The 223473-nt window shown below is 43.8% G+C and overlaps 2 protein-coding genes and 4 pseudogenes across 4 annotated transcripts; 3 read left to right on the top strand and 3 right to left on the bottom strand.

Moving 5' to 3' along the window:
- Positions 1–10984: 10984 nt before the first annotated feature.
- Positions 10985–131902, bottom strand: entpd3 (ectonucleoside triphosphate diphosphohydrolase 3). Of its 3 annotated transcripts, XM_088307007.1 has the most exons (10): positions 131758–131902; positions 125361–125498; positions 85233–85350; positions 84837–84996; positions 42783–42942; positions 41919–42146; positions 41039–41302; positions 22760–22888; positions 13353–13490; positions 10985–11605 (listed from the first exon to the last, which is right to left on the bottom strand). In XM_088307007.1, exons 2-10 carry the CDS (start codon positions 125493–125495, stop codon positions 11417–11419), a joined length of 1521 nt encoding a protein of 506 aa, XP_088163133.1. In that variant the 5' UTR covers positions 125496–125498; positions 131758–131902; the 3' UTR covers positions 10985–11416. The 3 variants fall into 3 exon arrangements, with proteins under 3 accessions (XP_088163133.1, XP_088163135.1, XP_088163134.1); XM_088307009.1 differs by lacking the exon at positions 41039–41302; XM_088307008.1 differs by lacking the exon at positions 125361–125498 and having other exon boundaries at positions 131758–131838.
- On the top strand, positions 113931–120960 carry LOC148329669 (uncharacterized; annotated as a pseudogene).
- Positions 131903–148364: 16462 nt separating the features above from the next.
- Positions 148365–150691, top strand: LOC148329667 (uncharacterized). Its single transcript, XM_088305845.1, has one exon. It carries the CDS (start codon positions 148722–148724, stop codon positions 150669–150671), a length of 1950 nt encoding a protein of 649 aa, XP_088161971.1. The 5' UTR covers positions 148365–148721; the 3' UTR covers positions 150672–150691.
- Positions 150692–151659: 968 nt separating this feature from the next.
- Positions 151660–152341, bottom strand: LOC148329666 (uncharacterized; annotated as a pseudogene).
- A 10-nt stretch (positions 152342–152351) lies between these two features.
- LOC148329665 (uncharacterized) lies at positions 152352–169528 on the top strand (annotated as a pseudogene).
- Positions 169529–174193: 4665 nt separating this feature from the next.
- LOC148329664 (uncharacterized) lies at positions 174194–180010 on the bottom strand (annotated as a pseudogene).
- Positions 180011–223473: the final 43463 nt, after the last annotated feature.

Raw genomic sequence — 223473 nt, 5'->3', positions numbered from 1 at the left:
TATTCTCACTACTGAGAATTTCAATAAAGTTCACACATTTAAACTAAGTACGATAAATTTAGCATATGAGAATAATATAATAAATCAGTAAACATCAGGCCTACAATCCCAGTCATTCTTGTGACCTGTGCTTCTAGTTTAATTTGATAAATGCTTCTTGTTTTATCAATGTTTAAAATATTCAGTAAATATGAACCTGCTAACTTTAATTATCGACATTCTGTCCCGCATGTGTTTAAAATAATGCCAGTAATCGTAATAGAATCCTTCACCTCCAAGTCAATTTTGAAACTGACCACTCCAGATCAACATGTATCCAGCTCGTGACCTGACTCATTTAATTGTTGACCAACAAAAATATTACGTGCAATGCCCAACGGCGGTCCATTGAGCTTATATTGTATTTGTTACCAGTTATCCACTTAACAAGCAAAGTTTGAGAGTGGCAAGAACTCTGCCGTCTCCTTCCCAGCATTCAAAATGTAATCCTGCAAAACAATCCACATTTTTAATAAATCTTACCTGCGATCTGATTACTTATTTTTTCTGTAACTGTAACTCAATTCGGTTTATTTTTTTGTATTCTGAATACGTAACACCAGACATTGTATTCCATTATTCCCCAAGCCTGTTCACCTATGCACACTCAATGATGTCGCCCCCACGGACAAGATGGTGCCCCCCAGGCTCTACTTTTAGGGAGTGGCGGCCGTGTTATATTTTTATTGTTAAATGATACAATGGAAGCTGATACAAGTTATGTAAGATGAGAAACAAGTTGAAGAGTTGTGGGAGAGAGGTTACTAACGTTGTGAAGGATTGTATTACGATTACTGGCATTATTTTAAACAGAATGTCGATAATTAAAGTTAACAGGTTCATATTTACTGAATATTTTAAACATGAAACTAGAAGCACTGGTCACAAGAATGACTGGGATTGTAGTCATGATGTTTACTGATTTATTATATTATTTTCTTCTGCTTAATTTATAGTACTTAGTTTAAATGTGTGAACTTTATTGAAATTCTCAGTAGTGAGAACAAATTTGCACACATAGCATTTCCATGAGCTGCCCTCACATTCACAGCACTTCATGGACAAAGACGACGAAGCACATTCTCCACATTGGCTGTAGAGATGCAAACATACCAAATTGGGCACTGGAGGACTCACACAGACGGTATCGCAAAAAACACATTCTGAAAGACATAACAATTGGAGATCGGAGCACCCGCACATACACACTTGCACATACACAGACACATACATACACCTGCACACCCCCGCACACATACACAGGCACATATAAATACACCTGCACATACACATGCACATACACACGCACATACACGTATACCTGCATATACATGCACACCGACAAGATTACCGAGGAATGCCAGCGGAGAGAGAGACGGAGAGACTGCCCGCCAGAGAAGGCCAGCCTTGGGGACCAGACGGGAATCAACTATCCAGACGATGACTAACCTGGGGAGGACCTTCCCTTGGACGTGGACCCGTGCCGTGGGAGGGAGCGAGGACGACCGATTCAACCTACACTCCCCTTGACAGAAAAAACTCCTATAAAAACTGAAGCTGAGCTGAAAGATGGCGCGCATTTTTCGACTGTGCTTGCCCGAGTGCAGTTTCTCGTGAGATTAAGAAAAAGCCGCCAAGATATCTGTCTTTGTACTATTTCCTGAACTCCAGAAATTGAAGAAACTAAATATCGGAACTCTAATCAGTTGTTGAGTCTTTATTTGACCCTTTTCTTCTTGAGTAAAAAACGAACACGCATTGGAATAAGTTTGGCTTTCAAAGATAAAGATGTCCTTTATTAGTCCCACAATGGGGAAATTTGAGGTGTTACAGCAGCAAAGATATAGATCACACAGAGTCGGCGGCGTAATGTAGCCGTTAATGTATAACATTAGGAGCAGACATTCATAAAAAGCATGCAAATATACACAGTATAAACGTATCTAGTGTAAGGAAACACTCCTAATGCCTGTCCATTATACGGAGGGGGAAACGCTGTAATGATAAAAACTACTGAATGATTGAAAATACTGCAATGATAAAAATATTGCAATGATAAAAGTACTGGAATGGTAAGAGTACTGAAATGATAGAAAAGTACTGCAATGATAGAAAATACTGCAATGATAAAAGTACTGTAATGGTAAAAAGTACTGCAATGATAAAATATACTGCAATGGTAAAAGTACTGTAATAGTAAAAGTACTGCAACGATAGAAAAATACTGCAATGATAAAAGTACTATAATAGTAAAAGTACTGCAATGATAGGAAATACTGCAATGATAAAATTACTGCAATGATAAAAGTACTGTAATAGTAAACGTCCTGCAATGGTAGAAATACTGCAGTGATAGAAGTACTGCAGTGATAGAAGTACTGTAATCAGAATACTGTAATAGTAAACAAAATACATCATTGGTCAATATTTAAGAACACCATTGGCTGAAAGTACAGTAGTAGTGTATATTGCATCCTAGGACTGCACAATTGCACTAATGCCCTCCCGTTTGTAGGCCTGACCCAATGTTCTTGTTAAAAAGTCTGACAGCAGTCGGCAGGAAGGAGCGGCGAAATCTCTCTTTGGTACAGCGAGGGTGTAACAGTCTATCACTGGAGGAGCTGTGGAGTGTTCTCAGAGTGTCATTGAGTGGGTGGGCTGGGTTGTCCAGCATTGATGACAGTTTTTCCGTCATCCTCCTGCCCCCCACTGAGTCCACACAGTCCAGGGAACAGCCCAGAACAGAGCTGGCCCTCCTCACTAGTTTGTCCAGTATCTTTTTGTCCCGGCCCGAGATGCCTCCTGCCCAGGAGACCACTCCATCGAAGTTCCTGAGGAGTGTTCCCCGAACGCCAAAGGACCTCAGCCTCCTGAGTAGGAAGAGTCTGCTCTGACCCTTCCTATAGAGAGCATCTGTGTTGTCGCTCCAGTCCAGTTTATTGTTCAGATGAACACCCAGGTACTTGTAAGTTGAGACCCTCTCAACGTCTGTTCCCTGGATATTCACTGGTGCAGGTGGAGAGTCCCGACGCTTGCGGAAATCCACCACCAGCTCTTTGGATTTCCCAGTGTTGATTTGGAGGCGGTTCTGCTGACACCAGTCCACAAACCCCTGCGTAACCGCTCTGTACTCCCGATCGTCACCGTCAGTGATGAGGCCGACAATCGCAGAGTCATCAGAGAACTTCTGCAGGTGACAGGTTGTGGAATTGTATTTGTAGTCCGAGGTGTAGAGGGTGAACAGGAAGGGAGCCAGAACAGTTCCCTGTGGCACTCCCGTGCTGCAGAGGAGCACGTCAGACACACAGTCCTGTGTCCTAACGTACTGTGGCCGGTTTGTGAGGTAGTCGTGGATCCATGTGATGAGGTGGTGGGCCACTCCCGCCTGCTCCAGCTTGTCTCCCAATAAGGCGGGCTGGATGGTGTTGAAAGCACTTGAGAAATCAAAGAACATGATCCTCACCGTGCCCCCCGCCTTCTCCAGGTGGGAGAGTGAAGTGTGGAGCAGGTAGATGATGGCATCATCCACACTGATGCCAGGCTGGTATGCGAACTGGAGTGGGTCCATTGAGGAGCTGACCAGGGGGCGCAGATGGACGAGGACCAGTCTCTCCAGGGTCTTCATCAGATGAGACGTCAGCGCCACTGGTCTGAAGTTGTTGTGGTCCTTCGGATGGGGTGTCTTTGGAACCGGAACCAGGCAGGATGTTTTCCACAGCTGGGGGACTCTGCCCAGCTTCAGGCTCAGGTTGAACATGTGCTGGACGATTCCACACAGCTGGTCTGCGCAGGATTTGAGGAGCTGGGAGCTAATCCCATCTGGGCCTGCTGCCTTCCTCGCCTTCATCTTCCTCAGCTGGTTCTTCACCTGAGATGTTGTGAGGAACAAGGCTGAGCAGGAGGAAGTGGTGGTTGTCTCATGAGGCTGGGAACTGGAGCCTGTGGAGAGAGAGAGGGGGAGAGAGGGTCTCGTTCGCAGTGGCAGGAGGGGTTGGTGGGGGCTGCAGCAGGGGAGCCTGAGCGGGGTCAGGCATTTGATCAAAAATATTGAAAAATAGGTTCAACTCATTTGCCCACTGAAGCCCCCCCCCCTTCTGGGTCTTACCTGGTTGTCCGTGGCCTGAGATGGTCTTCAGGCCCCTCCAGACATCCCTGGCATTGTTCCGCTGAAGTTGTTCCTTCATCCACATCCTGTAGGACTTTTTCCCTCTCGGATCCTCCTTCTCAGCTGACACTGCACTCTCTTCAGCTCGTCCTTGTCGCCTGACACAAAAGCCCTCTTTTTCTCCTTCAGGAGAGCTTTAATGTCCGGTGTGATCCAGGGTTTGTTGTTGGAGAAACATCTTACAGTCCTGGTGGGAATGGTGTTCTCCATGCAGAAGTTAATATAGTCTGTAATTGTGTCTGTTAGACCATTAATGTCCTCACCGTGAGCTTCGCTGAATACCTCCCACACAGTTGTGTTGAAACATTTCTGAAGGCCTCCTCGGCTTCTCCGGACCATCGCTGAACTGTGCGTGTCACAGCTGGCTGCCTGCGACCCAGAGATTTGTACACAGGCAGGAGAGCAACCAAGTTGTGGTCAGCTTTGCCCAGCGGGGTGAGGGGCCGTGATGTGTACGCCTCCTTGGTGTTGGCATAGAAAAGGTCCAATATTTTATTGTCTCTGGTGTGGCAGGTTACATATTGTGTGAATGAAGGCAGAGAGGAGGAAGGAGAAGCATGATTGAAGTCACCAGAGATAAGGAGCAGGGCATTTGGGTGCTGTGTTTGTAGCCTGCTCACAGGTGCAGTCAGTACGTCAAAGGTTGATTTACTAACTACTTCTCATTTCCACGGTGACTCAACTCCAACAGTTGGCAATTTCACAACCACAGAGTACACAATTGTTGGTACATTTATTATACAGCTATTCCAATATAAAATTACGACAAACGTTTGTCAATAATGCATAATTTTGTCAGATGCAGCGATAAGTATAATTGAAAGTTTTTTATTATTATTAATTATAATTATTATTTTTGTATGAACCTCAGACATGATTTTAAACACAACAAAAATTTCTTTCTTTTCACAATACAATATTGTACTCAAAATATGAACATGCAAAGGATCAATGTACAATCATTACATCCCACTGTTGAATGCAGGAAAGTGACACGCTCAACCAATGATTTACGGAGCAATCTCCCCGTCCTGGAGAGGGCACTCCACCCTTTTCCGACTGAGAACCATAGTCTCAGATTTGGAGATGCTGATCTTCATCCCAACCGCTTCACACACGGCTGCGAACTGCTCCAGTGAGAGTTGGAGGTCACGGCTTGAAGAAGCCAACAGTACCACATCATCTAAAAAAAGTAGAGATTCAATACTGAGGCCTCCAAACCGGATCCCCTCATTGCCTTGGCTGCGCCTAAAAATTCTGTCCATAAAAGTTATGAACAGAATCTGTGACAAAGGGCAGGCCTGGCGGAGTCCAACCGTCACTAGAAACGAATCCGACTTACTGCCGGCAATACGGACCGAACTCTGACATCGGTGGTACATAGAGCAAACTGCCCATATAAGGGGGCTTGGTACCCCGTACTCCCGAAGCACGCTCCACAGAACTCCCCCAAGGGACACGGTCGAACACCTTCTCCAAGTCCCCAAAACACATGTGGACTGGTTGGGCGAACTCCCATGCACCCTCAAGGACCCTGTAGAGCAGGGGTAGGCAATTATTTTTCCCTGGGGGCCAAATGGGAAGCAGGAAATATCGTGGAGGGCCGGACTAAAAGTTTGAAATCTACTTTGGTGAAATAATGAAATTACATTGTTTACAGAAGCTAGTAAGAGTATGTGTTGTTACCAGTTAATGAGGGAGGGGGGTTGTTTTACAAAAAACTATTTATTCAGTTAAATTTTGAAAAACAATGGTAAAAGTGCAAATTTGTAACTCTTTTTGGTAACATAAACAATTCAATGCTCTCTGTTCTTAACTTTCTATGATCATAACACAATGTCTTTGTATGATAGTAATAATATAACGCAACATTTTTGTCCCAACTGCCAAAAAAATGCAGAGAAAAATCTAAGTATGTTTCGGTGGGTTTTTTTCATGTTCAGTGAGACGAATCGAGCTTCGCTTGAGCTTCAACAAGTGCATCAAAGTCAGGTTGAATGTTTGAGGTGGAGATGTGAAGCAAACACGACAGATGATCATCAGTAAGAGAGGATCTGTAACGGGATTTGGTAAACTTCATTACTGAGAATGTTTGCTCACATCTATAGGTAGATCCAAAAAGAACCAGCAGCTTCTGAGCATGTTTCCTCATGTTTGGAAATTTCTCCTCCTTAAGCGATGAATACAACTCCAGCAGTGATGCTGACTTAAAGTGTTCTGACAGTACTGTATCTGACTGCAGGTGTATGAGCTCCATCTGAACATCAATGGGTGCATTCTTCACATTGCATGCAAAGGGAGAGGAAATCAGGTGCATTTAATCCTCAATGTTTATCATATCTTTAAATCGTTTTAAAAACTCACTGTACAGGTCTCCTAACACAGATGAGTACCTGCAGAGGTGACGAGCAGATGGTTTGACTTTTTTCAGGGTTTGCATGTGATTGAGAATGTTGTTCTCTAGCTGATTTGAAAGAAACTGCAACTTTCTCATGAAGGCTTTGACCAAGTTATGCATTTCATGAACAAAAAGGCCCTTACCTCGTAGTTTAGTTTTCAGTTCATTCATCAGATCTGTCACATCAACAGCAAATGCTAAATCTGCAATCCAGTCTACATCTGAGCGCTCGGGGATGTTTTTGCCTTTAATCTGACAAAATTCTCGAATCTCTGCTTTTAGGTCCCAAAATCGTTTAAACATGTTGCCCAGACTGAGCCATCTGACAGCTGTATGTTGCATGTTCGTTATCATGCTCTTCTAAAAGAGCAACGAACTGCCTGTGATTCAATGCTCGTGCCCTGATGAAGTTTACTGTTTCAGTTACAACATCAACAATATTGTTAAGTTTTAACACTGACTTGCACAATGCATGTTGATGAATAATACAATGAATAATTGTCAATTTCTGCTCTGCATTAAGTTCAGTCACTTTATCTTGCATCCGTTTCAGAAGTCCAACATTTTTCCCCGTCAGATTTGGACAACCATCAGTGGTGACTCCTAGAAGTCTGTCCCATTTCAGTTCAAGCTTGTCCATGCACGCGTTCACCTCGTTGAACAAATCACTTCCTGTGGTTGTTCCTTCCATTCATTGCACTGCTACCAGCTCCTCCGTAATCGTGAAATCCTGCGTTATTCTTCTGAGAAACACGAGTAATTGTGCCGTGACACGGGCATCACAACTCTCATCCAAAGCCAAGGAGAGACAGTCAAAGCTTCTCACTTTACTTTTTTGCTGAAATTGGAGATTCTCCGCGATGTCCTCCACCCTTCTGGTTACTGTTCGCCTGGACAGCAGGACTTTCACAAATGCTTCTTTTTTCTCCGGACATATTAGCGCTGCGGCGTCCACCAAGGATTCTTTTACAAATTCCCCCTCCAAAAATGGCTTACAGTTCTTAGCTATTTTGTGGGATATCACAAAGCCCGTCCTGGTTGCGTGTAGGTTGGTAAAATAGCCTTGTTGTTTTTCTAGCTTCACTAGCAAATCTTCAGATATCTGCGCTCGCCCAGCCTCAGTCAAATCTCTGTATTTTTCTGCATGCTTGGTCTCGTAATGACGACTCACGTTATATTTTTTAAACCCCGCTCACCACAAACTAAACACACCGGATTACCCCTGACTTCAGTAAATAAATATTTAGAAGTCCATATTCTTTGAAAACCACGGCTTTCGGCATCCACTTTTCGTTTTTTGGCATGGGCAGACATTTTGAAGGCTTACCATTTCAATGACATTGATTGCTAATCACATGGACTCGGCGATAGTACCTGTACGTAAAAGACGCACGCGCATTATGAACTAGTTTCAAAGTAAAAGTGCTGCTGTTTTAGTTCACGCACTTTGCGAAAATTTGGAAGTAGGTTTTATTTCCTTAATTCCTAGCACCTTTTCAGGGGCCGGTAGTAGTTGGTCCGCGGCCCAAAACGCTTTAACAAAATTTTAAAAGTACTGTAGCTTTTATTTTCTTAATTCCCAGCGACTCTTCGCGGGCCAATAAGAGCCGCGGGCCGTAAAATGCCCGGGTCTGCTGTAGAGAGTGTAGAGCTAGTCCACTGTTCCACGGCTAGGGCGAAAACCACACTGCTCCTCCTGGATCTGAGATTCAACTTCCCGACAGACCCTCCTCTCCAGGACCCCTGAGTAGACCTTACCAGGGAGGCTGAGGAGTGTTACTCTTCTATAATTGGAACACACCCTCCGGTCCCCCTTCTTAAAAAGTGGGACCACCACCCCGGTCTGCCAATCCAGAGGCACTGTCCCCGATGTCCACGCAATGTTGTAAAGACATGTCAACCATGCCAGCCCCACAACATCCAGAGGCTTTAGGAACTCCGGGCGGATTGGTTTCCATTTTGTAAAGAGTAATTTTTAAATTATTTCACACAGACTACAAGATAATACAAATTAAGCAATATCAGAAGTGCTATTTTGCACTTTTGGTTGGGCCTGACTGATTTATGATTATTTAATCGCGCATGTGTGTGTGTGTGTGTGTGTGCGTGCGCGCGTGGGGGTGTGTCTTTGTGCGTGTGTGGGGGTGTGCGTGTGTGTGTGTAGTCACAATTATATTTTGGGACCTTAAGCCTTACAGGCAGTTAACAATGCTTTTATTTAAAAGCACAACGATATTAGTTTAAAAGACAACCACTTTGTTGCCATTAGTTATGGTTAAAGTTAAGTTATGTCACTGCAGAAAAACAACGCCAAAGTAGACAGAACACATATAACATTATATATATATATATATATATATATATATATATATATATATATATTGCATTTTTATAGTAGGTAGATCATTTTATCATTTTGCCTTGGTCATTTTATAAGTAGCTCGCATGCTGAAAAAGTGTTAGCACCCCTGGTATACAGGGTAACTGTCAAACAATGCATTTTCAATAAAGACACTTAATGACCCTGTAAATGGGATTACGAGATAGGTTTCTAAATATATTACACAAGTTTGAACATCCTTACACTACAGAGATGAAGGGTTCAGTTTTCAGTTTTTGGGTTTTCCCAGATCCTCCCACATTCCAAAGACATGCATGGTAGGTTGATAAAACACTCTAAATTGTCCCTAGGCATGTGTGAGCGCCGATGGTTGTCTTTGAGTGCCCTCTGTTGGAATTTATCTTTATATCAATGTTAGAATTTAACTTTAACCCAATGTAAACTCAAATAAGTAATCTGACTCCAATTTGCGACCTTACCCAACTCTCACACATCCAACAATATGCGCGCTCGTTCTGCAATAGAAAGGTATCAGGAAGCCGGCATTTTCACGCACGAATGGATTTATTCCCAATACACAGATTTCTACATGGCACCTGGATCCCGAATCCCTCTCAATACAAGTCTACACCTCTCTTGCCACCAGCGAATGTGTTCTACCCCCGAGTTGCCCAGTCCTGATTCATACTATACAACATGCAAAATGGCACAGACAAAGGCATCCTGGCATGATTCTATTGGCTATGTGTATTGCAGTTAACTTTAGCTCGCTCTCATTGGTCTTTCTCCTCCCGCCGAATCCCGTGGCTCCTCCTGCGTGCGATTCCCCGATGGCCGCTCCTTCCCGGAGTCATCTCGTCTCGCTCAGCACCTTGTTTCTAAAACATTCCATTCTTGCACAACCCCCGCAACCAGTTTCGCGCCACCAGTCACACTCTCAGCATTTTACAATATCACATTTTCATACATTGGATGCACCAACATCTAATGAACTATGTTAAGCTCAAACTCTTATATTCCTTTAATAGTCAAAAGTATGAAATCCTTTAAGTGTAACTGAAGTTTAGACCATGCTAATGACCAGACACTCAGAGGAATGCAGGAAGATTAGATCACAGCTGCACCACAGGAGGTGTGAACGAGACCCCTCTGAAACAATGGACTTCCATGCCAGGATCACAAAAGTGGCTCCGAGCAGTATAACCTTTGTTCAGTTTTAAATTGACTGCCATTTACATTATCCTTTACCTCCGATTGGCTGGCAACCAATTCAGGGTGTACCCTACCTACAGCCCGAAGACAGCTGGGATAGGCTCCAGCACCCCCCAGTGACCCTTGTGAGGAGAAGCGGCTTAGATAAATGCTGGAATAAGAGCTGTATCCGTCCAGTGGAGGTCTGAATCCTGATTAGAATTTAGAAAGTCAGGATGGATGGATAGATGGATGTTTGAATAAAATTGCTGAAAATACTTGCAAACAAGAGACCTATGTCGTTGTAAATTGTGGTGACATATTGTCTAAATGTTTTGCACCATTTCAGTTAACAAGATTTTCTTGCCGGCTTGGCTAAAACAATGTCCAGTCTTGAGTTTCTGGCCTCTGTCTCTCACAAAAAATAAGAAATTGAGCACCTTTGTGTAAGTAGCTAGCTGGCGCAACTGCAAGTTACTGACTTACTTACTTTATATACTTGGCCCATTTCTACCACTACAACATTCTATTATCTAGTTCCCCTTGTGTACTTCCTGAAAAGGCATCTTCCCTAAATGAAGCAATTTACACTAGGGCTCAGAGTTATTTTAATTTCCAAATGTTATGGAATGAATGGATGGATTAGTGTATATTCTGTTATTTAGACTACCATAGTATACTGGAACGCAAAACATTGTGTGTATATGCTGTAAGTAGTGTAATGTTTTGGGTTATAATAACGACAGACTCTGCTTTTCAACACCGGCGTTCGTGTGCCAACTTTTATTGCTTCTCATATAACTTCCGCATTGCCTTCGTGTGCATGCTTACATCACTAGGTAGTGGGAGTGCAACATGCCAAAATACTACAAGTAGCAGGAAGTATGTGCTTAAAACATTTTTTCCTCTGTGTGACAATTTCTTAATCTCACTTTACAAGGACTTTAAAGAAAATCTTCCCAATATTGCAACCACAAGCGGAAACCAAGAGCTTTAACATAAATGTTGTGCTATGAGCTACATTTTGGCATTTATTTTTAATGTTGCTAACCTGAAACATGAAAGAAGCTACAGTACTAATTTTTCTAGTAATTTAATCTTTTGTGCCTACAGTGTTTCTTTTTTATTCTCACATAAAATGGTTTTATTATATTTCCACGATAATCCCTTAATTACAACTAATCTGAGTTACTATTTAGTCTGGCCTTGAATATTTCTTGGTAAACATTAATCTCTTTTTTAAACGTAACATTGCAACAATTTAAGACATGCATGGATCTACTTAATAGCATGTGCGAATAAGAATGATGAAAATCAAGACGACTGTCATAATGGTCAGAGCTGAAAATAAAAAGATAAGACCAGCAAAGACAGGATCAGTCAATGGGAGGACTTCATTCACCTCAGAGGGGATCATATTGGAGCTACTAAGCATGTAGCCCAAACTCCAACCTACTCTGGTGTTCTTCACCTGAATAGAAAATAAAAATAAATAAAGAGCAAATATTATGTCCCGTTAAATGCTGTAGCTGTTAATCATTCAATAGAACTTTCCTGGGTTGTACCGTATTTTCGCGACCATAAGGCGCACTTTAAAGTCCCAAATCTTCCCCAAAACAAACGGGGCGACTTGTAATGCGACACGCCTATTATATAGACTGAGCATATTATATAGACTGAGCAACTCGCTCGACCATTGGGCATATTCCCCTTGGGGTATTTCAGAGTGCATGTTAGCACACCCTGCTGGCCAAAGTCTGATACATCTATGCTTCAAATTGACTGTGACAAATACTTTATGTGAATACGGTTTTTCTGATGGTGCAGGAGAAAGCTGGACAAAAGGGCAGCTGCCACGATGTCGTAGTCTGTCTTATCATTCATGTTATTGCAAGCAAGAAACATCACAGGTTTAGACAACAGACTACAAAAAAAATAAATAAAAACACACTGCCCAAAGCACACCACTCACATCTCTCTAAACAGCCATGTGATTGGCTGAGGCGGAATGGCATTGCTGTAATCTTTTTGTTATTTTTATTTCTTTTGGGGATATGAATGGCATGAGAGATACATGTTTTGTGTTAATTTTATTTCTCTGTTTCATTGTTTGCCTGAATGCTGAGATATTTTCGGTTTTGATTTGAAACCGTCACTCTAAGGTGACCAGTGAAATCCCTCCCCAGACGTTGCAGATTAGATGGGTTGCCATGACATCGCTCGTTGGTTTGAGGTGCTTCTACTGGCAGCAATCCCTTATTTGCATGTGCGAGCTAGTATGCGCGCGCTAGTATGCGCGCGCTAGCATGCGCGCGCTAGCATGCGCGCGCTAGCATGCGCGCGCTAGCATGCGCGCGCTAGCATGCGCGCGCTAGCATGCGCGCGCTAGCATGCGCGCGCTAGCATGCGCAAGCTAGCATGCGCAAGCTAGCATGCGCAAGCTAGCATGCGCAAGCTAGCATGCGCAAGCTAGCATGCGCAAGCTAGCATGCGCAAGCTAGCATGCGGGCACTATCATGTGCCTCATAGTGTGGCGCGCCCAGTCTAAGTATTAAATACAGCAATAGCACCCTCAACTGGCGCTGCACCCTTTGATACAGCGCGTGTTTTGGCCGCAAAAATACGGTAAATAAAAAAGTTGTAATGTTCCGGCTCAAAGCAGAAAATCTAAATCTCCATTACGATTCCCGTAATGAATTCAAGTGTGTCTGTTTGTAACAGTTACCAGAAAGCCTGCCAGACACTCAAAGGCAATGAAGCACTCAAAGAGTCTCTTATTAGTTGGCTTGTTATTTGGGAAGTCTGCCAGCTGTTAAGGAGCATTGCTTGTGTGTGCGCTGCTATGCATGTAAAAAGGGCCAACTACTATGTTTAGTGTTGTATCACACATAAGGAAATCCCTTCATTGGAGGGAGCCTCTTTGCAGAAAAAAAATATATAATAGTGCCATATCCTTGAGGCAATCTGAAGCGAAACGCTTCCTGCCTTTCAAATTTTCAATGCAGATGATTAGCATGTAATCTTTCATCTGGGTGGCACCACTAATAATGTATCTAGAACAGCTAACGGCAAGTGGTGACGGCAAAAGCACATAATTTCTCATCCAGTCAGTTAAAATCTCATCTCACATACTTTGTTGTATGTCTTTGCACACATACAATGAATACTACATACATAAAATATACCGATTGGGATGTTTTTATATTCATTGAACTCACCTCATTTTGAAAGTGAATGTCTTTCCACGTGTTTGTGTCAAATTTATAACCGCTGGTCAGCAAAGTGAAGATGTAATGAGTTGCAAAGCAATAGGTGCGAAGATATTTGTCTAAAACCCATGTCTTTTGCTTCTTCAGCTAAAAAGGAAAGAAGGAATTTGAAAGTGTTATTTTGTGATTAGGATGAAAAATGTTGCATATCATAGTTAAATGTCTTTGTTACAAATGGATTCTGTAATGTTTGGCATTTGCACATACTGTACCTGTCACAGAGACTGACCCTGAAGTTGCACAATTTGTGTTTCAACCAAGAAATTATGTATCTCAAACCGATGAAACTTGAGTAAAAACCTCTGTGTACCTCATGAGTGCAACAAGCAAGAGTGGACTAATGTTGCATGGTATACTTTTTGTTTAGATTTCTGTGCTTGTTTTTCAACAAGCCTCAAAGTAAATAATTTAAAGCAAACACACATTTAAACAGAATCTCATGTCACCATAAACTATGTTACATTTTATAAGGTACCAAAGTAAAAGTTCAAATTCCACATAGGAGAGACAGAGCCAAAATTCAAACACAGAACCTTTCAACTGTTAGAAAGACGTGATAACCATTTCACCAACTTGCAGCCTCAGCTGTTTTCAATACAATACAATACAACTTGATTTAGGCAGTTTCATTTATATACTGTAGCACATTTCATACTCAAAGCAAGTCAATGTGAGTCACAAACAAATACACACCTACAAGCATTTACCAATACATCAGTTTGTGGCATTCCGAAGTAAAGCAGAGAAAACTAAAGTACCTTGCAAATAAAATTACCAGAATGTGCAGTGACATCATTTAAACTCATTAATTGTAAACTTTAAAATCATTTTAATGTAAAGAAAATAAATAACAGTGGGTTTCTAAAAAAAAAAAAACTGAAAAATTATTTTAAATTGTTTAAAAGACCTTAATCAAAGGTGAGGGGGAAAAAGCAGTTTTAAACCTGGAAAAGCTTTTACACTTGGGGCTGACTTAACTTCTTTTGGCATTTTATTCCATTTCAGTACAGGATAACAGCTAAATTCAGCTTCATCTCGTTTTCTCTGAATTATAGGTTCCACTACTTGACCCAAGTTGTAATTCTTTTGTTGTGGTCAGAACCTGAGCTGAAGCATTCCGAATGAGCTGCAGCTCTATGATGCTCTTATGGGGGGTCCATTAAGAAGACTGTTACAATAATAAAGACGACTGGGGATAAAAAAAAATGCATATGTTTGTCCTGGTCTGCGTGGAGCATACAACCTTTCAATCTGGTTGTTTTTCAGCTGTTAAAAGGCTGTTCTAGTGATTGATTTCACATGACTGCTGAAAGTTAAGTTAAATCAGCACCTGAAGATTTCTAAATTAGTCTTTGGGTTCTAAAGACAGTAACTCTGGGTTATTTTATTTTCATTGCCAAAAACAATTTCCTCCATTTTGTTTTGGTTTAACTGAAGGACATTTTGTATCATCCATTTGTTAATTTGCTCAAGAATTGGCTACATGGTTTGAGCGGGTCTTTACAAGTCTTTACGACCTTAGCATTTGTTAGCATTGTATGCTAGTGGACTTTAGTTTGCTAATTAGGCAAATTGTGTTAGCTCACCTCTGTTGTATTATCTATCCTTAGTCAAAATGCATGTTTTATAAGATAATTAATGCTCTAAGCTTAAATAAATACTTTATGTTGCAATGATTTTTATTTTATTTCTTTACATTTTAACATCGACGTATGCTAGATGCAAGATGCAAGATATTTGAGGAGTGTTTTAAAATAATAAATAATATTCCCTTTATTAGTCCCACAATGGGGAAATTCGAGATTCGAACCCAGGTCTCCTGGGCAGACTGGGTCGTGAACGCGGCGCCTTAGACCACTCGGTCATCCTGAATTGTTCTGTGTAACTTTGTCTGCGTTTGTGCTTATGCAACAAGTGAAAATGTGAAATAAGGAGGTCAAATAAAGTGCTCATTCATTTTCATTTAAAAACAATATTACTTCGAACTACACTCAAACCTAGCGAATCATTTCCTGAATCAGTAACGTGGTACACCCGCTTCGTGGTGCTTCAAACGTCACCACGTACGTCACCAACATGCGCATCGACTCGCCGTTCATGAACCACTCTTCTCCATTACTACATCCAGTTGATCAGGGCCATAATCTCCATAGCAGCACCTCACCTTGGCCGTTGTCCAAGATGGCAGCGCGCATGGACGCAGCGGCGAACAGCTCTCCCTCCCAGTGCTCCTTATTGCTTTTTATTAGTGTTTGCTTGCTCTTATTGGCACCAACTAAGGCACAGCATCGATATACCCGCCAGGACATCGTGGACATTGGATATCGATGCGAAATAACCATCACAGAGGAATTTTGCTATGATCGCAAAATTCCGGACGAACTGGCGAGGCCGCCCGGCTCACCGTGGCTTGTCATCGGGACCGGGAGGCGGCGCAGGCGACGCAGAGAGAGGAAGCAGAAGCGGGGCTGCAGGTCCGGTGTCTTGCTACGGCTGCGACGGCGGCCCCACAGGCAACCACTGCCGAGTCTCTACCTCACCAACGCCAGATCCGTGGTCCACAAAATCGACGAGCTGGGATTACTAATCCTGGGAAACCGCTATGTGCGAGACAGCAGTGTGATCGTCGTAACGGAATCCTGGCTGCACGCCGACGTCCCCGACGCTAGCATCCAGCTGACTGGGCGCTCGCTACATCGCGCGGATCGGACGAGGGCCACCGGTAAGAGAAGGGGTGGGGGGCTCTGTGTTTACGTGCATGAGAACTGGTGCGGCGATAGCACGATCGTCGAGAAGCACTCTTCCCCCGACATCGAGTTCATGTCCGTTAAATGCCGGCCTTATTTTCTCCCGAGGGAGCTAACGGTAGTGATCGTCACAGCTGTTTACATCCCTCCCGACGCTAGCACTAGCACGGCGCTCTCGCTGCTCGCGTGCGTCATGAATAAACATCAGCGGGCCCACCCTGATGGCGTTCATATAGTAGTGGGAGACTTTAATAAGGCCAATTTAAAGACTGTACTCCCAGAGTTTCACCAGCATGTCAAGTGCCCAACGAGGGGAGACAACACTCTCGACCATGTGTACTCGAACATCAAGCACGCATACAGGGCCCTCCCACTCGCCCCCCTCGGCCAGTCAGACCACCTGTCCTTGCAGCTCGCACCTGCGTACACCCCTCTCAGGCACAGATCCAGGCCCACCACAAAGACTGTGAAAACCTGGCGTGATGACGCCATGAATGAATTTCAGGACTGCTTTCAAGACACCAACTGGGACCTCTTTGATCATCAGGACCTTGATGTCTACACGCACTGTGTACTGGACTACATCAAGTTCTGCATGGAAACTGTGTCCCTACACAGGACCATACGGACCTTCCCAAATGCGAAGCCCTGGATGTCCAGCAGGGTCCGCTCTCTCCTTAAGGCCCGTGACGCTGCCTTCAGGTCGGGCGACAAAGCCCAGTACAGGGTGGCTCGTGCTGACCTGAGCAGAGGCATCAAGCTAGCCAAGGCAATCTACAAGGGGAGGCTGGAGGCCCACCTTGCCAGCAACAGACCACGGGAGGTGTGGCAGGGTCTACGGAGCATCACCAACTTCCGTGGCAGCAGCACGACCTCTGTAGACCCGAGTGCATCGCTGGCAGAGGAGCTTAACTGCTTCTTCGCTCGCTTTGACTCGCCCCAACCGTCACACCCCTGCACCTCATGCTGCAACTCCCCCCCACTCACCGTAGAGGAACACGATGTGAGGCGCGCGCTCCTGGCTGTTAACCCCAGGAAAGCTACTGGACCCGACAGAATACCGGGCAAGGTCCTCAGAGCATGTGCCCACCAACTGTCACATGTTTTCTGCAGGATCTTCAACCGCTCCCTGGCTCAAGCAGTCATCCCCTCCTGCTTGAAAACTTCCACCATTATTCCTGTCCCCAAAAAGTCACCCGCCGTCCACCCGAATGACTACCGTCCTGTTGCTCTCACACCAGTCATCATGAAGTGCTTCGAGAGGCTGGTTCTCCAGCACATCAGAGACTGCCTTCCTCCCACTCTGGACCCCTACCAGTTTGCATACCAGGCTAACAGATCCACTGAGGACGCCATCAACACTGTTCTGCATGTTGTGCTGGGCCACCTGGAACAACAGCAGAGCTATGCAAGGGTGCTCTTTGTGGACTACAGCTCGGCATTCAACACGATCATCCCAGACATCCTCGTCGCCAAACTGGACATTTTCGGCCTCCCTGCCCTCACACGCATCTGGATTAAGGACTTTCTGACCAACAGACCCCAGACTGTGTTGCTCTGCCCCTACACGTCCTCCACCCGCACGCTGAGCACCGGTTCCCCTCAAGGATGCGTGCTGAGCCCTCTCCTATACGCCCTCTACACCTACGACTGCAGCCCGGCCCACGGCAACAACACCATCGTCAAGTTTGCTGACGACACGACAGTGGTCGGTCTGATCTCGGAAGGTGACGAGACAGCCTACAGAGAGGAGGTAAAGAGGCTGACGGCTTGGTGCGAAGACAACAGACTGCAACTCAACACTGCAAAAACAAAGGAGATCGTCGTCGACTTCAGGAGGAACAAGACGGTACCGCCCCCCCTCTGCATCGAAGGCGTGTGTGTGGAGAGGGTCCACACGTTCAAGTTCCTGGGAGTACAGATCTCCGATGACCTTTCTTGGACTCACAACACCACAGCAGTGGTAAAGAAGGTCCACCAGCGTCTGCACTTCCTGAGAGTCCTCAGGAAATTCAACCTGGGCAGGAAGCTGCTGCTGGCCTTCTACCACTCGTCCATCGAGAGCCTGTTGACGTACTGTGTCTCCACCTGGTACAGCGGCTGCACTGAGGCGGACAGAGTGAGGCTCCAGAGGACAGTCAAAACAGCGCAAAGGATTATTGGCTGCCCTCTCCCCTCACTGTCGGACAAAGTGCCCACCAGATGTCGCATGTTTTTTGCAGGATTTTCAACCTATCCCAGGCTCAAGCAGTCATCCCCTCCTGCTTTTAAACTTCCACCATCATTCCTGTCCCCAAAAGGTTACCCACACCCCCCCCAGAATTCCTACCGTCCTGTTGCTCTCACACCAGTCATCAAGAAGTGCCTTCCTCCCACACTGGACCCCTACCAGTTTGCATACTGGACTAACAGATCCACTGAGGAAGCCATCGACACTGCTCTGCATGTTGTGCTGGGCCACCTGGAACAACAGCAGACTCTATCTCACACAGAGGATCAGCGACGGGTTCCAACAAGCCCGCCCGCAACGGGGAGTCATGGCCCTGTTGAACTACAGCAAGGCCTACGACAGGGTATGGCGCGAGGACCTTCTACTGTCCGCTCTGGAACTCGGAGTACCGGGGCGGATGGTCCGTTGGGTCAGGAGCCTCCTCACGAACCGGCGAGCTAGGGTGCAGATCAACGGGGAACGCGGGAAATCCTTGCTCTTCCGGCAGGGTTTACCCCAGGGCTCCGTCCTCGCCCCCCTCCTCTTCCTGTTCTACATCAACAGCCTCCGGTCTGTCATCCCGGAAGGCGTCGACCTCGCACTATACGCAGACGACGTGTCGTTGCTATCGCAGAAGAACACTAAGGAGGAGGCGGAAGCCGCTCTCCAGACGGCGGTGAACGCGGTGGGGGAATGGAGTCGGACAAAGAAGATGGCGTTCAACGCCACCAAGAGCGAGGTGGCCTTCTTCTCAACGAACTCCCACGAGGCCTCCTGGTCTCCCACGATCTCCCTCAACGGCTCACCCCTCAGCCACAACCCCACCCCGAAGTTCCTCGGTGTAACCCTGGACCGAACGCTCAGCTTTGGCCCCCATGTGAAAGCGGTGACATCCAAAGTCCTCTCCCGCAACCGCATACTGGCCTGTCTGAGTGGGTCGATATTTGGCTGGCGCAGACAGCCTGCGCTCCGTCTTCACCGCCCTCCAACGCAGTGTGATGGACTACGCGGCTCCTGCGTGGCAACCCTTCCTCTCCGACACTCGTCGAGCCGACCTGGAACGAGCGCAGAACTCAGTGCTGCGCCTAGTGACAGGACAACTCCGCTCATCACCGATTGAAGCCCTTCAGCTCGAAGCTGGTGGAAGCAGCTATAAGACGCACTCGCACCAACTCACGGCCATCGCCTACGAGAAAGCCGCACGACTGCCGTCCACACACCCGAGGTCCCAGATCCTGACTGCGAACGTGAGGCATCGGCTACAACGCTCCAGTTGCCGACTTGAGGCCAATAAACTTTCCACGACGCTCCCAGCTGGGCTGTCGGCAAGAGCCTCCCTCCAAGTCCCAGTGGAATGCCCATGGTTGAACGACTTCGGGCTCTGGACGGTGTCAACCTCCATCGGGATGACCACAAAACAAGACGCTCCATCTGTCCTGCGCAACTTGGCCACTGCGGCCATTCGTGCCACCGAGCCGGAGCTGACCATTTACACGGATGGCTCTGCTACGGAAGGCGTCTCGAATGGAGGAGCAGCAATGATTGTCGCCTCTGGGAACCCAGCTGACGTCCAACCAACGACGGTGCTTATGCGAAGGGGCGCCGAGTTCACGTCGTCCTACGAAGAAGAGAGGGAAGCTATGACGATGGCCCTCGAGTGGCTCGTTCACTCAAACGCCCACACGAAGGTGACAATCTGCTCCGACAGTCAATCCCTTCTGCAGGCCATCTCGAGCCGCGCCGCAGACACCGCCCACATCCGGCAACTGCTGAATGCGCGCCCTGGCAAGACCTCTCTTCTTTGGATCCCGGGCCACTGCGGTCTGCCCGGCAACGAACTCGCCGACACCCGAGCCAAAGAGGCCGCCTCCAACCACTCCGAAGCCTTCCGCCCTGTATCGTTTCGCGCAGCCGCGACAACTATCAAACGCCGCATCCGTGACGACCCCCCTAAGCACGAGCGGACCGCAGCCGCCTATGAAGGGTTCTGTTGGCGCGCAGACAGCTCCGCTGCTCAATCAAGGCAGGACGCCGTCCTCATTGCTCGGCTCCGTGCGGGCCACCACCCCAAGCTCCGGGGTTACGAGCACCTCCTTTGCCCTACAGCCGACCCCACATGTCCACTATGTGGAGGGGAGCCGCAGACAGTCCAGCACTGGCTCCTGCGGTGCCCCCGACTCATCCCCCTTCGGCAGAAGATTTTCGGCGATGCACCTCCTCCTTACAACGTCCTCTCCACTGAGACGCAGAAGGTGATTGCGCTAGCTGGGCAATCCTTGCTCTGAGGTCCCGCCCAGGCGCTAGCCCAACAACAACAACAACAACAACAACAACAGCAGAGCTATGCCAGGACGCTCTTTGTGGACTCCATTTAATACAATCATCCCAGACATCCTCATCACCAAACTGGACATTCTCTCCCTCCCTACCCTCACATGCACCCGGATTAAGGACTTTCTGACGTACAGACTCCAGACAGTGAAGCTCGGCCCTTACGCATCCTCCACCCAAACGCTGAGCACCGGTTCCCCTCAAGGATGCGTGCTGAGCCCTCGCCTGTACGCTCTCTACACCTATGACTGAAGCCCGGCCCAAGGAAACACACCATCGGTAAATTTGCTGACGATACGACAGTGGTCGGTTAGATCTCAAAAGGAGATGAGACAGCTTACAGGGAGGAGGTCCAGAGAGTATCGGCTTGGTGTGAGGACAACAATCTACAGCTGAACACTGCAAAAACAAAGGAGGTCGTCATCGACTTCAGGAGGAACAAGACTGTGCCACCCTACCTCTACATCAAAGGCGAGTGTGTGGAGAGGGTCCACACATTCAGGTTCCTGGGAGTACTGATCTCCGATGACCTCCCCACCACAGCAGTGATAAAGAAGGTCCATCAGCGTCTGCACTTCCCGAGGGTCCTCAGGAAATTCAACCTGGACAGCAAGCTGCTGCTGGCCTTCCACCACTCATCCATCGAGAGCCTGCTGACTTACTGAGTCTCCACCCGGTACGACAGTTGCACTAAGGCAGACAGAGTGAGGCTCCAGAGGACAGTCAAAACAGCGCAGAGAATTATTGGGCACCTATCGGACAGCTACACCACCCAGTGCCTCAGCAGGGCTCACAAGATCATCTAAAACAATACTCACGCGAGCTCACACCACTTTGACTTGTTGTCCTCTGGCAGGCGAAACAGGTGCATCAAGACGAAGACAGACTGAAAAAGAGTTTCTTCCCAAGAGCCATGTCTATTCTGAACTCTCGCACTGAACTACCCTTAACTTGTAGAACTGCAACATAATGTTTTATTTATTTCATTTCATATTTATTTTCCATTTGATTATTTAATTTTTAATTAATGTAAGTGATATATTTAATTAAATTATTGTTACATTGCACTGGAGAGGGGAGCTCTCCAATCTCATTCTACACTAAATACAATGATGGCAGGGCAATTTGATTCTGATGTCATGAAGGAGTTTGTGGTATTCACCAATGGAGATGGGAGACATATTGCTTCTAGTCTTGTTGCTCATAGCAGTCTTGTACTAATTAGCAGGCCGTGCTCACGTTATTGTGAGGAGGAAATTGATGAAAACATTTTGACAAAATGGCCCTTGCAATAAAAAAGAAAATGATATGAAAAAAACTTTGACATAAAAAGTATCCAGAAGTCAAGAGAGAGAAAAACAAAACCATTATCAGTTGAAATAATGCAAGAAAAGAATCAAACTAAGCTAAATGTTAGCTAAATGGTGGTTGAATACATTTTAAAACATTTGTTCTCACCTCAACTTTCCTTAAGAAAGCACTTGCTTATACTTATAGACAGAAAGGTGACCGCTGTGATGTCCCTATATCAATTTAAGAAATTATTCTTTTCCACTCTTAATATTGCTACTTATTATGGCTTGAGCGGTGTCCACTATGAGCTACCTATTGTTATCTAGAAATTATGATAATTAGAGCCTGAACAGCGACTTGCTTATCAATTTCAATTTTGTGTTATTTACTGACTTTATTCACTTTTATTTCTTACTATCTAATGGTTCCATTCATTGGTCAAAAATGTTTGTAGTTTTAATAACTTAATAACTTAGAGCCATACCCTAAGGCCAAAAGGAAGTCTGCCATTTTTAACCCTTAGATCTAAGCTTTGTTACAGCTCCAGCTGTTGTGAAATGCGCGATATAAATTAAGTTGTATTGTATTGCAATGGGGCGGCATGGTGGCCTCACAGTGCAGAGGTTGCGGGATTGATTCTGAGTCGGCCTTCCGATGTGGAGTTTGCATGTTCTCCCTGAGAATGATATGAGCACGGATGGTTGTTCGTCGATGTGTGCCCTGTGATTGGCTGGCAACCAGTTCAGGGTGTACCCCGCCCACTGCCCGGAACTTACCTTACTCCAAGGCGCATTACATAACTGAATGATTGAGGTGTTGAATTCATCATACTCTGATGGCCTGATGGTATTGGTTGCTTCGTTCATCAACAAAGCTCGTGCGACATAGAAATAGCCTGCGTATGCCTTCAAGACACAAAAGAAATAACACCAACATAGATGAAAAAAAGTGGAAATGTCTCAGTTGACGTAAAAATGTTATGTCAAAATTGAAGGCTTTATGACATCAAAGTCGGGATATCATAAACAAGGGGGGGTCTCTCAGTCGGGAAGGCGTGGTGGGGCAGTTCACTGGTCTATTGTCTAAGATTTCAAAGGTCACACAGTAGTCTGCCTTGAGCTCACAAACCACTGTATGACGCTAAGAAGAGAAAAGATCAAGGTTTGTTTTAGACAAAACAAAACAAGTGTTTCACCCTTGTACAATACAATACCATACAACTTTATTCATATAGCACATTTCACAACTGATGGAGATGTATCAAAGCGCTTTCCATATGGTGTAATATAAATGAGCAGGATATTCGAACACACGCCCTGCGATTGGTTGGCAACCAGTTCAGGGTGTCCTCCGCCTGCTGCCCGAAGACAGCTGGGCTAGGCTCCAGCACCCCCGGCGACCCTGGTGAGGAGAATCGGTATAGATAAAGGATAGATTAGATCACATTGCAGAGGTCGTAGGGATCGATTCCGACTCCGGCCTTTCCTGTGTGGAGTTTGCATGTTCTCCCTGTGCCTGCGTGGGTTTTCTCCAGGTACTCCAGTTTCCTCCCACATTCCAAAGACATGCATGGTAGGTTGATTGAACACTCTAAATTGTCCCTAGGTGTGAGCGCAGATGGTTGTTTGTCTCGGTGTGCCTTGCGATTGGCTGGCAACCAATTCAGGGTGTCCCCCTACTGCCCGAAGACAGCTGGGATAGGCTCTAGCACCCTTGTGACCCTCGTAAGAAGAAGCGGATATGGATGGATTGGATATATGGATAGAACACAAATTAAAACATATAAATACCGGAGATACCAGAAAAACAGCAGAACAACGACAGTCTAATGTTGTGCCGAAAACTACAGAACAAATATGTGTCTTCAAACAAGTTTTAAAAATCCTAACTGGATTAAGGCTTGAGACTTGCTGGTCATGTTTTTCGGGGGAGGGATTCTGAGGCTGGAGGAGGTGTGAGGTTTTCCCATGAAAGGTGGGGGGTCTTGTATTGTCCTCTCCCTGCAATTGGCTGGAAACCTGTTCAGGGTGTACCCTGCCTTCTGCCCGAAGATAGCTGGGTTGGCTCCAGCACCCCCCACGACCCTTGTGAGGACAAGCGGTACAGATAATGGATGGATGGATACACCAAATAAAAAATTGTCATGATTTGTGTTATGTATCATTACTTTACTTGTGGCACAAAAACATTTAATTTGGCATTTTTCACACTCTGTCTTTAAATCTGCCACTCCAGAGAGCAGCCGCCAGATTTTCCACACTCTTCCTGCCGGTCTTTTCTGTGATGTCTTTGATGAGCTTTGTATTCCCTTTTCAAACATGGAGGAGCTCAGCTCTTGGTTCCTCTCATCGCATACTATTCTGGATTTATTGGCTTCCTTAAAAACTGTGCTGTCAAAAGCTAGACTCTAGCCTCTTTTAATGACAGAACTCACGCAGCTAAACAGGAGTGCAGAAAAGGCAAATGCGCGTGGAAAATAGCTGCAAATCTCTTATCAAATCTGAAAAGACTGCTGGCGTAATGACCAGATTACAGTTAAAGAGGCCAAAAGAGAACAACACTCTAACCTTCACAACCCACATGTACAATTTAAAACTATTGATTCTGTTCTCAAACTACCTTAGCTTATTTGCTCAGACTCTCCCCCTGAAATGTGTAATAGATTCCTGAAATCTTTCATTGATTCCTTCTGCTCGGACTGCAAAGACCACAGTTGATCCCTCTGTCCATGTCCAGTGTTCAGCAGAGAATTTGGTTTGCCAGACTAAGCCATCTGGCTCCCCTTATGACCATGTTCCTCCTCATTTCTTTAAACTAGAACAACCTAAAGACTGTTATTTGACAATTCTAACTACTGATATTGAAGTTCTGTCCATTGACACCACAGCTTTTATCGAATACTCTACATCAAGTTGTGAAAAGGAGCTTTTGTTGTGGAAATGAGGCAATTACTTGCACACAAATTGGTTGGGAGTGGGGGTTACACCAACCCAACACATTTACTTTGAATGACTTACTACTTGGATTGCTAGTCAACAACTCGGATGAAATCAACACGTTTTTTCTGTTCTGGTTGAACTAAAAAAGTGTGCAACTGCCTGGCAGAAGGAATGGAATTTCAAGTCATTCCTATCACATTTTGTTTCTTTTTAGGAATACACCATGAACAAAATTACAAATACAAGAAACCTATCAACTCTATAAAATGGCTGCTTAGCACTTGTTTGTTTGTCAAGTGATTCCGCTTGCCTAATTGGATCCTATCCCTGACATTGGGGAACTTTTTGAGCATATCATTATTAACTTTGTGGGACCCTTTCCAAAAACATGGGCAGGAAATCAGTATAAACTCACTGTGCTGCTACACGTTGTACGGAGGCAGTCCTGTTACGTTCCTTGAGAGCTCGCCTCATTGTCAAAGAGCTAGTTAAATTCTTTCCAATTTTTTGGTTCCGGAAAGGTGTCCGGAGTGACCGGGGTTTCAGATTTCATGTCCAAGATCTTTGCCAGGGTTATGTCCGAGTTTAATGTGGCGCGTCACACATCCAGTGCCGACCATCCAGAGTGCCAAGGTGCCTTGGAAAGTTTTCATCAAACTTTGAAAACTTTGCTTTGTAAATTCTACAATGAGTCAGATTGGGAGTGGGATGAGGGCTTGCTATTATTCATGTTCGCAGTGAAGGAAAGGATACAGGAGTCTATTGGGTTTTCCCCAGCCGATTTTGCTTTTGGCCATACGGTGTGGGGACCATTGAACTTGCTTCACGAGAAATGGGTCAGAGACAAGTCTCTAACCTGCTGGACTAAGTTTGTTGCAAGAGTGACTTCATCATGTGTGTCGCTTGCATTGCTTTCCATCGCCCAAAACAGGATGAAAACACTGGTTTTATTGCCTTTTGTTGGGTCAGCCCTACAGGCATAATTTTCAGGGCTGTTTCTGGTTGATCGTCAGCTTAGGGAAACTAATTATATAAGTCAAACTCCAAAGAGGAAGAAAAAAAAGAGAATGTGCCACATTAGCATGCATAAAAGGATATATTTGTCGTGAAAGGAGTGGTGATTGTTCTCTCCTGTTGCGCTGTGGCTGTTGTCAACCCGCCCACCCCCACATACATATTGTGCCTGTGACAACGGGCTTGATGCGAAATTCCGTACATTTGGAGCATCTTCCAACATTGGCCAGGGATGACTGACATTTGCAGCCTCAATAAAGACTATTTACCTCATTCTGGTGACATTACCACCCAAACCAATGTACTTAAGCAGGACATTGATATGGAAAATCACAAGCCTCTGAAACAACGCATCTATAGTGTCCGCCCAGCAAAACGAGCTGTAATGAGGAAGAAATGCGATATCTTCTTGATAATGGTTTTGTGATTCCAAGTTGTAGCCTTTGAAGTTCTGCCTCACTCCTCGCACTGAAGTCTGATCAAACACCGCAGGGGGCAGTGCAGTTGTAGGAGGATCAACATGGAGTTAATCCCCCGGTATGTTATTTCTCCCGAAAAAAATCATAAACACCAGTTGCACTAAAGTTGGATTGTATTGTATTGTATAGTATCATCAAGAAAGAAGCTTTGGTTCTTCTTTTGGCATTGCAACATTTTGAGGTGTACCTCAGCTCTTGCTTGTCTGACCACAACCCACTTCTGTTTTTGAATCATGCAGAACAAGAAACAATGTTTGATGCGTTGGTCACTCTTGGTCCAAGATTTTAACATCGAAATCCGGTAATGCAAAAGGGGCTAGAAAATGTCATCTCATTCTCCCTGAATTAAACATTTTTGGGGGAAGGAGTTATGACTGTAGTCATTTGTTTAGTATTTTTTTTTGTTGTGAATATTATGATAGGTTTTTCAGTGTGTGTGTTTGTGGACATCCAAGTTTGCGTGTATCTCCAGATTGCCAGATTGAACTGCTGTTTGACTGGTGCAGAAGAGTGCCACTGTGGGATTGGTCAGCGCCATGGATTTTTTAAAAATCATACAGCGCTGGCAGTCTCTCTCTCTCTCCCTCCCTCTTTCTCTCTCTCTCATTCTCTCACTCGCCGAGCCTTCCGTCTTCTAACTCGGCCAAATAACCTTTTGAGGGCCTACAACCGTGTTGGGACTATCCGTGAATGACTGGTAGGAGGGAGAAGCCTTTTTTATTGTTCCCATTTTCAGCCTTTTTTATTGTTCCCATTTTTTCATATTTATTAGTTGGGAGGTAGGAGTTTGTCTTTGATGTGTTTTATTTTGGTAGACAAAATATAAGACTCATAGATTATTTTGGTTTGTTGAATTGGTATATTTCTCCCTCCGAAGTCAGACTAAACATTGTCAAAAATAGTTTTCGTGCATGTTACGGCATTTGGCTTGGGCCCACCTACATCTCTACTCCCCTTTCTTTCTGTTTTTGACTCTTGTACCTTTTGTTTACATAAGTAAATGCTTGTTCCATGTTGGCGGACCGATTTCCCATTGATTCCTCATTGGTGGATCTCCAATGTGGGATAAGGACAAAGGGAGTGACGAGCTAAGGATTGACACCAAAGAATGGTGACTTGATAACATCTCCATTCTTACCCAGACTGGCATAGAACCATCTTCATCATGCAACCAATACAAAACATTCTGTATATTGACCGCCCAATAATACTGTCTGAAATTGGGCAAGGAAAGGCCACCATTGCTCTTTGCTCTTCCAACAAGGATAAGAAGTTTAGTTTTATCATTTCAGGTATAGAGGGAGAGAAAAAACCCCCAAGATATTGAAATCGAGTTTCTACCCACTTAAAAGGTACAAATGATTGAGAAAGTTCCTTGGCCGAAGAATTGAGAGGGAGCAGCTCACTTTTTTGATAGTTAAGTTTGTAGCCAAAAAGTGTGCCATATTGGTCCAATATCTCAGAAAGCATAGGAAGTGAAGTATGAGGATTTGAGCTATAAAAAAAAAATCAACATATAGAGAAATCTTATGCATCATACCCAATCCTGTGATACCTTAAATTCTTTCATCTGAACACATATGGCCAGAGGCTCTATTTTAATGGCAAACAAAAGAGGCAAGAGGGGGCAACCTTGCCTGGTTCCTCTTCCAAGTGGAACGGTGAAGACAAGGTATTATTTGTATGAATTGAAGCCCTTCGCCCAAGCCAAATCTATTCATCACTTCATAGAGGAAGCACCATTTGACGCAGATGAATGCCTTCTCTGCATCTAGAGACACAACGACTTCTGGTATTGAGCTGCCTGACTTATGAAAAAGTTTTAATAGCTTCACATACTTCAGCCACAGTAACACGATCTCCCAGAGCCCTCGACAATAACTACTCCACCTGCGGGAATCATAAACTTTGAAGCATCTCATGCGCAGCAGGTAGTGACCTCAAAGCATATAGATAGAATAAAAATGGACAAAAAAGTCATTTATTCCATCCGAGCCTCCACTGGCAGATCTCACACTCGAAATTAGTCTTGAGGTTGACAGCTTTATCACCAGACTCAAAGAATCTCTGCTCCGTCTTAATTAACTAGAGCATAGCTGATGTGGTAGCAGTATGATCGAGAATAGCTTGAAGTCTCAAACACTCTGATGTAATGCACATCTGTTGGCCAGGTCTTTGATTTTGTTAAGCAACCCCGTTGTGTCTTTCCTCAATTTAGAAACAATGCTTATAAGATGACACCTCTTATATGTCTTTGAGGTCTCCTACAATATACACACATAGATGTACCAGGGCAGTCATTCACTGTCAAAAAAGTTAAATCTGCGATTTCAAGAAGTTCACATTTTCACCATTTGTAAACTGGCTAGAATTCGATTTCCAACATTTCAAAGGGCGAGAACTGGCGCCCAGTTTCAAATCAAGAGAAACTGGCGAATGGTCTGATATGGCATTTGTGTGGTAGGCACATAACAGAGAGCATCTGTTATCACCAAGAAAAAAAACCTCGACGCATAAATGTATGATATGGATGAGAAAAGAAAGAATATTTTGGGCACAGGGTTAGCATGATGCCATGAGTCCATCAAGCCCAATTGAGCCTTAAAAAATTATAATGATTAAGCTGATTTGCTTAAAGAGGCGGCCTGAGACGAAGAATCGAAGAAAAAAACCCTACCAACAAAACATTCTGAATCAAATTAAAATCACCCCTAATAATAATATGGTAACATTTGGTAAAGAAGAAAATAGTTTGGCAACAAGTATTCATCATCCCAATTTGACCCGTAGGCACAAGGCAGGATAACAAGGGAGCACTGCAAATTACCAGAAAAGTTATGGCAAGAAGATAAAGATAAAGATAGCCTTTATTAGTCCCACAATGGGGAAATTTGCAGTGTTACAGCAGCAAAGATATAGGTCACACAGAGACAGCGGCGTAATGTAGCCATTAATGTATAACATTAGCAGCAAACATTCGGAAAAGTAAACCTATGCAAATATACCACAGTATATACACACATCCTTCAGAATAGAAAATAGAAATAGAATAGAAATCCCTTTATTGTCATTGTACTCAAGTGTGCAACGAGATTAGAGGGCTCCCCTCTCCAGTGCAATACAACAATAATACAGACAAATATATAAATTAGATAAATAAAGAAGACAGTGCAATGGAATTCAGTACTGAATAGGGCATATAGAAACACATCACTTCAGCATATACAAGTGTAAGGAAACACTCCTATGAACTGTCCATAGTACAGAGGGGGAATAAATAAAAATGCTGTGATGATAAGAAAATACGGCAATGATAAAAATACTGCAATGATAGAAAAATACGGCACTGGTCAAGATAAATACACTTTTGAATTAAAGTACAGAAGTAGAGTGAGTTCAGTTTAGGATCCTAGGACTGCACAATTGCACTTATACCCGCCCATTTGTTGAGACTACACAATATTCTTTTTAAACAATCTGAGCTGGCAGGAAGGATCGGCGAAATCTCTCCTTTGCACAGTGTGAGTGTAACAGTCTATCACTGAAGAAACTGCGGAGTGCTGTTAGAGTGCCCTGAAAAGGGTGAGCTTGGTTGTCCAGCATTGATGAGAGCTTAACCATCATCCTCCTGCCCCCACTGAGTCCACTGAGTCCAGGGAGCAGCCCAAGACAGAGCTTGCCCTCCTCGCAAGTTTGGGGAGTCTCTTTTTGTCCCTGGAGAGTCCCGACGCCTGAAGAAATCCACCACCAGCTCTTTGGATTTCCCATCATTGATTTGGAGGCGGTTCTGTTGACGCCAGTCCACAAAACACTTAGTAAGTTCTCTGTACTCGTGATCATCTCCATCTGTGATGAGGCCGACAATCGCAGAGTCATCAGAGAACTTCAGCAGGTAATTACAAAACCACGTAGGGCCTCGACTTCACCGAAAGGAACCCATCGCATTGCCGACACATCCTACCACTAATGCGCACGCACAACGTGCGCTCCATTTATGGCAAACGCCACGTCTCACTTTGCAATGAATTGCGTGTTAACAAGGGCACCAAGAAAAATGTCAAACAGACTGTTTGGGTGCGGAAAAAAAGGGAAAAAAAAGAAAATGTGAAGAACATAATATTGAGGTAAGTATGGAGGATGTTGGGGGGACCTCCTTGCGTTTGAATTGAGAATTGCAAATGACGTTGTCATGTGACGACGCAAGGGGGCATTCGGTCAGAACGCTAATGCCTCCACTACTCATGCATTATCACACGACTGAACTTTATTTATTTTAACCGATATTTCAAAGGAAAAAAAATAATTAAATTATGTGCTGTGCCTATTAATTTCATTTTCAGGAACGTTAGAGTTCGCTAGCATTCACTAAAGATGTCTTGTACTCAATGTTAGCTCTTGCTTCTTGATCTTTTTTTTTTAATTGATTTGGCACCAGTGTACTTACAATATTATGTATTTAATAATTTGGCGGCAGCAATAATAATAATACAACCTTAATGATATTTGGTCACCACAGCCTGCCTGCTCCATCGGGTGCACGGAGCTTGGGGATTTACCCCAACAAGCAGGCTGTAAATTCACGCACCGAGCAACACAAAGAACCCACAGAAGATTCCAGCATTACGCCTGGGTTGCTGGAATGTCGGAACCATGACACCCGGGCTCAGCAACAAACTACAAGAGGCCAGTGATGTCCGTAAAACTGCAGTTATAAACAACGACTTCATGGATCTGGCTCTCTCAAGGAAAGGGATTATACCTTTTTCTGGCGGGGGAAACCCCCTGAGGAAACCAGGGAATATGGAGTAGAGTTTGCTGTCAGGAACACACTCCTGGGAGCAGTGGTACCATGAGCCATTGGCTATAATCTGTCATATTTATGGGAAACTGTTTGATTAATATGCACAGTCTCTGTATACTTTAAAAAATAAATAAATACAAATACAACCACAGGCTCAGAGAGAATCCTGGCTCTCTGCCTCAATACATCCATGGGACCTGTCCACCTAGTGAGTGTGTATGATCCAACACTCAGCTCCCCCCAAGAAATAAAAGACCAGTTTTACGATGAACTCAAAGCATCTGTGAAAAACATCCCCAGCCGAGAACGCCTTTACCTCCTTGGGGACTTCAACGCAAGAGTCGGAGCCGACCATGACTCCTGGCCATCCTGCCTGGGACACCATGGCATCGGTAAACTGAACGAAAACGGGCAGCGCCTTCTGGAGTTCTGCACATACCATCACCTCTCCATCATCAACACTTCCCGTTCAAACCCATCTACAAAGTCTCATGGAGACACCCACGCTGAGGTCAGTGGCACCAGTTAGACTTGATCATAACACGCACGCCTGATCTCAGAAACACCCTTCAAACACGCAGCCTTCACAGTGCAGTCTGCGACACAGATCACTCGCTTGTGTTTTGTAGAGTCAAGCTACAAGCAAAAAACCTGTACAGATCCAAACCCAAAGGAGCCCCCCGCATCGACAACAGCAGAACATACGACCCAACCAAAGCTAGAGCCTTCCTCCGTGCCCTTGAGGATTCTCTCCCCAACCCACCCGTCTTGCTCTGCCCAGCAATACTGGGATGGCTTGAGGGACGCCATTTACAACACAGCCCTGACAGCGTTTGGCAAAAAGCAGGGTAAGCCAAATGACTAGTTCGATGCCAACCAATCAACATTGGCACCAATTCTTGAGGAAAAACGCATCGCCCTCACAAATTACAAGTTCACTCCAAACACGCAAACTCTACTGGCGCTTCGATCCTCTAGGACAGGGGTGGCCAACCCGCGGCTCTCGAGCCGCATGCGGCTCTTTGGCTGATTTCATGCGGCTCTTTAAGCGATATTCTGGCGTAAGGCGTAAGTGTAAACCATGGTCAAACACACCGTAACAACCCCCCCTCAAGAGATTGAAAACTTGCACGAAAGCTTTGTGACCCGGTTCCGTGATCTACAACTGAAAAGACCACAGATTACGTTCCTTGTCGACCCATTTAATGCGGAGATGGACTGTTTGAAAATCCCGCTCGTCACAGATGAGGCTGCGGCGGAGTTGGAGATGATCGATCTTTGTGAGGAGGATCAACTGAAAGCTGTTTTCAGGGAAGGGACCATTGAGTTCTAGAAACGTGTGCCAATGGAAAAATACCCCAACATCAAACGGGCTGTGCTAAAGATCCTGTCGATGTTTGGGTCAACGTACGTCTGCGAGTCTGTGTTTTCCACCCTGAAACATGTGAAATCAAAGCATCGATCTGTTTTGACTGACACTCATGTGAAAGAGTTGCTTCGAGTGGCAACAACGGAATACAAGCCAGATTTGAGGAGGATTGTTCAGGACAAGGAATGCCAGAAGTCCCACTAAGCAGCATAGTAAGAGAAAAATGTCATTGAAAATTGTTATATTTTTGTTTGTGGACTTGCTTGAACTGAGAGTTTATGTGTGTGTGAGACAGTGCACACAATGTTAACTGTTGAAAAAAATAACTGTCATTATTTTGCTGTGGGTCATTTTCAATAAATCTGGCTGAGCAGAGGCCTGTGTGTGTCTCTCTCTGTGTGTGCGCGCACACACACATGATGCATGGAATGATGTTCATGTGTGCCCATGTATGATGTGGCTCTTTGCAGTAACACAGTAAAAAAAGTGGCTCTTAGTCTCTGACTGGTTGGCCACCCCTGCTCTAGGAGGAAGCTTAGACAAGCTTCTTAACGCTGTGCCAACGACGACTGGCTTCAGCTCTGCAGAGACAGACAATCAGCTGCTGACACAGGCAATATCAGACTCATGTTCGACGGCATTAAAAAGGCACTCGGACCATCACCCCGCACAATCGCCCCACTGAAATCAGTCTCAGGAGAAACCATCGCTGACCGCTCTAAACAGCTGGACCAATGGGTGGAACACTACTCAGAGCTGTACGCCATTGACAATAGTGTCTCTGATGCTGCCCTCAGGCATGTAAGGCGCCTACCAGTGATGGAAGAGCTCGACACGGAACCAACGTCCGAGGAGCTAAGCAAAGCCATCAACAGCCTGACCAGTGGGAAAGCTCCAGGAGTCGATGGTATAGCCGCCAAAGTACTTAAGTGCAGGAAGCCTGCCCTTCTGCATAGACTGCACAGGCTTTTATGCCTGTGCTGGAGAGAAGGCTCTGTCCCACAGGACATGAGGAATGCAAACATTGCCACCTTGTATAAGAGCAAGGGAGACGGGAGTGACTGTAACAACTACCGCGGCAATTCCCTACTTTGCATCACCCGCAAGCTCTTTGCTCGAGTTGCACTGAATAGACTCCACGTCCTCGCAAAGAAGCTCTACCCAGAGTCACAGGCAGGGTTCAGAGCAGGAAGATCAACTCTTGAAATGATTTTCACCCTGAGACAGCTGCAGGAAAAGTGCAGAGAGCAACGTAAACCTCTGTACATGGCCTACGTCGACCTTACCAAGGCCTTCGACCTGGTGAGCAGGAGCGGACTCTTCCAACAGGTGGAACGGATCGGCTGCCCACCAAGATTCCTCAGCATCCTCCAGTCCTTCCACACAGATATGAAAGGTACTGTCCAGTTCGATGGGTGCAACTCTGAACCCTTCAACATCTGCTGTGGTGTCAAACAGGCTTGTGTGCTGGCACCCACTCTGTCTTTCTCTCTTCTTCCTGCGCCAAGCCTTTGAAACATCAACTGAGGGAGTCTACCTACACACCAGGACAGACGTCAAAGTTTTAAATCTCTCCCGACTGAAAGCAAAAACAAAGATCAGACCATTCACCATCCGGGATATGTTGTTTGCCGATGATGCAGCATTGGCAACACACACCGAGAAACACTTGGAGATTCTCCTCGACCGGTTCAAGCATGTCAACATTTCAACCTCACCATCAGTCGAAACAAAACCAAGACAATGGGCCAGGGCACTAGAGCCCCACCCTCCATCACCATCAACAACTACACACTGGGAGCTGTGAGTAGCTTTACCTGTCTCGGGTCCACCATCACCCGCAATCTGTCACTCGATGCTGAGGTCAGCAGTCGGTTGGGAAAGCAGTTTCCACTTTTGTGAAGTTAACATCTAGAGTATGGGAGAACAGCAGGCTCACCATCCATACCAAGGTACATGTGTATAAAGATAAAGATAAAGATGTCCTTTATTAGTCCCACAATGGGGAAATTTGAAATAGATAGAGCCTGCGTTGTCAGTACTCTCTTGTTTGGCAGCGAAACCTGGACTCCCTATGCACACCATGACAGGAGGCTAAACTCGTACCATCTGCGTTGTCTGACGTATACTGGGAGTCACCTGGCAGGACAGGGTCACACACAGCACTATCCTGGAGAGAACACAGTTTCCCACTATGTACTCCCTGATGAAATAATGGCGTCTCCGCTGGCTGGGCCACGTCCGTCGCATGCAAAAAGACACTCTGTATGCAGAGCTACAGGTAGGCCGCCCACTGCTCCGATACAAGGATGTCTGCAAGCATGACCTCAAATCCTTCAACAACAATCCAGCCACATGGGAAGACATCGCCCTGGTCCGTCAGAAATGGAAACGAGCTTTAAGAAACGGACTGCAGACCCACGAAACCGCCCTGGCTCTACACCAAGAAACAAAAAGGGAGTTGAGGAAGCAGAAAGCCAACATGCCTACACCAGCACCGGTTCCAGCCCACACTTGCGACGTCTGCGGCCGTGTCGATTGTCCTCAGAGACTGTGATGCCGATCATGAATACTTGGTGCATTTGACCTTATACCATGAAGAAAGGAAGAAAAGAAAATATGTACATAATTAAGTATAAGTACCGCATTTTCACAACCATAAAGCGCACTTTAAAGCCTCAAAAATTCCCCAAAACAGACGGGGTGCCCTTATGTATAGACTGAGACCCATAGATCTGTACACGTGCTATCTACTCGAGCAACGGCAGATGCCCCTTTGGGCATTACAGAGTGCATGTTAGCACTCCCTGCTGGATCAAGTCTGTGACTACTGCACTTTGAATTGACTGTGACAAATAAATTATTTGAATACAGATTTTGTTGATGGTTTATGAGAGTCAGTTAGAACAGACCAGTATGTGTTTGTGGGAGAAAGCTAGCCAAAAGGTCAGCTGTCCACGATGTCGTAGTTTGTCTTATCATTCATGTTATTGCAAGCAAGAAACATCACAAGTTTCGACGACTTTGCAAAAAAAAAAAAAAAAACACTGCCCAAAGCACACCACTCACATATCTCTAACCAGCCATCTGATTGGCTGAGGCTGATAGGCTGCCCGCATGCATTGCAATACTCTTTTTGTGATACAGTAATACCCCGCTACTTCGCGGTTCACCTTTCGCGGGTTCAGTGCTTCGCGGGTCTAAAAAATATTCGGGGGCATTGTATTTTCGCCGAGCGGCACGAGGGGGCGCTGGAGCGGTTAGACGGCCGGCGTGCGCCGAAGAGGAGAGTGGACGAAGAAGAGAGTGGACGAAGAAGAGCACGTTCCCCCGGACACGATTTGGGGCGACGTTTCGCGCGGTTCGGACCGTACCAGAGCTCCGGAGGAGGCTGGCGTGCATGGCCGTTAAGCCGAAGAGGAACAACTTCCGCCCGGGCACGGGCGGAGCGCGAGGCTGTCAGTTATGAATGAATAAATGAATAAATAAATGAAGAATGCCACCTTTCATTTCACAGGGCACACAAGAATGGCTGTGGGATAAAAAAATAATAAGTTTTAATAATAATTTGTTTTTTTTGTTATAACATGAATTTCACTCTCTCTCGCTCTCTCTCTCTACCCGTATTCTATATGTTGTACTGTATACAGGGGGGTATATAATTGCATCATTTTACAAAATTTTAAAACGCAAAGAAATGCACATACAGTATGCTAAGCACCACGGGCATAAACGCAAGCTGATTGGTCCATTGGCCTATTCACTACAGTAGCCCAAGCTTCTCCCGATGCCCATCAGTCCGCGCTTATCTCGTATATGTACAGTACGCTTCTCGCCATAGATCGCTGTTAGTTAATGTTTGTCTCGCAGTGATTTTTTAAGTGTAAAAGTTTTGTGGAGCCCTTCGTGATGCCTCCCAAACGCTCTTTATCCCTTGGTGCATCTAGTGAACCGAAGAAAAAGCGAAAGATGTTAACAATCAACGAAAAAGTGAGTTTATTGGACAAGTTGAGAGCAGGAAATGGCTACGCGAGCGTAGCCCGACAATATGGTCTTAATGAATCCACGGTACAGTACATAAAGAAGGAAGAGAAGAACATCCGCAAAACTGCTGCAATATCTTTCGCGAAAGATGCCAAAAGGGTTGTAAACACCCAGAATACGACCATCGTGCAAATGGAAAATGCACTCATTATTTGGATCCATGATTGTAGGGCGAAGAATATCAGCCTGGATGCAAACATAATCCGAAGTAAGGCTAAATCTTTGTTTGATGCTATGGTGCCTGAGGGTGGTGACGCGACAACGTTCAAGATGAGGAAGAGGACGACGGCGACGAAGATGATCCTCTGCCTGGTACCTCAAGCCAGACTAGCCCACGACGACCAGGTACGACTTTCGTTGCCAGTAGGGGCTGGTTTGATAGGTTTAAGAGGCGAGTCGGACTTAAGAGTGTGTCGTTGTATGGAGAGGCAGCCTCTGCAGACGAAGCAGCAGCGAGGAATTATGTTGAGGATGTGTTTCCGGAAATTATAGAAGAAAATGGCTCTGTCCCGGAGCACGTCTTTAATATGGATGAAACAGGTCTCTTCTGGAAGAGGATGCCGTCCCGAACATTTCTTTTCAAGGAAGAACTTCTAAAAACAGGTTTCAAAGCTCACAAGGTTCGAGTGACTCTGCTCATGTGTGGCAATGCTGCAGGATTCATGCTGAAGCCCGGCCTTATCTACAGGTCACAGAATCCTCGAGCATTGAAAAACAAGAACAAAGCCTGACTGCCAGTGTACTGGATGTCCAATAAAAAGGCATGGGTCACCAAGGCCCTCACACTTGATTGGTTCCTTAACTCTTTCATACCACAGGTAAAGCTTTACCTGGCTGAAAAGAGCCTGCCCTTTAAAGTGGTTCTCTTCATCGACTGTGCAGGAGGTCATGCAGCTGATTTGCATTATGAAGGGGTACAGGTGGAGTTCCTTCCCCCCAACACCACTTCCCTTATACAGCCCATGGATCAGGGGGTTATTAGGGCCTTCAAAGCCCTCTACACTAAGATAACAATGGAGGGTCTCATGTCCTCCTTTGAAGAGACCGGCGACACCTTCAGCATCAAATCTCATTGGAAGGACTACAACATAGCTACGTGTCTGGCTAATATTCAGAATGCCCTAAAGGACATAAAAGAAAAGACACTCATCTCCAGCTGGAAGAAATTGTGGCCAAACAAAATCACTCATGACTATGAGGGTTTCACGCCTAACGAAATCCATCACTCTGCCGTTGATGAGGCTGTCAGGCTGGCTCGAGTGGTGCAGACTGAAGGCTTCTCGGATATGACGGCTGATGAAATTACAAATCTCATCGACTGCCACTCAAACCCACTGACAGATGAGGACCTACAGGAAATGACCCAATCGGCGAGTGAGGAGGAAGACGAGTCTGCTACTGATGAAGGTGACAAAGCTGAAGAAGGTGGCCTTACATTGCATAATTTACAGGACCTCTTCAATGTTGCCAAAGACCTCCAAAAAAGGGCCAAAGAAATGGATGACAACATGGAAAGAGCCCTCAAATTCAGCAATCGTATTGATGACGTCATGGCTGTTTATAGGAGCATCTTCATCGACAAAAAAAAACAATGTTCACAAATCCCAATAACGATGTTTCTTACGCGCAAAAAAACTGCAGAAGATCCTCCTGTAGCCGCTACACCGCCTCCTGCAGCTTCTCCTGCATCGTCTGCAGCGTCATCCGAGGAGCAGTAAAGCTCTTCATGCCCCTGCGCAAAACGACGGACTAATTATGTTAGTGTTTGCTTGTTTTTGTTTGTTTGTTTTGTTTTTGATTGGTTGTTCGTAAGTAAATTGTTCTGTAGAACAGTGTTCTAGTGTGTTCACTCTCTCTCTCTCTACCCGTATATATATATATATATATATATATATATATATATATATATATATATATATATAGGTGCGAAGTATATATAAGTATTTTTTTTTTTTTTTTTTTGAAGGTGTGCCGCTACTCCACGGATTTTCAGTTTTCGCGGGTGGTCTCGGTCCCCATTAACCACGATAACCGGGGTATTACTGTATTTTTATTTCTTGTTGGGATATGAATGGCATGAGAGATGCATGTTTTGTGTTTGTTTCATTGTTTGCTTGTATCCTGTTCAGTGATAGTTTTGGTTTTGATTTAAAACATAACCTTTCCCTGGGCTCGTTTATCATGTCTACAGGTGACAGGTAGGAGGGGTGTTGTATTTGTAGTCTGAGGTGTAGAGGGTGAACAGTAAGGGAGCCAGAACAGTTCTCTGCGGTGCCTCTGTGCTGCAGAGAAGCACGTCAGACACAGACGTGAGTCCTCACATAATGTAGCCGGTTTATGAGGTATTCCTGGATCCATGTAACGAGGTGGTGGCCCACCTCCTTACTAACTAAAAGGGCTCACTAACTAAAACCGACGTATATGTGGATGCTAGACAACGAGGTCACAAATGCAACATTATTATCAAATCAAATACTATTAAAAAATGGGAACAAAAGAAGTAAATGAAAAATATATGTAAAACAAATCAAATCGAAACAAACAAGTAAACATGTATAAGTAAAAAAATGAAAAACTGTAAGGTGCACATAGAAAATGTAGCTTTGATTAAAAAAAAACAAGGCCCTCTGAAAATTACAATGTTTATTAAATTAAGGTGATGTGATTACAAAGTAAATACATACACAAAGAAATACATAAAAAGGAAAAATAAGCAATGCAGAGTGTATCAACCAAGAGATATACCAGAAGCATAGAAGAAAGGTATCAATTAACTGAATCTCCTTAGTTAACATAGCATAAGTGTCTGAATGCTTTAGTTCTCCATCGAGCTCGGATTCAGGATCCGGAGTAAGGCATCAGCATTCGATGCCATACGTCTCCAGATGCCATCGTCAGACATGATGTCTGGATGGCGAAGCTGTGGTTTGAGTCCCAAATCATACAAATCATCACTCCAAGATAGGCAGAACGTTGCTTCAACACTTCCAGGTATTAGTCCTCAACAATGTGGATGGGATGTGCTTATAGTTAAGTTCATCTATTGAGATTTGCGCACAAGTTCACAGGCCTGGTAGTTATGGATGTTTGCAACAACCGCCTGGGGCCTCGAATTGGGACCCGGTTTGGCTGCTTGCGTACGATGCGCCTGGTCAAGCTCCGGGCCATTAACAGTGTCCATTTCAAAGACATCCACAAGCAGTTGAGAAAAGAATGCAGTCGCTCTCGGCCCTTCAACATTTTCAGGCTCGCCCATCAAGCGAACATTATTGCGGCGACTTCGACTTTCCAAATCGACTAGCTTAGCTGTCAGTTTAGCATTATCCTCCATCACTGTTGTTAGCTAATCAGCCAAATCTTGCATTTCTTCACCTGTTGCTGTGGCAAAAGTTTCTAGGGACTCAATCTGCTGCTCATTAGCTCATGAGCAATAGAGATTTTCCAACTTGGTTTCCAGACGTTCAGTTAACGCTCTAAATTCAGCGGAGAGCGATGTTCTGTGCTCTTCAAGGGTAGTCTTTAGCATAGCCTTAATAGGCTCGCTAGCGGCATCTGTGTCCTCTTTCCCTTGTTCCTGATTCCTCATGGTTCTGCTGGTCATTTCGGTTGCTAAATGAAAGTTAAAAAAAAGATCAACTGAAGGCAAACGTCATTAACGTTATAGTTAGTGGAAATTTTTCCATAGTAGAAGTTATAAAGTCATCCAAAGCGAGCGACAATTCCAACATGACGTCAAACCGAAAGTTGTCTTACCATATTTTGCCCTTCAACTCTATACTCAAAAAGGTGACTGGGCTTTTCCAACCTAACGTTTACATGGATGCTGAACACCACCCCTTGCTCACACCAGTCCCCAGGGGAAATGGTTAAAAACATCTTTTGATCATCCCTCTGGTTTTGGTCTTAATCCCACCTCAAGTCATAAACCGGTAAGGATGAAACACTATGTTTTATCTTTAAAATATAATTTAATCATTCCCCTTGGCTTTATTAATACCTCAATATACCGGCAAACAGGACAGATGATTCCCCCAACCTTTCAAGGAAAAACCTTACACCTCCTCCAGCCTCAGCATCTCTCCCTGCAAAAAACACAGTCTCAAGACAAAATCTGGTAAGGATGAAAAACTATGTTTGATATCCATAACAACCTTTTCTCTCATCATACAATGGTTTATGAGCACCCGGTGGACACCTGCGTGCCCTTTGACATTTTGGACAATTGACACCCACCGGACACTCCCTCGTAGTTTATGATTTCCGGATTTCCAGACAGATGTCATGAAGCCACAAATCTTTGACACAGCATAGACATTTTTACAACTACTTAAGCATTCCCTTTTGTGATGTTTTACATGTCATGTCATGTGTGAATAGGTGTGTATGTGCGTGTGTACTCTGTGTATTACCATAAATTCCCCAGTAACTGGAGGCTGCTCCACTCCATTGAAAGAACAGTGAGCCGAGGAACAAGTCTCGAAATCAAATAAGGATTTTATAATCCTGCCACATTGGTCTGAGTTACCAGATCCAACCATGATGTATTGTTGATCTGGACTGTAATTCTTGGGTTTCTTTGTGCACTCTGTGTCATAAATGATTGAGGCCTGAATGGTTATATTCACGCCAATGGGGTAGCAGGGGTTGTTAATGTAGGCATGGTCCGATAATTCCTGCAGCAGTACATGAAAGAAAGAAAGGTCATTGAAAGGAATGGAGATGAGATGAGGGGATCAAGATGTGGACCTATATACTTTTCAGTGGACATTCTTGAGTAGAAACATTGCTGTCATTCATCAGTATATATAGTATGTATACATGTTAAATTATTTGAATGAAAATCACATGTAATAAGAAACAATGCACTTTTTTCCAGACTGAAGACATATATGTGACCATTATCTTAAATTAAATCATTTATCTTTGACTTGACTAGTTGGCAGCACAATAGAAGCTCAGTAGTTGTTTTTTTCTTTTGTGGGGACAATGGGTTCTTTTTAATATAATTTTTTTTTACCTCTTATAGATTCAATGTTAAACTGCCATCTTCTTCGGGAGCTTAAAGTAACTAGTAGAGGTAAAAAAAAAAAAACATCTTAACAAAAGAAAAAAAAACTATTCTTGAATGTGTTAGACAACAAGATGAACTCATTAACCACACAAAGATGGGAGAAGTTATCTTCAGAACTCAATCTTCACACGACATTATTGAATTCTAATCTGTACAAGCATAAACGCGGCAGAATTGGAGCTCAGACACACACTTGCACTCTGCTGAAGTCTGTGCACCTGAATGACTTTGTCCAGAACCATCTTCTCAGCTTCATTCTTGCCATAACAGAGGAAACTGTGAGTGTAGACATTGTAATGGTAGCCGTATAGCTTGACGTGCATGTAGTCAGGTCCACTGAGCTCTTCGTTAACCGAAAAGGCGATTTGAGTTGATGCACCACCAAGATCCATTGAGCCTACAGTCTTAGATGCCTTTGGACGAACATAAGTGTTCCACAGGCTTTTCTGCAAACACAAAACAGAGTGTTAATAAGAAAAGTATGGCACTGTTTCAGAATTTGAATGAATATCAACATGAGGCACGCCATACACTGGCCACTCATTCACTGGAAAGTGCATCAAGTGTCCATCCCATAAAGATTGGCTTCGTGAATCACTACACTACCAATGTCTAATGTGTTTTATTTATCCAATTTCGTATTATTTTCCATCACATTATTTATTCTCTTATTTATTTAATTTATATATTTGATTAAATTATTGTTGTATTGCACTGGAGAGGGGAGCTCTCTAATCTCGTTGCACACTGTACAATGACAATAATGGGATTTCTGATTTTCTGATATATTATCATTATTAAAAATCATTGTGAGCCTACTTTGACTAATACTGTATATTCTGGTTTGAGCCAAAGATGAATTGGTAATGATAATCTAAAATGAAACCTGGTTAAAAAATTAAGCATACTTGAAAAAAAAAAACATTTGCAAATGGAATGGTCAGATAAGTATTAACATTGTTATGCATACTGTACATGCTGATGAACTGATTTGGTTGGCCTTAATGGTCATTGACTTTTAACCATTTTACAAAATTAGTGTGACATGCTTTAAAGTTGCTTCCGTGCTTGGTTTGTTTTACCTCAAGAAAGTTTCCCATCAAATAGTTGACAGTAATCCATCCATACAGTCCTTCCTCCTGACCAGTAATGACGGATGCATTTTGGAAGTTAAAGGGCAAGGATTGGAGATATACTTTTAGACTATCCAAGATTTCGCTAGCCCGCTTCATATCATTCTCTCTTGGAACAAAGCACAAAAAGGTAATCAAATGGTTGCAAATATAACAACAAATGTCAATAAAAAAAAGTTATATCAATCTTATTCAATACAAAATAAGAAATGGTCATCAATCCAAGAAGCAATCAACCGTATATATGTAATGTATCAGAGTCAACTGATTTGTAGCTGAACCAGGTCAGTGAAATTAATTTTTTTTATTGTGTAAACAAAATGCTAATTTGTTGCCCTTCAACACAAATTTGTAGCTCACTACTCCGAGATCTGATTTTATGAAAATGGTCAAATGTAGAGGTCCGGGATTAAAGACAAGGGACAGGGAGTAAAATTTAATTTTCTTTTATGCTGGGAATAAGCAACAAAGACTTGAAACGCCTGCAATTGCAGGTTATTGACAAAAACTAACTACTAAAAGACACTTGCCTTTCAGGACTCAATACATTCCATAGCAAAGGTGTGAGCCATTTGCTGATCCAGACGGGAAAGTTGTTCATGAGAATTTAACCCACACATTACGATTTTGTGGACCCTCTCAAATTTGCATTTTGTGTCCATGTCATATCTATGTTGTGTTGAAAAATGGTAAAAAAAATCCAAGTCATATATGCAGCTCCGTTAAATTTGTGTGATTTTATGAGATGTGCCGAGACTTCGGTGCGTGTCTCAAGCAAAAGAGGTGACAAGAGAAGGGACCTCTTGGAAAGACTTGCAGAGACACAAATTCTAAGCCGTTTGTTCGGAATCAGTCATTCCCGTAAATGCGCATGATTTCTTGGTTATGTTAGGCCAGCAGAGAAGGCATTGAAGGCCTTGACTGCCAGACCACTGGTAAAAAAAACAAAAAAAACATAATTGTTCCTCTATATTTTTAATGTTTGAGTGATAAACAACTAAACACAGGAATTTCTGAAGGCAAAAAAAGGGAAACTATGATTGTAGGGGAGTTCTGCTACTTATTTTTTGATTCAGGTATATAACCGTCTTCATGCCACTATGGCCAAACACCACTTGAGTGGTTAAAGGTCAGAGACAAAAGATTGAAAAGCTTTTCTTACGTCCTCTAGAACACCTAAACAATGCATAACTGTCAGTAAAAGGTCATTAGATCGTTGGTAGACAGCAATTAAATCAATAAATACAATTCAAAATGTCTGGGGTTTGACTCTCACATTCTCTCATTTTTTCCTTTTTCCAGAGCTGTGACATCACAGAAGCCAAACAATTTAGAGCATGCGTGTCTGCAATTTTTTTTATTGATTTGAATGACCTGCTTTGTCGCTGCCTGGTCCCACTCCCATCCCATTTTTAATTTTTTTTTGCTAAGATGGCGGCGCGCATGGACGCAGCGGCTAACGGCTCTCCCTTCCAGTTCCACTCTTTATTACTTTTTATTTATGTATGTTCGGTATTATTAACACCGACTGTGGCTGAGTATCGATAGACGTGCCAGGACATCTTGGACATTGGTTATCGATACAAAATAACAGTCTAGGAGGAATTTTGCTACGATCGTGAAATTCCTGACGAACTAGCAAGTCCGCCCGGCTCACCGTGGATTGTCATCGGGACGGGAGGCTACGCAGACGACGGAGGGAGAGGAAGCAGAAGCGGGGCTGCAGGTCCAGTCTCCTACTAAAAACGACAGCAGCCCCACAAGCAACCACTGCCAAGTCTCTACCTCACCAACGCCAGATCCGTTGTCCATAAAATCGACGATCTGGAATTACAAGCCCTGGGAAACCGCTATGTTCGGGACAGTTGTGTGATCATCATAACGGAATCCTGGCTCCACTCCAACGTTCCCAACGCTAGCATCCAGCTAGCTGGGCGCTCGCTTCATCGCGCGAATCGTACGAGAGACACCGGTAAGAGCAGGGGTGGGCGTCTCTGTATTTAGGTGCATGCGGACTGGTCCAGCAACAGCAAGATCGTAGAGAAACTCTCCTCCCCTAACATCGACTACATGTCCGATCAATGTCGGCCTTATTATCTCCCGAGGGAGCTAATAGTAGTGATCGTTACAGCTGTTTACATCCCTCCCGATGCTAACACTAGCACGGCGCTCTCGCTACTCGTGTGCGTCATCAATAAACAACAGCGGCCCCATCCTGATGGCATTCATATAGTAGAGGGAGACTTTAATAAGGCCAATTTGAAGACTGTACTCCCGAAGTTCCACCAGGATGTCAAGTGCCCAACAAGGGGAGAGAACACTCTTGATCATGTTTATTCGAACATCAAGCAGGGGTACAGAGCCATTCCCATCGCCCCCCTCGGCCAGTCAGACCACCTGTGGACTACAGCTCGTCATTTAACACAATCATCCCAGACATCCTCATCACTAAACTGGACATTCTCGACCTCCCAGACCTCACATGCACCTGGATTAAAGACTTTCTGACCAAGAGACCACAGACTGTGATGCTTGGCCCCTATACATCCTCCACCCGAACGCTGAGCACCGGTTCCCCTCAAGGATGTGTACTGAGCCCTCTCCTGTACGTTCTCTACACCTATGACTGCAGCCCGGCCCACGGAAACAACACCATCGTCAAATTTGCTGACGGTATGACAGTGGTCGGTCTGATCTCAAAAGGTGACGAGACAGCTTACAGGGAGGAGATCCAGAAACTAACAGCTTGGTGTGAGGACAATAAACTACAGCTCAACACTGCAAAAATGAAGGAGGTCGTCATCGACTTCAGGAGGAACAAGACTGTGCCACCCTCCCTCTACATCAAAGGCGTGTGTGTGGAGAGGGTCCACACATTCAAGTTCCTGGGAGTACAGCTCTCCGATGACCTCTCCTGGACACACAACACCACAGCAGTGATAAAGAAGGTCCACCAGCGTCTTCACTTCCTGAGGGTCCTCAGGAAATTCAACCTGGACAAAAAGCTGCTGTTGGCCTTCTACCACTTGTCCATCCAGAGCTGCTGACGTACTGTGTCTCCACCTGGTACGGCGGCTGCACTGAGGCAGACAGAGCGAGGCGCCAGAGGACAGTCAGCGCAGAGGATCATTGGCTGCCCTCTCCCCTCACCTGACGGACATCTATACCACCTGGTGTCTCAGCAGTACTCTCAATATCATTAAAGACAATACCTAAGCTCACACCTGTTCGACCTGTTGCCCTCTGGCAGGCGTTACAGGTTGTTGGAATTTATCTTTATATCAATGTTAGAATTTAACTTTAACCCAGTGTAAACTCAAATTAGTAATCTGACTCCAATTTGCGACCTTCCCCAACACTCACTCATCCAACAATATGCGCGCTCGTTCTGCAATAGAAAGGTATCAGGAAGCCGGCATTTTCACACACGAAGTGGATTTATTCCCAATACAGATTTCCTACATGGCACCTGGATCTCGAATCCCTCTCAATACAAGTCTACACCTCTCTTGCCACCAGCGAATGTGTTCTACCCCCGAGTTGCCCAGTACTGATTCATACTATACAACATGCAAAATGGCACAGACAAAGGCATCCTGGCATGATTCTATTGGCTATGTGTATTGCAGTTAACTTTAGCTCGCTCTCATTGGTCTTTCTCCTCCCGCCGAATCCCGTGGCTCCTCCTGCGTGCGATTCCCCGATGGCCGCTCCTTCCCGGAGTCATCTCGTCTCGCTCAGCACCTTGTTTCTAAAACATTCCATTCTTGCACAACCCCCGCAACCAGTTTCGCGCCACCAGTCACACTCTCAGCATTTTACAATATCACATTTTCATACATTGGATGCACCAACATCTAATGAACTATGTTAAGCTCAAACTCTTATATTCCTTTAATAGTCAAAAGTATGAAATCCTTTAAGTGTAACTGAAGTTTAGACCATGCTAATGACCAGACACTCAGAGGAATGCAGGAAGATTAGATCACAGCTGCACCACAGGAGGTGTGAACGAGACCCCTCTGAAACAATGGACTTCCATGCCAGGATCACAAAAGTGGCTCCGAGCAGTATAACCTTTGTTCAGTTTTAAATTGACTGCCATTTACATTATCCTTTAATCCCTCTCATGACCTCAGACATCTGAGGTCATCACTTGAACACCTTATTTCATTGCTGCACACGAGCTCGACATCACTTGCCATAAAACTAAAACACATCAAACAATTAGTAAAAGAATAAGAATCAGTAGAAAATTTCCTTCCCTCCTTATGGCCTCAGGTCCCCGAGGCCATCTTTCCATACTCACATCCTGGACTCCCGGAGTGCCACGGCTACCTCCGCCTCCTGGGGGTCCTTTTGAGGGATCATCATGTACTGACCACCCGGAGGGAGTGGCCCCAACGTGCGTTCTATTGTCTTAACAGTTAATGATCTGATACATGGAATACAGCAACATCCACATAACACCATAATAGCGGCAAACACAGCGATAGAAATCAGTACTGATGCAATCAAGCTTTTATATTTGCCAAAGATGTTTAACCAGTCAGAGTACCAACTGGTGTCCACACCTGAGTGCTCCTTCATTTTGTCACTTAACGTGCGCAGACCCTCCAATGCCTTGGTAAGGCGACCGTCAGGAGATGTTTTGTTGGGAATCAGAGTACAACACTGATCCCCAAAAATACCACACACTCCTCCTCTTTAGGCTAACACCATATCTAAGCTTATTCTGTTCTGGAATGCCATAAGAGACGTGGCAGCCAATTGCTCATGCACTGCCTGGAGTGCCGAGGTGGTGAAGTTCGCCAATCGTTGGACATTATCATCAACATAATTAATCCGGTCCACATTTTTGTTTACCGTAACAAACAGGAAAATACTCTCCCATCCTGCCGCAATTTGATCCACCAATTTATACTCGTCAGGGATCCCTCTTGGAACTCCAATTGCATCTATATACGTGGGATCTCCTGCATTCAACCATTCTTGCATGTCCCTTCTCTTCCTGTTAAGGAAGGGGATTCTTCCCCATTGTCCAACACCTTCCCACTCCATTTTGGCCAGATCTAAGGCTGTCACACTAACTGGCATGATCAGCGTTACCAGGGCGCACTTACCTGAGGCATTGGTGGGAAGCCTATCGTACAGCACTTTCTCTCCACACCACAGCCAAACATCATCACGAGCGAGAGGGATTCCTACTGGCAAAGCCACATTTTCATTACACCATGACTCCTGGAGATTTCCAATCCCAGGACCAGTCCCATTTAACTTTTAGGCAGGTGAACTTTTGTTTTGCAACTTGGGTGTCAAAAATAGGCTCTTTCTTTTTTATTCCCACATCATTCCATGGGTGTGTCCAATTAAAATTGTACCCAAGTGTTCACCTGTGTCGGTTGTTTACATTTCAGATTTAGCAGTAGTTGTTGTGTCTGTGTCAGCGTCTTACCATCATCTCGCTCTGCTCCATACCATACCATTCCATTACATGCTCCTTTCGCTCCATCACTTCTGTCATCCCGCATCCTATGTTCAAACGCAAACATCGTCCACACAAAGCACACGCCAGCAGGTAAAATAGTCAATAAGTTAAACATTTGCATCGTCATCGTCTTTGTTCAGACTCGAAAGTGTCTGACTTTGATCCAATTCATGCCATCTACACATTCCCTCTCTTGACCTGCCCGTCCGGGCGGTCAACCTCTAAGCTCAACCATGGCGAGCACAAATACAGGGGCCGGGCGCAACTGTGAGTTATGGTACCACTTCTGTCCCGTAGTTCCCAATTGGATGGCGTGTCAGGTTCTAGCCAGAACTCTAAACTGTCCTTATCAGCGAGATCGAGTCCACCTCCGGGAAAGCACCCGGAGGTTGATGTACGGAGCGATGTCCGACTCCAGTGATGCTGAGTTCACTGAGTTCAAACATCTAACTGTGTTCCGAGATAACAAATTAAGCCTCGAGCTAACGCTCCAATTTTGACTGTTAATTGACAAATTTTAAAGCAACACAAATGAAATAGTAACCATTTATGCTTAAAATAAAAAATCCCAAAACTATAATAACGCAGATACCGAATTAAACCCCTATTTTTTTATTTTTATTTATTTATTTTTTTTTTATGGGAAGAAAAGGTGCTCTACAAGACATAGACAGCTCCAAGACCGCTGCAGTCTTCACCTCCTATTGTCTCATGATTGGCTCAATCCACCTACAGGCTGTGCCCACACTGATTCTGTCAACTGGGGGAGGGGGTAGAGACAGTAAAAACATCGCGGAGCTGTGGAGCCGAGCCCCAACTCAGTCGGGCCCTGGGTCCACAACACCTCTAGCAGAGACACACACAGAACTACCATTTCCGAGCGACCCCTCCCTGGAAATTTTGAAATTTAGTAATGTTCCCAAAACCAAAGAATTTGTAGTCGGTGCTGATATATGATCTCCCGATTGTGCAACAACTATGGGGTCCAGACCTCTAGTATGATGACGCTCATCAATATTCAATGCGATTTGTGGCTCGGCGAAAGTAAACAATTCATACCATTTCCGCTGCTCAGGGACAAGGCACGCGTGCGAGGCAACGCCAGTAGACATAACAAATATATAATTATAACGCAAGATGCACTCATGACTAAATTTGGATGAGTGCATTTTTGATAAACCAAATCATGTTTGTGATCACATGTACAATGTGATATGTCAATCGGTGAATTGAAAGGGTGGCGGTTGCTAAACCACTCAGACCAGAGCAAGAACAGGGCATACCCACCGCGGGAGGATGGGAACCAGGTTTCAGAGCTGCCCTCAAATGTTTCAGTTCAGTTTAGCCACTGGGAAGGAAGAGAGCACGACATATGCTCCCTCCGACGGATGTGCAGAGTCAAGTTCAGTCCCATCCGGGAATGCCACTCGAATTCCAGTGTTCGTTCAGTCAATGGCAGTGACTCAGGCACTCTTGAGAGTCCACATGGCTCAGTGGGGGTTGCGGAAGGAGCTCATAGCTCGCCCCAATATCCAGCACCATCGAAAACTTGTCCATCCACCGTCCCCGGACTGCTAGGACCTGCTAGTCCTCGAATGCTGAAGCTCCGCTGCCCCCTGTCATGGAATGGGGTACGAGCGGGTTTGTGTCAAGTGCGTTGGGAGTGGGTAACGGTGGCGCCCCCTGCGCTGGTGGAGCTCTTTGTGACAGATATGGCACCGGAGGATGGCACATTCCAGAAAGTGGCTCGGCATGGACAGCTCATCACCCAGTGACCCCACACCCCGCAGCAAGTGCACACCCCACTCACAACCCCCGTCAGTAACCACCCGTACCTCTGTTACTGCAATCCCAACCTCGTTGACTGGCCTGCTATGGACAGCAGCCAGTCTGCTGTGGCGCTGCGTCACCCGAACCTTGCCCAGAAGCAGCAGAAGTGGAAGGAGCAGCTGCCTCCTTTTTTCTTATCTCTCTTGGCCTTCTAAACCTGCAAGTACAACAATTTTAGTCACGCTCCTTAATCCAATCCCATATATTCCTTTTCTGATGTCGTGCAAAATTAGGTACAAAATGTGTTCTACTTAGGCCGATTAGCATTATTTCATTCATGGACTATTTCGCCTGATGTCTGCCACTGGAAGGTGCACGCCCTTGTGGACGGCCAACTGGAACAGCTGTGTAATGTCGACATTATTGGATGGGTCACTGCCGGAAGTCTCACTCCATTCATGTCTCGCCCTGGCCACATAGACCAGGCCTGTCTCCCTTTTCCCCACCTGAAAGACACAGCAACATCGACCCCAACGGGCCAGAAATATCTGATGCACGGCACAGCCAATCTCACCTGAGGTGTCCCCATTTAGCTGGTGACCATCATGCTGGTCAGCAGATCTGGCCTCGGCCTCAAGTGAGGATAGTTCCTCTGAAATAAATTTTGTCCCGCCTGTAACTCTGTATAAACCTCTTAGTCTGGTGTCTCCTTTGTAGGAGATTTCAACCAACGTGACCTCTTTACAACATGTGACCTCTTTACAACATGTCGAATAAACCAATGTTGACCTTTCTGCTATCTTTACAGCTGTGAGAGCTGTTACTAACCCCTCCTTCCCCCTTGGGTAATTACAAATGTCTTATCTTCAAACTTCTTACAAGCACCCAGTATCCTGGCTTTACTAGATTACTGCCCCTGCTGGGAGACGGAAAGAGCTTTGTCACTCTAAATCTGCGCCTGTCTTTTGTTTTCCTAACATTTTTCACATATGGTCAACTAAAGTTGCCTCAACATCTATTTCCCATTTGTTCTTAAATTTGAGGTATTCTATAAGTTCTTCCAAACAGTGTTTTACAATGTCTTAGTCCTAAATACAATGAAATACGTTACAATGGAAAATATCAGAATAAAATTTCATACATCCAACATGAGACACGTGCTTGTGACCACTTCAGGGTCATTTTTGTCTGAAATATCTCCTCTACAACAACTTACCCTTGCGTTAAGTGAGTAATTTTCCATAAAAACAGTGCCACTAATTCGACATTAACTTCAAGTATCACTGCTGTGGTGCTGTATTATATGGAAAAGTCTGAACAATCCAAGAAAATTTTGCCCTATCCTGGACTGGGTGTGTGTTATCTAGTCGCGCATCCAATGTGAATATGTCTTATATCTCCCTCCTTGTTGAGGAGAACCTCTGGGATGGTAGTGGTGAGGCGCTATTTGAAGCAGTCTCTGGCCTTCTGGTCACACTGGTCACATGTCACCTCAAACCTGTGGACAGAACTGGACGAGTGGCACTTGCCAGTGAGAATGAGAAGGGGTAAATTATCTTCCTTCCAAAACTTTCAGTTTTGCATAAATTTTGTGTAATAACGTCAATCAATCATTCACTTGATGCTTGAATTTAATTACTCCAATCTATCTCCACAAACAATTTCAAAATCAATACTCGGGAGTGCAATAGGGATTCAGGTTGATCAGGCCTGTCCACCCATCGCATCCTAAGTACTGTAAGGGCTTGCCGGTGACCTCAAACAATTTTCTGTCCTGAGGCCCGTCCCTACAACATCCACTCAAACCACATATGCATACAAACACTTTTCTTTCACACTGTCATTCACCAAACAATACTTTCCAATTCCACACAGAGACCCCTCCCTTGGCGCGTCCGCCTTGATTTCACTGAGATTTGTGCTGGCAGATCCATAATTTTGCCTTAATTTAGCCAGCGTATGCCAAAATTTACAACTGTGGGTCTCTGGATTTTCCCATTCACTCCCCGTGAAGTTGTTTCTCCTCTCCTGGACGCAGCTGACGAAACTGCACCTGTGACATCAAACAGCTCATAGATGCGAATGTTAGCAGTCTGGTATTTATGGAATGATGTCATATCCTCTAAAATTGTCATGTCAGCGTTCGCGTCGTACAGTCAAACAAAAACATCTGTCTTCCACCTTTGTCACATTTAATACACATCAGTTAATAAATCATCTACAAAACTATTTAGTCCAACTTTAAATTTGGTAAACCAATCTCCAATGGCTAGATATTCCCCTTTCCAAAGATTTTCTTTCAACATGTTCATAGAATACTTCACTTAAAACTTATCCCAAAACCATAATCCCTTTGCTTAAAATTTAAATTTTAATAAGATTGTCGCCGCCCTGCTGTTCCTCAGGCATCCCCTGCATGTTTCAGTGTTTAACTTGTGTTCTAATTCCCTGCTAATTTGTATTTATTGTTAGGTTGAATACATATATTTTATCCCGTACCATACTACACTAGCACTGTAAAAAAAACTGCTCCACAGTGCGACCCATGCTCGACCACATTAGAACACCTCAAGTAGAGGCAGATGCCTGAAGATTAGATCGTCAGCAACATCGAGGGGGGTGCCGAGACACACCTCTGAAACAAAAAGACTGTGACCTTCTTTCGAGAGCACCAAAAGGCATATCTTCCTTTTCAATCAGTTAACGACTGCCATTGATGCCTGTTTTTCCTCTTGTGTCTGAAATGTTTACATGTTCCTGCTGGTGCTTCCCCCCCCCGGGGCCAGCACGGGCGTCTCCACACTCCCCTGCTGTTCTCCTTGCACCCTCTCTCTCATTATTCACAGCCTGTTCGATCAATTGTATGGTCGCTGGTGTCATCTGTGAATCGTTATCTTTTGCATCTCAAACCATTCTGCTCCCCCCCCATTAATGGCGCCGTCGGATCGGGCGGCGGCTCAAACACATACTGTTGCGAGTCTGGCAACTGTGGATGAATGCCTCTCAGACATTCCGTCTTTTCTTCCGCTTTTTCAATCACTTCATCCTCTTTCTCTGACTTCCTCCCCCTACTTGGGAACGAGCATCTAACTTCAAAGAGCTGTTAACTCTTTGTTAGAGCACACTCATGATTTTACGATTACACCTATACTCATTGCCTTCTGTAAAATCTTTCTCACTCTTATTTTTTTTCCTTTAATTTTCCAAATTCACTGTAGCCTTACCAAAGCCACTCAAACAATCAAGGTATCAAATCACAAACTACAAAGTCAGGAACCACCTATGCTCTTGCAAAGTTTTCTCATGCTCTCAAAAGCTTCATTCAATTATGATTTCTTAACACCAATCTTTTTTCTTTGTGTCATTTCCATCTGTGCATTTCATTCCAGTTACTAATTACAGTTACCTTAATAGAAAGACCATCAACTAAAGTATGAAACATAAAATATTTATTTCTTCAATTCCTCCTTACAGCAGACCCTAATTCTTATCCTTTTCATTTGTTCAAGTCACACCTTCTTCAATACTGCCTGTTTAATCATCCTCCTTTCAATGGAACATTAATTGTTCCTTTCTCTTTTCTTATTGAACTTCCAATCTCTACACTGACACAATTTCTTCTCTTTTCTCTAGCTTTCTTTCTTTCTCTTTTCTTATTTCATCCCTACTTCATGTTTTTCTTCTCTTTTTTTATGTTTCATTTTTATGAATTTATCCTTAATCTCCGTGCCACACCCGAGACCACTATCACACTTACTCTCCTTCGCCATCTTGAAATCCACTCGTGTGTGTCCCAACCACTTCTTACGCAGAACAATTTTAGCCTTCACATTCACACAGCTTCCACACAGACACGTAAATCCCAGATTTTAAACCGTGTCCCGATACGTAAATCCCAGATTTTATACCGTATCTTAACCACGAATAGTTCCAAACTATTCTAGTAGGTAAATCCCAGATTTTACACTACTATCGTCCACACTTTTACACTTATTTATTTATACATTTTAACGCCGTTCCACTCCGCCTTCCTCTTATAATTTAGCGTTGCCAATATGCAGAATTTGAAAAGGATCTGCTTACCTTATGTCACTGTGGGCCCAAGAGGAAGGCCGGTCAGAAGTGTGGCTCCTTTATCCTTTAATCTTTATCAGGTCGTCACCTGGTGTGGACGTGGGCCCCAGGCCCGAGTCCCAGACTCTTGTGGTTTTTCCTGAAGCCCCAGGCTTCCTTTGAGCCCCAGGCTCTTGAAGCCCCAGGCTTCTATTCTTTTCTTAGAGTCCCAGACTCTCTTTGAAGTCCCAGACTTCTATTACCTCTCATGCATCACGTCAGGGTCACCATAAATTGTTGGAATTTATCTTTATATCAATGTTAGAATTTAACTTTAACCCAGTGTAAACTCAAATTAGTAATCTGACTCCAATTTGCGACCTTCCCCAACACTCACTCATCCAACAATATGCGCGCTCGTTCTGCAATAGAAAGGTATCAGGAAGCCGGCATTTTCACACACGAAGTGGATTTATTCCCAATACAGATTTCCTACATGGCACCTGGATCTCGAATCCCTCTCAATACAAGTCTACACCTCTCTTGCCACCAGCGAATGTGTTCTACCCCCGAGTTGCCCAGTACTGATTCATACTATACAACATGCAAAATGGCACAGACAAAGGCATCCTGGCATGATTCTATTGGCTATGTGTATTGCAGTTAACTTTAGCTCGCTCTCATTGGTCTTTCTCCTCCCGCCGAATCCCGTGGCTCCTCCTGCGTGCGATTCCCCGATGGCCGCTCCTTCCCGGAGTCATCTCGTCTCGCTCAGCACCTTGTTTCTAAAACATTCCATTCTTGCACAACCCCCGCAACCAGTTTCGCGCCACCAGTCACACTCTCAGCATTTTACAATATCACATTTTCATACATTGGATGCACCAACATCTAATGAACTATGTTAAGCTCAAACTCTTATATTCCTTTAATAGTCAAAAGTATGAAATCCTTTAAGTGTAACTGAAGTTTAGACCATGCTAATGACCAGACACTCAGAGGAATGCAGGAAGATTAGATCACAGCTGCACCACAGGAGGTGTGAACGAGACCCCTCTGAAACAATGGACTTCCATGCCAGGATCACAAAAGTGGCTCCGAGCAGTATAACCTTTGTTCAGTTTTAAATTGACTGCCATTTACATTATCCTTTAAGGTGCATCAAGACAAAGACTAACAGACTGAAAAACAGTTTCTTCCCGAGAGCCATCTCCATGCTGAACTCTCACACACACCTACCCTTACCTTGCAGAACATCGACAATGTGTTTTTATTTTTCCAATTTTGTGTTTATCCATCCATCCATCTATCTTCTGTACCGCTTTTCCTCACTAGGGTCGCGGGGGTGCTGTAGCCTATCCCAGCTATCTTCGGGCAGTAGGCGGGGGACACCCTGAACTGGTTGCCAGCCAATTGCAGGGCACACAGAGACGAACAACCATCCGGCTCACACTCATACCTGGGGGCAATTTAGAGTGTTCAATCGGCCTGCCATGCATGTTTTTGGAATGTGGGAGGAAACCAAGCGCACCCGGAGGAAACCCACACAAGCATGGGGGGGAACATGCAAACTCCACACAGGATGGCCGGAGCCGGGATCGAACCCACGCCCGATGCTGTCTCTCACTGTGAGGCCATCGTGCTAACCAGTCGGCCACCGTGCCGCCCTAATTAATCTATTTTATATATTTAATTACATTATTGTGGTATTGAACTGGAGCGGGGAGCTCTCTAATCTCGTTGCACACTGAGTACAATGACAATAAAGGGCAGTCTGATTCTGATCATTGTTGCCATGGTCTACCGCCCGCCCAAATCACAAAGTGACTTGTTAAATGACTTCTCCACTCTACTGATCCAGCTCCACTCTTTCTCCCAATGTGCTTTTGCTAAGAGATTTAAATATTTATATTGAAAAGAAATAATCTGGCCCTCACCAGAGACTTTCTATCAAGTCTGGACACCTTTAGTTTTAGTCAGTTTGCTGATTTTCCAACACATTCCGAAGGTCATACGTTGGCTCTTATCTGATGTTCTAGAGTCATCCCCTCATCCCCTCAAACTAGCATCCTTGATAATCCCTCCAAGCCCGATACACTTGCAGCCCAGTATAACAATGAATTTACCAGCATCCTCAACTTCCCCACTGAAAACATGCATGGTCTTCTTCTCCTCAACTGCCCCAGGTGTTCCACACAGCTCCAAGCAAAGAAATCAAAAGGTCGACAACTGGAACATCTCATTAGGAAAACTGCTCTTATTATTCACAAACAAATACACAGAAATCACCGCTCTATACAAAGAATCCATTGCTCAAACCAAAACAGCTTATTTTTCTGGTCTCATTTCTTTGAATGGTGACAATACTAAAACTATTTTTTCACTTCATAGTATCTTCCAACCACACAACTCCCTACCCCACACAAGTGCTCAACTTACACCTGTGACTCCAAAATAGTAAAATTAAAAACATCCCACAACACTTCCACACAAATACACACTCTCTTCCCACACTACCTACTTGCCAGCCTCTCTTTACTTTTGCATTCCCCAATTCCTTAGAACTTGCAGAACTCATCCACAAATGCAAGCCCTCCACCTGCCTGCCCGATCCAGTCCATACAACCCTGGTCAAATCCTGCCTTCCCTCACTACTTCCTTTCATCTCTGCCATTACTCAGTCTTAAGTCTCGTCCACCGGTATTGTACCATCATTGTTCAAAACTCCAGCTGCCACTCCCATTCTGAAAAAACCTGGTTCAGACCCCAAAACTACTGCAACCTCCATCCTACCTCCAAACTACCATTCATTTCAAAAGTCCTAGAAATAGTAGTCACCACTCAGCTCCATTGTCATCCATTCTCAGCCTTTTCAGTCGGATTTCCGGCCCCTGCACAGCACTGAAACAGCCCAACTAAAAATTACTTCTGATCACCTCACTGCAACTGACTGTGGGTCACTTTCCAAACTCATCCATTTTGACCTGAGTGTAGCCTTTGACACCATCTCACACACCATCCTCTTTAATAGATTTTCATTGGCATCATCCAGAATGGTTCCATTCATACCTAGAAGACCGCACTCAGTTCAGCCCGCTAAAATCCTTTTCATCCCACCCAGTCACCTTAGGTGTGCTCCAAGGCTCTGTCTGGACCCCCAATTATTTATTATGTACCACCTTCCCCTTGTCACCATCTTCTGAAAAGTAAATCTCTTTACATGGCTTCGCGGATGAACACCCAGCTCTATTTCCCCTTTCAACCCAGTATAAAACTCACTCCCCTCCTCCCTGATCTCCTGTCTATATGAAATCACTGACTGGTTCACTTACAAAAAACAAACAAAACATAAGTTCTTCTTTTTGATACAAAATCTATCCTATCCAAAGGTAACAGATTTTCCATTTCTCTTGGCCATCTAGTTTCAACTCCCCTCAGGTCAAGAATCTGGGTGTCTAGACAGCACTCTATCTTTCCTTAAGCATATCCATAATGTAACCCAGTAAGCCTACTTTCACCTGCACAACATCATTCGACTCTGCCCCTCCCTTTCCCCCTCAACCACTTCTATGCTTTTCCACAGTCTTGGCACCTTCTGTCTCGACTATTGTAACTCTCTCCTCGTTGGCCTTCCTCACAAGTACCTCCATCGGCATCAACTGGTACAGAACTCAGCTCTACGTATCATTACAAGAACTCACTCCTCCCATCACAACACCTCTGTTCTCCAGGAACTTCACACCTGTCACATTATCCAATACAAGATACTCCTTCTTAATTACAAAGCCATTCATACCCATGCCCCTGCTTACCTCAGATCCTCCACCTCCATCCAATTGAATGTTCCAACTTTCCGTCTCAGCACTATGGGGAACAAAGCCTTCAGTTCGTTGCTCTCTGACTCTCAACTGGGTTATGATCGCCAGTCTTTGCTGGACCTACGGTGCAGCGTCGGAGATTCAGGTGTGTTCAAACATGGTTGGGGTAAGATATTGCCTGGGGACATCCTGGCGGACGTCTTTCGTGTTAACACGCTCCCATCACCCCGGAAGCGGCGTCGTGGCAAACGCAAAGGCCAGATGAGAAACTAAAAAGGGAGCTAAAACATGCTTCGTCCACTGCTCGTTCCTGAATGCATGGATGCACTCCTTTGTGGCGCATTCAATAGCTCATTGACTCTTGCTTGCTATGGAACGTCAGCTGCCCACGGGAGGTTTGGCTGCACTCCCGTCCGCGAGCCCTCCGACTCGGCGTGGACCTCCATCCTCTGAGAGACCTTCCCAGAAGTCGTCGATCGAAGGAGCTACACACACCTGCAACTCCCTCAAGAAAAGCGTTGGTAAACTCCCGCTCGATGACAAACAAAACGTTTATTCTGAGGGAGCTATTTCTTCACATTACACATTTCCTCTGCCTGACGGAGACTTGGACTGGCGACAGTGAGTGCATCGCAATGCTCGAATTATGACGCGCTGCATGTTCTTACTTGGACGATCCGAGAACGTCACTCCATGGTGGAAGAACGGTGACTATTTTCAAAAACAATTTAGAATGTATACAATGTGTATTCGTCACATCGATCACCAGCCTTGAAACCATTCTCTGTTTATGGGATATTTTAATATTAATGTATGCTGTCCTGAAATTGGTATAGCAAAGGACTTTTTGAGACTCACTGACTCATTGCAGCGTTTGACACAGTGGACCAAAGTATTCCTCAGGCTCGTATACAGCATCAGATGGGCATTACAGGTTGCACTCAAGAGTGGCATTGATCCTAATTGGCCGTCAGGACCTTTTGTGTTGGCAGCACGGTGGACGACTCGTTAGCATGATGGCCTCACAGTGCAGTCGTCATGGGATCGATTCCGGCGTTCCCGTGTGGAGTTTGCATGTTCTCCCCGTGGCTGCGTGGGTTTCCTCCGGGTACTCCGGTTTCCTCCCACATTCCAAAAACATGCATGGCAGGTTGATTGGACACTCTAAATTGCCCCTGGGTATGAGTGTGAGCCAGGATGGTTATTCGCCTATGTGTGCCCTGCAATTGGCTGGCCACCAGTTTAGGGTGTACCCTGCTTACTGCCCGAAGATAGCTGGGATAGGCTCCAGCACCCCCCGCGACCCTTGTGAGGAAAAGTGGATAAAGGATGGATGGACCTTTTGTGTTTGCCTCTCTGCCCCTCTGACGTATGGTGTTCAACAGGGTTCTTTTTTGGGTACCTTGTTCCTTTCGTTGCACTTGCTGCCCCTAGGTTCCATCCTACTAAAACATTACAACACTATTTCCTCCATTGCTGTGCGGATGACAGTCAGAGCAATGTCTCGCTGTGCAAAAAAGACACTCTCCTTGACACCACTTTTGTCCTGTCTTGAGGTAATCAATGCCTGGATGTCACATAATTTCTTTTATTTCAACAAAAAGAAGACAGAGGTTATGGGGCTCGGTGCCAGTGGGCTTTCTACTTTCAACCCTGTTGACCTTGGCCCCCTGGCGTCCTATCTAAAGTGAACCCGTTTCGAAAGGCAAATGCGCGGTCTCAGCAAGGCAGACAGCCGAAACATCAAGAGTGAGATGGCCAGCTAGGCAAACTCATACCACCGAGACGAGAGGACACCCAAACCCATCCGTGGTGTGTTTCAGACTCTGAGCATCAGTTGGACTGGGCAGCGTCTTCCGGATCCACCGTCTTTGCAGCAGTCAGCCACCCTTGCTAGCGTAGCTGGTTCCCGACGTTCAACAACCAGGTGCACTCGTACTCACCAGCGCAGGAGCGGTTTCTTCTCCTCACCCCTCGTAACCAAGGCAATATTGGTCAGAATATTTATTAATATCAATTTGAGCGCCCAACTAAATTTAAGTTTATATAATTAATTAGAGAAGAATGTGAATATTATTAAGCCACTGTTTTGTTGTCATAAATTGTAATAAGTGTTGTGAGTTGAGTGCTGAGGACTAAGCGTAGTCTCAATGGGGATCACGCTATGGGCTGATATTTGTGCCACTAGAAACTGAATCTGAATATCATCAATTTGAATGTGAATTGCTTAACTTGAATATTTGAATTGAAAACTGAATATTTGAATTGAAAAATGAATCAAAAGCCTCCTATGTGTCCACTTTTAAAACTCGTTTGAAGACACATTTTTATTCTTTAGCTTTCAACTCATTATGAGACTGTGGCATCTACTGTATATGTGTTTACGTGTTTTAATTTGTGTTCTAATTTCTTGCTAATTTATATTACACCATATGGAAAGCGCTTTGTTACAGCTCCAGCTGTTGTCAAATGCGCTATATCAAGAAAGTTGTATTGTATTGAATGTGGTTTCCTCTTGTTCTCTCTACACCACAGTTGGATTTAGTTTATCCGGCTTGAGTAATTTGGTACGATTAATTAAGTAGTTAAGGCAGCCGCAACACCCCTAAGGTATATTAGGATAACCTTATTTAAGCTCCAGCACAAAATTTGAGACATTCCAAAGGTTAGAGGAGTTCCACTAACGCACCTTCCACTATAGGAACCCCGACCTGGGAAACACGACCCCCCTCAGCGCGTACGACTATGCCGCTGCTGAGTTATGTTGCTGCAGAGGGTGCAGCGGGAATTCTTCTCGATTGAGATGGCATGCCTCGACCGTAAAGTAGCGCACCCACAAGACAATAATTAGAGACTACTGGCACCTGAGCTGGATGATAATAGCGCCATTCACATCGGAGGCCACCTGCGATGGGCTCCGGGCCTGACCGAGGACAGCAAACACACCATCCTACTCCCTTCGAAACATCCAGTGACCAACCTGGTCATCGCCACTATGTCACCAAGCTGTTTCATCCTGGAGCAGAGCGGCTCTTTGCTAAGCTCAGGAAGAAGTTTTGGACTTTTTGCGGCCGGGAGGATGTGCGACGATACCAACTGTCATGTACAGTCTCCCAGAAGCAGAGAGCTCAGCCAATTATGCCACGACTGGCTGACCTTCCACCCTGATGCCTCCGCTTCCAAGAAGCACCCTTCTACAACATGGGCACGGATTGCTCCGTGGCATTCACCGTCAGGAAGGAAGTTGGGAGTGGAACTGCTAAAACACACAGTAGCCGTCCACCTCTAGGTGTTGTCCGAAACAGCTTCCTCCAGTCGTTTTGTCAATTCATTGGAAGGAGAGGACGACCCCATACCCGCTGGTCCGATCACAGGACGAATTTCTGTGGAGGAGATTTTGAGCTCTTCAGGAGCTACAACCTGATGACTTTGGAGTTGGCTAGAACTTGAGAAAGAGTTGGCTAGTCAGCAGGTCAATTCCTCCTACGACCTTCCAAACGTGGTGGAATGGAAGAAAGAGTTCAGGTCCATAAAGTCTGTCCCCAGCGCCGTGCTCGGAGCTCAGGTTTCCAGATCACAAGTCTTCAACACCATGCTGGTGGAAATTGACGCAATACTGAACTCCGAGCAATGTGGCCAATCTCGACCCGATAACACCAAGCAGCCTTCTGATGGGGCGGCAAGACGGTATATGCCTCCACTGAGATAATCGTCAGGAGACAATGGAGGTATACTTAGGCCTTAGCTGACCAATATTGTAAGATATTCATTATGGAGTATCTCCCATCACTGCAAGTGGCTCAACAAAAGAGGCAACCTAGAATGGTAAATGGGCCGTCACTTATATAGCACCTACTTACTGTAATCAAAGCGCTTCACACTATCACCTCATTTACCTACTCATGACATACCATCGGGGGCAAATGGGGGTTCAGTATCTTGCTCCAGGATACATCAACATGATCAGAATGGTTGGGGATCAAACCCACAACCTATAGGTTGGGAAACAACCACTTTTTCACTCAGCCCCAAGCGCCCCCAAACTTGTAGTGAAAGGCAATGACGGGAGAGTTCGCTCGGTGGTTGTGGACATTGGAAGATGAAAGAGGCAAAGACCAGTGGCACGACTGATCCAGCTACCCCAGTACTCTGGCTCTGACCTGACAGACTGGCGACGAGACCGCAGACCCTCATTTAGTAATTGCTGATTAGCGCCACAAATCAAGGGGCTGCTGCAATGAAGGGTCTGTAATTTGTGAAGGATTGATAGGGCATGTTTTTTTTTTTTAATATTTGGGAGTTTGTATTATAATTTCCCATATTTCATTTTCTGCCCATGATACACCTGTTTGTCAAAATAGGTTCTAGTTTGTTTTGCGGAGGTTTCAAGTGATTGTGTTTGCATACGTTGAAAGGGTACAGTGCACAGTTTTAGTACACGCGCAGCGAGTCGGACAATCTTTCCCATGACTTTCAAGAATATTTGAGATGCGTAGCAGTGCAGAATGAGTCGCCACAGAGAGGTGTTTAGTGTGGCATTGGTCGGCGATGTTCCAGCTAAGGAGTGTCCAGAATTCCAAGAAAGTAAATACGCTTGGAAAGGCAAATGCATGTTCTCAGGACGGCAAACGGTAGAAACATCGAGAGTGATTTGGCAAGCTAGACTAACTCATACCAAAATAAGCTACATATACAATAATACAATACAATACAAGCTTGGTGCTCCCTGCCAGCCAGCAAGCTCGCGACAGCGAGCCAGCGATAGCGAGCCAGCGACAGCGACCCAGCGACAACGAGCCTGGCAACAAGCCCGACTGTCATCTGCCTAGCAATGGAAGGAAATTCTGTATTTTCGTAGGATGGAACCTTGGGGCAGCAAGTGTCGCGAAAACAGCAAGGGCCCCAAAACACACAAACACAAAAGGTCCTGTCAGCCAAATAGGATCTAAACCACTTTAGAACCCTACCACTAATGCCCACCTGGTGCTGGAAATGAGCCAGAAGATTACTGTGGTCCAATGTGTCAGATGCTGCAGTTAGCTCTAACAAGACAAGACACAGTCTCCAGTGTTGTTTGCCAGTAGTATATCAAACTCGTAGCAGGGCTGACTCTGTGCTATGCATTTTCTTGAAACCTGACTGGAAAACCTCCATGACATTGTGTTCATCCATCTTAACTGCATGTTCACCACCTTTTCCAGAATTTTAGAAACAAAAGGCAATCTGGAAATGGGTCTAAAAATTGCGAGAGGACGCCCAAAGTCATTTACGGTGTGTCGCAGTGTGCAGTGGCAGACTGTGAGCATCAGTTGGACTGGGCATCATCTTCCGAATCCACCGTCATTGCAGCAGTCAGCTACCCTCGCCAGCGGAGCTCTTCCTCAACGTTCAACGACGATGTGCACTTGCTCACCCGCCAGCCTAGTTTCTCCTCCTCACCCCAGTAACTGCGGCAATGTTGGCCAGAACATTTATTAATACCAATTTGGGCCCGCAACTAAATTTAGGTTTATATAATTAATAAGATAAAAAAGTGAATATTATCAAGCAATTATTTCGTTGTAATGGATCGCATTAAGCATTGAATTTAGTTTCCTCTTGCTCTCTCTACACCACTGTAGGATTTAGTTTATTTGGCTTGAGTAATTTGGTACATTCAATTCACTAGTTAAGGCATCCGCAACGCCCCTAAGGTGATAACACATACAGCTCCGGCACAAGCAGCAAAGAAAATGATTCACTGCACTGATGAATCAACACCAGGAACACTTTAAAGGATTTGTCAAAAGGATAATGGTCTCAAGGAATATACAACTTGAACAAAGGAACTACAAGAAATAAAAGCCAGTCTACAGTTAACACAGAAGGAAGTTGAAGTAAAAATAAGTCATACAAAACCCATGGAACACTGCAAAAATATGCAAACGGAAATATATAAGGTATGTGATAGTCTTCTGGTTTTAACTGATAAAATGGACTAGAAAGAAGGCCAACAATTTGGCCCTACATGGAGTGGAGGAGACACCTAGAGAGACATGGACAGACACTGAAGAAAAAATAAGGAAACTCTTGAAGGATAAACTTCAGCTGCAGGAAAAGATAGATGTTGAGCGAGCACACCGGACAGGGAAACCTGACCTGGAAGTATCAGGGCCAGGCCTATTGTTGTCAGATTTGAAAATTGTGAAACTAAAACAATGGTTTTACAAAACGTGAAGTACCTGAAGGGCTGAAATATTTACATAAATGAGGATTGGACGCAGAAGCTGTCTATCATAAAAGACCATAGGGCGCAGCGCATTAAAGGGCCCAGTCTCAGTTGTGTCCTACTTCTGTATTTAACACATAGGGCACACCGTACCATTGGGCACAGGTATGTCAAGACATACCATAGCAATGAAACACAAGCTAGCACACATGTGAGTGGAGGTTTTGAAAAAGACAGCTATGAAAAAGGCTTAACTGAGTTAGTCACAAGTCATTCTCAGTCGCTAAGTCCCTTATGTTTGAGGAGAGTTTTAGTGACGACTCAACCAGAGGGATCCCACTCGTCACCACTCTACTTGCAGTCAGGGCTTTACATCAAAAACAAAACTACCACCCAAAATCAACTGAACAGCATACGAGCAAACAATGAAACGATTAACACAAAATGTGTATTTCCCATGCCATTCATATCCCAATTGCTGCAAAGCATTCTGGGAATCCTTCAGCCTCAGCCAATCGGGCTCATTAGAGAGATGTTGTAAGTGGTATGCTTTGGGCAGCGTATTTTATTTATTTATTTTTTCAGGGTCTGTTGTGTAAAGTTTAACCTAACCTGTGATATTTCTCGCTTGCAACAGCATCAAGGATAAGACAAACCTCCAACATTGTGGACAGCAGCCCGTTTATCCAGCTTTCTCCCGCACGTACATGTGGGTCAGTTGACAACTCATTTTCTCAAACTGTGACCAACAGGAGTGCTCACACAATGTATTTCTCCCAGTCAATTGTGCAATGCTTTGTAATCTTAAACTTTACCAATAGAGGGTGCTAAACATGTACCATGAATTGCTCTCTTGAGCAATTGATAATTGAATTGCTTTCTTGCGCACTCCGTCAGTGTGTTTTAACATCAATTGTTCTGTGTTATGTTGTCTATGTTTGTGCTTATGAAACAAGTGAAAATGTAAAATAAGGAGGTAAAATAAAGTGGTTATTCAGTTTTATTCATAAACAATATTATTTCGAACTACACTCAAACCTAGCGAAGCAGGTGTACCACGTGGTACACCTGGTTTGTGGTGCTTCAAACGTCACCATATACGTCACCAACATACGCATCGACTCGCCATTCATGACCCACACATCTATATGACTCGGCACATGCTTATACAGAAGGGTTTATTTGCTTTAGCTCATTTTTTGGCACAATTTGTGAAGATATATACAATGAAACACATTTGAAAGCAGTATGTTCATTAGTACCATGGACATTCTTATTTTAAGGGCTTCCTTGCTACTTTTAAGATGATTGTACTTTGTGTTGCCTTTGTTGAAGTTGAATGTACCTTTAATTATCATTTCATCCTGTAACTGTCTAGGTTAGTGTACAGGTCTATGTTTGCATCTATATATTTAGATCTGTTTACTCATTCATTTGTTTTCTTTGTACTTGTGTGTATTTGTTTGCAGTTTTACGAAAAGAAAAAAAGTCTTCCAGAAAAACGTGAAGTCGGATTATCCTCTTTTTGTTTTTATCGGAATTTTTTTTTTATCTCACTCCCGTTCCACACATGGTCAGGGCAGAAGAGTCATAAAAAATTTAAAGTGGCAGGCGACAGAGGAGATATTGTTCATTTACGTTATGATAAATTTATAATTCACCCCCATGCAAGCACGCCAAGAGAGCAGCAGCATGTCCAATATTAATAAGCAGCATGATGAGTATATATTTAAAATACAAAGCTGACTAACACCAATGAAATGGCTAAACCGCACACTGAAGAAATACATTAAAAAAATTTAAATCATCTAATGTAATCATTCATAAGATGCGACCATAGAGCACCATGATCTTGCTTTGACATGTTCAATGAAAAACTAGCTGACATGCTCAGCTATTCGAGTGATGAAAACCTGTGAATATTTTGTGGGGATTTAAATGTTGATTTATTAAATCCAAATAGCCACCAGAAAACAACTGATTTTATTAACACAATGTATAGTATTTTTTTCCCTGTAATTCTAAAACCTAGTAGAAAAATAATAGATATTTAATTTTCATTCATTTCATTCACATTTTTCTCCTTTTAGTTTTTTGTTTTTAGCAATGCATCTATACAGTGTGTATCGTATAGTGGTTCTCCACGGCACGCTCCTGCAGTTATTTAACATACATATGGAAAAAGAAGCGTTGTTTTTACTTTTTGGGGGGGCTATAGACCAGTGTGTATGGATTTATGTATGTAAGTGTTAGGTAGTGGCTCGAGGCAGCCACAGGGTCTCTCCCCTTTACTGGGTTATTTAAGTGTTAAATAATTTTCTTTACTTTTTGTCAAGGTTGGGCCCCAGTAGTGTTGCATGTATTTGCATGAGTGGTCCATTTTGATTCAGTTTGTATTTTATTTTAACAAGGTGAGTGTGTCTGCCATCCGTCTCCATCTTATATTATTAGTTGAATAGGCCATCCGAATTTGTTTGTTCGGTTAATGTATTTTTTAGTTGTCTTGATGTCCTTATTCTGTTTGTATGAATGAAAATTAAAGTACTGGTCGCCGAGTTTGCTGCGAGTTGAGTTCCTGGCTAGTCGAGTGTTTTATGTTGTAGGCCTACCGTATTTTTACGGCCAAAAGACGCGCCATATCAAAGGGCGCAGTACCAGTTGCAGTACCAGTTGCTATTTCTGTATTTGATACATAGATAGAAGGCACCATATCATTGGGCACAAACAGAACCAAGCAACCGAGCAGTGGCGCTAGCTGCTCAGTCGCGCTAGCGTGTTTTTAAAACGGCAGCGGGAGTTCGGTGGTACTTAATTTTAGCTTTTAACAACGTGCTGAAGTTGTCCTCATCCAAAAATGCACCAAGTCCTTGTCTTTTGTATCCAAGATAAACAGCTCGACAGTTCTCCACCAAACACGAGAGTCATTATCAGTCTGCCTCACCGTCTTGCTGCCGCGGAGCCCCTCAGATGGGATGCCGACACAATGCCGGTGTGAGCAAGTCACTAATCAACAAACGTGCGGTCACAGTGTTACATCAAAACTAAAACTATCACCCCAAATCAACTGAATAGCATAATAGTGTAGGCCCAGCAAAATTCCGCCTCCCAGCCTACCATACAATACCTTGGTTAACATGCATGCACACTAAAACAGAAGATAGCATCGCTAGCGTGGCTAGCTGTTTTTAAAAAGGCAACAGGAGCAAAACTGAGTTTGGTTGTATTTTATTGAACTATTTAACAATGTACTCACATTATTAATAATCAGTCATCATCCACAAATCCATCAAAATCGTCTTCTGTATCAGAAATAAACAGCTGGGCAAGTTCTCCCACAAACACGCAGTTTCCCTCTCGTCATTGTCAGATTCCCCATGTCACACGCCCTGTGTCGCTGCTGCATCCTCATGATGCCGGATTTTGCGAAAGCTCTAACAACAGAGCTAGCAGACACGTTTGCCCATATAGGGGCACTGGGGCCTGCTTTGCACTGGGGGCGTGCCTTTGCGTTGTCGTTCATGCCCATCATTCCCCTCTCACGTCCGCCTGCTGTCGTTAGCCACGCCCGCCTTCTCTCTATATAAGCAGTGTGCCGGCAGTTAATGTTCGCAGTCAGCCCAGCGGTGCACTTGGTCCACATAATGGGCACTCCGCATCAAAAGGCGCCCTGGCTTTTTTGGACGAGTTTCAGGACTTTAAAGTGTGCCGTATGGCTGCGAAAATACGGTACTTTGTATTTTCTTTTTCGCTGCATAATTTGGATTAAGATTGTATTTGATTTTACCAAGATTAAAACCATCGTCTCAGCCACAACCCAGAAGCCCCCGTGCTGTTTCTCTCCGCAGACCCTCCACACACTCCACACACCCACGTCGGCACGACACAAGGCAGAGCGCAGCAGTGCGCACAGGCCTTCCGCAGCACATTCGAGTTACATAGGCATATATGTAGGAGTTTATCCATACACATTTAGCACAGATGGAAGTGAGTTTTCATCTATCCCTTTAATATACTCTAAACGTGTTCAGTACCGCACGTATAGATTAAAATATTTGCACTCGGAGCAGAATGCAATCTTGTAATGCTGTTACATGTACTGACCCTTGTTGCATGTACTGTCCCCGCCCAATCGCATGGCACACAAAGACAAACAACCATCCGCGCTTCCACTCATACCTAGGGGGAAATTTAGAGTGTTTAATCAAACTACCACGGATGTCTTTGGAATGCGGGCTTAAACCAGAGTACCCGGAGAAAACCCACAAAGGCACGGGGAGAACATGCAAACTCCACACAAGAAGGCCGGAGCCGGAATTGATCCCACGACCTCTACCCCACCATGCTGCCTCTTCATCAATATAAAGACAAAAATAAATAAATTACATCATACACACAACAGATGCCAATGCAGAGACTCCTGCCCGTCGTCTCTGTATGCCAAATGCTCCATCCCTAACTATGAAAGTCTTGTGAAACGCGCTATATAAATGAAATTGTATTGTATTGTATAGTATCCAGAAACTGATTGAAATTAAAAAAAAAAATCCAGAGTCAAACAAGCCATTCAACAAAGCAGTGCTGGTTGACCTAGCCTCATAAAGTTTTTGAAGTTTGCCTTGAATCATGTTCTGACATCATTCGCCGTCATAAATCAAGCTTTGATGCACGTATGCACCAATGTAGCTGCACCAACGAGAGGAGGGAGAAACTCATTCATCACCAGCCACCAGAAAAGGTATTTATGAGCTGAAGCTCCAATGTGACCGGCTTAAAGAAGAACCACCAGTTAAAATGGTATGTGAGTGTGGCTGACTCCTGGACATGAGGTTCTATCCATCCATCCATCATCTGTCACCGCTTCTCCTCACTAGGGTCGTGGGGGGTGCTGGAGCCTATCCCAGCTATCTTTGGGCAGTAGGCGGGGGACACCCTGAACTGGTTGCCAGCCAATTGCAGGGCACACAGAGACGAACAACCATCCACACTCACACTCATACCTAGGGGCAATTTAGAGTGTTCAATCTGCCTGCCATGCATGTTTTTGGAATGGGGGAGGAAACCGGAGTACCCGGAAGAAACCCACGCAGGCACGGAGGTTCTAAAGACGTTGGAGAAAATATTTTGAATGGCAGCAGAACGAAATTGAAATCTATTCAACAATTAACCCATAAAAAACTACAAACCGCGCGCCCATGACTATAAAATGAAGACAAAAGACTTTTGTAAATAAATTACTGTATTTTCACAACCACAGGGCGCACCTATAAAAGACCTACATTTTCTCCAAAATGGATGAGGTGGCGTAGAACGAGGAGCACGTTATGTGCGCACCAAGTTCCAAATCTGTACACAGACTTTCTAGAGCGCTGCTTGACAGACTGGGTCCATCACACAGTGAGTTTGGCACACTCCTGTTGGTTGAGGTTTGAGAATACAAACGATTGTGTTGACTGGGAGCATTTAAACATTCTGTTTCTATCCTCTGTTGGTCATGGTTTGAAAAAAAACAAACAAAGAAAAAAAAACAGACACTTCCCAAAGCGCGCCAGTTCAGACATCCCTCTAACCAGCCATCTGGTTGGCCTGAGAGATGTATGTGTTGTGTTATCGTATTTTTGCGACCATAAGGCGCACTTTAAAATCCCACATTTTCCCCAAAACTAACAATGCCCCTTGCAATGCAACGCGCCTATTGTATAGACAGAGTAACTCTCTCAACCATTGGGCATGATCCCTGGGGCATTTCAGAGTGCATGTCAGCACACCCTGCTGGCCAAAGTCAGAGACACCTTGCTTTGAATTAACTGTGACGAACACATTATGTGAATACGTTTTTTGATGATGGTGCAGGAGAAAGCTGGACAAAAGTGCAGCTGTCCACGATGTCATAGTCTGTCATATCATCATGTTATTGCAAGCAAGAAACATCACAGACTGCAAAAAAAAAAAAAAAAAAAACTCTGCCCAAACGACACCACTCGCATCTCTCTAAACAGCCATGTGATTGGCTGAGGCTGACTGGCTCCCAAGAAGCCATTGCTGTAATCTTTTTGTGTTATTTTTATTTCTTTTGAGGATATGAATGGCATGAGAGATGCATTTTTTCTGTTCATTTTATTTCTGTTTCATTGTTTGCTTCCGGCGCCGCGCGAGTGGCTGCCTGTTTACAGCAGCGTGGCTCACTATTGAGCCTTTTTCGTGTGTTTTTTCCCTTTACCCTGTTTTATTTTATTTATACCTCATCTCAGCAATGGACATACAACTTGCGGTGGTTCTACTGCTGTTGGGGGCTGTTTTTTGCGCGATCGTGTCCGGAGACGAAACTCGGAGCTACGGATCGATCGTGTGCTCAAGAGATCAGCTGTTAGCACTCCGTGCTAACCCCGCGTCGGCTCCCGGAGCGAGACCCGATATCCCCCGCGAGCTGAGGAGGAAGAGACGGGGATGTCGTGCGGGGGCTAAAGGCCAGGCAAGGAGGAGACGATACAACCCCGTCCTCCCGTCCGTTATTATGGGGAATGTTAGATCCCTCCCCAATAAAATGGACGAGCTAACAGCGCTAACTCGGCATGAGAGGATTGTCCGGGAGGCTAGCTTGTTGGTGTTCACGGAGTCGTGGCTAACAGAGCTAACGCCGGACGCCGTCGTGGAATTGGACGGCTTCCAAATACTACGCGTGGACAGGACACTGGAGAGCGGTAAGAGGAAAGGGGGGGGGCTGGCTGTGTTTGTTAATGATAGATGGTGTAACCCTGGGCACATAACTGTTAAGGATCAACTTTGCAGTCGGGACATTGAGCTGATAGCTGTTAGCATGCGTCCGTTCTATTTACCGCGAGAGTTCAGTCATGTGATCGCGGTGGCGGCGTACGTGCCACACTCTGCTAACAGTGAGACAGCCTGTGACGTACTGACTGCAGCTGTGAGCAGGCTACAAACACAGCACCCAAATGCCCTGCTCCTTATCTCAGGTGACTTCAATCATGCTTCTCCTTCCTCCTCTCTGCCTTCATTCACACAATATGTAACCTGTAAAGGATAATGTAAATGGCAGTCAATTTAAAACTGAACAAAGGTTGGACTGCTCGGAGCCACTTTTGTGATCCTGGCATGGAAGTCCATTGTTTCAGAGGGGTCTCGTTCACACCTCCTGTGGTGCAGCTGTGATCTAATCTTCCTGCATTCCTCTCCTGAATGTCTGGTCATTAGCATGGTCTAAACTTCAGTTACACTTAAAGGATTTCATACTTTTGACTATTAAAGGAATATAAGAGTTTGAGCTTAACATAGTTCATTAGATGTTGGTGCATCCAATGTATGAAAATGTGATATTGTAAAATGCTGAGAGTGCGACTGGTGGCGCGAGGCTGGTTGCGGGGGTTTGTGCATGAATGGAATGTTTTGGAAGCAGATGGTGATGAGCGAGACGAGATGACTCCGGGACCAGTGGACGAAGGAGAGGCCATCGGGGGATAGCACAAGCAGGAGGAGTCGCCACGGGATTCGGCGGGAGGAGAAAGACCAATGAGAGCGAGCTAAAGTTAACTGCAATACACATAGCCAATAGAATCATGCCAGGATGCCTTTGTCTGTGCCATTTGCATGTTGTATAGTATGAATCAGTGCTGGGCAACTCGGAGGTAGAACACATTCGCTGGTGGCAAGAGAGGTGTAGACTTGTATTGAGAGGGATCCGAGATCTAGGTGCCATGTAGGAAATCTGTATTGGGAATAAATCCACTTCGTGTGTGAAAATGCCGGCTTCCTGATACCTTTCTATTGCAGAACGAGCGCGCATATTGTTGGATGAGTGAGTGTTGGGGAAGGTCGCAAATTGGAGTCAGATTACTAATTTGAGTTTACATTGGGTTAAAGTTAAATTCTAACATTGATATAAAGATAAATTCCAACAATTTATGGTGACCCCGACGTGATGCATGAGAGGTAATAGAAGTCTGGGACTTCAAAGAGAGTCTGGGACTCTAAGAAAAGAAAAGAAGCCTGGGGCTTCAAGAGCCTGGGGCTCAAAGGAAGCCTGGGGCTTCAGGAAAAACCACAAGAGTCTGAGACTCGGGCCTGGGGCCCACGTCCACACCAGGTGACGACCTGATAATGAATGAAGGAGCCGCACATCCGACCGGCCTTCCTCTTGGGCCCACAGTGACATAAGGTAAGCAGATCCTTTTCAAATTCTGCATATTGGCAACGCTAAATTATAAGAGGAAGGCGGAGTGGAACGGCGTTAAAATGTATAAATAAATAAGTGTAAAAGTGTGGACGATAGTAGTGTAAAATCTGGGATTTACCTACTAGAATAGTTTGGAACTATTCGTGGTTAAGATATGATATGGTTAAATAAATAAATAAATATATAAATAAATAAGTGTAAAGGTGTGGACGTTAGTAGGATGTAAAATCTGGGATTTACCTACTAGAATAGTTTGGAACTATTCGTGGTTAAGATACGGTATAAAATCTGGGATTTACGTATCGGGACACGGTTTAAAATCTGGGATTTACGTGTCTGTGTGGAAGCTGTGTGAATGTGAAGGCTAAAATTGTTCTGCATAAAAGTGGTTGGGACACGCACGAGTGGATTTCGGGATGTTGAAGGAGAGGAAGTGTTATAGTGGTCTCGGGTCCTGGGTGTGGCACGGAGATTGAGGATAAATTCATAAAAATGAAACACAAAAAAGAGAAGAAAAACATGAAGTAGGGATGAAATAAGAAAAGAGAAAGAAAGAAAGCTAGAGAAAAGAGAAGAAATTGTGTCAGTGTAGCGATTGGAAGTTCAATAAGAAAAGAAAAGGAATGTGAAAAGATGCAGAATGTGTAGAAAAGAGAAAGGAACAATTAATGTTCCATTGAAAGGAGGATGATGAAACAGGCAGTATTGAAGAAGGTGTGACTTGAACAAATGAAAAGGATAAGAATTAGGGTCTGCTGTAAGGAGGAATTGAAGAAATAAATATTTTATGTTTCATACTTTAGTTGATGGTCTTTCTATTAAGGTAACTGTAATTAGTAACTGGAATGAAATGCACAGATGGAAATGACACAAAGAAAAAAGATTGGTGTTATGAAATCATAATTGAATGAAGCTTTTGAGAGCATGAGAAACCTTTGCAAGAGCATAGGTGGTTCCTGACTTTGTAGTTTGTGATTTGATACCTTGATTGGTTGAGTGGCTTTGGTAAGGCTACAGTGAATTTGGAAAATTGAAGGAAAAAAATAAGAGTGAGAAAGATTTTACAGAAGGCAATGAGTATAGGTGTAATCGTAAAATCATGAGTGTGCTCTAACAAAGAGTTAACAGCTCTTTGAAGTTAGATGCTCGTTCCAAAGTAGGGGGAGGAAGTCAGAGAAAGAGGATGAAGTGATTGAAAAAGTGGAAGAAAAGACGGAATGTCTGAGAGGCATTTATCCACAGTTGCCAGACTCGCAACAGTATGTGTTTGAGCCGCCGCCCGATCCGACGGCGCCATTAATGGGGGGGGAGCAGAATGGTTTGAGATGCAAAAGATAAAACGATTCACGGATGGCACCAGCGACCATACAATTGATCGAACAGGCTGTGAATAATGAGAGAGAGGGTGCGCGGAGAACAGCAGGGGAGTGTGGAGACGCCCGTGCTGGCCCCGGGGGGGGAAGCACCAGCAGGAACATGTAAACATTTCAGACACAAGAGGAAAAACAGGCATCAATGGCAGTCGTTAACTGATTGAAAAGGAAGATATGCCTTTTGGTGCTCTCGTAAGAAGGTCACAGTCCTTTTGTTTCAGAGGTGTGTCGCGGCACCCCCCACGATGTTGCAGACGTTGATCTAATCTTCAGGCATCTGCCTCTCATTGAGTTGTGGAGCAGTTTTTTTTTACAGTGCTAGTGTAGTATGGTACGGGATAAAATATATGTATTCAACCTAACAATAAATACAAATTAGCAGGGAATTAGAACACAAGTTAAACACTGAAACATGCAGGGGATGCCTGAGGAACAGCAGGGCGGCGACAATCTTATTAAAATTTAAATTTTAAGCAAAGGGATTATGGTTTTGGGATAAGTTTTAAGTGAAGTATTCTATGAACATGTTGAAAGAAAATCTTTGGAAAGGGGAATATCTAGCCATTGGAGATTGGTTTACCAAATTTAAAGTTGGACTAAATAGTTTTGTAGATGATTTATTAACTGATGTTTATTAAATGTGACAAAGGTGGAAGACAGATGTTTTTTTTGACTGTACGACGCGAACGCTGACATGACAATTTTAGAGGATATGACATCATTCCATAAATACCAGACTGCTAACATTCGCATCTATGAGCTGTTTGATGTCACAGGTGCAGTTTCGTCAGCTGCGTCCAGGAGAGGAGAAACAACTTCACGGGGAGTGAATGGGAAAATCCAGAGACCCACAGTTGTAAATTTTGGCATACGCTGGCTAAATTAAGGCAAAATTATGGATCTGCCAGCACAAATCTCAGTGAAATCAAGGCGGACGCGCCAAGGGAGGGGTCTCTGTGTGGAATTGGAAAGTATCGTTTGGTGAATGACAGTGTGAAAGAAAAGTGTTTGTATGCATATGTGGTTTGAGTGAATGTTGTAGGGACGGGCCTCAGGACAGAAAATTGTTTGAGGTCACCGGCAAGCCCTTACAGTACTTAGGATGCGATGGGTGGACAGGCCTGATCAACCTGAATCCCTATTGCACTCCCTAGTATTGATTTTGAAATTGTTTTTGGAGATAGATTGGAGTAATTAAATTCAAGCATCAAGTGAATGATTGATTGACGTTATTACACAAAATTTATGCAAAACTGAAAGTTTTGGAAGGAAGATAATTTACCCCTTCTCATTCTCACTGGCAAGTGCCACTCGTCCAGTTCTGTCCACAGGTTTGAGGTGACATGTGACCAGTGTGACCAGAAGGCCAGAGACTGCTTCAAATAGCGCCTCACCACTACCATCCCAGAGGTTCTCCTCAACAAGGAGGGAGATATAAGATATATTCACATTGGATGCGCGACTAGATAACACACACCCAGTCCAGGATAGGGCAAAATTTTCTTGGATTGTTTAGACTTTTCCATATAATACAGCACCACAGCAGTGATACTTGAAGTTAATGTCGAATTAGTGGCACTGTTTTATGGAAAATTACTCACTTAACGCAAGGGTAAGTTGTTGTAGAGGAGATATTTCAGACAACAATGACCCTGAAGTGGTCTCAAGCACGTGTCTCATGTTGGATGTATGAATGTTATTCTGATATTTTCCATTGTAACGTAGTTCATTGTATTTAGGACTAAGACATTGTAAAACACTGTTTGGAAGAACTTATAGAATACCTCAAATTTAAGAACAAATGGGAAATAGATGTTGAAGCAACTTTAGTTGACCATATGTGAAAAGTGTTAGGAAAACAAAAGACAGGCGCAAATTTAGAGTGACAAGGATCTTTCTGTCTCCCAGCAGGGGCACAAAATGGGTGAAGCCAGGATACTGGGTGCTTGTAGGAAGTTTGAAGATAAGACATTTGTAATTACCCAAGGGGGAAGGAGGCGTTAGTAACAGCTCTCACAGCTGTAAAGATAGCAGAAAGGTCAACATTGGTTTATTCGACATGTTGTAAAGAGGTCACACGTTGTAAAGAGGTCACGTTGGTTGAAATCTCCTACAAAGGAGACACCAGACTAAGAGGTTTATACAGAGTTACAGGCGGGACAAAATTTATTTCAGAGGAACTATCCTCACTTGAGGCCGAGGCCAGATCTGCTGACCAGCATGATGGTCACCAGCTAAATGGGGACACCTCAGGTGAGATTGGCTGTGCCGTGCATCAGATATTTCTGGCCCGTTGGGGTCGATGTTGCTGTGTCTTTCAGGTGGGGAAAAGGGAGACAGGCCTGGTCTATGTGGCCAGGGCGAGACATGAATGGAGTGAGACTTCCGGCAGTGACCCATCCAATAATGTCGACATTACACAGCTGTTCCAGTTGGCCGTCCACAAGGGCGTGCACCTTCCAGTGGCAGACATCAGGCGAAATAGTCCATGAATGAAATAATGCTAATCGGCCTAAGTAGAACACATTTTGTACCTAATTTTGCACGACATCAGAAAAGGAATATATGGGATTGGATTAAGGAGCGTGACTAAAATTGTTGTACTTGCAGGTTTAGAAGGCCAAGAGAGATAAGAAAAAAGGAGGCAGCTGCTCCTTCCACTTCTGCTGCTTCTGGGCAAGGTTCGGGTGACGCAGCGCCACAGCAGACTGGCTGCTGTCCATAGCAGGCCAGTCAACGAGGTTGGGATTGCAGTAACAGAGGTACGGGTGGTTACAGACGGGGGTTGTGAGTGGGGTGTGCACTTGCTGCGGGGTGTGGGGTCACTGGGTGATGAGCTGTCCATGCCGAGCCACTTTCTGGAATGTGCCATCCTCCGGTGCCATATCTGTCACAAAGAGCTCCACCCGCGCAGGGGGCGCCACCGTTACCCACTCCCAACGCACTTGACACAAACCCGCTCGTACCCCATTCCATGACAGGGGGCAGCGGAGCTTCAGCATTCGAGGACTAGCAGGTCCTAGCATTCCGGGGACGGTGGATGGACAAGTTTTCGATGGTGCTGGATATTGGGGCGAGCTATGAGCTCCTTCCGCAACCCCCACTGAGCCATGTGGACTCTCAAGATTGCCTGAGTCACTGCCATTGACTGAACGAACACTGGAATTCGAGTGGCATTCCCGGATGGGACTGAACTTGACTCTGCACATCCGTCGGAGGGAGCATATGTCGTGCTCTCTTCCTTCCCAGTGGCTAAACTGAACTGAAACATTTGAGGGTAGCTCTGAAACCTGGTTCCCATCCTCCCGCAGTGGGTATGCCCTGTTCTTGCTCTGGTCTGAGTGGTTTGGCAACCGCCACCCTTTCAATTCACCAATTGACATATCACATTGTACATGTGATCACAAACATGATTTGGTTTATCAAAAATGCACTCATCCAAATTTAGTCATGAGTGCATCTTGCGTTAGAATTATAGATTTGTTATGTCTACTGGCGTTGCCTCGCACGCGTGCCTTGTCCCTGAGCAGCGGAAATGGTATGAATTGTTTACTTTCGCCGAGCCACAAATCGCATTGGATATTGATGAGCGTCATCATACTAGAGGTCTAGACCCCATAGTTGTTGCACAATCGGGAGATCATATATCAGCACCGACTACAAATTCTTTGGTTTTGGGAACATTACTAAATTTCAAAATTTCCAGGGAAGGGTCGCTCGGAAATGGTAGTTCTGTGTGTGTCTCTGCTAGAGGTGTTGTGGACCCAGGGCCCGACTGAGTTGGGGCTCGGCTCCACAGCTCCGCGATGTTTTTACTGTCTCTACCCCCTCCCCCAGTTGACAGAATCAGTGTGGGCACAGCCTGTGGGTGGATTGAGCCAATCATGAGACAATAGGAGGTGAAGACTGCGGCGGTCTTGGAGCTGTCTATGTCTTGTGGAGCACCTTTTCTTCCCATAAAAAAAAAATAATAAAATAAAAAATAGAGGTTTAATTCGGTATCTGCGTTGTTATAGTTTTGGGATTTTTTATTTTAAGCATAAATGGTTACTATTTCATTTGTGTTGCTTTAAGATTTGTCAATTAACAGTCAAAATTGGAGCGTTAGCTCGAGGCTTAATTTGTAATCTCGGAACACAGTTAGATATTTGAACTCAGTGAACTCAGCATCACTGGAGTCGGACATCGCTCCGTACATCAACCTCCGGGTGCTTTCCCGGAGGTGGACTCATTCTCGCTGATAAGGACAGTTTAGAGTTCTGGCTAGAACCTGACACGCCATCCAATTGGGAACTACAGGACAAAAGTGGTGCCATAGCTCACAGTTGCGCCCGGCCCCAGTATTTGTGCCCGCCATGGTTGAGCTTAGAGGTTGACCGCCCGGACGGGCAGGTCAAGAGAGGGAATGTGTAGATGGCATGAATTGGATCAAAGTCAGACACTCTCGAGTCTGAACAAAGACGATGACGATGCAAATGTTTAACTTATTGACTATTTTACCTGCTGGCGTGTGCTTTGTGTGGACGATGTTTGCGTTTGAACATAGGATGCGGGATGACAGAAGTGATGGAGCGAAAGGAGCATGTAATGGAATGGTATGGTATGGAGCAGAGCGAGATGATGGTAAGACGCTGACACAGACACAACAACTACTGCTAAATCTGAAATGTAAACAACCGACACAGGTGAACACTTGGGTACAATTTTAATTGGACACACCCATGGAATGATGTGGGAATAAAAAAGAAAGAGCCTATTTTTGACACCCAAGTTGCAAAACAAAAGTTCACCTGCCTAAAAGTTAAATGGGACTGGTCCTGGGATTGGAAATCTCCAGGAGTCATGGTGTAATGAAAATGTGTCTTTGCCAGTAGGAATCCCTCTCGCTCGTGATGATGTTTGGCTGTGGTGTGGAGAGAAAGTGCTGTACGATAGGCTTCCCACCAATGCCTCAGGTAAGTGCGCCCTGGTAACGCTGATCATGCCAGTTAGTGTGACAGCCTTAGATCTGGCCAAAATGGAGTGGGAAGGTGTTGGACAATGGGGAAGAATCCCCTTCCTTAACAGGAAGAGAAGGGACATGCAAGAATGGTTGAATGCAGGAGATCCCACGTATATGGATGCAATTGGAGTTCCAAGAGGGATCCCTGACGAGTATAAATTGGTGGATCAAATTGCGGCAGGATGGGAGAGCCTTTTCCTGTTCGTTACAGTAAACAAAAATGTGGACCGGATTAATTATGTCCACTATAATGTCCAACGATTGGCAATTTTACCACCTCAGCACTCCAGGCAGTGCATGAGCAATTGGCTGCCACGTCTCTTATGGCATTCCAGAACAGAATAAGCTTAGATATGTTGTTAGCCGAAAGAGGAGGGGTGTGTGGTATTTTTGGGGATCAGTGTTGTACTCTGATTCCCAACAATACATCTCCTGACGGTCGCCTTACCAAGGCATTGGAGGGTCTGCGCACGCTAAGTAACAAAATGAAGGAGCACTCAGGTGTGGACACCAGTTGGTATTCTGACTGGTTCAACATCTTTGGTAAATATAAAAGCCTGATTGCATCAGTACTGATTTCTATCGCTGTGTTTGCCGCTATTATGGTGTTATGCGGATGTTGCTGTATTCCATGTATCAGATCATTAACTGTTAAGACAATAGAACGCACGTTGGGGCCACTCCCTCCGGGTGGTCAGTACATGATGATCCCTCAAAAGGACCCCCAGGAGGCGGAGGTAGCCGTGGCCCTCCGGGAGTCCAGGATGTGAGTATGGAAAGATGGCCTCGGGGACCTGAGGCCATAAGGAGGGAAGGAAATTTTCTACTGATTCTTATTCTTTTACTAATTGTTTGATGTGTTTTAGTTTTATGGCAAGTGATGTCGAGCTCGTGTGCAGCAATGAAATAAGGTGTTCAAGTGATGACCTCAGATGTCTGAGGTCATGAGAGGGATTAAAGGATAATGTAAATGGCAGTCAATTTAAAACTGAACAAAGGTTGGACTGCTCGGAGCCACTTTTGTGATCCTGGCATGGAAGTCCATTGTTTCAGAGGGGTCTCGTTCACACCTCCTGTGGTGCAGCTGTGATCTAATCTTCCTGCATTCCTCTCCTGAATGTCTGGTCATTAGCATGGTCTAAACTTCAGTTACACTTAAAGGATTTCATACTTTTGACTATTAAAGGAATATAAGAGTTTGAGCTTAACATAGTTCATTAGATGTTGGTGCATCCAATGTATGAAAATGTGATATTGTAAAATGCTGAGAGTGCGACTGGTGGCGCGAGGCTGGTTGCGGGGGTTTGTGCATGAATGGAATGTTTTGGAAGCAGATGGTGATGAGCGAGACGAGATGACTCCGGGACCAGTGGACGAAGGAGAGGCCATCGGGGGATAGCACAAGCAGGAGGAGTCGCCACGGGATTCGGCGGGAGGAGAAAGACCAATGAGAGCGAGCTAAAGTTAACTGCAATACACATAGCCAATAGAATCATGCCAGGATGCCTTTGTCTGTGCCATTTGCATGTTGTATAGTATGAATCAGTGCTGGGCAACTCGGAGGTAGAACACATTCGCTGGTGGCAAGAGAGGTGTAGACTTGTATTGAGAGGGATCCGAGATCTAGGTGCCATGTAGGAAATCTGTATTGGGAATAAATCCACTTCGTGTGTGAAAATGCCGGCTTCCTGATACCTTTCTATTGCAGAACGAGCGCGCATATTGTTGGATGAGTGAGTGTTGGGGAAGGTCGCAAATTGGAGTCAGATTACTAATTTGAGTTTACATTGGGTTAAAGTTAAATTCTAACATTGATATAAAGATAAATTCCAACACCTGCCACACCAGAGACAATAAAATATTGGACCTTTTCTATGCCAACACCAAGGAGGCGTACACATCACTGCCCCTCCCCCTGCTGGGCAAAGCTGACCACAACTTGGTTGCTCTCCTGCCTGTGTACAAACCTCTGGTCCGCAGGCAGCCAGCTGTGACACGCACAGTTCAGCGATGGTCCGGAGAAGCCGAGGAGGCCTTGAAGGACTGTTTCAACACAACTGTGTGGGAGGTATTAAGCGAAGCTCACGGTGAGGACATTAATGGTCTAACAGACACAATTACAGACTATATTAACTTCTGCATGGAGAACACCATTCCCACCAGGACTGTAAGATGTTTCTCCAACAACAAACCCTGGATCACACCGGACATTAAAGCTCTCCTGAAGGAGAAAAAGAGGGCTTTTGTGTCAGGCGACAAGGACAAGCTGAAGAGAGTGCAGCGTCAGCTGAGAAGGAGGATCCGAGAGGGGAAAAAGTCCTACAGGATGCGGATGGAGGAACAACTGCAGCGGAACAATGCCAGGGATGTCTGGAGGGGCCTGAAGACCATCTCAGGCCACGGACAACCAGGTAAGACCCAAAAGGGGGGGGGCTTCAGTGGGCAAATGAGTTGAACCTATTTTTCAATAGGTTTGATCGAATGCCTGACCCCGCCCAGGCTCCCCTGCTGCAGCCCCCACTAACCCCTCCTGCCACTGCGAACGAGACCCTCTCTCCCCCTCTCTCTCCCCTCTCTCTCTCCACAGGCTCCAGTTCCCAGCCTCATCAGACAACCACCACTTCCTCCTGCTCAGCCTTGTTCCTCACAACATCTCGGCTGAAGAACCAGCTGAGGAAGATGAAGGCGAGGAAGGCAGCAGGCCCAGATGGGATTAGCTCCCAGCTCCTCAAATCCTGCGCAGACCAGCTGTGTGGAATCGTCCAGCACATGTTCACCCTGAGCCTGAAGCTGGGCAGAGTCCCCCAGCTGTGGAAAACTTCCTGCCTGGTTCCGGTTCCAAAGACACCCCATCCGAAGGAGCTCAACAACTTCAGACCATTGGCGCTGACGTCTCATCTGATGAAGACCCTGGAGAGACTGGTCCTCGTCCATCTGCGCCCCCTGGGCAGCTCCTCAATGGACCCACTGCAGTTCGCATACCAGCCTGGCATCAGTGTGGATGATGCCATCATCTACCTGCTCCACACTTCATTCTCCCACCTGGAGAAGGCAGGGGGCACGGTGAGGATCATGTTCTTTGATTTCTCAAGTGCTTTCAACACCATCCAGCCCGCCTTATTGGGAGACAAGCTGGAGCAGGCGGGAGTGGCCCACCACCTCATCACATGGATCCACGACTACATCACAAACCGGCCACAGTACGTGAGGATACATGACTGTGTGTCTGACGTGCTCCTCTGCAGCACGGGAGCGCCGCAGGGAACTGTTCTGGCTCCCTTCCTGTTCACCCTCTACACCTCAGACTACAAATACAATTCCACAACCTGTCACCTGCAGAAGTTCTCTGATGACTCTGTGATTGTCGCCCTCATCACTGACGGAGACAATCGGGAGTACAGAGGGGTTACGCAGGGGTTCGTGGACTGGTGTCAGCAGAACCGCCTCCAAATCAACGCTGGGAAATCCAAAGATCTGGTGGTGGATTTCCGCAAGCGTCGGCACTCTCCACCTGCACCAGTGAATATCCAGGGAACAGACGTTGAGAGGGTCTCAACTTACAAGTACCTGGGTGTTCATCTGAACAATAAACAGGACTGGAGCGACAACACAGATGCTCTCTATAGGAAGGGTCAGAGCAGACTCTTCCTACTCAGGAGGCTGAGGTCCTTTGGCGTTCGGGGAACACTCCTCAGGAACTTCTATGACTCAGTGGTTTCATCAGTCATCTTCTATGGAGTGGTCTCCTGGGCAGGAGGCATCTCGGGCCGGGACAAAAAGAGACTGGACAAACTAGTGAGGAGGGCCAGCTCTGTCCTGGGCTGCTCCCTGGACTCTGTGGACTCAGTGGGGGGCAAAAGGATGACGGCAAAACTGTCATCAATGCTGGACAACCCAGCCCACCCACTCAATGACACTCTTAGAACACTTTACAGCTCCTTCAGTGACAGACTATTACACCCTCGCTGTACCAAAGAGAGATTTCGCCGCTCCTTTCTGCCGACTGCTGTCAGACTTTTTAACAAGAACATTGGGTCAGGCCTACAAACGGGCGGGCATTAGTGCAATTGTGCAGTCCTAGGATGCAATATAAACTACTACTGTACTTTCAGCCAAGGGTGTACTTAAATATTGACCAATGATGTATTTTGTTTACCATTACAGTATTCTTATAACAGTACTTCTATCACTGCAGCATTTCTACCATTGCAGGACGTTCACTATTACAGTACTTTTATCATTGCAGTACTTTTATCATTGCAGTATTTTTCTATCGTTGCAGTACTTTTACTATTACGGTACTTTTTCCATTGCAGTATATTTTATCATTGCAGTACTTTTTACCATTACAGTACTTTTATCATTGCAGTATTTTCTATCATGCAGTACTTTTCTATCATTTCAGTACTCTTACCATTACAGTACTTTTATCATTGCAATATTTTTATGATTGCAGTATTTTCAATCATTCAGTAGTTTTTATCATTACAGCGTTTCCCCCTCTGTATAATGGACAGGCATTAGGAGTGTTTCCTTACACTTAGATACGTTTATACTGTGTATATTTGCATGCTTTTTATGAATGTCTGCTGCTAATGTTATACATTAACGGCTACATTACGCCGCTGACTCTGTGTGATCTATATCTTTGCTGCTGTAACACCTCAAATTTCCCCATTGTGGGACTAATAAAGGACATCTTTATCTTTATCTTTATATGCTGTACAGAGATGTTTTTGGTTTTGATTTGAAACCGTGACTCTAAGGAGTGTGGTGACCAGTAACATCCCTCCCCTGACGGTGTCGATTAGACGCAATGTCATCGTATAACATTTCTCGGTGGTTTGAAGTGCTGCCATTGACAGCGATCCCTTATTTCATGCGCGAGCTATCATGCTCGAGCTAGCATGAGCGAGTTAGCTTGCGCCGTGCCCAGCGTAAGTATAGAATACAGAAATAGCACCCTCAGCTGGTGCTGCGCCCTTTGATACAGCGCGTCTTTTGGACGTAAAAATACGGTAATCGTATTTATTCGTTCCTTGTTTTGGTTGTTTAATTGTTTGCTGGTATGATGTTCAGTTGATGCTGGGTGATAGTTTTGGGTTTGATGTAAAACCGTGCCCGTACTGTTGAGAAAGTGACTTGCCTTATAACGGCTTTGTGCAATGACATATAGTGAATATAATGTATCTAGTGATGGGCACTCTGAAACCGGAGCTCCGGCGCACGTTGCAAACCCGTAAATAAAATTGCCATGGAACAGTGTTCCCACGCTCTGTTTAGTCTGGAGAAAAACACGTGACCTGTGACATCTGAAGCAATAACTGTTTCGTTCTCTAAATGAACTCTCGTAAACCCCAAAAAAAGAAACCGTCTAAATCCAAAGACAGTGGAAAAAATATTATTCTTAAATAGAAATCTTTGAAACTCATAAACCTAACTTGTGCCATAGTTTTTGTTACTTTGTGTATGGAGACATATTTATACTTTAGTGTGTGAACATATGAGTCGTGGTTTCCTCGTGTAATATTGTTTCAAACTTTTGTTTACTTAAGAGCAGGAAAAAAATTATTAAATGAAGACATTTCTTAGCTCAACATTAAACAAGGTATGAACCATTTGCTTGTTTTTTTTTACTTACACAAAAACTGCCACAATACACAAAAACATTTTTTTAATATAAATAGGTATCCAATAATTGTTTCAGTGTGTGTATGTACATACAAATGTTTTACTGTCAAAAAGTCTCTACAGTATTTGACTGCAGTTCTAGTTTGTTGCCACCAGATGTCATCACTGAAGCTTTGAAGCTTCAAACCGTTTTGCTTCAAATATTTCAGTGGTTCATAAAAGCTTAATTTGCCCATCACTAACATAACTTTCACACAAGCATATCCAAATTCAACTAATACTTAGAGCAAGTGGGTGAATAAAGGCAAGTGCTAGACCCAAAATCCACCCTCCTCCCAATCCCCGCCTCCTTGCACTGCTTATAACTACATGTTGCATGTACAATAAAAGTAGGGCTACCCTCTAACACAGTGTATGATTCTGCTGAGAGAACGTTAATAAGGTACTGTAAAGTGATCCCTTGCATACTTACTGTAAGAGTCTCATTCCAGCAGTAGCTCCCAAGAAGAGAGGTGTTGTTTTGTGCTTGTTAACAGGAATAGCAGCAGATACTTTTTTCATGCAATCTTTGAAGCCCTCCCATGTCTGTGCATCTTTCTTCGGGTCAATTATCATTTCAGAGATTGGAGCACCTACAAATACAAGGTTTTATACACACACACACACACACACACGCACGCGTATATATGCATACATAAATACACATGTACACACACATATATATGTATATATATATATATATATATATATATATATAAACATGTACACACACACACACACATGTATATGTTCCAGTTCCAGTGTTTTGCAAAAAAAAAAAAACTAAACATTATTTATTAGTTCTCTTATAAGACAAGTTTGGACTCACCAGAAACATTACAGTTCAATTTTTCCATCACCACTCCTGTTTCATTCTCCTTCTCCCCCGGCCACTCGTACAAATAGATGTTGGACCGAGAAGATCCTGAGTCAATCACTATGCCGTACTGCAGTAACAGAAATTATGCACAGAGTTGGGAGAATTAATTTAAAAATGCATTCTGATACAGTTCCTAGTTACCTGTTAGAAATGTCGTTTGTAATGCAATATAACCACAATATTATGAAAGCAATGTAACTTGAATAATTTTAATCACTTTTGGATTACCAAATATCATGAAATCAAAAATATATCTTTTTAAATATTTGTCGGGTCTTTTCTGTTGTATGGCTGTCTAATAAGCATGGTTTTGGAATTATGGAAGGAACCTTAACACCCACAATTTCAATTCAAAGCACAAGATCTGTGATGGACACATGCTAACAATGTATCCACCATGCTGCAGGGATGGATGGATGGACTTTATCTGGTGAGGTAAGGTAGATTTACTGTCTTTTTAAAGTTTTTCAAAAACTTTCACATGCCGTATTTGCCGGGCAATAGGGCGCTCTTTAAAGTCCCTAATCTTCCCCAAAACAAACAAAGCGCCTTGTAAAGCGACGCGCCCATTATATGGACTAAGCATCACTCGCGTGCATGTTAGCACACCCTGCTGGACAAAGTCTGAGTCTTCTATGCTTCTAATTGACCGTGACTTATACATTATCTGACTATGGTGTTTGGGTGATGGTGTAGGAGAAAGCTGGACAAAAGGGCAGCTGTCCACAATGTTGTAGTCTGTCTTATCATTTATGTTATTGCAAGCAAGAAACGTCCCAGGTTTAGACAACAGACTGCAAAAAGCCCAAAGCACAACAGCACATCTCTCTAAAGGGCCATGCACATCTCTCTCAACAGCCATGCACATCTCTCTAAACAGCCATGTGATTGGCTGAGTCTGAGTGGCTCCCAAGAAGCCATTGCTGTAATTGGCTAAGGCTGAGTGTCTCCCAAGAAGCCATTGCTATAATCTTTTTGTGTTATTTTTATTTCTTTTGGGTATATAGATGGCGTGAGAGATACATTTTTTGTGTTAATCTTATTTCTTTGTTTCATTGTTTGCTTGTATGATGAGTTTTTTTTTGGTTCTGATTTGAAACCGTGACTCTAAGGAGTGTGGTGACCAGTGAAGTCCCTCCCCTGACGTTGTCTAGTAGACTATTGCCAAGACCCCTTTTTTTGGGTGGAGTCATTGTTATTGGCAGTGGCAGTGATTCCTAATAGATTCATGACATCTGTCATTGAAACGGGGTGATACTTCTGGCAATGATCCCTTAGGGGATTGAGTCCTGGTGAGCTGGCATCAGACCTAGTGCGAGCAGCTGAGCTTGCGTGAGCAGCCGAGCTAGCGCGAGCGCGCGCAGCTGAGCTAGCGCCTTGTAGTCCGGCACGCCAAGTATATGCATTAAATACGGAGATAGCACCCTCAACTGGTGTTGTGCCCTTTGATGCAGCGCGTCTTATGGCCGTAAAAATACGGTAATTAACACTATAATGTCTAAAGGGCAGCCATTTGGCTTTTCTACCTTTAAAGACAGAAGGGCTGTTATATTTTTCACTGTGTTTTAAGCTGGGAAAGAGGAATTTCACTGTTTCCATCAACCATTCAGAGTATGTTATCTCAGTAGCGTGATTTGTGATTGACACATAAGCATAAATAGCAGCAAATTTACCTCATGAGTGAAAATTTAAAATTCCATTCTTATCAAAGAAATGCACATGTAGATATTCTGCGAGAATTATCGGTGTAATCATATGCCATACACGGCGTAATTTTTGCCTCAGAGAAACTAAGTAACGTGAAAACACTAGAGGAACCAATGTATTCAAGTTAGGTGGGCATGGCTTGTGGCAATTTAAGATGGCCACCGGTGGCTTCACTTCGCCAGACGGCGAGTAAGCGGCATTGTTTGTCCATCCATATACAAGTTTGCGACTACTCCACACTTTTGCAAACTCAATCTATATTTATATGTATTTTTCAATCATTTATTTTGTTTAAAAGCCAAAACACAATAACATTGACATATACACGATTGAAAAACCACAATGGAAATGGAAATGCAAATGCTACAACACAAAAACATTTGAACTGTAGCGCTATTGCAAAAACTACAACACAACGGAAGTGCCAAGGCAACGGAAGTGACCGAAACTCCAGCGGGAAGGGAAAAGACGGTAAGTTGGAAATGTCATAAAAGTAAAGTTGTTTTATTGTTGGAACTTGTGTCACTGTAGCAATATCAGAAATAGTTTATGGTATGTTTTTCAAATGACGTAATAGACGTTTGCTAATGTTGAGTTAATGTTCAGATAAAACAAGGCTGAGGCGCTAAATTGCGGTTTTGTTAAGCGAAGTTGGAAAAATAAACTCAAGTAAAACTGTCATTTATTTATCGTGCTTTATGAAGTATTGTAGCATCTTCAAAAGACGTCCGTTTCGTTATCTCCCGTTTTATTCTGACAACACTGCTGCCATGATTTGGAGCCGACGCCAACTCCGAGCAACCTATTCCGTCATCGTTACGCACGGATCTCCCTCCCTCTCTTCTCCGTCCGCTTCTTTCATTCTCGCACAACCCTCCCGTCCTATTTGTTAGAGTATTCTTAATATTCCGTGGATAATAATATCGTGTGGACATAAGGCTTACATTATAATTGTTAAAGTTTAACATTACTCTTCCAACTTTGCGTCTTTCCATCCCGCAAGAGTTTTGCTCAATTCCGTTGCCTCTGCACTTCCGTTGTGTTGTAGCTTTTGCAATAGCGCAAGGTTCAAATGTTGTTGTGTTGCGGCTTTTGCATTTCCGTTGTGGTTTTACAATAGTGTATATTTCAATGTTGTTGTGTTTTGGCTTTTGTAATTGTTGTGACCTTTCTTGGTCACTGTACAAACTGCGATAAAACACTAGAATAAATGCAATACTATACATCTTTATTTATATAGTTTTCACAACAGCTGTAGTTGTAACAAAGCACTTTGCAAAACATTTAAAATCACATTAAAAATAAAAATACTATCAGATTAAAACTTAAATCAAAAACTCAGGCAGTGACTGCTTTTGTTGTTTGCTGGAAGCAAAATCATTCATCCATTTTCTGGACCACTTCTCCTCAAAAGGGCGGCAGGGGTGCTGGTCGTCTTCTGTTGGGTACAGAGACGCGCAGGACTGTGCTGATAGGGACCCGAGCCCCAGATTTGTATTAGATCTCCTGTTGGGAATAAATCCTCTCCCGGGTGAAGTTGCCGGCCTCTTGGGTCATTTCTCTCTCAAAACGAGCGCGCACAATTGTTGGATGAATGTAGGTTGTGTTTGGTTAATTTAATTGGAGTCAGATAACTAATTCGAACATTTTGGTAAACGTTTGGTACATTTAAAGTTAAAAATTCAAACAGCGTGTTCGTTTTTTGTACTCAAGAAGAAAAGGGTCAAAATAAAGACTCAACAACAACTGATTAGAGTTCCGATATTTTAGTTTCTTCGATTTCTGGCGTTCAGGAAATAGTACAAATACAGATATCTGGGCGGCTTTTTCTTAATCTCACGAGAAACTGTACTCGAACGAGCACAATCGAAAAATGGCGCGCTGAACTCAGCCCAGCCTCACATTTTATAGGAGGTTTTCTATGTCAAGTGTCATGTAGGTTGAATCGGTCGTCCTTGCTCCTTACCCCGGCCCGGTCCACGTTCCACGTCCAATGCTGACCTTCTCAGGCAGGCGGCAGTCTCCCCGTCTCTCCTTCCCCTGTAATCTTGTCGGTGTGCAGATTATGTGGTGTATGTTTTCCCAGATCAAATCGTTATGTTTTTTGGTGTTCTTGATAACGTCCCTGTGACGTCCTCCCCGGCCCAACTTGATATGTTTGTATCTTCTATGGCCGATGTGGAGAATGTGTTTTATTTGTCCATGAAGTGCTCTCTGGTTTGTCATCAGTTTGACCTGAGCAGACTGAATCTGTTTGTTCTGAATGAGAGTGTGGGTCATGTGTGCAAGTTTGAGGTCTTACATTCAAACTAAGTAATTTAAATTTAGCATATGAGAATAATATAATGAATCAATAAACGCCATGACTACAATCCTCGTCAATCTATGCGCAGTACTTTCATTTGATAAATGCTTTTTGTTTAATCAATGTAGAAGGATTCTATTACGATTACTGGCATTATTTTAAACACATACGGGAAAGAATGTCGATTATTCAAGTTAGCAGGTTCATATTTACTGAATATTTTAAACATTGATAAAACAAGAAGCATTTATCAAATTAAACTAGAAGCACAGGTCACAAGAATGACTGGGATTGTAGGCCTGATGTTTACTGATTTATTATATTATTCTCATATGCTAAATTTATAGTACTTAGTTTAAATGTGTGAACTTTATTGAAATCTTCAGTAGGAAGAGAAATTTGCACATGTAGCATTTCCATGACCTGCACTCACACTCACAGCACTTCATGGACAAAGATGACGAAGCACATTCTCCACATTGGCTGTAGGGATGCAAACATACCAAATTGGGCAGTGGAGGACTCACACAGACGCTATCAAAAGAAAAGCACATTCCGAAAGACATAACAATCGGAGATCGGAGCAAATGCACATACGCATACACACACACAGACATATACATACACCTGCACATACACGCGCGTGCACACAGGCACGGATACCTACACCTGCACATACACAGGCACATACAGATCAGAATCAGAAATCCCTTTATTGTCATTGTACTAAAGTGTGCAACAAGATTAGAGAGCTCCCCTCTCCAGTGCAATACAACAATAATTCAGATAAATATATAAATTAGATAAATAAGAGAATAGTTAGTGCAATGGAAAATAATACTGAATAGGGTATATAAAAACACATCACGTTGCTGTTCTGCAAGGTAAGGGTGGTCGTGTGTGTGTGTGAGAGTTTAGAATGGAGATGGCTCTTGGAAAGAAACTGTTTCTCAGTCTATTGGTCCTTGATTTGATGCACCTGGAGCGCCTGCCAGAGGGCATCAGGTCGAACAGGTGTGAGTTCGGGTGGGTATTGTTTTTGACGATGTTGAGAGCCCTTCTGAGGCACCGGTCAGTGTAGACGTCCGACAGTGAGGGGAGAGGGCAGCCAATAATCCTTTGCGCTGTTTTGACTGTCCTCTGGAGCCTCACTCTGTCCGCCTCAGTGCAGCCGCTGTACCAGGTGGAGACACAGTACGTCAGTAGGCTCTCGATGGACGAGTGGTAGAAGGCCAGCAGCAGCTTCCTGTCCAGGTTGAATTTCCTGAGGACTCTCAGGAAGTGCAGATGCTGGTGGACCTTCTTTACCACTGCTGTGGTGTTGTGTGTCCAAGAAAGGTCATCGGAGATCTGTACTCCCAGGAACTTGAACGTGTGGACCCCCTCCACACACACGCCTTCGATGCAGAGGGGGCGCGGCACCGTCTTGTTCCTCCTGAAATCGATGACGATCTCCTTTGTTTTTGCAATATACATACACCTGCACCTACACATGCAGATACACACACATACGCACGCACACATGCACACCGACAAGATTACAGAATAATGCCAGCGGAGAGAGAGACGGAGGGACGGCCCGCCGGAGAAGGCCAGCCTTGGCGTGCCAGTCTAGGGGACCAAACGGGAATCGACCATCATCAACTATCCAGATGATGACGAACCTGGGGAAGACCTTCCCTTGGACGTGGACCTGTGGCGTGGGAGGGACCGAGGACGACCGATTCAGCTTACATTACCCTTGACATAAAAAAACTCCTATAAAAACTGAAGCTGGACTGAAAGATGGCGCGCATTTTTCGACTGTGCTCGCCCGAGTGCAGTTTTCTCGTGAGATTAAGAAAAAGCTGCCCATATATCTGTCTTTGTACTATTTCCTGAACTCCAGAAATTGAAGAAACTAAATATCGGAACTCTAATCAGTTGTTGAGTCTTTATTTGACCCTTTTTTTCTTCTTGAGTACAAAAAAACGAACACGCATTGGAGTAAGTTTGGCTTTTAAAGGTTGATTTACTGACTACTTCTCATTTCCACGGTGACCCAACTCCAACAATGTTTAACATATTTAGTAAATATAAACCTGCTAAATTAAATAATTGACCTTCTGTCCCGTAAGTGTTTAAAATAATGCCAGCAATCGTAATACAATCCTTCACATCCTATCACTGAGTTTTACAATTGCCCTCCAGTACATGAGAGAATGCATTCTTTGGTATAAAATTTTGTGGGTATCCCTTCACATTTTCTGTTGGGCCTAACCTGCAAAGTATTAAGAAAAAAGACTGGTGAGGCCTGTTGACTGTTTAGACATTATTTTGTGAGAAATAACTTGCTGATGCTTATACATCACACAATGTGGAGTTGCAGACTTGCCCAGCAAAGAGTCTTCTGTTGGTCAACGTATCTTTCTTGGAAGGAACCTCATGAATAGGAAACTTCAGATCACCAGTTTAGCTGCGTCACATACGCTCAATACTGCCCAACTCTCACCAACAACTGCAACCCAAGATCGTTAAACACAAATGATGTACCTGTCAGGAGAACCTACAAACAAGCAGAAGAAATACTACGACAGATTAGCTAAAACGATGACACCTCTACATGAAGGACAATACATCCGCTTCTAGGAGAAGGGCTACTGGAAACCAGCAGTTGTCATCTGCTCAGCTGATTGAGCGCTCCTACCGCATCAGAAAAAGGACAAGAATACCAACCAAACAGACGCCACACAGACTGAAAACAAAACAGCACATGACACATGACACGCTACACACAACCCACTTCAGAGGTAATATAGGTGAGGCAACCTCACAAAATGTGCCATATGTATTATTTTAAAGTGATGTGGAGCAGTGTTGTTTTTGTCAACGATAACAATGACAAATTTATTTCGTTGATGGGATGAGACAGGACGAAAATGTTAGTGTGTGGTCCGTCAGACGTGTTCTAAATTTCTGACATCCCTTCCTATTGTACCTCGTCTGGGCAAGCCCGATACCGGGACAACAAAACAGCTCACACACACTCATACACTTTTCTTTGACAGACCATGGCGCAAGTGACACTCTGTAGGCTATTTTGTTGTGATAACAGCAAGTTGTTACAAGTAAAGAAGACATATGTTTGATAGAGTTTGTACTTGTGCTACTGTATTAGAACAAGTCTACTACAAGTCTATGTTGTTAAAACGTTTTTATTTTGTTTATTTATGTTGCTTTAAACCACAACAGTTGCCAAATAAGAAAATGATTCTTGGCTTATTTTGGGCCAATGAGCATTGACCACTTAATCTGTTTATAATGCATAGTAGTCGAACAGAAAGTCTTTGATACTAGGAGGAAACCTTGTATGCCGAGTTTTAACAAAAATGGAATATAAACTTTGAGTTTTTGTCAAATAAATTTACGAAAACTAGACTAATGCACTTTTATTTTTGCTTTTTCGTCGACTAAACCTAGACTAAAACCTTTTTGAGTTTTCTTTGAGTAAAACTAGACTAAAACTATCACAAATAGGAGTGTCTAAACGTGACAAAAACTAATAAGCATTTTCGTCCAAATGACTAAGACTAAATTTAAAATGCCTGGCAGACGGTGAAAGAGCGACACGGAAGTTGTTCGCCTCCGTAGGAGTAATCATTGTAGTAAGCTTGCGCTACTTTTACTGCTTGGACATACTTTTTGTTATTTTTTGTATACAGTGACTGTTTTAAATTCTTAACCAACGGGCACGCTCCCACCGGTGAACCGGCCAACTGTCAAACAAACAGCCAGCATACTCCTGCCTCAGACTAGCCGCTGCTAGCCCGCCGTGCTAGCCCCGGTCACCGGACCCGGTTCATAATGGTGCAGGATGAAACAAATAAAACAATCTCTGACCTGAGAGAGGAAGTCCATCGTCGACGGAAGAACTCCGTCGAAAAGAGTCCCTCGTCGCGTCTTTCACGACCCGTTTCCCACAACTCTCTGCCGTCATTATGGATAGGCAATCCAGCAAAATCATGACAGCGGTGAGTATGACAGAGGCTCCACTGACGGACACGGTGAGATGGGATCCAGCTACCTGCCCAGGCCCATCCTGCTCAACACCACTCCATGGTACCACCTGGGTCGAGGTGGCATCCCGCAGCTAGAGGAGCAGAGAACTTTCTCCCCGCCCTCGATTGGTCATGAGGAATCGTTTTTCCGCCCTGGCAGAGGATTCTCCCGCTGCCACTGCTGCGCCCCTGCGGTCGGAGACGTCAGCCGTAGCATCTGACCCCAGAGCAGGGGTCCCAGGTGCTGAATTCCCTGCCGCTCAAGCTGAATTCGGCCGGAGTGGGTAAGTCCACGCGTGGCCCGGTCGGCCGTTCTCGAGTGGGGCTGCTCCGGGACGCAGTGTCCCGGCACACGAGTGGGCCACAACATCGGCGCCACTCACCAGTCCCGTCCTCAGTTGCCACCCGGCCTGAGGAGCACGATTTAGGACTACAAGGTCGGGATTCTCTTCACAGAGTTCACGGTTCCCCTGGCACTCATTCTTCACATCCTCTGCACTCACCAACCACCGTCATTGTTGGCGACAGCATCATTAAACACACACGCTACATTGGTACTATCACCCGCTGTTATCCCGGAGCCAAAGTCACGGACATTGCTAACATCCTGCCAGATGTTCTTCTCTCTCTTCCATCATTCGTATCCCGGCTCGTTGTCCACGTGGGGACGAATGAAACAGTGCGCCGACAATCGGAGCAAACCAAGCGAGATTTTAATGTCCTCTTCGACCTGCTAAAAACTTGTGGTCTGTCGGTCTGGATAAGCGGCACTTTACCGCCGCTATCCCCCGGCAGCGAGCGCTTCAGTCGTCTTTTAAGCCTGAACACATGGCTCATACGCACTTGCGGACATTTCGGTTTTGCTTTTATTGACAATTTTAACCTATTTTGGAACCGTCGTTCCTTTTACCAACCAGACGGTTTTCACCCGAGCTTCCTGGGTAGATCGATTTTAGCAGCTAACATTCATTATGCAGTTGTCAATCACGCTCCCAGCTGACTCCTACGGACAAATCACTCTGCCGGTGTTCCCACCTCAAGCTCTAACACAAACCATTGCAATAACAAACTCACTACACCCACCTACAGGCCAATCTTAGTTTCTTTCAATAGCACTCCCAACAAGCCCCCACTATCATTACCACTCACGTCGGACATTTTCTCAATTCAAACCATCACTCGCAGACGCTTCCCTCCCACACACAAACAAAGTGGTTTTAACAGTGACAATCTTTTATATGTTAACATTTCAAATCCATGTGACCATGAGCGCACGTCCAGCACAAACATTAAATTGGCTGTGCTGAACGTGCGCTCCCTTTTAAACAAAACTTTTGTCATAAACGACCTTATTTTCGACAACAACCTTGAAGGTATTCTTTTATCTGAGACATGGCTAGGTACAGATGCTGCAGTTGCTCTCACCGAGGCTTGCCCACCAAATTTTAATTTTTTATTTTCGAGCAGAGACTGTAAAAGAGGAGGCGGGACTGTGTCAATTATAAAAACTTCTCTTATTTCAAAGGAAACTATTTTTAACAGGTATTCATCTTTTGAACACCATGCCTTTGTTTTTAGCAGTCCCTCTATTCTCTGCGTCACACTTTGTAGACCTCCTCATCAATCTACTTCTTTTATTAGTGAGTTTTCAGAGTTCTTATCGATTTTACATTCCACTTATAACAGAATTTTAATAACTGGCGATTTTAATGTGCACATTGACAATATCTCGGACCCACTGTCCAGAGACTTTTTAAACCTTTTAAACTATTTTGATTTTAAACAGCATGTCGCACAGCCAACTCACAACAGAGGACACACCCTGGACCTGGTCATAACCTACGGCCTGTCCGTTGGCGTGTCCTCTGTTGTTGACCTGGCTGTGTCAGACCATTACTGTGTATATTTTAACATCGCCAGTTTTAATCAAGAAACAGCCCCTGTGAGAACAGTGAGAAAACGCTACCTAACTTCTGAGGTGGCTGCAAATTTTATTGAGATTTTAAAGAGCACTCCTGCTGACATTTTACCTGCACCTTGTGATTTTATTGTTGATAATTTTAACAGGGTTTTAAAATCAACATTAGACTCCGTTGCTCCACTTTTAACAAAAAACATAAAAATCAAGATGATACCCCCGTGGAGAAATAATTTAACTAAGGAATCAAAAAGAAAATGCAGGAGTGCAGAAAGGTGGAGAAAGAGCAACCTTACAGTTCATTACCAAATATTATGTCAACAACTCAAATCCTACAATAAAACAGTCAAACTGGCAAGAATGTCTTACTTCTCAAATCTCATTACAATTAATAAAAACAACCCAAGATATCTCTTCTCCACCTTCAATCTTTTAACCAGCTCTGATCTTAAAAAGTCCTCACAGACAGCGACAGACGCTCTCTATGAGGACTTTGCAGACCACTTCAGAAGTAAAATCGATGACATAAGATCCAGTCTTTTAGCTCATCAAAATGTAACTTCTATTAACGCTGGACAGTTATTTTTACCAGAGGAAACACTGGAAAGTTTTGCCCTGGTTGATGCAAGGACACTTGGTCGAGTTTTCTCCCAGGTAAATCAAACAACCTGCCTTTTAGATCCAATTCCCACATCATTTTTAAAAGCTTTTTATGGATTTTTTGAGGAACAGATTTTAAATATAGTTAATTGCTCTCTTCAGATGGGTGTCTTCCCCACTGCGTTTAAAACGGCGGTGGTGAAGCCCCTTCTGAAGAAGAGTAATTCAGACCCCAGTGTTTTAAATAATTACAGACCTGTATCCAACTTACCGTTTTTAAGTAAGATTTTAGAAAAAATTGTTTTTCTACAGTTAAATTATTTTTTAAATACAAATAATGTTTTAGAGAAATTCCAATCTGGTTTTAGAATGAACCACAGTACAGATACAGCTCTTTTAAGGATTTTAAATGATTTCAGGTGTTTTGCAGATGCAAAAAAACTCAGTTTTGGTGCTAGTGGATTTAAGTGCCGCGTTTGACACAGTAGATCACCACATTTTATTAAATAGACTTAAAAACCTAGTGGGCATCTCTGGTACTGCTTTTAACTGGTTTTATTCCTATCTCACAGGCAGATGTTTTTTTGTAAGTATGGATACCTGTTCCTCCAAAACCCATGAAATTAAATGTGGGGTTCCCCAAGGTTCAATTTTAGGCCCAATACTTTTTAATCTGTACATGCTTGCTCTTGGGGATGTCATTAGGAGACACGGCATCAGCTTCCACAGCTATGCTGATGACACACAGCTGTATATTGCCGTGTCTCCGGATGACACAAAGCCTATCGATACCCTTTTGAATTGCATTTTAGATCTGAAGTCATGGATGGCAGAGAATTTCCTACAGCTCAATCAGGACAAAACAGAGGTTTTAGTTATCGGTCCTGAAGGTCAGAGATAAAAACTTTTACCAAAACTACAAGATTTTAAATCATCACAATTTGTGAAGAACCTGGGCGTCATTTTTGACTCTGAGCTCAGTTTTATTCCTCATATTAAAAATGTAACCAAGATTGGTTTTTATCACCTTAAGAATATAGCCAGAGTCCGCCCGTTTCTCCCTCAGGCTAACACGGAGGTGCTGATGCATGCTTTTATTTCCTGCCGCCTAGATTACTGTAATGCCCTGCTCTCTGGTCTTCCCAAAAAGAGTATTTCTAGTCTACAACTACTTCAGAATTCAGCCGCACGGGTGCTGACGAGGACCAGAGGGCGGGCACATATTACACCAGTTTCAAAATCGCTGCATTGGCTCCCCGTGTGTTTCAGGATTGATTTTAAGGTGCTTCTATTAGTTTTTAAATGCCGTAACGGTCTTGGGCCATCTTATTTATCTGACCTTCTTTTCTCGTATCAACCCTCGCGGACCCTGAGGTCCTCTGGCACCGGCCTGTTAATTATTCCTAGGTTGAGGACTGGAACACATGGCGAGGCCGCATTCAGCCATTCTGGTCCTCGTCTATGGAATAGCGTGCCGGAGGACATCAGGTTGATATTTTTAAAAGGAGGCTCAAGACTCACCTTTTTAGTTTGGCTTTTAAATAATTTATCTTAGTCTTTTAATTTAGGACTGTCATTTTATCTATTATCATTGTCTTAAATTTTTTTTTTTTTTTTTAGCTTCTTTGTCTTTTAGTATCATAATTTTTCTTATATATTTTTGCTCTGTCGTTTTATATTGTCTTTTAATTTTTAGCTTCTTTTATGTCTTTTAGTATCATAATTTTTCTTATATATTTTAGCTTCGTCTTTTTATATTATTGTCTTTTAATTTTTAGCTTCTTTTTCTTTTCGCATTATCATTTTCTTTTATATATTTTAGCTCCAGTGTTTCCTCAAGGGGGGCCTCCGCGCTGGGAGGTGTGCCTGACCTTCTCACAGGGGGTTTCATCCCGGAGGCTCCTTTGGCCCGGCGGACCGGGGCCCTCTGCACTATGTGAGGGGTCTACCCCGGTCAGTCTGGGCCAGGGGTCTGTGTGTTGGCGGAGCTCCCTGTGGCCGTGGGCCGTCATCCCTCTCAGCGCGGATGACCTACCCTGGGTACATTTTCTCATATGGTTTCTCTGTGCCTTGCCATGTCTTTCTGTCTTTCTACTAAGATGGTTTATTAAGTTGTGTGAATGCGAGTGTTCTGTGTGTATGCGAGTTCAGGCGTGTATGTGGATGTGTCTTGTGTTTATGTTGAGTGGGTGGAATGGGTTTTAGTTTTTTGTTGTATTTTGGATGTTTTTATTGTACAGCACTTTGAGCTGCATTTTATGTATGAAAAGTGCTCTAAAATTTGATTGATTGATTGAAAAACAACACTGATGTGGGGACTCCACATTAAAGTGAAAGTTTGAAGTAAGCTTGACCCACCGTATTATGAGTAATAAATCTAATTTAAGAATTCCCACATTACTTTTTTTTTACGCAAACGTTCTAGATTCATAGTTAGACCCATAGTACAGCCCTAACAACGAAAATTGTTTTGTTCGGCAGTCGCCAGTATTCTTTGGGAATTATGTTACACGAAGAACGTCGAGCTGCCAGTTGCCAATGTAATGCATTGCATATCATCCGGTGAGCTGTTTATATTATATTGTTTTTCGGCAAAATGCGCTGAGTGGCGTTGCATTGTTCAAATTCTGGGAAGCATCTGAGTGGCCAAAAAAAAAGAAAAAGAAAAATAAGACACGTTCAGACAAATAGAGGGAATTTCAAACCAGTGTCGACGAGCACTCTTTGCCACAAGCACCTCGAAGAGCTCTGCTTTCTCAATCGTTATGCTTATGATAAAGGGTTTTGCAACAAGGTAGGTGTGATTACAATTCATTTTGAAAAACAAGTGGTGTGTTTTGTGCATTGTGACAGCTTGTGTGTGACTGACGGGTGTGATCGCTGAATGAGGACTGCGTGTGGGGGTGTGCGGGTGTGTGTGTGTGTGCTCTTGTTTTGATGACATATCAGGACATTTTAATGATAACACACCTGCAATCTGAGGACTCGAAGAAAAATGGGGACATTTTTCGAGTCCTCATTTTTCTACGCCATCTACAGCAATCTAGAGGTCCCCAGAATGCTCCCAATCCAAAAATCTTTCATGTCCTAAAATACCACAAATTTCAGAAATTCTGTGTTTAAGTGTGTTTAACGTTTGACTCACTTTTTATTTGGAACCCTAGTGGCCATCTTCTGTACTTTAACACACTTTTCACACACTTTTACTTACGTCACGGCACAGGTCCTCATATGTCACCTTTCTCAGACTCACTAACACATTTTGCTGCGCAAGCGCCACCCACTTACACGCAATCAATTGTTTGAAGCAGCAAAGCCTGGCCTCCAGTCAAATAGTAACATCTCGGAAACAAACACAACCACATCAAACTTTGAATGGCTGCATGGTAAGTAATTACTTTTACTTTATCTGACCAGAAGATATAAGTTGTTTGAATATATAGCAGTGTTCAGTAAGGGCCACACAAGGTAATGCTATTAGACTACTAGCTAGCTAACTAGCTAGCTAGCCAGCTTGTTAGCGTGCTAATTAGCTAAAGGTATTGTAGAAATGCTGTTTTGCAGGGAAAGTTCTGGAAAGGTTTTTGAATCAACTACAGTACAGTTTCTTAAACGTTGTTGAGCCCAAGAGTTTATTTCAGCATAAGATGTTTTTTTGAAATGCAGCTAATATTAGTCAGTACAGCAAGCCTAATGAAAGTTGGCCATGCTTTTTTATGAGGAACATTTGGCAGTATCTATCTTTTTTGGTACATTTGGTCAAGACAATATTATGTTAATGTAGTTTAATGAAATACTGCCATCAGCCTTGTCTCTAATCTACTAGTCTGACTAGACTAAAATGTTGTGTTTGAGGCAGAAAATATTATCACTTTATGAGTCCTGTTTGATACAAAATAAGCAGTGGCATTTTATTGATTGTTTGTCTGGCTGAAGTTTGTCACTTTCCATTGTAGATGTTTACTGATTGATGAATACACACCTAAGTAAAGATCATGCCACAAAGAAGAGCCAGACTTAGTCCTGAATCTGAGGCTGCACATTTTATTTTGTCTGGAGTTGACAAGACTTGCTTGAAAGTCCAGTGGATCAGTGATTATAAAGGTATGTTATATACAGGATATGGTTACTGCATGAAAATTACTAGAGCTGCATCTATGCCTGTCACAATATCAAATCTTTTTATGTGTATTTTCCCAAAAATTAACATTATAAATGAGTATTTTTTTAATGCCAATAATATATTGATGATACTGCAAAAAACATCAAGTACATTCATTTTAAATGCAATTATCCTTCAATTCTCAAAAGTATTGCATTGCCATGTAGAACTTTAACATATCTTACAATTAAAAAATAATTTCATACAACTGAAAACCTTAAAAAAAATTCACTTCCGCAAATATAAGCAACAGAAAATTGCAGACTTTTTGTAATGTTGATTGTACAAGGCTGTGATGACTGTTTGGGAAATCCACATTTTTAAAGACAGTTTGTAATGCCCATCAAAGTGAATGATTGCACAAATACAGTTTGTACACCGGAGATGGAAACTTTACCCTATTTTGGCGGTCGGTCCTCCAGATCACTGGTGAAAGACCAGAAAAAGCATGGCTAACAGAGCTTTTATGACGAGTCACAATATTAGATCATGAAAAAAATCTCACTGAAGAAAATTCTTGATCTTTTTGTTCTGCAAATGTCTGATTAACTGCAGTAAATACAATCCAAATCAGGTTTACTATTCAACACTGAAATTGAATTTTTGTGTACTAGGACGTGGTGTATTTGCCTGTGAACCAATTAAAAAGGGATCCTTTGTGGTAGAGTACCGTGGGGAGTTAATCACGCACTATGAACGGGACAAGAGGCAGAAAAAGTACACAGAAAAGCAAAATTCTTTCTTGTTTGATTTTGAATGGAATGGTAGCACATGGTGGTAAGTAAAGCTCTCTAATAAGATCACTTGGTTCTTTACAATATTATAGTTTTAGTGGAGAAATATTTGATGTTTCCTTGTTCAATTTCAGCATTGATTCATCCCATGAAGATGGTTCATTGGGTCGACTGGTCAATGACGCTCACAAAAGACCAAACTGTCGAATGAAAAAAAATAACAATCCAGGACAAACCTCATCTTTGCTTGTTTTCAATTGAAAACATCCAAGCAGAGGATGAAATAACTTGTGACTATGGAGATTCTAAGTGGCCATGGAGGACAGAGGTAAACAATGCCTGAATATAGGATTCAAGTATTTTAAGTGTAACCGTACTGACACTATATTGTTGCTTTGCTGCAGACATCGAGACCCACGTTCCTGTCACAACCTTCTGGAGACCAAGAAGGATGTGAGCAATCCATGTCATCATCTTAACAGGTTATCACATTTTATCAGTATACATCATATTTAAGTTGACACCTTTCTTTGACAACAACAAGTGAAGTTAGAAGTCAGGAAAATTGACTCAATATGATTTCAGCCGTCATGTCCTCATATTACTGGAGTCTGAAAGACTAAAGTGTGTTTCAGGTGACGTCTGACGATACTGTCTGAAGTTCACTCCGTAGACTCCGAGTGTGTTTTCGATTGTCCCCATATTGACGCTGATCAGAGATGTAGCGTAGTTAATTTCTATATTGTGCTATAATGAGCCCAGTTCAACTTGGGAATGATGTTAAACGAAAAGGAGTTTCTATTACTATATTGAAGAGACCATATTCAAAGCACAGACTATTTCTGACACTGTATTGTTGCTTTGTTTCAGACACCAAGTGTCACGTTCACGACTGAACCATCTGAAGACCAAGAAGGATGCGAGAGATCCATGTCATCATCTCAACAGGTTATCACATTTTATCAGTATAAATCAAATTTAAGTTTACACCTTTCTTTGACAACAAAAAGTGAAGTTAGAAGTCAGGAAAATAGACTGTAGGTGATTTCAGTCGTCCTGTCCTCATATTACTGGGGTCTGAAAGACTAAAGTGTGTTTCAGGTGACGTCTGACGATACTGTCTGAAGTTCACTCCGTAGAGTGTGTTTTCGATTGTCCCCATATTGACGCTTATCAGAGATGTAGCGTAGTTAATTTATATATTGTGAAATAATGAGCCCAGTTCAACTTGGGAATGATGTTAAACGAAAAGGAGTTTCTATTACTATATTGAAGAGACCATATTCAAAGCACAGACTATTTCTGACACTGTATTGTTGCTTTGTTTCAGACACCAAGTGTCACGTTCACGACTGAACCATCTGAAGACCAAGAAGGATGCGAGAGATCCATGTCATCATCTCAACAGGTTATCACATTTTATCAGTATACATCATATTTAAGTTTACACCTTTCTTTGACAACAGCAGGTGAAGTTAGAAGTCATGAAATTTGACTCAATAAGCTTTCAGTCGTCATGTCCTCAAATTACTGGAGTCTGAAAGACTAAAGTGTGTTTCAGGTGACATCTGACAATGTCTGAAGTTCACCCCTTAGAGTGTGTTATAAATTGTCCCCATATTGATGTTTATCAGAGATGTAGCGTAGTTAATTTCTATATTGTGATATAAGGAGCCCAGATCAACTTGTGAATGATGTTAAATGAAAAGGAGTTTCTATTACTATACTGAAGAGACAATATTCAAAGCACAGACTATTTCTGACACTGCATTGTTGCTTTGCTGCAGACACCAAGAGCCACGTTACTGACTGAACCTTCTGGAGACCCAGAAGGATGTGAGCGATCCATGTCATCATCACAACAGGTTGTCACATTTTATCAGTATACATCATATTAGAGTTTACACCTTTTTTTGACAACAACAAGTGAAGTTAGAAGTCAGGAAAATAGACTGTACGTGATTTCAGTCGTCATGTCCTCATATTACTGGAGTCTGAAAGACTATAGTGTGTTTCAGGTGACATCTGACGATACTGTCTGAAGTTCGCTCAGAGTGTGTTCTTAATTGTCCCCATATTGACGTTTATCAGAGATGTAGCGTAGTTAATTTATATATTGTGATATAAGGAGCCCAGATCAACTTGTGAATGATGTTAAATGAAAAGGAGTTTCTATTAATATATTGAAGAGACCATATTCAAAGCACAGACTATTTCTGACACTGTATTGTTGCGTTGCTACAGACATCAAGTGTCACCTTCCTGACGATACCTTCTGGAGATCCAGAAGGATGTGAGAGATCCATGTCATCATCACAACAGGTTGTCACATTTTATCAGTATACATCATATTAGAGTTTACACCTTTTTTTGACAACAACAAGTGAAGTTAGAAGTCAGGAAAATTGACTCAATATGATTTCAGTCGTCATGTCCTCATATTACTGGAGTCTGAAAGACTAAAGTGTGTTTCAGGTGACGTCTGACGATACTGTCTGAAGTTCACTCCGTAGAGTGTGTTTTCGATTGTCCCCATATTGACGTTTATCAGAGATGTAGCGTAGTTAATTTCTATATTGTGATATAAGGAGCCCAGATCAACTTGTGAATGATGTGAAACGAAAAGGAGTTTCTATTACTATACTGAAGAGACAATATTCAAAGCACAGACTATTTCTGACACTGCATTGTTGCTTTGCTGCAGACACCAAGAGCCACATTCCTGACTGAACCTTCTGGAGACCCAGAAAGATGTGAGCGATCCATGTCATCATCTCAACAGGTTATCACATTTTATCAGTATACATCATATTAGAGTTTACACCTTTTTTTGACAACAACAAGTGAAGTTAGAAGTCAGGAAAATGGACTGTACGTGATTTCAGTCGTCATGTCCTCATATTACTGAGGTCTGAAAGACTAAAGTGTGTTTCAGGTGACGTCTGACGATAATGTCTGAAGTTCGCTCAGAGTGTGTTATTAATTGTCCCCATATTGACGTTTATCAGAGATGTAGCGTAGTTAATTTATATATTGTGATATAATGAGCCCAGATCAACTTGTGAATGATGTTAAATGAAAATGAGTTTCTATTACTATATTGAAGAGACCATATTCAAAGCAGACTATTTCTGACACTGTATTGTTGCTTTGTTTCAGACACCAACTGTTACGTTCACGACTGAACCATCTGAAGACCAAGAAGGATGTGAGCAATCCATGTCATCATCTCAACAGGTTATCACATTTTATCAGTATACATCATATTAGAGTTTACACCTTTTTTTGACAACAACAAGTGAAGTTAGAAGTCAGGAAAATTGACTCAATATGATTTCAGTCGTCATGTCCTCATATTACTGGAGTCTGAAAGACTAAAGTGTGTTTCAGGTGACGTCTGACGATACTGTCTGAAGTTCACTCCGTAGAGTGTGTTTTCGATTGTCCCCATATTGACGTTTATCAGAGATGTAGCGTAGTTAATTTCTATATTGTGATATAAGGAGCCCAGATCAACTTGTGAATGATGTGAAACGAAAAGGAGTTTCTATTACTATACTGAAGAGACAATATTCAAAGCACAGACTATTTCTGACACTGCATTGTTGCTTTGCTGCAGACACCAAGAGCCACGTTCCTGACTGAACCTTCTGGAGACCCAGAAAGATGTGAGCGATCCATGTCATCATCTCAACAGGTTATCACATTTTATCAGTATACATCATATTAGAGTTTACACCTTTTTTTGACAACAACAAGTGAAGTTAGAAGTCAGGAAAATGGACTGTACGTGATTTCAGTCGTCATGTCCTCATATTACTGAGGTCTGAAAGACTAAAGTGTGTTTCAGGTGACGTCTGACGATAATGTCTGAAGTTCGCTCAGAGTGTGTTATTAATTGTCCCCATATTGACGTTTATCAGAGATGTAGCGTAGTTAATTTATATATTGTGATATAATGAGCCCAGATCAACTTGTGAATGATGTTAAATGAAAATGAGTTTCTATTACTATATTGAAGAGACCATATTCAAAGCAGACTATTTCTGACACTGTATTGTTGCTTTGTTTCAGACACCAACTGTTACGTTCACGACTGAACCATCTGAAGACCAAGAAGGATGTGAGCAATCCATGTCATCATCTCAACAGGTTATCACATTTTATCAGTATACATCATATTAGAGTTTACACCTTTTTTTGACAACAACAAGTGAAGTTAGAAGTCAGGAAAATTGACTCAATATGATTTCAGTCGTCATGTCCTCATATTACTGGAGTCTGAAAGACTAAAGTGTGTTTCAGGTGACGTCTGACGATACTGTCTGAAGTTCACTCCGTAGAGTGTGTTTTCGATTGTCCCCATATTGACGCTGATCAGAGATGTAGCGTAGTTAATTTATATATTGTGATATAATGAGCCCAGATCAACTTGTGAATGATGTTAAATGAAAATGAGTTTCTATTACTATATTGAAGAGACCATATTCAAAGCAGACTATTTCTGACACTGTATTGTTGCTTTGTTTCAGACACCAACTGTTACGTTCACGACTGAACCATCTGAAGACCAAGAAGGATGTGAGCAATCCATGTCATCATCTCAACAGGTTATCACATTTTATCAGTATACATCATATTTATGTTTACACCTTTCTTTGACAACAACAAGTGAAGTTAGAAGTCAGGAAAATTGACTCAATATGATTTCAGCCGTCATGTCCTCATATTACTGGAGTCTGAAAGACTAAAGTGTGTTTCAGGTGACGTCTGACGATACTGTCTGAAGTTCACTCCGTAGAGTGTGTTTTCGATTGTCCCCATATTGACGCTGATCAGAGATGTAGCGTAGTTAATTTCTATATTGTGATATAAGGAGCCCAGATCAACTTGGGAATGATGTTAAACAAAAAGGAGTTTCTATTACTATATTGAAGAGACCATATTCAAAGCAGACTATTTCTGACACTGTATTGTTGCTTTGTTTCAGACACCAAGTGTCACGTTCACGACTGAACCATCTGAAGACCAAGAAGGATGTGAGAGATCCATGTCATCATCTCAACAGGTTATCACATTTTATCAGTATACATCATATTTATATTTAAACCTTTCTTTGACAACAGCAGGTGAAGTTAGAAGTCATGAAATTTGACTCAATATGCTTTCAGTCGTCATGTCCTCATATTACTGGAGTCTGAAAGACTAAAGTGTGTTTCAGGTGACGTCTGACGATACTGTCTGAAGTTCACTCCGTAGAGTGTGTTTTTGATTGTCCCCATATTGACGTTTATCAGAGATGTAGCGTAGTTAATTTCTATATTGTGATATAAGGAGCCCAGATCAACTTGTGAATGATGTGAAACGAAAAGGAGTTTCTATTACTATACTGAAGAGACAATATTCAAAGCACAGACTATTTCTGACACTGCATTGTTGCTTTGCTGCAGACACCAAGAGCCACGTTCCTGACTGAACCTTCTGGAGACCCAGAAGGATGTGAGCGATCCATGTCATCATCTCAACAGGTTATCACATTTTATCAGTATACATCATATTTATGTTTACACCTTTCTTTGACCACAACAAGTGAAGTTAGAAGTCAGGAAAATGGACTGTACGTGATTTCAGTCGTCATGTCCTCAAATTACTGGAGTCTGAAAGACTAAAGTGTGTTTCAGGTGACATCTGACAATGTCTGAAGTTCACCCCTTAGAGTGTGTTATAAATTGTCCCCATATTGACGTTTATCAGAGATGTAGCGAACGATGACGATTCCAGCAAAGAAACCATTGATGACATTCATCTACACAAAAATATCCTGAGTCACACGGAAATAGGTACTATCCTCAAGTTATGATATTGGAGAGCGTTAATAGGTGCCTGATAATCTTGGCGTTTATGAACAACTCTATATGAATTAGAGAGAATGGTAGGAAATATACTGAATATGAATATAGTGTTGAGAGAATTGTAAACATAGAGGATGAATAGGTTAAAATTCATTAGGTGTGGACAGCAGAAAGGAAATTAGTAAAGAATTTCGAGCACATAAGAAAGCAATGGTGAAAAGCCACATTAATTAATTTCTCTTTTTTTTTCAAAGGTTCAAGAACTGAGACTTCTGGAAGCCCAAGCCATGCACATGCATCAATCACCCCAGACAACATGGAAGACACTTCTGCTTCAACCACTTTTGAGAACAGGGCAGACACATCTGCCTCAACCAAGATCAACAACATTGGTAGCCTTTCTCCCTCAAACCATTTTGACCACATGGACGACACTTCTTTCTCAACCACATGGGAGAACAAAAACATCAGCAACGGTAAACAAAAAAGTGGTAAAATATATTGATTGAAGTTAATGTATATTTGAACATAATGAGAATATATGCTTTCATTATAATATACATTTTATTCCATCCTTTTAGATTCTCAGCAAAGCACATCACTTCAAGTGAGAAAAACAAAGTGCTCCATTGCAAAGCAAGGTTAAAGAGCAGTTTTATTATTTAATCGTTATTTACCTCCGTATTCCTGTCTTAGATTTTTCAAATTAGCAACACCATTTTCGGATTATAAAGTTTTTATATTTATAAAGGTCTTTATTCAACAGCTGGCAAGAGGAGATGCAAGTGGACAGGTGATGAAGTGAAGGCTGTTGAGCGGCACATGTTAGATTTTATAACAAGCTGCAAAGTACCAGGTAAAAAGAGCTGTGACTCCTGTCTCAAAGCAGAGCCGGTAGCACTGAAAGACTGGGTTTCCATCAAATACTATATTCACAATAGAATAGTTACATTAAAAAGAAAGATGAATAGATAGAATGTTTTAAACGTGAGCCAGCTCGAGTACAGTTCAGTTCAGGTTAACTAAACCAATAGCAGGGCTAAATAATAGGTCAGTTGTTAATATGGTGTTTCACGTTTGTTGTTTATGATGTTGTCGATCAATTAGGGAAAAAAACTCACAGAAACTTTAGCAATATACCTGTGCTTTTTGCACGACTTGGTTGTGTAACGCGTAGGTGTGGAAAAACATCCCAAAGTTGTATGCCACATGCATGGCCCAATACATTCTGATTTTATTAAATTTTTCATGCTACGATTCACATTTTTACATAATTTCCTTGTTCAGTTCAAACACCTTTTGCCTACTGCACTGACTTGTGTCATAGAAAGAGGAGGTGGCAAGTTTCTGTGTTGTCTGTAGTATCTTCTACGTGCAGTTCACATTTGCTGGTAATTAAAAAAAAGTGCACAGACCATACTTTTAACTGTCTAATTTCTTTCTATGCTTGGTTAATTGGGCACTTTAAATTGTCTTTCATTGGTTATTTAGTTTAATCTACCCTGTGATTGGCTGTTCAGGGTGTACCCTCCAAAGTTAGCTTGTAAAGGTTGCAGCACACCCGCTACCCTAATGAGGATAAACATTACAGAAAATGGATGGAATGAATGAATATCTTACTTTTGTATCAGAGGTTTCCTGACTGGAGAGCAAGACTTTCGGCTACCGGTACATATTCTAAACTGTAGGTATTTAAAAAAAACAAATGTTACATGAGTCAATCTGAAAATACTGAATTTACTCTTGGATGGTCTTTATATGTCACATATGCTTGAACTTTTTGTGTATCCATGGGTCTCAAAATTCACAAAAACATGAAATGCCAATCTGTGTGAGGCTATGGGCTCAATAATTCACAAAAACCTGACAATGTCCTCACATGTTGTGATTTTGTCATAAATCAAAAAAAAATTAAGCCCTAGCCAAAATCTAAATAGATGGTTGTGTTCCTGATTTTTTTTCATGCTTGAATTATTTTTTGGGAGCCTGTAGGACCACGGGAAAGGCACGTACCCATTTGTCACATTTCTGTCATGCGTCCCGAAAAGTCCTGAAAACACGTAGGGGTGTGTGGGGGGGGTGTGCGTGTGTGGGTGCGTATATATGCATGTTATGTTGGAGGCAGCGTCTCCCTGCAGCACCTAACAGGGCCACACCGTCACACTATCCTCCTCCTCCCAAGGGTTGACAAAGTCTTGGCAACCTGGATAGGTAGTCTGCTACGACGTTAGACTTTCCAGGCCGGTGTCAGACCACAAACTTGAATGGCTGCAATGAAAGGTACCAGCGCGTCAGTCGGTCGTTGTGGTCCTTCATCGAGTTGATCCATGCCAGGGCTTGATGGTCTGTCTCTAGATCAAACTTTCTGCCAAGCAAGTAGTACTTAAGACTCTCCAGAGCCCATTTGATGGCCAGTCCCTCTTTCTCTATCACTGAATACCAGGACTCTCAGGGTAACAGTTTGCGGCTGAGGTACAATATGGGCTGCTCTGCTCCGGACTCACCCTGAGCCAGGACTGCCCCAAGACCGAACTCCAAGGCATCTACTTGAACAAGCAAGCGTCGGTCGAAATTGGGACTGCGTAAAACTGGAGAAGAACATAGAAGAGTCTTTAGGGTTTTGAAGGCCGTTTCACACTTGTTGAGCCAGCTCACAGGGTTCCTCTGGTCTTTTGTCCAAGGACGAGGACACTTCTGGATCGCTTCAACTTTTTCCACCTGAGGTCGTACCTCACCTCTTCCCAGCTGGTCCAAGGACGAGGACACTTCTGGATCGCTTCAACTTTTTCCACCTGAGGTCGTACCTCACCTCTTCCCAGCTGATAGCCAAGGTACCTAGTTTCCTGGCGAGCCCATTCACACTTGGACACATTCAAGGTCAGTCCTGCTACTATTATCTTCTCCAGGATGGTCCTGAGGTGCTGGACGTGTTCCTCCCACGTACCACTGAAAATGACCACATCGTCTAGGTAAGCTGCACTGAATTCTTCGCAGCCCTGAAGAACTATATCCATAAGGCGTTGAAAGGTTGCAGGAGCCCCATGCAAGCCAAAGGGCATGACTGTAAACTGGAACAGTCCCAGTGTAAAGGCAGTGTAGGGACGGCTGGAGGCCTCTAATGGCACCTGCCAGTAGCCTTTGCACAAGTCCAGAGTGGTGATGAAAGAAGCTGAGCCAATGCGGTCCAGGAGGTCATCAACCCTTGGCATTGGATAGGCATTGAACTCTGAAATGGAATTGACCTTTCGAAAATCGATGCAGATGCGCAGCGACCCGTCCTTCTTAAAGACAATCACAAATGGACTACACCACTTCGACGTTGATGGCTCAATAACTCCAAGCTTCAGCATTGATTCCACCTCCTTCCTGAGCTGTGCCACGAGTTTTTGCGGAACACGGTAAGGACGCTGACGGATGGAATTACGTTCCTTCAACCGAATCACATGCTCCATCATGGTGGTCCGGCCAGGCTCTGCCATGAAAAGAGACGGCGTCTTCTGAAAGATCCTCAGAAGGTCAGCAGCCTGGTCGCGAGAAAGATGGGCCACAAGCGGTTCTGATGCGTCGATTACTGCAGGAACCCCGGGGTGCTCCTCTTTCACCTTCCTCACCAGACGTACCGCATCAGGAGCGACGGAGGGTGCCACTCTCCATTCCTTCAAAAGGTTCACGTGGTAGACCTGCCTGAGCTTTTTCTTATCAGGCTGATACACTTCATAAGTGACAGGCCCCACATGCCTTGTGATGGTGTACGGCCCTTGCCACTTGGCCAACAACTTGCTGCGGGAGGAGCAGAAGAACTCTTTGACCTGGCTGGAAGTCTCTTCTTCGGGCCTGCTGGTCATACCACATCTTCTGCTTCTTTTGGGCCGCCTTTATATTTTCCTCAACTTCATCACGGTACCTGGGCAACCGGTCCCTCATTTGCAGTACATATTGGACAATCCCCTGCTTATTGGAGTTGGGTTCTGGGGCAGTCCATGCCTTTCCCAGGATGTCCAAGGGTCCTTGCACATCCCATCCATACAGAAACTTGCAGGGAGAAAATCCAGTAGAGGCCTGAGGTTCCTCACGGTAGGGAAAGAGAACAAATGGCAACCACCGGTGCCAGTCTCATCCTGTGTCGCTCACAAACTTCTGAAGCATCCTCTTTAATGTCTGATTGAACCGTTCGACGAGGCCGTCCGTCTGAAGATGATAGGGTGAGGTTCGTAACGCAGTGATCCCATACTGTTTATGAAATAACTGTAACAGACGAGAGGTGAAGTTAGTGCCCTGATCATTTCATCCAGGATTCCAACTCTGGAGAACAACTGCACCAGGGAATGGAGTACAGCAGTAGCAGTGATTGTATGTAGCGGGGACGCCTCGGAGTATCTGGTGACATAGTCACAGACTACAAGAATGCATTGGTGCCCCCGGGTACTCTTGATCAGTGGGCCAACAATATCCATTGCTATCCTACGAAATGGAGTTGCAATTAGTGGGAGTGGATGGAGGAGAGTTCTATCGGCTTTGCGGGCCGGAGATGTCATTTGGCATGTAGGACAGGTGGCACAATGTGTGTAGATGTCTTTATACATACCCGGCCAGAAAAAACGACTACTGATACGTATATACGTTTTGTGACGGCCAAAATCCCCTGCCCAAGGGAGCGTGTGTGCAACGTCCATTACCTGCTGTCTACAGGGAACAGGTACAACCAGGCGTTTCTGAGCATTGCCATTTATATCTAACACATCAGCAACCACAATAAACTGTTCTTTCCTCATAACATTAACATTAGCATTGGCTTTAGTATAAATCATTTTGTAACACGGTTTTAAAGTCACATCCTGCCTCTGTAACTTTGCTATATTGTCTGGAACCTTCCACATTTCGTCTACAATCAGACTTTTATGATCTTGATCATTTAGCATTAGCTGTTTTTCAAAACGCCTTTGGTGCCTGGATTTCCTAGGCCCCTTTGTGCCCCCCACACACAGTCATCCAAATCAGGTAAGGGTTCCCGCCCCCATTTGGTTTGCGACGTGGTGACCACGGGGCATGACACACCGCCAGTCGCATCAAGCACATTCACACCACAAACTGTATCATAACTGGCTGTCTGTAAAAGGTCCAGGAGTACCGGTAAGTCTTTACCATGTACCACGTCCATAGGTAGGTTTTCTACCACTGCAACTGTCATCAGATCTGACTGATCATCAATTACAATAGTCACTTCGGCTTTTGGAGATGCATGATTATCACCATGTACACAAACAATGTCCGTTTTTGCTCCATAATTAACACAGTTCACTGGAATGAGGCCCTTTGTTAAAGATGTGCTCTCAAAGTCCTTACTTTGTTAGGTATATGTTTATGATGTAATACTTTGTTACATGCATGCTTATGATGTAACGTTCCTTTCATCCTTTGTCGCCTCATAATAAAGTCTTCACTTCTTCCACACTGTCAGACAAGACAGGTTGTGTGTAGTTATTCCTCTGTCAATACAGAAATTCTGGTTTGCTGATCCTGAAAATAGTTGGACGCGATACTACTGCTGCGTAGTACCACTCTGCCAACACCCTTCTTTACCAGGGATGTGTGGCTACCACTGTCCAACAGTGCAGTCACCAGTCGACCATTCAGATTCACAGTTCTGAATGGACGGTCATTTATACACTGGTTAGTGAGCAGTTCATCCTCCGCACGGGGTGCATAGCAGGCACCAGTAAGCTTGTCTCTTCGCACCGGACACGTAGAAGCTATGTGTCCTTGTTGCTGGCAGTAATAGCAGATAAGAGGCTTAACGGTTGTTGGCTGGTTGCTAGCGGAGTTGGAGTTACCTCGCACGTCATAGCTGGGCTCTCTACCAGACTGCTGTGGTGTAGATTGCTGAGGCCGTCGAGGCGCTGAGCTGATAAAACGGGCAGGACCTCCTCTGCGAGCATTCTGGTACTGTAACGCCAGCTTTGCTACGGTCAGGCCATCCTCAGGTTGGTGTTCCTTGACCTAGGTGCGGATATCTGCCGGAAGGACCTGGAGAAGCTGCTCCAAAATGACCATCTCCCCAATCTCCTCCTTGGTGAGCTGGTCTGGACAAATCCATCGTCTGTACAGGCTTCTCAGACGGTGGTAGGTCTCAGTTGGTGTCTCATCGGGCAGGTGAACGGAACCGTTGTCTATACGTCTCGGGGGATATGTCAAATGTCGCCAACAGGGAAGCTTTTAAGTCCTTTTAGCAATGTGCCTCTTCCTGGTCCATGGCTGTATAGGCTTCTAAAGCTTTTCCTGACAGAAGTGGTACGAGGCGACATGCCCACTCTGTCTCCGCCCACCTCCAAGTCCTTGCGATAGGCTCAAAACGCAACAGGTAATTTTCAAAATCTTCGCCCATCTGATATGGGGGAATTTTGGCCACCGCTGCATAGGACCTCATCTCCACCTGTAGTAGCGGCCTAATGTACTGCCTATTGACGTTCTCCGCCTGCGGCTGGTGCAATGCCGTGGAGTCCCCCCTGAGGCCATCGTACCTGTGCAGGTGTAGGCAACGCCATCCGGGGACTGTTCGCACGAGCAACCACTTCCCCTGGGTCGCTTGGACAATTAGGAGTACTCTGCGGGTGATGGAGGGTTGACGGTTGTAGTGAGACACGAAGGTTACAAATCTCATCAGCAGACCTTCTTCTCGTTTCTGCTGGCCCACCATAAAGTTCTTCATCAGGCCTAGGAGCTCCCTCACCGGTGGCTGTAATGCTACACCAGCTCCAGACTCCTCCACTCCATTGCCGAAATCCAGCTCCTCCTCAACTTTTCGCTGCTGAGAACGTTGTTTTTTTCAGCCAGCCATCCCACTCCTGACACCATATGTGACGGGGTTCAAAAACAGCTCTCAAGTAAAACTATGGCCAAGCCAAAGGGTGTGGAGTTCTTCCAATCAGTCCAAAATAATGCTCCGTACATACCATTTGTTGCGCTTCTCTGTAGCCAGCACAGGCTCACACTGAAACAAAGACATCGGATGGCCGCCTTTTAAACCCTAGGACCCTCCCCTAAGACAATTAATGCAAAACATGATTGTTCTCTTCTTCAGAACACACTTATATCATCACTAATAATATTCATAATTGTAGAAAAATATAATCATTCAACCAGCCATAATCCTGCTCCCTTAGACTGCCCAAAACAACAAAAAAAACATACTTAACTTGAAACGCTGTACTTCGCCATGACGTGCCAATGACATCACCCGCAGACGTCCCGCGCATGACGCTATAATAGCCAGAAGTAACCGCGGCGCTCGGTTTGATGGTGGCGCGCCACGAATGACAGGCGGACACCGGAGAAATGTTTGTGGACCACGAGGACTATGGAAAGAAAATTGGTTTGACCGACAACCTCTATAAGCAAAGGCAGAGTTGACGATCTCAACGGAAAACGGCTTTATGGCACGTGTGTGTGTGTGTGTGTGCGTGTGTGGGGGTGTGTGCGTGCGTGCGTGCGTGTATATGCCCACATGTTAGGTTGGAGGCAGCGTTTCCCTGCAGCACCTGACGGGGCCACACTGTCACAACAGAGTAAAACACAAAGTAGCAATAATTCAAGGACAAAGACAGTGCTCAACAGAAACACACGTCAAAAGTATTTTGAGATAATGAAAAAGTCAAATAAGACGCAATGAAAACGAAAATATTAAGTTCTCCCCACTTTTAACTGAACAAACGACAGGAAGGACAAAAAGCTCAAAATTTCCCGCAAAATCACTATCGCCGTTGCACACGAGGCATTGGTCGGACGTTGCAATGGGTAGAAAGGAATTTCAGTACACGTGCTGTCACTTCTGCCTTCATCAGAGCTGTCACACTTACGTGTGACGTGTCTTAATACAACTAGTCGCAATCAAAACTCGTGCGAGGAGCCTTATTTTGAAGATTCCCGACCTGATCAGTTGTATTAAGATTTGTCGCACGGTAGCGTAACAGCTCTGACGAAGGCTGAAGTGACAGCCAGAACTGTCAGCGCGGTAAGAATTTTTTGCTCTCAACCAGAAATATTTTTTGTCTGAAAAAAGAAAACATGAAACCTATTGAAAAAGAAGACAAAATGAACGCCATATCCCTACTAATCGTACCATGAATCCAAACCAACAGCTACACAAAACCAAACTAATACACGTAGAGCACTTTTGCGCCTTCAATACTTGCTGAGACCACAATCGTATGTCAAAAGTAATAAAGTACAAAAATGCACAAAACATGATAGAGCTCAAGAAATTGGCATCACGCATCCCACAATGCTCTGCGCCGAACACAATAAAGGCCATTTTGGCACTATAGAAAATGTGTGACTAATTTGAGGAAACATCACACTTTGATAATGGTAGTCAGGGCGCAAAAGAAGGCGAGAGCATTATACAGGACATCAAAAGAATAAGCAAATAAGTCGTAGCGCGGGCATTCGGGCTGACGGCTCCTCTGGGTCAGCCCCTAGCACTCAGGGTTGCACAAGCTACCACCCCATCCGGTGCACCCTTTCTACAATGAGGCCTAACCCGTAGGCATCCCGTTCTCGCCCACGGGATTTTGGTGAGCGCTATTTTTTTCTTACGCTTTATGAGCGAGGCCGGCCTGATCCTGCAGGTGCCCACTAGGGCCACGTCGCTGCAGATAAAGATAAAGATAAAGATGTCCTTTAATAGTCCCATAGTGGGGAAATTTGCAGTGTTACAGCAGCAAAGATATAGATCACACAGAGGCGGTGGCGTAATGTAGCAGTTAATGTATAACATTAGCAGCAGACATTCATAAAAAGCATGCAAATATACACAGTATATACATATATACTCAGATCTCCATGTATATACACACTTACATCCCACAACATATACAAGTGTAAGGAAACCCTTCTAATGTCTGTCTATGGTACAGAGGGGAAATAAATAAAAACGCTGCAATGATAAAAAAAATACTGAATGATAGAAAATACTGCAATGATAAAGATAAAGATGCTCTTTAATAGTCCCACAATCCGGAAATTTTCAGTGTTACAGCAGCAAAGATACAGATCACACAGAGGCGGTGGCGTAATGTAGCAGTTAAAGTATAACATTAGCAGCAGACATTCATAAAAAGCATGCATATAAACACAGTATATACATATATACTCAGATCTCCATGTATATACACACTTACATCCCACAACATAATACAAGAGTACGGAAACACCCCTAATGTTTGTCCATGGTACAAAGAGGAAATAAATAAAAACGCTGCAATGATAAAGCCCTTGGCAGGAAGGAGCGGCGAAATCTCTCTTTCGTACAGCGAGGGTGTAACAGTCTATCACTGAAGAAGCTGTAGAGTGTTCTAAGAGTGTCATTGAGTGGGTGGGCTGGGTTGTCCAGCATTGATGACAGTTTCGCCGTCATCCTCCTGCCCCCCACTGAGTCCACAGAGTCCAGGGAACAGCCCAGGACAGAACTGGCCCTCCTCACTAGTTTGTCCAGTCTCTTTTTGTCCCTGCCCGAGATGCCTCCCGCCCAGGAGACCACTCCATAGAAAATGACTGATGAAACCACCAAGTCATAGAAGTTCCTGAGGAGTGTCCCCTGAATGCCAAGGGACCTCAGCCTCCTGAGTAGGAAGAGTCTGCTCTGACCCTTCCGATAGAGAGCATCTGTGTTGTCACTCCAGTCCAGTTTATTGTTCAAATGAACACCCAGGTACTTGTAAGTCGAGACCCTCTCAACGTCTGTTCCCTGGATATTCACTGGTGCAGGTGGAGAGTGCCGACGCTTGCAGAAATCCACCACCAGCTCTTTTGATTTCCCAGCGTTGATTCGGAGGCGGTTCTGCTGACACCAGTCCACAAAATCCTGCGTAACCCCTCTGTACTCCCGATTGTCTCCGTCAGTGATGAGGGCGACAATCACAGAGTCATCAGAGAACTTCTGCAGGTGACAGGTAGAGGAATTGTATTTGTAGTCTGAGGTGTAGAGGGTGAACAGGAAGGGAGGCAGAACAGTTCCCTACGGCGCTCCCGTGCTGCAGAGGAGCACGTCAGACACATAGTCCTGTGTTCTCACGTACTGTGGCCGGTTTGTGGGGTAGTCGTGGATCCATGGGATGAGGTGGTGGGCCACTCCCGCCTGCTCCAGCTTGTCTCCCAATAGGGTGGGCTGGATGGTGTTGAAAGCACTGGAGAAATCAAAGAACATGATCCTCAGAGTGCTCCCCGCCTTTTCCAAGTGGGAGAGTGTAGTGTGGAGCAAGTAGATGATGGCATCATCCACAATGCCAGGCTGGTATGCGAACTGGAGTGGGTCCATCGAAGAGCTCACCGGGAGGCGTAGATGGACAAGGACCAGTCTCTCACAAAAAGCCCTCTTTTTCTCCTTCAGGATATTTTTAATGTCCGGTGTGATCCAGGGTTCGTTGTTGGAGAAACATCTTACTGTCCTGGTGGGAATGGTGTTCTCCATGCAGAAATTAATATAGTCTGTAATTGTGTCTGTTAGACCATAAATGGACTCCCCCTGGGCTTTGCTGAATACCTCCCACACAGTTGTGTTGAAAGAGTCCTTAAAGGCCTCCTCGGCTTCTCCAGACCATCTCTGAACTGTGCGTGTCACAGCTGGCTGCCTGCGGAGCAGAGGTTTGTACACAGGCAGGAGAGCAACCAAGTTGTGATCAGCTTTGCCCAGCAGGGGGAGGGACAGTGGTGTGTACGCCTCCTTGGTGGTGGCATAGAAAATGTCCAATATTTTATTGTCTCTGGTGTGGCAGGTTACATATTCTGTGAATGAAGACTGAGAGGAGGAAGGAGAGCATGATTGAAGTCACCAGAGATAAGGAGCAGGGCATTAGGGTGCTGTGTTTGTAGCCTACTCACAGCTGCAGTCAGTACGTCACAGGCTGTCTCACTGTTAGCAGAGGGGGGCACATACATCGCTACCGCGATCACATGACTGAACTCTCGCGGTAAATAGTACGGACGCATGCTAACAGCTACAGCTCAATGTCCCGACTGCAAAGTTCCTCCTTAATAGTGATGTGCCCAGGGATACACCATCTATCATTAACAAACACAGCCAGCCTTCCTCCTTTCCTCTTACCGCTCTCCAGTGTCCTGTCCACACGTAGGATTTGGAAGCCGTCCAATTCCACGACGGCGTCCAGGGTTAGCTCTGCTAGCCACGACTCCATGAACATCAGCAAGCTAGCCTCCCGTTAGCGCTGTTAGCTTGTCCATTTTATTGGGAAGGGATCCAACATTCCCCATAATAACAGACGGGAGGACGGGGTGGTATCGTCTCCTCCTTGCCTGGCTTTTAGCCCCCGCACGACATCCCGGTCTCTTCCTCCTCAGCTCGCGGGGGATATCGGGTCTCGCTCTGGGAGCCGGCGCGGGGTTAGCACACAGTGCTATCAGCTGATCTCTTGTGTAAACAATCGATCCGTAGCTCAGAGTTTCGTCTCCGGACACGATCGCACAAAAAAACAGCCCCCAGCAGCAATAAAACCACCGCAAGTTGGATGTCCATTGCTGCGATGAGGTTAAATAAATAAAACAGGGATAAATAAAACAGGGTAAAGGGAAAAACACACGAAAAAGGCTCAAATAGTGAACCAAGCTGCTATAAAAGGTAGGCACTCGCGCGGCGCCGGAACCGGAAGGAAAAAAAATTTCTTGAGCACTCCGCCTGACCAACTGAGAGCATCTCACGGTGCATGTTAGCACCCTCTGTTGGTAAAGTTTGAGACAACGGAAACGTTTGAGACTCCTAAAAATACTGCAATGATAAAAGTACTGTAATGGTAAAAGTACTGCAATGATAAAAACTTGCCTGCGCGTTCGCCAACACATTCCGGAGGGCCACTGAGCTCAAACCCAGATAAGCCCGGTGGTAAATTAGATTTTTTTCACACGACATATATACAAAAACGTAATCCAACGAACAACCCTATGATAGATCAAAAGCAAATAATTAAGTTATCAATAATCATTTAATGATTAGCACAAATCCTCAATTCTGTATATATTGCAAGTCTCTGCCTCTTCTTAAATTGGCTTATATTCATATATTTTTTCCCCGCACCATTCAAACTATTCCAGAGTGTGACTACACAAATGGAAAAAAAAAGTTCTTCTCTCATGTTGTAGGCCCGTTTCCTTTCAATGAATCATTTATGAATATTTCCAGGCGATATATACAGATTCCTCACATCCTAATTTCTCTACGCGTTTATAGATAAACCTCTTTTATTGAAACTCGGTTTCTTAAACATTAGATCACTCTCTTCGAAAGCCCTATTAGTTAATGACCTCATTACAATACAATACCATACAACTTTTTTGTATTTGTATACCGACCATAATCTTATTATGATTGGTCTTTATGAGACCTGGTTATAACCAAATCAGTTTGTCCCACTAAATGAGGCCTCGCCTCCAAACTTTGTGAGTTCACATGTTGCACACCCTATTTAGAAAGGTGGGCGTGTAGCCCTCATTTCTGAATCTGATCTCAAACTTAGCCCTTGTTCTAGCGACGCCTTTCAAACATTTGAAGTTCTCATTATGCGATCCACGTCTAATCTTGCAGTTCTTTATAGTCCCCTGGCTCGTACTTGTGCTTTTTAGATGAATTTTCTGAATTTGTGGCTGATTTGGTAACTCATGCAGATAATATTCCGTATTTTCTGGACGATAAGATGCTACTTTTTTCCTAGATGTTGAACCATGCGGCAACGGTGCGGCTTTTCTGTGGATTTTTTCTTTCACTGGTAAGGGTGTCATGACTTGTTTTAGCTGACCTGTATTTATGTTGCTTTGTCTCCCTCTACAGGCGCTTTAGCGTAATTATTTTCTCAGATATTTCTAACTTCTTATTGGCACATTTAATCACATGACACCTCCAGTTCATAGTGCACGCATAGTCTGCTAAGCGACAGCTTTACGTTTTTACAGGGATTCACGGCCCGCCAGCTTTACGTTTTTACAGGGATTCACGGCCCGCCTTCTTACAATTTCCTCATGCTGTTTGTGCCGAAAAAAAGCATCGCTTGTGAGTAGTATTTGCCCTACTTTTTCATGTGACTCTTGCGTTTGTGTGGTGGATTTGATGTTTTATATGTTTATTTTATTGCTTGCATTCTGAGTATCAGTAACTTTATAGTGAGCAATAAACTACAGTTTACATTGTTTACAAGATAAGCACATCTCTTGATATTATCATTTGTGTATGCTTGTGTTTTTTGAATACCGTGCTATATGTTTTTGTATTATTTCAGTTTTATAAAGAAGTTATACTCAAGAGATTAAAGACAACAGTAAAACAATTCAACTTTACTCCAACCTCAGCATTTCTCTTGAAGATTGTTTGTTATCTGTCAATTTGTGCTCAGACAGTGAGGGCAGTGCACTCTATAGTTCAGAAAATCCACTAAATAAATCTTCTAAAAAAATTTTTCTCTTGGGTCTGTTCTGTTTTAATTAGCGAAGTCGCTGCTGTGTTTTAACAATCTGTTTATGTACATTCACAGTACAAATCGTTCTGTACATACAGTAAACATTTTTTTTCAACATAAAACTGAGGCTTATAGTCTGGTGTGGCTTTATTTATTTTTTTTTTCAAAAAGAGTTGGTGCTGCTTATATGCAGGTGTGGCTAACGGTCCGTAAAATACGGTAATTATCATGTGTGACTTTAACATTCATGTGAATCTTCCGTCAGAACCACTTACCGTGAAGTTTCAGACAATAATTGATCATTTTCGTTTCTCGCAAATAATAGCCTGAACGACAAATAAAAATGGTAAATGAAAAAAATGGTAATTAAACTTTAGATTTGGAACTAATCCGAGCCACAAAAAATATTTTTTCAACCACCACTACACTCTCTGAGCTACTCCCTATGGCAACCGCTTCTTTTCGTAATATTGGTTCGATTGATAATCTCACTAACAACTTTAATACTGCTCTGTAAAATGTGCTTGACTCCGTAGCAACTTTAAAAATTAAAACTCATCCAAAGAGGTTTAATCCGTGGTTTACACAGGAAATGCGCATACTTAAACTATCATTTAGGAAGGTTGAGCGCAAATGGCGTGTGACTAAACATGAGGTCTTCCGTCAGGCATGGTGCAATCGATGACTAATATACAAGAAACACTCGATTTAGCTAGACTAATTCTCCGAAATAAAACAACCCTAAATATGTATTTAATACCGTGCCCATGCTAACACAACACCAACCGACATCTGATATTTCTACCCATGCAGCTCATAATTTCATGCAATTCTTTTCTCAGAAGATTGAGCGCATTCGGGATGAGATTAAGGACATTGTTCCTCGAACCCCCTTGAAGGATTACTGATTACTACAATACTACAATAGGGGCATTTCATCTGATAACTGTCTGGCAACCTTATTTCATTTTACAAAACTATCTCTTGAAAGCCTAACAAAACTGGTTAATGCGGCAAAACCGACAACTTGTGTGCTCAATCCATTTACTAGCCTAAGACCATCTGTCTTAAATCTAATTAATTTATCACTGAGCACGGGTACCGTACCAGCAGCTTCTATCCATCCATCCATCCATCTTCTGTACCGCTTCTTCTCACTAGGGTCGCGGGGTGCTGGAGCCTATCCCAGCTATCTTTGGGCAGTAGGCGGGGGACACCCTAATAAACTGGTTGCCAGCCAATTGCAGGGCACACAGAGACAAACAACCATCTGCGCTGACACTCATACCTAGGGGCAATTTAGAGTGTTCAATGGGTCTGCCATGCATGGTTTTGGAATGTGGGAGGAAACCGGAGTACCCGGAGGAAACCCACGCAAGCACGGGGAGAACATGCAAACTCCACACAGGATGGCCGGAGCCGGGATCGAACCCACGCCCGATGCTGTCTCTCACTGTGAGGCCATCGTGCTAACCAGTCGTCCACCGTGCCGCCCCAGCAGCTTCTAGGATCGCTATTTTCCCACCCCTACATAAGTGACCAAACCTTGAACCGGAGAGTATCAGTAATTTTAGGCCAGTTTTAAATTTCTCGTTTATTGCAAAAATTCTTGAAAAAGTCATAGCGCAACAATTTAATGAATACTTGACCACTAATAATGTATTTGAACTTCTTCAACCAGGATTTAGAGCCGACCGCTCAACTGATACAGCCCTTGCTAAACTGACTAATCTTCTTCTAGCTATGGACGGCGACACCTCATCAATATTACTCTTTCTCTATTTTAGCGTCTCAACTCTCATCATGTAATTTGTTATCTAGTGGTTAGGCGGAGTTACTGATTGTTGCCAATAGAGGGTGCTAGTGGTTTATATATGTAAGAGTTATGAAGGTCTGGGGAACTCAGAGTAACAACAACTGTCAGTCAGACCTGTTGTATGATGTTAAGTGCTGCATTAAAAGAGCCGACATAAAGAGAGCCGTTGTGCGTGCATATCTTCATTGATATCTCAAGATATTACATAATTCATGGCAATGCAACGTTTGAGTTTTGCAATGTCATGTGTGGAGTTCCACAGGGACCGGTACTTGGACCTTTATTGTTTGGCATCTACATGCTACCGCTTGGTGATATTATATGTAAATATAACATTAGTTTTCATTGTTATGCTGCTGATACCCTATTATAAATGCCGCTGTATTCAACAACTACGCGTAATTGCTATAAATCAGAGGCATGCCTTGCCGAGATTAAACAATGGATGTCTTTAAATATTTTGCGTCTTAACCCATTTAATCCCGATTTTTTTTCATACATGTAAAGATCAAAATCAGGTGTCAATGGACACCCTTTGAAGTGATCAAAAGTAGTAATTGCAAAAAATATGGTCACTTAGGTGAAAAAGCATGTTTTATGACTGGTCACATTTGTGACCGGTGGTTTAATATGCTGTAATGTGACTTAAGAACACTAAAAGTGCTTTTTTTTACAACACAGGCACAATATGAAGATCAAATATGTCAACAGTGAGTTTTGTTTTATTTGAAAATAATGTGTAATCATTTGCATATTTTTTACATGTTGTCAACTTAACAATTGAGTGCAAAATTCAATAGATTACATGCATATCACTAATGTCGCAATGGCCGAACGAGGGAAAAGTGCGGACTTTATTGCAGATACACTTGCGAGGCCATTTTCAAGGTCGACCATTCAAGAGAAGCTAGGTCGTCCAACACTCACTCAGTATTGTGTAAGTGTGTTCCTGTATATTATTTGTCCAGCCGTGGTGTCATAAATGATGGTGTTTTGAGGGGGATTTACTCAAGTAGGACTAGACCGCTAAGGAATTCCGGCGTTCTCTGAGTTCTGTCTGAAAATCTCAACCAAAAAAGTCCGCATGACAGCTATCAGCTCCTTTTCTGCACTTGGACTCCCAGAGCCGAATCAGATGCACCCCCTCACCTTCTTTCTGCTTTTGTGCGCGTGTGCCAATAGTCTTTACCAGCGGTCGACCCCGTCCTCGTCCTCTTCGAATGGCCATCCCACTTCTGCCACCAAATATCACGGGTTCGTTCGTTGAAAAATTGGAAATGATGGCACAGTCAAAAAAATTAAGTTCGGTGGGTTTTAATAACCACAAATATTGCCCAACAGGTGAAAAGAGTGAGGGCTCAAGTGACAAAATAACAAAAATAAAGCATAATATTTACAATTGAAAATTCAACATTGACTTCCACTTAGCTTAGTTCGCCTATGGTCTGCAGCAGCGAGTCACCTACAACGTTACCAGGCTCAGCCCTCCTGACAAATGAATTCGGAACTTCTTAAATATCCTTAGCCACTCCCTCCGGGCAAACCATTTAAGATATTGGTATTTATAATAATGAAAATAATAGTATTAATACTCCAATTTCAATGTCTGTTAACTAAACAGGAACCAAAATTCACATAAATAATAAAGGCAAGTTATTAAAAGGCCTTCAAATTACTACAAAATAATGCAAATAATTGGCTAAAATGGTTCAGTCCCAAAGTCAGGTGACCTCCTCTTCCACCACTGATCGCCATTTAAGGCATGATAAGGAATTACCTTGGTTTGCTCCATTTGACGTGTCCGAGGCAGCAGTATGCAGGTGCGTGTTTTGTCGTGTGTGCGTGACGAGCGAGTGTCGGGGGTGCACACTCGACACCAGCAATGAGTTTTGTGAATTATCCAGGCAGTGACCGCGGGAAAAAAACTGCCGATGCCGTGAGGGAGTGACGTCACAATCCTAAATACATAACGCTGGTGCGTGTATTTCCTGAACCGCCATCCCCCTCATCCCTGACCTTGTGCACACGTCTTGAAGCCTCTGCCGGTGCCAGCAGCTATGCACACATATCCCGCCGGTCGCGTGTTCTCCTACGGGATGTTAAAGGTGCTCGTCAACTCATCAATCTTTACTGTAATACAATGTCAATTAAGTCCACACTATTTTAAGATCCAGCAACCAAGGTATAATACAGTCAAAAAGGAAAAGGTATGGTCGTTCATCCTCACGCTCCTTCATCTGACCCCACGGGCAGCCAACTGCCTGAACGCTTCTTCACCCCGGAGGCGGTCCCACGACCGTCTTGCTGGCTGACCAGCGGGGCGAGCCTGGGCTACGAATCTCATTCAAATGAAATGCGAGTGCGCGCAATTTTTTTTTTTTTAACACACCCTTAAATTTTTTATTTTATTGTTAAATGGTCTAGAAATTACAACATACAGTGTTTGTGTGCTAATATTTTCTGTCACCAAAACAATATGTTTAAATAACAAAAAATGTTCAGATTTTTTTACTAGTATTTATTTTTGAGAAAACCCCACTAAATTTCTATGAGAACAGACTCTTTACATGGATTTGTGTTTTTGCCAAATGCCTTAAATCACCACAAAAGCTTCTAAAAGGTTTGATATGAAATGTTTTCCTTTTTTTATTCTCAAGGTTTCAGGCTTCATTTCGAACAATTTGAGATTTAGAACTTTAAATTTGTAGCCGACGCAAGTCTGGAGCAAAGACCTACATAAATATGCACAGAGGAAGATTTAGACCGAGTGCTGGTATCAGACGCGCACAAGCAGGCACGTTTGAAAAAAGCGTGTGTGTATATGTGTGTGGTGTGGGTGTGATCACAGCTGAAATGGTGAAACAAGAAACTAATTTGCTCAAGTGCCGCAGTATGATGAAGCATCCAAAGTACATTCATAAGGAACTGGAAGCAGATCTCCATGGGTGGATGATGTAAAATGGGCCTGAGAGATCACGCACTTTGAAGTGGACATTTATGACCACCTTCCATTTCACTTGAGCATGTCCATGTTTGCCCATAGAACCCCCCCCAGGTCTGCTGCTGACAGAGGGGTGATTGTAAAAATATAATTGTAATTAAGCTGGATATAACAATAATAATGTGTTCAATGAATTGATTTCTACAATGATTCAGAAGGTTTGATGCTCAGTAATGTGTCTGCCTGTCCCCCAAACAAATTTACCAGAATTGATTTTTATCCGTGCCAAATCTTTCATGTGGTTACATCAGGTGTGAACTACTTTCTACTACCAAATTGGTTGACATGTCAAAGGAAGCACCCTTGGTACTCCGAATGCCTAACATGGTGCAGAGCAATAAAACAAATTCCTAAAAGGGCGCACCAAGATTCGCAGGAAAATTAAGATACACACATTTCCACATGCACCATCCAAGATTCTACATTCAGTGAGCTCCCTTATATAACATTTGTGCAAGTGAATTTATATGTACTAGTTTGCACACACCCACCTCTAAGGTATACTCTTTGGACTTCCAACTGTTTTGGATGACGGCAACAGTGATGAGCCCAGCGATGCTAGCCAGCAGGAGGAAGAGAACTGTGGCTATGCGACACTTGTAGCCCACTTTTTCTGTTGACTCCATTACCTGTTTGCAAAAAATAAAATAGTTTGATCCTCGCTAGAATGTTCTCAATAAAGATGAAAAATGATGGCGATCAATTATAGTCAGGAGTTGACATAAGCGGCGCGCCAGTGTGCATTCCCCGTGCTTTGTATCTACCTAAGCAGCAGTCAGAGCTCCTGGCTATCTCATCTTAAGCAGTGGCACCTGCTCCTGGCATATATAAGAATCTCCAGTTTCAGAACATGGAACTAAATGTTTACTAAATTACTCGATCAGGAAAACAGATTGTGATTGTTTACCTTGCTTGGTTCCTCACTCAATCCCTCAGACTGGCATCTTTTCAAAGAGAGAAAACTGAGCAAAAGTATTGGGGGTCCAGAAGAAAAATTCCCATGGAGGACTTGAACAAGGTGTCCGGTGAACAGTGTCAAAAAATTCCTATGGTGGACTTGAACAAGGTGCTTCTTTCCTTCTCTTCGTATCACGATAGGATTATTGAAGAATTTGGAATAAAAAATTGTGCCACCTTCCAAAATGTATGCACTATGTTCCCAGGTCTGAGTTCTGCTAAGCTCAAGGAGGACATCTTCGTCATAATTCAGATTCGAAAGGTGATGAAGGACATGAATTTTGTGGAGATTATTTTGACATCATGAAGACCTAAGCACTCTTCCGAGAAACTGAGGAAGATATTGTGAACCTGCGTGGTGAAAAATATCAAAGAAAAATAAATACTTTTCTTTAGCCAGTAGTTGGGGCTACAACTGCGATGAAAGGGAAATTCGTAGATGTCTGCAGAGCTGTGCTATCATCAAATATGAAAGATTTCAAAGCGATAGTATCATCTAAGTCATGTTACAGCAGCTTTTATTGCCACGGTGAATTTATATATACATATATATTTATATATATATATATACACACATATATATATATATATATATATATATATATATATATACATATATACACATATACATATATATATATATATATATATATATATACATATATATATATATATATATATATATATATAAATATATATATATATATACCGTACAGCCATAAGGTGCACTTTAAAGTACCCAAAACCCGTCCAAAAAGCAGGGGCGCCTTTTGATGCGGAGCGCCCATTATGTGGACCGAGTGCACCGCTGGGCTGACTGTGAACATTACCTTCCTGCATACTGCTGATATAAAGAGAAGGTGGGCGTGGCTAACGACAGCAGGCGGACGTGAGAGGGAACGATGGGCGTGAACGACAACACAAAGGCACGCCCCAGTGCAAAGCAGGCCCCAGTGCCCCTATATGGGCAAACGTGTCTGATAGCTCTGTTTGGAGAAAGCCGGCCTCATATCCAAGGTGCCACGCAGCAGCGTCACAGAATCTTGACAATGACGAGAGGGAACCTGGCGTGTTTGTGGGACTTGCCCAGCTGTTTATTTCTGATACAGAAGACGATTTTGATGGATTTGTGGATGATGACTGATTATTAATAATGTGAGTACATTGTTAAATAGTTCAATAAAATACAACCAAACTCAGTTTTGCTCCTGTTGCCTTTTTAAAAACAGCTAGCCACGCTATCCATGCTATCTTATGTTTTAGTGTTCATGCATGTTAACTAAGGTATTGTATGGTAGGCTGGGAGGCGGAATTTTGCTGGGCCTACACTATTAGGCTATTCAGTTGATTTGGGGTGATAGTTTTAGTTTTGATGTAACACCGTGACCGCACATCGTTTGTTGATTAGTGACTTGCTCACACCGGCATTGTGTCAGCATCCCATCTGAGGGGCTGCGCGGCAGCGAGACAGACTGATAATGACTCTTGTGTTTGGTGGAGAACGTGTCCAGCTGTTTATATTGGATACAGAAGACAAGGACTTGGTGCATTTTTGGATGAGGACAACTTCAGCACGTTGTTAAAAGCTAAAATTAAGTACCACCGAACTCCCGCTGCCATTTTAAAAACACGCTAGTGCGACTGAGAAGCTAGCGCGACTGCTCGGTTCTGTTTGCGCCCAATGATACGGTGCGTTCTATCTATTTATTAAATACAGAAAAAGCACCCTCAACTAGTACTGCGCCCTTTGATACGGCGTGTCTTTTGACCATAAAAATACGGTATATATATATATATATGTATATATATATATATATATGTATATAGTCGCTTTCTTTATAACAAATTGTCTTCATGTTGCAACTATTTATAAACGTGAAATTCTGGAATTTTTTTGGGGGGGAGCGTGTGTTGGGGAGTTATTAAGGATTTCCTCCTTTGCGGCAAAGGACATTTTTTTGGAGGATCTGCAGGTGAGTATTTAGGCATTTTGTCCATTAATGTGAAGGAAAAATTAAACACATTTTAATGGCCCGCCACTCACTCACATTGTAATTCGAAAATACAAAAATTGTTCCCATCCCCTGGTATTAAGATGGTATATCCAAAGTTTGAAGTCAATCAGATGAATCCTCTTGGACTTGGGTGCAAAAGTATGCCCTCCATAAATGTGCAAAAAAAAAAGTCATGACTCAATTCTTGTTCACTTGAACTTTGAACTTCTCGGAGTGCCTGCCAATTTTCGTAGATCAAGGTCAAACGGACTAGAATTGTTTCTTATTTTCCTATCTAGGTGGCAATTTTGGTTGCAACGTTTATGTCGACTTTAAAATATCAAATTTGTAAGCAGGGGCGATGAAAGTTTCAAGTTTTTGTGCATGTTGAGGGTCTCAAAAATGCAATCCTTTTGTCGGAAAATAGAAATAATACAATAATAACTAGAGCTCTGAGCAGTTATAAAGGGCCCTCGCAGCCCTGGTAACGTTGAGGTACTGGGACGTTGGAAATATGAAATATTTACGAGAAATAACGTGAGGGATCTTCAAGAGGAATTTTTGTGTTGTAAAAGTTAGAGCAGCTTTTGTTGTCAACACCTCATCAATGTTTGAAGTCAATTCAGAATGGCCGACTTCCTGTTCAATTTAGCATATGGCTCCAGGAGACTTTTTATTAGGTCTTGGCTTTGTACATAATTCATCAAATATTCAAAATGTTTGGTGAAACACAGATAAGGGGCTGTTTTTTTTTTTTTTTATTTCTAGGGGGCGATAGCGAACCATTTTTAAACTACTGCACGACAAACTAATAAAATATTGATGATTTTGCCAGGCCTGATGTGTGTGCAAAGTTTCAGGAGTTTTCATTCATATTTAGAACCTCAAAATCAGTGTTGTTTTATTGGCGAACTGTGCAAAGCCACGGCCACAGCCTTTCACGAAAAATGACGAATTTCATTTTTTGATGGCCTAAACACTCCTCCAAGCAAATATGAGGTCGACGTTGTTAACCTGCTCGGAGAAAAACATCAACGAAAATAACCTGTATTTTCTTTAGCCAGTTGCTGGCGCTACCATTATGATCAAAATTAAGTTGGTAGTTGTCTTCAGGGCTGGACTATCCTCAAATGTGAACATTTTTGAGAAGATATGATCATCTGAGTCATGTTTTGGGAACTTTCGTTGCCACTGAGAATAATCAGAATTTTCTGCACCATAATGGCCACGCCCTTCGGCGAAAAGTCACAAAATTCGAAAAAGTCAAAATTCCACTAGGTGGCACAGGGTGTATAACTGAATATAAACACATGACAAAAAATGTAGTGTGTTTTTTTTTTACCAGAATCTGTTGTGTAAACCTGTGATGTTTCTTGCTTGCAATAAGACAGACCACGACATAGTGGACAGCTGCTCTTTTATCTAGATTTCTCACGCACATACATACCATTCTGGTCTGTTGTCAACTGACTGTAGTCTAGAATCTTCACCAACAGGAGTACTTACTCAATGTATTTCTCCCAGTCAATTCTGTGGCAGTCTTAGACTTTACCAATAGGGGGTGCTGACATATACTGTGAAATTCTCCGAGATGGTCCGATCGGTTGCTCAAGGGAGTAACACGTGTACACAACTAAATATCTCGGTCTATACACATGGCGCTCCGCATTATGGACGGCCCTATCTGTTTTGGAAAAGATTTGGGACTTTAAAGTGCGACTTATGGTTGTGAAGTTACAGCAGATATAATAGACACCATAAAAAATGGTATCCTGAGAGCGCTTTTCATTTTTGTTTATGCAACTCAAAGTGCTTGAAATTATTAAAATCACCAACACCCTACCCAAGAGGACGCAAACACACAAGGCAAGAGTACAGGAACCTGAGGCTCGGTTTTCGAGCAAGCAAGTCTGGCTCCAGTCCACGCGGGCCACTGTCCTGCCTATATTCCATCTCTCCATGCTGCAACACATCTGATTCATTCACCTTACCAGCAAGCTCTGAAAAATTATGATAACGACCCTGATTATTTGAATCAAGTGTGTTGCAGCAGGCAAATATGGAAAACAGGGCAGTACAGCGGCACTTGAGGACTGAGTTTGGACACCACTGATATAGAGCATCTTGTGAGGAAACATCATCTCACAGTCATTTGCACCAGGACCAGTTGTGCAGTGCATGCCACGGGCACATGCAGCCAGCATTGAGTCCCCAATACAGCGGTGCAGCAGCGACCGGGGACCCACTATGTGGCACCACAGCCACGGACCACCACAGCTCCAACATGGAAAATTGTTGACTATTGCTTGTACATTAAAAAAAATAAGAAGAAAATATTAAAATAAAAGACCTAAGACTCTAACTGTCACGATCCGTCTGTTGCGCTTCCAGCGAGTGGGCGTGGCCCGGCGGCTCCGCTCCGGGAAGCGGCCACGAACGGGACGCGCTCCCGATTGCCACAGCTGCGCCTCATTTGGGACTCTGATTAAGGACTATTTAAGCAGCCGACGCGGACATACCCGCGTCGGATTATTATCCTGCGTTGCTCATGCCCTTGCTCATGTTCTTGTTCATAGATTGTTCTCCTCGTGATCTGCTCTCGTTTTTGTCATTTGCGTATTTTTGTCCTCTGTTCGCTCACAGCTACTTTTCGGCTCGCTTTAAGTTTCTCGTTCCAATTGGTCTGGTCTTCACCCTTTTGTGGTAAGCATTGTTTTCGGTTCCTTGCGTTGCAAGCGATTTCTGTTCTCTCGTTATTACTTTCCTGGAGTGACTCGGTCACCCAGCGTTTTGCGTTTCGCCCTCCCGGCGGTTGTAATCATAGGACCCTTGCGGTCATTAAATTGATAAGGATATTCTCATAGCAATTATTGTGTATTGCTTGACAGCCTCAAATAAACATCCTGTCCACACTACCTCCTGAGTCCGCGCTTAAGGATCCGCCTCGGCTGGAAAGCGGACCTGACACTAACACGATTTACAACTAAGAATAGCAGGGTAAAAACACAAGAAGTGTGTAAAAATTAATTAGGTGAGTCTTGAGCCTGGTTTTAAAAATACAAACATTGTCTGCAGTCCAGAATTTGTATAGGCCTATCCCTTAAATATTCATTATCATTTATAGTATCCCTTATTATGATACAAATAAATTTGAAATTAAATATTGGAAAATGCTATTTTGGTTTTCATATCTCTCTTGAGTTGGGTGTTACTAGTTTACACATGTATTGTAAGTGTGAGAACACTTCATTGTGTGAAAAAACTAAGTGTGATTATGGTCAAAAGGATATGATTGTTGTTCAGGAAGGGGAAAAAATTCCCTTCGAAAGCACGTGGTATCACAATCTCAATGATTCATGGTTTTAGTGGCTTCTTATCTTTGACGTCATTGTTTGTAGATCCATGCAATGCCTAAGTAACATTTCCTATCAGGCACATTTCACTCGAATCCAATTTAAAAGTAAAACCTACCTTATTGGGTAATTTGAAACCTGTTATCTGTTGTCTGTGGTTCGCTTTGTCCTGTAGTATGCATGGTTACATCACTAATGAACTTCCATTATTTTACATCAATTCATATTAATTATTCTGCTCCAAACCATTAATAATTATGCCCCGAACAAAACAGCGTCTACATTTGAGTGTATTTATGCATTTACTAAGAAAATGTGAAAGAAACAACCCTAGACTAAGACTAAGTCACAATAAAAAAGATCGTGTTTGAACACTGACAACTTCCCTGTCCCTGCTGTAATATCCACATGGTGTTTTAAGGCAAATAATACATATTTGCACATGCCGCTGTCTATGCCTGGAGAAATGAGTCCTCAGGCATGTGAAGTGTGCCCTATTACAAAATTTTGAAAATAAACCCAGTAAATGTTGTCTTCTGATGCTGAATAACATACATGTGAAGGAGACAAGAGGTGTTTTTTACCTTTAAGAGCTGCTCAGTGGAATACAGGCGCGAATCCTGAGGAGGAGATGAGGAGTTCAGTCAAAATCAGATGCATATGGCTCCGCTCTGAGTGGGAGAGGTCTGAAGATTTACTAGCCAACACGGAACACGAGTGGTATACCCCAACAAAACACAGTGAGAAGGGACGGAGGGAGGAGCATGTTTTTTACCACTCCCTGCATTATTATTGCACCCTAGGCGACAACATTGTGGAGCAAATGACAGACAGATTGTTTGTGATGAGAGACATACTTAGTAGTTGCGCATGACAGATGGTGGTTCTGCAGTTAACTCATGTAATCAATACAAATTAAGTGCATCGTAGCTGCAGAAATTATATGAAGTATGACAACAATGTGCCTATCATTTGTTGTGAAATACAGTTGTACTGTATATAGAAAAGGACAGAAGAAATTGTGGTCCATTTCAAGTAAATTTTGTGACCAGACATCAAAACCTAGCTATTTTACCAGTATAAGTCGTAAAATACGATTTGTATTCTTTTTTTTTATTGCTTATTATTATATGATGGATTCAATTAATTTTCTTTTCTTCTCTGGAAGAGAGAGTGGGCTGGACGGGTTGGGCCTTTGATGATGCAGAGAGTAAGGTTGTGTCTTATGAATTTCTGAGCGGCCTTATTATCGTTTGAAGACGCTTCCTTTATGCACCCCATCAGCTACTGAAGCTGGTGCTGAGGAAACTCTCCACCGCAAATCTGTCAAACCTGCTCAAGACAGGGCACACCAGTTTGACCCGTCACAGCTTCTACAGCTCTTCAAATGAGTCTTAAAAGTGGACAGAGCCTCACATTTAGGTCATTCCAGAGGGAAGGAACGGCAACAGAAAAGATTTGATCCCCTCTGAGGATTCACTTAGTCCTCGACATCTCCAGTTGTGTCTGACCTGAGGTACCGGGTTGGTGCGTAGGCGTCGAGGAGCTCAGAGAGCCATGCTGGGGCTAGGCGATTTAAAGATTTTTAGACAAATAGAAGATCTTAAAATGAACTCTAAAATCCACTGGGAGTCAGTGGAGAGAGGCCAGAATTGTGATTGTGTTCCCTCTTCCGAGCTACGGTTAGGAGGCTATCAGCTGCATTTTGGACTGGAGACGCTTGAGGGAGGATTCGCTTAGTCCAAAATAAAGTACATTACAGGTATCTAGCTAAGATTTAATGAGACTGATTAATTCATAGCATGCAATATCGTTTTAGGTTGTTTTGTTACCTGACATGTTTCGGCGAGTCTTTCATTTTTAACAGGTCACGCCCTCATGGAACATCAACTGATAAAGACGAGTCACAAGACACCATCATGTTACACTCTGAAGAAGGCGAAAGACTCGCCTAAACATGTCAGGTAACAAAACAACCTAAAATGATATTGTCTGCTATAAATGAAACAGTCAAAATATAAATAACCATAAGAAAACAAAATGAACTTAATACAAATAAAAGATTTAATGAGGCATGGATTACTGTTTCTAATTGTTAATGAGAAAGAATGAGCATTACCCAAGCCAGGCGCCTAAAATGAAGGAAGCTGGATCTAACAACAGCACTGAATTGCCAGTCCAATTTAAAATCACTGTCCAATTTAAAACCCAAGCGTGAGATTTTGGCTTCAGATAAGATGCCAGGGGGGCCAGTTCGAAAGGATGGAATGTGGAAGGGCCAACTGGGACCAAAAACCATAACTTCTGTTTTCTTTTTCTTGAAATTTAAGAAATGCTTTCCTTGAGACAGGACAAAAGTGGTTTTAAGGAGATGCCGTCTTTTTTGCTCAGGGGGACATAAATCTGACCGTCATCTGCATAGCAGTGGAAGGAAATACTATGTTTTCATAGGATGCAATCTAGGGCAGCAAATACAAGGAAAACAGTAAAGGCCCCAAAATAAAACCCTATGGAATACCATATGACAGAGGGTCAGAGTGGGTCTCAGAGCAACGTAGGCTTATACAAAAAGTCCGGCCAGCCAAATAGGATCCAACCCTCTAGAGCGCTAAAACTAATGCCCACCTGGTGCTATAACCAAGCCAGGAGAATACTCTGGTCCACCGTATCAAACATTGCAGTTAGATACAACAAAACAAGACACATAGTCTTCAGTGTCATTTGTCAGGATGATGGCTTTAAAAACTCATAGCAAGACTGATTTTGTACAATGCATTGTTTTGAAACCTGACCAGAAAACCTTCATGTTCATGCAAAAAGATTTTAACTGTGTGCACCACATTTTCCATAATTTTAGAAATAAGGGCAGCCTGGAAATGGGTCTTAAAATTGACGGCACACCTAGATCAAGGCCTGTTTTCTTAAGTAGGGGTTTCACTACAGCGTCTGTCTGTTTGTCCGTCCGCCCGTCCGTCCATCCATCTGTCTGTCGTTCTGTATGTCTGTCTGTCTGTAAATTTATATCTATCTACTATGAGGTACTTTGCTGGGAGGATAATCCAAATGCAGGGAAGCAGGATTTGGGTGTAGAAGTGTATTTAATTCAAATAAAACAAAAAGGCAAAGTAAAAAAAAAAAAAAACACTAGGAAGACTTGTCTTGACTTGTCAAAAGCAACGAGTCATGGCACGGATGAAAAACAGAGCATAACTGACAATGAACCGACAAAGACTGAAGGAAGGCAGGGCACTAAATACACACACACACACCCACACGCACACACCCCCATTGACGAGACAATGATGAACACCTGGACGAGACACAAGTGGCAGAGGGAGGTTATTTGAAAACAAGGGACCGGGATGACATATCTATCTACATAGCTATCTGTCTGTCAATTTATCTCTATTGTATTAGTACTAGTCTCGATCCATCCATCCATCTGCCCACCCGTCCGTCCGTCCGTCTGTCTACCTAATTGAAATCCAATTGTCTTGTATTCATTGATTAATCTTGAAATGTAAGTAACCTTGGATTTTAATGCTTTTTAAGTTATTTTGTACTTTACATTTCATTGAGCCTGGAGGTTCATTTTGTTATATACGTAAAAGTGAGGCAATCAATAACCAACTTTTTTAAATTAGTATTTCTCAAGTCACTTTGGTACATTATCAGGTCAGAATTTAAATTGCAAAACAGCAAGTGCATTTCTCAGAACAATTAGTACAAATAGCAAAACATTATGTTCCCTTGCAATAAGCCTTTTTCTTTCTCAAAATCCTGTCAACATCTTTCAAAAGTCAATATTTGTGTCTTAAACTTGTCAGTGCTGTCAGAACAAGTTTTTGTGTTATTTCGTATGGATAAGACAATAAACTTGCTAAACTGTACTTTGGAAGAATGTTCTGATGAAACTGTTGCATTCATTTTCAAGACAAATTCGGTATTCTATACTCCAGGGAATTTTTGTATTAAGTTCATTTTGTCTTCTTATTATTATTTATATTTCACGCCCTCATGGAACATCAGCTGATAAAGACGAGTCACAAGACACCATCATGTGACACTCTGAAGAAGCCGAAAGTCTCGCCGAAACATGTCAGGTATAAAATATATATACTCCAGGGAACTTCGGTTCCTGGATGTCATGACCCGTGTCGGTCATGGCAGGGTTTTGTTATTATTTTGTCACCGTCCATGCCATGCCTTTGTTATTGTTTTAGTTTCGGTCAGCTGAGTAGGGGCGTGTCCCCTCAGCACTCCATCCCCACCAGCCACGCACCTGTCCCCCGTTAGCCTCGCACACCTGACTCCCATCTGCTCCCATAATTCTGGACTATTTAACCACCCCGTGCCGACAACTCAGCGTCGGAACGTTGCACCATACCAGGACTGTCACGGCCGCCCCCTGATCTCGTTCTCTCTCCCGCTGCTCCGTTTCGGACTCTCACGGCCGCTCCCTGATCTCGTTCTTGTTCTCGCTCTCGTCCCCCAGTATTTGTCACTGTCTTTGTTCCTCGTCATTTGATCCAGTTTAGGCACGTTTAGTTTGCCTTTGTTATTCTTGCACCCTGCCACGTTGGTTGTCCTTGTTTGATTCATTTAATAAATTCACTTTAAGTTACCCTTTTCCCAGCTTCCTTGCATCTTGGGTCCTTCCCCACCTCGCCTACCGGCGAACCATGACACTGGAGAGCCATATCCTGACAGTTTTAGACCTCTCCCTACTACAAACACACCGGATTCAAATAATCAGAATAAATTCAGGCTTCTACAGATCAGATCAGTGTTTTTGCAGGAGGGAGGGATCTAAAACAGGCTGGATATGGCTCTTGCGGAACTAGAGTTCCCTACAACTGCTATACAATAAAATACAATACAATACAACTTTATTAATATAGCGCATTCCACAACAGCTGGAGCTGTAACAAAGCACTTGCCATATAGTCTAAAATATATAATTAGCAGGAAATTAGAACACAAATGAACACACATGAACACGTATAGGGTAGATACGAGAGGAACTGCAGAACAGCGACAGTGTTACGATCGGCGGGTGGAGGAAGAGGAAGGGTGCAGGGAAGCCAGGCAAGGGTAACTTAAAGGGAATTTAATTAATGAAATAATAGGGCAAACAAGGTACTAGGAGAAACAAACGTATCAAAGTGCAAAATAACGAAGACGAACAAAACGTGACGAGACAGAAACTTGACTAGGATGCCGGGACAGGAACCAGGGATAAGCGACAATGACAAGGATCCATGAGCACAGAGCGTGAACGAGGAACAAAGAGCGACAGTGACATCCAAAAAAAAGGGCAATACACCGACGCCGAGTAGTCAGCGCCGGGCGTTTAAATAGTGAATTAATCAAGGAGTCAATGAGTAACAGGTGCGGGACTGGTGGGCGCGTCTCTCCAGCAGCGAGGTAATCAAGGAGTCAGCGAGTAGCTGGTGCGTGGCTGGTGGGCGCGTCTCTCCGGCCAACATGACACGACAGGACACGCGCTGGAAGGAAACGCCCCCCACGCCAGTTGAGCAAACGTAAACAAAATATGACATGACGGAAACGGACCATGACAGACAGTCTCAAGTTGAGTCGAAAGCGAAAGAATAAAAATGTGTCTTCAAACAAGTTTTTAAAGTGGACAGAGAGGGGGCTTGCCGAACATTCATAGGGAAGGACAGAAAAGGCGTGAGACCCCGTGAGGCTGCGCTTAGTCCTCAACACCTCCAGCAGCATTAGGTCCGAATACCTGAGGCAGCGGGCAGGTGCATATGGGGTGGAGGAGCTCAGAGAGGTACACTTGGGAGAGGCCATATAAAGATTTGAAGACGAACAAAAATAAATTAAAGCGAACTCTAGCCAGTGAAGAGAGGCCAAGATTGGGGTTATGTGAGCCGTCTTCCGAACCAGTTGGAGGCGGATGAGAGAGGACTGTCAGACTCCACATAAAAATGCATCACAGCAATTGAACCTTGATGTAACAACGGCATGGATTACTGTGCTACTGAGAAAGAAAGGGCTTCACTTTAGCCAACTGCCAAAATTGAAAGAAACTGGTTCAAACAACAGCACTGATTTGCTGATCTAATTTAAAATCACTGTCCAATTTAAAAACCAAGCTCGAGACGGTTCGCTTTAGATAAGATGCCAGGGTCGACAGGATTGAAAGTATGAGGGGCCACTGGGACTAAACACCATAGCTTATATCTTCTTTTCGTTGAAATTTAAGAAATTAAGTGGCATCCAGGTTTTGATTATCTCTCGACAGAAGAAATTCCGGTGACGTCATCAGCATGAATGGCCGCTTAGTGAGAGAGCTCCTTTGAATAATAAAGAATTTCGGCCCCCTAAACAGTCAGGAACGAAACACAGCCGATCGAACTGTATTAAAAAAGAGGGGCGAATATGGGGAGAAAGGATGCAAGCAAGAAGAACATCACAAAATGACCTGCAACCGCCATGAATGAAAATAGCAACTCTCCCACATCGGAGGCTAAGGCTAATGCAAACCCTCGAGTTACTGATGAGGTGAGCCTGAAAGTTCTGCAGGAGATACGCGACTTTCGCAAGCATATGAAACGACAGTTGGATGACATTAAAGGCGAGCTGGCTAATGTTAACCAGAGAATGTTGGAAGCGGAAAGTCGAGTTGGTGCAGTGGAAGATCGTGCGCAGATGGTGGAAGAAACTCTTAGCAAGATACTAAAAGTGATTTGCCAACACAAAAACAAATTGCTTGATCAAGAAGGGACGGTCAGAAGAGAAAACCTCCGAATTTATAATGTCCCCGAGGGAGACGAGGGACCGTCGATGACCGAATTTGTGGAAAAGATCCTTCGTGAAACTTTGGAGATTCCCCAGACGACGGCGATGGACATTAAAAATGCGCACCGTGCACTTGTTCCACGGGCCCCGGCTACTGCCGGTGAAAAGCCGTGATCAATAGTCGTCAAATTTCTTCTGTACAAGTCAAAGGAGGAGACACTACACAAAGCTTGGACGAAAAAGAAGATGTGTTGGAATGGACAGCCAATTTATTTTGATCACTATTACCCATTGACTGTCGGTCAACATGGTCAAGTCAAAGGATGGACCAGGTCAAGTTGTTATCCCGCACAGCCTGGGAAACATCAGGAGGGACGAGCCAGCGGAGAGAAGAGAAAGAATGACAGCGTGACTTCAGAGAGAAACTACAGATTTAGGAGGCGACCCCAGCTCCCCCCGAGGAGAGCTTTAACTGTTGTTTACTATTTATGAAAATGACGGTGCCTGACTTGTGTTCATCTAAATATCCCCACATAAGTGTGATAAAACTCATGGGAGGGCTGTATGATTTACATGCTTTATTTTCACTTTATTTGCTTAGGATGCCCAGAGAGCTATCTTGTAAATAGGAGAGGTCCTCTCCCACAGCTAATGGTCCAATCTAGTTTCGTGCAGGTTTATTTATTATGGACCCCAGCCTTGGGATCATGATATTTCATTTCTGTTCACTTCCCTTTGTTTTTATTCATTTATTTACTATTATTTTTTTTCTCTCTTCTGTTTGTTTGTGGGTTCAGGGAGCTCTCGTGGTTTATCTGCAAATTCATTGTCACAATATTAGAGAGAGAAAATGATTGGTGACAGGATAAAATTTATTTCATATAATGTTAATGGGCTGTTGAACCCAGTTAAACAAAGCAAGATTTTGACTAAAATGAAGAAAGAAAAGGCCCATGTGGTATATTTACAGAAGACCCATTTAAAAGATGATAAACATTTGCAGCTGAAGAGAATGGGATTTAATCAGTTATTTTTCTCCTCCTATAAATCGGGCCATAGAAGAGGGGTTGCTATCCTTATAATGAGTAAATTGAATTTTGAAAAACTGTATGAAATGGGGGATAAGGAGGGAAGATTTATTCTAGTTACAGGTTGTATAGATGGAAGCCCAATTACTTTCCAAAATATAGAATTAGAATTAGAAATCCCTTTATTGTCATTGTACTCAAGTGTGCAACGAGATTAGAGGGCTCCCCTCTCCAGTGCAATACAACAATAATACAGACAATATATAAATTAGATAAATAAATAAGAGAGTGCAATGGAATTTAGTACTGAATAGGGTATATAAAACACATCACGATGCTGTTCTGCAAGGTAAGGGTGTTCTCGTGTGTGTGTGAGAGTTCAGAATGGAGATGGCTCTCGGAAAGAAACTGTTTCTCAGTCTATTGGTCCTCGATTTGATGCATCTGTAGCGCCTGCCAGAGGGCAACAGGTCGAACAGGTGTGAGTTTGGGTGGGTATTGTCTTTGACGATGTTGAGAGCCCTTCTGAGGCACCGGGCGGTGTAGATGTCCGACAGTGAGGGGAGAGGGCAGCCAATAATCCTTTGCGCTGTTTTGACTGTCCTCTGGAGCCTCACTCTGTCCGCCTCAGTGCAGCCGCTGTACCAGGTGGAGACACAGTACGTCAACAGGCTCTCGATGGACGAGTGGTAGAAGGCCAGCAGCAGCTTCCTGTCCAGGTTGAATTTCCTGAGGACTCTCAGGAAGTGCAGACGCTGGTGGACCTTCTTTACCACTGCTGTGGTGTTGTGAGTCCAAGAAAGGTCGTCAGAGATCTGTACTCCCAGGAACTTGAACGTGTGGACCCTCTCCACACACACGCCTTCAATGCAGAGGGGGGGCGTCACCGTCTTGTTCCTCCTGAAGTCGACGACAATCTCCTTTGTTTTTGCAGTGTTAAGGTGCAGTCTGTTGTCCTTGCACCAAGCCGTCAGTCTCTTTACCTCCTCTCTGTAGGCTGTCTCGTCACCTTCCGAGATCAGACCGACCACTGTCGTGTCGTCAGCAAACTTGACGATGGTGTTGTTGCCGTGGGCCGGGCTGCAGTCGTAGGTGTAGAGGGCGTACAGGAGAGGGCTCAGCACGCATCCTTGAGGTGAACCGGTGCTCAGCATGCGGGTGGAGGACGTGTAGGGGCCGAGCAACACAGTCTGGGGTCTGTTGGTCAGAAAGTCCTTAATCCAGATGCGTGTGAGGGCAGGGAGGCCGAGAATGTCCAGTTTGGCGACAAGGATGTCTGGGATGATCGTGTTGAATGCCGAGCTGTAGTCCACAAAGAGCATCCTTGCATAGCTCTGCTGTTGTTCCAGGTGGCCCAGCACAACATGCAGAGCAGTGTCGATGGCGTCCTCAGTGGATCTGTTAGCCCGGTATGCAAACTGGTAGGGGTCCAGAATGGGAGGAAGGCAGTCCCTGATGTGCTGGAGAACCAGCCTCTCGAAGCACTTCATGATGACTGGTGTGAGAGCAACAGGACGGTAGTCATTCAGGTGGACGGCTGGTGACTTTTTGGGGACAGGAATAATGGTGGACGTTTTCAAGCAGGAGGGGATGACTGCTTGTGCCAGGGAGCGATTGAAGATCCTGCAGAAAACATGTGACAGTTGGTGGGCACATGTTTTGAGGACCTTGCCTGGTATTCCGTCGGGTCCAGTAGCTTTCCTGGGGTTAACAGCCAGGAGCGCGCGCCTCACATCGTGTTCCTCTACGGTGAGTGGGGGGGAGTTGGAGCATGAAGTGCGGGGGTGTGACGGTTGGGGCGAGTCAAAGCGAGCGAAGAAGCAGTTAAACTCCTCTGCCAGCGATGCACTCGGGTCTGCAGAGGTCGTGCTGCTGCCACGGAAGTTGGTGATGCTCCGTAGACCCTGCCACACCTCCCGTGGTCTGTTACTGGCAAGGTGGGCCTCCAGCCTCCCCTTGCAGGTTGCCTTGGCTAACTTGATGCCTTTGCTCAGGTCAGCACGAGCCACCCTGTACTGGGCTTTGTCGCCTGACCTGAAGGCAGCGTCACGGGCCTTGAGGAGAGAGCAAACCCTGCTGGACATCCAGGGCTTCGCATTTGGGAAGGTCCGTATAGTCCTGTGTAGGGACACAGTTTCCATGCAGAACTTGATGTAGTCCAGTACACAATGTGTGTAGACATCAAGGTCCTGATGATCAAAGAGGTCCCAGTTTGTGCCTTGAAAGCAGTCCTGTAATTCACTCATGGCATCGTCACGCCAGGTTTTCACAGTCTTTGTGGTGGGCCTGAATCTGCGCTTGAGAGGGGTGTATGCAGGTGCGAGCTGCAAGGACAGGTGGTCTGACTGGCCGAGGGGGGCGAGTGGGAGGGCCCTGTATGCGTGCTTGATGTTCGAGTACACATGGTCGAGAGTGTTGTCTCCCCTCGTTGGGCACTTGACATGCTGGTGAAACTCTGGGAGTACAGTCTTTAAATTGGCCTTATTAAAGTCTCCCGCTACTACGTGAATGCCATCAGGGTGGGCCCGCTGATGTTTATTGATGACGCACGCGAGTAGCGAGAGTGCCGTGCTAGTGCTAGCGTCGGGAGGGATGTAAACAGCTGTGACAATCACGACCGTTAGCTCCCTCGGGAGAAAATAAGGCCGGCATTTAACGGACATGAACTCGATGTCGGGGGAAGAGTGCTTCTCGACGATCGTGCTATCGCCGCACCAGTTCTCATGCACGTAAACACAGAGCCCCCCGCCCCTTCTCTTACCGGTGTCCCTCGTCCGATCCGCGCGATGTAGCGAGCGCCCGGCCAGCTGGATGCTAGCGTCGGGGACGTCTGCGTGCAGCCAGGATTCCGTGACGACGATCACACTGCTGTCTCGCACATAGCGGTTTCCCAGGATTTGTAATCCCAGGTCGTCGATTTTGTGGACCACGGATCTGGCGTTGGTGAGGTACAGACTCGGCAGTGGTTGCCTATGGGGCTGCCGTCGCAGCCGTTGCAAGACACCGGACCTGCAGCCCCGCTTCTGCTTCCTCTCTCTGCGTCGCCTGCGCTGCCTCCCGGTCCCGATGATATATGCACCTCCTGGCAGTAATTATGCCTTCTTTTTTTTTTTTTTTTAAATTACCGATATTATGGTGACCAGAACGGAAGGCCTTTTGATTTGTGGTGGAGATCTCAATATACACTTACAACCTAGGTTGGATACTTCCTCAGATAAACTCTGTGACTAATGTGCAGAATACGGTCATGATGAATGATATAACGGAAGAAGAGTTTAAATCTGCGATTAGCAGACTAAAATCGGGAAAATCCCCAGGGCCAGATGGCTATGTAGCAGACTGGTATAAGGAGTTTAGAAATGAATTGATTCCACTCCTGCTTCGTACACTGAACTGGACCTTGAAGAGGGCACAAACACCACCTAGTTGGAAAGAGGCGATAATCTCAGCTATACCAAAAGAAGGAAAAGATAAAATGGAATGTGGATCATATAGGCCAATCATAGTTCTTAATATAGACTACAGATTATATTCTTCACTAATGGCTAAACATTCAGAAGAGTTTCTGCCTATGCTGATACATAATGACCAGACAGGATTTGTACATCGACGGTGAACACAGGATAATATACGAAGGACACTACATGTCATGCATCATATACAAAAGAATAGACCTGAGCCTTTGGTGATTCGTGTAGATGCCGAGAAAGCATTTGATTCGGTGGACTGGTCTGTTCTTTATAAGGTTCTGAAAAAAAATTGTTTCCGTGATGGTATAATAAGAACTATACAGGTGTTGTATGATGCCCCACAGCCAGGATTAAAGTCAACAGTTTCACCCTAGAGAGGGGCTCAAGGCAGGGCAGAGAATGGTCACCACTACCTTTTGCACTTTATTTAGAACCGTTAGCCGAATATATCCGGCTGAACGACGAAATCAGCAGTATTATCATCAAAGGGATAGAACATAAATTGGCCTGCTATGCCGATGATATTTTGCTTTATCTGGGACATCCGACCCATTCTTTACCTAAGATTATGCAATCACTTGATTTATTTGGCTTATTTTCTGGATATAAATTGATATACATAAAACCCAACTATTAACGTATAATATTTGACCCTCCAACAAATATTAAAAACAGCTATCCCCTTGAATGGTGAACAAAATCCTTAAAATATCTGGGCATTTTTCTGCCAAAAGATCTAAATAAATTATCAGATGTTAATTATCTGCCTCTCCCAAAAAGAATTAAGGAAGATATAGGAAGATGGGGTCTTATCCCCTAGTTTTTACACTGGGACAGAATGTTATTGAGGTATTATGGCAAAACAAGAGACTGAGGGTTCATCTCCAAACTTTACAACTATCGAAAGAGATGGGGGTGGGACCTACCATCATTTAAGGATTATTATCTTGCATCTCTAATAAGTGCAATGATATACTGGTGTGGCCCATCATATGATGCACAGTGGATGAGGATGGAGAGATTGTTTTCAATCCCCATACATGCGGTTTTAGCAGATAATCATATTCAGAACTACATAGATTCTATAGATAATCCATGAGTCAAACTGACTTTAAGAATGTGGAGAAAGACACTAAGACATAATCGGGACCGAGAGATTGTCATTTTGAAATGGTGTGCATATGATACAGATTTCATGTCCAATAAGTTTGGCCTTAAATTGAGGAATTGGACAACAAAGGGGAACACAGCTCTATCTGGCATAATAAAGGAAGGTAAACTTTTGAGTTTCGAAACACTTAGACAAAACTACAACATTGAAAAACAAGATTTTTACCGATACTTACAGTTATGACATTTTGTTGATATAAAACTGAAAGAGATGAGATGTGTGGGGGTGGATTTATTAGACATATTTAAGGACGCATACAATTCTAACATAGAGGGAAACATTATATCCTACTTATTTAGGGGCCTATCTCATCTTAAATCACACTCTACATCTTATTTTAAAAATAAGTGGCAAATAGAAGCTGAGCAACATATCAGAAGAGGAATGGACAAGGTTATGGAGATATCAATGGAAATGCACCAGCTCACTGTACTGGAGAGAATTTGGTTGGAAAGAGTTGGTGAGATATTTTATTACACCGATTCAGAACACCCATTATGATGACAACTCTCCAGTTTGCTGGAGAAATTGTTGTAGTTGCACTACAAATTACTACCAAATTTTCTGGGACTGTCCCACTATTAAAAACATTTGGAATGATACTCATAAAGCATTACAGGACATATTTAAATGAGAAATACCCCTGGAGAGTAAGTTCTTGTTTCCCAGACTTGTTCCCCAGCAATGGTTAAAAAATACCGGCTGGCATGCTGTTGGTGGCTGGAAAAAAGGCCCTCACTTGAAAATGGTTAACGCAAGAAAGACACTACAAGGATGGATGGATATTACAATAGACATTTAGAATCAGAATCAGGATGCCCTTTATAGTCATTGTACTCAGTGTGCAACAAGATTAGAGAGCTCCCCGTTCCAGTGTAATACAGCAATAATTTAATTATATATATATATAATAGATTAAATAGTATATAATTAAATAGAAAATAAATATGAAATTTGATAAATAAAAACACATTATGTTGCTGTTCTGCAAGGTAAGGGTAGGTGTGTGTGAGTGTTCAGCATGGAGATGGCTCTCGGGAAGAAACTGTTTTTCAGTCTTTTTGATGCACCTGTAGAGCCGGTCGCACAGGTGTGAGCTCGGGTGAGTATTGTCTTTGACGAGTTTGAGAGCTCTGCTGAGGCAACGGGTAGTGTAGATCTCCGACAGGGAGGGGAGAGGGCAGCCAATAATCCCCTGCGCTGTTTTGACTGTCCTTTGGAGCCTCACTCTGTCTGCCTCAGTGCAGCCGCCGTACCAGGTGGAGACACAGTACGTCAGCAGCTCTGGATGGACGAGTGGTAGAAAGCCAGCAGCAGCTTCTTGTCCAGGTTGAATTTCCTGAGGACCCTCAGGAAGTGCAGACACTTCTTTATCACTGCTGTGGTGTTGTGTGTCCAGGAGAGGTCATCGGAGATCTGAGATTTACAAAACGGTAACGATAATGGCATATGTCAATCATAGATGCAGACAATTTACTTCCTGCTGGGAGAAATGGGTTGTTTTTGTTACCCTCCCTGAGATCGGATTTTACTTTTGACAGTGACTGTTTATGGCAGGGGTGTCAAACTCCAGTCCTCGAGGGCCGGTGTCCTGCATGTTTTCCATCTCTCCCAGCTGCAACCCACCTGATTCAAATGAGCAGGATACTTATCAGGCTTCTTCAGAGCTTGCTGATGAGCTGATCATTTGAATCAGGTGGGTTGCAGCCGGGAGAGATTGAAAGCATGCAGGAACGCGGCCCTCCAGGACTGGATCTTGACACCCCTGGTTTATGGTGTTAAGAGAACGTTCCCAATGTGTATATAGCTCAATAGAAATAAGTTATGTGATATTTTGTATAACACACAGTAATATATTTCCTTTTGTTTTGTCTACATTTATTAATTATTATTTTTCTGTATTTGTTTATTTTTACTTTCTTTTTCTTTGTTTGTAAAATGAAAACCAAATAAAAAGTTAATAAAATTAAAAAAAAAGATCTTACTGTCATCCGCATAACAATGAAAGGGAATTTTACGTTTTCGTAGAATGAAACATAAGGTCAGCAAGTACAACGAAAACAGCAAGGGCCCCAAAACAGAAACTTGTGGAACACCATAAGACAAAGGGGCAGAATGGGACTCAGAGCAACCTAAGTGAACACAAAAGGTCCTGCCAGCCAAATAGGATCTAAACCACTCTAGAGCGCTACCACTAATGCCCACCTGATGCTATAAACGAGTCAGAATACTGTGGTCCACTGTGTTAAACGCTGCAGTTAGATTAAACAAGACAAGACACACATAGTTTTCAGTGGAGAACATCATTAAAAACTCATAGCTAGGCTGACTCTGTGCTATGCATTATCATGAAAGCTGACTGGAGAATGCCATGACATTGTGTTCATCCAAGAAAGATCTTAACTGCACCAACTTTTCCAGAATTTTTTAAATAAAAGAATAGCGAAATGGGTCTAAAGTTCTACAGCACATCTTGATCAAGGCCAGGTTTCTTAAGACAAGCTTGCACCAGAGCATGTTTAAAATGTTGGAGGACTACACCACAAGACAGACTGCTGATGATAATGACCAAAACCGAGTCGCTAATACTTGGGAGAACCTCCTTTAAGAACTGAAGAGGGACAGCGTTCTATGGTGAGCCGGATGGCTTAATATGGCAAACCACATCCTCCAACATGACAAGATCGCCTCAAAGGAATCCAACACTGTGGAACAAGGATAGTGGACAGAGGCCTCTAAAGATGACAACGAGATCACCTCTAAGGAATCCAAAATATTACTACAAGAAGAGTGGAACCAAAAGCTGACTGCCTTTAAGTTTGATGTGGGAACACAAAGCTGATCCAAGGCTTCAGAGAACCGACTAGCAGTGAGGACTTAAAAAATCTGACAGCTGCATTCACTGGGAGTAGGTTTAACCCATAAAAACCCAGACCCATTTTTCCATAAAGGAAAATTATATGGGATATACTACAGGCCAAGTGGATCACATAAAACACATTTCTCATGTTTTTTTTCAGAATAAGACTTTTTCATACCCGAGATCTGAGTTGTTACATCTATATCACATTGAGCGTTCATGGTAAAAAAAAATTCTTTATTTGGCAATAAGTAAGCATGACAGTTTTTAGTGCTTGGTAACATGTGTTAGAATAATATTAAGAGGTTATTATACATTTGCCGTGATGCAGCTTATTTTAATATGTAGTGCATATAACATGTTGCAGTTTAATATAGTGAACTATGCTGAGTGTTTGCAGTGTGACGGTGGCACTTCTTCAGAAGTAAACAACATCCAGAAGAGCCCTGATAAGTTGGCATCGAAGTCTGAAGCAAGCAACTGGGTCCTGATAAAGGATGTTGACGTCAAAGTCAGCTGCGATCCATGGCGACACCCCAATGATAAACCGGACTGAACCAGCTTTTGAGAAGACGAACTGTACCACCCTTGAGTGTAATCTGATTCCCCGATGTTATAAAAGGGAATGTGTGAAAAGCATCGAGGAACAGAAGGAAGATGAAGTTGCCAAATAAACTTTGTTAACCTTTCTGTCTCCACTTGAGCTGTCTGTCTCTCCTTTTAGCTTTCGAACACGATATGTCAAATTGGCGAACCTGACATACAATTGGTCCTTCAGAGCCGTGGACCCAACATACTGGAGGCGTCCAGGAGCGAAGCCGACGACCGAGGACAATCGTGGCCACAACAAGGATTTATTTTTATTTTTTTCCAGGATTTCTTTTCTTTTTTTGTTTTTTTTGTTTTTTGTTTATCTTTTTTTATTATTTTTTTTTGGACCTGGTCCTCGACTTTGCTACTGGATGCTGAAAGTTGAAGGGAGGCTGCGGAGAGAGACGTTCAGCTCATCTTGGGTGAGTGTGTGAAGTCCGAATGTGATGAATGAGTGTGATAAATGTGGGCATTTGAAGGGGTACGTAGTTAAATTCTGCGTTAACAGGAGGGCGGACTCCTCTGCAAGTAAGTAGTTAAATTCCGTGGGGATATTGTGGGGACTAGACAGAGTAAGTCTTTAAAACTGTGTAAAACCGTAAGAATACTAGTCAATGTTACGTGAAGAGACAGAGATAGTCTATAACACTGATAGGGGATAACAGGGGTGTATTTGAAAGGGGAAAAAAGAGAAATAAGGGGAAAAAAGACGAGGGGGAAAAAAATAAATAAAAAGGGAAAAATAGTGTGAATGTAAAAGGGTGCATGGAGGCTTGCAACCTCATTTTGGAACAGGAAATTTAACCGACAACTGTCTGGGAAGCAGAAGCTTGGGAATTACCTAAAACAGAGTAATTGTCAGCCTGTTCAGGGATTGGAGAACAGTTTAGGGAAACATGGGGAAATCAAACAGTAAAAAAAAGCTAGCAATTTATAGAAAGCCAATGTCCGGAAAAAGTAAAACATTTAAAGTCATGGATAACAAAATATGAATTCACTGGTCAGCTTAGTACACAAAAAATAGTCGACTTACAAAATAAAACGAAGAGAAGAGAGAGAAAAAAAGAAAAAAAAAAAAAAAAAGGTGAAGAAGCAGCTAACAAGCCATTCATAGGTGTGGCTGTGTGTGCGCTGATAGATAACGTTCTGCGAGGCAACATCCTTGCAGACATGTAACAACAAAGTCTTATGCAAGAGAAAATCTATGGCTAGAAAAAGGAGCTACTTTGACTAATGGCATATATGTCATTTCAGGAAAAAAAAAACAAAAAAAAAACAATTCTTCCAAAAAATATTTTTCGCAATATTGACACATGTTGACACACATGTCAAACAGGAGGGAAGGTATGGTAAGACAGATAAACCAATTTTATACAACATATGGGTTTAATTTTTTCTCAAAAGATTTTTTGAAGAGCCTGTATGATCTGTGCTCGACACAATTGTCAGGGAAACATAAGCCCAAAACGAGGACAGTTTCCCCAAGCAATAATACACCTTGCGCATTGTAAGAAGGTCATCTCAACCGAGACACCCGACAAGGGGAAGGTAGGCAAGCCTGGTGACTAGGTGGGGGCAGATCAATAGGATCTGAAAACATTTTAGGCCAGTGAAGAACTATAAGCCACCCTACCCTATTAGGGGTCTCTCGGCCGATATGACTTTCGCGTGGATAAAGTTTGAGGTTTTGTGTTGTGCAGCCTTGGTTGCAGTGAAAGCTTTGTATACACCAACATATACACCGATAAATAATAATAATGGACATTCAACTGAAAATCTTAGGTTACCTGATAAGATGGACTTTACATCATGCGCTAGGAGCAACAGCATTGCTGACTCAGCAACAATGATTTGTTTGCCGACTAACAAGGTGACAACTGCTATTATACCATGGTCTGAAGTTAAATTGAGTGAAGCATCCGTTTTCAAAGTAGGACAACATGCGTATAGTGCGCAAAGTTATGGACGCCGGTACACATGGTACTTAACTGTGAGAACTAGAAGATGGGATGGACTGGTAGCAGAAACGGGACAAGACTGGTCTGACTGGACGACTGAAAAATGTGCAAAAACTTTGCGGAAGAAACTTTCATTAACACATGTAGCGATAGGAATTCAGTTAACTATTAACTCGACAAATTGGGGATGCGACAATAATCCGTGTGAAGAATTAGATTTAAGCCCATATTCTCAAGGGGTAGATCCTTATCATACTATTGTAATTTGTGTATCTACCATTTTAGAGAATCCCGTTGAGGCTACCCCTATAAAAAATATAGAGACCAAAACTTCGATGAAAAAACGATCTAAAATGGTGCTAAAATTTAAAGGAAAACTCTCTGTAGATGATCACTTTTTGGCTGTTACAGGAGTTACCCAATTAGGAAATAATTGGCTACTATTAATGGAATCAGCTGCTAAGACTGCAAATTCTAGCTGTGTTTCATGTATGGGCCCGAGACCATTGCTACGAGTAATTCCAGCAGCTCTTCCATCGACATGCCTTTTAGAAGTAATGACAAAATTGACGCCTAATGCGGATTGCATTGCTTGGAATGATGTCTACCCGGCTACGAAAGCAACGAAAGATAAGCCTATCTTTTCGACCGATGTGGCAGTGGCTAACTTTACTTGTGTTAATCTTACAGGAACACAAAATAGAGTGGGAGGCTTATCATCAGCGTGGTGCAAAACAACTCTGCTCCAATCAGGTACACTACTGCCACGCAGCGATGTGTGGTGGTGGTGTGGGGGTACTAAATTATTTGATTCATTAAAGGACGCAGTTGGAACTTGTGCATTGGTGTCACTTCTCTTACCAGTGTCTATTTTTCCATCCACAGCAGGGGACATTCAAAGAGCAGTTGAAGCCCACGAATCCCCCTATTATTACGCCAGGAAAAGACGAAGTGCTTCCTGGAGGGATGGTGATATGACCTATTTGGATGCAATTGGCCAACCAAGGGGCGTACCAGATGAGTATAAGTTGGTAAATCAAATCGCAGCGGGGTTCGAGTCCATTCTCCTTTGGATTACACCGAATAAGAATGTGGATCGAATAAACTACATACACTATAACGTGCAAAGATTGGGGAACTTCACTGAAGAAGGATTTATAGCTATTAAAGAACAATTGGCAGCAACATCACTCATGGCATTTCAAAACCGCATCGCGGTGGACATGCTGTTGGCAGAGAGAGGAGGGGTTTGCGCCGTGATTGGTGATCAGTGTTGTACTTTCATTCCTAACAACACTTCTCCGGAAGGGTCCCTCACAAGAGCCATTACAGGCTTGCGCGCCCTGAACCGAAAGCTGAAGGAACACTCAGGTGTGAGTACCTCTGCATGGGATGAGTGGTGGAACAAAACGTTTGGTAAATATAAAAATTTGGTATTTTCGGTAATGATTTCTATAACAATGTTCACCTCAATCCTTGTACTGTGTGGATGTTGTTGTATTCCCTGCATTCGCGTTTTGATTGTCCGACTTATCTCAACAGCTCTCGCTCCAACAAATTCCAAACTACAGGAAATATATCCTTTGATTGATTACAGAAGTGCTGGCGATGGAGGAGACACTGATGACCAAGTTGATGACGACGACTGAATTTACCTGGGAGATACTATTCGTTAATCCAAAACGCTCAAATAAAAAAAAAAATAAAATAAAAAAAAATAAAAATAAAAAATAAAAAAATTAATAAATAAATAAAGAATGATAAAGGGGTCTACATTTGCTATCAAGCTAATGATTTGATGGAATTAAATCCTTGGAAGTTCCATTGAAGATAATTTTTTGGGGCAAATGTAGAATAAACAGGAGGGAATGTTAGAATAATATTAAGAGGTTATTATACATTTGCCGTGATGCAGCTTATTTTAATATGTAGTGCATATCTCTAATCTCGTTGCACACTTGAGTACAATGACAATAAAGGGATTTCTATTCTATTCTATTCATATAACATGTTGCAGTTTAATATAGTGAACTATGCTGAGTGTTTGCAGTGTGACGGTGGCACTTCTTCAGAAGTAAACAACATCCAGAAGAGCCCTGATAAGTTGGCATCGAAGTCTGAAGCAAGCAACTGGGTCCTGATAAAGGATGTTGACGTCAAAGTCAGCTGCGATCCATGGCGACACCCCAATGATAAACCGGACTGAACCAGCTTTTGAGAAGACGAACTGTACCACCCTTGAGTGTAATCTGATTCCCCGATGTTATAAAAGGGAATGTGTGAAAAGCATCGAGGAACAGAAGGAAGATGAAGTTGCCAAATAAACTTTGTTAACCTTTCTGTCTCCACTTGAGCTGTCTGTCTCTCCTTTTAGCTTTCGAACACGATATGTCAAATTGGCGAACCTGACAACATGAAAAGTGTCCATTATTTGCATTTCAACAACATATATTGTAGCTTTGACTTTAATGACAAGATTTAAGATAAAATTCTTCAGTTTAGCTTTGCATCACAAAATTGCCTACTGTATCAAAAATAACTAATGCTGCATATTTGGTTGTGTTTGTAATCTACCATGGGTACAGAGAACTGAACAATGGATCCAAACAAAAGTTGTACAAAAAAACGTTTTTTCGCCTACACTAGATGGTAAATCTTGAAACAGTTTTGTTGATCAATGAAGCAAAGACGCACATCACATTTCTCACAGAGAGGGGTAACTATGTTGAATTTGCGCCGTTTGCTGTGGCCACGTTTGTCACATTTAACAGGCCAATGTGCAACTTGGTCAGAGCAAACATCATCTGGAACTCCATGACAAACCTTTTGGCCGGTGGTGGTGGTGATGGTGAAGATGTGGGATTGAGTGATGGTTGGCCTCTTTATGCCTGCAAAAGAATGAGGCTAGTGCTAACCAGACCTAACATGATGGTGTGCCAGAACAAGTATAGCTACCACCTCTGTGAGCTCATGTGATAGTAGCACCTTGCAATGCATGTATCTAGGAGAGCCACTCCTCCCATAGATGTGTTATATTCCTTAACAATGTGTGGCCTCCTGACCTCCAAAAAGTCTTGTCTACTTTGCTCCAGAATCGAGCATTATCTCGAGGCTCAACTGCACAATAGGATGAGATCAGGGTAACAGATTTGTTGTCATACCACTTGACAATGACCAGCCTTTCTTTTTTTCCCCACCTTGGCGTAAACAGGTCCTCTGCCTCTCTTGGCAAGACTTTTATCATCTTCAAGCTGACATTCAGCTAAGCAATTACCAAGCAGAGTTTCCACAAAGTACATCTTTCATTGGAGAAGGTTGAGAAGGGACGTGTTCGCCAGCTTGAGCAGAATAATGTGGTAACCGTAAATGTGGCAGACACGACAGTAAGCATGGGTTGTAGCCAACCTGCTTGTCCGGTTAGCATTGGCCGTAAGCGGCTTGCTAATCGCAGTGGGCTTGTTACGGCACACAGCAGTTCCATTCCACTTTGGTCTTCTGGCTTTCGTACTTTACGCATTGGTGACCCCATTACCTACAACATTAAGATTGAAAATCTGGCCACAGTAATGTGTATTTCAGGGGCCAGAACACCCAACATTGTAGCTAACCTTAGGGAGATGGCACACAAGAGATCTAGACACCAGCGTAGTGCAAGCAACAGTAGCTACTCGAATATCGTGTTACACGTCGGCTCCAATGATACTAGGATGAGGCAACAAAAGATCACAAAGAAAAACACAGAAAGGACAAGGAGATCTCAGCAGAAAGAGTTAGCATCGACTAATTGTCTCTGGCTCCTTCGCTGCGAGAGGCAATGATGAGAGGTTCAACTACTGCAGTTTGTAGATAATTGGCCTTCTTTCTGGTGCCGACCTGACCTGCTGCAGATGGACGGCCTTCACCCAAATTGGGAAGCCGCCATCACTCTTTCTAGAAACATAAAGTACTATTCAAGCCTTCCATGACAGTTCACATCAGAGCAGGTCGCGTTGCAGGTGATTAGCGAGCCTGTAAGAATGGGTATGGCGTCTGTACGGCTAGAGCTAACTGGCGCCGTGCTATACTCTGACAGCACATATAATCTTTCTCTTTGTAGATTAAGCGCTACACACCACACACTGTTGCGTGACATACTGATATAGTACTACTGAGGTGATGGTACATGATGGGTATAAGCATTCTTCCTCAGTCGGACTTGTCAATGATGAGGCATTGTCTCAAAATAATTGCACTCAAAAGCTGACAAATAACAGATTCAGGTATTCAAGACTTGAGATTCCTACTGTCGCAATTTCCTGCCCCGCTTACAGTTGCTCGAGGTACAATACGGGACCAAGGCAGCACTTATTACACTTATTTGATTAGGAATCCTTTCATGCAGAATAATATAGATAAACCTATTTTATTGAAACTCTTTTTTTTTTATATTAGATCGCCCTCTTTGAAAGCCCTGCTAGTTTATGACCTCATTAGAGACCATAATCTTAACCTGACTGGTCATTGCGAGACCTGGTTAAAACCAAATCAGTTTTTACCGCGAAAAGAGGCCTCGCCTCCAAACTTTGTGAGTTTGTGTTGTGTGCCCTCATAAGAAAGGTGGGGGTGTAGCCCTTATTCGAATCTGATCGCAAACGTCGTCCTTGTTCAAACAACGCCTTTAAACCATTGGAAGTTCTCATTATGTGAGCCACAGTCGCATTGCAGTGTTATCTTGCAGTTCTTTACTATCCCCCTGGCTCGTAATATGTTTTTTTAGATGATTTTTTTTTTTTATTTGTGGCTGAATTGGTAACTCATGCAAATAATTTACTTATCATGGGTGACTTTTACGATCATATGACTCTTCCGTCGGAACCTCTTACTGTGGCGTTTCAGACAAGAATTGAAACTTTTAGTTTCAATTATCAAACAATAGATGAGGCGATGCATACAAATGGTGATAATTGTAATTTATTTATTTTTTCGCCAAGATGGCGGCACGCATGGACACAACGGCTAAGGCTCTCCCTTCCAGTACTCTTTATTACTTTTTATTTATGTATACTCGGTTTTATTAACACCAACTGTGGCTGAGTATAGATACACCCGTAAGGACTTCATGGACATTGGTTATCGATACAAAATAACCTTCCCAGAGGAATTTTGCTTTGATCGCAAAATTTCTGACTAGCGAGGCCGCCCGGCTCACCGTGGATTGTCATCGGGACCGGGAGGCAACACAGACGACAGAGAGAGAGGAAGCAGAAGCGGGGCTGCAAGTCCGGTCTACTACCAAAGTTACGAAAGCAGCCCCACAAGTAACCACTGCCAAGTCTCTAACTCACCAACGCCAGATTCGTAGTCCATAAAATACACAATCTGGAATTACAACTCCTGGGAAACCGCTATGTTCGGGACAGTTGCGTGATCATCGTCACGGAATCCTGGCGGCAATCCAACATTCCCGACACTAGCACGCTTCATCGCGCGGATCGTACGGGAGACACCGGTAAGAGCAGGATTGGGGGTCTCTGTATTTCCGTGCATAAGGACTCGTCCAACAACAGCATGATCGTAGAGAAACTCTCCTCGCCCAACATTGAGTACATGTCCGTTAAATGTCGGCCTTATTATCTCCCGAGGGAGCTAACAATAGTGATCGTCACTGCTGTTTACATCCATCCTGCTGCTAACACTAGCACGGCGCTCTCGCTACTTGCGTGCATCATCAACAAACAACAGCGGGCCCACCCTGATGCCGTTCATATAGTAGAGGGAGACTTTAATAAGGTCAATTTGAAGAATGTACTCCCGAAGTTCCACCAGCATTTTAAGTGCCTAACAAGGGAAGAAAACACTCTTGATCATTTTTATTCAAACATTAAGCCCGGTTACAGAGCCATCCCCCTCTCACCCTCGGCCAGTCAGACCACCTGTCCTTGCTGCTCACACCTGCGTACACCCCTCTCAGACGCAGACTCAGGCCCAACACAAAGACTGCTAAAACATGGTATGAGACCGCCATGGATGAATTACAGGAATGCTTCCATAACACAGACTGGGACCTCTTTGATCATCAGGACATTGTTTTCACACAGAGTGTACTGGACTACATCGAGTTCTGCATGGAAAATGTGTCCCTGAACAAGAACATTCGGACTTTCCCAAACATGAAACCCTCAAATTCCAGCCAGGTTCGCTCACTACTCAAGGCCCGTGACACTGCCTTCAGGTCAGGCGACAGAGCTCAGTACAGTGTGGCCTGTGCTGACCTGAAAAAAGGCATTAAGCAAGCCAAAACGGACTAAAAGAAGAAGCTAGAGTCCCACCTTGCCAGCAACAGTCCACGGACCGGTAGACCTGAGTGCGTCGCTAGCGGAGGCGCTAAACAGCTTCTTTGGTCGCATGACTCACCGCAAACCGCCACACCCCCGCACTCCATGCCCCAAGAGCCATCTCCATGCTGAACTCTCACACAGATCTACCCTTACCTTGCAGAACAGCAGCATAATGTGTTTTTATCTATCCAATTTCATATTTATTTTCTATTTAATTATTTAATCTTTAATTAATTTTATATATATAATTACATTTTTTGTTGTATTGCACTGGAGCGGGGAGCTCTCTAATCTTGTTGCACACTGAGTACAATGACTATAAAGGGCATTCTGATTCTGATTCTAACCAAAGGCTTAGCATCCTCAAATGTAATGGTATTACCATATACTATTACAACAAAAAGGCAATCAAGGAATTTGGAAAATCAAAAATACGGACGTTCAAAACAACAATGATCAAAGTCACAAGCACACAATCAAAAAGGAGGACTTGGACTTGAACTTGACTTGACTAACAAAGGACACACAGACTTGACTTGCGACAGCAGACTTGGACAACTAACCCGACAATGCAATACGATATAACTTTGCTGTCAAGAGTCAGCAGTCTTGTTTCCCGAAGGGGATCATGTTTGCTGGATTTTTGCCTCATGACAGCTATGTTGCTTTTGGTTGACACAGTACGTTATTTACAACTTTAATGGAGGAAAATTTCATTCATTAAATCATTTGTATCCGGATTTACTCGTCTTTCTGTGCGCCGTCGAGGCTCGATCTAACACTAGCATGCTTAAGTCATTGTCATACTCTCGCAGGCTAAGCATGTCACTACGGCAATCCCGCGCACGTGTGCCTTTATAAAACAAAGGGACCTAGATGACTAGGCGATGCTTATCTCAATCAGGAAGGTATTGGCGAAAGTGGTACATGCGTGTGTAGTGTTAAACTGTTCCTGCCTTCCGCCTAACCAGGGTCGAGAGACGCTCCTCATACAGAGCACAGAGAGACAGGGATCACACTGCAGTCTAGGGCTGAACAATTGATTGTTTTGGGACCACCCCGAAATCGCGATCTCAGACCTCGCATTTTTGAGACATGCCGACATTCACGAAGCAGGTCACGCCGTACTGATAAAAAAAAATAAAAATAACGCGCTGTCTTGCGTCTTGAAATAATTTCTTTCGCTGCTGTTTGAGTGCACGATACTAAAGAATAATGTAATCATGGCAGTCAATCTAAACAGAACAAAGGGTAGACTGCTAGGAGCCACTTTTGTGATCCCGGCATGGAAGTCCATTGTTTCAGAGGGGTCTCGTTCACACCTTTGTTGCAGCCTTGATCTAATCTTCCTGCATTCCTCTCCTGAGGGTCTTGTCATTAGCATGGTCCAAACTTCGGTTACACTTAAAGGATTTCATACATTTGACTATTAAAGGAATATATGAGTTTGATCTTAACATAGTTCATTAGATGTTGCTGCATCCAGTGTATGAAAATGTGATACTGTAAAATGCTGAGAGTGTGACTGGTGGAGCGAAACTGGTTGCGGGGGTTATGCAAGGATGGAATGTTGCAGGATCACCAGAAGGAGGGGAAAGCCGAGATGTACAAAGCACAACCAGGAGGAGTCGCCACGGGATTCGGCGGGAGAAGAAAGACCAATAAGAGCAAGCTAAAGTTAACTGCAGGATACACATAGCCAATAGAATCATGCCAGGATGCCTTTGTCTTTGTGTCATTTACATATTGTATATTCACTACTGGGCTACTCGGAAAAAAGTTCAGTAGAGTTCTGTGGATGGCAGGAGAGGTGTAGAGTTGTATTGAGAGGGATCCGAGACCCAGGCGATTATGTAATAAATCTGTGTATTTGGAATAAATCCACTCGTGCGTGAAAATGCCGGCTTCCTGATACCTTTCTATTGCAGAATGAGCGCGCATATTGTTGGATGAGTGAGAGTTGGGTAAAATCGCAAATTGGAGTCAGATTACTAATTTGAGGTTACATTGGTTTAAAATTAAATTCTAACATTGATTTAAAGATAAATTCCAACAATACTAAGCTATCTAGCATTGCTGCAGTATGGACTTTATTTGTACCAAATGCAAGTCCGTGCACAGAAGCAGCAACGAGCTGCATGATGACAAATAAACGAGCCCACTAACAAGTAGGATTTTAAACGAAGAGGCAAACGCGGGGTTGCTAAGTGTGCTAATCGCGAAAGTGAAATGCAGATTTGACTCAAAATAAGTGCTTAGGTGTACAGTTGACTTAGAAATGGTTAGAACCGTGTTAGGTTGGAGAGCCAGCAGCTACGAACAGAAATGTTGTATTGTAAAATAAGATGCCGGCGACATTTGCAATTTAGCAGACGCTCTCAGACCGGAACACGTAAACAGCTGACGTCATCATGATGGTTTGATGTCAAATGTATTTTAAATATTCAACATCTCAATAACATTTGCACCACAGAGTATTGAGTTTCTAGGTCGACACAATAATAGGTCTCCAAATTATATTTTCTAATAAATTTTGCTTTGCGATGAAACAATGATTTTATTGACATAATCTGACCTCTATGTACAAAGAACATGTACATTCGTATGAAAGGTAAAACATTTGGGGGTTTAAAAAAATGCATTTTCAAACACACAATTACTCATAAATGTGCTTCAAATTTCAATCAAATGTAATCTTATGACCCAGTGTACACGAATAAGAAAACCATAACTGATATAAAATGATCAGAGCATGTATGTTGTGATGGTGTTGGGTGGTCATGTTGAAGATTTGACAGCCTTTGTGCGCATGGTGAATGAATAATTTTACATCCAAGTGAATATGCTACCGCTACGATGAAAAAGAAGTTGGTAGATGTCTTCAGGGCTGGACTATGCTCAAATGTGAAAAAGTTTGAGAAGATAGGATCAACTGAGTCATGTTGCAGGAGCTATTGTCACGGAGAATAATCAGACGTTGCTGAACTGTAATGGCCACACCCTTCGGCGAAAAGTCACAAAATTTGGCATAGAGTAAGATCAACGTGTTAAGCTGTTCAGACAAATTTTCAGTTGGATTCAGTAAAAGGGCTCCGTGCAGTACGTTAAAATGTAAAAAATTATACTTTTAGCCGCGACGAGGTGGTGCAATGTAATATAACAGAATCTAAACATATAGATGTCTTTGGGTCACCACTCTTTATGTATATGTGACGTTTTCGATTTTTAGCAGATTGAGCGGGGCAGTTATTGAGCATTTTGTCCATTGTGGTGAAGGAAATATGAAACGAAAATTTTGAGCCCCGCCCCTGTCATGTAGTATTTCGGAAACTATAAATTTTGGTGCCATTGTTTGTCCCAGGTCTTAAGATGGTACAGTGGAAATGTTAAGGCAATTGGATGAACTCTCTAGGATCGGGGTGCAAAGAATGACCACTGTAAATGTGCAAAAATGGGCCAAAGTTGGATATGAAAAAAATCATAACTCGCTTTCTGTTCATTTTAGATTATTGCTGTGAAAGAAATTATTTGTACATCTCGGGGTACTACACGTGTTAGCCAAAATTCAGGGGCCTAGTTCAAACGGTCCGGGATGGCACGAGAGATCGACAGGCGTATCGGTTCAGCCTCCGCTGTGATGCGGACGCTGTATCGGTCTGTCGTGGTGAAGAGGGAGCTGAACCAAAAGGCGAAGCTCTCGATTTACCGGTCGATCTACGTTCCTACCCTCAACTGTGGTCATGAGCTGTGGGTTGTGACCGAAAGAACAAGATCTCGGATACAAGTGGCCGAAATCAGTTTCCTCCGCAGGGTGTCTGGGCTCTCCCTTAGAGATAAGGTGAGAAGCTCGGTCATCCGGGAGGGACTCAGTGTCGAGCCGCTGCTCCTCCACATAGAGAGGAGCCAGATGAGGTGGCTCGGGCATCTGATTAGGATGCCTCCTGGACGCCTCCCTGGTGAGGTGTTCCGGGCATGTCCCACCGGAAGGAGGCCCAGAGGACGACCTAGGACACGCTGGAGAGACTATGTCTCCCGACCGGCCTGGGAACGCCTGGGCATCCCTCCGGCAGAGCTGGAAGATGTGGCTGGGGAGCGAGAAGTCTGGGCTTCCCTGCTGAAGCTGCTGCCCCGCGACCCGACCCCGGATAAGCGGCGAATAATGGATGGATGATTGGAAAATAGAAAAAAATTTATAACGAGCGCTGCGAGCAGCTATAAAGGGCCCTCGCAGCCCTGGCAACGTTGGGGTACTGGCACGATGGAAATGTGAAATATTTACAATAAATAATGAATAAATAAATAATGCAAATAATGGAATCTTTAAGAGGAATTTTTGTGTAATTAAAGTTACAGCAGCTTGTGTTGCCAAAGCCACGTAAATGTTGGAAGTAAATTATAAGTGTACGACTGCATGTGCAATTTGGCATATGGCTCCAAGAGTCTTTGTTGTAGGTCATGACCTTGCACATACGCCATCACATTTTAAAGAGCTAGGTGAAACACACATCTGGGGCAGCTTCTTTTAAAGTTTATAGGGTGCGATAGTGAGCCATTTTTAAACAATTGTCCAAGAAACTAATAAAATGTTGAAATGCCTGGTGTGTTTGCAAGGTTTCGTGAGTTTTCATTCATATTTAGATCCTCAAAATACGTTTCTTTTTTTGCCGAACTGTGCAAAGCCAATTACCCAGCATTTAACGAAAAATTAAAAATTTCGTATTGTGACATCCTGAAGGCCAAAACACTAATCCGAGCAAATATGAGGTAGACCTTGTTAACCTGCTCTGAGAAAAACACCAACAAAAATAACCAGTATTTGCCTTAACCAGTAGGTGGCGCTACCAATACGATGAAAAATAGGTTTGTAGATGTCTTCAGGCCACTTCTATTATCAAATGTCAGAAACCTTCACCAGAAAGTATTGTGTAGTTAAAGTTAGAGCAGCTTTTGTTGTCAAAGCCTTGTCCATGTTTGAAGTAAATTCAAAATGGCCGACTTCCTGTGCAATTTATAGCATATGGTTCCAAGAGACTTTTTTGTAGGTCTTGTCCATATTTCATCAAATTTTAAAAAATCCAGGTGAAACACACATCGGGGTGGCATTTTGGAAAATTCCTAGGGGGCGAGAGCAAGCCATTTAAAAAAAAAACTGCACTATAATAAAGTATTGATTACCGTATTTTTACGGCCAAAAGACGCGCTGTATCAAAGGGCGCAGCACCATTTGAGGGTGCTATTTCTGTATTTAATACTTAGACTGGGCGCCCCGCACGATTGGCACATGTTGGCATGCTAGCTCGCGCATGCTAACTCACGCATGCTAACGCGCGCATGCTAATGGCTGTTACTAGCAGGATTTCAGCTCAAAAACATCAACGAAAATAACTTGTATTGGCTTTAACCAGTCGGTGGCGCTGCCACTACGATGAAAAATAAGTTGGTAGATGTTTTCAGGGTTGGACGATCCTCAAATCTGAAAAATTTCAAGATCATCTGAGTCATGTTGCAGGAGATTTTGTTGTCAAGGAGAATAATAAGATTTTGCGGCACCGTAATGGCCACGCCCTTCAGTTATAAGTCACAAAATTTGGCATGGAGTAAGATCAACGTCTTGAACGGCTGTTCTGACAAATTTTTAGTCTGATTTGTTGAAAGGGCTCTGTGCATTACGTTAAAATGTAAAAAAAAATAATAATAAAATTTATTACCACTCTGTGATGCCGTGTTTATAACTGAATAATAATATATAGATTTCTGCAGGTCGGGACGTTTTAAGAACAGGTGAAGTTTTGGAGCATAAGCAGGAGAGTTATTAAGCATTTACTCCATTGCGGTGCCCCGCCCCCTTTGAAGTAAATTAAAAATGGCCAACTTCCTATGCTATTTAGCACATGGCTCCAAGAGACTTTTTTTTTAGGTCTTAGTCTTATACTCCATACAATTTTCAAAAATCTAGGTGCTGCTTTTTATAAATATTTTTTTCCCAAAAAAATGTAAAATTGCGCAACAAACGAATAAAATCATGATTTTGCCTGGCCTGGTGTGTATGCAAAGTTTCATGAGTTTTCGTTCATATTTAGACATTTTTGGGGCCACCCTGTACTTTGTTGAATCATCTTTTGCTTTTAAGAGGACACATAGTAATCATAATAGACTGACTTTTTAAGTTGTTTTTTACAGATAATTGTGTACCAGGCGTGTCTACCAAAACATCACGTTTGAAAAGTGTTAAAGAAACTAAGTTCTGTCATGTTATCATGTTTCAAAACTATACTCACAGGTCAATAGAAGGTCACAGTTACAGATGTTCCTCTTAAAGAGGAAATCGTTTGGGTTCACACTTAACACGAGTGAGAACCAAAGTCATCTTGTAAGCTTAACCTGTTAGAATGACAGGAAGCGTGTGGACGTGTGTGAGTCAAAGTCAAAGTGTCATATTTTCCATTCTGTATGAATCTGCATATTCAAATCTGCTTTGCTGTGCTTCAATAAAAAGTCACGCGGGAACAGGAAGACTTTGGCTTTTTCTCTGAAAGATTCAGGGGACTGCGCCTCACAAAAGTGACAAGACAATCTTACCTGGTTGATTCATTTATACAGTTCTATTAGGCTTGTCTGGTTGTTTTGCAGAAACTTCTCTGACAAATTGAGACAAGCAATTAAATGATTTATTATCTGTGTTTCTGAAAATGTTTATATGAGTGAATTGTTCTGCACTTCCTTATAATTATGTTACAGTATGGCGAATACTGTTTGATAACCTATTAATTGACGACACAAAGTGATTCTCCACCCAAAACATGGTCGGCATATCCAGCCACTTTCCAATGGTTGGCGCATGGCCGCCATAGAACATCATTATGCTGTTCATGCATAAAAAGTAAACACCCACATCCCACAAAGGTGTGACTTCCTTGATATCATGTGGTGATAGAAGATAGATCTAAATATTGAGCAAATTAAGAAACAGGGAGCGTACATTTTATTATTCTTGATCTTTAGGGTATTTTGACAATCTCATAGAACAGTTTTAATTTGTGAAAGCCATGCATATGTTCTTTAAGTTCAGCATTCATTCTTTTTACATTGCTATCTTTTGATGAGAAGTCACTGATGGTATAGTGGTACACTCGCCCGAGGTGTGTGCGGGCAGCTTGGGTTCAGTTCCCACTCAATGACGGTGTCTATGTCTGCCCTGTGACTGGCTGGAGACCAGTTCACGGTGTAGTGCGCCTTTCGCCCGTAGTCAGCTGGGATAGGCTCCAGCACTCCTCCGCGACCCTGTGCAGGATAAGCGGTGTGGATAATGACATGACATGGCATCTTTTGATGAAATTTGCCCAATCTTCCTTGCAAAAGTTTTAAATCTGATAGATTGAGTGAGCATCGTTTATGCAGTGCATAGCCCTCGCAGGGTCACCCGACAGATGTTCAAGATATTGACTTTAATAAGGAAACTGACATTACCAAATTCGCAACATATTAGCACTGAACAAAAGAATATTCACATTCTGGAACACCTAGGCCAAAGTACAAAGTACATTTTTATTTCAAAATATATTTTGATTTCACTTTTTACTTCAAAAGTGTTGTATTTACTTTCTTTATCAATTATAACCGAAAAAAAGGATTAAATATTGCCAAGAAGTACATATTTTTCTTAACTCGTGTGCAGGATATGACATGCAAAACTGTATCAAGTAATGTGTGCCATTACATGCTCAATGTAAAACATAATTAAATAATATTATGAACAAAAGCTTCATATGGGATTAAATAATACATCAAAGTATCTATTATCTTCCTTCAGATATAAAAGACGAAACATAACCACTCATTGTCAACCCTACACCATTACCAACCTTACATTAGGAGTGATTTGGACAACTTCCCATTGACATTTTTGCTTATAAAGCAAGTCTCGACATGGAGGCTTTCAAAATGCACTAAACACCCTGATGAGACTTGCCCCCCTGACCAGAGAGGAAATGTTATGGCCGTGTTGTGGACAGCTCTATTAGCACAGAGAGGCACTTCAATTCCACATAAAACACTGTGAGACTCACTTTCAAGCATCTCAACTTGGAACGATCTATAATGGCTTTTGCTGTCTTCTGTCTGAACTGTTTTCTTAACCTGTTTTTATAGCATTTGGCCTTCTGCTGCACTATGCCTTACTATTATCACTACTTTTAAACCATTAGTCTAAAGATAAAGATGTCCATAAATAGTCCCACAATAGGGAAATTTGCAGTGTTACAGCAGCAAAGATATAGATCACACAGTGGCGGCGGCGTAATGTAGCTGTTAACATATAACATTAGCAGCAGACATTCATAAAAAGCATGCAAAATATACACAGTATATACACACTTACATCCCACAACATATACAAGTGCAAGGAAACACTCCAAATGTCTGTCCATGGTACAGAGGGGGAATAAATAAAAACGCTGCAATGATAAAAAATACAGAATGATAGAAAATACTGCAATGATAAAAGTACTGCAATGGGAAAAATACTGCAATTATAGAAAATACTGCGATGATGAAAGTACTGTAATGGTAAAAGTACTGCATTGATAAAAAAAATACTGCAATGATAGAAAATACTGCAATGATAAAAGTACTGTAATGGTCAAAGTACTGCAATGATAAATAAAAATACTGCAATGATAGAAAATACTGCAATAATAAAAGTACTGCAATAGTAAAAATACTGCAATGATGGAAAATACTGCAATGGTAAAAGTACTGTAATGGTAAAAGTACTGCAATGACAAAAATACTGCAATGATGGAAAAAAACTGCAATGGTAAAAGTACGGCAATGGTAAAAGTATTGTAATGGTAAAAGTACTGCAATGATAAAAAAAATACTGCAATGATAAAAATAATACTGCAATGATTAAAGTACTGTAATGGTAAAAGTACTGCAATGATAAAAAATACTGCAATGATAGAAAATACTGCAATGATAAATGTACTGTAATAATAAAAGTACTGTAATGATAGAAAATACTGCAATGATAGAAAATACTAATGTTCTTGTTAAAAAGTCTGACAGCAGCCGGCAGGAAGGGGCGACGAAATCTCTCTTTCGTACAGCGAGGGTGTGACAGTCTATCACTGAAGGAGCTGTGGAGTGTTCTAAGAGTGTCATTGAGTGGTTGGGCTGGGTTGTCCAGCATTGATGACAGTTTCGCCGTCATCTTCCTGCCCCCCACTGAGTCCACAGAGTCCAGGGAACAGCCCAGGACAGAGCTGGCCTTCCTCACTAGTTTGTCCAGTCTCTTTTTGTCCCGGCCCGAGATGCCTCCTGCCCAGGAGACCACTCCATAGAAAATGACTGATGAAACCTCCAAGTCATAGAAGTTCCTGAGGAGTGTCCCCTGAATGCCAAGGGACCTCAGCCTCCTGAGTAGGAAGAGTCTGCTCTGACCTTTCCGATAGCGAGCATCTGTGTTGTCACTCCAGTCCAGTTTATTGTTCAAATGAACACCCAGGTGCTTGTTAGTTGATACTCTCTCAACGTCTGTTCCCTGGATATTCACTGGTGCAGGTGGAGAGTGCCGACGCTTGCAGAAATCCACCACCAACTCTTTGGATTTCCCAGCGTTGATTTGAAGGTGGTTCTGCTGTCAGGTCCACAAAACCCTGAGTAATCCCTCTGTACTCCCGATTGTCTCTGTCAGTGATGAGCCCGACAATCGCAGAGTCATCTGTCTGCAGGTCACTGGTGGAGGAATTGTATTTGTGGTCCGAGGTGTAGAGGGTGAACAGGAAGGGAGCCAGAACAGTTCCCTGTGGCGCTCCCGTCCTGCAGAGGAGCACGTCAGACACACAGTCTTGTGTTCTCACGTAATGTGGCTGGTTTGTGAGGTCGTCATGGATCCATGTGATGAGGTGGTGGGCCATTCCCGCCTGCTCCATTTTGTCTCCCAGTAAGGTGGGCTGGATGGTGTTGAAAGCACTGGAGAAATCAAAGAACATGATCCGAACAGTGCTCCCCGCCTTCTCCAGGTGGGAGAGTGAAGTGTGGATCAGGTAGATGATGGCATCATCCATACTGATGTCAGGTTGGTATGCGAACTGTAGTGGGTTCATCGAAGAGCTCATCAGGGGGCGCATATGGACGAGGACCAGTCTCTCCAGGGTCTTCATCAGATGAGACGTCAGCGCCAGTAGTCTGAAGTTGTTGCGCTCCTTCGGATGGGGGGGTCTTTGGAACCGGAACCAGGCAGGATGTTTTCCACAGCTGGGGGACTCTGCCCAGCTTCAGGCTCAGGTTGAACATATGCTGGACGATTCCACACAGCTGGTCTGTGCAGGATCTGAGGCGCTGAGAGCTAATCCCATCTGGACCCGCTGCCTTCCTCGCCTTCATCTTCCTCAGCTGGTTCTTCACCTGAGATGTTGTGAGGAACAAGGCTGAGCAGGAGGAAGTGGTGGTTTTCTTATGTGGTTGGGAACTGAAGCCTGTGGGGGGAGGAGGGGAGAGAAGGGAGGAGAAAGAAAGGGGATAGAAAAGAGGAGAGAGAAAGGGAAGAGTGGGTCTCGTTCGCAGCGGCAGGAGGGGTTGGTGGGGGCTGCAGCAGGGAGACTGAGCGGGGGCAGGCATCTGATCAAACCTATTGAAAAATAGGTTCAGCTCTTTTGCCCACTGAAGCCCCCCTCCTTTTGGGTCTTTGTCGCCTGACACAAAAGCCCTCTTTTTCTCCTTCAGGAGAGCTTTAATGTCCGGTGTGATCCAGGGTTTGTTGTTGGAGAAACATCTTACAGTTGAAGGATTGTATTACGATTACTGGCATTATATTAAACACATACGGGACAGAATGTCGATTATTAAAGTTAGCAGGTTCATATTTACTGAATATTTTAAACATTGATGAAACTAGAAGCATTCATCAAATGAAACTAGAAGCACAGGTCTTAAGAATGACTGGGATTGTAGTCCTGATGTTTACTGATTTATTACATTATTCTCATATGCTAAATTTATAGTACTTAGTTTAAATGTGTGAACTTCATTGAAATTCTCAGTAGTGAGAACAGATTTGCACACATAGCATTTCCATGAGCTGCCCTCACATTCACAGCACTTCATGGACTAAGACGACGAAGCACATTCTCCACATTGGCTGTAGAGATGCAAACATACCAAATTGGGCACTGGAGGACTCACACAGACGCTATCGCAAAAAACACATCCCGAAAGACATAACAATTGGAGATCGGAGCACACGCACATACACACTTGCACATACATACACCTGCACATATACATGAACATACTCACACACACACACACCCCTACACTTGCACATACACACACACACATACACGAATACCTGCATATACATGCACACCGACAAGATTACAGAGGAATGCCAGCGGGGAGAGAGACGGAGAGACTGCCCGCCGGAGAAGGCCAACCTTGGCGTGCCAGTCTTGGGGACCAGACGGGAATCAACTATCCAGACGATGACTAACCTGGGGAGGAACTTCCCTTGGACATGGACCCGTGCCGTGGGAGGGAGCGAGGACGACCGATTCAACCTACACTCCCCTTGACAGAAAAACCTCCTATGAAAACTGAAGCTGAGCTGAAAGATGGCGCGCATTTTTCGACTGTGCTCGCCCGAGTGCAGTTTCTCGTGAGATTAAGAAAAAGCCGCCCAGATATCTGTCTTTGTACTATTTCCTGAACTCCAGAAATTGAAAAAACAAAAAATCTGAACTCTAATCAGTTGTTGAGTCTTTATTTGACCCTTTTCTTCTTGAGTACAAAAAAACGAACACGCATTGGAGTAAGTTTGGCTTTTAAAGGTTGATTTACTAACTACTTCTCATTTCCACGGTGACTCAACTCCAACACTGTCCTGGTGGGAATGGTGTTCTCCATGTAGAAATTAATATAGTCTGTAATTGTGTCTGTTAGAGCATTAATGTTCTCCCCGTGGGCTTCGCTGAATACCTCCCACACAGTTGTGTTGAAACAGTCCTTTAAGGCCTCCTCGGCTTCTCCAGACGATCTCTGAACTGTGCGTGTCAGAGCTGGCTGCCTGCGGAGCAGAGGTTTGTACACAGGCAGGAGAGCCACCAAGTTGTGATCAGCTTTGCCCAGCAAGGGGAGGTACAGTGATGTCTACGCCTCCTTGGTGTTGGCATCGAAAAGGTCCAATATTTTATTGTCTCTGGTGTGGCAGATAATATATATTTCCACAGCGGCGTCCGGCGTTAGCTCTGTTAGCCACAACTTCTCTGAACATCAGCAAGCTAGCCTCCCGGAAGTTCCTCTCGTGCCGGGTTAGCGCTGTTAACTCATCCATTTTATTGGGAAGGGATCTAACATTCCCCATAATAACGGACAGGAGGACGGGGTGGTCCCGTCTCCTCCTTGCCTGGTGTTTAGCCCCGGCACGACATCCCCCGTCTCTTCCTCCTCAGCTCGCGGGGGAGATTGGGTCTCACTCCGGGAGCCAACGCGGGGTTAGCACAGAGTGCTAACAGCTGAGTAGCTCCGAGTCGAGTTCTGTCTCAGGACACGGTCGCGCAAAAAACAGCCTCCAGCAGCACTGAAACCACAGAAATTTCAATGTCCAGTGTTGCGATGAGGTGAAATAAATAAAACAGTGTAAAAGGTAAAAACACACGAAAAAGGCTCAACGGAGAGACGAGCTGCTGAAACAGGCAGCCACTTGCGCGGCGCCGGAAGCGGAAATCAAATCTAAATATACAAAATTAATTTGCCATGTGAGCACTGCACCCACAGGTGAAAATCTAAGAAATTGTGTCTTTTTAGGCTGCCCTTTACAGCTATAAGAGCTTCCACTCAATGTTGGAGTGTGCCAATGCAAATATGGAAATTTATGTCCATTCATCAAGAAGAACATCACCGCTGCAACCTCAAAACTCTTTTCCCAAAGTACATTCATAAATATTGTAAATACATCCATCCATACATACATACTAGAGCTGTGCACAATCTAGTGACTCAAATTAAGATGAGTAAATTAGCGAAAAAGCGAATGCCGAATTAGAATTGGAGGACTTCTGTGAGAACAAATCATATCATATTGTCACATGGAAAGTCACAGGCATGTTTGAATGTCATTCCTCACATTTCAGTACGTGTGGGGAATGTACATGCTTCATGTGAAGCCTTTTTTAGCCAGTAAATGAGGATTAAATCAAACTGTTAAGAAGTAGGTCAATAAAACCCATCTACTGTATTTCTGTATCAACGATTTGTTGTTACTTTATTGCTGGCTTCTCTCTCTTCTCTCTTTATTGCTGACCAAGCAAAAAAACAAAAAAAATGTAGGCAAGTCAACACACAATGTACGTTCACGGTGTTACAACTCTCAACTAACAACTATCGCCCAGCATCAACTGAGCAGCATACTACTTGTTAGTGTGAATGTATATAAATTATCCCATATTTTATTCTATTAGTATTGCAAAGGAATTGTTCCACAGTGGGACCTATGTTTGACCATATGGATGAGAAGACCTTCAGGAGAAGCGAATGCCTGAGGACTGGATCAACAGCTGTAACATCAAAGGAGTTATGCCCGAGACACACCTCTGAATCTAAAGGACGGAGACTTTTGTGCAGGAACACTAAAAGGCATATCTGCCGTTACAATCAGTTAACGACTGCCATTGATGTCTGTTTTTCCTTTCTTATCTGAAATATTTACATGTTGCTGCTGTCCCTGTAAGGGGTGCGTTCCCGGCAGCGCCGGAAACGCAGAGGTGGGCTCTATAAACGCAGACACAGATAAGCCAGATGCGTAGACGAGGAATTTATTATTCCGACAGAGAAAACTATTATATATTACAAAAACAGGATAACAAAGAACATAACGCGGTGCCGAGAGTACAACTGAAAGTGCTGGTGTGGAACCCACACCAGGAGAAAAACACGAGGAACAGAAAGAGCTTGCAAAAGGCAAGAAACCAAAAACGAACGAAAATAGTTTACCACGGAAGGGTAAGGAGAGCCAATTGGCGAACAAACACAGCCGAGAAGGGCAAAGGCTAGATGCGGAGTCAATGGACGGAAACGAGGTCGAGAAACACGTGAAGCACATAACAATGAAGGCGAGAATAGACACTTGGGACATGAACATGAGCACAAGGAATAATCCGACGCTGAGCCGTCAGCGTGGCGCATTTAAATAGCTTGGTAATCATGAGAGTCAATGAGTAGCAGGTGCGCGGCAGGTGGGCGCGTCTCTCCAGCCGTGACGACAAAATGGGAAACAGGTGCTGGAGTGAACGCCCCCACGTCAGCTGAGCAGACAATAACAAAACATGAAGCAAGACACAAAACGGATCATGACAGTCCCCCCCCCTTCATTCCTGAGGACATAAAGCATTGTTTAGCTAGGGATTCCCTAATAAAATAGGGGGCTCGGCGTAGTGTGCTTCAGAGCGAAGTTGGAGATGTAACTGAGCACACCTCCGTTCATTCTCCTCGCGAGTAAAAAGATAAACTCTTGTCTTCCTTTATGGTTAACGGTGATCCAATGGAGGGAAGACAACAGTGGTCAGATAATTCTTTTAAAAAAAAAAGGGGGGGGGTGACTGGAGGTCATTGCGCGTTACGAAATAAAAATTCTGTGAATACTAGTCAATGGCAGGTATGTGAGGCACGGCAGGGTCCAAGAAATTCTGTGGGAAAAAAAGGATGGCGGAGTCCTGTACGTTCTTAAATTCCGTCTTTGAATGTTTGCGCAAACCGTATGTAAACCCCTGTGTGAAGTGTGCGAGTGAATAGTGTGATTGGGGATTACAAATACCACTAGGTATTTTATCCCATGTAATACAGTAGGGTTATAAACAGCAGACTGGTGTGGATGCACAGGCAATAATTCTCCACCTGAAACGGCTGAAGTGAGAATTACCACAACAGGGAATCTGAGTTGCTGTCTTACTGATAAGAAACCAGTTTTTAGAATACCCAAGGTGTTGACAAACTGGACCAAATTCTCTAAAATGGGGAAAGGAAGTAGTAGAATAAAACCCAGTTATATACTGCAGTGTAAGGATTGGAAGTATGTGGAAAAACAGAATCCTAATAAATTAAAACAAAAATTTGGGTTAAATGGCTTATTTTACGGAAGAGGATTAGGGCCATGAATGAGAAAAAAAGAGATTGGAAGGATTCTGACTTTATTCTCAGAATTCTGACTTTATTCTCCGAATTCTGACTTTAAAGTGAGAATTCTGACTTTAATCTCAGAATTCTGACTTTAAAGTCAGAATTCTGATTTTAATCTCAGAATTCTGACTTTAAAGTGAGAATTCTGACTTTATTCTCAAAATTCTCACTTTAATCTCAGAATTCTGACTTTATTCTCAGAATTCAGACTTTAAAGTGAGAATTCTGACTTTGATGTCAGAATTCTCACTTTAAAGTCAGAATTCTGACTTTTTGTCATGGAGCAATGCATTGTGGGATGAAAATGTCAGAGCATGGTGTGTATGTCTTTGGAAAGTCCTAATATGTCGTCACCAAGCGACTTTTTGCGTGGCCGAGGAGTGTCGGAGGACATCGTTGCACTTTTGGAGGAGCAGAGGGTGAGTAAACAGTGCGTCGTTCATTTGGTGGCTGTCGCGTCCGTAACTGTCACGCTACGTGTAGCTAGTCGCTCTGTTGCAAATTAGCATATCATGAAGGGATGCGCTCCATTTGCATACGCAGTTTATGAGTCTTTCGGTCCTTCAATAACCAGTTTAGATAAAGCAATTTTGGTGCCGTCATCGTGTCGTCACAGCGTCGGTAAAACACGCGCATCATATCGAAGCCTTTTGCTAAGCTCATAGTGGCCGGCTGGAACAAAATCAGTGATCTGAACACACTGATCACACGGTCGTGTCGCTGAATGTTGTAATTGTACATGACACAACTCAAGTCCACGTCATTTGAAGTATGTGCACACGCACGTCTGTATTTCACTACTTACTGGATGTGTTTACAGAATTTAGACCCGACCCGCTACCATGAGTGACAATATTATTATTAACAACTTTGTACAATAAGCATGCTGTCATAAAAGTCATGGTTTCAAAATTTACATTTGTTCATTTGTTTTTATCAGATTGCAATTGTTGCTTTTCTTTTATTTTGCAGATATTTGACTGATGGACAGTGCAGTGGCTGAAAATCCAGATTTGGATGATTTAATAAAGCTATGCTTTAGACTTGCATTCAGCAATAAGGAAATACTTGCAGTTTTAGCACATAATGCGCAGACTATTGTAAGTATTCGGACTCTGAAGAGGATGTGTAAAAGACTTGGTCTGTTTCGAAGAAAGAACCAGTCGGACCTGGGAGACGTGTTGGCTTTTGTCCAGCATGAGATCCTGACTAGTGGACAGATGCAAGGTTATCGCTGGCTTCATCTACGTGCGATCCAAAAAGGCTTTGTTGTGTCACAAGATACAATAAGACAAATTATCAAATTGGTTGACCCAGTAGGCGTGAAATTAAGAAGAGCACGACGCCTAAGAAGACGCCAGTACAGCTGCAGAGGGCCAAATGCACTTTGGCACATGGATGGCTGTGACAAATTAAAACCCTATGGGATTTGCATCCATGGCTGTATTGATGGGTTTAGCCGGTATGTTTTATGGGCGGACGCCTATACCACAAACAGTGACCCTAAGGTGGTTGCAAGTTACTTCATAAAAACAGTTTCACGCATCGGTGGATGTCCAGAGAGGAGCCGTGCAGACAGGGGCACAGAAAATAGTTGTGTTGAACAGATGCAGATGTTTTTGCGAAGAGGCCACTCTGACACTTTTGCTTGGGAGAAAAGTTTTCTTTACGGAAGAAGTACTGCCAATCAGCGCATTGAAGGGTGGTGGTCCACCCTTTGCAAACAGAGCGCACAGTTCTGGATTAATTTATTTCAAACTCTTCAGAATGATGGTCACTTTACAGGAGATTTTCTGGATAAAAGCCTTATCCAGTTCTGCTTTCTTAATCTCATGCAGGTATCAAATATTTTCTGTGCCCATCAATTTTTCAACATTGAAATTGATGAACGATAGGGATACAATACTTAAAAATTAACTATAAAGCTTTTTGTACAGGATGAGCTGGATGAGGTCGTTAACACATGGAACTCACACAAAATAAGACCAAGGTTGACAGTGATACAGCTTCAGGTCGACCAGTCATCATGTATTCATTCGCTGCCATGCATGGCGTTGAGGATCGACTGAAACCTGCAGGAATGGAAGATGTCACTGCATGTATGGAAGATTGCACTCCAAAAGGCAATTTTCCTTGCGATGAAACTGTTTTTGAACTGTGTTGTCTTCTTATGGAGGAAAATGAATGGCATGCTCCATCAGATCCATTGGGTGCAAGTGACTTGTATGTTTTGTTGAGAGAAGAATTACTTAAGACTATTTGACAAGTGTCTAATTGTAATGTGTAGAACTGGTGTCAAGGTAAGCGATAAAGCTAAGGAGGATATAATGAGTGTTGTGGAAGTGGTCGTCTTTGCTCACCTTGTGTCCAATCATCCGATTCTGGCCTGTATAATAACTTTGTCTCCAAACCTTACTGCATGAGCTGTCCCTCTAAATACTTGTGACGAATAAATACAGTAGTATCAGCTTCGTCATCTGACATGAGTGAAATATTGCCTGTATATGTATTTTTTCAGTACACTATTTAGTTACTCATGTTTTTGGAATAAACGTGAATGTCTTGACATCTTGACCTTTCTCTATCTACTAATGACCCCAAGTGTCCAGAACATAGCATTGCATCCGAATTGCAAATTAAATATATTTATTTTTAATTGTACTGACCTTATTATTCCTTGTCATTAACTACCAAAACTAGGATGTTACATTTTGATTTAAATTAGCTGAAATTGATAAGTATAGTATATAAGTATAAATTAATTACCTGTATTTATCAATTGCTGTCTCAATAGAAAACATCTGCACATCATTAAAACAGTCACATTTGCACACAGCAATATTAGCTTTTTCAAAATTCTGGTGTCGGCAGAAAAACTGGATAAAGAATGAATTTTTTTAATGTAATAAAATACATTGCTCTTCATAATAGACATGCATCTAAATAATACAAGGCAGCTGCTGAAACAACCATCCAATGGTTATGCATGAATTCTTAGAAATAAAGCCCCGTAACGTTACAGAACCTTTTATAACTGTAGTGTAATATAACACCAAATGCAAGCTGTTTTTATGTAATTATAAAAACAGTGAACAAATGCAAAGTTTGTTTCTATATAACTATAAAAAACAGTGAACAATATATCCAAGTCATGAAGTGTGGATGCAATATGTGATGGCTCATTAACAGCCATTGGTATAAAAAGAATTAAACAATGTCCATAACCCAGACATTGCTGTCAAGAACGGCATTGAATTCCGATCGGAAATCTGGGAAATTTTCATAGCTATCAGCAATATGCAACACCTTTCCACATGTGTGGCCCACCGGTCTTCTACTAAACTGTGTCATTTCCTGGAACTCTAGAAAAATTGTGTCAGTTACAACCAGATCAGATCCAGTGCAAAACCGGAGAAATTTCTGAAGCTTGAATTCATCCATCCTGTGCAGTGCTTCAGGGCTGATGAAGACATGGTGAAGAGTAACCTCCCTCCAGCAGTCAATAACAAACATGGGCTTTTGGACAAGCTCTTTATGTGCTATTTCCTGCAGTATTGTGGGAAAGGTTTCAGCAGAGATGATTCTTCGACACCCATAGCTGTCAAGAACTTCCACAAGATCATCGAGGTCCACTCCTGAAAAGTCTTCCATTGCCTCCGTCAAAACTTCTCGCTCCTGGCTGCTTACAAACTGCAGAAAGTGGGCTTTTAAATCACTGTAGACACAGTTGAAAAGCACCTGCTCAAGGAAAGGAAATGCAAGTTTGTTTGGGAAATAGCAACAATCTTGGTAACCCTTTAAAAGGATTCTTCCAACTGCTTTCCATTTTTCCGCAGGAAAATCATGATGAATAAACGGCACTTTAATTGATGTGCCAAGGGTGCATCGATCATAGAATTCCTGCCAGAAGCTGGTCAGAACATCTCTCAGAACTCCAGAACCAATGCCTGCTTCTTCTCTATTGTCTGGGAGTATGCGTTTCACATTGAGTGATTTGTTGAGGATTGCATCTTCAGAGAATGCTGTAATCATATCATTCAACGTATTGGTATAGTGGACAGTTATAGTCATCGCATGTTGAGGACCAGGTGGATTGAGGGGCATAATAGGACCATCGTAGATCAGTGTGACGTCTGAATCTTCCTCTGTGTTGTATGTGCGACCAAAGCTAATTTCTGAATCAATAGAAATGTTGTATGGCGGGTAGATGTCACTTGACTCAACAGAGACCTCTTCAATTTCTGTAGAGCTGTATTCACTGCCATTGTGTGCCAAAACTTCCTCAGACACTGTGCTGTCATCTTGGTTGTCCTTTGGTCTTGTTGCAATGTAAAAGCGCAACAATGTTAGCTTTGCAGTGTCGTACATATTGCCAATTGACTGGCAGGTGTCATCAGTGAGGCAGTTTTGTTTGAAATCCCACACCTCAAACTCAAAGTCCAATTCTAATCCTTTGGGAGAAATTCCATCTGGGAAAAACTGTTTTTTTCCTTCCTTGAGGATGTCTTCTAAACCAGCTTCTGTGGACATTTGAAGTTTTCTGGTACCTCCTCCCTGCTTCTCCCTTACTTGTTTGGTTATTTTTCCATCACTGTGTATCCATCCGATGGCAACATTTCTCGTTGTTTTCTGCCTCTTTGACTGTCTTGCTTGTGTCTTTGAGGCAGTGTCTTCTTTGTCACTTTCTTTCCTCAGTTTAATTTTTTCACGTAGCTTTTCCAAAAGTCCGTTTTTTCTTTTGGTTGGGAGCTGTTTTTTCTTGCAAAAATTGAAGAGTGCAATGCGGTCTCCATAGCAAGGGATGTAATTGGCAAGGGTAGCATCGTCCATCAGTGCAATGACATCACTGTCAAATCTGCACAAAAAAACGAGACAAATATAAATATATATATATATATATATGTATATATATATATATATATATATATATATATATATATGAGAAAACACACAATCAATCATAGTAAAACAGAACTACGTCTAAAAATTATTTTAAAGTATGATGCATAAATGTAATCCTTGTCTCTACAATTTAAACATGCTGAATATGTCATGATTTGTATTTGTTATTTTTGGTTTCATGTTTTGGCCTTGTTCATGTGTCTTGTCTCGTCTTGTCTATTGTGTCCACCTGTGCTCGTTTACCCAAGCCCTAGTGTTAACCAATGCGGTCCTTCCAACCCTCCATGTCTTGTCCAGGTGCTCCTCGTTGTCTCGTCAATTTGTGTGTATTTAGTTCCCTGGTTGCTTTCAGTTCTTGTTGGTTCATTGTCATTTTCACTGTCGCTTGTCCCTGTCGCTTGTCCCTGTTGCCTGTCCCTGTTGCCTGTTCCTGTTGCCTGTTCCTGTCGCCTGTCCCGATTAGTTTCCTGTCGTTGTCTATTTTTTCCAAGTTCCCTGTTTGCCTTAGTTTTCTGTTAATTAAATGCCCTTTAAGTTACTCCTGCCTTGCTTCCTTGCGTTTGGGTCCTCACCTTCCTCAACCCTGACAGAATGAACCAACCAGTACTGGACCCAGCAGGAAGCTCACGGCGACGAGTTCGCCGTCGCCGCTCAAGCTGGTACCCCCCTCAGCCTGCCGACCAACCCCTTCGTGTGAGTTCCATATGTTCCGCCAAGCCAGTTTGCCACTCTTCTTCGTCTCGTGTTAACATCCTTAATTACGACACCATTTTGTCCCCCCATGTTTTTGTTAATTCAGATTTAGATGATGACCCCTATTTTCAGTTGTCTGATTCCGAGTTTGACCCAGATTTTGATTTTTCTCTTAAGTTTTCTTCTCCCAGTCAGTTTTTGTCACGGTTTCCTTACGAGTCCTTTGAGTCCACCCCTGAATCACACCCATCAGACCTTTACTTGGGCACCCGGTTGGCCATCTATCCTGGACCTCCGCGGGGTGGTCAATGACGGCGCCCAAGTAAAGGATCTGCCACCTCTCGTAATAACACCCACTTTTTACACCCTGAGTCACGTTTTTCCGATTCACTTAGTTCACCTCGTCCGTCTGTTTCTGTACCTCGTCCACAGTCGGTTTCTGCACCACGTCCGTTTGACCCACGATTTGTAGCGCACGTTCACCAGCCCCTGTAGTCCTGGTCCCTCGTGTCCTTCGCGTCTCCCGTTCCCCTGAATCCCTATGGCGGCAGGCTGATAGGGATCAGGCCCCCGACCCAGCTCCTCACGAGCTGCAGCCTCCCATCCCGGCCCCTCGCCAGCTGCCGAGCCCCGTTCTGGCCCCTGGCCAGCTGCCGAGCCCCATTCCGGCCCCTCGCCAGCTGCCGAGCCCCGTTCCGCCCCCTCGCCAGCTGCCGAGCCCCGTCCCGGCTCCTTGCCAGCTGCAGCCTCCAGTTCCGGCTCCTCGTCAGCTGCAGCCTCCAGTGCTGGCCCCACGTCAGCTGCAGCCTCCAGTGCCGGCCCCTCGCCAGCTGCAGCGTCCCATTCCGGCTCCTCGCCAGCTGCAGCAACCCACGCAGCCTCCAGAGTCCCACTCCGGCTCACCGCCAGCTGCTGAACCCTGTTCCGGCTCCTCCCCAGCTGCTGAGCCTCATCCCGGCTCCTCGACAGCTGATGAGCCCCGTCCCGGCTCCCCGCCAGCTGCTGAGCCCCGTTCCGGCTCCCCGCCAGCGGATGAGCCCCGTTCCGGCTCCCCGGCAGCGGATGAGTCCCGTTCCGGCTCCCCGCCAGCTGATAAGCCCCGTCCCGGTTCCCACCGAGCTGCTGGGGCCCGTTCTGGCCTCCTGAGAGCTGCTGACCCCCGTTCCGGCGCCTCGCCAGCGCTTCAAGTCCCTGTTCCAGCGGAGCACGTCCTGCGTCCGCCACAAGTCCCTGTTCCGGCGGAGCACGCCCTGCGTCCGCCACCAGTCCCTGTTCCGGCGGAGCACGCCACGCGTCCGCCACAAGTCCCTGTTCTGGCGGAGCACGTCCCGCGTCCGCCACAAGTCCCTGTTCCGGCGGAGCACGTCCTGCGTCCGCCACAAGTCCCTGTTCCGGCGGAGCACGCCCTGCGTCCGCCACAAGTCCCTGTTCTGGCGGAGCACTTCCTGCGTCCGCCACAAGTCCCTGTTCCGGCGGAGCACGTCCTGCGTCCGCCACAAGTCCCTGTTCCGGCGGAGCACGCCCTGCGTCCGCCACCAGTCCCTGTTCCGGCGGAGTACGCCACGCGTCCGCCACAAGTCCCTGTTCTGGCGGAGCACGTTCTGTGTCCGCCACAAGTCCCTGTTCCGACGGAGCACGTCCTGCGTCCGCCACAAGTCCATGTTCCGGCGGAGCACGTTTTGCGTCCGCCACCAGTCCCTGTCCCCGCTGCGCCCGGCCCGCCGCCGCTCCAAATCCCTGCCTCGGCGGTGCCAGACGGCCCGCCGCCACCCCAATTCCCTGTCCCGGCGGCGCCCGAGGACACGCCGTCGCTTCCCGTCGCTGCCTCGGCGGTGCTCGACGATCCGCCGTCGCCCCAAGCTCCTTTTTCGGCGGGACTCGACGATCCGCCGTCGCTTCCCGTCGCTGCCTCGGCGGTGCTCGACGATCCGCCGTCGCCCCAAGCTCCTTTTTCGGCGGGACTCGACGAAGCGCCGGCGCTCCAGTTTCCTGCCTGGGCGGTGGACGACGACCCGCCGTCGCTTCTCGTCTCTGCCACAGCCGCGCCCGACGAAGCGCCGCCGCTCCCGGTGCCTGTCTCGGCGGGTTCGACGACCAGCCGCCGCTCCACGTTCCGGTCTCGGCGGCGTTCGACGGCCGGCCGCCGCTCCACGTTCCTGTCTCGGCGGGGTTGGACGACCGGCCGCCGCTCCACGTTCCTGTCTCGGCGGGGTTCGACGACCGGCCGCCGCTCCACGTTCCTGTCTCGGCGGGGTTCGACGACCAGCCGCCGCTCCACGTTCCTGTCTCGGCGGGGTTCGACGACCAGCCGCCGCTCCACGTTCCAGTCTCGGCGGCGTTCGACGACCGGCTGCCGCTCCAAGTACCTGACTCAACGATGGCCGACGACCCACCGCCGCGTCTCGTACCTGCTCCGGCAGCGTCCGGCGATCCACCGTGTCACGTCCCTGTCTCGGCGACGCTCGACGACCAGCCGCCGCTCCAAGTTCCTGCCTCGGCTGCACCCGCCTCGCCACTGCTCGAAGCTCCTGCCTCGGCTGCGCACCGCGACCCGCCGCCGCTTCTCGTCTCTGCTTCGGCGCCGCCCGATGATCCGCCGCTGCGTCTCGTCTCTGCCTCGGCGCCACCCGACACGCAGCCGCCTTTCGTCTTGCCCTCGGCGCGACACTCCATGCGGCTGCAATGTCCTCCCGGACGCCCGCCTGAATGGCCACGGCTAGACTCCCTGGTCTGGCCTCCCGGACGCCCGCCTGAAGGGCCACGGCTAGACTCGCTGGTCTGGCCTCCCGGACGCCCGCCTGACCAGCCTTGATTGCGGACTGTGGTCCCGCCTCCTGGCCCCCTTCCGCCCACCCTGATTTTGGACATTTTTCTTTTGTTTGTGTTTGGGACGTCTGGGATCCGTCCCTTAAGGGGGGGGTACTGTCATGATTTGTATTTGTTATTTTTGGTTTAGTATTTGGTTTCATGTTTTGGCCTTGTTCATGTGTCTTCTCTCGTCTTGTCTATTGTGTCCACCTGTGCTCGTTTACCCAAGCCCTAGTGTTAACCAATCCGGTCCTTCCAACCCTCCATGTCTTGTCCAGGTGCTCCTCGTTGTCTCGTCAATTTGTGTGTATTTAGTTCCCTGGTTGCTTTCAGTTCTTGTTGGTTCATTGTCATTTTCACTGTCGCTTGTCCCTGTCGCTTGTCCCTGTTGCCTGTCCCTGTTGCCTGTCCCTGTTGCCTGTTCCTGTTGCCTGTTCCTGTCGCCTGTCCCGATCATTAGTTTCCTGTCGTTGTCTATTTTTTCCAAGTTCCCTGTTTGCCTTAGTTTTCTGTTAATTAAATGCCCTTTAAGTTACTCCTGCCTTGCTTCCTTGCGTTTGGGTCCTCACCTTCCTCAACCCAGACAGAATAGGTCTAAAAAATTTTTTTTTTTAGTGTCCAGAAGGAAAATACTGAACGATCATAATAAAGTTCAGTTCAGTCACTTGTAGACTTCATTCGTGATGCACCCTTGAGTTGTGGAACGCAGAATCACATCGTACTACACGACCGTGTGATCAGTGTGTTCAGTTCACTGATTTTGTTCCAGCCGGCCACTTTGAGCTTGGCAAAAGGCTTCGATATGATGCGCGTGTTTTACCGACGCTGTGACGACACGATGACGGCACCAAAATTGCTTTATCTAAACTGGTTATTGAAGGACCCAAAGACTCATAAACTGCGTATGCAAATGGAGCGCATCCCTTCATGATATGCTAATTTGCAACAGAGCGACTAGCTACACGTAGCGTGACAGTTACGGTCGCGACAGCCACCAAATGAACGACGCACTGTTTACTCACCCTCTGCTCCTCCAAATGTGCAACGATGTCCTCCGACACTCCTCGGCCACGCAAAAAGTCGCTTGGTGACGACATATTAGGACTTTCCAAAGACATACACACCATGCTCTGACATTTTCATCCCACAATGCATTGCTCCAAGACAAAAAGTCAGAATTCTGACATTAAAGTCAGAATTCTGAGAATAAAGTCAAAATTCTCACTTTAAAGTCAGAATTCTGAGAATAAAGTCAGAATTCGGAGAATAAAGTCAGAATTCTGAGAATAAAGTGAGAATTCTGAGATTAAAGTCAGAATTCTGAGAATAAAGTCAGAATCCTTCCAATCTTTTTTTTTCTCATTCATGGCCCTAATCCTCTTCCATATCTATTAATTACTTTATTACCTAATATTGAAAGTGAAATGTGCTATATCAATTAAATTGTATATTCTTTATGTCCAAAAAATGTTAAATCCCAACTCGCCCGCACACACAAAGAGTGAGAGAAAAAGAGAGAGAGAGAGAGAGAGAGAACATGTGAGAGTTAGGGGCAAGGGGATTGAAAAGGGTCTTAATGCTTTGAGTTGACGTTTCAATGCATGCCTCCTAGTAAAGCCGTTCGTTTTCTATAGGACTAATTAACTCTACAAATTTAACAGGTCTTATCAGGAGCTATATAAATGGCCAGTGCTTATGGCACTAAAAAATCCTTAACAGTGGGTGACACATCAATCTTGCAAGGAACCTGCAGTATGACGTCACTTTGACCCAATCAAGGCTCATATTTTCTTATGAGGAACACAAATTCCTTTATTTACCTTTATTTATGCCAATGGATCCTTAAAAAAAATAAAAATTCTTCATGCAACATAAAAAGAAGAATCAAATTTACAATGACCTTCAGAGAGTAAGCAGCCAAGAAAGTAAACAAAACTCTAGTAGACCAAACTACCAGCTATGTTTATCAGCCAAAGGGAACACAGACGCACACACACCCCCACACACACACACACACACGCACACCCCCACACCCGCACACGCACACACACACACACAGTGAAACAAGGAGATTAGTGTCAGGAAAAGAGACAAACTGGGCTGTGAAGGGATGGATTGTATGGAAACAAACATAGGGGCCGCGGGCCACTCCGGGCCTTAGTGTTTTCCACTCCTATTTGTCTGGACTTATTAAGGGAAAAAATATTAACTCGGAAAAATCAAAAGTAAAATAAATAATATTACCTGCCAATAGAACAGGAACATTTTACGTGACCAGATTTAGAAAACTACTAAAATAATAGTAGGCCCATATCAATGACAATAGTCTCAAAATAATTAGTCCTAACTAAACTTGTCAGTTTTCAAACTGTAATATTCAGAACAGTATTCTTAAAACGACTCCACTCTGGATGGCCGCAGCCACGTGCTAACCAGCCGAGCCGAGCACCAACAAGCAAAGTGAGCTCAATCAATAATATAACAAAACTGGAATAACTTTTGCCATTTTCTTTTTGCCTGGAAACCCCTGACATACATGATTGACTACAAATATACGCCAAAGGTTCAACAACCAGTTCAATATCACCCTTTACCAATCTTGCCACTTGCACAACCCTCCACAACATTCAACATCTCCTTTTTCTCACGTGCCTCTCCTTCTTATCCACTTTCACAACCTTCTCAACCTTTTCTTCCAATTTTATGTTTGCCAATGCTGTCGCCACTGTCGCCAATTGATGCACACTACGTCTGTCCTCCTCCACCATTGCCAATTCTTTTTCCATTTTACCTTTCCGAATCCATTTAGCTTTATCTTTGCCCCTTTTCAATTGTTTGATGTCATTCAACATTTTCCTCTCTTTCTATTGCACCTGCTTAGCCAACTTAATCATATCCCATGTGGTCATCCTTTTTTAATTTCAAAAACACCTTCCGATACCTCTCTTTTGCTTTTTTTTTTTGTTTATCTTTTTTCTCCTGAATTCCACTCATTAATTGCGTCTCCAACTTCACATAATGTCCATCAATTTCTTGCCTCACACCAGCACTTTCATACGGTTCATCGGAACCGAGCCCCATATCTCACCTATCTCCACTCCTCCTGAACAATCCACTCCCGTGCGTCCCAGCCAAATATCAAACAAAACAGTCCAAATTATATCACACCAATCACACTGCTTACACTTGCACACAAATCGCGATACATAAATCCCAGATTTTACACCGTATCAATACCACATATAGTCCCAGACTATTTTTGTAATAAGTAAATCCCAGATTTGACACTTTATTACGACTTCGCGATACGTAAATCCCAGATTTTACACCGTATCAGAACCACAAATTTAGTAATAAGTAAATCCCAGATTTTACACCTTATTACTGTGATACGTAAATCCCAGATTTTACACCGTGTCACAATCCACACTTTTAATATTTAATGTCCCAATTATCCCCGCTTTCCTCTGTTACATTTATTTTTCCCCAATTGTGCAGAATTCAGACCTGTAGTAACAGGTATTCTGCTTACCTTTTAGATGTGGTACCAACAGAGGAAAACAGGTCTAAGTTGGGATTTCCTTTCCGTTCAACAAGTCGTCACTTGGTGTGGATACGAGTCCTTGACCCTGGGTCCCAGACCCTGTGGTTCTCTTATTCGAAGTCTGTGGATTTCTTTTGTAGTCCTCTCCCTCTCATCACGTCGGGGTCACCAAAAATTGTTGGAATTCCTAACTTTAAATGTACCAAAAGTTCGAATTAATTATCTGACTCCATTAATGGTTAACCAAACACGACCTACATTCATCCAACAATTATGCACGCTCGTTTTTGAGAGAAAGATGACCAGGAAGCCGGCAACTTCACACGGGAGTGGATTTATTCCTAACATGAGATTTAATACAAATCTGGGGCTCGGGTCCCTACCATTACAGATCTGCGGGTCTCTGTACCCAACAGAGGACGACGCCCCCGCCGAGTTGCCCAGGATCATTTATACATTTCAGCAAACAAAGCAAAGATAACCTACTATTCTACTATTGGCTATGTGTCATCTGCAGTTAACTTTAGCTTTCTCTTAGTGGACGTCTTCTGCCCGCAGGATGACGTGTCGGCTCGTCCAATCTCACACAGCAGCGCCTTGATGGCGGGAGGCCTGCGTCAGTACCCCCGTTATCAGAAGTGCGGCTCGTCCTGTACAAAAAATATCTGCCACCTACGCATTACACACAGCCTGCCCTGACCTTCCACTGCACATCGAATCAAAGCACAATCAGCAAATATCTTTATTGCATTAAACGGAATACACGTAACTTGTAGTCAATCGTATTAAATCCTTTATAGTCAAATGTATAAAATCCTTTACACCTTTGTCACATTTAATACACATCAGTTAATAAATCATCTACAAAACTATTTAGTCCCACTTTATATTTGGTAAACCAATCTCCAATTGCTAGATATTCCCCGTTCCAAAGATTTTCTTTCAACATGTTCATAAAATACTTCACTTAAAACTAATCCCAAAACCATAATCCCTTTGTTTAAAAATTTTAATTTTAATAAGATTGTCGCTGCCCTGCTGTTCCCCAGGCGTCCCCTGCACGTTTCAGGGTCTAACTTGTGTTCTAATTCCCTGCTAATTTGTATTTATTGTTAGGTTGAATATATATATATTTTATCCCGTACCTTACTCCACTAGCACTGCAAAAGAATTGCTCCACAGTGCGACCCATGCTCGACCACATGAGAAGACCCCCAGAGAGCGAACGCCTGAAGACTGGATTCCATTGCTGCAACATCAAAGGAGGTGTGCCGAGACACACCTCTGAAACAAAAGGACTGAGTGCCAAAGCAACAAAAGGCATATCTGCCTCTTCAATCAGCAAATGACTGCCATTGATGTCTGTCTCTCCTCCTGTGTCTGAAATGTTTACATGCCTCCCGCCGGTGCTCCCCCCTTGGGTAATTGTGAGAGTATGTAAATAGTTTGTGTATTTTTAATCATGTTTTTTATACACTATTTGTATCAATGATAATTACACACACACTCACAGACACGCACATCATTGCTTCAGCACACATGCGCACATCCACACGCTTATTTGGGTTTCACTTTCCATAGGTTTCGTTTTTCTTTGAATAAAGTCCAGAGGGATGGGCGAAGAAGTCAGTGAGAGTACGGGAGATTGAACTGGCAAGACGTCTACTTCACTTCCTGGCTTCTCCTCCCATCCGCGATGGAGATAAGACAAAACCTTCCCTGGTTATTCCTCTGGTTCTCTGCATTTAATTCAGGACCTTTTAAACCTGACATTTATTGGTGCCGAAACCCGGGAGCCACACCCGGACGGACGAACGTCGCTGGATATTTCGGGGGCCAACGAATCTGACGTCAGCGCTTCACCATTTGAAAGCGAGCCTCTGAGCTCCGGTGCGACCGTCCGCCCGGATGTCGGTTCCCTGTCGGACCAGGCGGATCCGGAGGAAGCCAGGTATTGTTTTTCAAATTATTTTGTGCCACCATTTTAAAATTTAAAATATTAACACAATTCGTAAGGGGTGATTTATGTGAGTAAGGAAGCGCGCGCCGGCCGTTTTGCAGTAGTTCGGTCGAAAAGAAAAGAAACTGGATCGTGCTCGTCTAAGGAGTTATAGAAAAATAATTAGGCCATAACTCATTGCTGAAGAGAAACTGGGTTTCTCGGGAGACTGGGTCTCCCTTACGGAAAGCACGGTTGCGTTGATTGACGGTTCTGCGGTCCGTCTGATAAAAAAAAAAAAAAAGAAGAAGAAAAGAAAGAAAAAAACCGGATCGCGTTATTCAAGGAGTTACAAATAGTATTAGGCCGTAACTCATTGAGAAACTGGGTTTCTCGGGAGACTGGGTCTCCCTTACAGATAACGCGGTGGTGAAAAAGAACGTCCTGCGGTACGTCTAAACCGGATCGTGTTGTTTAGGGAGATACAAAAAGAAGAAATTAGGTCGTAACTCGTTCAAACCGACATCACGGTAGCATCGATTAAAAGTTCCTCGGTGTCGATAAATAGAAATTATCGACGACTTAGAGGTCTACTCACAATTTCACATTGAAATTTAGGGAATAATAAGGCATTATTTTTGGTGGTTTTTATTATTTTTATTTGAATATTCTTTGTAGCTGCGCAGCTGTGTGTGTGTGTGTGTGTATGAGGACAAAGAAGAAAAAAAAAGGTGGGGGTTTTGAGTCAGTGAGAAAGAGCGTACGTGCGTGTGTGTGCGTGCGTGCGGGTGTGCGTGTGTGTGTGTGTGTGTGGGTTTGGAGAAGTAGCTGACCAGACAACAGCAAAAGAAGAGGTCTGGCTGGGCCAAGCCTGAAGGATCAGGTTTCAGGGTAGTGAGAGAAGAATTTGCAGAGAAGCTGAAGAGAAAAAAAAAACAAAAAAAACCCGCACACACAACACCAGATGTGGAATGATCATTTTGCTGTATGCAAAGTGAGTGAATGGTGTGATTGGGGATTACAAATACCATTTGGTATTTTATCCCGTATAATGCAATAAGGGTTATAAACAGGAATAGTATTTGAGGATGACAGAGAGGGTTGTTGAAGAAGGTAAAGAAGGGGGGGGTTGCAACTGCCCCCTGCATCCTGAATTACCCCCCACCACCCACATTATCAGGTAACGCCACATAGAATGAGAACTAGATCAGACAGAACTGCATCGATAAGACAAAAACCCCCAATAAAAGATAGATAAACCAAAAAAGCGCTCACCTTAATGTGTTGCGTGCATAAGTGACAGTGTGCATTTGTGGCAGAGGCTGCATTGGCCATATAGGGCTGCACATACATAATTATGAGAGATATTAGTTGAATTAAAGGACTTATTATAGGCAAAAGATAAACATGGATTGTGTTGCTGTTATACTAACATGTTATTTTTGTTTGAAGTTGTTCAGTGTTGAACTGTGTGTGTCGTTTTGTGGGCCCGTGTATATGTCTGTGTGTCTGTCTGAGTGTCTGTCTGTGTGTCTAAATGTCAGGGAGAGTGATAAAAGTGGTTGGAATTATGCTAAAGGATTGATGAAGTAGAGATAAAATGGAATCAATGATTAGTAACCAACAAAAGGCTACTTATGAGTGATGAGATTGTATTGAGGAAAATAATTCAAAATTTTACAAACAGAAATTGATAAACGGAAAGATTTGAGGAGATAATTTCATTTAAATTTGAAAATAAAATAACTCATAAAACAAGATAGGCTGAACGAAAAAGAGAGAAAAATAGCCTGAAGTGCGTTTTCTGAAAAGTTTGAACCCAGATGCCTAAGACTGGTTTAGAAAGATGAGCAAAGATAAGGGGAGAAGAAAAAAAAAGACTCCAATAAAGATAAGAAAAACAAGAGGAGCGAACAGGCGGCATACATCAGGCTGTTGGCATTATGGTGAAGAAGGCCAGATAGCAAGAAATTGCTTTCAGCATGACTAGGATAGAAAGCATCTGAATAAGAATTAGAGGTTGATTAAAGAACAGATGAGTTTCTAGATGAAAAGGTCTTCGTAAATGTACAAAAGATATTGGCTTTTGATTAAATGATTGAGCTGAAATAACCGTATTGGTAATGGGTCACCAATTACCCTTTTTATGTGACACAGGTGCATGTAGGATTGCTTGTAATAATTGATTCCAAATGATAGAACAAGTGAGAAAGGTGCCATAGTCAGATTTGCAAGTGGAAAACTGTTTAGAGTAACAAAATTAGTTAGAATCATGAATTGGAAGAGAGAAGTAGGTGTTATGAAATTTTAACAATTGGATGAAGCTTTTGAAAGTGAACATGGGGAATCTTTGCAAAAGCATAGGTGTTTTTTGATTTTGAAAATTTTGATTCGAGACATTGGTAGGTTTGAGTGGTTGTGGAAAAGCTACTGTGAATTTGGAAATTGGGAGAAGAGAGGCCTTTGATAGAAGACAAGCAGGAGGGGTGGTTGTAAATCCTGAGGCGTGTAGGAGAAACAGCTCTGTAAAGAGGTCCCAAGTGAGGAGGAGGAAGAGAGAGAGTTCAGTGATTAAAGACTGTCATTTGAATGAGAGAAGGAGGATAGAAATTAGATTTTGCTTTTTGGTGAATTGAAAAAATAAATATTTTAGATTTCATATTCCAGTTGATGATGTTTATATTAGAGTAGGCCAGAGATGCAATGAAATGCAGAAATATAAATGATACAGGAAAAAATTTGGCAAGGGCTATAATTTTCATTAAAGCAGAAAAAGGAAATAGAGAATTACAGGCTTTTCAAATAAAAAAAATAAAAAAAAAAAACCTAATTTAAATTGGCCAACTTGTAAAATGGGAAAGAAAATGTTAAATTATGCACAAAAAGCATGAACGTATTGAGCAGAAGGAAAAAAAAAAAAGGGAGAAAGCAGTAAATTTTGTTATAAACATTACTTTTTCAGGACACGTTGTGATAGCAACGGAGAATCACATGACGAAAAGAAAAAACTAACATAAAAGTGTGTGTAGAAGGAGTTCTACATCAACATGCGTTTTGCTTATTAGGCCGTGATACACTGACAATTGGACTTTAATATCAGAATCAAAAAGCAAGGGCGAATTAAATAAAAGTAAAAAAAACTTTAAAAGGGCGCATTGTCAGTGATAAAAAAAAAAAAGAGATTGCCAGACCACTTTTGTGTAAACACCTTCCTTGGGACTTTCGATGACCCCCATTAAATCCCTGACCCCTCGTAGATAAGGTTAAAGCCCAGTGCCTCTCAGGGCTGTAATTTATATGTCCAACAGGCCTTGAAGATACCTACAAGATTGAATAAACAAAGCCTCTTAACACTACCAAATTATTATTATAAGCCATTTGAGCAGTGATTGCAGAAAATGCTTTTATGACCTTGTTTGGCTGCAGACACACAGGGCTCATGAAGTCATTTGCATGTTAATCACAACGATTGGAGTTCCGTGTGTTCGAGCAGGCCTCACCGCTGCTTTAATAGTTGAAATGAAAAAATGACGTTCCATCACACAACATCCACATTGCACGGCGACTTAATTTTAACAGGAACATTACACTAATAAGGTGCGATGCATTTAAGCCCAGCGTCATTCTTTTTCCACGCACCATTTAGAAGGCAACACACGACTGTGGAGCCGTCCAAATTTTCACCAAACCCATGACTTGACTTTTTGACATTTTTTCCTCCCGACTGGAGGAGTTAAGGTTGGTAAGACACAGACCAGGTGCGCTTTCAGACTGATAAGAAGTAGAAAGCGTTTGTGAACCAAGGTCGCAGGAAGAAATCATACTGACGTTTATGCGATGGGAGTATTAGTAGTGCGATACCAACAGATAACTTGTAAAAGAGAGAAATTGTTAGGATAAGCAGGAAGAGCGTAGGCGGTTGTGAGCTAATTAAAATTTGGGGTTTTCCATTTTGTATGAGCTGTATGGTTACAATGTGAACTGACAAATGTTTATGTGTTCTGTCGACATTGGGCAAACGGCGCTTTAAAAAATCACAGAAGATGAAAGAAAAATTGTGCATAAAGCACGTCTAAATAAGTATTTGTAAATGCAAAATTTTCTGAACAGAAAATGACACGATTACGATTGAATAAAGGCTGGAGCCAAGCCATAACCCCAAAGTCAACATAGCACAAGAGGTTTAATGGAAGCACACACACACACACACCCACCCCCACACACACAGTAAATCAACTTGACAAGTTGATCTCAGGCCAGGGAAAAAGGCATCACAGGAACAAAGATGCAAACATTGAGTGAGACACGAGCAGACGTCGTGCCTCAACAGGGAGGAGATATGATATGAAATTGTTCCCACATACAGACTTTTCAACAAAAAAAAAATTTTTTTGGACACTGTTATTTGTTTGGGTTGCAATATTGTTTGACTATGATTGATATGTTTTCAAAATGGATCAAGTTGTTTCCAACAACACATGCTGATGCTAAAAACGATTGGGAAAAGTGTTGTGTAATCAAATTATCCTGACATTTGGAATTTCAAGAAGTGATTTGAAGTGAAAATGATGCATTTTGTGAATGATGTTGTAACAAGTGGGACAGTTGTTAAAAAATGGACTCAGAGCGTCACTGTGCATACAGTCTGCAGGACTTGTGGAACGCACTAATGGGAAAAAAAAAAAAAGAGAGACAATGGCCAGACTGTGTTTCAATCACAGCAATGAGGACAATGCCAGCCGAAGGAAGGACACTATCCCCTATAGACTCTCAGGTTCATCAGAACCACCAACAAAAAACATGTTTGACCGAAAAAGATGCAAAAGACGCAAATACTGGTCAAGTGTTTTTCTGATTCACAGAGAATTCACGTCCGTGTGGGAGACCAACTCTTCTTCAAGGTGTTGAAACGACTCCGTTGGGGGGAAGTGAATGCTGAGATGGCCCTCGCCAGATGATGGCGGTGACCCCGACGCTGCAAAGGTCGCGGGGCGTGGCAGCTGGATCCACCAGTTGCAGGACAAGCTTCACCGGTTTCCAGCTAAAGGCCTAGCAACGCGAATCCCTCCCCGAGTCACAATCTCGGACCACACGCACATCAGAACCACACCACCAGCCACAGATACGAATGTTGAAGCCACAGAATAAAAAGATTAGATATGGTTTGGAAATTAATGACGTACATAAAGAAATTTGAGCCTTGATTGAAGAACATAATTGCATTTAAAGTTTTAAAAATGAAACAATTATTGATGTTATGACCACTATGAAGAATTTGAAAGACACAATATATATCGGGATAATTATGGTTTTCATTTTTTGTTATGTGTAGTCTGTTTTTGTTGCATTATTTTCATGACAAAAATGATGATTGATTGCATGTTTGTTGCCCAAAAGTAACATTACAATCTGATTGATGTTGAGTATGACGAACTCGAACTGGACACTGAAACGTAAAATGAATATGGACTTGTCGCCCAAGCCCCACACGTGCGCACACATACACCACACACGAAGATCCGGGAGGTAAAGACGGCTGTCTCCTCCTACAGCGAGGCAAGGGGCCTGCATCGAGTCCCCCAGAGACAAGCTCTGCGTGGAGACAGTTTTGTTATTTTTCACTAGGCACATTGAAATGTATTTTTATATGTTTTATTCCCTGATGACTCATCTTAAAGCCGTATGGACATGATTTAAATCCGACAAACAGGGGGGAAATGTGAGAGTATGTAAATAGTTTGTGTATTTTTAATCATGTTTTTTATACACTATTTGTATCAATGATAATTACACACACACTCACAGACACGCACATCATTGCTTCAGCACACATGCGCACACCCACACGCTTGTTTGGGTTTCACTTTCCATAGGTTTCGTTTTTCTTTGAATAAAGTCCAGAGGGATGGGCGAAGAAGTCAGTGAGAGTACGGGAGATTGAACTGGCAAGACGTCTACTTCACTTCCTGGCTTCTCCTCCCATCCGCGATGGAGATAAGACAAAACCTTCCCTGGTTATTCCTCTGGTTCTCTGCATTTAATTCAGTCTAATGAAGGCGTCAGGACCTTTTAAACCTGACAGTAATTACAAATGTCTTATCTTCAAACTTCTTTCAAGCATCCAGTCTCCTGGCTCCACTAGTCTAGCGCCCTGCTGGGAGACAAAAAGATCCTCCCCCCCTCTAAATTCATGCCTGTCTTTTGTTTTCTTAAGACTTTTCACATGTAGTCAGCTAAAGTTGCTTCATCATCTATTTCCCATTTGTTCTTAAATTTGAGGTATTCTGCAAGGCCTACCAAACAATGTTTTACAACGTCTCAGTCCTAAACACAATGAAATAAAATACACTGCAACTCTCTGTATATACCTCAAATTAACTCACATAAACACATATACAGTAGACACCAGAAAAACAAAAGAACAGCAACAGTCTCACGCTGAATCAAAGGCCCGAATATTCATCTTCAAGCGAGGTTTAAAAGTGGACAGAGAGGTGACTCACATAACATTCAATGGAAAGTCACAGTGCTTGTCGTTTTTACAAACAGTTTTACTAATTTCCATACACTGTGTCCACTGCCTCCTGTCAATCTCGAATATGTGCCAACATTCTGCTTTCCTTTTTTTGTAACTGCCGCGCTAGCTTCGACATGTCCCATGTTCTCCGCAAAACAATTCATCCTTTTTTAATTTCAGAAACAACTTCTGACTCCGTTCTTTCACCTTCTTATCAAGTTACCAAACTCTGTCATTCTCAATACTGATCCTGTTTAATCATCCTCCTTTCTATGGAACATTAATTGTTCCTTTCTCTTTTCTACACATTCTCCATCTTCCTTTTCACATTCCTTTTCTTTTCTTATTGAACTTCCAATCTCTACACTGACACAATTTCTTTCTCTTTTCTCTATTTCATCTCTACTTCATGTCTTTCTTCTCTTTTTTTTTTAATGTTTCATTTTTATTAATTTATTCTTAATCTCCGTGCCACACCCGAGATCCGAGACCACTATCACACATCTCCTTCGCCACCTTGAAATCCACTCGTGCGAGTCCCAACCATTTTTACGCAGAACAATTTTAGCCTCCACATTCACACAGCTTCCACACTGATACGTAAATCCCAGATTTTAATCGTATCGTAACCACGGATAGTTCCAAACTATTCTAGTAGGTAAATCCCAGATTATACTCTACTATCGTCCACACTGTTACACTTATTTATTTATTTATTTAACCATATATATTTTAACGCCGTTCCGCTCCTCCTTCCTCTTATAATCTAGCGTTGCCAATGTGCAGAATTTGAAAAGGATCTGCTTACCTTATGTCACTGTGGGCCCAAGAGGAAGGACGGTCGGATGTGCGGCTCCTTTATCCTTTATTCTTTATCAGGTCACCTGGTGTGGACGTGGGTCCCAGACCCGAGTCTCCGACTCTTGTGGTTTTTTCTGAAGTCCCAGACTTCTTTCTCTTCTCTTGAAGTCCCTGACTTCTTTTTCTTCTCTTGAAGTCCCTGACTTCTTTTACCTCCCTTGCTTCACGTCGGGGTCACGATAAATTGTTGGAATTTAGCTCTAAATTAATGTTAGAATTTAATTTTAAACCAATGTAACCTCAAATTAGTAATCTGACTCCAATTTGCGACCTTACCCAACTCTCACTCATCCAACAATATACGCGCTCGTTCTGCAATAGAAAGGTATCAGGAAGCCGGCATTTTCACGCACGAGTGGATTTATTCCCAATACACAGATTTACTACATAATCGCCTGGGTCTCGGATCCCTCTCAATACAACTCTACCCCTCTCTTCCACCAACCGAACAGAACTGAACTTTTTCCGAGTTGCCCAGTAGTGATTCATTCTATACAATATGTAAATGACACAAAGACAAAGGCATCCTGGCATGATTCTATTGGCTATGTGTATCCTACAGTTAACTCTAGCTTGCTCTTATTGGTCTTTGTTCCCCCGCCGAATCCCGTGGTGGCTCCTCCTGCGTGCAATCCCCCGATGGCCGCTCCTTCATCCACTGCTCCCGGAGTCATCTCGTCTCGCTCAGCACCGTCTGCTTCTAAAACATTCCATTCTTGCACACCCCGCAACCAGTTTCGCTCCACCAGTCACACTCTCAGCATTTTACAGTATCACATTTTCATACACTGGATGCAGCAACATCTAATGAACTATGTTAAGCTCAAACTCTTATATTCCTTTAATAGTCAAATGTATGAAATCCTTTAAGTGTAACCGAAGTTTGGACCATGCTAATGACAAGAACCTCAGGAGAGGAATGCAGGAAGATTGGATCAAGGCTGCAACAAAGGAGGTGTGAACGAGACACCTCTGAAACAATGGACTTCCATGCCGGGACCACAAAAGTGGCTCCTAGCAGTCTACCCTTTGTTCTGTTTAGATTGACTGCCATGATTACATTATCCTTTAATATATACTGATTGGGCTTTAATTCGATGTATGAGAAGAAGCAGGCCAGGCTGTGTGAAATGCATGGGTGGCAGATGTTTTGTGCAGGATGAGCCGCACGTCGGAGAACTGAGTGTGCAGACGCGAAGGGTCCCGGACTTCGATCAAGGCCACCCGGCTGTTGTTGTGTGAGATGGTCACACGGTCGCCCGTGAGAGCAGAATAACAGCTCCAGTGGTTCATGGGCAGTGGAGCGCACAAACAACTGCCTTGGCGCGCACCGTGGGAAGAGCCGACACGTCACCTTGCGGGCAGAAGACGTCCACTAAGAGAAAGCTAAAGTTAACTGCAGATGACACATAGCCAATAGGGGAAGAGTAGGAAGTCTTGGCTTTGTTTGCTGAAATGTATAAATGATCCTGGGCAACTTAGGGGGGTGCGTTTTTTTCCTGTTGGTTGCTGTAACCGGGCCTCTCAGACTTGGTACAAGATCTCCTGTTAGGAATAAATCCACTCCCATGTGAAGTTGCCGGCTTCCAGTCATTTCTCTCCCAAATTGGAGCGTGCACAATTGTTGGATGAATGTAGGTCGTGTTTGATTAATTTAATGGAGTCAGATGATCGTTGAATTCCCAACATAAGGCATGCCTCTAATTTATAGCAATCACACGGATTTGTTATATCCAGCAGCATATATAATTACGTATCATCAGCATAACAATGAAAACTGTAGTATATAGTTATATTTTCGTATAATATCACCAAGCGGTAGCATGTAGATGCTAAACAATAGAGGTCCAAGTACTGATTACTGCGGAACTCCACATGTGACCTTACAAAGATCAGAAGGCGCATTGCCATGAATTACACGGTGCGTCCTCTCCGACAGATACGAATTAAACCAAGAACCGCTGAGCATGAAATGCCAACACACGTTTCAAGGCGTTTTAATAATTTGTTATGATCAACGGTGTCAAAAGCGGCGCTAAGATTGAGTAAGAGTAATATTGATGAGGTGTCGGCGTCCATGGCTATGAGAAGATCATTAGTAACTTTGGCAAGGGCTGTCTCAGTAGAGTGGTCGGCTCTAAAACCTGATTGGAAGGGTTAAAATTTATTATTAGCAGACATATATTCATTAAGTTATTGCGCTACGACTTTTTCAAGAATTTTTGCAATAAACGGAAGTAGTGTGCTTTGTGTAGTCTGTTGTGTAAAGGTTAATCTAACCTGCGATTAGACAATGATAATGACGATGATATGACATCGTAGACAGCGGCCCTTTTATCCAGGTTTCTCCTGCATGTATATACTTGTCTGTTGTCAACTGACTGTAGTCTCTAACACTCTGGCCGTGTCCAAATTAACAGGCCGCGACCTCCGAAGGCTGCTTTTTCGGCCGCATGACGTCACTTTTGGCGCGACACGACCGCGCGTGGTGTCCAAATTCACGGCTGTCACGTGCGACCTTCGAATCCAGCCTTGGAATTGGTCTTCGTTTCCATGGAGCCAAGGCCGCTTGGCGCAACGTTTACGTTACGCCCTCATATACTTTGCTCCTCTGTTCGACGCAGGTGATAAGTATTTGCGGTGGATTTATAAACGGCTTGGATAATCAATGGAGAATCAGCGACGAGCGCCAGACCGAAGGCATCGGCTTAGCAAAACATTTGTATTATTTCATTTTAAACGATGGAACCCGAACTTTTCTTCATTTTATTTCACTTTTTAGTTTATTTCCATTTTGTTCTTGAGGAGAGGAGGATCACGCTTTCCCATCGCAGAGTTGTCCTTTATCGAAGGAATGAAGTAAGTTCTAAATCCGTCTATCAGCATTTTCACACTATTACCAACATTGACAGGTCAATAGGGTTATAACGTGATTGTTACAGATGAACTAAAAACATCAGTAGTACAACTTCAGTAGTACATGTGTTAGCTTCATAATAGAACGAATATTGAATGGAAATGATATAATTATATACATTCTGAAAGAGTTTTTATGTATTTAGATACTTGTGACGGCTTTATTGTCCCCGTGATTAGTTTGTACATATGGCAAAACACCAGAATACCACTAGAGAGTTTAGGGCCAGAGTTATTAAAATTAAGTTGATGATACTGTAGGAATGATGCAAGCAAACGAAACAAGTACAATAATTAATGCGTTCATGTTTTTTTTTTTTTAATTCAAAACATTAACAGCCAAGAAGTCCATACTGCAGGATAAACCTGGGTGTGCCAGTGTTGGATCGTTTTTTCAATGGAGAGGATCTCCAAACAGACTTTCGCCTGAGCAGGGACTCATTCAGAGTGTTGCTGAACCTCCTGGACCAAGACCGACGACATGGATGGGGTGTCGAGATAGAGGTCCTTGTCTTTCTCTTCTGGCTGGCGAGTGGGGCATCATATCGGGTGGTGGCACGAGCATTTGGGATGCCGCGGTCCACTGTCCACTACATCATCCACCGGGTCACTGGGGAAGTGGTGGCTCTTCGCCACAGAGTCATCCACTTCCCCAACACTGCAGGAGACCTTCAGGCAGTGACCCAGGGATTTGCAGGGCTGGCAAAGCACCATGCATTTGCAAGAGCTGCTGGAGCAATAGATGGTTGTCATGTCCGAATCAAGCCTCCAAGTGGCCCTGATGGTCATGACTACAAGAACCGCAAGCTTTTCAGCAGCATAATCATGCAAGCTGTGTGTGACCATCAGGGTCGCTTTCTGGACATATACGTGGGTTGGCCTGGATCAGTCCACGACTCCAGGGTCCTCCGGCACAGCCCTCTTAACCAAAGAGGGCTGTATCCTCCTCCAGGGCACTTCATCTTGGCAGATGAAGGGTATCCGTGCCTCCAGCGACCACTCCCCCTCATCACTCCTTACAAGCGGCCGGTGCAGGGCGTGGGGGCCCGGCGCTTCAACGTTCATCATTCCAAGGCACGCTCAATTATTGAGCGTGCCTTGGAATGATGAAGGTGAGATTCCGGGCCATCTTTTTCCACGCCCTGGAGGTGCACCACACCTTTGCACCACATGTAAGTAAATTAAAAAAAAGTATAATTGATACTTATACTTTCAATATGTTGCTCTTTATTCAGGATCAAATCATGTCCTGTTCAGTGCAATAACTATCAAATATAGCTAATATACAGCATTTCCTTTTTATTTCTCTTAGGTCATCGCTGCCTATGCCGTCCTCCACAACATCTCCCTTAGGGTGGGAGACCTCATGGCCTCGGAGGACGAAGGGGAAGAGGAGGCTGCTGTGGAAGAGGTGGCTGACACAGTCGCTGGAGTGCAGTGGAGGGACCACCTGTCTCCTCAGGTGTCTGCCCTGGAGGAGGTACCAGAGGACCACGAGTATATTTAGGTATTTAAATACTTTTAACTGCACAATGGTATTTGAGCAATCATCCCATCAAATATGCCACAAAATAATCTTTAACTGAATCATCAAACAGCACAGCCACACAAACATGGCAAAATATCAGAAGATGGAAAAATAGATTCATATACAATGTAATGAATGGTTAATAACTCTATCCCATCTTTTGTAGTGACATGGCAGCCATCTATTGCCCCAACCATCCCTGCAAACCCCCACATAATGGATGATGTAGTGGACACTGCAACCGGTTTGATGCCCCACTTCAAGTCACGAGAGGAAGATCAGGACTCTTGCTCGTGCCCCATCCATGTCATGGGTCCTGGAACAAGGGTTCCATCCATGCTCCAAATGAGTCCCTGCTCAGGCGAAAATTGGCAAAACAGCACTGACACACTCAGGTTTATCCTGCAACAGTTATGAACTGGGAAAGGCTTTTTTATTTTCTGTGAATAGTTACTGTGAATTATAATGTACTAAATTTATGCCTTGTTTGTCCACCAGTTTTTCAATAAATTAAGTTTGTAAGCAAAACAGACATGGTGGAGTCTTCATATTATTGTAAAAGTTTTGGTCTTTCACAAACCTGGGCTTTTTCACTTTTGTCTGAAGAAGCTGATCTCAAGATGTGACTGGGATACGAACTAGTTCATTTGTTTTGAAAGTACCCCGGTTTTTGTTTACTCTTAAATGAATGTTATCTAAATTTCAGTCTTGAACACCAAGCATATTTCACTCATTTTTTATATTGATCTATCATCTTTTCCATCAAACTGAAAAACCTTTCAAATGTCTCCCTCCTCTCAGTTGCCCTTCCCTCCTCTGCCAACCTCTGTCTCTCCAATTCCTGTCTCCGCATTGCCAAGTCGAGTCTGTATAGTTTGATCATTTCATCCTCTCTCCTTCGCTTTCTCCCTCTCGGTTGTTGCTCCGGCTGTTGGCCTCGCTCTTCTTCTTCTTCTACGACTTCTTCTTCTTCTTCTTCTTCCTCTTCCTCCTCCTCCTCCTCCTCTTGCGTCACCCTGGCCCGACTTGGCCCTGGGAGTTCTTCAGGGATGGCCTGACTTGGCCCTGGTCTTTCCTCAGGGATGGAGGCAATTAGGACAGGGGGGGTGATGGACGGTCTCTGTCCGAGCACTCCATCCATGAGGTCGAACCAGGGCCAAGTATCGGCAGTAGCTCTCCCTGCCACCCCTTCGCCAGTGCAATCCTTTATATGAAAAGAAGCATATAGATAAAACAATTATATCTTCATTTTCACACACAAGAAAAAGAAATGTGGACTTCCATACTTTATACTTCATTTTTAAATTATCCCATTTTTTTTTTGCCTGCAGGGGCGTCACTTTGCCCTGCAGCTCAAGCTTTTCAACGATGGTGTTAGAATTTATCTTTAAATCAATGTTAGAATTTAATTTTAAACCAATGTAAACTCAAATTAATAATCTGACTCCAATTTGTGACTTTACCCAACTCTCACTCATCCAACAATATGCGCGCTCGTTCTGCAATAGAAAGGTATCAGGAAGCCGGCATTTTCACACACGAGTGGATTTATTCCTAACACACAAATCTACAACTTGAGTTTGGGTCCCTCTCAATACAGCTCTCTTTGTCTTCGCTGTTCAGCATTAATTTATAGACACAATATGCAAATGACACAGAGACAAAGGCATCCTGGCATGATTCTATTGGCTATGTGTATGCTGCAGTTAACTTTAGCTTGCTTCTCTTGGTCTTTCTTCAAGTGGTGGCCCCTTCTGCTTGTGGCTGAAGGGTCCAGTTTCTTGTGCATCCCTTCCCCCTCGAGGTATCTGTCTGCGCCAGGCACCGACCTAAAACCTCCCAAACCTCACATTCTTTCACTTTCTTTTTCCAACTTCACCAGCCACCCACACAGCATTCCACAGAATAACAGTGACACAAGATGCAGGACATCGAATAAAACTAGCCAGGTTTAAACTCTTCCACTCCTTTATTCCCTCTCATGACCTCAGACAACTGAGGTCATCACTTGAACCCATTATTTTATTGTTACACACGAGCTCAAAATCAAACAATGAAAAGTTAGTAACAACTTACAAATCAATAGAATGTGAGGTAAAGCTCAATAGAGAGTTAGTAAAAGACTAAAGATCAATAAAAATGAGTAAAAATTAAAAATCAATAGAAAACTAGTAAAAATTAAAAATCAATAGAAAATTAGTAAAACTTAAAAATCAATAGAAAATTTCATTCCCTCCTCATGGCCTCAGGTCGCTGAGGCCATCTACACATACTCACATCCCGGACTCCCGGAGGGCCACAGCTGTCTCCCCCTCCTGGGGGTCCTTCTGAGGGATCATCATGTACTGGCCACCAGGAGGGAGCGGCCCCAACGTGCGTTCAATTGTCTTTACAGTTAATGATCTGATACATGGAATACAACAACATCCACATAACACCATAATAGCGGCAAACACAGCGATAGAAATCAGTACTGATGCAATCAAGCTTTTATATTTGCCAAAGATGTTTAACCAGTCAGAGTACCAACTGGTGTCCACACCTGAGTGCTCCTTCATTTTGTCACTTAACGTGCGCAGACCCTCCAATGCCTTGGTAAGGCGACCGTCAGGAGATGTATTGTTGGGAATCAGAGTACAACACTGATCCCCAAAAATACTACACACTCCTCCTCTTTCAGCCAACACCATATCTAAGCCCATTCTATTTTGGAATGCCATCAGAGATGTGGCAGCCAATTGCTCATGCACTGCCTGGAGTGCCGAGGTGGTGAAGTTCGCCAATCGTTGGACATTATAATGAACATAATTAATCCGGTCCACATTTTTGTTTACCGTAACAAACAGGAAAATACTCTCCCATCCTGCCGCAATTTGATCCACCAATTTATACTCGTCAGGGACCCCTCTTGGAACTCCAATTGCATCTATATACGTGGGATCTCCTGCACTCAACCATTCGTGCATGTCCCTTCTCTTCCTGTTAAGGAAGGGGACTCTTCCCCATTTTCTAACGTCTTCCCCTTCCGTTTTGGCCATATCTAAGGCTGTCACACTAACTGGCATGATCAGCGTTTCCAGGGCGCACTTACCTGAGGCATTGGTGGGAAGCCTATCGTACAGCACTTTCTCTCCACACCACAGCCAAACATCAGCACGAGCGAGAGGGATTCCTACTGGCAAAGACACATTTTCATTACACCATGACTCCTGGAGATTTCCAATCCCACGACCAGTCCCATTTAACTTTTAGGCAGGTGAACTTTTGTTTTGCAACTTGGGTGTCAAAAATAGGCTCTTTCTTTTTTTATTCCCACATCATTCCAAGGGTGTGTCCAATTAAAATTGTCACCCGAGTGTTCACCTGTGTCGGTTGTTTACATTTCAGATTTAGCAGTAGTTGTTGTGTCTGTGTCAGCGTCTTACCATCATCTCGCTTTGCTCCATACCATACCATTCCATTACATGCTCCTTTCGCTCCATCACTTCTGTCATCCCGCATCCTATTTTCAAACGCCAACATCGTCCACACACAGCACACGCCAGCAGGCAAAATAGTCAATAAGTTAAACATTTGCATCGTCATCGTCTTTGTTCAGACTCGAAAGTGTCTGACTTTGATCCAATTCATGCCATCTACACATTCCCTCTCTTGACCTGCCCGTCCGGGCGGTCAACCTCTAAGCTCAACCTTGGCGGGCACAAATACTGGGGCCGGGCGCAACTGTGCGTTATGGTACCACTTTTGTCCCGTAGTTCCCAATTGGATGGCGTGTGAGGTTCTAGCCAGAACTCTAAACTGTCCTTATCAGCGAGATTGAGTCCACCTCCGGGAAAGCACCCGGAGGTTGATGTACGGAGCGATGTCCGACTCCAGTGATGCTGAGTTCACTGAGTTCAAATATCTAACTGTGTTCCGAGATTACAAATTAAGCCTCGAGCTAACGCTCCAATTTTGACTGTTAATTGACAAATTTTAAAGCAACACAAATGAAATAGTAACCATTTATGCTTAAAATAAAAAATCCCAAAACTATAATAACGCAGATACCGAATTAAACCTCTATTTTTTCTTTTTTTTTTTTTATGGGAAGAAAAGGTGCTCTACAAGACATAGACAGCTCCAAGACCGCTGCAGTCTTCACCTCCTATTGTCTCATGATTGGCTCAATCCACCTACAGGCTGTGCCCACACTGATTCTGTCAACTGGGGGAGGGGGTAGAGACAGTAAAAACAATCGCGGAGCTGTGGAGCCGAGCCCCAAATCAGTCGGGCCCTGGGTCCACAACACCTCTAGCAGAGACACACACAGAACTACCATTTCCAAGCGACCCTTCCCTGGAAATTTTGAAATTTAGTAATGTCCCCAAAACCAAAGAATTTGTAGTCGGTGCTGAAATATGATCTCCCGATTGTGCAACAACTATGGGGTCTAGATCTCTAGTATGATGACGCGCATCAATATTCAATGCGATTTGTGGCTCGGCGAAAGTAAACAATTCATACCATTTCCGCTGTCCAGGGACAAGGCACGCGTGCGAGGCAACGCAGGTAGACATAACAAATATATAATTCTAACGCAAGATGCACTCATGACTAAATTTGGATGAGTGCATTTTTGATAAACCAAATCATGTTTGTGATCACATGTACAATGTGATATGTCAATCGGTGAATTGAAAGGGTGGCGGTTGCTAAACCACTCAGACCAGAGCAAGAACAGGGCATACCCACCGCGGGAGGATGGGAACCAGGTTTCAGAGCTGCCCTCAAATGTTTCAGTTCAGTTTAGCCACTGGGAAGGAAGAGAGCACGACATATGCTCCCTCCGACGGATGTGCACAGTCAAGTTCAGTCCCATCCGGGAATGCCACTCGAATTCCAGTGTTCGTTCAGTCAATGGCAGTGACTCAGGCAATCTTGAGAGTCCACATGGCTCAGTGGGGGTTGCGGAAGGAGCTCATAGCTCGCCCCAATATCCAGCATCATCGAAAACTTGTCCATCCACCGTCCCCGGAATGCTAGGACCTGCTAGTCCTCGAACGCTGAAGCTCCGCGGCCCCCTGTCATGGAATGGGGTACGAGCGGGTTTGTGTCAAGTGCGTTGGGAGTGGGTAACGGTGGCGCCCCCTGCGCTGGTGGAGCTCTTTGTGACAGATATGGCACCGGAGGATGGCACATTCCAGAAAGTGGCTCGGCATGGACAGCTCATCACCCAGTGACCCCACACCCCGCAGCAAGTGCACACCCCACTCACAACCCCCGTCTGTAACCACCCATACCTCTGTTACTGCAATCCCAACCTCGTTGACTGGCCTGCTATGGACAGCAGCCAGTCTGCTGTGGCGCTGCGTCACCCGAACCTTGCCCAGAAGCAGCAGAAGTGGAAGGAGCAGCTGCCTCCTTTTTTCTTATCTCTCTTGGCCTTCTAAACCTGCAAGTACAACAATTTTAGTCACGCTCCTTAATCCAATCCCATATTTTCCTTTTCTGATGTCGTGCAAAATTATGTACAAAATGTGTTCTACTTAGCCCGAGTAGCATTTCTCATTGATGGACTATTTCGCCTGATTTCTGCCACTGGGAGGGGCACGCCCTTGTGGACGGCCAACTGGAACAGCTGTGTAATGTCGACATTATTGGATGGGTCACTGCCGGAAGTCTCACTCTATTCACGTCTCGCCCTGGCCACATAGACCAGGCCTGTCTCCCCCTTCCCCACCTGAAAGACACAGCAACATCGACCCCAACGGGCCAGAAATATCTGACGCACGGCACAGCCATTCTCACCTGAGGTGTCCCCATTTAGCTGGTGACCATCATGCTGGTCAGCAGATCTGGCCTCGGCCTCAAGTGAGGACAGTTCCTCTTAAATAAATTTTGTCCCGCTTGTAACTCTGTATAAACCTCTTAGTCTGGTGTCTCCTTTGTAGGAGATTTCAACCAACGTGACCTCTTTACAACGTGTGACCTCTTTACAACGTGTCGAATAAACCAATGTTGACCTTTCTGCTATCTTTACAGCTGTGAGAGCTGTTACTAACCCCTCCTTCCCCCTTGGGTAATTACAAATGTCTTATCTTCAAACTTCTTACAAGCACCCAGTATCCTGGCTTCACTATATTAGTGCCCCTGCTGGGAGACAGAAAGATCCTTGTCACTCTATATTTGCGTCTGTCTTTTGTTTTCCTAACACTTTTCACATATGGTCAACTAAAGTTGCTTCAACATCTATTTCCCATTTGTTCTTAAATTTGAGGTATTCTATAAGTTCTTCCAAACAGTGTTTTACAATGTCTTAGTCCTAAATACAATGAAATACGTTACAATGGAAAATATCAGAATAAAATTTCATACATCCAACATGAGACACGTGCTTGTGACCACTTCAGGGTCATTTTTGTCTGAAATATCTCCTCTACAACAACTTACCCTTGCGTTAAGTGAGTAATTTTCCATAAAAACAGTGCCACTAATTCGACATTAACTTCAAGTATCACTGCTGTGGTGCTGTATTATATGGAAAAGTCTGAACAATCCAAGAAATGTTTGCCCTATCCTTGACTGGGCGTGTGTTATCTAGTCGCGCATCCAATGTGAATAATCATCAAACCTGTGGGGCACATGAACAGGCTAAAGCAACAACTATATTTTAATCTGTACCGTGGACCCTAAATTAGAATATCTCATTTCTCCCTCCTTGTTGAGGAGAACCTCTGGGATGGTCGTGGTGAGGCGCTATTTGAAGCATTCTCTGGCCTTCTGGTCACACTGGTCACATGTCACCTCAAACCTGTGGAGATAACTGGAGGTGTGGCAATTGCCAGTGAGAAGAGACAAATTATCTTCCTTCCAAAACTTTCAGTTTTGCATAAATTTTGTGTAATAACGTCAATCAATCATTCACTTGATGCTTGAATTTAATTACTCCAATCTTTCTCCAAAAACAATTTGAAAATCAATACTCGGGAGTGCAATAGGGATTCAGGTTGATCAGGCCTGTCCACCCATCGCATCCTAAGTACTGTAAGGGCTTGCCGGTGACCTCAAACAATTTTCTGTCCTGAGGCCCATCCCTACAACATTCACTCAAACCACATATGCATACAAACACTTTTCTTTCACACTTTCATTCACCAAACGATACTTTCCAATTCCACACAGAGACCCCTCCCTTGGCGCGTCCGCCTTGATTTCACTGAGATTTGTGCTGGCAGATCCATAATTTTGCCTTAATTTAGCCAGCGTATGCCAAAATTTACAACTGTGGGTCTCTGGATTTTCCCATTCACTCCCCGTGAAGTTGTTTCTCCTCTCAAGGACGTAGCTGACGAAACTGCACCTGTGACATCAAACAGCTCATAGATGCGAATGTTAGCAGTCTGGTATTTATGGAATGATGTCATATCCTCTAAAATTGTCATGTCAGCGTTCGCGTCGTACAGTCAAAAAAAAACATCTGTCTTCCACCTTTGTCACATTTAATACACATCAGTTAATAAATCATCTACAAAACTATTTAGTCCAACTTTATATTTGGTAAACCAATCTCCAATGGCTAGATATTCCCCTTTCCAAAGATTTTCTTTCAACATGTTCATAGAATACTTCACTTAAAACTTATCCCAAAACCATAATCCCTTTGCTTAAAAATTTAAATTTTAATAAGATTGTCGCCGCCCTGCTGTTCCTCAGGCATCCCCTGCATGTTTCAGTATTTAACTTGTGTTCTAATTCCCTGCTAATTTGTATTTATTGTTAGGTTGAATACATATATTTTATCCCGTACCTTACTACACTAGCACTGCAAAAAAATTGCTCCACAGTGCGACCCATGCTCGACCACATGAGAACACCTCAAGGAGAGGCAGATGCCTGAAGATTAGATCGTCAGCAACATCGAGGGGGGGTGCCGAGACACACCTCTGAAACAAAAAGACTGTGACCTTCTTTCGAGAGCACCAAAAGGCATATCTTCCTTTTCAATCAGTTAACGACTGCCATTGATGCCTGTTTTTCCTCTTGTGTCTGAAATGTTTACATGTTCCTGCTGGTGCTCCCCCCCGGGGCCAGCATGGGCGTCTCCACACTCCCCTGCTGTTCTCCGCGCACCCTCTCTCTCATTATTCACAGCCTGTTCGATCAATTGTATGGTCGCTGGTGCCATCCATGAATCGTTATCTTTTGCATCTCAAACCATTCTGCTCCCCCCCCATTAATGGCGCCGTCGGATCGGGCGGCGGCTCAAACACATACTGTTGCGAGTCTGGCAACTGTGGATAAATGCCTCTCAGACATTCCGTCTTTTCTTCCACTTTTTCAATCACTTCATCCTCTTTCTCTGACTTCCTCCCCCTACTTTGGAACAAGCATCTAACTTCAAAGAGCTGTTAACTCTTTGTTAGAGCACACTCATGATTTTACGATTACACCTATACTCATTGCCTTCTGTAAAATCTTTCTCACTCTTATTTTTTTCCTTTAATTTTCCAAATTCACTGTAGCCTTACCAAAGCCACTCAACCAATCAAGGTATCAAATCACAAACTACAAAGTCAGGAACCACCTATGCTCTTGCAAAGGTTTCTCATGCTCTCAAAAGCTTCATTCAATTCTGATTTCAGAACACCAATTTTTTTTTCTTTGTGTCATTTCCATCTGTGCATTTCATTCCAGTTACTAATTACAGTTACCTTAATAGAAAGACCATCAACTAAAGTATGAAACATAAAATATTTATTTCTTCAATTCCTCCTTGCAGCAGACCCTAATTCTTATCCTTTTCATTGTTTCTTTCTTTCTCTTTTCTTATTTCATCCCTACTTCATGTCTTTCTTCTCTTTTTTATGTTTCATTTTTATTAATTTATTCTTAATCTCCGTGCCACACCCGGGAGCCGAGACCACTATCACACTTACAACTCTCCTTAGCCATCTTGGAATCAAAATCCACTCGTGCGTGTCCCAAACACACTTCTTACGCAGAACTATTTTAGCCTTCACATTCACACAGCTTCCACACAGACACGTAAATCCCAGATTTTAAACCGTGTCCCGATACGTAAATCCCAGATTTTATACCGTATCTTAACCACGAATAGTTCCAAACTATTCTAGTAGGTAAATCCCAGATTTCAGACCCTACTAACGTCCACACTGTTACACTTTCTATTTTTTTTTTTTGAACTATACTACTTTACTTTTGCGCCATTAATTATGCTAGAAGGTAAATCCCAGATTTTACACCCTAATAGCGTCCAACACTTTTACGCTTACTACGTTCCGCTCCTCCTTCCTCTTATAATTTAGCGTTGCCAATGTGCAGAATTTGAAAGGGTTCTGCTTACCTTGTTTCACTGTGGGCCCAAGAGGAAAGATGGTCGGATGTGTGGCTCTTTTATACTTTATCCTTTCTCAGGTCGTCACCTGGTGTGGACGTGCGAGACCCAGTCTCATGTGGTTTTTCTCGAAGTTCCAAACTTCTTTTACCTCTCATGCATCGCGTCGGCGTCACCATAAATTGTTAGAATTTATCTTTAAATCAATGTTAGAATTTAATTTTAAACCAATGTAAACTCAAATTAATAATCTGACTCCAATTTGTGACTTTACCCAACTCTCACTCATCCAACAATATGCGCGCTCGTTCTGCAATAGAAAGGTATCAGGAAGCCGGCATTTTCACACACGAGTGGATTTATTCCTAACACACAAATCTACAACTTGAGTTTGGGTCCCTCTCAATACAGCTCTCTTTGTCTTCGCTGTTCAGCATTAATTTATAGACACAATATGCCAGGGGTGTCAAACTCCAGTCCTCGAGGGCCGGTGTCCTGCATGTTTTCCATCTCTCCCAGCTGCAACCCACCTGATTCAAATGAGCAGGATACTTATCAGGCTTCTTCAGAGCTTGCTGATGAGCTGATCATTTGAATCAGGTGGGTTGCAGCCGGGAGAGATTGAAAGCATGCAGGAAAGCGGCCCTCCAGGACTGGATCTTGACACCCCTGCAATATGCAAATGACACAGAGACAAAGGCATCCTGGCATGATTCTATTGGCTATGTGTATGCTGCAGTTAACTTTAGCTTGCTTCTCTTGGTCTTTCTTCAAGTGGTGGCCCCTCCTGCTTGTGGCTGAAGGGTCCAGTTTCTTGTGCATCCCTTCCCCCTCGAGGTATCTGTCTGCGCCAGGCACCGACCTAAAACCTCCCAAACCTCACATTCTTTCACTTTCTTTTTCCAACTTCACCAGCCACCCACACAGCATTCCACAGAATAACAGTGACACAAGATGCAGGACATCGAATAAAACTAGCCAGGTTTAAACTCTTCCACTCCTTTAATGGTCCTGTATTAAATAAATAAAAATGCATGCAAAATGGGTAAAAAAGATGCAAACATTAGTCAGAAATCCTGGTGTTATGGGTAACATGCAGATTTATGCACTTCAGTACATTAGTTCATGACCGTTTCAGTGCGTTTTATCATGTTAATGTGGAGGGTGATTCGTATATTATTCATTAATATCAGTAATTGGGGAGCACATTGCAGGAGGTACATGGAATTTATACAGGGCACATTCTGTGCTAGGATAAACAGCTGCGTGTTAGCGCAAATCTAATTCAAACACAAATGGCTGATGAATGGAAACTAAAATTGCTATAGTGGGTCTCGCCATTCTTATGAGTTTTCTTTTTGATATTTTGAGTTTAAATGGATGGAAATAAGACAATAACCCGTCAAATATTTTTCCCGATAGTAATTGTATTTTTACCTCCATGCTGTGGCTGCGGAGAACTTGGCCCCCGTAAAGAGGCTGTCGTACTCCCCGCGCAGCTTGATCAGCCGCGCGGTCATCTCCTTGCTCCCTAAAACATAAGGGAAAGATTAAATAAAATAATGCTAACATGCAGAAATAAGACAATTCAAATGTTTCAGCCGTACCTCCTATGCAATAGTTCTTAGAGCTACCTTAGATATATTTGGCCGATATCGCAACTAATAAAATTATCTTAATCTGGAGCTAAATATCCAAACATTGCTGCCCAATATTTCTCATGAGTGATGTTTTAATATTGCATATAAATAAGTTATACTAACATCTGAAAGTGCACTCCGATGAGGCGGAACACGTGGCTTCGGTAGTTTGCATTTTGCGAGTGTAGAACGGCGTAGAAGAAGAGCGAGGCTTTTAAGGCTGCGAAGGTTGCATGCTCGTAGCCTTCACTCAGGGCCCGTTTCCATGGAGTTTCCATGGAAACGAGGACAGATTATAAGGCTAGTACTCGGAGGCCGCGTGAATTTGGACACCGGCGTAAGCGTTCTTGTCGCACCGGAAGTGACGTCTTCTGTCCGCCATATTGGACATCGAAGGACGCAGCCTAATTATTTGTACGTAGTTATCGAGCCTGTCCAAATTCACCACGGGTTATGCGGTCCATATAAGGCTACATGAGGAGGAGCCTTCTTAGGCTTCGAGGACCCAGCCTGCGAACTGGCCTTCGGAGGTCGCAGCCTGTGAATTTGGACACGGCCACTGTTTAACGCTCCCAGTCATACAGCGAGTGCTCATACAAGTCACACATGTACAGAGAACCCTCGGTTATCGCGGTTAATGGGGACAGAGAGAACCCGCGAAAACTGAAAATCCGCGAAGTAGCGGCGCACCTTCAAAAATGCTTAAAAAAAATAAATAAAAAATATATTTATATATACAGTGAACCCCCGCTACTTCGCGGTTCACCTTTCGCGGGTTCAGTGCTTCGCGGGTCTAAAAAATATTCAGGGGCATTGTAGTTTCGCCGAGCGGCACAAGGGGGCGCTGAAGCGGTTAGACGGCCGGCGTGCGCCGAAGAGGAGAGTGGACGAAGAAGAGAGTGGTCGAAGAAGAGCAGGTTCCCCCGGACACGATTGGTGGCGACGGACACGATTGGTGGCGACGTTTCGCGCGGTTCGGACCGTATCAGAGCTCCGGCCGGCGTGCGTGGCAGTTAAGCCGTAGATGAGCAGCTTCCCCGGGCACGGGCGGTGCCAAACGGCCCCTAAGTTTAACCGAATGGAAGCTCCCAAGGAGGAGGGCATGCTCGCGTCACAGTAAGCCGAAGAGGAGCACCTTCCCCGGGCACGGGCGGTGCCAAGCGGGCCCTAAGTTTAACTGAATGGAAGCTCCCGAGGAGGAGGGCATGCTCGCGTCACAGTAAGCCGAAAGAGGAGCACCTTCTCCGGGCACCGGCGGAGCGCGAGGCTGTCAGTTATGAATGAATAAATAAATAAATAAATGAAGAATGCCACCTTTCATTTCACTGTCATGATCCGTGCCTGTCATGCCGCGTGTGTTTTTGTTTTTTCAGCTGTGTGTGCGTTCCTCCAGCGATCGTCTCGTGCTGCGAGACGCGCTGATTACACTGACTATATTGTGATTATAATAAATATCTTTGTATCACCACCTTTTTTCCCGGGTCTGCGTTTGGAGAGTCCTGTTCAATCCTCCAGCTCTGCTGGAGGATCATAACATTCACAGGGCACACCGGACGGCGTACCAGCAGGTAAAAGTCGAAGTAATTAAATAAATACAAAAAGAAGTAATTGAATAAATACAAAAATAATGCCTGGGGAATAAAAAAATAATAAGTTTTAATAATAATTAGTTTTTTTGTTATAACATGAATTTCACTCTCTCTCTCTCTACCCGTATTCTATATGGTGTACTGTATACAGGGGGGTATATAATTGCATCATTTTGCAAAATTTTAAAACGCAAAGAAATGCACATACAATACGGTAAGCACCACGGGCAATTGGTCAATTGGCCAATTCACTACAGTAGCCTAAGCTTCTCCCGATGCCCATCAGTCCACGCTCATCTCGTATACGTATGTACAATACGCTTCTGGCCATAGATCGCGGTTAGTTAGTCTTTGTCTCGCAGTAATTTTTTAAGTGTAAAAGTTTTGTGGAGCCATTCGTGATGCCTCCCAAACGCTCTTTATCCCTTGGTGCATCTAGTGAACCGAAGAGGAGCAGTAAAGCTCTTCATGCCCCTGCGCAAAACGACGGACTAATTATGTTAGTGTTTGCATGTTTGTTTTGTTTTTGATTGGTTGTTCGTAAGTAAATTGTTTGGTAGAACAGTGTTCTAGTGTGTTCACTCTCTCTCTCTCTACCCGTATATATTTTTTTAATATATATTTTTTTAAGCATTTTTGAAGGTGCGCCGCTATATATAATTTATTTATTTATTTTTTTTTTTTGAAGGTGCGACGCTACTTCGCGGATTTTCAGTTTCGCGGGTGGTCTCGGTCCCCATTAACCGCGAAAACCGGGTTTTTTTTTTGGTTTTTTTTTTAGGTGCGACGCTACTTCGCGGATTTTCAGTTTTCGCGGGTGGTCTCGGTCCCCATTAACCGCGATAACCGGGGGTTCACTGTATATATATATATATATATATATATATATATACGGGTAGAGAGAGAGAGAGTGAAATTCATGTTATAACAAAAAAAAAACTAATTATTATTAAAACTTATTTTTTTATTCCCCAGCCATTATTTTTGTATTTATTCAATTACTTCTTTTTGTATTTATTTAATTACTTTGACTTTTACCTGCTGGTATGCCGTCCGGTGTGCCCTGTGAATGTTATGATCCTCCAGCACACGGGAAAAAAGGTGGTGATACAAAGATATTTATTATAATCACAATATAGTCAGTATCCAATTACAATCTAGGGTCTATCGGCTATAATATATATAAATACCAATCTATCGGCGGAAAGAACGTAAAGCGCTGGTGGAACACTCGCACCAGGAAAGGGGAATAACTATAGAACGAAAAACGCTTGCAAAAGGCAAGGAATGACTAACAAAGATTGCTTACCACGGAAGGATAAGAGGAGACCAATCATCGAGAGAAAAAGAGAACAGAAAACGAGCCGAGCTGTAGCTGATAACGAAATGAAAGAAAAACGCGACAACAAGAAACACTTGAACAAGATAACGATCGAAGTACGGGAGCATGAGCAAGTAGGATAACAATCCGACGCCAGGTAGTCAGTGTAGGTGGATTATATAGTGAGTGTAATCAGCGCGTCTCGCAGCAGCTGACGGCATGACGCGAGACGATCGCTGGAGGAACGCCCACACAGCTGAAAAAACAAAAACACACGCGACATGACAGGCACGGATCATGACAGTGAAATGAAAGGTGGCATTCTTCATTTATTTATTTATTCATTCATAACTGACAGCCTCGCGCTCCGCTCGTGCCCGGGCGGAAGAGGTGCTCCTATTCGGCTTAACTGTGACACACGCCCGCCCTCCTCCCCCGGAGCTTCCATTCGGTTAAATTTAGGGGCCGCTTGGCACCGCCCGTGCCCGGGGAAGGTGCTCCCCTTCGGCTTAACTGTGACGCGAGCATGCCCTCCTCCTCCGGAGCTTCCATTCGGTTAAACTTAGGGGCCGCTTGACACCGCTCGTGCCCGGAGAAGGTGCTCCTCTTCGGCTTAACTGCCATGCACGCCGGCCGGCCTCCTCCGGAGCTCTGGTACGGTCCGAACCGCGCAAAACGTCGCCCCCGATCTTGCCCGGGGGAACGTGCTCTTCTTCGTCCACTCTCCTCTTCGCCCATGCTCTTCTTCGGCGCACGCCGACCGTCTAACCGCTCCAGCGCCCCGTCGTGCCGCTCGGCGAAACTACAATGCCCCCGAATATTTTTTAGACCCGCGAAGCACTGAACCCGCGAAAGGTGAACCGCGAAGTAGCAAGGGTTCACTGTACAGACTTTTGGAACTCGGTCCACACATCAGCCGCTACGCACTATAAGGCGCCCGTTCATTTTGGAGAAAATCTAGGACTTTTAGGTGTGCTTTATAGTCATGAAAATACAGTATATAACTGTTAAATGTGTTTTTCCACAAAAATAAGAACACTTCTTTCAGACTTCTTTTACATACATACATACATACATACATGCATACATACATACATACATACATACATGAATTTGTCTGAAAACGAGGTGAAATAATCACAACAGTGGTTGTTTTCTGTTTCCTCAGCACTTTACTTGAATCAGTCAACAATTTACAGTATATTACACAGACAACAGTAAACTAAATCCCTTACAAGTCATGTAAATAAAATGAAATTATACATTTTCAGTCATTTCCCTTTTAACCAAACATTTTCTGTACAATAACAAAAAGTATTGTTAAGTTTTAATAAACCCTAAAATGCCTTATATTCAATGTAACACATCAATAAAGCTTAGATATTCTCATAACTGGATAACTCCATTTACATTTAGCTTCAAACACACACAACTCAGCAGCCTTCATGTGATCGGAGATGCGTGTGCACGCACACACGCATGCATAACGTCCTAATATGTCTGTACACAACACGTAACTACTACGCTTTCTTAACGGGCGAAGCTCGCACAGTAAACAAATTTGATGCTCAACAAATAAACTTAAAACACTAAGAAGATTTACACATTATTCACTTTTACACTCAGAACAATGTAAACTGCTTAATGACATACCGGAAAACAAGGAGAAATAATCACAACAGGGGTGGTGTGCTGTTTCCTCAGCAGACTTTACTTGAGGAAACTCTCCAAAGGCCGCCTGCTAGGTGCATGGAGACATAAAAAATCTATCTCAAAAAAGTTGTCGTGGGCTTTTTGCCTCTGGTAGGGTCACCCATGGCAAACAGGTCCTAGATGAGGGTTCAGACAAAGCATGGCTCCCAAGAACCCCAATGATGACGGAGATAATGGACCACGACTTCCCTTGCCCGGACGCGGGTCACTGGGGCCCCCCTCTGGAGGTGGGGCTCGTCGGCGAGCGCCTGGTGGCAGGGCCTGCACCCATGGGGCTCGGCCGGGCTCAGCCCAAAGAGGCAACGAGGGTCCGACTTGACATAGTCTGACTCACCTCCACACACAGCTTGAGCTCTGGTCCCAATCCTTTTGAGAGGGGTTGGATACTATTCCTCTCTGGAGTTGCCCAAGGTGAGAGGCGCCGAGCAGGTGTGGGCATACTTATTGCCCCCCGGCTTGGCGCCTGAACATTGGCGTTCACCCCGGTGGTCGAGAGGGTAACCTCCCTCCGCTTTAAGGTGGGGGGGATGGGTCCCTTTTTGGAGTCTTGAGAGGGTGTGCTGGAGAGCACTCCCCCTGGAGACACCCTCGTTCTGTTGGGGGACTTCAATGCTCACGTGGGTAATGACTGTGAGACCTGGAAGGGCGTGGTTGGGAGAAATGGTCCCCCAATCCGAACCCGAGTGGTGTTCTGTTAATGGACTTCTGTGCTCGTCATGGATTGTCCATAACAAACATCATGTTTTAACATAAGGGTGTCCATATGTGCACTTGGCACTAGGTCACCCTGGGTCGTTCGATGATCGACTTTGGAGTCGTGTGATCGGATTTGTGGCCGCATGTTTTGATTTTTCTCTTTGGCGACAAAAGCTCCAATAACAACACGCAGATAATTCTATTGTCTCGAATTTTTTCACATTTGAGGATAGTCCAACCCTGAAGACATGTGCAAAATTATTTTTCATCGTAGTGGTAGCGTCACCTACTGGTTAAAGCAAATCCGTGAGTTAAGTTAATTTTGTTGATGTTTTTCTCCGAGCAGGTTAACAAGGTCTACGTCATATTTGCTTGGATGAGTATTTAGGCCATCAAGAAATTGTCATTTTTCGTGAAAGGTCATGGGCGTGGTTTTGCACAGTTCGCCAATAAAATAACGCTTATTTTGAAGATCGAAATAAGAATGACAACTCATGAAACTTTGCATACACATCAGGCCTGGCAAAATCATCAATATTTTGTCGTGCAATTTTTTTAAAAATGACTCGCTATCGCCCCCCAGAAGAAAAAAAAAAAACAGCCCCGGTTTTGTGTTTCACCGAGCTTTTTCAAAATTTAATGGAGGATGTAAAAAGCCAAGATCTACAAAAAAGTCTCTTGGAGCCATGAGCTAAATTTTACAAGAAGTCGGCCATTTTGAATTTACTTAAAAGGGGGCGGATCACCACAATGGACTAAATGCTTAATAACTCCCCTGCACATGCTCTAAAAAATCAAAAACTTCACCTGTACATAAAACGTCCCGACCTGAAGACATCTATATTTTATTGTTATATACACAATGCCACCTCATGGAATAAAAAAAAAATATTTTTTTACTGATTAATATACTGCACGGAGGACTTTTAAAGAAGCCGACTGAAAATTTGTCAGAATAGCCTGAAGACGTTGATCTTGGTCTAAGCTGCATTTTGTGACTTTTCGGCAAAGGGCGTAGCCATTACGGTGCCGCAAAAATGTATTAATCTCAGTGGCAACAAAAGCTACCGTAACATGAATAAGATGATCCTAACTCCAAGAAATTTTTCAAATTTGAGGCTAGTCCAACCCTGAAGACATCTACCAACTTATTTTTCATCGTACTGGTAGCGCAGCTTACTGCTTAAAGCAAATAGAAGTTATTTTCGTTGATATTTTTCTCAGAGTAGGTTAACAAGTTCACTTATTTTGAGGTTCTAAATTTGAATGATAACTCATGAAGATTTGCATCCAAATCAGGCTTGGCAAATTCATCAATATCTTATTAGTTTGTCGTTTAATTTTTTATAAACGGCTCGCTCTCGCCACCTCGAACATTTGAAAAAAAAAAACAGCCCCGGATCTGTGTTTCATCAAACTTATTGAAAATTTGATGAAGAATGTACAAAGCCAAGACATAATAAGAAGTGTCTGGGAGCCACATTCTAAATTGACAGGAAGTCGGCCATTTTGAGTTTACCTCAAACATTGACAAGGCTTTGACAACAAAAACTGCTCGAACTTTAACGCCAAAAAAATTCCTCTTGAAGATTCCTCACGTTATTCCTCGTAAATATTTCACATTTCCAAAGTGCCGGTACCCCAACGCTGCCAGGGTTGCGAGGGCAGCTCAAGTTAGGTCCTGGGCAGCGACCGCTGCGAGGTCCCTATTGTTTTTCTAGAAATTATTATTATTATTGTAAGATTTATTTTCACGAGAATGTCTATATTTGTATAGATCTATTTTATTTCTTATTTAGGGGAACTATTGTTTTGTTATATTGGCGGAGGGATATGGAGTGTAAAGAGGAACGAGCGAGAGGGAGGCTCGATGTTATGGAGTGAGCGGACGAATGAATAAAGTCGTATGTGGAGCTATTCCCTCTCCGTGTGCTGTTCTTTCTCCCACGAACCCCGATGTCGGACTAGCACTCACCACCCCCAGGGAATCGAGTGTTACACTGGTGGCAGCGGTTTGTGGACTTTCAGCATTCGGTGAGGTTGAACTTTTGCTCGGACTTCGATGCTAATGCTATGCTAGCGGCGCCCGATGACAACTGCGAGTGGCTCGATATTCCCCTCACAACGAAGGACGACGCGACGCTGTGTGGCTCACGTCTTGTTTTCTTCTGTTGTCGATTCGACTGAGAAGAGCCGCGTTTGTCAAGGAACGGAGGTGGACACTTTATAGATTGTATTTTCTGGGCTAACGTGGAGCTATGGCAAATCATTTTTGGAATGAGCTCCCCTTTCAGTCAAATAGTAACCGCGCCATTCCACAATGCCGCCAAATCTTCATGGGGGACGGGAAAGAAGATTTTGCAAAATGGTGCAGACATTTTGAAGTGACTATGAGTGCTCATCCTGATGCTGACGAGGACAGTTGGGCAAAGCTGTTACCAACGTGCTTGGGTGGAGCTGCTTTTAGTTACTGGGACAGTTTATCTGATGCTGAGAAGAACAACTATGCAACGGCTAAAGAGAAACTGAAGGCTGTTTTTGGACAAACAGCATATTTGTCTACATTTCAAAGCTACATTAATGCTCGCAGTCGCCTTCCTGGTGAGGCTCTCCCTGTGTTCGCTGCAGAAATCAGCCGCCTGGTAGACGAAGCTTTTCCAACATATGGCGATGATGCTAAGCGAGGAGAAAAATTTAGACGCTTCATTGCTGGACTTGATCCTTATCTACAACTGCGATGTCACGAACAGGGTGTTGCGACGCTGGAGGATGCTCTGAAGTTTGCTATACAAATTGAGACTGCCCATCAGGCGAGCAGAGTGTTTGCTGCTCCTGCACCTCTTCACCCTTTTCCTGCAGTGCCAACGTACCCAGTTGTTTCACCCATCTTAACACTCCATCTGCCGAATGCTTCCCCGGGTGTCCACTCAGCCACTGCTGATGAGATGACAAAGATGTTAAAGACTATTGAGACATTATCAGACAAGGTGGAACAGCTTCGATTGGCTGTTAACCGGCAAGGTCAGGATTCGCATCGTGATGGCCCTGGCTATGGATTTCGTCACAGGAGTTCCACGCCGGATGGACTACGTCGAGATCGTTTTCCTTCGGAATGGCACTACGGGTCACCACCTCGTCGCAGAGATTCTTCCTACGAGCGCAACTTCACTCATCGCGGCTCATACCGGAGGCCCAAACGTGAGGAGGATGAGTACAACCGACGAGGTCCGCGCACTCAATCTGACTTGTCACGTCGCTACACAAGAGGCCGCAGTCCTTAACCGAGGGCGTACACCGACTATGGCCGTTCTCCTGATCGTTATTCCGGCGGACACCGTCGGCGTTCTCCAAGCCCGGCTGGACGTGTACGTTTCCAGTCTCCTTCACATCCTCAGTCGGATATGGGAAACTGCGAGTAGTTGGCAATGAGGGCCAATTGTCGACTGCTTGCTCCCAGGCCCAGAAGGACGTCGACACGCCATTTGATTCACCTGTAAGTGATGATACATCTCTGTCTGACAATGAGAGGAGATATGTTTCAATCATTATTGAGGACACTGTTGTGCATGCATTTGTCGACACAGGGGCGGACATTTCTGTTGTCAGTGAGGATTTTAGAATGCGTTCACCTGCTCTACAGAGGAAACCGATTTTGAGACAATTTATTCCTCTCACTGGGGTCACCCCCTGGACTCTGTAGGGTCAATTTCTGTAAACCTAAGTATCGCACACAAGCCAATGACTCACTCTCTTCAGGTTGTTAGGAACTGTACCAAACCAGTCATTTTAGGTTGGGACTTTTTGATTGCTAATAGTATGGTCGTGGACACGCGGAACATGACACTGGATGTGGGTGGAAGAACTGTGCCATTAGTTAGTCCACGTCAATATGTTCCGTGCTTGGCTACTGTTTCAGTTTCATCCACAGTCACTATCCCTGCCATGTCTGAGAAGGTCATAACTGCTAGTCTTGAGGCACCTATTAAGGGACTTCAGCCTAACAACTATACAGGTGTGTTTGAGCCACATTACACAGATCAATCTACAATGGGTTTTGCATGGACAGTGGTTAAGGTAGACCAAGGCTCTGTTTGCATTAAGGTGGCGAATCTCTGTCATGATGAGGTCAAGTTACATGGTGGTACACAAATAGGACGTTTTCACGCTGTCCTTAATGATGGCCAGGGTGAATACACGATTGTTGACAGTTCCGTTTGTAACGTGAATATTCAGAAATCTGATGTTAACAAGGCAGCCACCCTTCCAGATGTGGGGAATCCGAAACTTACACCTACACAACAAAAACAACTGACAGACACTTTGACCTCTTTTGCCGACGTATTTAGTCAGCATTCACACGACTTCGGGAGGACTGACCTACTCACACACAAAATCACTACGACCTGTGACAGACCAATTTCACAGAGAGCTTATCGCACCTCTCCGAATGTTAAAGCAGAGATCCACCGTCAAGTGGAGGCTCTCAAAGCACAGGATTTGATAGAGGACAGTATGAGCCCTTGGGCCAGTCCGGTGGTGATGGTGAGGAAGAAAGATGGTTCATACAGATTTTGTGTGGACTTTAGGAAACTAAATTCTGTCACTGTGACTGATGCACACCCCTTGCCTAGGGTGGACGATAGTTTAGATGCGCTATCGGGCTCTCAGTTCTTCTCAACAATGGATATGTCTAGCGGGTATTGGCAGGTGAAAATGGATCCCGTATATAATCACAAAACGGCATTCACAACGGGCGATGGCCTTTACCAATTTAAAGTAATGCCCATGGGTCTTAAAAATGCCCCACCAACATTTCAGAGGCTGATGGAACTTGTTCTGAGAGGACTTCACTGGACGACCTGTGTCATTTATCTAGACGACATTATTTGTATGGGAAAGAGTTTTGACGATCATTTACATAATCTGTCAGACATCCTTGGCCGTTTTAGAGAAGCAGGTTTGAAACTTAATCCAAAGAAGTGTGAGTTTTGCAAGACGACTGTGAAGTATATGGGACACATTGTGTCCCGTGATGGACTGACGTTGGACCCAGTTAACAGCGAACGCATTCGTGACTGGCCTGTTCCACGTTCACCGACAGAGGTACGCGCATTTTTGGGTCTGTGCTCCTACTATAGACGTTTTGTACATAAATATGCCTTTGTGGCACAGCCTCTTCACAGACTTACACAAAAACAAGTACCTTTTGAATGGACAGATGACTGTTTTTTGGCTTTTCAGACACTAAAAGATGCACTGACTTCGTCACCCATCATGGCCTTCCCTGACTTTGACCAATCATTTGTTCTGAGTACAGATGCATCTAATTTTGCGATTGGTTCAGTTCTCTCTCAGGTTCAAAACGGGCTGGAAAGGGTGGTGGCTTATGTGAGTCATGTGCTTTCAAAAACTGAAAAGAAATGGTCTACCTATGATAAAGAACTGTATGCTATTGTTTGGTCTATTAGACACTTCAAGCATTATTTGAGTTGTAACCCATTCACGATTATTACTGATCACCGACCTTTGCTCAGTTTGAGAAAAATGGACATCACACATGACCCCACGGGACGCCGAGGTCGTTGGGCGTTGGAACTGGATCCCTATCAGTGGACGATTACTCACAAAGAAGGGAAGAAACACACCAATGCGGACGCTATGTCACGGATTCCATCTGGGACACGCGAGGAGTCGACTTTGCCCTCAGTTGAGTGTCACTCCCTTCAGAAAGACGCTGAAATTGCGGCCCCCACTTCTGACTTGTCAGGCCCAGCTTTGGGACCTTCTGTTGACAATGGGCACTCGACCCAGGTATGTTCGGTGGATGGCAACACTGAGCAGATCAACACACTGTTATCACCAACGTTTTCTGTCCAGACTGATGACATAATTTCTGCACAACTGTCTGATCCAATGCTTTCTGAAGTGTATGCTTGGGTGAAAAATCGAGAACGTCCATACCTTAGACAGGTTAAGGGTCGGGTTCAGAGGAAGCTCTGGTGGCAGTTCCCTAAGTTAGTATTGCGTGATGACATACTATGTTGTAAAGGTCGCAGTGTCCCGGGGAAGCCCGAGTGCTATCAGGTGGTGATTCCAGCCTCGCTGGTTACAGACACCATGCATTTTCTTCATGGCAATCCTTGTTCTGGTCATTACAGTGCGGAGCGCACTGTTAAGCGAGCAGTGTCGATGTGCTATTGGCCAGGAATGCGATCGGATATTGAAAACTTTTGTAACCTGTGTAAGTCATGTGAAGCCTTTAGGAAACCCGTGCCTCAACGCAGAGCGCCTTTACATTCCATCCAGTCTGACCGACCGTTTCAGTTTGTGTGCACAGACATCACTGAACTCCCAGTTACCGCAGCGGGCAACAGATATGTATTAGTAATACAAGATAATTTTACTAAATATGTCAATGCTTATGCCATGCGTGACCAAAAGGCTACAACGGTTGCACAGTTATTCTGTGAGCGGTACATTCCAGACCATGGTGTTCCTGAAGAACTGTTTTCTGATCAAGGCCGACAATATGAATCAGAGGTCATTCAAACTATATGTGAGCGACTACACATTAAAAAGAAAAGAACATCGCCATACCACCCACGAGGTAACGGTATGGTGGAAAGATTTAATCGGACATTGAAGGAACAATTGGCTAAATTCATTCATGGTCATGGGGGAGAATGGGATCATTATTTACCTGTTATGATCCTGTCCTTTAATGCGACCCCTCACTCGAGCACGGGTTATTCACCCTATTTTCTTGCTCGTGGCAGGGAGCCAAGGCTACCCGCGGAGGTGCAAGTGGCCCCTCCCAGGGAAACTGCCAGCCCACAAAACTATGGTTCGGAACTGGTTTCACGTATGGTCTCGGCTTTTGAAATGGTTCGTTTGCATCGAGAAGACCAAGACCTCAAACGTGAATATTACTATAACAAACAAGTTAATTTTAAGCCTTATCAGTGTGGGGATTTAGTTTGGCTCAATGATCCTACCACACAACGACAAAAACTTTGTCCGAACTGGACTGGGCCTTTTAGGGTGGTTGCTGGGAATGATGACGGACTTGTTTACAAGCTGTTGGATGTTAGGGATCCTCAAGCTGCACAAAAAGTCATTCACTATGATCGTTTGAAACCGTACCGTGGCACTGAAATTGAATTCCCGGTGACTAGGATTTTGCCTCAGTCAGACGCTAGTTTTCGGTACACGGCGTTGTCTGGTTCTCTTCCTTATGGTTTTGGTGCCAATGGCTCGACTCAGATATCAGAGCCTATTGGGCCTTCTGTGCCTTTACAGAGGGGGCCGACGGGGCGAGTCTCCCATAGGCCATCTTTGCACGCCCACAGTGACCCCTCACTGCCTACTATGACTAGAAGTGGTCGTATTGTTCGCAAGCCTCAGCGGCTTCTTGTGTAAAGGGGCCAGGCTGTTCGGTAACGGGAGCTTAAAAAAAAAAAAAAAAAAAAAAGAAAAGTCAATGGGCAACGCATGCCTTTGTTTCGCTGACGTGTTTTCATGTATCACTTGATATTGTTCTCATATCCTTTGTTATGGGTTGCATGTTTTCTCCACTGATGGTTTATTTTTCTGGACAAATGTATGTATTTGGTTAAGTTGAAATGGGGACATTTCATTTGAAGGAAGGAAGGTATGTAAGATTTATTTTCACGAGAATGTCTATATTTGTATAGATCTATTTTATTTCTTATTTTTCCTTTTTTTTCCAAGATGGCGGCGCGCATGGACGCAGCGGCTAACAGCTCCCCCTCACACCTCACCAACGCCAGATCCGTGGTCCACAAAATCGACGACCTGGGATTACAAATCCTGGGAAACCGCTATGTGCGCGATAGCAGTGTGATCGTCGTCACGGAAACCTGGCTGCACGCAGACATCCCCGACGCTAGCATCCAGCTGGCCGGGCGCTCGCTACATCGAGCGGATCTGACGAGGGACACCGGTAAGAGGAGGGGCGGGGGGCTCTGTGTTTACGTGCATGAGAACTGGTGCGGCGATAGCACGATCGTCGAGAAGCACTCTTCCCCCGACATCGAGTTCATGTCCGTTAAATGCCGGCCTTATTTTCTCCCGAGGGAGCTAACGGTAGTGATTGTCACAGCTGTTTACATCCCTCCCGACGCTAGCACTAGCACGGCGCTCTCGCTACTCGCGTGCGTCATCAATAAACATCAGCGGGCGCACCCTGATGGCGTCCACATTGTAGCGCGAGACTTTAATAAGGCCAATTTAAAGACTGTACTCCCAGAGTTTCACCAGCATGTCAAGTGCCCGACGAGGGGAGACAACACTCTCGACCATGTGTACTCGAACATCAAGCACGCATACAGAGCCCTCCCACTCGCCCCCCTCGGCCAGTCAGACCACCTGTCCTTGCAGCTCGCACCTGCGTACACCCCTCTCAGGCGCAGATTCAGGCCTACCACAAAGACTGTGAAAACCTGGCGTGACGACGCCATGAGTGAATTACAGGACTGCTTTCATGACACAAACTGGGACCTCTTTGATCATCAGGACCTTGATGTCTACACGCATTGTGTACTGGACTACATCAAGTTCTGCATGGAAACTGTGTCCCAACAAAAGACTATACGGACCTTCCCAAATGCGAAGCCCTGGATGTCCAGCAGGGTTCGCGCTCTCCTCAAGGCCCGTGACGCTGCCTTCAGGTCAGGCGACAAAGCCCAGTACAGGGTGGCTCGTGCTGACCTGAGCAAAGGCATCAAGCTAGCCAAGGCAACCTACAAGGGGAGGCTGGAGGCCCACCTTGCCAGTAACAGACCACGGGAGGTGTGGCAGGGTCTACGGAGCATCACGACCTCTGTAGACCCGAGTGCATCGCTGGCAGAGGAGCTTAACTGCTTCTTCGCTCGCTTTGACTCGCCCCAACCGTCACACCTCCGCACTTCAAGCTCCAACTCCCCCCCACTCATCGTAGAGGAACACGATGTGAGGCGCGCGCTCCTGGCGGTAAACCCCAGGAAAGCTACTGGACCCGACGGAATACCAGGCAAGGTCCTCAGAGCATGTGCCCACCAACTGTCACATGTTTTCTGCAGGATCTTCAACCGCTCCCTGGCTCAGGCAGTCATCCCCTCCTGCTTGAAAACTTCCACCATTATTCCTGTCCCCAAAAAGTCACCAGCCGTCCACCTGAATGACTACCGTCCTGTTGCTCTCACACCAGTCATTATGAAGTGCTTCGAGAGGCTGGTTCTCCAGCACATCAGGGACTGCCTTCCTCCCACTCTGGACCCCTACCAGTTTGCATACCGGGCTAACAGATCCACTGAGGACGCCATCGACACTGCTCTGCATGTTGTACTGGGCCACCTGGAACAACAGCGGAGCTATGCAAGGATGCTCTTTGTGGACTCCAGCTCGGCATTCAACACGATCATCCCAGACATCCTCGTCGCCAAACTGGACACTCTCGGCCTCCCTGCCCTCACACGCATCTGGATTAAGGACTTTCTGACCAACAGACCCCAGACTGTGTTGCTCGGCCCCTACACGTCCTCCACCCTCATGCTGAGCACCGGTTCCCCCCAAGGATGCGTGCTGAGCCCTCTCCTGTACGCCCTCTACACCTACGACTGCAGCCCGGCCCACGGCAACAACACCATCGTCAAGTTTGCTGACGACACGACAGTGGTCGGTCTGATCTCGGAAGGTGACGAGACAGCCTACAGAGAGGAGGTAAAGAGACTGACAACTTGGTGCAAGGACAACAGACTGCACCTTAACTCTGCTAAAACAAAGGAGATTGTCGTCGACTTCAGGAGGAACAAGACGCTGCCGCCCCCCCTCTGCATCGAAGGCGTGTGTGTGGAGAGGGTCCACACGTTCAAGTTCCTGGGAGTACAGATCTCCGATGACCTTTCTTGGAGTCACAACACCACAGCAGTGGTAAAGAAGGTCCGCCAACGTCTGCACTTCCTGAGAGTCCTCAGGAAATTCAACCTGGACAGGAAGCTGCTGCTGGCCTTCTACCACTCGTCCATCGAGAGCCTGCTGACGTACTGTGTCTCCACCTGGTACAGCGGCTGCACTGAGGCGGACAGAGTGAGGCTCCAGAGGACAGTCAAAGCAGCGCAAAGGATTATTGGCTGCCCTCGCCCCTCGCTGTCGGACATCTACACCGGCCGGTGCCTCAGAAGGGCTCTCAACATCGTCAAAGACAATACCCACCCAAACTCACACCTGTTCGACCTGTTGCCCTCTGGCAGGCGCTACAGATGCATCAAATCAAGGACCAATAGACTGAGAAACAGTTTCTTTCCGAGAGCCATCTCCATACTGAACTCTCACACACACACGAGACCACCCTAACCTTGCAAAACAGCATTGTGATGTGTTTCTATATGCCCTATTCAGTACTGAATTCCATTGCACTGTCTTATTTATTTATCTAATTTATATATTTGTCTGTATTATTGTTGTATTGCACTGGAGAGGGGAGCCCTCTAATCTCGTTGCACACTTGAGTACAATGACAATAAAGGGATTTCTATTTCTACTTCTATTTAGGGGAACTATTGTTTTGTTATATTGGCGGAGGGATATGGAGTGTAAAGAGGAACGAGCGAGAGGGAGGCTCGATGTTATGGAGTGAGCGGACGAAGGAATAAAGTCGTATGTGGAGCTATTCCCTCTCCGTGTGCTGTTCTTTCTCCCACGAACCCCGATGTCGGACTAGCACTCACCACCCCCAGGGAATCGAGTGTTACATTATCATTATTAGGGCCCGAGCAGCGACCGCTGCGAGGTCCCTTTTGATTTTGTAGAAATTCTTCTTATTATTATTTTCCATTGCACTAACTATTCTCTTATTTATCTAATTTATATATTTATCTGAATTATTGTTGTATTGCACTGGAGAGGGGAGCTCTCTAATCTCGTTGCACACTTGAGTACAATGACAATAAAGGGATTTCT

This window comes from Idiotropiscis lumnitzeri, chromosome 10, assembly GCF_059441095.1.
Source record: "Idiotropiscis lumnitzeri isolate Australia: NSW breed Sydney's pygmy pipehorse chromosome 10, RoL_Ilum_1.0, whole genome shotgun sequence".
Classification (NCBI taxonomy): domain Eukaryota; kingdom Metazoa; phylum Chordata; class Actinopteri; order Syngnathiformes; family Syngnathidae; genus Idiotropiscis; species Idiotropiscis lumnitzeri.
The sequence above is the reverse complement of the archived record's forward strand: the minus strand, read 5'-3'. Positions and strand labels throughout refer to the sequence as shown.

Bases quoted from the DNA above. Each gene is read 5' to 3' on its own strand.
- entpd3 (XM_088307007.1), bottom strand. From the start codon at position 125,495: ATGGAGTCAACAGAAAAAGTGGGCTACAAGTGTCGCATAGCCACAGTT. The intron at 22,889-41,038 runs GTAATACACAGA...TGTGTCTTGAAG, and splicing joins CAGTTACTGGGGAATTTATG to GCATACGCAGGCTATTTCTA. The intron at 11,606-13,352 runs GTGAGTTCAATG...TTTTCTATTCAG, and splicing joins ACATTCACTTTCAAAATGAG to GTGAAGAACACCAGAGTAGG.
- LOC148329667 (XM_088305845.1), top strand. From the start codon at position 148,722: ATGACTTTCGCGTGGATAAAGTTTGAGGTTTTGTGTTGTGCAGCCTTG.